The sequence below is a fragment of the Tenrec ecaudatus genome, chromosome 7, assembly GCF_050624435.1.
Source record: "Tenrec ecaudatus isolate mTenEca1 chromosome 7, mTenEca1.hap1, whole genome shotgun sequence".
In the NCBI taxonomy this organism is placed as follows: domain Eukaryota; kingdom Metazoa; phylum Chordata; class Mammalia; order Afrosoricida; family Tenrecidae; genus Tenrec; species Tenrec ecaudatus.
Window position 1 is genome coordinate 7,414,862 of NC_134536.1, and position 288,358 is coordinate 7,703,219.

Here is a 288,358-nt window from a genome sequence, read left to right on the forward strand (position 1 = left end):
TACTTCCTGGTAGAGATATTCAATAATCTTCACCAACAGCATAATTCAGCGCAATTCAAAAGCATCAATTCTCCTCCAGTCTTCTTTATTCATTGTCCAGGTTTCACATGCATATGAGGTGGCTGAGAATACCATGGCTTGGGTCAGGTGCACTTTAGTCCTCAGAGCAGCGTCGAATGGCCCCTTCACAGGGGTTGCCCGATTCATAACAGTAGAAAACTACAGTTATGAAGTAGCAACGAACATAATTTTATGGTTGGGGGTCACCACAACATGAGGAACTGTATGAAAGAGTTGAGGCTTTAGGAAGGTTGAGAACCACTGCACTAGAGGCACATCTTTGCTCTTTAACACTTTAAACAAAGGCCTTGTGAAGCAGATTTTCCCAGTACAATATGTCCCTTGATTTTTTCTTGGCATATAATTCACACATCCTACAGTTCAATAGTTCAATCACATCAAGAAGAGTTATGCAATCTTCACCACAATCAACTTTAGAACATTTTCTTCCTTCTTGTAGTCATTGTGGTTAGATCCCCATATCCCCCCAACATCTCTCGAGATGGCCTCCAAACCTAAACAAAACCCACGGCCCCAGTGGGTTTCCGAGACTGCAAGTCTTTACAGGAGCAGAACGCATTGCCACGACCTCGCCTTGCCACGATCCAATTACTGTCTCTATAGATTTATCTGTCCTGGATAAGCAGAAAAAACCTACAAAACAAAGTAAGGAAAGAACCCCCCCTAAAAAAATGACAAAACAGAAAATTCTCAATCGAAAAGAAAACAAAATCTTAAAAACTGGAACAAATAAAAAATGAGTCAAAAGGGATATCAAATGATAATACGCTACATTTTCACCTACCAGCTTCTGCCATTGCTGACTTTACAACACTGTCTGTAAGCAAGGCTGTTGACGTCCCTGGACTATGGTCAGAGGGAATTCACCGGAGACTTCGTCCACTTCACCCTGCAAACGAGGACTTCCACTGTCACCCATAACCTTCTGCAAGTAGAGTGTTCAGAATTTAAACTGCTATCATCCCCTCCTCCGATCTTGGATTTTATTACTTATCCTCCTTGGATCACACAGGATGGTGTGCTTCTTCCATGTGAAATTAGTTGATGCCTCACTTCGATGGCTGCTTGTTTTAAGACAAGCCTTTAAGATCCCAGGCGCTAGTCTTTCTGATCATTGGCACCACCTGATTTCTTCAGCACACTTTGCTATAGCTGTCATAACTTCAGTGGTCTCTCCATGAGGGTGAATATCAAGCAGGGCCATGTCATAAGAAGGAATTGTTCTAAGGTTAAGGCTACAGTTAAGCGTGAACTCTAAGTCTATCCATATGTCTATGGTTTGTATATGTCCCTGGTTCATTTTAGAAACAACGTTATTGTTTTATTGGAGAACATTATAAATCATCCCTCTATTATGTAAAGTAATTCTTTTGATAGTATCAGTAATTTAGCCAATGATATAGAATTAAAAAAAATGCTTGGCAGTGGATTACAATTTCATTTCTTCTTTTTACAAAAATCATTTTATTGGGGGCTCGTACAACTCTTATCACAATCCATCCATCCATCCATTGTGTCAAGCCCATTTGTACATTTGTTGCCATCATCATTCTCAAAACATTTGCTTTCAACTTGAGAATGGTACAGAACTTAAAACACGGTTGAAAACAGGAAATTATACATGTACAGGCAGTTTAAAAATGTTTTTAAAAAATTCAGGCCAGCTTTTTAGACCACAATATGTGAATTGTTAACTTGTAGACAATGAGAGCTTAGTGACTCGGACACAATGTACACAAACAATGAGAGCTGGAGATGGGCCAACTTTCAGAAACACTCATTCACAAACGTAGAACCATGTCTGCTCGACTGACTCACGTTAGAAAACAGTAAGTATACTCTCTTCTCCGGTCCCCGTACTGTGGGCGCCCCTAAAGCAAGAGATCTGAACCAAAGTCCAGTGACTATCAATTCCATAACCGTGGGAGGGCAGCTATCTGCTTCTTCTCGCTCCAGGGCGTTTCCTGGGAATGTTATCAGCAGAGTCCAATTCTCTTAGTGGGGTTTCCAAACTGGACCCTCAGGTGTGGCTTGTGGAGGATGTCGTGCCCCTTGAGAGGGTGAAGTTGTGCCCCGAAGTCCCAGGTGTCTATAGCATGCGGCCTGGGTCACCAAGGTTTGCATAGAAACTGAGTCAAAAGTGTTTAATTAGGAACATGATATCAGGCATATTCTCCCCTTGGTGGTCTATATAAGTACGGCTACGTGCTTTCCCCAATGGCAAGTTGCCTCACCCAGTTTGCCCTCTAACAGAAGTGTAGTTGCCTTCTCTGAGACAGTTATGCCCCACCCACCCCCCAACCTCTTGAGTTGAATTTTCAGTGGGGTACACGAATCATTCTTGTTGGAGTGTCTGTTGATTTGGGGTGACTGTAGAAGAATGTTACATGGGAGACACTGGCCTTCTCCCTTTATCCCCAACCTTAGAAGCTGACCCCAGGTGAGGTGAGACCTCCTCTGCTGAAAGGTTTTTAAGATGCACAGATAAGAGGGTGAGTGGTATATGGTTCATGAACTCTAGGGAGTCTCACTGCCTCATTGCTTGGGAGACCAGATTAGAAGATTGTGTGACCCGAGAACAGAAGCCTACCTTTGTCTTGATCCTGATCCTCATAGTTGTTAGATGCCGCCATAGAGCTAGTTCCAACCCGTAGCAACCCTATCTATGCAGAACAGAACAAAACAAGACCCAGTCTTGAACCAGCCTCACAATTGTCCCATGCCTGAACCCATTGTTGCAGCCACTGTGTCAGTCTATCTGGTTGAGGGATGTGATAGGTTTATTGCGCCAACCTGGCCAATAGGAACATGGGGGATTAATCAGGTCGCAGTTTGATTGGAGGGCAAAGAGATAAATGGCTCTTCAAGGCCCGCCCCCCTCTCTCTTGCTTTCTGGTAATCAGAGCATGCTGCTGCTTTAGCACTACCTGTGGGCCAAACCAACTTGGGGATTGTGTCACTAGAGCTTGAGGCTCCTTCAAGACCTGCTTCTCCATGCTGCTGGTGCACACACCACTTGAGCTTGAGGCTGGTGGATCCGGTCACTTTGCATTGTTTGCATTTGATATCCCATCCGGGCCTGCTTTGCTAAGCTCCTGAGCTACTGACTGTTGGTGCCCCACTCTGCTGTTTGGTGCCTGTGGGTAGACTCTGCCTTGCCTGAGGGAGGGCACCACTGTCTGCTTGCTGGACCGTAGACCTGGCAGCCCACATGAGTTGAAGGACTTCCAGTACATTAACTGTTCGACAGAAGTGAGTTGAACTGAACCCTGTTAGGGTTCTAATTAGCTGCTACATTCCTTCTTGCTGTATAAGCCTATCTATCTATCTATCTATCTATCTATCTATCTATCTATCTATCTATCTATCTATCTATCTAAATGTCCTGGTTTTGTTTCTCTAGAGAACCCTGCCTAACACAGGCAATTCCTCTTTTTTGCTGCCTTCCTACTTTACTGAGCACGATGTCCTTCTCCAGGGACTGGTCTCTCCTGACAACATGTCCAAAGGAAGTGAAACAGTCTCGCTATTCTTGCCTCTAAGGATCATTCTGGCTGTATTTATTCCAAGATAGATTTGTTTGTTCTTTTGGCAGTCTGTGGCACTTTCAATATTCTTTGCCAGCACTACAATTCAAATACATCAGTTCTTCTTTGGTCTTTCTTATTGAATGCCCAACTTTGACATAAATATGAGGCAATTGCAAAGACTGGGGTTTGGGGCAGGCCCACCTTAGTCCTTTTAAACACTCTAAAGGGGTCTTGTGCAGCAGAGTGGCTCAATGCAATACTTTGTTTGATCTCTTGACTGCTGCTTCCATGAACATTGATTGAGGATCCAAGCAAGACAAAAATCCTCAACAATTTCTCCCTTTCCTCTTATCATGGCATTACTTACCTACTGGTCCAGTTGTGAGGAGTCTGGTCTTCTTTACATTGCGTTGAAATCCACACTGAAGGCTGCAATCCTTGATCTTCATCTGCAAGGACTGATGGATCTTCACGGATCTTCAGCCTCAAACCTCCTCACTCGCAGCAAGCAAGGTTGTGTCATCTGTATCTCGCAGATTGTTAACAAGCCTTCCTCCAATACTGATGCCACACTCTTCGTCATATAAGCCAGCTTCTCTGATCGTTTGCTCAGCAGACAGATTGAATAAGTATGGTGAAAACATACTACCCTCATGCACACTCTTTCTGATTTTAAAGCATGTAATATTCCCTTGTTCCATTCTTGATCCATGTGCAAATTCCACATGAGCACAATAAAATATTCTGGAATCCCTCTTCTTCTCAAGGCTCTCCAGTGTTTGCTATGATCCATGTAGCCACATCTTTTTAATGTTTTCTGCTTTCAGCTAAGACCTATCTTAAATTAACAGTAGCTCCCTGCTGATGTACAACTGCAGAATTTTGGAATTATTTTCAGCAAAGTTTACTTGCATGTGATAGCTGCTATTGTTTGACATTTCTGCACTCTGTTGGGTCACCTTTCTTTAGAATGAGCACAAGTATGGATCTCTCCAGGCAGCTGTCTTCTAACTTTCTTGTGCTGAAACATTTTGATTGATATTCTGTCAATCTTCAGAGCCTATTATTTTTGCTAATCCCTTCTTTCTTAAATATCAGTGGCTTTTGATCATTTACTATGTCTTGAAATGGCTGAAAGTTGACCAATCCTTTTCGGTATCAGGACTGCGTATTCCTTGCATCTTCTTGCAGTGCTTCCTGCATCATATTCAATAGTTTGCTTATGTTTGTTACTAGGTGTCATTGAGCCAGTTCCACCCAACAGCTGACCCGGCGCACAACAGAGGAAACACCCTCCGTTCTGCACCAGTCTCACAATTGTTCTTATGTTTGAGACCATTGTTGCAGCCACTGTGTCCATCCATCTCATCAAAGGCCTTCCTCTTTTTCACTGCGGCTTCTTTTCCAGGTACTGGTCTCTCCAGTTAGCATGTCCAAGGTACAGAAGCGGTCTTGCCATCCTTGCTTCCAGCGAACTTTCTGGCTGTGCTTCTTCGAAGTTAAGATTTGTTTGTTCTTTTGGCAGTCCAGGGTACTCTCAGTAATCTCTGCCTGTACCATAATTCAGAATGCATCAATGCTTATTCATTGTACAACCTTTCCATGCAGATGTGGTGATTGAAAACAACATGGAATGCTATAATCCTACAACTCAAGGTCTGTGCTTCTGCTTAAGAGATGCTGAGCATGATCTTCTTTTGTGGCTTCTAACTCCAGGTCTTTGCATATGTCATTATAATGCTTTAGTTTGTCTTCCCAAGTTGTCCTTTGGAAACTTCTGTTCATGATGAAACATACAACTTTCCTCTTGTTCTCTAATGCTTCCTCCCCCCACCCCCATCATGATCCCAATTCTACCTTACAATTTCGGCTAGACCAGAGGATATACATGGGTACAAATAGGAATTGGAAACACAGGGAATCCAGGACAGATACACCCCTCAGGACCAATACCAGGAGGGTAAGGGGGAGGTGGGGGAGAAAGGGGGAACCTATCACAATGATCTACATATGATCCTCTCCCAGGGGGATGGACAACAGAAAAGTGGGTGAAGGGAGACTGATCAGTGTAAGACATGAAAAAAAAATAATTTATAAATTATCAAGGGTTCATGAGGGAGGGAGGACTGGGGAGGGAGGGGGGGAAATGAGGAGTTGATACCAAAGAGCTTTCTTTCAAGAAAGCAAATGCTTGAGAATGATGAGGGCAACAAATGTACAAATGTGTGGGCCTCCACTCAAGTACTCCCTCAATGCAAGAATACTTTCTTCTATTAAATTGGCATTCTATGATGCACTCCTTCCTGACACAACTGCTGAAGACAAAGCGGGTGAATAAGCAAATGTGGTGAAGAAAGCTGATGGTGCACTGCTATTAAAAGATATAGAGTCTTGAGTATTAAAGGCTTGAAGGTAAACAAGCAGCCATCTAGCTCAGAAGCAACAAAGCCTACATGGAAGAAGCCCACCAGCCTGCGTGATCATGAGGTGCCAAAGGGATCAGTTATCAGGCATCAAAGAACAAAAAAACATATAATTGTGTACTCACTTCACTGATATGATCGCTGAAGACAAATGGGTGCATAAGCAAATGTGGTGAAGAAACCTGATGGTGCCCGGTTTTAAAAATATATAGCATCTGGCATCTTAAAGGCTTGAAGGTAACAAGAGGCCATGTAGCTGAGAAGCAACAAAGTCCACATGGAAGAAGCACACCAGCCTGTGTGATCACGAGGTGTTGAAGTGATCAGTTATCAGGCATCAATGAACAAAAAATCATATCATAGTGAATGAGGGTGTGTGTGTGGAGTGGAGACCCAAAGCCACTGGACATCCCCTTACAGAAGGCTCTCAGGGAGGAGATGAGCCAATCAGGGTGCGAAGTAGCAATGATGAAACCTACAAGTGTCCTCTAGTTCCTAAATGCTTCCTCCTCCCCCACTATTATGATCCCAATTCTACCTTACAAATCTGGCTAGACCAGAGGATGTACACTGGTACAGATAGGAGCTGGAAACACAGGGAATCCAGGGCAGATGATCCCTGCAGGATCAGTGGTATGAGTGGCGATACTGGGAGGGTGAGTTGGAAAGGAGGAACTGATTACAGGGATCTACATATAACCTCCTCCCTTGGGTGACAGACAGCAGAAAAGTGGGTGAAGGGAGACGTCAGACAGGGCAAGATATGACAAAATAATAATTTATAAATTATCATGGGTTCATGAGGGAGCGGGGAGCGGGAAGGGAGGGGAAAATGAGGAGCTGATGCCAGGGGCTTAGGTGGAGAGCAAATGTTTTGAGAATGATGAGGGCAATGAATGTACATATGTGCTTGACACAATGGATGTATGTATGAATTATGATAAGAGTTGTATGAGCCCCCAACAAAATGATTTAGAAAAAAGAAAATTTCTGTTCAGCTCTCTCTCCTCATCATTTTTTCCATTTACTTTAGCTATGTTCCATTTAAAAGTGAGTTTCAGAACCTCCTCTGACCCCTGTTTGGTTGTTTTCTTTCCTCTCTGTTCAATGACATCTTGCTTTCTTCACATATGATATCCTCAAGGTCACCTTGTAACTCATCTGGTCCCCATGAGTTGGCATTCAATGTGTCAAATCCATTCTAGAAATGTTCCTGGAATTCAGATGGGATATACGCAAGGCTATATTTTGGCTCCCGTGGACTTGCTTTAATTTACTTTAGCTTCAACCTGAACTTACATATGAACAGTTGACATTCATTTACACAGTCTGCCCTTATCTTGTTTTGGCTGATGATATTGAGTGTCTCTGTAGCCTTTTCCCTCAGATGTATTCAATTCAGTTCTTGTGTATCCCATGTAGGAAGGTCACACGTGGAGCTGCTGTGCCTGTTGTTGAAAAATTCGTTTGAAAAGATGACGTCGTTGACGAAAAGCACGAGGAAGTCATTTGACTTGCAAAATTCTATCATGTGATTTCCAGCTTTGTCTCTATCACCAAGGTCCTATTTTTCCAATTAGTGATCTTTCCTCTTTGCTTCTCATCACCAGTAATTATCAATGCACTTTGACTGCATGGTTGGCCAATTTGAGACTAAAATTATGGCATTCACTGTACTTCCCTGGAGTCATATAGATATCATCCTATCACATACCGCAATGTATTTCAAGATAAATCTTGAAATGTTCTTTTGGATGATGAATGTGACGCCATTCCTCACGGACTTACATCACTGTCTGATTCAACACGGACAACATCAGTCCATTTCGGCTCACTAATTCCTAGGATAGCCATTGCTAGGCGTTCACATTTACTTTTGACAACTTCCTAATTTCCTAAAGTCGTACTTTGTACATGGCACGTTCTAATTATTAATGGATATTTACAACAGTTTCTCCTCACTTTGATGTATTTGAATATGTCATGCCAATCGACAGTGGTGTCCCCTGACATGATGGTCCCGAGGCCTCGCGTTCAGTGACTCATTCCTTCACGGTGTTCGGTTATGTCTAAGGTGCTCTGGTGGTGTACTGGTTATGAGTTGGGATGCTGTCCACAAGGTCAGCAGTTCTAAATGACCACCTGCTCCTCAGGAGAAAGATGAGGCTTTCTATTCCTATAAAGAGTTACAATCTCAGAATCCCACAAAGGCAGGTTTGTAGGGTCACTATGAGTCAGAGTTAACTCGATGGCAGTGTCATGAGAAGGAGCTGTCAACATTCTGCTCCTGGTGAACTTCACTAGGTTCGCGGCTATAGTGGCAGCAAAGGGAACACCCATGCACACATATCCTCTGCCAACCCTATATATATTTGTGGATAAGCTCTGGATGCGGGATTTTAATAATGCCTTAGCTACGTTGAGTCTGTAATCCAAGGCCTAAATAGATTGTGTGTGGTAACACCATCCCCCAGTAGGGGCTCAATCTTGGGAATGTTAAACCCTCTCAGGCTCAGATCTCATGCCATGCAATGGGGATGAAAGATAGTCTTCAGCCACGCAAACATGTCTTGTATTTTGTTGTGTTTTGCAGATACTGCATTTTTCATTAAAAAATAAATAAACTGAAGATTTGTGGCAACGCTGTGTTGAGCGAGTTTGCCAACACCACATTTCCCATAGCACGCGCTCCCCTTTTCGGTGTCTCTGTGTCACATTTATTGTCATCCTCCCAGCAGTTCAGACTTTGTCATCCTGCCATCGTACCCCTAACGGCCCACGAGATAGTGTCAACAGAACTTTTAGATGTACTGGGAAACCAGAAAGTTGGTCAGATTCGCTTTGTTGCAATATTAGCTGAACTTCAGGGAGCTTGATACAAAGCTTCCATGACCTCCCCGGGCTGCCCTCTCTGGTGGTCAAGGTTGAACGAGACAACACAGATGCCTCCCTAAGCAGAGTATCTGGCAAATGGAAAGTTCTCGGCACATGTTAGCTATTCTTACGACTATCAGTCTTTCCAAAAGAAAGGGAATGAGCAGTCCAGGGAAGGGAACATAAGGAACGGGGGAACATGGAGGACGGAGATCAAGGGAAGGCAGAGGAGAGACGTAGGCAACATGACTGTCCAAGTGGGGAGAACTGCTTTCACCACTTCCCAGCATCTATTGCAGATTCCGCCCTCAAACATTTTGTAAGCTACCAATTCAGGGTAATGTTTGACCCCATGTGAGTAGCGTGGCAGGGCCGCCAAGAGAATCATTAACTTTACTTGATTATCTTGTTTGTAGAGATGTTGACTCTGATGGGGGTCGGTAATATTTTGGGATTGGGACACACAGTTTTCTGGGCACTGCCAGCCAGTCCCAAAATGGAGCAGAAGACAGTGGTCCTGCTACTTCTTTTGTTTCTACAGTCAGGTAAGACTTATCACCACACATCTCACATTTTAATATTATTTCCCTTCATCCTGGCGACGTGTGACTGTGTTAAGTACGATCGTGTAGTTCCACGGGTGTATGTGCATGCTGTTGCAGTTTGTCTTGATTTCAGGCCTGTGAAGGAAATCTTCAGAAGATAAGCTTAATCCTGTGAAGATTGTTGGGGGACACACAGGGACAGAGATGGTGATTTTTCAAACGTTAAGAATTGAGTCCCATTGGTTGCTATTTTGGTTGGGAGAAAAAGATCACTACCACTCATACACGAAAAGACGATTCATCTCTGCCTGGTTCTGTTTGATTAACTCAGAGAATTGTTGGTGAAGGCATAAAGTTCTTTCCTTTCCAGATCTGAAACAACGAATGATCTCTGAGCATACATGACCAGTTCATGCTGTGGGCCTCGCCTTTCCCCTGTTTTTTTGTTTTCTTTTGTTTTTTAATGGCTTAGGTAAGATGTTCCGTAATTATCTACCTGCTTCTTGTGACTGGATGGCGCACTGGGGGTGTCGTGGGTAGTGTGTTGGGCTCCTATCTGCAAGGTCAGCAGTTCAAGACCACCAGCTGTCCACTGGGACAAAGAGGAAGCTTCTACTCCTGTAAAGTACTACAGTCTCGGAACTGCATGGCGTTCTACCCTTTCCTATAGGGTCATTATGCATGGGAGATGACTCAATGGCAGTGAGATTGGCTTGTTTGTTTTATTCTGGTGCCTGGAGGGACCACAGCATTGGCTTACCCAATGCTGTGTGTCTATATTAGGTTAATAAATATTCATTTGATGCTTGGGGTAGACCAGGCACTCCTATCTACACCATAGATGGGCCACATATATGTACATGTGTGAGCATCTACTGTACATTGCACTAGTTTGTATTTTAAACTGCTAAATTCAGTAAACTTACACTCATTGTAAAGATGACAAAATCTACACTTGTGGAAATCAGGTTATTTGCTCGTTGACCACACACCAAATCCAGTAGGTGAAAGAATCAGGAGATAGACCAGGCCTTTTCAAGAACAAACCTTGCATTCTTGCTGTTTCAACTTAGTTTAGACCTTCTTTAAAATATTCTTCACATGGCCTCCAAACCTCAAACCCGCTGCCACTGAGTTGATTCTGACTCATAAAAAACCCCAAATGCATTGCCCTCAAGTCGAGCTGACTCAAAGTGACCCCATAGGGCAGGGTAGAACTGCCCCTGTGGGTTTCCAAGACACTTTCCAATGGTTTTCTTTTCTAGAGGAGAAAGCTCCATCGTTTTCCCCAAAGTGCAGTTGGTGGTTTCAAACGTCTGACCTTGTGGTTAGCCACCCAGTGCATAACCACCGTGACAGCAGGCCTCCAGAATGGTCCTACATAGGGCTTCCAGGCCGTACATCTTTATGGGAGTAGACAGCCTTCTTCCTCGGGGTTGGCTGGTGGGCTTGAATCTCCGACCTTTCAGTTACAGTCCAATGCTTATCCAAACAGCACCACTAGGGCACATTTTAAAATACGTCCTCAAACCCCAAACCAACTCACTGCCATTGCACCCATTGTGACTCTTAGCGACCCCATAGGACCCTGGGTCGAACTGTCCTGGTGGGTTTTCAAGGCTGTAACTCTTTACAGGCATGGAAAGCCTCACCTTTCTCCTGAAATCTAACCTAGTAGCTCATTTTTCAATAGCTTTATTGATACATAACTTACAAAGCACACAACACCCATTTAAAACGTTAAATCCAATGGCTTACAACCATTGTGAGTTGTACAACCATCACCGCCACCATCCATTCGAGGACATTTTTATGACCTTCCTCATCCCCACCCCAATCTCTTTGCCATCACACCTATTCCCCACCTAGCCCAACCACAAATCTGTTTTCTGTCCCTCTTCTGGGTGTTTTGCATTAATGGAATGGTACACTGTGCTAGTGTGCTTTGTAGAAAGACACTTGACATTTGCTTCATAAATTTCCCAATAAAAATTTCCAAGGTGCATTTTAAATTAGAATCAAATACATTTGGATTTAATGGTACAAGTCCTAAGCAAGACCAAAGAAAATATTGAGCCAGGGGAGACTAGACAAAGAGCATTCTGTGATAACTGGCTGGCTGTGTGTGGCGGGGAGCAGGCATTCTAGCTCCACCCATGGAAAGAGGGAGCTGGAAGGAGATGAATGTATTCACTGGGCTCCACCGAAGTGCTAGAACAGGCGGGCTTCTCTGCACCAGGATTAACGTATGTCTGAACCAACCTAGGAAAAACTCTGTCTTTCCTAGGCTCTTTCTGAAAGGAATACATTTATCTGCACTTTCCATGAAAGGAACGTTCATCATTCCAGCGTGCTGAAAGACCCAGGGAGAGAGCAAGATCTTTTGACAGCCATGCTCAGGGAGGGATGGAAACACATTTTGCATTTCATGAACCACTTAGTCTTCTCTTTCAGACACACACACAGGTATGCGCACACATACACCACCGTTATTTAAAAAAAACAACACACACACATTTCTTTTGGCAGCAATATATGCCTGCATTTGGCCTCTACTAATGAGAATAAAATATAATAAAAATAAAACACAGTAATAAAATACTTTTGTACCTGCTAGTCAGCAAGTCTAATTATACCCCATTGATATATGAACTGTAATGAAATAAGAAAAAAGTTGCTGAGAATTTGTCACGCAAAAAAGGAAGAGGAAAAAAAAAATATTTATAAATAAAAAATATATATATATATACACACACACAACTCCTGAGCAGGATTCAGCGGGGCTACACAATGTAATTTGCTATATATTTAGAAGTAATATAATAAAAACCTCATCTCACTGCCAACTCGTAGCGACCCCGTAGGACAAGCTGGAGATGCCGTGTGGGTTTTTGAGACAGCAACGCTTTACGGGAGTAGAAAGCTTTGTCTGTCTCCCGCAGAGCAGCTGGTGGTTTGGAAAGCTGATCTTGGGGCCAGCAGCCCAACTTGTAACCGATACATCACCAGGGCTTAAAGGACGATAGAAACAGGAGCGTTCACATTTTGAATGCTATTTATAGCTGGCTATACATTCCAGAATGCGTCAAGAAGTTAAATTTTTTATTAAGTACATTTTGTAGGTTTGCTGTGGGCTTGCTTTTGAAATCACCTCCTGATTTATCGAAGTTACCAAAGTCCCACTCTTCTAGGGGTTGAGGGTTCCAATGGGATGGCAATGCAGGAGATTTCCAAGTGGGTCCACAGGATCCATTGTCCCATAGTCTCTGAATGTATCTCAGTGCTTTTTGGTGTGTTTAAGGTCTCACTTTCTGTCCAATGGCCCAACCTTCCCCGGGGGAGTCTCTTAGCTTGAGGAAGGAGGCAGAAGCCGGTGGGGGTTAGGGGCGAGCTTTGCAGTGATTCACCGGGGCGCCTCTCCTCTCATTCAGCACGTGTGCTTTCTGAGAACGAGGATCTGTCCCTTAAGGGTCCTTTCTGCTGGAAAGTTTTTTTATCATACAAACGTGCTCTACGAGGTCTCGTCTTTAAACCATATTTGATGGCTGTACATTCCTTCCAGTAACTCCTCCTTGCACAGTAGGCTTCTGAAGACCTTGTCTTCTCCTGTGTTTCCACCGCCATCTTTCTAGCTTCTCTGTAACCCACCCACCTGAGCTTTGATTCTCCCTGTGTTAGTATGGGTTGACTAAAGAAACAAATCCATAGAGACACTCGTGTGTATAAGAAAGAGCTTTATGAACAAGAGCCTTTGAATATTGAGAAAACATCCCAGCCCTGTCCAGATCAAGTCCATAATCCGATATTAGACCATATGTCCATTACAATCTATAAAGTCCTCTTCAGACTCACACAACACATGCAATGACACCAAATTCAGGAAGATCACAGGCCAATCGGTGGGAAGTCTTATGGATCCAGTGGCACTGTAAGCATCTCAGTGCTGGCAGGGGTCTCCACGTACTTCTTTGGCTCCAGAGGTTTGGCTCTATCAGCTTCTCTCCACGTGTCTTCTCCACAGGGATGTCTCGCAGGGAGTGAGCCTGTGTCCCGCCTCCAGCCAGCTATTTATCTCCTTAGCACCTTCAAATGAGGTCATCAAGCCACTACCTGATTGACAAGCTAGATTCTATGCCTTCACTCTGAATCCTCAAATTGACACCAAATTATGTAACTACCACTCCCCGCCCTCACATCTGCTGGTCAAGGTTGCCATGTGGCCTGATCCAATGGAAACTTTGCTAGCTTCATCTTCCCTCTCATGCCTCTTTTCTGAAAGCCATCTACACTTTTTACCTGAAGGATAGAGCTGGCATCACCAGACCTGGACCGACCCTGACAAAGCCAAGTTAGGTGTTATGTGGAGTCCCAGAACAAGGGTTACTCTGGACAGTCTTGTATGATGAGATATGGCTGGGCCTCCTTTGGCCACTGTCTGTAGTAACAAGGGAGAAATCAACTTTCAGATACATTCTTTATCTCATGAAAGATTATGGCCAGTGTTTCAACTCAACTCAACTCAATTCCTCAACTCAACTCAACTCACCACTATTGAGTTGATGTTGACTCATAATGACCCCATAAGATAGGGTAGAACTCCTCCTGTGAGTTTATGAGACTGTAACCCTTTATGAGAGCTGAAAGCCCCATCTTTCTCTAAGTGTTTGTCCTAAGACTCTGCTTTTCTATAACATCCTTTGTAAGTAACCAGATGCATGTCATCATTGTGGCAAAAATTATTGGCAATTAATTGTGACAGTATAACAATATAAAAGTAAGTATAAAATTGCCCTTGTAGTGTATATGAGACCCCTACCCTCCAGGAATTTATGCCCAACCAAGGGAGCCAGGACCGCAGTTTCAGAGGATACCAAGATCCATTGGCATTACCTAGTTCACAAAGACAATGTTTGATAGCTTACTGTAGTGAGTAACGATTAGGGTCTCAAAAGCTTGAGAGCAGCCATCTAAGGTACAGTTATCGGTCTCTCCTCATGTGGAGGACAGACAAGTGATGAAATAGAAAGACATAAGAAAACAAGGAGTCCAGGGTTAGCTGAGGTTGGGTTCTCTGGAGATGGATGACTGGACTATAGAAACTCCAGTCTCCATTATCCTGAAACCAGAAGAGCTAGATGGTGCCCAGCTACGACTACCAACTGCTCTGAGAAGGTTCACATTGGAAATTCCCGGATAGAGTGGCAGGAAAATGTGGAACAGAACTCAAATCATAAAAGAGACCAGCTTATTGGTCAGAACAGAGAAGGTGGGACCTTTGAGACTCTGATTCTGACTCATGCTTCAGATCTGGAACCGGATCCACCCCTGTTGTAAAATAATCAACCGTTTGAGATCAAAAGGGCAGTATTTATTCAAGACAAAGTTCAGAGGATTAGGAAAGAAGGCAGAGCAGATCAGGAAGCACAGGGAGAGAGCTGAGTAAGGCATAGTGCGCTGAGAGGGTTGCAATGGATGAGTTGAAGCAAAATGTGTACGAATTGTTGAAGGAAAAACTGATGATCTGCAGTGCAAACCTTCACGCAACTCATGAAACAAAGTTTTAGAAAGCGAGAGTCTGCCCCAAAGGAGCCACAATTGAGTCCCACCTGCTGTCATTGAGTCAACTTGGACTTATGTGTGGGACCTTGCTGTGTGTCGAAGTAGAACCTCGTCCACAGGGCTTTCAATGGCTGATTTCTCAGTCGGAAATACTAGGATATTCTTCTGAGACGTCTGTGGCTGGCCTTGGGTAGTAGCCAAGTGCATTAACCACATGCCCCACCTAGGGACTCCACAGTTTAATTCAATTCCAATTTATTTTTAACAACGCAATACTTTTGCTAAAATGTTTGCCCCTCAAATGTTTAACTATGCTCATTTTAAAATAAGAGTGTCACAATCAAGGAGCACACTGCTGGAAATCGAACAATGGCCTCCAAGTCCCACTTAGGCCCAGGGATTTGTGACAAAGTCAACACTAAACTTGGTCACAGTATTGCCACTTGACCCCTTGTCTCACTGGAAAACAGATAATGTTCTATCATGGCCACCAATAGCAACAAAGAACCAAACTTACTCTTATTTTCAGTTTCATGTCCATTAATCTAGTAGCAAAAATGTTAGGTAGTTCTAATTTATTAATCTAGTTAATCTAGTACTAGGACTTCCCCAAACTAAGCGTTTTTATTCATGGCTACTCATTCTACTTTCTAAAAAGCATCACATTTTCTTTCACAGATACAAGGCTAATAGATTACAGCATCATGGTAATCAAGCAAAGGCATTGGTTAGTTTGGTCAGTGGTCTCACTTTAATTTTCCCTTTTTAGGTCAAGGAGACCCCCTGGATGGCTACGTAAATACTGAGGGGGCTTCTCTGTTCAGTGCCACGAAGAAGCAGTTTGGAGCAGGAAGCGTGGAGGAGTGTATGAAGAGATGTGAGGAGGAACTGGAATTTGTCTGCAGGTATTCCCGTCGGCATGCAAACCACTGAAATCTGGCTGTCTGAGACACTTACTCAAGGATTTATGAACAAAATGGGATTTAGGGGGAAAGAGGAAATTTTGTGAAATCAGAATTTGGAATCCCTATTTGCTCCCGGATTCTGGGAGCATAGACTAGCAGTTCCTTATTGAGGTCTATTTGCATCCATTTCGGGAAATACTTGAAGCCAAAGCTACTTATTTTTATACATGACATAAACATTAGTAGCTGTTGTTCTAAGCTCTACTCTTTAACATCACCATCGATATCTATTGGAATGAGGGTCATGTGAATAGACGTGACCTAGGTCCCAAGGAGCAAAGAAGTACAGATAGATACATGATTCAGTGTCTGCCTTGTGTGCGTGTTTATGGTGTACTAAAAACGGTATCAATGTAAAAGTTACATATGGCAGCTAATACGATGTATTGGCCAGTATCTGGCACATGGGAGTGTCATGATTCACAATCTATAAAGTTTCAGAGGAAAGAGCCACCCTAGGGGTTGTATCACTAGGGAGGACTTCCTGAAGGAGGTGGGAACTGAGTTAGACATGTTAGACTGGGTTGTCTAGAGAAACAAATTAGTGACATTCATTTTTGTAGGTGGAAAAAATTCATATAAAAATAATCTTATATCAAGAAGGCATCCCAGTCCAGTCCAACTCAAGTGCCTAAGTCCTGCACTGGCCAGGCCCTCTTTAGACCCACATCACTGCAGGGCAATGATGCAGAAAGGTGTAGCTGAAGGCAGGAAGATCGCACGCTGGTGGGTGCAGAGTGGATCCAAAGTGGACCCACAGTCTGGGGAAACATGATAGGGTGTCGACAGCTCCCAGGGTGAGGTGGCCCAAATGAGACCAGCCCTGGAGTCAGGGCTGTCCACCCCTGGAGGCAGGCAGAGTCTCAGCAGGCAGAGAAAGAGAGGCAAGTCTCCAGTTTCACCCTTTTAAGAAGGCCCCCCCCCACCCCCAGAGGCATCATCAGACCATGTGCTGACTGACAGGTGTACTCCAGCCCTCCACTTCTATCCAAAACCAAACTGGCATAAAGTCACCCAGCTGCCACCCTTTGAAGAGCGGGTTACATCTCGATAAGCACCGCAAGGCAAGGCAAAGGCATGGGATGAACGGACTGAATGGCACAGGCAGGCTCGCACAGAGAGTGTTCTGATGGGAGAGCAGCTGGGGAAGCAGACCGTGGATGGCTTCGACAGCCAGACTGAGCACCCTCGGTAGACCATGCTGTGGGGGGAGCAGCAGACGGGGGCTGGAGAGAATGTAGACACAGGCTCCCCGAGCCATGGCGACCATCTTAGGGACGGTCACTGCCAGTAATCATAGTTACTTCTTTTCAACATAAAGCAACTATTCTGGCTTTTCCTGCAATTTAAAAGCGGAGCGAGGAAAGAGAAAGACAGTTGAGACAGAAAGTGAATGTTTGGAAAGGGAGACAGGGGGTGAAAACAACAGCAGTTTCCTCGTTGATGAGGTTTTGAGGCTCTTTGGTTACTCTGCCAAATAACGTGCAAGGTGATGACCCAGAAGTCCCGCGTCCTTCCAGAGATACAGTCATTGTGGGTGTTGCTAGCAAGTCAGGCTGATGAGCAAGGTTGGCCTACATGTGCGCTATGCTCTGACTTTCCACCCCTCCAGGTCATTCCAATACCACAGGAAGGAGCAACAATGTGTGATCATGGCTGAAAACAGCAAGTCTTCCACCATCCTCAGGAGGAGAGACGTCATCTTATTTGAAAAGAAAGGTGTGTTCTATATTTTCTCCTCCTCCTCCTCTTCCTTCTCTTCTTCTTCCTCTTCTACTTCCTCCTCCTCTCTTCCTCCTCCTCCTCCTCCTCCTCCACCTCCTCTTCTTCCTCTTATTCTTTGGCCACTCCTCTTCCCTGTCCTACTCCCTCTTTGTCTTTATCTCTTTACTTTGTGACACTGGAAAGCAAAATCGCTTTGGTAATGGTGACGCCCAATTCTTAGGGGGTGCAGGGTGTGGCCACTGTCCAGCTCCATCAATTTCCCTCTCACTTCGTATCTTGGGGTTCATGTTTGATTGACTTCTACCTTTAGGACTCTGAAAAGGAAACATTCAAAGTTTGGTTTTATTCTTTGAGGGGGGAGGTGAGCGGCCATACGGCCTGAGCCTCTAGTTCTGCATGGGGATGGTGGCTATTCGCCACAGGCACATTAGGGTAAGGCGACGTCTTCATTTCCATCTTCCATTTTCCACTTAGCGTGGTGGTCTTTATTCCCCGCGGACTCTGAAATAGGCACGGCACCATTTCTTCCTCCCTAGCCTCCTCTCAGGAGCCCTGGTGGTGCAGTGGTTACGCATTGGACAGTTTGAACCAACAGCCGGTTCATGGAGACGGCTTTCCAATGCCGTGAAGAGTTACTGTCTCGGAAACCTATGGGAGGAAGGTCTACCCTGTCCTCTAGGGGCATGATGAGTAGGTATCGCCTCTAGAGCAGTGAGACTCCTCTCAGATGCACGAGAGATGGTCTCATCATTTAGGATCAGTGACCTGGATTTCTGTGGGGTCCCAGGTCTCTTATACACATACAAAAGCCCCCAGGCAGTGACTCTGGAGACGTACATGAATGCGTGACACTTTTTAATGCATGGCACTGTTTGCTAGGTGTTAAAAGCATTTGTAATAACAACTTAGCACTCCAAGTATTTTACAGTGAGGGTGTTAAAGGCGACCAAAGCAAAACACCCAAACAAACCGAAAACAACACTTGTCTTAGTCCGACTGGCGTGAGTTCCAAAAAAAGAACTAAAAGAAAGATACAACAAAAATAAGCTTCTGAGGCGCTGAGTGGGCCAGTTGAAATTAACAGCAGAGGTTAGCTCAGGAAGTTAGGTAATTTTTTTCTATATATATGACCATAGAGATTTATTACGAAGATGCTTTTTAAAAGTGAAAATTTTATTGGTGCAAAAGGCTAGGGAAATTGTGCTGAGGTTTCTCCCCCCTCCCTATGACACACCCGCTCATTCTCGGTGGATAGCAAGGGCTGCCCGAGGAGGATTTCATTGGGAGACGTTGCCCGGGCCATCCTACAACCCGGATCTTTCTCCTTCAGATTTATGGATCCCGGAACTCAAAGAATATCTAACAGGAACACGACTTGAGCCCCAAGAGTGTAGAATCCTTCAGGGAAGGGTTAAACCAAACCAAACCGAACCAAACCAAAACACCAACCTCACTGCCACTGAGTCCATGCCGACTCTTGGTGACCCTTCAGGACAGAGTAGAACTGTCCCCGTGAGTGTCCAAGACTGTAACTCTTTACGGGAGTAGAAAGCCCTGTCTTTCTACCTTGGAGCTGGCTGGTGGTTTTGAACTGCAGACCCTGTGGCGAGCAGCTCAAAGTGCATCACTACACCACCAGGGCAGGGCAGGGTAAGTGATAGGAAGACTTGAAATGGCTTTCGGAAGTGCACAGATCCAGGTGAAGGAGCAAACAATCACCTCCCAGGGACCCTTCCTTGAATCATGGAGTGTGTAGCAAAACTTTCAGACTCTCCCACAGAGGCCTTGTCATATAGCCTTGACCATGAGCTGCAACCTCCTCTCCAGTTTCACTGCGAAAGTCCAACTTTTGATTCTCAAACCTAGCTCTTTGGGTGAGGGCTACTTCTAGACATCTTGTCAGTTGAAGCACCCATGTCCTTCTACTATCCTTCTCGCCTTACCCCTGCTTACCCCTGCATTTCGGGATCGCAGAACAGACGGAGATGAAGCGTTTTTGTAAATCGTGATCGAAGGTTGCGATAGCTAAGGTGACTGGCTCTCCCCCAGACTAGTGACTTCGAGGGGGTTTCCAAAAGTTCCAGGGAAAGCGGGATGAAAAGGTAACACAACTTTTCCAAGAAACCTCCCCTCGCACACATCGCAGTCTTCTCCTTAGCCAACACAGGCACTTGAACATGACATTTGTTAATCATTCACCACAAGGAACGGGGGCTGGCATCCCGCACCAGTTTGTAGCTGTTGGGGTCCAAGGTGAGCGGGGAGGATGGAAGGTTATATAAACGGGGACTGGGACAGACAAACAGAGGGGTCAGAAGTCCACAGTTCAGGCACTGGACGGGGGCAATATCGACCTGTTACCAGTGTCCCGGGCCAGGTTTCCCTGAGGAGCCCTCTGCCAGAACATGGTGGCACTTGCCACTTACCTCCAGGTCCCCCGCTGCCCCCTGGGGCCACTGACGCCATCGCCCACCCTGTGCCTGAGTGGTCACCATGACTACTTAGAGATACAACATCTCGCTTTAAAATTCTTCGGCGTGCCCCTGGAATAAAATCCTAATGCTCACCAAACGCTTTTGGTAATTAGTATTTGCATCATCTAGACTCGCTTCATGGCGAGGTTCCTCCTAGCCACCTCTAGCTGCCAGACCACCCTCTCTCAAAACTTCTACTCCGTGATGGTGTCAGACTGGCGGATCACACCCCTCGCTTTGCCAGGACCCTCCGCCCTGTCCTGGCCGCATGCATCTCCTCTCGTCGTTTCAGTATAAATGCCCTTTCCTTCGGGGGACCTTCCTGGGCTCCTGGGTCTTCCATCCTCAAAGTCCCTGGAGTTTGTGCGTTGTGGTAGATGGACGTTGCCTACTGTCATAATGTATCAGAAGAAAGACACGTTTGCCGTCCTTTTGCTGTGCGCGGGTGAAGCATTGACTCGCTTTAGGTCTGTCACAGTGGGCTCCCTGGGTGTGGGGACAGGTCACTGGATCGGCTGTTGACTGCATGGCTGGAGGTTCGAGTCCTCCCAGAGGCACCTCGGGTGGAGAGCCTGGAAATCCATGGCCCTCACGCCGGCTGCTGGACATCCTGTGGCGCACAGTCCTCCTCGGACCCGGACGGGGTCGCCACCCACCGCTCAGATGTACTGACTTGGTGTCAGCCCTCTTTTTTTCGAATCACAAGTCCTTTCCCCAAGTCATGGATAGGTTCGTTTGAAAAACGTGGTTAGAAAGGGGCCGCAGGCAAGATGAAACATGTTTACCGTGAGCATCCTGAGGTCTTCGTGGAAAATGTATTTGAACGCTGGCACGGTTTGGAGGGCGAGAAGGGGTTGTCTTTCTTTAGGCGGAGAGAGGAAAGGCAGCCCTTTACTTATTTATTTAGCGTCCACTGTGCAGCCGCAGTCAGTGAAGGTTACCCCAGCAGACCCAACTTCAGGTCAGGGGTGTGCTCCTTTTGTTCTGCCTCTCTGACGGCAGCCATCACAAGCTTCGGATGCCCCGGCCTCCCTGCTGCTTTCCCACCCCCTTGTCCCCTATGCTAACTCTTCATCTCTTGAGAACTTTGTCCTCCCGGAGGGGCTGCCCTTGGAGGGAAAGGCAGGCTTTTCAGAGAGCTGGCGGGAGTGCGGGTGCTGGGGGCTGTTTTCCCTTCTGCAGTAGATGTTGCATTTCTCCTCGGCGGGTGCCCGGGCAGCGAGGCCTGCTCAGTCTGCTGGCCGACCCCGGGGTTCACTGTTGGCTTCGTTCCAGTCTATCTTTCAGAATGCAAGACTGGCAACGGGAAGAACTACAGGGGCACCATGGCCAAGACCAGCTCTGGGGTGGCCTGCCAGAAGTGGAGCGACACCAGCCCTCACGTACCCAAGTAAGACTCCTCCTGTCTCTGTGTCCCCCTGCCGGGCTTAGAACAGTGCTCGGCCCTTGCCGTCGGCTAGAAATGCACCCCGACTTGCGAATAGCATGCCTGCTCTTCCAAATACAGCTCGTCAATGTGCTCCCCCCCCCCTTCCACAGCTACACCCCGGGAAGCTCTCCTTCCGAGGGCCTGGAGGAGAACTACTGCCGGAACCCAGACAACGATGAGAAGGGGCCCTGGTGCTACACCACCAACCCAGAGCTCAGATACGACTACTGTGACATCCCCGAGTGTGAAGGTCAGGGGGACGGGTGCCCACAGCTGCCCTGCAGCTGTGCAGAGTTCCCAGAGGGATAGCACTCCGAACCCAGGCGTGTAGTCTTGGTCAAAGTTGAGTAATTGGATGTATCATTGCTGGGTAAGCATTGGGCTGCTAACAGCAAGTTCAGCAGTTCAAATCCACCAAGAGTTCCAGGAGAGAAAGTTGAGGCTTTCTGCTCCCGTAAAGGTTCATAGCCTTGGAAAGCCTATCTAGGTTCACCATGGGTCCGAACAGACAGAGTGGCAGTGTACTTTGCCTCTTGGGAAGAAAACAAAAAAGCCGTATCTCCACACCCTGCCCTTGCCAGATTGCCTTAAGTTATTACTGTTTGTATTTATTTAATTGTGAATTGGGTGACCGTTTACAGAGGAAACCAGCATCCCATTCAAAATTTCATGCGCACTTTCTTTCCTCCCATTGATTACAATCCCCACAAGGAAACATCACGTATCCCACTGCCTCCCTTTGCTTCTGGTTCCCATTCTTTCTTCCCTAACCCTTCTGAACGTTGGCCCTTTTCCCTCAAATGCTTGGATAGCCTAAGGAGCATGTGCCTCCTTAGTGCTGTTGCTTCCCTTACTGTTGTTGCTTGAGTCGGTCCCATCTCTCCATAGCCACCCCATTCACAACCAGACAACAGCGCCTGGTCCTGTACCATCCACACAATTGTTCCTAGGCTTCAGCCCATTGTTGCAGCCACATTTCCCTTATGGACCTGCCCATTTCTGGGGTTTGGCTTAAGTTATGGCTATGAAGATGTTACTCAAAGATGTACAAAGTAAATTCGATGGGAACGTTAGAGACCGACATCTTATCCTTATAGCTTGGACGCAATCTTAAACCAAAAACAAAATTTGAAATTCAATAACGCACTGCCATCAAACCACTGCCAACTCATGACGACCCTATATGGGGCTTCCCGAGGCTATAAACCTTTCATGGGAGCAGATAGTCTCATGTCTCTCTTTAGGAGCGGCTGGTGGGTTTGAACTGCTGAGCTTGACGTGAACAGTCTGCTGAAAAATCACCAAGTTTTATATGGAGCAGACTTTCTTCCTTTTATACTTAGGGCTACATTTTCAGCCCCAAGTGGGGATAAGCGAAGGGCTGGGATGAGTTCACCGTTCCTGCTTGCACAGCAGGGGTGGTTCTGGGTAGCAACACCCCATTTGCTTTATCTATTTGAACCACGGTCGAGTCTCACCTGTCGGTCATTTAGCCCTTACTTCATACATGTATTTCTGAATCGACTATGCCTCTGCTTTTCCTGATGAGCCCACTACAATGAAAATAATATACCACCACATGCTATTTCCATCCAAGTTTGATATTACGAACCAATGTTTCCATTTTCCCATAATTCAAGGAAACAAAAACCAGCCTGCCACGAGTCGCAACAATGTAACCAAGCGGAGTCCTGCCGCTTTCCAGGAATATTGTTCTCTAATGAGGTCATTGAGATACACAGACATGCCAGCCTTGACAGCTGAGGACAATGCCAGCGTCGTTGGCCGTCAACCACGTGATGAGAATCACTTCATAGCCCGTTACTGAAACAAAACTGCACGACAGTTAGGGAGAACCTCAGACTTTAGAGAATTCTTGTGCACCCATCCCACCTCCAAGGCCCAGGGATCCTAGTTTGAGGACCCAGTAGGGTAGAATTTCTGAAGATAGCTACGACTATAACAGTTGAAGGGAGATGGATGGAAGTATGGTGTTTATGAGTTGGGCAGCTAACTGCAAGGGTGGGAAGTTTGAAACTACCAGCCGCTCTTAGGGAGAAAGATGAGGCTTTCCACTTCCTGAAAGTTTCAGTCTCAGAAACCCAGAGACAGCTAGCTCTACCCTGTCTTCCAGGCTCGCCATGGGTCAGGGCTGGCTTCGGCAGCGAGTTTTGAGTACTTGGAAACAAGAATGGCGCTCTGGGTTGTGCAAGAGAGTTTGCAGTTTTTACTATCAGCACCAGTAGTGGCAGGTGGAAACTACACAAGGACAAGTGGCCATGATTTTTGGCCATGGTTTCGGGTGGGATCTAGCCATTGTACCACCTTTTTGCTTCATCCATGTCTCTTTCTCCCTCTCCTCTCTTCTTCCCCTCCCTGTCCAGAGGAATGCATGCATTGTAGTGGAGAAAATTACCAGGGCAAAATTTCCAGGACCATGTCCGGACTTGACTGCCAGGCTTGGAACTCTCAGAGCCCACATGCTCATGGATACATTCCCTCCAAGTAAGTCTCAGTGGGGCCTAGGGAAAGAGACATTGAGGACAATAGGCTGCAAACCACTAGGCCAGCAGTTCGAAGCCACAAGCCACTCTCTGGGGGGAAAAGGAGGCTTTTTACTCCTGTGAAGAGTTACGGTCTTGGAAACTCACAGAGGCAGTTCTACCCTGTCCTATAGTGTCACTGTGAGTTGGCATTGACTCGATGGCGGTGAGCTTGTGGTGGATAGTCCTCTCGGACATCGTAATTCTGCCCATATTCTGGCAGGACTCAGAAGTAAATACACTGGAGACTTTTGGACATCAGGGTGAGCACGCTCCGACTGAAGGCAGCTCACGCGTTCCCTTCCTGCCACTCAAAGCATGCTCCAGACCCGGCAGCATCCACGTCCCGAGAGCCTGTTAGAGATGAGGCGTCTTCGTCCCACCGAGTCTGGGGCTGCAGCTTTCCTGGTGCGCATCTTAAACGTTGAGACACACGGAGGCATCACTCGTGTTTCCCCCAGATATTCCCGTCTCCTCTTCCTCCTCTGTGGAGCAGGGAGGTGCTGGCTTCCTAACCTATGGGGAGGGCAGCCTGTGGCTCCGGGAGTCTCCTGACGCTTGGTGTGTTTGTGAGTGTGCTCTTCCGCAGGGAGGACAAAGAAGTGCCTTCTACAGGAACACGGGCTCCTGCCCCGGAAGGCACTGATGGTTCTTAGGCTAAGGTTTTCTTTATGCCCCCATCTCACGCTCACTGTCCTCTCAGTGCACCCACTCGGCGCCCGCTCCTGGTTTTTCACTTCATTCTCTGGTCAGTGAAGCGAGGACCAGATAGAGCGTCTAAGAACCGCAGAGCAGTGAGTACACTGCAGTCCTACCGGACCGTTGCCGCTCCTATCCCAAATAGCTGGTATGACACACCGAAACTCACTGCCGTCGAGTGGATGATGACGTATAGAGACCCTATAGGACAGTGCAGAGCTGTCTCTGCATTTCCAAGATGGCAACTGTTTACTGGAACAGAAATCCCTGTCTTTCTCCTGTGGTTTTGAACTCACCACGGGGTTCTCAATCAACACCCAGTGGCTGTGGCCTTCCTTTCAAAGAGAAATCTTTGAACACAGCGACTCGGGTGAAGGGGAAAGCAGAAACGAATGCCCGAGTGAGCGTGGAAAGAAAACCAAATCAGAAGCAAAGACAAAAGCAGCAAAGGCCCCAGGACCCTGCTGGAGCTCATTCCTCTTCCAGGAAGGTAGGAGAAGAGGCCTGCTCTGGCCACTGTGGCTGCTCTGTCCATCCTGACCAGGGACATGCATCTCAGACAGGGACATGGGACCAGCCCCGAGGCCCCAGCCCTGGCGTGTAACTGAATTGTTCCAGAGAAAGGTTAAAGGAGGCTCACCCCAGGCTCTATCCAGGGACAGTGCTCACGACATGCCCCGCAGCCCTCTCAGTGTACACAGGCTCCAAGGTAACCGAAGAGAAGCTAGTGGACCAGAGGGCCATTCCTAGGCTGGGAAAGTGTCCACCTGCTGGTGCCACTGTGAACTGGATGGCTGTCTTTTGTCAGTGAGATTTTTTAAAAAGAAACTGCTTCTGTGCCGTTGAGTGATTGGCCTTTCTGTCCTTCAAGATGGCCGAGCCTGTTCAGTGATGTTTGCATGCGTCTTCCACAGTTAGAAAAAGTCCTCAGCCTGCTGAGTGAGTCACTTTAAACAGGGCAGCCCAGGGCCAGGCCATCCAGTTACCTGTCTGGGCACCAGCCTGTGCCCGACACGCTGCAGGGCTTGCTGCTGCTGCCTGGAGAAGACAGATCCTCACTGGTGAACACCAGGGCCAAGTGCTATTCCATCCCTGTGTCCCATTCAGGTTCCCCAGAAAGAACCTGAAGATGAACTACTGCCGTAACCCTGATGGGGAGCCCCGCCCCTGGTGCTTCACCACGGACCCCAATAAGCGCTGGGAGTTCTGTAACATCTCCCGCTGCAGTGAGTATGGCCATTCCCGGGAGGCAGGGGTTTGGAAGGCGTGGCTCTTGGAATGAAGGAAAAGACATTTGTTCCTGGGTAATGTGACTCAAAGGCCAAAAATAAGGCCAGGTGATCTGCTGTTGTTGTTGTTGGGTGCCATTGAGTCGATTCTAACTCGCGGCAGCCCTGTGCACAACAGAACAAAACGCTGCCCGAGCTTGCGCCATCTGCCCAGCCATTGCCACCTCTGTACCAGTCCATCTCATTGAGGGACCCATTTGGGGGTCGAATGACCAACTTTCACAGGGATCACCCGATTCATAACAGGAGCAAAATGACAGTGATGAAGTAGCAACGAAAATAATGTTATGGTTGGGGGGGGGGCGGTCCCCACCACACGAGGAACTGTATGAAAGGGTGCCGGCATGAGGAAGGTTGAGAACCGCTGGCCTACATCTTATCAAGCCTGCTGTCCTTGGTAAAGGACAGTGCCTCCAGATGACAGGCTCCAAGCCATGAGACGAAATTGCACCGTCCTCACTTGTGAGCGGTGTTCTGATAGTGCTTCTTCCAGGGCAGGTCTGCTCATTCTTCTGGAAGTCTGCGGTAGACTTCATGTTCCTTGCCAGGCGCGTCATGCCGCGGCATCAGTGCTTCGTTGCTCTTCCCGAGTTACTGTCCATCAACATTACCGCCTGGGAAACCCGCGGAGGGAGTTTCCACCCCACCCCGTAGCGTGACAAGGACTCGATAGCACTTAACACTACCTCGCCTGCCAGTGGTGCGGACGTTAGTGTCCCATGATGCAAACGGTTAACCCCCATGGGCGTAACCCAAAGGCTGGCTGTCTAGTCCACCCGGACGTACTTGGGATGCCAGCGCTGGTGATTTACATCTGTAACGTCCACCACTAAAGCACTCTGTGTCAGAGGTGACTTGGTAGCAGCTGTCTTCATTGGTAACTGTCGATAACGGATGAGAATGGCCAGTGTTTCATCCTGCTCTCTCTAGTAGAGACTCTGGACCCTCGGGGCTCTCTGGAGGACTGCTAGGTGCCAGCTCTGGGATGGCACCTCTGGTGTTCTACTTTTCACTGGTTCTCAGGGAACCGAGACCCAGGCTTTCTGGTCCCTGGGCTTTGCCACCAACCCGAGTTCTTCTGAGCTATTGCTCTGTCACCAGAAGCATTTTTGGATGCCTTGTTTCTCATGATGTCTCCCCTCCCCCAAACCACTTCACTGGGAGCTAATACAGATATCATATTGTAATCACATCGAGCAGTAGTGCACAAGTGCTACCACAATCAGTTTCCAAATACTCGCTTCCTTCGTGAACGTCTATCAGCTCATCATGCACCCCCCACCCCAGGAAGGCTTATTCTGCTTGCTGTCTCTATAGGTTCATCCATCCTGGGTTTCATGTACTGAAAACCAGAAAAACTTGGAACAAAAACTCAGGAGGGTTGCGCCCAACAAAAAAATCACATAGGAGACAAACCCTAATATGGAAACAAGACAAGACAAAACAAAAACCTCCCCCAAACACAGAAGTATTTCTCCCCTGTGGCGGGTAGAGCATGAGGGGAAGAGTCCATGGGGAGAAGAAGACAGGGCAAACCTGGGAGGGACTGTTGGAAGTTGTATGATATCCTTTCTGTGCGCATGTGAAGCGAGGGTCTGACCTACGCAGCACAGGTGAGAAGGCCGGGAAGGCCGTAGGGGATGGATTTTCTCCCTCTGCTCAGATGACGGTGCCTTTGGGGAGTGACACGGCCATGGAGATTCACTATAATTTATTTTCCCTCTTCAAGCAACACCCCCACCATCATCCGGCCCAACCTATCAGTGTCTGAATGGAAGAGGTGAGAACTATCGAGGCAATGTGGCTGTGACTGTATCCGGGCACACCTGTCAGCACTGGAGTTCACAGACTCCTCACAAACACGACAGGACCCCAGAGAACTTTCCCTGCAAGTAAGTGTCCCTGCTGCTCTCACTCTCTGTCTCGCCTGGCCTTAGTTGAAGTGACGATATGAACCCAGCATGAAAGAATTCTGGAATTCAAAGTCTGTCCCAGGCAAGGGGCATGAACTATAGCATGGATTTTCCTCTCATGATGGTTCTCAAAGTGTGACTCCCAAGACCAGAGTGTCAGCGTCACTCGGGTTTCCTTAGAATGCTGATCCTTGGCCCTGTCTGGACCTTTGAATCAGGCCCAGAGCTCAACGCACAGGAATCTCCAGGAACCACCACTGTATAACACTTCCCATGCATAGCTGGGAGCTATGGTTCCAGAAGGCAGGACCTGCATAGAAAATAGCCATCTGTATATTCAGCATGTAGTACACTGCCCAACTCATAGCAAAGCAAGGGAAAAGAGTTTGCTCGATTACACGAAGTCAAGGAATACTTTCCAACCTGTCACCCAAGAGAAGAATCTAGGCCATAATTCTGCGGAATCCTGCTCTGCTCAGGCCTCCCCCGGTTGTGTAATCCTAGACCTCAGGCTCCAACGTATTTAGGCTGCCATCCTCTTTTCGGTGTTTCCGCCGGCAGTTGACAACATTTGTACTGCAGCCCCCAGTGCAGGATGAAGATGTAGGTAGCTACTCTTGCAGCCCCCTGGGCCTCTCAGTACTCCTCAGGGTTCCGTATCGTCCACCCTGGGAAACACTGCCCAAACGCCCATCCAACATCACCGCCAACAGCCATGTGGGTGCCTCGTTTCTCTAGGTAGCCTTTTTTGGAAACCTCAAGTGTTAATCATGTTTTTTCCTCCCAGAAATCTGGAGGAAAACTATTGCCGTAACCCGGATGGAGAAACTTCCCCTTGGTGCTACACAACGGACAGTGAAACCAGGTGGGAATACTGCAAGGTACCAGCCTGTGAGCCGTCTGCATCGTCCACAGAGGCAATAAGTAAGCAAGAATAACAAGCACTTACTTTGACCCCTGATTTGTCTCCTGCAGTGGGGCACCGCCATTTCTTTCTGTAGTGGCCAGAGAGCATGCTCTGTGTACTTTCAACGTTGTCAAAGGTTGTTTTCTGGCTCAGCGTTGAGCCCATTGTGAGAATGTTCTCCATGCAGGTCCTCCTGATGCGGAGTGGTGTGTTCTATAACGGTCAATTAGGTCAAGAGATGGTTAGCGGGATTTTTCTCTTCTGTTTTCTGACAGTTCTTCTAGCTCCTTGCCCTATAAATGAGAGATGACGTCTCCCACTATTTCACCTTTTCAGGTTCTATTTTGAAGATCTATTAGGTACATACTCATTTAATATTGGCTGATCCCCTCATGAAATGACCCCTTTATCACTGGACATTGAAAAAGGAAGATCAAAGAAGAATCGATGTGTTTGAGTTGTGGGGCTGGAGAAGAATGTTGAAAGTACCATGGGCTGCTAAAAGGACAACCCGATCGGTCCTGGAAGAAGTCAGTCCAGAGCGCTCTTTAGAGGCGAGGATGGCAAGACTTCGTCTTACATACTCTGGACATGTCAGGAGAGACCATCCTGGAGAAGGACAGCATGCTTGGTAAAGCAGAAGGGCAGCGAAGAGAGGAAGGTGCGCAAGGAGATGGATGGACACAGTGGCTGTAACAATGGGCTCAAGCTTCGGAACAATTGTGAGAATGGAGCAGGACCGGGCAGGGTTTCAGTCTGCTGCGCATAAGGTCCCCATGGGTCCGAACCAACTCCATGGCACTGAGCGCACGCAAGAGTGTGTCTCATCAGCTCTGGGGCTACTCTCGCTCGGAAGGCGGCTTTGTTGTTCAGTGTCATCGATTTACAGTAACCCATGCGCACAGAACGTCGCCTGGTCCTCCTCCAGCCTGGCGATCTTTGCTCCGTTGGAGCGCGCTGTTGTAGCCCCTACGGCAATTCATCTCTTTGAGGATCTTCCTCGTTTTCTCCATCTTCTGCCAAGTATGAAGTCCTGCCAACAAGTCCAAAGTACGCTAGACAATCTCACCAGCGTGGAGTCTGAGGACTATTCTGAGGAAGATTTGTTTGTTCCCCGGGAAGTCCGTAGTGTCTTCAATACTCTTCGCCAATCCACGAGAGCCATGGAACTTCTTTTCGGCAGTACGTGTATGATGAAGTCTTTCTCAGCCGTTCCCATGGGAGTATTTAGACCATTTATGATTAATGTTGGATTTAAACCTGCCATCTAGTTAGCTTCTCTTTGTTCTGCTTGAACCTCAGCCCCCTTTTCTGCCGTCACTTGAATTATTTCTATGTCTGTAACAGTTACCATCTGGGAATGCACCCCCCTGCCGTCCCACCCCCCTGGGGCAGAGGGTGGGTCTGTCTTATTCTATAGGGCTGCGGTGAGTAGGAATCGATTCAGCAGCGGTGATTTGCTTGCTAGTGAAGTCTATTTTTAGTATTTTAGTAGTTTTTCTAAAGTTGGAAATATCCATCATTAATTTACACCGTCCACCTTCAAGTCAGTCTTCTATTTCATGGATAATGTAAGAATGGTGAAGCCAGCGTTGATTCTGCTTACTTGCGTGTGTTTCTGCAGAAACTTAGAAAAAGCTGGCAATAACAGTAAAGCCATGTTACAGGCCTTAAGGATAATTGAGATCATTAAGGTCCCTGAAAGTGGCTACGTTAACTTTTATGACTAAAATAAATCGTTGATATGATCAAAGTCTACATGGTTCTAAGCAAACTTTTTGTTTTTAAAGAATTAAAATTTTAAATTTTAAAGTAGAATAATGACCACAGTCCCGTCGCTGTTGCTTCAGTTGTTGCAGGTGTGTTCCCAAGGGTTGTGCTATTGTTCTCAAAGCCTTTCCTTCATGATGTTGTGAATCTCACAGAAACTATTTTTGGTTTTTTGGCCCGAGCAGTTGGTCATCTTTTAAAGTAATTATAAAATTTAAAAATATCCCTTACACTTTCCTGTATTTTTAAAAATTGTGTCTGGGGTGCTCCGTTCTCATTGTGTGGATCTGGATTTCTATCTGCTGTCACATCCCTTCTGTCAGGAATCATTTCAACCTTTCTTACCGCACAGGCCTCCTGGGACTGATTTCTTTCCATTTATGTATGACCCAAGATACCTTAAATTTGTTGCTTTCAGTTAAAATAATAATAATTTTATTTCTGGATTGACAGTGTTTTGTTTTGTTTCCATTCATCATTTTAGAATTGTTACTTCATTACCCTCTGAATTGCTTCTGACCAAAAATACTACCTATATTCCTCTTTATTTAATGCTTGTTTTTTTTTTCTTTTAAGACTTTCTCTCAAATGAGTAAGTATCTCCAATCCATCCGTCCCGTTGTGAGAAAACAATATGGAATTCTGTTTCCCAAAAGATTCTGGTCTTAGAAACCCTGTGGGGCAGCCTGACCCTGTCCTAGAGGGCAGCGAGGAGCTGGAATCAGCTCGATGACCTTGGGATTTTCATTCATTTTATAAAATTCCTAGCCAGTATCCCTTCATACATTTCTCTTTCCTTTCCCGTTCTCTTCTTCATTTGGGATGCGGATGCTGTCTCACATCTTTCGCATTCCTGTGCTGACATTTGAGCCGTCTCTGCATTTTGTCTATAGTGGGTAGCGCTGTGATGAGTCTGGATGTGCACAAACCTAATCGTGTTGCAGCTCTTAATTCTTGATGAAATGTATTCAGTGGAGGGATTGCGAGGTCCTATGGAATGTCTACCCACAACTTGTTGAGGAAGCCCTGCCCTGTGTGCACCGTGGCTGTGCCACCTAACAGCCTCACCAGCCACAAATGAGGTCTCCAGTGATCCATACTCTTGCCAACACCAATTGCCTACGATTTCGAAATTTACTATCAATGCCGTGGTGAGGTGCTATCTCATTGGTGTCTTGATCTGAATCTCATGAATGGCTAATGATTGTGAAAAACATTTTTCGACTGTCTTCTTTTTGTTCATGTTATCTGCCCATTTAAAAATGGGGTGTTTTGTCATTTTCTTGTTGAGGTGTTGAGGTTTTCTATACATGTTAGAGGTGAATTCCTTGTCCAGTATGTCAAGGCCATTGCCCAAACAAAAAACAAACCATTTCCCAGTCTGTGGGTTCTCTTTCTACTCTTTGGTGAAATCCGCTGATGCACATTCGGGTCTAATTTTCAGGAGGTCCCAGTCATCTATTTTGTCTTTTGCTGCATGTGTTTTTTCACTATGTTTCATAGTTGATTTAGGCCATGTTTATAAGGCCCTTAAATTTGTCCCCATTTTTTGGTTGTTGGTGGTGAACTTTACAGAGCTAGGTTGTACGTTTAGGTCTTCGATCCATCTTGAGTCTGTTTTTGTATCAGGTGTGTTTCATTCCCCTGAAAATAGCCTCTTCTTCTTTCTGTGTGTTGCTCAGCAATTGGGCCCATGTAGTCGACAGTTGAACTGAACGTGCGTTTTGCTGTTGCAAACTTACATGCTCCACAGACATCACCCCTTCCGCAACAGGCTGCTGCGTAGGGGAGGGCTGGGTTGCTGAGGAGTTTCCTTAGGGCTCCTATCCCCCCGAGCACTCCTTGAGTGCCTACACGTAGGAGGATTCCAGACCCCCCCATCTGAGCCCAATGGTCCTCCAGCCACAGTCTCAGGCCGCCTCTTTGCCCTTGGGCTTGGAAGACAAAGACTTCTCAGTGCTCTTTCCCATCTTACCCATGGAGCCGACGCTTCCCTGTCTCCGTGGTGGGTCTTGAGTTGGAAGAAGTAATTGGCTCAGGCTTTGTGTCAGGGCAGGATCCTGGGCACAATAGGGTTTCCGGCCCCTCTTCCAAGGAAATAAAGTTTTTGCCTCCAATGGTCCATCTGTCCTGGATGATTCCACAGCAGCTTATGATTTTGCTTTGTCTGAGCCAAGGCCCCAGGGAAATGTGTAAGAGTTTCAGGTCTGTCTTCCCCTGGCAGCCAATGACCACCTGCAGTCTGTACCTAGTGGCTCCCTCCACATTGCTTCCATGCCACCCCTGGGGAGCTGTGAAAATAAGCTCACATAATTTCTGAGTGCAATTTCTAAGAGTCAGTCAGCACTCTCTTCTGTTTGTTTCCTCCTGAGTTTTGAGTTAAGCACTTCTGAGGGACACTAGGTCATTAACGTCCTAGAATGCTTTGGATCTACTGCTTCATTTGCATGCCCACCTGCCTACCAATACAGAAAAGAGCACAGTGGTAGGTCCCCGGGAATACTGCACTGTTCATATCATACGGGACACGCTGTCGTGTAATGTCACACGTTCCATGCTTCCCCGTCCCAGCCTTTCCTCAGGCTGACTTCTTCTCTTTCCATTTCAGTGCCCCCCGAGCAGACGCCTGTGGTCCAGGAGTGCTACCAGGGCAACGGGGAGAGTTATCGAGGCACTTCATCCACCACGATCACAGGGAAGAAGTGCCAACCTTGGTCATCGATGTCACCACACTATCATAAGAAGACCCCAGAAAACTTCCCAAATGCGTATGTCTTTGATTTTAACCAGAAAAGAAGCAACATCCAACTCCTATTTCTGTTAAGAGAGCTGCGCTTTACGTTCACTTCTTAGTACCGACTTTCTCTTGGCTCCAGGGTGAGAGCCTAGTGTCTTAGGCCCCTGGCTTTTGAGCAAAGTGTCTGAAAGGCGAGAATGTAGAGCTGGCTTTATTTCCTGAGGAGTTCTTCCAAGGCACGTAGGGCGGGTGGAGGGCGTGAGGTCCAACTGGTGGACAACTAAAGAGAAGAAAAGGACTTAAGGCCCAGAAGGTCCACCTTCCTCAACACCAGGTGAACATCATGCAGTCGCTCAACTAGGAATTTCATCTTTCTAATCTCGAATGATTGAAGTGAAGCTGGGGTTTGGCATTTATGTTCGTGGGTGGTGTGTGTATGTGTGTGTGCGTACTGACTGCACAGATACACTGGATCTTGAACTCTGGTCATCTGAAGGGATAACGTTACAAGAATATGAAGAAGCAAATCCGGAAGGCAGATGAGAGTCAGGAAGCCTGCTGATACTGATAGGTAAGACGGACAGGTAGATGGGCAGAGACGAAGTGTGACCAGACCAGGCTTTATACCATAAGCCACTGTAATATACAGGGGAAAATGCTTTCAGGAGATAGACAATGAACATCACAGGACCGAGACTTCTTAGAGAGGGAAACATAGGAGGTCAGGCTCACAGTGATCTCACCTTGCTTTCTGGAGACTGTCTATGGATGCAACGCAAGGAAATGAAGTTGGAGCAGGTCTCCCACGTCTCGCTGAGTTGAGGCAGCAGAGAGCAGAGCGTAGGGTTTCTGAAGTGTCTGGAATTGGATGGGCAATGAAGCAATGAGAAAGGATCTGTGTTAATGAGAAGGAGCTAATAAATCTGCAGAGAGGTCTCCTTTACGACCCTGGATGAATACAGAGCTGCATGCACACACATATAGAGGTTCCACCGTGTTGTATCAACAACTACCGGAGAATTAGTAACATCTTCTCTGTCCATATTTGTGCCAAATGGCTCATAACCAGAATAAGAGCCCTGATGGCACAAGGGTTATTTGTTGGGCTGCTAGTGGCAAGGTCAGGAGTTCAAAACTGTCTGAGGAAGAAAGCTGAGGCTTTTTCCTCCCACGAAGAGTCACAGACTTGGAAGCCCACGGCGGCAGTTCTACCCTGTCCTAACAAGCTTGCTGTGAGTCAGACTCAACTCCATGAGTGCGACCAGTGAGTCAGAATTCAGAATCAACTTGATAGCAGTGAGTTTGGCTCCCTCCCACCTTCCGCCCATCATTTAGTTGTTAGCTCAGAGAAGAACCAATGCATTTGCATTGGGTTATTGGTGAAGAACATTGACTATGCCACAGACCACCGGAAGAAGGAGCAAATGTGTTTGAGAAGAAGTAGAGCCCAACTGCTCTTTAGAAGTGAGGATGACGAGACGTTGTCTCACCTACCTTGGACATGTTTCTCCAGTCCCTGGGGAAGGGTATTATGTTTCATAAGGTGGAGCATCAGCGACAGAGAGATAAAGCCTCAATAAGAGAGATAAAGACATAATGCCTGCGACCAGGGGCTCAGACACAGGGAAGATAGTGAGGATGGTGCCAGGTTGGGTAGGGTTTTGTCCTGTGGTACACAGGGCCACTCTGAGTCAGGGCCGATCCAGTGGTACCCACCAATCACCACCACCACCACCAATCACCACCACCACCACCACCACCAGCACACCACCACCACCACCACCACTCAATTATAAGAGAACAAACAACCAAGTAAAAAATTACTTAGCATCTCACAAGGGAAGAGATAGGAATGGCCAATAAGCACATACAACAGGCTCAAGGTCTTTAGCCATCTAGGAAATAAGGATTAAAGAGACACATAAAAAGCAGTTGCTGAGATACACTGCACACCCAGTGGAAATGGCTCCTATGAGGAAACAGACAGCAGCAAGGAGCCCTAAGGATGTGGAGCAATTGGAACGCCCAGGCACCGAGAGTTCCACACACGCATCACTCTCACTCAGCGAGCGTGCAAAATGGTCCAACCAGTGTGAAAGCAGTCTGTTGGTGGTGTTTTAAATGAAATTAAGCAAGCACTCACTGTGTCCGCTTGAGATTCTCCTCTTGAATATTCACTGAAGGAAATAAAGACCTACGTCTACACAAAGATCGGTGGGACGATTCTTAAAGCTTTGTTCCTAAGAACCCCAAATTGGCAGCAACTTCAATTTCTGTGGGTCAACAATTTGTGTATATTCATGCAGAACAATGCTGTTCATCAATAAAAGAAATAATCAACTGGTACCCCAAAGTAGGATGCTAAAACCCTTATATTCAGTGAGAGAAGCCAGATGCCAAAGAGGACATGCAGCATGAGTCAATTCATATGGGGGCTATTGACGAGGCAGCCCTAATTCATGGTGAATGGAATCAAAAGTATAATTAGACAGTGACACAAGGGAACTTTTTCTTTTCTTCTAAAAATTATTTTATTGGGGGCTCATACAACTCTTAACACCATCCATCCATCCATCCATCCATCCATCCATCCATCCATCCATCCATCCATCCATCCATTGTGTCAAGCACATTTGTATATTTGTTGCCCTCCTCATTCTCAAAACTTTTGCTTTCTGCTTGAGCCCTTGGGATCAGCTCCTCATTTTTTCCCCTCCCTTAACTCCCCCTCCCCCCCCAACGAACTCTTTGAGGCGATGGAAATGCTCTATGTCATGAGAGGAGTGTGAGCTACATGGGTACGGCCTTCATCAAAATTCATCAAGCAAAGCACTGCAGATATAGGCATTGAATTGTATGTATACTTCAAGTTAAAAATAGAGGTGGGTTTATTTCAAACCTACTTTTTTGACATGTCCAGTTGCTTGGAAATCATCTGAGCGACTTCCTCCAACTGTGGGCCTAGCCTGAGATTTGGCTACTTCCCTATAGCGGCTTTACGGAGGTGGATTCCCATCGTACATAATGTGCTTCAGGTGTTCTGACAGCAGCAGGCCATGGATCTAAATTTTAAAGGGATTCTAAGGCCAAACCCTGGCTTGTCTGTCCTACTGTGGTGGCTTCTGGGTTTCTGTGATGAGAGAAGCTATGTCACTAGTATTTCAAAACTAACAAGGTCACTCGGCATGAACAGCAGAGCTTCCAGACTAAGTACGGACTACAAAGAAGGAATAGGCTGTCCACATCCGAGGGATTAGTCACTGAGAGCATCATGGAGGGCAGCAGAACCTTGTCAGACACTGAAAGCTTCACGAACGGCAGCAGAACTTTGTCAGAGCCAGTGCCAGAAGATGAGTCCTTCAGGCTAGTAGGCATTCAAAATATGATTGAGGAATAGCTGCCTTCTCAGAGCAGAGCCGATCATAATACTGTGGAACGGAGCAAAGCTTTCAGGACCGTCCTCTGTTGATGGGGCACAACTCAAAATGAGAAGAAACAGCTGCGAACATCTGTTCAAAATTGGAACTTGGAATGTATGAAGTGTGAATCTGGGAAAACTGGAAGGCGTCAACAGTGAAATGGAATGCATAAAGATCAATATCCTAAGCTTTAATGAATTGAAATGGACTGGTATTGGCCATTTTGAATCAGAAAGTCATATGGTTTCCTATGCTGAGAATGATAAATTTAAGAGGAATGGTGTCACAGTCATCATCAAAAAGGACATTCCATTATCTGTCCTGAAGTATGATGCTGTCTGTGATAAGATAATATCTATCTCCATACAAGGAAATCCAGTCAATGCAACTCTTATTCAAGTTTATGCATCAATCCCTAAAGCTAGTAATGGAGAAATGGAAGAATTTTACCAATGTTTTCCGTCAGAAACTGATCAAACACACAATCAAGATGTATTGCTAATCATTGGCAATCAGAAAGCAAAAGTTGGAAACAAACAGGAAGGGACAGTAGTTGGAAAATATAGCTTTGATGATAAAATGAAGCTGGAGATCCAATGATAAATAGTAAGACAGATGATTGACTTCATTGCAAATACGTTCTTCCATACTCTAAAGGCTACTCTATACATGGACATCTCCAGATGGAATACACAGAAATAAATTGGACTACATCTGTGGGAAGACTCGATGGAGAAGCGCAGGCTCAATATTAGCAGCTTAAACAAGGTCAAAGGCTGACCATGGATTTACCATCAATTGCTCATATGTAAGTTCATGTTGAATCTGAAGAAAATTAACACAAACCCATCGGAACCACAATACGACCTTGGAACATCTGAATTTTGCGACTATCTCAGGAACAGAACACGAATGACAGAAGACTTGATGAGTTGTGAAAGGGCATTAAGAAAAGAATACACTAAGAGAGGAAAAGGTCATTAAAAAGACAGGATAGAAACAAGTCAAAGTGGGTGTCACAAGAGACTCTGAAACTTGCTCTTAACCATAGAGTAGCTAAAGCATATGGAAGAAATGATGAAGTCAAAGAGATGAACAGACATTTTCAAAGGGAAGCTCAAGAAGATAAAACATTATAATGAAATGCACAAAGATCTGGAGTTAGACAACTACCTCACAATTGTTCCTATGCCTGAACCCACTGTTGCAGCCACTGTGTCAGTCTGTCTCATTGAGGGATGTGATAGTTAGGTTTATTGTGCCAACCTGGCCAATAGGAACATGTGGAGTTAATCAGGTTACAGTTTGATCGAAGGGCAAAGAGATAAATGGTTCTGCAAGGCCTGCCCCCCTTTCTCTTGTTCTCTGGTGATTGGAGCATGCTGGAGCATGCTGCTGTTTCAGTTAGTTCTCTGCCTCAGTGTGTGAGCTACACTACATGTGGGACAGCCAACCCGTGGATCATGTCACTAGAGCTTGAGGCTCCTTCGAGACCTGCTTTGCCACACTGCTGGTGCACATATCGCTTGAGCTTGAGACTGGTGGATCCTGTTACCTTGTATTGCTTGTGTTCCATATGCCATCTGGGCCTGCTTTGCTAAGAACCTGAGCTACTGACTGCTGATGATCCACCCTGCTGCTTGCTGCCTGTGGGCAGCCTCTGCTTGCCTTGCCCGAGAGAGCACTCTGCTGTCACCTTCCTTGACCTTGGACCACTGACCCCTCTTTACTGCTGTGTGCACTAATTAGCTGTATATTCCTTCTCACTGTATAAACCTATCCATATATATATAAAATCATATGTGTCCTGATTTCATTTCTATAGAGAACCCTGCCTAACACACATACCATATCTTCTTTGAGGAAATATGCTTTATTTTTAAGGCATACTTTTGGGTATTCCTAGAAAGAGAGACAGGCATACAGATTTTTTTATGTGACCAGAATATAATCTTAAATATACTTCAAAATCCAAGGGTTTGGGTTATTCTAAGGGACTGTGTTTGATATAGTGTCAAAGGGCAGCATTCAGATACTTTCTCTCACACACATCATTTATCTCAGTTTTTACATGTAACATCTATTGCTTTGGACTTTTTATAAAAAATATAACCTATCTTTGAGATGGATCTGTTTGAAATCCAGGGACCATTGGTACTCGTGACCCAGGTATTGTACCTTTAAAAGAAGCATTTCCAAGTCACTTGTTAATACTTGAGGAGCCCTGGTGGCATCATGCTTATGTGGTGGGCTGCTACTGCAAGGTCAGCAGTTTGAAACCACCAGCTGCTCTGTTGGGGAAAGACTAGACTTTCCACTCATGTAAAGAGTTACAGTCTCAGAAACCTACAAGGGTGGTTCTACTCTGCCCCGACAGGGTTGCTACAGGGCAGAACGGACTCAATGGCAATGAGTTTGTTTGGTTGTTAGCACTTCTTTGTTGGAACAAAGCACTTTTTGTTGGGCACCCCTGAAGGTTCTCCCCATCTCCTGACCCACATTGTGTGTGTGTGTGTGTCTGTTTACAGCGACTTGATCATGAACTACTGCAGGAATCCAGATAAGGATGAAAAACCCTGGTGCTATACCATTGACCCCGAAGTCCGATGGGAATACTGTAATCTGAAGAAATGCTCAGCGACAGGAGGGAGTGCGCCATTCATTCCTTTCGTGCCCCAGTTGCCAAATGTTCAGGCTCCTGTAGAAGAACCAGGTAAGAAGTCTGTGCCCATAGGTTTGGTATTACTTTGGCACACAGAAGCATAGATGGAAAATCTTTTTAAAAAATCATTTTATTAGGGGCGCATACAACTCTTACCACAATCCATACATACATCAATTGTGTAAAGCACATTTGTACATTCATTGCCCTCATTGTTCTCAAAACAGTTGTTCTCCACCTAAGCCCTTGGCATCAGTTCTTCATTTTCCCCACTCCCTCTCTGCTCCCCCCTCCCTCATGAACCCTTGATAATTTATAAATTATTATTTTGTCATATCTTACACTGTCTGACGTCTCCCTTCACCCACTTTTCTGTTGTCCGTCCCCCAGAGAGGAGGTTATACGTAAATCCTTGTAATCGGTTCCCCCTTTCCACCCCACCCTCCCAGTATGGCCACTCTCAGCACTGGTCCTGATGGGATCATCCGCCCTGGATTCCCTGTGTCCAGATGGAAAATCTTAATGATGCAGCAGGTCTTCGTCGACATTATCTTACTCAAGAGCTAGTTGAGGACAGGTGGCACGAGGGGAGGTCTGGGAGCCATTTCTGTGTCTGCTGGTGTCAGGCACAGGGCCTATTTCTCTAGGACTTGAAAACAAACTGGTTTTGAGGGATACTATTTTGAGCCTGGGTAGATTAAGAGGTTCATAACGATGGTGCAAGGAGCCCTGGTGGTGATGTGGTTAAAGCCAAGAGGTCAACTTGTCAAACCCACCAGGCACGTCCTCTGTGGGAGATAGATAACCTGGTCAGTTTCTGTAAAGCCAATCCCCTCGGGAAGCCAATGGAACCACCCAACTCTGTCCTGTGGGTCTCATCAATTGGCACAGACTGAAGAGCCATGGGGTGTTTTCTGGAATGATGGCACGTGCTGAATGGGTAATTCAAGAAAAGCAAGTCACTGCCTGATTTCTGGAGGATTAGAAATGACTCATTTGGTTTGGAATAGTCTGGCTTAGAAGGGCTAGTGCAATAATTCCAACGATGTTCTCCAACACACAGTTGAGTTTAGAGCTCAGCAGGGTTATCCAGCCTGAATGTCAGAAATTGATTGTCATCTAAGATGGGAGGCACCACTTCTCTTCTGCTTTCCGGACCCTTGGTTCCCAACTCAAACTTCTCAGCACCTGGCCCTGCGGCTGGGAGGTGGCTGTGTAGCAGTGCCTTTCCCCACGGCATGGGGAGAGGACCCAGAGAGGGACCTGCTCTAGAATGACCACTCAGGGGTCCTACAATTTACCAACCACACTCGAGCAACACAAGATACTCCAGACAATAATAATGGAAGCTGAGCTCCTAGCTGGGGTTGAGGCCTCTACGGCTCCACAGTGTACCTGCCAACGTAGGCACCTCCTCCCCAAGTGGGAGGCCCTCCCCTGGCCTTCCTCTGGCACAGGGTGGACTCGCCTCTGCTTCCTCTTCCCTGCTGAGTCTGGGCAGACCAGGTGTCCCATCTAAGTGTTCCTCACAGAGAAGACTTGTGATGATCCAGCATGGTCTCTCATAGGCACCATGCGTATTGGTGCCTGGAGGACTCACACTCCCTGGTTTTGCTCACATACATCCTCACCCCCGGGCGGAGAAGTCCAGGCTCTGCGGGTTGGATTTTAGAAATGGCCATCAACTCTGCTCTGCCGGGCCTCCATATGGGATACACAAGAAGTTCTCTTGGGGGGCTTTATGGAAGCCCCCATTCCCTAGGTGTGAGATGAGGGATAAACTACCTATATTATTCCTCTCACCTCAGAGCAGGGCTCTAGCTTTTTCTAACAGTCTTTCCATCTGCACTTAGAACGAATGAGATGCTCGAGTCACAGAATTGTTTGTAGCAGGTCCAATCCATCCTCACGAGCATTCTGTCTTGCTTATGGTAGTGCCCCAGCAGAGAATTACAGGCTGACATCCTGCCACCTTTGCAAGGGTTTTTAAGCCAATAAGCTTTTCTCCGTCTCTCCCTCCCCCGCCACCACCCCGTTGGGTCTTCTTAAAGTAAGTAGGGTTACTCGTGACAGTCACATTCCAGTGTTCAGATGGATCTGACCACCGAGTCGCTCTTCCTAGAGAAACCCAAAGCCATTGGCAGTATCTCTCCCTCCAAGCAACCACCCCTCACCCGCTCTTCCTTGTCCCTGCAGACTGCATGTTTGGCAATGGCAAAAGTTATCGTGGCAAGAAGGCGACCACGGCTACGGGCACCCCGTGTCAGGAGTGGGCAGCCCAGGAGCCCCACGAGCACACCATTTTCACTCCGGAGACAAATCCGCAGGCAGGGCTGGAGAAAAACGTAAGGCACTTTGACGTGGGCTCTTTTTCACCTCCTGCTGACCAATCTGTACAGGCGGACTTGGTAAATGAAAGTATGTGATGCTATCTATTCATTTAAAGTTCATAATATTTAGCATTACACAACATTTTAGATATTGAGTTTGACGTATCAGAAGGGTCGCTTGGGTGGGTCAGTATGACACTCTGCTGCATCATTTGTCTTAACATCTGATGTTGACTTTCTAAGAACTTTTGGACTATTTTTATATTTATTACTGAGATAATGCATTCATGAATATGGAATTTATACTCAGTTCAGGTTCCCATTAAATTGATGAGTATCCATAGAGATAGGTATACTAGACAAAGCCTTTCCAGATTAGAAGGCTTAGAAGAAAATGAATTTGAGTATATATTTGTCTCATTAAATGGACAAAAGCTACCATAAACGGTAGGAGTTAAATGCAAACCGTTTCTGTAATTTCCATTGAGGAAATCAACATATGTCAAAATGGCGCCTCCCGGAAACCTAGTGTTCATGATGCTTTGGGTTGATTAATGACATTTTAGTTGGCTTCTCCTCGAAACAAAGGTTTCTGATGGGGCCATGGGGACTATACACAGGAGGGTCCCCTGGCTCCCCCATGCTCTTGGGTGGCTTACTCTGGGGGATGTGTAGAGGGCAGGAAAAGAAGATACCAGCATGGAATGCACCCGAGCTCCGGAAGTGACCATCCCTGGACCAACAAGCAAATAGCTCCATCAGGTAGAAAGTTGCTGCAGAAGGGCAGGGACCCGGCTGGTCAACAGCATCTCACCGTCTTCTCCTGCTGAGAGCCCCGTAGGCCTCCACAATGTCTGGAGGGGTGGGCCAGCTTATATATCAGCTACCTCAGGACCCCTTGGGGCTACCACTTTCTGTCCATGGGCAGCCTCGTAGTGTGAGCTCCTTTGGAGGAAGGGGACATGACCAATGGCCCCACTGGGATTCGGAGGTTTTACAATTGCCCTCAAGATACCTGTGCCAACCCCCCCTCACAAAAGGAAGACAGCCTTTCCTCTTGTAGGGACAGAATCACTGGCCTGGGCCCACCTTCCCCTCTCTCCTGGCGGCATGGTGACTGGGCTCATGCACATCTGTCTATTTCCAGTACTGCCGCAACCCTGATGGCGATGTCAATGGTCCTTGGTGCTACACAACGAACCCAAGGAAGCTTTTTGACTACTGTGATGTCCCTCTGTGTGGTATGTTGCTTGCCTTTTTGTAAGGGACCAAACCCATCTGCTGTTGGCAAGTCCATTCTGAGTCGTGGGGAGCTGGCAGGACAGAGTAGGACTGCCCCCAGCCCAGGGTTTCCAAGGCTGTAGATCTCCAGAGAAGCACACTGCTATACCTTCCTCTTGCCGAGGCGCTGGGCTCCCACCTGGATTTTAGGAGTAGCAGCCGAGCACTGGGCCACTGGACCACAGGGCATCCCTCTTTGAAAAGAAACTGCTTCTCAAATATAGGCAGTGATCCTCTCCTGAATGTGGGGCTACAGAAGAGGCCGTGTGAACCGAGCCTTCAAGGGAGGCGGTGGCTGCCCAGTGAGGGGACTCTCGAACCTGTCAACTTTGGGGTCCTACTTGCTAGAAGCCTCCTAACTCAAAAACGCACTGCCATGAAATCGATGCCAATTCATGGCAACCCTATAGCACAGGGTAGAAATGCCCCTGTGAGTTTCTGAGACTGTAACTCTTTACGGCAGTAGAAAGTCTGGTCTTTCTCCTTTGGCACGGATGGTGGTTTTGAACTGCTGAGATTGCAGTTAGCAGCCCAGTTCATAACCACTATGCCACCAGGGCTCCAGTGAAGGGACATTTAAGAGCCTCCACAGAGCAAGGATAGCGGTGATCTGATCAGCCTTGCGTGGCTCTAATTAGCTCTCCAAAGTTCAGTTTGGAACAGACATTTGTAGCTAGCAACACAGCAGCTTCAAAGTAAGAAAACACAATAACACGGAACAGTGATACATAGAAAGGTATACAGTAAACCTCTAAGTTGTCAGCCTAAGAGTCCGGTGAACAGTACAGCAGAGTCCCAGTTTCCCTTCTCCCAAGATGACTAAGCACTGAGCATCTCCTGACTTCACACCTTAGAGAAGCGTGCCTGGTCGCTTTCACTGTGCTCTGAGACTCTTCTGAGGCACAGAAGGCTTGAACCAGGAAAGGGGAGATGGCATCCACTCCTAAAAGATCGGGATACCAAATCTCGAAAAGAATAAGTCCCTTGGATTTGGAACTGATATTACTTTCTGCCGATCAGCCCTTTGGCAGAATTTGCCGTGGGTCACAGGAAAATGGTCTCAGCGGCTGTTTTGTTTGGTCCGGTTGCATGTGGCGGTGTCTGCAGAGGGGCCGAGCGCTGGAGGAGAGAAATGTGTGCTGCCGAGCGATTAGACCGTGCTGGCAGAGCATTTGCCCAGGCAGTTTGGTGGAATGGTTGAGAGCGTGCATTTGGGCCACTGTTGAGTGAGCAGGAGAGAGCAAGGTGAGGGAAGGCGGATAGGAGCAGCTGGGCTTGGCTGCTGTGATTGTACAAGGGCTTTGCGTCCTCTGGGCTTGCTGTAAGACGTTGTGAGGTGCCACTGAGTTGGGTCCGACTCAAAGCGACCCTCTTCACCGCAGACGGAAACACTGCCTGGCCCGGCTCCCTCCTCACCATGCTTCCTGAGCCAGAGCCCACGGTCGCAGCCATGCTGTCCTGCCATCTCCTCAAAGGCCTTCCTCTTTTTAGCTGCCCCTCCACTTTACCAAGTACGATGTCCTTCTCCAGGGACAGGTCTCCCCGACACCATGCACAACATATGTAAGACGAAGCCTTGCCACCCTTGCCTCCAACGAGCATCCTCCTGGCCGTACTTCGTTCAGGATTGGTTCGTTTGTCCCTTCAGCCGTCCGTGGGACATTCTTCGCCAGCACTCTAATCCAAATGCATCGATTCTGGAGTTTGCATGAATTTATAGCGGTCTCCAATGGGTGCTTTTGGATGCTCTGCAAACGTTCTCTTGGTGCCTGGTCCCCACCCCTCCCCTCTCTTTCCCCCTTGACTGCCTCTTCTCCTTTGGCTGGTGACTCAGGAGCCTCCAACTGCCAGGTTTCTCCAGCCTTCACAGGCTTCCTGTTCACAGGATTATCCTGAAGTTGAGCCTTAACTTGAGTTCCCGTCATGAGTCTACAGCCGTGCCTGGGATCCCCTACAACTCCCATTTAAAGTCCTCTGATGGAGCGTCAAGCCTGGGGCTCCCCCTTCAGCAGGAAAAGACCTCCAACTTCAAATGACCCCACTGAAACCCTTCTTGCCACGCGTGTAGTTCGCCTCACACGCTACCATCATGGTGGTGGTGAAGCTCACAGTCCCCTGGACACTTATTTTAAAGTTGCCCTCTTCCTTATTTGCCTTCTCTCACTGATCTTGAAGAATGGGGTACCCTGGCGTCTTCACCATGGGTAAGGAGACAAGAATTGTAGGACCAGAACTTGAACTGGTTCATTTCGGTTTGATTCCTTCCTGCACATTTGCATCTGCACCCCAGCTAGACTGAATCAGAATCTCCATTTTAACAAGATTCCTAGGCAATCCTTATGTGTCCTGAGCAATCTGGTTAAGATGTGGATTCTGCTATGGTGACTTGTCTTACTCCAGGAGCACTGTGGTGGAGGGCTTACTCCATGGTCGGCTAACAGGGTCAGCAGTTCGAAAGCACCAGCTGCCTCGTGGGAGAAAGACAGGGCTTTCCACTCCTGTAAGGAATCAGTCTCAAACTCACAGGGGCAGTTCTACCCTGTCCTGTAGGCCCCTATCTGTTGGTATTGACTCAATGGCAGGGGGTTTGGTTTTGTGTGTGTGTGTCTTACTCCCCCCTTGAGCAAGTTTGGAGCTTCGATAGAATCATCCAATTAAACATTCATTTTCTATTCTTCCTCACTCGGATGTGAAGCTTAGAAACTGGTTTTATTTGGATCGTTTTAGAATGAGGCATCTTTTAAAGCTGGCTTGTTTGCCTTTTGTCCTCTCTTTCTTTGAAGGTTTCATTGTTTGGTGTATGAGAAATTTTGAAATTTGTTTATTTTTTTGACCATCTTATTTATTGTACTTTGAGTGAAAGTTTACAGAGCATATTAACTTCCCACTCAGCAATTTAAACACAGTTGGTTTAGTGACATTGGTTGCAGCCCTCCTCACTGTAAGAGCACTCTTTTAATTCACACCTCCCCTCCCTCATCCCCCTGCCCCCTGCCAACACCCCCCCCCCCTTTCCCGGGGTTGTTTCCCTTCACTCATCCTTCTTACCTCTTCTTGCCGTCTGGACTTTTGTCCTTTGACAAATGTTACCCTCTGGGTCTTGCCAGGTCGGCTGCTATAAGAAGCAGGCTTTCCTCGGGCATTATTGTTCACGTCATAGGCCTGCCTACTGTCTGGCTTCCGCCGTTGGTGCACCAGTGTGTCGTACAGTGGTGTCTTGTATTGGAATGACGCTGGAAGCAATGCCACTGATAGTTCAAGTACCAGGAGGGTCAACCATGGTGGACAGAAGTCCCAGAGTTTCCAGGCTAAGACATGAGGATAAAGGATCTGGCAAACCACATCTCAAGTCAGTGGCCAGCTCTTTCCCTTCAGTGGACCACAGATGCTAGGATCTCTGTAACAGCTGTACACAGGGTCATGGATTCACTTTTGGCTTCTCAATTCTGTTCCATTCGTCGGTGTCTGGTGTTGTACCAGTGCCGTGCTGTTTTGACTATGGTAGCTCTGTAGTAGGCTTGGTGATCAAGAAGTGTGAAGCCTGCTACTTTCTTTTCCTTCCTTAATAGTTCTTTACTTATCCAGAGTATCTTTCTTTTCTGTGTAAAGCAAGTGATTCATTTCTTCCCCATGGCTTGTAAGGATATTAATGGAATCTGGATTGGAATTTCATTAAAACTGCAGATTATTTTGGGTAGTATTAGCATTTTTACCATCTTAAATCTTCACCTGCATGAGCATGGTATGTTCTCCCAGATTTTGTGTATTTAAATGAGAAAATTTCTTAAAATTTCCAAGCCTTTACATTATTTTTAATTTACAAAGAAAACTCATCGACTAAAAAGAATCATTGCTTAACCTTTAAGCTACACATGTGTTTCTTTAAGGAGTCCAGAGGGATGTAAAAGCTGGCTGAGAGAAGCAGCATTTCAACTTAGGCGAGTTGTTCTTGCTACATCCAATAACACACACCTACACAACATGTACACACACACAGTCATAGTGATAAATATCCTCAGTGCCTTTCCATAGGGATGGCCAAGTACAGTTTTTAGGAATCTTTACCTTGTTTAGATAAGGATGGTGATAGGAATGATGATTTGGTGTTCTGCACATAACACGAAGAGTCAGAATAACAATTTTGTTAATAAACGTCATCCCAGAAAGAACTTATCCTAATTTCTCATACCAATTTATTCATCACTCCCCAACAAAATAATAGCAAAGTATTTATATTTTTCTGAAAATAGAGGGTCGTGTGATGTCTACCACCACTTTTAAACTTAGAGAAGTCTCCCCCCCCAAAAAAAAATGCTTGTGTTTACAATTTAGTTTGGCCTCAGAAGGTTCATTCCCAGTGCTTTGGTTGTGAGATGTTCTCTGGTCCTGAATTACTTGATTACTGCTACCTTTGGCTCTTCCAATGTGACCCCCCCCGCTTTGATCCACAGCAACCTCCTCCTTATATGACTGCGGGAAGCCCAAGGTGGAACCCAAGAAGTGTCCTGGAAGGGTGGTAGGTGGGTGTGTGGCCAATCCACATTCCTGGCCCTGGCAAGTCAGTCTCCGGACAAGGTAAGCCCATAACAAGACACAAAGTATCCCAGCTTCCCAAGTGAAACCCTCACATCCGTGGGGAGCTCCGGCACTCCGGAGGCGAATGCCCTCCTCTCTCTGCTGCTCCCAGGGAGGAAATGACACGATACAAAAAAATGCAATAGTGTTGTTTTAGGTCCTCTGCATTGAAAGTTGCCAGAATCTTCTTGTTCTGTGCCACCGTTAGGAAAACCTGAAGATACAGCACTCTATGCCCAACCCAGTGTTGCTGAAGGAGTGCAGAAGGCGCTGTGTGTGTGTGTGTTCCCCATATCCATAATTCTGCTGTCAGAGGAAAAGGGTGGGGCAGGTTAAAGAAATGTGACATATTAGGAGAGAGATGCAATCGACGATCGACAGTCCATCACAGATAAAATCCCCAATCCAAACCTGTGGCCCTCGGGCTTTGCTGGGTGATGTCTTCATTCGCCTGCTCTCCCAAGTCCAAAGTCTGCTTCAGAGAGGCTCACACCATTGGGATGGAGCCACCACTTGCCCAAGCCATCTGTAAATAAAGTCAATCATTTAGAGACCATCTCCTCAAAAGTAAGTTTTCTTAGGTACCATCCGCAAACACCCAAGCTGTACGGCTATTCAGGGCTGCATTTCACTCCCTGAAGGTAGATCCATCAGATTGTTCATAACCCAACCTAACCCAACCCAACCCAACCCAACCCAACCCAACCCAACCCAACCAATCCAAACCAACCCAACCCAACCCAACCCAACCCAACCCAACCCAACCCAACCCAACCAATCCAAACCAAACCAATCCAAACCAACCCAACCCAACCCAACCAAACCAAACCAATCCAAACCAAACCAACCCAACCCAACACAACACAACCCATCCAAACCAAACCAACCCAACTCAACCCAACCCAACCAATCCAAACCAATCCAATCCAATCCAAACCAACCCAACCCAACCCAACCAAACCAAACCAATCCAAACCAAACCAACCCAACCCAACACAACACAACCCATCCAAACCAAACCAACCCAACTCAACCCAACCCAACCAATCCAAACCAATCCAATCCAATCCAAACCAACCCAACCCAACCCAACCCAACCAATCCAAACCAATCCAATCCAAACCAACCCAACCCAATGCAACCCAACCCAACCCAACCAATCCAACCCAACCCAACCAACCAAACCCAACCCAACCAATCCAAACCAAGCCAAAAGAAAAATCCCTGAAATCAAACTCATGGATTCTGACTCATAGTCACCCTATAGGACAAAGCAGAACTGCCCCTATGGGTTTCCAGAATGTAACTCTTTATGGGAGAAGAATGCCTCATTTTCCCCCTCTTACTGAGTGGCTGGTAGTTTTGAACCTCATGGCTAGCAGCCTTGGTGGTGGAGGGGCAATGCATCGGGCTGCTAACTGCTAGGCTGGCAGTTTGAAACTGTCAGCTGCTCCTTTGGATACGGATGAGCCTGTCCTATTCCTGTAAAGGCTACAGTCTCGGAGACCCACAGGGGCAGCTCTACCCTGTCCTGCAGGGTTGCTGTGAGTCGGATATCAGTCCGATGGCCATGAGCTAGAGACTATTCACAGGTCTTGTCAAATAAGAACAGTCAAGGAAGCTGAGAGAGGAAGCTCCTTGGCTGGACACATCTGTTGGGGTATAGGGTTCATGGGCCACAGCTGTTCTGTTCTCCCATGAACATGATGAGCCTGAGAGGTCTCTCCAAGAAGCCATCTCAGAGACTGGTATGAATGCCGTCCCCCCACCCCCCCGCCAGGAAAACCCATCACGGAAGCACCACTCAGAGTTCCCGCTCTGCTGATGCAGGGCTGCTACTCTTTGTTGTGGTGCCAGGGCAGGAGGGAGATGTCGAAATGGAATGAACAATTGTTTCTGGCTTCTGTAGAGTGGGGCAGAACGACTGTCGTATAGAAACCAGCACCCTGACATTTCTCTCCTCCAGGTTTGGAATGCACTTTTGTGGAGGCACTTTACTGGCCCCGCAGTGGGTTTTGACGGCTGCCCACTGCTTGGAAAGGTATGTGCAGAGCCTGAGAGACAGGAAGACTAGTCTTAAGAACTTCTTCCCTCTTCCTGTCTTGGCTTCCTCCTTCCCTCCCTTCCTCCCTCCTTCTTCTTTTCACCTTTCTTTACGTCCTTCAGGAGACCTGGTGGCACAGTGGATTACACATCAGGCTGCGGACTGTAAGATCGGCAGTTTGAAACCACCAGTCGCTCTGTGGGAGAAAGACGGGCTTAAAGTCTCAAAGCCATCAGGGGGAGTTCTCCCCTGTCCTGTAGAGTCATGGTGAATTGGCACTGACTTGATGGCAGTGGATTTGCGTTGGGTTTTAATTCCCTGAAGCATGATGGGTGGAGAATAATCCAGTCTTACAATCTGCTGAGAAAAATGCCATCTTCGATAGAGGTCTCTACCGCTCAGCATAAAGAGGGGTACAAAGGGCAGGGGGCTTCAGGGAAGGCAGAGAGATCACCAAGAAGGAAGGTTTCACCCAGACCGTGGCTGGTAGCCTGGGCCTTGAAAGAAGTGTGGCTTTGGGACCCACAGAACATGAGCCGTGGGAAGTGAGGGATCTGAATTCAGGAGGTATATAGATATTCCCATTCTAGAGAGTTCATCTAAGTGGGAGCCTTTGGTGTATATTTAAAAAACAGATTTCTCTAGCTCTCATGTGGAGGATGGGCTGTAAGGGAGAGAAATGACAAAGAATGGAGTCGTTGGGCATAACAGGCCTGGTCACCACCAGCCACCCTGACATGGGTGTCTGTCCTTATGCTGGCTTCTATGCTGGGGCCAGTCTTCCTCTGTAAGAAGACCAGAAGGAGCCGGGAGAAGGTCCCTCAAGAGCCTGGGTCAGATGAAGCATGACTGTTTCTGGCCACTCAGAGGTCCTCAGTCCTGGGTCATAGTGTCAAGGGCTGACAACAGGAGTTTGTGGCACCGCAGGGGTGTCCACAAAAGGACAGGGCCATGCTTTCCTCCTAACCCCACCACCTGCTGTCCCAGGTCCCGCAGGGCATCCTCCTACAAGGTCATCCTGGGCGCACACCGAGAAGTGAATCTGGAGGCCGACGTTCAAGACATCGAGGTTTCTAGGCTGTTCTTGGAGCCCACCCGAGCAGACATTGCCTTGCTGAAGCTAAGCAGGTACGAACTGCTTCATCTGTGGGCTTTCCCATGCCTGCGGCCATTTTTTGGATGCTTGGGCATGTCCGGCACAGGAGAGCTTTTGTGGTGAGCGGGGCACACTGGTGCCGTGGAGAGAAGCCTGGGTGGGAGTCAGCACACCCAGACTCCGGCCCAGAGCTGCCTGACAGCAGTCGCTCAGGGGGCCGCAGCTTCTTCAATGTGTAGGAGTGAGTTTCTGAAACACGAGGTTTTACACCGAGAGCTCTTTCATATCATTTCATCACATCAGTCAATTGGTGCATGATCAGAAAAGGACTCTGTGATTCCCGTGGGGCTGGCGGCTCCTCTCCAAGTAGGAGTACGCTTGGGGGAGTCCAATGAGATCTTGTGCTGAAGAAAACTGCAGCTGACCATCTGCCTCGGTTTTCTCTCGCCTTTCGAAAGGGCGTTTTTAGGAAGTCTGACAAAGCACTAACATTGCCTCCATGACTTCAAGTTCGGAGTAGTCTGCGGCAGATCCCCACGGACGCTGAAGAAACAGGTGCTATTTTGAGGACAGGCAGCAAGGCCTGCGGAGGACCTCAGCTCCCTCTGATGCGGTCCCGGTGACAGTGGGACAGTGCTGACTGTGATGGACAGGGACAGGCCAATGGGTGGCTAGTGGTCAGGAGCTCAGTATGCTGTTCTGCCCTGTCTGTTTCACAAATACTTGGAAACTCTCGTGGGTCAGTAAACCGAGGGCTTTGTCTGATAGATGGTGGAGTGGTTACTCACTGCGTGGTCAGCAGTTCGAAACCACCAGCCACTTGGAGGTAGAAGGACGAGGCTTTCCACTACAGTAAAGAGTTATGGTCTCAGAGCCCCCCAGGGGAAGTTCTATCCTGCCTTAGAGGGTCGCTATGAGTCGGCATGGTTTGATGGCAGTGGATTATAGTGCTGGAAGATGAGTCCCCTAGGTCTGAGAACCCTCCGAATACACAGAGGCCACCACAGCAGACCTGGACGTACCAGCCACCTTGAAGATGGTGCAGGATTATGTTTTGTCCTGTTGGGCATGCGGTAGCCAATAGTTAATGCTCAGTCAAAGCCAAGCAACAGTAACAACCAACTAAGGGCTGACTTTCCGAGATGTTCTGATAGTGCGAAAGGAAAAGGGGTCTAAAGAGCAGCTGATTCTCCTCATGCCCCCCAGCCTCTGTCCCATCACCCTCATCTTCCAGTAAACTCAACTCTTCCTTCCCCCATGACCCTCCGAGGTGTGGGCCAAGTGACTGAAGCGATTCTGGGCTCTGTGACGGGCAGTGGTCAATTCAAAGTTTCAGAAGACCTACCCTCCTACTTGGAGAGTCTACAACAATTGATGTCTCACAAGGAACATCTTTAAAGTGAGCTCTTTGGGGAGGATGGTTGTGATACTCGGTCTAGCTTGGCCTTCAAGAAGGGGTGCTCGTTTCAAAGTTGGTGACCGTGTTGATGGGGGTTTTCCTTTGAGCTTATTGAGGTGGAATTGAATCTAAAATATCCAAGCGTAAGTATTTAAGATGCCCTGGGACTCTACTGCCATTGTTTATGCACTGTGCTAATTGCAAACTCTTTGGTTTCATAACCAGTACGTGGGTAAGTCTTAGAAATGTAGTGCAATGCGATTGACAGAGAGAAAGAGGGGCAGATTCACATGCATGGAGCAATCGGCTTCATGACCACCCAGTACACTGTCGCCGCTTCTGGCCCTGGACAGGATTGCTGCTAGAAGTTTCATGGATGGATCGAGGCCCCAATCAATGAATGTCTTTGGGTGTACTGACTCTAAAATTCCAGTGGTGAACAGGGCCCACATGTAAAGTGGGTGTGGGCCAGACCCTGCTCAGGGGCAGCCACCTGCAGCAGTTTCCTAACACAGCAGATGCTTCTAAAAATGCTTTCATAACGTGCGCTGGGCACACAGGAGGAGGCAATGCTTTTGTCCACTAGCTCTAGGCCAGCGAAACAAGAAAACACCAACTTGGAAAATTCTGGGTCTTTAAGCAGGTGGCTCCTCACTGAGGGTGACCGGGGACGACCACCTGTGAACTGTGATGTTTTTCCTTTAGGCCTGCCATCATCACTGACAAAGTCATCCCAGCTTGCTTGCCTTCCACCAATTATGTGGTGGCTGACCGGACAGAATGCTACATCACCGGCTGGGGTGAGACGAAAGGTGAGACAGTCCATGCGTGGCCCCCATAATGCCTGGCTTCCCCGGACAGCCCACGTGAGCCACGAGAGTTGTGCATGCTCCTTGCAATGATGGGTGCTGGGGAGTCTGCCCTCTCCTGAGTCTGGGCCCTTCCCCTATCTTCATGACAGGTCAGCCAGAGACATGCGGGAGGAGGAGGGACGATCTTCTTGCAATCACTCATCATCATTTCAACCTTAATATAATTTCCCCAAGTAAATAAGAACACTGCCCCCACCCCCATCAATTAAGCTTGTTAGACTATTTCCCACTGAAGTTGGCCCTACTGGGTTCCTGGAGCCCCAGGGGCACAGTGGCTATGTGTTGGGCTGCCAACCACAAGGTCGGCAGTTCAAAACCACCCGGCACTCTTTGGGAGAAAGGCGAGGCACTCTATGCTCTGAAAGAGTTCCAGTCTTGGAAACCCTCGGGGGCAATCCCACCCTGTCCTGTAGGTTTGCTGAGTCCGAATCAACTTGATGGCAGTGAGTTGGGATTTTTTTTGTTTTATACTGGGTTCCCAACCTGGGCCTTCTGGTGTGTTGGTGGAGAGGTTGTTCAGAAGATGAGAGGACAGCCTGAGGGAGGATGGGACAGCTTCTCACCCGCAGGTCTGGGATGGCATTGGACATTGGGGTGCAGCGTGAGACAGGAATGCGTGTCTGTGCCGCGCGTGCCCTGGTAGTGATGAGACCCCTGAGACCTGGGCCCTTGCTCACAGGAACACTTGACGAACAGCGGCTTGGGGTCTCTGCCTCTGTGGTCACCGTTCTGAGAGTGGTGTCGGGACCACAGGAAGAGTCCCGGTCTGCACACAAACCAAACCCACTGCCTTCGAGTTGGTGCCGGCTCCAAGGGACCCTCTAGGGCAGGGCGGACCACGCCAGTGCACTTCCAAGCGTTGCACTTCATGGGAGTAGACATCGTCATCTTGCTCTCTCAGAGCTGGCTGGTGGTTTCAAACTGCTAACCTTGTGGTTCACCGCCCAACGGGTAAACCCTCCGCCACCAGGGCTGTTCAGGCTCCACATTCGTGAGGTTCCGTTTGTACCTGTGGAGGGTCTAAACTCATCTGCCAAATTGTGTTCGACACGTGCGCATTTGCATAAGCTTGCTCGGGAAGAAAGGCTTTTCAGCTTGAGAGAGAGAAGGGAAGGAGGGAGCGCTGGGCAGGGGGAAAGAGAGAGAGAGAACGAAAAGAAAGGTAAGAAAGACCCAGAGGTCTAGATGAATTCAAACAGGCTCCCCCTCCCTTTCTGCCCGCTCCCTACTATTTCATCATACCTACCTTGCTGACTCCCCAAGGTCCCCCTTCCCACACTTCTGAGTCTGCAAGCGAGGAGGCGGAGGAAGCAGCCGCCCGGCAGCCCGAATCAGTGCAGATGAAGCTCACCTGTGCATGCTGCCCAGCACACCTTTCAAAGTGTGAAGACGATTAGTCACCAGGTGGCTATCCGGAAAACACTTTACAGAGGTTTGACTGCACCAGGAAGCCACACCCATCTCCCTGGCCTGGTTGCCAGGGTTCCGCAGGTGGACATTGACATGGGATGAACCCGGGTCAGGCCCACATTCTGAGGATGCTCTTAAAATTCCCTTTGTGCGTCTCCTGAGGTTGATATTACACACACACACACACACACACACACACACGGCAGGAGCTGAGGTTGACATGCTCCTTCAGGTTGGTGTCAATCAGGCATGACTTGAAGGCATCCACTGCTGGCCACGCTGCCTTGCTTGCTTCCCTCTGTGAGGGCGTCCATTCATCCCTGGCTGACGCTCCGCCTCTAGCAATGTGCCACCTCAGCCACCTGATGGCAGCATCTCCCCACTGACTGCATCCAACCAGTCACTGCCCGCCCCAAACGGAGCTTCCCTCTGGGTTTTCCATGGATAGTTTTCAGAAGTAGACCCACTGCTGAGCTTGTCTTTGGAGGCATCTCTGGGCGGCCTTGCACTTAGCCCTTACCGCTATCCCTGGACCATCTCTGTCCCTTATACAGCAGTTGATGGATTAGATACTAGCCTCAGAACACTCAGCCTTGCTCAGCAGCAGATAAAGCAGTGGTGAGACCAGGTCAGTCGGCCTGCAGCAGACCACCGGAGGAGGCTGCTCCTTCCTCGCTGAGACTCAGGTCAAGCCGGGCGCCACCCACGGGAAGCATGCGTGGTCACGACCTTCTTCTACAGTGCCTGGACCCAAAGACATCTCTGTTCTGGTTTGGAGGGCAAGCTCAGACCAGCCTCTTCTTTCCAAGTGGTGGGTTCACTTCCCTGCCACATACTTTCTAGCTCGGTCGCTCAGTTTTCTGAACTCAAGGAAATTTGCTAGATTTCTTTCAAATCTCTGTAGAAGAAAGAGAACCACAGTTCCTTGGCTGGTGGATATGAACAAACCATTTTCCACAAAACTCTGGTGAAGGCTGAGCTTGCCAAAAAAAAAAAAAAAAAAAAAAGGACACACACACACACACACACCACTCCTGAGTGTGTCCATATGGAAAAATCGCATTTCCTCAGGAGATTCTGTCGATGCTCTAATTTCCACTTGCCCAAAGTTATTTGTGTAGAAGGAGAAATATCCCTAATTGAATGGTCACCGGGGAAAATGGTCTCGCTCCCTAATTGGTGAGGCGTGTAAGTGTCAGAACTGGACGCAGACTCTTCCCCTTCCTATGTTAGCCAGTGTTTCTCTTGAAAAAGACACACTGAATAGCCATCAGGGTGCGTGCGGCCAGTGAGATGTTACAGTGGCTTCACCCTTGGAGCAAGCATTCTGGCCGCGTTCCTGGGAGCCATAACTTTGTCTGTACAATTTCTGGGAATTCATTGGTACAATGATGAAATACTTAGCTGCTCACCCACAAGTTGGTGGTTTCCACCCCCCGCCCCCCACCCTGTGGCTCTTCAGAAGAAAAGTCAGCACCCGAGACGGCAGCTCAGAAGACGCTATGAGACAATTTTACTCTTCACCGGGGTGGTGGTGGGGAATAATGTTTAGAAAACAAACAAAGAGGCACAACAGATTTAAGAGACGATGGAGGGTGAACTGAGATGTGCCAAGCTAGGAGCCACAGTAGGAGCCGGAGAGCAAGATGATGATGAACTGCGGGACAGGTGGCCACAGACCAGGGTTCAAATCCCAGTGCCACCACTTTCCTCGTGGGATCGGGAGCAGATCACAGAACCTTGTAAGCTTTATTATGCAGCACGAAGTAGTCCTGAGCAGACGCTCACTACAGAGGGCCGTTGTGAGGACTAAGCTGGGGGCCAGCGTGTGATGTGTTTGCATCGGAAAAGAAAAGAACTCTCAGTGGATGCTAAGACTCATTTTATCACTGCAAAATCCAGACCATAAAATGGACCATGCTGTGCAGCCAGCACCGCTCTTTCCAGAACATCTCCTCACCTCAAAGGAAAGCCCCGGTCCCAGGAAGCGGCTTCACCCTATTCTTCCCTCCCCGCTGTCTCTGGCAGCCGTGACGCTGCTTCCTGTCTCCAAGGACTTGGGATCCTTTATGTGGAATCATATCACGTCCGTCCTTTTGTGCCTGGCCGATTTCACTCAATGAGACTTTCTTTTTCAAAAATAAGATTTTCAATGTCCATTCAGGTTGCAATCTGTATGAGAACATCCTTCCCTTTTATGACTGAGTAACATCCTCTTGAAGGAGCCCTGGGGCTCTGCTTTGGGCTGCTAACCACAAGGGCAGTAGTTCGAAAACCTCAGCCACTGTGAGAGAGAAAGATGAGGCTTTCTGCTCTCATAAAGATTTACTGTCTCGGAACCCCACAGGGGCAGTTCCGCCCTGTCCTGGGGGGTCGCTATGAGTTGGCATCGACTCGATGGCAGTGGGTTTTCGGCTTTTTTTTCTTCAGAGCCCCAGTCTAGCGGTGCCACACTGGGAGGGCGAGTCTTCTGAAACACACGTGGCGGCACCCTTACTGCCTCAGCTACGATGTAGGCCTTAAAATACGAACCGTGAAGGCTGGCACAGCAGGGGAAATCCTCCAGTGAACCAAAGATCAGGATGTGACATTGTACCAGATGATAGGTAGCAAATTAAGCCTCGGCAAATCCTGACAGAGGATCTGGAAACACAGTAGCAGCTGTGTTTTCCAAACTTTTTTTTCCATATGAAAAGTTATTTGGTTATAGTTTTAAAACAAAACAATAACAGCAACTTGAGAAAACAAATAAACCACAATCCACCCCAAGGAAATTCACTGTGGCTAAACCCCCGCTCTCTGGGACCATGAAAACATTGTATCTAACACTTACACTTTCGGGACCAGAGAGAAAGAAGAGTTCTAGTCCTGTTAGGGACTGACTTGGTGGCTGTCCAATCTCACGGACACAAAGAGCTCTCTCCCATGGCCGCTGCTGCTCTGGAAGTTTTCTCGTGAACAGGTTTTGGGAACCCGGTCACTGTTCTTTCATCTCTGTCTACGCAGGCACCTTCGGGGCCGGCCTTCTCAAAGAAGCTCAGCTCCCCGTGATTGAGAATAAAGTGTGTAACCGGTATGAGTATCTGAATGGAAGAGTGAAGACCACCGAGCTCTGTGCTGGGCTGTTGACGGGAGGGGCGGACAGCTGCCAGGTAAGCAGAGAGGGAAGTGACCATGCGAGCTCGGATGCCTGTCTCAGCCGCAAAGTGGCAAGTTCAACAAGGGTCTGGCAAGTGTTTCCCAGACACTCTTAAGGATGACCCCAAATATGCATTTAGATAGGCCAAGGTGATTTCTTGGCTCTTGAATTCTAGACCGATGGTCCTTAATTGCCATCCAGTCAGCTCTGGCTCCTGAGGACCCATGCTTAACAGTGAAACGTGACCTGGCCCCGTGCCATTTCCACCATCGTTGGTTTGCTCAAGCCCATTGTTGGCAGCGGCGAGTGCCTTCCAACCTAAGAAATCTTCTAGTGCGAAAATGAGCAGCACGCTGTCGTAATCCATAGGGCTTCACTGGCTAATGGTCTGAAGTAGGTTCAGGCCTTTCTCCCCACTGTCTAAATCTGGAAGCTTCTGTAGAGACCTGCCCACCGTGGGTAGCATTGCGACTCTGAAATACGAATGGCTGAGCTTGCAACAGCATGTGGCGGCCACAGGGCGGCCCACTGACCCACGGCTCGTGGTCCAGTGAGGAGTAAGAGGCTGGGACGGCTTTTGTCATCAACCATGTGTTTCCTGAAACGTGGAGACTGGGGCCAGGATGCAGGACAGGACCCAGTTGCTGTAGTTTACCTCTGGGCTTGGGGTTAGCCCTGCCTAAGAGAACCGCACCCCCAACCCCCAATAAGGAATGTGTTCCGCATTCACAGGGAATTCCTCCCTCCTCAGGAAAAGCTAATTGGTGCCATTTGTTCTCAAGGCATGGCGCTGAGCACTTGGGCGCAGAATACGTCAGTGAACGTACTATCTGATGGGGAAGGGATGTCAGATATTGGGAAAGCTTGCATGAGTTTGAGGACGGAACCCCCTACGAAGATGCGGGAGTGTTCTCCTTCACCTGTTTCTCCTCCGCCTCTCTCTAGGGCGACAGTGGAGGACCTCTGGTTTGCTTCGAGAAGGACAAATACGTCTTACAAGGGGTCACTTCCTGGGGTCTTGGCTGCGCAAGGCCCAACAAGCCTGGGGTTTATGTCCGCGTGTCAAGGTTTGTCTCATGGATTGATGAAGTGATGAAGAATAATTAACTGAATGTGAGACAGGCGGGCATCCAATACTCTGGAACCTGGAACATGTGAGGGGATCTCCTGTGTTCAGACATAATCAATAGTAATCAAAGTAAGACCCTGTCCATTGCTACCATTGATTGCTAAACCGCTACATTTTTTATATATTACTGTCAATGGGCTGCCGGGAAGGAAGCACAGGTGTGGCCTCTGTTGAAAATAAACCAAACTGACCTTGACTTGAGTTGACCTTGCTTCAGACCTTCAACCCTTCTGTATTCTCTAACCAGCCCCTGTCCCCGGAGGGCAGCTCGCACACGCTGCAGTGAGCTGGCTCTTTCCACGGTCATCCTTGTGCCCAGGATGAACGAGTCTCTCCATCACAGGGACGATTGCTAACAGGCCACCTGGTACATTTACCTTGTCAGCTAAAGACAGCTACACACACACACACGCACACACACATCTTTCACATCTTTATTCTTGGCACCGAGAAGAATGTGTCCAGGACTGCCACGTGGAGAAGTGGGGGGGGGGGGAGGGTCATGACTACAAGTTCTATTCTTGGGTCTGAAATCTGCTCCTGACGACTTGACGCAAGTCCCACCCAGGGGACAGACACTGAGCAGAGCGCTGGGTGTGCTGGGACGCAATGGAGGCGTGATGCAAGACGGAGCCACTCGCCCGAATGTTATTCTGGGTCAGATTTGAGTCCAGGCGTGACGCCAGCGGCCTGCCAGGGGACAATGAGCACACAGAGCAGGGTGGCCGCTCGCCTCGCCCGGCTGCTCATAAAGCCGGGCAGAACACTGGCGCGCTGTTCTCAGGCCCCACGTAGGCAGCGGCCGGGGAGAAAGGACGTCTGTGGGGGGTGTTTGTTGTTTTTCTCTTTGACAATTTAATTTGTTGGTTTGTCTGTTTCGGGAATCAACATATCACCTCAAAAGGCAACGGGGGTGGGGGGTGGGGGGGGTGGGGGGGGGTAAGAGGGAGACAGGGCCCAGGTCGTCTGAGCGCAGGAAGAAGGGCCCAGGGAGCTGAAAGAAGGAGGCCTGCAAAGGAAGGGTGGATGCAGGCAGCAGGGGAGCCTCGGCGTCTGTGTTTATTTGATTGGAAAATACAACTGTTCGAGTGGACTCTCGGGTGCGCTTCTGGCTTAATGAGCATACTCGTGCGCATACACACACACACACACACACACACACACACTGTCCCAGGTCCTCCACAGAGAGGCTTTCTGCCCCGTTGGCAAGACTTCCCTTTGGTGCCCATTTTGCCTGGCCGCCCACCATGCCAAGGAATTCGTGAACGCGTCCTGCCTAAGGTGTGCACGCTGGATCCCCAAACGTGACCAACAGCACGTGCCAGGCAGAGGGCCATGCGAAAAGAGCCTACTGTGTGTACGTCTCACATTCCCAAAACCCCAGTGACCAAAAAAAAAGACGCAGTCTCTTATTAGTGTCTGTAAAGTTATATATAAAACTGCTACCAATTATCTTAAGCATGGCTATAGTTCACCTTTCCTTTAAATGCAAATATAAGCCCCTTCCTGAGACCAGGACCAACTCCAAACATCGAATGAGAACTGTCTGGATTCTCTTTGGGGGCATGGGTGCCCTCAGAGCACAGAATTCCCACAAGTCGGAGAAAGCTCTCTCGGCTATTAAGATCCGAAGACCAGTGGGCTAATGATCTCCGGGGTTCGTTCAGTAAAATACAGAGACGTGGGTTTTCTACAAGATGGGTCAAAGCTGCCCTGAATCCTTTCAGGACGAAAGCCTGATTTTGTTATAAAGAACAAAGCCCGTCCTCGCCGTACAGAGACGATTTCTTGTTCTAGCGGAAGCACCGGCTACAGCAAACCTGGGTGCAAGGTGCTGCAGAGACGGCGGGGAGAGAAGCAAGATACCACGCAAGCTCTAGAACTCAGAGAAGAAGAGGAAGCAGGGGCTCAGCGCTGTGGGGTCCAAGGCCCTGGGGCTCACCCCATCTCTTCCCTTTCTTAACAGGACCCCCACCTCCTCTCCCTCCGTGGAATCTTCAGAAGATTCCATGGAGAGCCTCAGGCCGGGATCAGAGCTGATGGACATGTGCACATGGTCACCTGCACCAGGCCTGCAACTGGCACACCCTGCTGTCCCCACCAGCTGGCATGAGAGCGGGATGGGAAACTTCGATGGTCTCTGCTAAACCCCACAGGGCAGGGAGCACCACTCCAGAGATAAGCTGCCGGGCTCAGGAAGAACCACGTGCTTTACAGGTGCTCCCAGATTGGGCACGTGGCACGTGCTCCCAGCAGTTCCGGGGGGCATCACACGTCAGAGTCCTCCAACGCGGCGTTACATTCCAATGTCTCATGGAGGATGCAGGGCGCTTGGACTGCAGGCACCTTCGAGGCAGGAACGGACGCTTCTGTAAGGCACATCGTTCCAGGGAGTGTCAGCCCCAAGAGGTCCTTCCCTCCGTCTTTGGCAGGGGCCTCAGAGGCGAGAGCTTGAGACCTGGCCTTTCCTTTTCCGGCCACATGTGTAGGAGTACGGGCTGGCCAAACAAAGAAGAGAAGAGAACATTCTTACTTTCCAAGGGCAGCGCAAGGCCTTCAAAGACAGCTTGCTTTGTAAGCACGCATCGCTAGCGCCGGCTCTGGTCAAGCACACTCATGCAGAGACCAAACCCATCACTGTTGAGCCGATTCCGACGCAGAGCAGCCCCACAGGACTGGCTGGGACTCCCCAGGTGGGCTCCCAGGCCGCACCCTTGCCGGAAGCCGGCTGCCACATCTTTCTCCCTCAGAGCGACTGACCAGGTCAAGCGCTGGCCTGTTGGTTAGCAGCAGTCAAAAGCACTTAACCACTGCGCTACCAGACATAGTGTCTCACAAAAACCCAACTTAAAGGCAACAAACACGGAATGCTATAAATACGTAGTGGTCTCCAAGTTCACTTTCAGATGACAACAAAATGTCGTGGGCTCTAACTTGTGGGGACATTGAGGGTGGCAGAGGAGAACTCTGACACATCAGGTTTTCGAAGTCCGATGCTTTCTGGAAGTACACGGAGGCTACATAAAGATCGTGGAAAAACAGAACGGAAAGACAACAGAATTTCCTCACAAACGTTGTGAGGCCCCCTCGTAGGTCATTTCTTCTCAGACAGCTCTGAGTGGACTTGAACCGCCAACCTTTTGGTTAGCAGTTGTGTGTGGGAACCATGTGCTCATTAGCACCATCGCAGTGGCAGTTCTTTATGGATTTCTACGGACTACCACACAGGTAACCACTGTGTCTGCCCTTCGTGTCGAGGGCCTTCCTCTCTCACACCCCCTCTCCATTTCACCAAGCAGGACGTCCTTCTCCAGGGACTGGCCTCTCCTGACAACATGGCCAACGTATGTCAGACAAAGTCTCCCCATCTTTGCCTCTAAGGAGCATCCTGGCTGTACCCCTTCCAAGACAGATCTGTTCGTTCTTTTGGCATTCGGTGGTGTTTTCAATGCTCTTTACCGACACCATAGTTTAAATGCATCGGTTTTGCTTAGGTCTTCCTTATTCAGTGTCCAATGTTCACGTGCATAGGAGGATATTGAAGATACTGGGGTGCGGGGGGCTTGGGTCAGGTCACATGCAGCCGCAATTGTAATGCATTGCTTTTCAACACTTGAAAGAGGTGCTCTGCAGTGAAACATGACAATTGTGGGGATGGAGTACGAGCTGGCAGGGTTTCCTGCTGCTGCGTACAGGGATGCTGAGTTGGAATTGGCTAGATGGCGCCTGACAGCGACTGCCACAACTACACCTGGTTCTGGAATGAAGCCGCTAACGTGAATGAACAAAGATAGCAGAAGTGATGTAATCACAGCACAACCTTAAAAAGAAAGTGTTCGCAGACTCTAGCAATTTGGGGATTAAGTAGCTTCTTCCCAGGGCCGATAGTGACAGAAAACAAAGTGTGCCTGAAGCCAAGGTATGGTCGATTGCCTCATAACCATATGAACACTGGACCAGGAAAGAGGGAGATCGTGGAAAAAGTGATTCTTTTGAACTCGGTTGTTGGTGGTGAAGAATCATCGAAAAGTTCATGGACTTCCAGAAGAACAAACGTATCTGTCTTGGAAAGAGTACAGTCAGCACGCTCCTTAGAAACGACGATGGAGAGATTTCATCTCAAGTACTTTGGACATGTTGTCAGGAGAGGTCAGTCCTTGGTCAAGGGCATCATGCTCAGTAAAGTGGAGCATCGGAGCAGAGAGGGTGACCGTCAACAAGATGGACGGACACCCGTGGCTGCCACAAGGGACTCCAACATAACAACTGCGAGGCTTGTGCAGGACCGGCTGTGTCTCATTCCGCGGCACAGAGGGTCGCTTTGAGCCGGAACAGACTCGGTGGGATGGAAGCACCAAAAGCAATGACACCACAGCATGCTTAGTTGGGACATGTCCAGTAAGTGTTGTTTTTACAGCAGACACCAGTATTATTTATGTCACCAGTGTTTTATTATGGAAAGGTGTGCATGTAGAAACATGTGGAAGGAATGGCCCTTCCACTTGGTGGCCATCATTCTTCATGGTTATGAATTGGGCAGCTATTCGTTTCTCCGACACACCAGTTAGACACCTCCCTTCAAAACTCCAGCTGTCTCAGTTGTTGTGCTGGAACTGGATGAGGTTGCCCTTCGGACCACAAATAATCATTTATTCTCCAGTTTTTCCTAATGAGTTTGAACTTCTTGGGAATAAGAATGAGAGCATCATCACTCGTGTTACATGAACCAGATAATAAACCAAACTCACTGTCACCGAGTCGATGCCAGCCCATAGCGACCCTACAGGACAGGAGAGTACCGTCCCTGTGGGCTTCTGACACTAACTCTCTCTTTTTAAAAAATTTTGAAAATATTTATTTATTATTTTAATAATTCATTTTATTGGGGGCTCTTACCACTCTGATCACAATCCATCCATATATCCATTGTGTCAAGCACATTTGTGCATATGCTCCATCATCATTTTCAAAACATTTTCTTTCTACCTGAGCCTTTGGTATCTGACACTGTAACTCTTGAAAGGAGTAGAAAACCCACTCTTTCTCCCCTTGGAGTGGCTGGTGGTTTCAGACTGCTGGCCTCACAGTTAGCAGACATTTTTGTTTTCGGATAGATATCTTGGATGCAGGCTTTAAAATGCTAAGTTCTATGCCGTAAGTTGCATTCTAAGAAGTTGAAACGGATTTAAAATTAGCTGTTGATATAGTTAGTTTATTGTGCCAACCTGGCCAATAAACTCATGTAGGGCTAATTGAAGGGTGGAGGGATAAATGGCTTGGTGAGCTTCCCTTTCTAGTTCTTGGGCCTCTTGTTTTGTGATGGTTGGACCAGGGTGCAGCTGCTTTAGCCAGTTCCCTGCTTCAGTTGGAAAGGCTCACTTCCTGCAAGACATCCCTGAGGAGAAGCACCCGATGCAGCCCTGGGTGCTGGAGCAGCCGTGTGGAGACCCCTGCTAGCGCCGAGATGCTTACACGTTCACTGACTCAGCTTTCCTCCTGCAGTCAGCATCATTGCTTGTGTTTTGTGAGATGGAGGAGGACTTTGTGGGTCTGTGTCAGACATATAGACTAATGTTGGACTTGTGGGCTTGGGCAGCACTGGGTTGGGATGTTTTCTTGATGTGCACTTACCCTTTATATAAAACTCTCTCTTATACATATGAATTTCTGTGGATTTGTTTCTCTAAAGTACCCAGAAGAATGCAGTTGTCCGTGTCTATCTTGAAGAAGGTATGTCATTTCTGTTGGTGGGTAAACCAGGTGGGGCACCCTTCTATTGGAAGCATGCTTACTATTAGTTGTGTAGATCCCCAGTGGGAGAAGACACCTATATTATACTCCTGATCAGGAACTTCTGACCGAGTTTCTATCCAGCCCTTGTTGACCACTGGAACTTTAGATTCTGCACTTTGCAAGTCCACAACATCCTTCACAGGCCACACAAGGAGGGCCTGATTTGGAAACCCCACTAAGACAACTGGACTTTACTTTAAACACACCTGTATGCAGATGAAAGGACCCGAAATATTTCCTTGGACTTGCTGGCACGCCCTAGTGTGAGAAGAAGCAGATGACTACAGTCCCAAGGTTATGGATTTGGAAATCGCTGGACTTTGGTTAAATCTCTTGCTTCGAAGGCATCCAAAGAACGGCACCTTGTTGTTAGGTGTGTATCTTCATAATCTTTTGTGATGACATGTCTTGGTCTGGCAGGCATAGTTCTGCCTTTGTGAATGAGCGTTGTTGAAAGTTTTGCCCTGTCGCCAACCCTCATTGTTTGTGTAACTAGTGTCCAGTCACTTACGTTTTTCATCTGTACCAGTCCACAGTTCATGTATTTTAGTCTAAGAAACTGTCCTATACATGTATACTTTCCTTTTCTCGATAGTATTTTAAATTCCATACTATTGGCCAAATTAATGATACTATCAACAGAATTGCAGTGTGCCCGATGGGGATGATTTATAATGTTCCCAAATAAAATGATAATGATGTCTCTAAAGTGGACCAGGGAGATATATATATATATAATATCTTAAATATATATATATAATATCTTAAATATATATAAAATATCATATATATATTTAAGTTTGCACTCAGTCAAAGCCCTAATCTAAGAAAAGTCATTCTTGTGATGTGGCCCTACTTGATACTAGCCTTCATGAAGAGATCATTGATGACATGGGTGCTATAGTAGAGTAGGAAGCAATCAGATGGTGCCCAGATATCAGAAAGAACAGTATCTGGGCATCTTAAAGGCTTGACTTAAAACAAGCAACCATCTAAGTGAGGTGTCAGCTAAATCCACAGGGAGGAAGCACACCAGTCTGGGTGATCCAAGGATTATAAATAGTGAATTCCAAGCCCACATGAGGGAACTGCAGTAGAGCTTGCATTCTGAGCAACTACTTTGCAGAAGGCTATGGGGGACAGTGACGGCACGAAACCCCTTTGCAGGGTCTCCACGTGGATTGACCCTCCAGTGATCCCTCTGACTGTTGACCAGGACACGAGCAGCCTTCCTACCAGACAGAAAGAGGATTACTGCAGATGTTTTCAGGTTAAAATTTAACCAATGATAACAGCTCATCGTTTGTTCTCCCTTTTGACCCATTTTAAATTTGTTCTAGTTTTTATTATTTTCTGTTTTCTTTTTGATCGAGCCTTTTCTCTGTTTATTTTATTTTTTTACTCTTGTTGGGTTTTTCTTTTTGGCTATATTTTTCTTTACATTAAATCCAAGATTGCCAAATCTATAGAGGCAGTAAGTGGATTAATAATTTCTTAGGGTTATGGCAAGTAAGGTTAGGGGGGGGGATGGAGAGCTAAAAATAATGAGACCAGAATGAAGCAAATATTCTACAATTGATGGTGGTGGAACAACTCTTAAATAGGGTTAGGCCATTGAATTGTATGATGTGTGAACTATATGTCAGTAAAACGGTTTAAATGAAAAAAAAACTGGCAGGTTTCTTAATATAAAAAGAACACAAGACCACGGGTTCCAATTGAGAAAAAAATCAAGCAATATAGAGATCTATAGATGATAATGGTGGCAGTTGTCCCTTCCACTCATCTTGGCGCACCCTTTCTACCCCGGAGGGTAACTTTCTAGATCTTTTCCTGTGCAATCTCATATTCGGATTTTCTCTCTCTTTTCACTAGGAAACATTTAATACAAAGAAAAGTAGACAGCGAGGTGTGTAGCTGCGCTTTTGTTGGCGTCACTCCTCTTCTGTACATATTTGATGGGCATTAGCTTTCTCTGTGAACTGTGGATACTTCCCTCTCCCAACTCTCTCCCCTTCCTCTCTGCCTTCCTCTATTTCTTCCAGATCTAAGGCCCAAGCTAGCATTCTGTCATCCATCTTTCCACTGAGCCACGGAATGGGATTGCTAATGGTCTCCAAATTTTAAAAAATAAGTACTCTAGCACATTTTCATCCACATGTTACTTTATAATCAAACTGGATAGTTGTTTCACGTCATTCCAAGTGAGTATTGATATCCCTCAATTCTTGGGATCACTGTCCAGTATTGTATGCTATTAAATTATTTCCTCGTTGGTACACATTGATACTACTTCAGCTCTGATGTATCAACAGTTTCTCTCCTGGGCATAGGCTTCTGAGTTTTAATAACTTAGAAATGCTTCCTTCTCCACAATGTCATTTAAAAAAGAATGCACTTGGTTTACAGTTTCCTTTTGTGTTAGCGTTTCGTTAACCTTTAGTCAACTTCCAGTGTTTTGTTTAGGATGTAAGGTAGGAATTTAATATTATCCCCAGCCCCCTCCAACCTTGGGTGCTCTGTTTTTTCCACACCACCTCTTCCCCTTCCCCACTGGTTTTGTTTAGGGTACGCTGACGTTCACATAGTACCTGCCAAGTTTTTCCACATCCTCCACGGTCTCAGGTAAAGCGATGCCCTTGGTTTCAGGCAATAGCATGACAAGCGCACCACAGAGGGATGCCAGGACGCCTGCGAAGTAGAGAACATGTGTTACCCACAGCCTCCTCTCCGCTCACTCTGGGCGTGGCTGTGCTCACTTATCTTCCAGAGGCCCTCAACAACTCTCCGCGGGAGCTCAGGGGTGAGCACTTAGCTGTGAACCAGAAGCTTGGCACTCGCACGCGCCAGACCCTCCAATGGAGACAACCGAGACGGCTGTTTCTGTTGAGGTTGACAGCACTGGAAAGGCCGCGCTGGGCAGTTCTACCCTGTGCTCTAGGGTTGGTTTGCGTCAGAACGGACCCAGGGGCAGTGGGTTTGATTCCCTTAAGAGTCCACGAGTGATGCATATCTGTTTCCAGCATCTTCAGCCTAAGGGCATCTCCCCAACAACAGCCAGAGACACCCACCCTCTCCTCTTTGATGTGCCCACCCTCAACCCCATGTTCTCCTCCATCTGTTTTCAGAGCCAGGCTGCAGGAGAACCCCGCAGCTCCTGCTCTCGCTGCATCTGTGCAGCCCATTGGGGTGCCGGCAAGTGGCCAACCGCTGCTCCCTGGACAGGCCCTGCTCTGTGGCGTCTGCTGGCTCTGGGGTGTGTTGTTGTCGTTGTTAGGCGTTGTGCAGGTGGTTCTGACTCACAGCACCCCATGCTCAGCAGACGCAAACCCTGCCTGCCCCTGCCAGCCTCACGATCGCTAGGTTTGGGCCCACCGTCGCACCCACTGTGCCCATCCATCTTGCCAGGGGTCTTTTCCTTTGTTCTGGGGTGTCCACCTGCACATTCCAAGCTCCTGCTATCACGTCACCGAATGACACATGGAGAGGAACCGTGCAGCAGTGTGTCCACCTAAAAGGGCCAATGGTGGTTAGGTTCCACCGAGGTGATTCCAATCCCTAGCCGCCCACCTGCAACCAAAGGAAACCCCGGCTGGTCGGCGCCATTCCCACAATCCTTAGAGCTGAGCCCAGTGGTGCAGCCACTGTGTCCATCCATCTGGCCGGGGGCTTTCTTCTTTTCTGCTCCCCCCTCCACCCCTTTACCAAGCATGATGCCCTTCTCCAGGGACGGTTTCTCCAGGGCAATGGACAGAAATAATCTTAAAGTACAGCCAGAATGCCCCTTAGAAATGAAGGCGGTAAGACTCTCATGTACTTTGGACATGCCATTAGGAGAGACCCAGTCCCTAGAGAAAGACATCATGCTCGGTAAAGAAGAGAGTCCGATCCGGTGGTCCTCGCTGCACCAGGCTGGAAGCATCACTGACTTGGTGAACATGTCCGCCTTCCCTTGGCTGCCATTCCGTCCTTTCTGGTCTTCCTCCTACTCTCCTTAGCTGAATCCTTGCCTATTGCTGCTCCCTCTTCTCCATTTGTCTGTCTGTCATCAGAGTTATATTTCTAAAATGCAAATGTGCTAGTCACCCCCCCCCCCCCACTTCAATGCTTCAGGAGAAAAGACAACAGCCTTTGTGACCTGGCTCCTCTCTGTCTATCTCTCCAGCATCGCCTGGCTCCTGGCTCCACCCCACACTCAGCACTCTGCCTTTTAGTCTGTTGGTTGCCTGAAGACACATCTTCCTCTTGATGTAGGCCTTTCCATGACCCGGGGTACCACCCCCCATCTCTCCCTTGGGGAGCTTCCATTCATTTCAGATCCCAACCAACCTATTACTCTCTTCTCTCTGGTTTCGCCCTGCGATACGCTCTCACAGAGCCCTTCCTTCTCAGTAGGTTAGCATTTATCGCCCTTGATTGTGGCTGAGTTTTGCAAAGCGTGGCTCTGTACCCAGCTAGACAGAAAGAAGAAGGGACAAATCTGCTTTGGAAGAAGGACAGCTAGAAGCTCCTTAGACGTGAGGATGGCGAGACGTCATACATGTTATCATGAGGGGCCAGTCACTGCAGAAGGGGCTTCACCGCCCTTGGTAAAGTAGAGGGCTCTTGAGAAAGAGTAAGACCCTCAATGAGATAGACTGACACAGTGGCTGTAATATTGGGCTCGCCCACAGAAAGGACGGCGCAGGTCCAGTCTGCGTTTCATTTTTGTACACGAGTTTGCTATGAGTCAGAACTGACTCGATGTCACCAAATCACTGCAAAAGACAAACTGATTTTTAAAAGTGTGGCTCTCTCCCTAAGTAGACCCTGAGAAGTAAGGGACTGTGTGGGGTGATCGCACTTGGCTCCCCTCCTGTCATCCACAGTCCAGCCAAAGGAGCTCCGAGATCCGACTGCTGAGCAATGGCTTTTTGAGCCCTGAACTTTATGACCAATGGCCATTGCGTGTATTATTAGTTGTGTAGGATGTCCTCCTGGACAGAATGTTTTTATTCAAATTGAACTTCTGAGCAACAAATAAAAACCACTCCCTATGAAAAGAGTAGGGAGTGGACCTTGGGGAAGGCAGAGTAAGGCAGAGGCCAACAGTATCCTTGGCTGCTGAGTGGGGACAGGAAGGTGTGCGGTCCAGGCAGCAATGTTATATTAGCACTGGGTTAGCATCGGATAAAATCGCCTTCAAGCTTCCCCACCAAGCTCTGATTCTCTCTATCCTTCGATGAAGCCCATGAAGTTTGGAGTGGGGAGGAAGGTACAAATAAGGTTATGGCCTATCTGTAAGTGAATCTGTGTCCCCAATTCTTTCAGCACGGCGCTTTAGCACAAAGCAGATTGATGAAGAACATCAGCCAATGTGGAACACTGAGAAATGCAATGCGTCTTTACACTTGTTTTCAAAACAGGTTCTCTCTGGTCGCGTGGGAATGATTGGTTCTGTTCCCCGAATCTATAAAAGGCTTGCGATAGGATTTGGGTTTGACCTAGCACCCAGACGGAGAAGGTCAAAGTGCACACTGCCCCTCCAAGCCCTTTCACATGGTCTCAGTGAGCACCACTGACCAGTCTCCAGATTTTATTGGAATCGGATTGGTGCCTCACGCTGGAAACCATTGGGATAAGATGTTAACTGGGGATCGGTCATGGCCAATTTGACTTCCATGAAAATAAAGGATGCAGAGGAAGACACTAGGAATACCAGATCGATGCAGTTCTTACCGAAGATGATAAGAGGTAGTTCTAGCCAAATGGCTGCGAGCCGGAAGAGCAGAAAGGGGGCTATGATCCCCCCAAAATCACACAAACCTGAACACAGTGACACGCCAAAGTTCCTGGAAAACAAGAAACAGAAACACGTGTGTCGGTGTATGTATATACAGGGAGATATTAAGTGAAAGAAGGAATTAGATAAACTCAAGAAAGGCAAGCTATGCAGTCCTAGAAGTAAAATTAAATCTAGTCACATCTTTAAACCCAAAATCAAACTCACAGTGGACCCCAGTGAGTTTCCGAGACTAACTGTTACAGGAGTAGAAAGGGCCTATTCTCTTGAGGAGCTGCTGGTGGTTTCACCAGCGCATCACCACTACACCACCAGGGATCCTGTGATTCCTGGTTTGGAGGACTGCTGCCCCTGCCTCTAGGCTGCTGGGACTCTGTCTCCTCTGGGTGTAGCTACACCCTGGGCTAAGGCGAGCCCCCGAGAGTCCCCAGGGTGTCTGCGGTCGGTGTCTTCCGCCAGCAGCTCCTGACCTTGCTTCTCTGTGACCTTCGCTTCACACGCATGTCCCTGGGACAATGCCCCTGCCAGGATCAGTCCACAGAAGCCCTCACACTCTGTCTTGTAGTGCCCCCAGCTGCAAGGCCCCGAATGTGATCAGAGGAGAGACTGTAGCCAAGACACAGTGCTGGCCAGACTCAACCTGTGGCCCATACAGGTGTGCTAACTGGGCCTTCCGATTCCACATCCACGGGCAGAATTTGAGGAGACCTTGGGTTCCCTTCAGGACCACCCAACAAAGGGAAAGCTAAAGGCCAGTGAGCCACACACATTGCCTGAGTGGTGCTGACAGGAGGCTGTGTTCTGCATGTGCAATTAAAAAACCCAAAACCCAAATAACCAAACCCACTGCCCTCGAGTCAATTCCAACTCATAGCGACCCTACAGGACAGAGGAGAACTGCCCCTGTGGGTCTCTGGGACTGTAACTCTTTATGGAGGTAGACAGCCTCATCTTCCTCCCATGGAGCGGCTGGTGGTTTCAAACTGCAGACTTTGCAGTAGCAGCCCAATGCATAACCACTAAGCCACCAGGGCTCCTCCCGTGGGCAATCGCATGATGCAGATGTTCAAAATCTTTGGAGAACAGCCAAAACAGGGCGCAGAAATGTGAAGCAAGCAGGAGCTGTTGGAACAATGATGCCACCAGACTCGCTGGCACAGGGTGGTCGCACACCTTCAGTTTGTAAAACAAGGAAATATCTGCAAACTGCAGCCGAGTGAGGCGCTGCCTGTACCCCCTTCCCACATGACCAGGGCTGAGCATAAACCAGAAACCCCTCTCTCACAAGATGTGAGGAACAGCAATGCCAAAACGGCAGTGATAAATCAACGCACATCTTCTTGACTGCTTAATTCAGCCCAGACTGAGAGGCGGCGAAGGCATGGGATCCAGTTCATCATTTTTGAAGCCAACTTGAAACATCTGGCGTGTGAGGGACTTATGAGAAACTGTGATATTTAAATTGGAATTACCGTAAAGTTGTTGGATACAGTTCTGAATTTACCAAATAAACAATTTCAAAGGCCATGGTTATTCCCAGTCTCCCGAGGGTGGCAACTGTGGTCCTCAACCATGGTATCCCTGTAAACACACAATGGGGGGAGGAGGGGAAGAGTTAGTGGTGTTTTTTCATTAACATTCAACAAAACAACCCAAGATGTTGGCTGGTATCTCACCAGCCCCCCACCCGCCCCCCAAAAGCCTCACTGTCCTCGAGTGGATGCTGACTCACAGGGACCCTGTAAGGCAAACAAGGTAGAACCCCCCCCTCCCCGTGAGTTTCTGAGACTGTAACTCTTTAAGGGAGTAGAAAGTCTCATTTTTCTCCCTTGGAGAAGATGGGGGCTTTGAACCACTGGCCTGAAGGTTAGCAGTCCAATGTGTAACCACTGTGCCACCACACAAATGATGAGCGCCTTGCTAATCTTGTAGCCGAGCTACAGTACACGCTGGGGCCAGCAGCAACAACAGGAATGGCCATCAGTCATATTATCATACACTTCTAGCAGAACTGGTTGATGATGCTGGTTTTCAGATCCGGGTCTTGGAGAGGCGAGGGGGCCTCTATTGTCAAAGTTGCACATTTCTTGGGAAAGGCTGGGGTGCCTGGACTCAAAGCTCTACCTTTCTGATTCTCACCTCTATACTCTCTCTACTGCATTCAGCTATTTTAGAGGGCAAAGAATGCTACTCAGAAATGGAAACTAAACAACAAGGATTTGCTAGGGGAAGATGCACCTTTTCTATGTGCTGCCTTCGGCAAGGCCAGCGGTTCAAAACCACTGGTCGCTATGTGGGAGAAGGATGAGACGTTGCTACATTCTGGAAAACCCACAGGGGCAGCTCTACCCTGTCTGAAAGGCTCTCTGTGAGTCACCATGGACTCGATGGGAGTGAGGTGTGTTTTCACTTTTTTTGCTTTTGCATTTCTCTACTAGAACCCTATTCAGAAGGTAGAGGGGGAGCGTGAGAGTGGTGTAGAGATGGTGGTGTCATGCCCACAGAACGGCAGCAGGATCAACTCACTCACTCATTGTTTTTCTCTTTCCCAGTCTCACCCCTTCTCCTCATAAATACATGCCCGGGTGCAGTCTAGCACTGACGAACCACCTAACTCGTCTCCAGTTCTTTAACCGTCCCTCCCCTCCCTCCGGAGGGGTTCACGTGTTTTACCTCATTGTGCACCTTAGATCTGTGTATGTTCACTTGCATATTTAGGATCCATTGGTACATGGAGGTCAAGATGGGTGACACTCCCCACCCCCCCAGACAGTGACAGGAGTGGTTGTTCACTGAGGGTACAGGAGGAGGGAGGGGGTGGAAGGGGAGCAGATAGCATCGATGATTGAACGACCCCGCCCAATGAGATTGAATAGCATGTGTGTGTGAATGAATATATTGGAATGTGCAAGGTATGTCCAGAAAACTTCCATAAAATAAATAAGATGAAGAAACGGTCTAAAAAAAAAAAAGAGATCCAGATTCATCAGGCTCACATGCGTTGGCTATGTTGTCAGGAGAGAGCAGTCCCTGGAGAAGGGCATCATGCTCCGCACAGCGGAGAAGCAGCCAGAAAGGAGGAGGAGGACTGTCAACCAGATGGAGTGGCCTGGGGCTGTGACCATGAGCTTGGACAATGAGCTTGGACGATTGTGAGCACTGCTTGGGGCGGGGCAGGGCGGGGTTTCCTTCTGCTGTGCCTCTGAGAAAGCACCTAGCAACAATGATGCTGCTTTGAGGACTAAGGTGCCCCTGGCCCGAGTCAGGGCTCCCCCATCGCCTCATCCGCATGTGAAAGTTGAAAGTTGGACACTGACTAAGGAAGATGATCGAAGAACCGGTGCATTTGAATGTTGGTGCTGGAGAAGAACGGAAAGTCCATTGGACTGCCCAAAGGAGAAAGTGACCTGTCTTAGAAGTAAGACCTGACGGTTCCTTGGAAACAAGGCTGTCAAGACCCCATCTTGCATTCTTTGGACATGTTGTCAGGAGAGACCAGTCCCTGGAGGACATCATGCTTGAGAAAGTGGAGAGGCAGCGACAAAGAGGTGGACTGACCCAGTCGCTGCCGCCACTGTGAGGCTGGTGCAGGAGCCGGCAGTGTTTCCTTCTGTTCACTGAGGTGGCGGGGGAGGGGGGAGGGGGAACAGACCTCGATGGCTCCTAACAACAGCAGCATCTGTTGGCTCTGGCACCTGACAATGACTCCTTCGTCTCACTCTGGTTATGTTCAGAAACCCCGTTTCTCTCCACCATGAGGAGGAGAAAGCACCAAAGGCCTCTCTCTGGGTGTTTTCTGGTCTTGAGCTTCCAGGGCCCAGGGGTGATCAGCAGTGTTCTATTTTCCCCCGGAGCGGGGCCAATGACGCCATCCTTTCCTAGAGCCTGGGATTAACAGGATGGAGACCTTGCCTGAGCAGGAGCAGAGCCACGCTGGCTCAGCTCACGCCTGGATTTCGTCTCCAAGCACAGAACTCTGGCCTTGTGTACTTACATGTCTCGCTCAGGACCAACCGCCTCCCTTGTCCACTGAGAGGCTGATTGCCCCTGCCTGAAGACAGGCGTTTTTAATTAGACAATTAGGCACGAATCAGGAGGCTGGAAGAAGTCCGTGGGTGCTGCGTGTCCTCTTAGAGAACGGCTCACTGCCGAGAGGGGCCCAGGCGCATGCCCCCTGTGGCCGTCCTGCTGATTCTGACTGTGGCCACACCAGGGACTATGGAGTGGAAGGGCACCACGCGTGGTCTTCCGGCCACGACTATTCAGAAGCAGTCAAGAGCCAGGCCTTTCTGCAGCAAGACCTCCGGCTGGGTTCAAACTGCCCCCTTTTCAATGGGGAGCCATGTGCCCTTCACCCCTGCTCACCCACCGAGGACTCTTCTGGACAGGCCCTGAGAGAAAAACAGGATTCCAGACTCTGGCTCGTGGCCGGGAGGCCCTCATCTAGCACAGCCTGCTTGCGAGTTGCCTGAGAACATTCCAGAGGATGAGATCCTTGTCCCAGCTGAAAACACCTGCAGCCTTCACGGAGGGAGGGGCGCTGGCTGGAGGGGCGCGTGGGGGACAGCCATCTGCTCTGGCGGGAGCCGTTGTAAACATGTGTTTATTTAGACAACGCTCTGGCTTTCCAGCCAGCTTGGGCAGGGGGGCCAGGAAATGCTCGCCCACCCCCCTGCCGTCAGTGAGCACCAGGTGGTGCCTGGTGTTTAGGTGGCGGGTAATGGAAAGAGGAGATGCAGTCTGGAGGTCCTGGGCCCCGCCAGACAGTGCAAGCTTCCCTCCCCACGTCAGTCTGCAGCCAAGGAGCCTCTTGGGGGCAGTGAGTTTCGGTCCATGAAGGAAGAGGGGCTCGGAAGAGGCGAGGGAGAGTGGCTATCCAAGTCACCAACCGGAACCAGCGTCGCCAACCTGTGTGCCGAGCGAAAGCGGAGCCAGTGATGGCGTTGCTGTGTCTCTTCCCAACACCAACCAACCGTCTGCATTTTAGAGAAGAGGAAGGCAGGGGAGAAGGCCCCTTGCTACCATGCAGGGAGAGCACGCCATTGTCCAGGTTAGGCACATGCGCTAGACGTTGTCCTCAGGGAGGAGCAATGACACGTTAGATTGGCAACCGAGGTTGGGCTGGTTGGGTAGGAGGAGACCACACCCAAGGCTCTGAATGTCAACACAGGCACCGGGGCAACGTGTGCCCAGCTCAGCGCAAACGCACAGGGGAGGCTGCCCATTTAGGCAAATATCGTGAAAACGCTGTCAGGAAGAGCAGCCTTAGGGAGACGGCCTCCCTTGCCTCCATCGGAAACACTCCCCACTCTTTCTCTAAAGCAGAGAGGCCAGTACCTAACTACACCGAGGAAACATGCACCTTTCCTCTAGTTCTTTAATGCTTCCTCCCCGCACTATCATGGTTCCGATTCTACCTTGCAAATCTGGCTAGACCAGAGCATGTACACTGGTGCAGATAAGAGCTGGAAACACAGGGAATCCAGGACAGATAAACCCCTCAGGATCCAATATTGAGAGTAACGATACCAGGAAGGTAAGGGGAAGGTGGGGTGGGGGGAAGAGGGAACAGATCACAATGATCTACATATACCCACCCTCCCAAGGGGATGGGCAACAGAAAAGTGGGTGAAGGGAGACGTCGGACAGTGCAAGACATGAAAAAGTAATCATAATTTATAAATTATCAAGGGTTCGTGAGGGAGGGAAGGCCAGGGAGGGAGGGGGAAAATGAGCTGATATCAAGGGTTCAAGTAGAAAGAAAATATCTTGAGCATGATGATGGCAACAAACGTACAAATGTGCTTGACACAATGGATGGATGGATGGTGATAAGAGTTGTAGGAGCCCCCAATAAAATTTTTTTAAAAAGGTGTCACAAAAGGAAAGTTTCAAAGGCATTAACACAAAACAACCCAAACTCACTGCCATCAAGCCCATTCTGAGTCGTGGTGACCTGTAGAATCGAGAAGTGCGGCCCCTGTGGGTCCGGGACACAGTAACTCGTGACGGGAGCAGCAGGCCCGTCTTTCTCCAAGGGACCTTTCAAAGCCCAACTTGTAATGACTACACTACACAGTAACCATGCCCTACCCACACCGGCCTCTCTCCATCTCAGTCCCCACGTGAAGCTCATCTCAGAGGGACTTCCTTCAGTAGCAATGACACAAGCCACCAGAACCATCTTAAAAGGCACGTGGAGGTTTGCGGGGTGGGTTGGGGGCATCCAGTCAGGTCCAGTTCGGAGTGACTAGAGGGAACCACGGAAGGAAACAGTGCCCTGCCCCGGGCTGTCCTCCCCAGCGATGCTCTGCTGGAGCTCACATGGTCACACCTCTGTATCATTCCATCTCCTACCAGCACAGACACACGCTGAGCTTGTCTGCTGGGCGTCTTAGGTGGGAGACCAAGGCGTCTCTCTGAATGGGGTCTCTCTCTCTCTGATGGGGTCCTCTCTCTGACTAGGGTTTGGGTGAAGCGACGAGCGCCCACTGGAGCGAGAGCCCAATTAGTATGTTTTCAAAGATTCAGGATTTGGAAAGAAACAAAATGTAGCCTCTTGGAAGGCACCTCCGACCTGGAATTTCTGAAATAAAACTAAGGGTAACCTTCCTCACGGAGGGCCCCCAGGAAGACCCAGGCGCCCACGCTTCCCTCTCAGAGAAGCGAAAGACAACTTTGCCATTTCAAAAGGAGGAGGCTTGCCAACACCTCCCGGTCTGTGGCCACCCCCACCCAATAAGATGGCACTGGGGCAGGGATAAAGCAAGTCCTTTGTTCCCAGCCTCTCACTCGGAGCTCACAAATGTGGGTCAGAAGCAGTGTCTCACCGGGGGAGGCAGCCAGAGAAGTGGCATCTCCTACCCGAAGTCCAGTGAAGCGTGGGGGGCGGTGGTGCAGCGGGTGGGGGTGGGGTGGGGGTGTGGTGGGGGTGGGGGTGGAGGTGGGCAGAGCTGTTTTCTGTGAGGTCATTTTAGGAGCTGCTTCCTCTCCTAGCCTCATCAGCATTCCTCACAGGGCTCCCTCTGCTGCTCAAAGCTTCCAGAAGCAACTAGAGGGAAGGGCCTTTGGAATGTTAATTCCACAGCCTGAACTGGAAGGCAGGACTGTGGGCTCAGAGGGAGGCAGTGAGCAGACATGGAGCACAGGGTCTCTGAAACCTCTTCTTGCCAGTCTGGAACCAGTGACTGTACAAGTGGTTGGTGGCTGTAAAAGTCACCAAGCCTATTGTTGGCTACAGAAATAAAATGTGGCCCGAATAAGATCAGTTCCTTTTCCCCTCTGGCTAAGCAGGACTTTTAAGTTTCACTTTTTCAATCTGGAGAAACCACAAAATAGAACCGATTAGACAAATAAATAAATAAATAAAGTGTAGGTTTTCTAAGCAGTTTTGGGGTGTTCTGAAAGGAGCACACCCTGCCATCTGCCCCCTCAAAAAAAGCCCCCAAGAATTTCCTCTGTGTCAGTCATGACTCACGTGTGTCAGGGTAGAATTGGGCTTCCATGGCTGGCTTTGGGGCCAAAGATCACCACGCCTTTCTTCTGAGGTGCCCGCTGAGAAATTCCAGCCTTTCAGTTAGCAGCCTCACACGCTAACGATTGGCACCACGCTAATTGCCATGGAGCAGTTACTCTTGGGGCTGCTCACCGCAAGGTCAGCAGTTTGAAACCACTAGGAGGAGCAAGATGATGCTTTGTACTCCCGTAAAGAGTTTCAGTCCTGGAAACCCACAGGGCCAGTTCTACCCTATCGCATGGGCTAACTGAGTCAGCATGAGCTTGATGGCAGTGAGCGATTACCACCCTGGAGAAGGGCATCCTGCTCAGTAGTCAGGGGGCAGCGAAAAGGAGGCAGGCCTTTGATGAGATGGATGGACACAGTGGCTGCAACCCTGGGCTCAAACACACGGCCAATTGTGAGGATGGTTCAGGACTGGGTGGTGTCTTGTTCTCCTCGGGGTCCCTGAGAGTCAGAACCGAGTCAATGGCCCCTAACAACAAACTCAGGGTAGGGATAAAGAGGTGACCAAGACTCGATAGCATTAAGGAACAGACACGTTCTGATCAGCCAGACTCTCCACCTCTGAGAATGTCAGGTCAATGAGGTCAAGGTGAACCCTTGGCTTTTGCTTTTCTTGCCCGGCCCTCCCTAGGTAGCGGAGGGCTCCCTTCTCTGTCCCACAGGTTGGCATTCATCAACCCCTTCGTGGATGGGTCTATCTGACATGCCGGAGTTCATCAGATTTCACAGAACAGACAGACGTGTCTGCAAAGCATGGCTCTCCTGACTCCAGGCTGTGCCGTGTGGACCGGCTCCTCCCTCATCCCTGGTTCTCCGAGGAGAATCAGACAGGACAGGCTTCCCGGAGGGCCAGCTCCCCCACCTCTGTCCCCCATAACCCCCCACTTTCTACTCCCTAGAACCTGGAAATGATGAACTTGCTCGAATTCACGTGCTCCCTGGGAGTGAAAAGGCCTCCAGAGCAGCCCCTGCTGTGCTCAGGGGCAGAGAGGAACTGGTGTGTGACAGCACCTTTGGGCCTCATTGGCCACCTCTGCTTGGCGTTGACCCTGTGCAGTCCGCCAATCCATCAACCTCACCCCTGAGCACCTCTGATCTCATGCCCCGCCACCCAGCACCCCTGCCACATCTGTACTGCGTCCTATCACCGGCCCCCACCCTCATCTCGACTCTTCGTGTCCAAAGTGCTGTGGTGTTGACAGGTTACCCCTCGATGCCGGGCAGTGGCCAGGTTGCCAGCGGGCACACACGGCTCGTCTCCCAGAGCCTGTCCTTCTCAGTTTCTGTGGGAACATCATTGCCCAATCATGACAGAGCACAGCAAGTCCTGAATCCAGACGGGCCTTAGAACGCGTGGCTCTACCTCGTACTGTGGAACCCGCTCCTACCTGGCCCTGTGGGGACATGCTCTCATCCTTCATGCTGCTGCGTTTGTCTCCCGGGGCTGCTGTCGCAATAAAAAATGACCTCAAAGGAGCAGTGAAAACCTTGTCTGCTGATTCCCCACTCTGATGTACCCTGGACCTAATCTAGTTTCCAACATTTTCTGGATTGTTGCTGTTGTTCATATTAGGGTTTGTCTCAGATGTGGTAGGTCATTGGGAGGGGTCACCCTCTTGAAGTTGTGCTATATGCTTTCCTGTTCTCCGGTGTAGGACCCCCAGGACTGATGAACCTACAGGGACAGCAAAGGTGTCAGGGGCCGGGGCAGGGGATACAGTGGTGGTGGTGTGAAACTGATGTGATTCAATGATGAATGACATGATATATGTGTGTCAAATCCCAATTTTAAAAAAGTGGGAGGCGGCTTTACAGAATGGCATTTATTATCTTGTGATCCAGGAGGCGAGAACACCGAATTGAGAGCATGGAGCTGCGGAGAGGCCCTGGGTTGGTGTCTATCTCTCCGTTTCTTTCTTGTTTTAAGATGCAACTTAGAAGTGATTATGTTCATTATCAGTTTAAAGAAATATATATATTTTCAGGTGAAGGAGAAATGCACATGGATGGAGCCTCCAGTGAGTTCTCTCTGAGCATCGGCAGGGATGTGAGTGGTCTTGCTCTCCTGCCGAGTGCACGGGAGAGTGGATGAGAGGAGATGTAGCTAGGTTACCACTTGACACTGTATCATGTGATCTCTCCGTTTTGACCCATTTTAAAGTTTTAGTTCTTCATCTTTTCTGCCATCTCTTTAATTGGGGTTTGTTTCTATTCTATTTTGCTAGTATTGTGAGTTATTTTGTGTCTGTATGGTTTTCACTCTGTGAGACCCAGGATGGGGGAGTCGGCAGGAAGAGTAACTGAAGTAGCGATTTCTTGGGGGCATGAGAAGGGAGGTGGGGAGTGTGTGTGTGTGGGGAGGTATGAGGAGTTGTTAACAAGGAGTACAAGAAAGCAGACGATTTTTCTGGGATTAATTATAGTGGTAATTGTATGGGTCTTCTTGATATGATTGGACTATTGAATTGTTTGATATGTGGACTATGTCCCAATAAAACTGTTTAAAAGAAAAATAAAAATATATAAATAAGTGATTAGGTTTAGGCCTACCCCAGTCTGGTAGGGCCTCACTAACATAACAAAAGAAATCCTTTATTGCCCATCAGGCTTGCAGTCATGAGCCCAGGGTGTTAGGGTTTTAATGCAGATTTGGGGGGGGTTGTACAAGCCAACTCATCACCCATGCTTGGTCCTTATGTCCATGAAGGTCCCCTAATGACCCAGAGATGGCTAAATCCGGTAACAAACAAATCAACAACAACCAAACTCGCTGCCATCCAGCCGATGCTGACTCATTTTACCTAGAGGGCAGGTCAACCCACCCAGTGGGGTTCTAGCCTGTGAGCCCTGTCTTTCTCTCAAGGGGTTTCAAACTGCTGACCCCAGGGTTAGCAGCCTGACACATAACCACTGTGCCACTAGGGCCGCTTTAAATCCGATAAACAGGTCTATCATTTCATTTGTCACAGTGAATGGTGGCAGGATTACAGTGTCTACCAGCCTCGTTTTTGTTATTAGGTGCCATGGAGTTGGCTCTGATCCGCAGAGACCACAACAGAACGAGACATTGCGCGGCCCTGCACCAGCCTCACAATCGCTTCTCTGCCTGAGCCCGCTGATGGCGCCACTATGTCCAGCCAACTTGTGGAGGGGCTTCCTCTGCTATGCTGCCCCTCCTTTTTATCAAACATGATGTCCTGGGACTGGTTTCTCTTGACAATATGCCCAAAATATGGAAGATGAAGTCGTGCCATTCTTGCCTCCGAGGAACGCCCTGATCTGTCTTACTTCCACGTACTGTGGTAGCTGGGGTGTTGCTGGAAGTGACGTCATGGTGTTTTAAATGCCAGCAGAGTGACCCAAAGTGAACGAGTTTCAGCAGAACTTCCAGGCTCAGAACAGACAATGACTAAGGCCTCGGCTCCCCGTCTTGGAGGAAGAAGCTGCTGACAACCTGAAGCACAGCTGCAGCCCTCAGTAGACATGAACGTCTCGAGGGCCAGAATGACCTCTCCTTTGACCTTGCAGTCTCCGTACCCACGTGTGTCGAGGATTAGGCTCGCCATGACCAATGACACCACAAATGGAATAGCCAGGAAAGGTGATTAAAGTAAAAACAACCATTTTAAGAGCTGGCTGTTTTGTTTTGAGTATAACGGAAGTATTTCTTTAATGCTTTTTTTCATGCAGATAAGGGTGCATACACTACATACACACTGCATTCCTTATTAATTGATTTTGAGATGAACTTGTTTATCACAAAAGATTCCAAGTCCATTTTCAATTTTACTTTTCCTCCCCCCACCCCCACCTTTTTTAAGCCACTAAAACCACTATTTAGGCCGGAGGGATAAGGAATCGGGAAGGATTTTTCATTTTTTAAAGAAACACTATTTTTTACACAGCCCATCTCAAGAAACGAAATCAACAACTATCCTATTAAACCCTCCACCGACGTGGTGAAAATGTTTGTCTGTTTTTTCCTGTCATGCGCTCTAAGACAAACATTTGACTCCCTGACCTTAGAAAGATTCTTCAGCCTGAGGGTCAACTTTGCCTCAAGAACGCGCTCAGGAGGCACACCTGTTACTAACACGGGAACTGCCCAGGAGTTCCTTCTTGCCCTGTGACTTTCATTTACAAAGACTATTGGTTTTCCATTCAACAATTCAGACACAGTTTTGTTTTGTAATGTTGACTACTATCTCCACAAGGGAACCAGGCATTCCGAGCTGGTGTGAGCCCAACATCCACGTCACTCACAAGGAACACACAACAATTTGAGAGCAACCCCCCCAAATATCTATAGAATGAATCTCTTGGCCCACCGATTATGCAGAGCATGGAAGGATATCACTAAAGCTTGGGGGGGGGGGGTAATGATACATTTCCTATGGACATATCCTTCCTAGACTTGACTACTATCTTATCGTGTGTGTGTGTGTGTGTGTGTGTGTGTGTGTGTTGTGTTCTTTGGATGCTAAACAGCAGTTGGGGAAGATTACCTTCTGGTAAGAACGCAGTGACGAGGCATGCCACTCCCGCCACGACATTGCTCACAGCAAAGGGGAGGCGGCGTCCAAATCGCTCAATGGTCAGTAAAATCAAGAGAGCTCCAGGCAGCTCCACAACTCCAGAGATGAAAAAATCTATGTAGAGGTTGCCACCTATAATCCCCAGGCGCATGACCAGTCCTTGGTACACCACCGCACTCGTGAACCTGCAGGGACGTTGGGAGACACCAGAGAAGAACAAAGGAGAGGCAAATTCAACCCAAGAGGAAGAAAGGGGAGTCGTGGAAATGTGACAGGACCCCCAAAATCCAACACGACTCAGACTTACCAAGCAAACATAAGTATCAGTGTGCACTTCCTCATTTGAGGCGTTCTCACCAGGTCTAGAAAGGATGGGTTGCTAACTTCTTCATCGGTCACAGTGATCTATGAATGAGAAAAGCATTTATCAGCAGCAATATCCAGCCACATATATTTGCAATATGACAGATGGGTCAAGAACTAGATTCGAGGCTGCTGAGTCAAATCAGCTTACTGAGCTGGCCAGGCTCTTTCCTACTGCGTCCGGCAGCCCTGAGACGTCTCAACCCTCAGCCTTTTCCACAGGTTGACTTCACCAGGAGGTTACCACCCTGAGAACAAATCCTTGGATTATATCAAGATCCTGCTCAACTGCTCTGAGAAAACCAGGAAAGCAAGGTATGTTCTGGACTAAAATGTGCTTATCTATTCATTAAAATGGGAGCAGGGAAATGAGAGGAGGAGTGGCTAATGCCAGGGGGATCCAAACCAATGTTTCTTTGTTTGCTGTTGCTGTTCAGTGTCCACTGGGTCCGTTCTAACCCCGAGCGACTACACACAATAGAAGGAAGCCCTGCCTGGTCCTGTGCCAGGCTGAAAGTGGTTCCTCTGCCCAAGCCCATGGCTACAGCCACTGTGTCCATGCCTCTTGTAGGGGGTCTTCCTCCCTCTCCACGTTACCAAGCATAAGGGCTTTCTCCAGACCACCTGTCAGTTTGTGCTGTGTGGTGCTGTAGCACGGGAAGCCAGGCCACTGGCATTTCAAATGCCAACAGGGCCATCTAAAGTGAAGGTTTCAGCGGAGCTTCCAGACTAAGAACAGACGACAAAGGAGGAAGGCAGACAGCGGCTCCTTCATATACTCCCATCTTCAGACCGTAGTTAGACAATCAAGATATGGTCATGCTAAGTCCAAGGGCACCGGTAGCTTCTCACGCTCCATGCACAAGGCTTAGGTTTAATTCCTGACCAATACCCCTCCTATGCAGCCACCCCCTGTCTGTCCATGGAGCTCTCATACTGTTATAATGCTGACCTGGTTTCGACAGACCCTCCAGGCTAAGATAGGCTAGGTGATCTATTTCAGAAAAGCAGGTAAGGAATCACAATGGTGCAATTTGCATCCCACTGAAGATGGCCCTGGAGATGGAGCACCACCAGTCAGTGTTTCCTTCAGTCGTGCCTGGACTGCCGAGAGTCTGCTGCTGAGTCTAGGGCAGCCAATGGCAATAGCCATGCGAAGTCCAAGAACAAACAGCACAGGTATCGTCTTGCTTCAGTTCACTGACTGAATCTTTTTCTGCGGAAAATATTGCAAAGAGTGGGATTTCAGGGGCACTTAACGTGTGCCCGTGTGGAACCTGCCCATAGACAAAGAGGTGTTCATTCACAAAACAAGGGGATACCGCATGCTTTAAAATCAGGAATGAGTGCATCAGGATCGTATCGTTGCCCATATTTATTCAATCTGCATGCTGAGCAAATAGTCCGAGAAGACTGGCCTAGATGAAGAAGAATGTGGCATCAGGGATGGGGGAAGACTCAAGGACAAGCTGTGATCGGCAGGTGACACCACCCTGCTTGCTGAAGCAAAGGGGACTCGAAGCCCTTGACGCAGATGAAAGACTACAGCCTTCAAAGTGGATGACAACCCAAGGTCAAGAAGACCAAACTCCCCACAACTGGACCAACAGACAACATCATGATCAAGCGGGATGAGACTGAAAAGGTCAAGGATTTCATTTCACTTGGATCACCATCAATTCTCAAGGAAGCCCAACCAAAAACAAGCTGCAAATCCACTGCCACTGAGTAGATTCTGACTCATAACTGCCTTACAGGACAGAGCAGAACTGCCCTTTGGGTGTCTTAGGCTGTGAATCTTTGCTGGAGCAGAAAGCGCCATCTGGATGGACCAGTCCCTGGAACAAGACGGCACGTTTGGTAAAGCAGGGGATCCGCGAAAAAGGGGAAGCCTGTCCAGGAAGACCGTTGCAGTCGATGAAGTGACTTATCAACCGTTCTGAAGGTGGCCCAAGACTGTTCTGTTGTACAGGGGTCACTATGAGTCAGAACTGACTGGATAGCATCTAACAACAACAACAACAACAACAATAACAATAATGAAGCATCATTTTGATCCAGGAAATGTCAGCTCATTGCTATTTGGTCATTCAAGCAGTTGGACTTATCTTGAACTCAAGCCAGCAAATATTTCTTGTTTGCTTGTTACGTATAAGGTGGTAAACAGAAAACAAAGAAGACCAGCAAACCCTCCAGCATAACCTAAGCTGCTTCTAGTCTAGAAGTGGGGAGACAACTGTCCAAAGGACCATCACAGAACTTCCTGAAGCAGCCTGTTTCACCTTCCCAAACCCTGGCATCTTCAGTTACTTCTACTTGGAAGGCCCTTTGGCTACCCCAGTCCTGATTCCACCTTCTCTCAGAGGGCTGTGGGAATCCCTGGGTGGGCCAAACAGCTCAGTGTTTGCCTACTAACTCATGGTTGGGAGTCGTTTGAATCCACTAGTAGCGCTTCCGAAGACAGACATAGTGATAGGCTGCCGGAAAACCCTCCGGAGCACAGCTTCCCATCAACCCCACAGCGACTAACAACAGGAGGTCTTTCTGAACCTCGGATAGAATGGGCCCTCCCGAACTGAGCCTCAGCCGACAGACATCTGCCATTGTTGTTTCAGTGCCTTCAAGTTGGCTCTGACTCATAGTGACCCGATGTCCCACAGAACGAGACACCCCCTGGCCCTGTGCCATCCTCACAATTGTTCTTATGCTTGAGCCCATTGTTGCCGCCTCTGTGTCCGTCCATCTCGTTGAAGGCCTTCCTCTCGTTCGCTGCCCTCCCACCTTCACTTTACCAGGCACAGTGTCCTCCTCCAGGGACCGGGCTCTCCTGAAAACATGTCCGAAGTCTGTAAGAGGAAATCCTGGCATCCTGGTTTCTAAGATGCATTCTGGCCCTATTTCTTCCAAGACGGATCTGATGGTTCTTTTTGCCAGTCCATGGTCCGTTCAATAGTCTTCACCAAAACCATAACTCTAACGCATTGATTTTTCATCAGTATTCTTTATTCAGTGTCCAACCTTCCTATGCATATGAGGCAACTGAAAATACCATGACTTTGGTCACGTGCACCTCAGTCCTCAAAGTAACATCCTTGCTTTCCAAATTTTAAAGAGGTCTTGTGCAGCAGGTTTACCTAATGCAATGTGTTGTTTGTTGGTAGCACCTATATAATTCCATTCCTTCATACGTTACCTATCCTTCTGATCCAGGTGCCGTGGAGCTATTTATAGGGGCGGGGGATAACCAAACTCAAAAATCATTGCCATCAAGCAGATAAGGACTCATAGTGACTCTATAGGAAAGTATGGAATCAGCCCTATGGATCCCTGAGACTGTAACTCTTGTCTTTCTCCCTCAAAGTGGATGGTGGATTTGAACTGCTGAACTTTTGGTTAACAGCCCAACACAAAACTACTATGCCACGGGTGGGGGTGGGTGTCTATGTGGGAAGGGACCATGTGTTTGGTTAATAGCCGAACATAGAAGCAGGAAACCAAGAGTCTAGCCACATCTGGTGGTCAGAAAGCTGCTTCAGTTCTGTCCTATACCCTGAGGCCCTGGCCTAGGAGGGCGGGACCCTTTCTTTCTGTTTACTCAACTCCAGACCTGGCTCCGAGCCCAGGCTTATCGAGCAGTGAGTTTGGTTTTCGGTTTTATCAGCCAATTCACAATGATACCTTTCAAGCATTCCATTCAAAGCTTGTTATCCACACCTCTGCCTGCTCTACGGAAAGTCTCTCTTAGTCTGCACAACAGACACCTTTAGATGACTTTCTTAGAGTAATCAAGTATTCGTTTTTTAAAAAATTATTTAATCATATTATTGGGGGCTTGTACAACTCTTACCACAATCCATGCATCCATCCATTGTGTCAAGCACATTTGTACATTGGTTGCCATCCTCATTCTCAAAACATTTGCTTTCTACTTGAGGCCTTGGTATCAGCTCCTCATTTTTCCCCTCCCTCCCCACTCCCCTCTCCCTCATGAACCCTGAATAATTTATACATTATTTTGTCATATCTTACACTGTCCGACGTCTCCCTTCACCAGACTAATCAAGTAGTAAGGTTTTCCTTCCGTCTCTATTTTCCGTGTCAAGATACGCTTCCCCCATTTCAATATTTCATGACTTGGGTGTCCTACAATCGCACTGTAAGGGTGCAATGCATCACAGATCAGATAGCATGTTCTTCCATACTTCGTGGTGCACAAAACGATGCTGCATCTTAGAACAGCAGTGTTCTAGAGTCAATGAAATACTCATCCTTACCACGATGGAATCTTGGAAGATTGCTAATCGGTCCCTCTAAGAACACTTTCCTCCACTCCTTGGCAGTAGAAGGAACCACATTTTTGCTAAGCACATGGTTCTCTAGCTAGAGTTGCACTTTCTAGACTCACTTTCTTTGATGGGTGGCCCTGAGAGCAGGATCTGACGGACAAGACGTGATTGGAAACATGTGTGCTTCTGGGTCTTGCCATTTAAAAAGAAATGGCATCTCCTTCGGTCGCCATCTTCTCCTTTCAATGGGATGGAGGAAGAGGAAGATGGTGGCAATCCAATTTCAGCTCCTTGATCTGTCACGAGTGATGGGGAGAAACCCTTAAAGGGGTATGCCTGCCTTGGACCACTCACTTGTGGGTGGATGCGCTAGTGAGAAAGAGGCTTTCTCTCTCTTCTGTCACCTTGGTTTGGGGTCTGCGTTTCAGCAGCAGCACAGCCTGGTCCTGCGTCATCCTCACCATTGATGCAACCATCATGTCAGTTCATCTTGTCAAATGTCTTCCTCTTTTGGGCTGTCCCACTACTTGACCAAGCAGGACGTCCTTCTCCAGGGACCAGTCTCTCCTGACAACACGTCCAAAGTATGGGGGACAAAGTGTCACCATCCTTGTCTCTAAAGATCATCTTAATTGTGCCCTGGTGTCCAGATGCCTCCCTAGCTAACCTTCTAAATAGTAAGAGCCCCACAATTTTTTTCTCTGCCTTCACCTCTGCTGCTCTCAAGCAGAGATGGGCGTTTGAAAGTGGCAGACGGGAATTTGGCATGTTGTGATCATGCGTCAGTCGGTCACCACAATGTGTCTGTGATGGCTTTCTATGGGTTACCCGCGTCAAAGTGGCTGACGTCTATGGACTCTGTAATAATGCTAGACTGTGCAACGGACACTTTACACAGATTACATCACTCGATTCTCCTCAAAACCCCACAAGGTCAGTATGTTTATTAACCTGATTTTCTAAATAAGGACAACAGGCTGAGGACACAAAGCACTCGATAGTCGGAAGATGGCTGAGCCAGACAGAACTTGAAATCAGGCCATTGATCACAGTCTTTGTTGACATTCCCCACATTGAACTGCTACATAGGGACAAAGATTTTTATTCTAGGAAAAGTACTTAGAACTGATGTCAAACGTCATTGATGTTGCTATCGATAGAGACACAGAGATATGCACAAAGAGGCTTCAAAAGTTCACGGACAAATGGAATGACAAGATAATGGAATCTCCCCATGAACTTTTGAAGCCATTGGGTGCAGCTCCATGGGAGAAAGACCGGGCCTGTCTGCTCTTGTAAAGACTTCAAGTCTTGAAAACGCATAGGGACATTCTACCCTGTCCCATAGGGTCTCTGAGTAGATGCTGACTTGGTGGAAGTAAGTTACATGTGTGCATGTGTACATATATGTATGTGAAACAGCCACCATTCATCTGTTAGTTGGTCGTGCAGTGGAAAATTCATGCTGCTGTGGTGGTGCAGCTATGCCACCAGAGTTTCCCGTCACGCGTGGTGGCCAGGTGTAAGCGGAGCTTTCAGATGAAGGTGCGCTAGCGCAAAGGCCTGGTGATCTGCTTGTAAAGGAAACCGGCCAGGAAACACATTATGGACGCCAGCACACGGTGATCGGATACAATGTCCAAAGATGCACCCTTCGGCTTGGAATGCTCTCAGAGCACTACTGCAGAGGAGCTGCCTCCTCAAAGCAGAGCGGACCTGCCTGCTATGGATGGAGTACAGATTTCAGGATCTCCATTTACTGATGTGTCAGGAATCGAAATGAGAAGAGCCAGCTGCAAGCTTCCCTGAGCCATCAGAGTGCGGAAGTCATGAGGTATGGATCTGGGCCGTTGTCAAAAGTGGAATGGAATGCATACAGATCCACAGCCTAGGTACTAGTGAGCTGAAATGAACTGATGTTGGCCATTATGAATAAACCGTAGCATCTACTAGGCTGGGAATGATAAAATGAAGAGGAGTGGAGTCCCAATCATAGTCAGAAAGAACACAGTATGATGACTGTCCAAAATTTTAAAAACCACCACTAACGCCAAAGACGCTGCACTAACAAATTAATCAAACATGCCATCAAGATGTATTGATAATTACTGGTGATCAGAATGTGCAAAGTTAGAAATGAAGAATATAGATCATAGGTTCTTTTAAGAGATGGCATTGGTGATGGAAATGAAGCCAGAGATCACGTGGATTTTGCAAGGCCAATGATGCATTCATTGAAAATACAAATTATACATGTGGACCTTGCTAAATGGACTACACAAGGATCAAATCGATTACAGTTATGGAAAAATATGATGGAGACGCTTAATACCATCACTCAGAATAAGGCCAGGGACCAACTGCAGAACAGGCCATCAATTACTCGTATTCAAGTTCAAGTTGTAGCTGAAGAATATTTAAACAAGTTCAAGTCAAAATACGTCTGTGAATATATGTCACCTGAAGTTTAATAAGTCTCTCAAGAATCCATTTGGCTCATTGAACGCTCATGCCTGAATGCCAGACAAGTTGTGAGATGACACCAAGAATATCATACGTGAATAAACCAGAAGGTCATTCAAAAGTCAGCAACAAAAGAGATCAAAATGGATGCCAGAAGAGACTCTGAAAGTCGCCCTTAAATGTAGACTAGCTAGAGCTAAATGAAGAAATGAGGGGTGAAAGAGCTGACTAGACAATCTCAAAGGGCAATGGAGAAGACAAAGTAGTGTCTTATCATGACAGCGGCAAAGACGTGGAGTTAGAAAACCGAAGGGGAAGGACATTCAGTATTTTCTCAAGCTAAAAGAGCTGAAGAAAAACCCAAGCCTCACATAGTAATAGTCAAGGGTTCCATTCCCAGGCAGGGCAAAGATGGCAAGACTTCACCTTACATACTTTGGATATACTTCACGAGAGACCAGTCCCTGGAGAAGGACGTCGTGCTTAGGGAAGTGGAGGGGCAGCGACAAAGAGGAAGGCCTTCAGCAAGAAGGATTGCCACAGGGGCTATAACAGTGGGTTTAGGAACAGCTGGGAGAGTGGTGCAGGACCAGGAAGGGTTGCATTCTGTTGTGCATAGGGCCACCATGGATGGAAACCAACTCCGTGGTACCTAGAAACAAAGACTCCATGAGTAACCAGAAATAGAATAGCGCAGGAAGCATCAACAGAAGACAGAAGGAACAGACAAGGGTCCTGTATCCCTCCCCCCAAAAAAGGCGAATCTTCAAGCATTTCAGGAGGCAGCCTATGACCAAGAACCCACATACCTGAAGGAAATGGTGGATTCAATAGATCTCAGCAGCCCTTGTAGGAAGGGCCATACACTGAAACCAACCTTGTCACCACAGTAGGATGGGTGGGTATAAAGAAACCACAGACTTGTCGCCATTGTTGAGACCCTGGTCTGGCCAGCCCTGCATCCTGCTGTGTCTTTCTAGAATTCCAGACACAGGAGCCAGTAAACGCCCTACTGTCTACGCTCACTTGATTTTCAGTGACTTATCTGGGGGGGGGGGAGGGGGGATTCAATCAGAAAAATGCGTTTGCTTTAGTAATGGTGTATGTTAGGCACAATAATTTCAGACTGCATGATTAAAATGTTTGCTGCCCTTCCTCAATTTGCTTTATGAAACTCCTTGGTACTAGACTTCATTTCAAATGTTTCAGACTTAGAAGCAAGACGTAACAGGGCCCCCGCGTTTCCTGAGCTCAAGCTTCACGCTTAAACTTTAATGCTTTCAACTCAACCAAAAGAATATGAAGTGCTAAGAACGAGTGAAGGCAATCCAGACAATGAAATCCATCTTCTCTGTCTGGTCGATGGAAGGATTAATAGTGCTTCGAAGCGAGTAAGTATTTTGCCACATTTAGGAGCAAATCCAGCTGGTCTTTAATTTACTCGGTGCTTCTCCACAGTGACGCTATTATTCTGAAAGACGACCCGCTTTCTGGGTGTCCAACGACCTTGACAGTCTCGGAGCAATATCTGGGGTGGAGCTAGTCCAGTCAAGTTTTGGCAGCTCCTGCGCGGCGCCTGCTGCAGCAATGACTCTTTTCGAATAACTTCTCGCTCCCTGGTTTCACCATGAGCTCTGCTGACTCTCCGAGGCCCAAAGGTTGCCAGATTTTTGCTCCAACTGAGTCGGGTACGAAAGCACAGGAATGCCGTCCCTGGCTGTGACAGTGACCTCTGCGCCTGTCAGAGAAGGAACAGCGAACCATTTCCCGCTACAACACATGAGAGAAGCATGATCAGGCTCCTGCCTACATCTGTACCCGTCGAAGGCGGAAAACATGGGACCCCCCAACGCAGTGCTTCCCAGTTCATTTCGACTGAGAGAGACCCCACAGGACAGCCCAGAATTGCCCTATAGGGTCCCCTAGACTGCCCTCTTCAAGTATAAGCCCCGGGTCACATCGTCCTCCTGCAGGGTGGCTGGTGGGCCCGAACCACAGACCTCTGGTCCGCAGCCAAGCAGTTAACAGTGGTGCCAGCAGGGCTCCTAAAACCACTCGAAGGAAGCCAAGGCTGTCTCGTCCACTTCCTGCTCTCGAGGGCTCCCTCGCCGCCTTCCCCTTATGGTGAACAATTTAAAACGAACCGTGTGGAAAGGCTATTAGAAATGGAGAACTCCACGCATCCTTAGCGTCTTGGTGTTGCCATCACAGAAATAGCGCCAGTGGTGTGATCGTTATTTTAACCAAGAGAAATGTACTTTCTGAGTGCAGGTGGCCAGGGCACAGGCTGGCACTCCCGCTGTCCACTCTGGGGAAACAGCCTCCCCTCCCCTCACCGTCTGCATTCCTTCCAGGGATCCCCTCAGGACCTCCTCACTCCTCTTGGCATCCAACCCGCTCCTTTCACGTCTCAGCGGTGATGAGCGTTGACACACCCTCTACCCTGAGGGGGCCCATGAGCAGAACAAAGAACCCCCAGGCCCAAATGCAACGACACCCACAGGTATAGGGGTCAGGGTCCCACCCAATTCTACCCCTAACCCATTCAGATGGAGATAGGGCCACCACCACAATCACATCCGAAGCATCTCCATCTTCCCACCTCCAGTTTCCTCTTGCACCCTCTTTCTGCCCCCACCCCACAACCTGTCTTCTGTCAGCACCCCAGTTTTGCCTCTCGTCTTTCATTTCACGGAAATGGGATCATCCGAAGAGCAGTCGGGCGAGGACGGTTGTGCACGCTGCAGCATGGACGCAGTGCCCTTGAACTGCCCGCAGAGCTACGGTGGAATTGCTGTACGCCTTCCTGCGTCTGTTCTCGGGGAAGACAACGATGATGACAGCAAGCAGTCTGAACCACCCCGGCGACCAGGAGGAATCACACAGTCCTTGGGGGCTAGTTTGGCATGCGACCTCCTCCTACCTGCACCCAAGGCCGTCTGAGCCTGGCACACAGACTCTGGTCTGGAGCAGAGGGAGAGGGACAGGGGCTCGTGGTCACATTTTTCTGTTTGGAAGGCCGTTGCCCAGTGATGTCATTCAGAGGGAAAGGTATTGCTCAAGGTTAAGCGGCAGATGCTGGCTTCCCTGTGTTTATTGACTGAGCCTGACTGCTCTTTGCGCCATCCATCCCTTTAACTCTCTTTTAATTCTGCCAAGACTTTGGTTTTACATCAACAATGATGTACTCTATGCGAGAAGATTACTTTATGCCTCTTTTTCTGCTTAATTCAGCTCTATTTGCAATCCTTCCTGGTGCCTTTCTGAAACATTTCCTCCAACTGACATTTGAATTAACATTGCCAAGGAAGAGAGAGAAGTTATAAATCACCATCTGTTATAAACATCATGTGCAGCATTCCCCCATGTGGGAGACAAGCTCAGGTCAGGAAGGACAGCCGGGCTGTGGGCATGGGAATGCACGGGGGACATTTTCTTACTGGGCCACCTGCGGAAACTCTAGGAACCTCAGCCTATCTGTGGCTGGAGGAGCGAAACGCTCACTTCCTTGGGGGAACCTCAAGTTTCAATGGGTAGACCAGTTGGTCAGCAATGCTCTTCCTTGCTAAGTCTTAGGGGATTCACATTTCTTGGCAACCCCAGCCTCCAGGAATAATTTCTAACTACTAACGATCAGTGAAGGAGCCCTGGTGGCATAGTGGTTACTTGTTGGGACACTACTCCCGTAAATAGGTACAGTCCAGTTCTACCTTGTCCGATGGGGCTGCTGTGTGTCAGAACCGACTCCATGACAATGACTTTGACTTTGGACAGTCAGTGGAAAAAAGGCAGCACAAGAAGGGAAAGACGGCCAAGGCGATGGATCGACACAGTGACTGCAGCCATGGGCTCCAACATCACAGCAATTGTGAAGATGGGGCAGGCCGGTCGTGTCTCATTCTGGTGTGCTTTGGATGGCTATGTGTTGGAGCCAACTTGACAATATCAAGTATCCAACAATCAGCAAAGAACCCTCGAGGAAGCGATGGTTACATGCTCACCCACCAATAGAAAGGTCGGCAATTCAAACCCACCCCATAGCTGTGCTGGAGAAAGAGGAGGCCATCTGCTCTGGTGACGTGGCAGTAGCCAAAAAACCCTACAGGGCAGTTTGGCTCTATTTCATGGAGTCTCTCTGAGTCAGAAAGGGATTCTCCGGCACTGACAGGGCTCGAACTGTGTCCCCTCCAGATCCGTGTTGTTAAATCCCAACCTTACAGTGGTTATCATCTCATTTGGGAATGCATTTTCTCTGTTGTGTCAAGCATAGGGTTTTCTACTGCCATGAAAAGTTGTTACAGTCTCAGAAATTCACACGAGCAGTTTCTAGCCTGTCCTGTAGGGTCTCTGTGAGTCAGAATCCACTGAATGGTCAGGAGTTTGGTTTAGGCTCCGATTGATGTAGGATATGCGTATGTCAATCCCTTCTGAGATAGAACAAGAATAGATTGGGCAAGCAGAGATGGGGGGAGAGAGGTGCTAAACCACCCAAAGCTCAGGGAGGAACAGTAACGCAGGAGAGACAAGGCAGACAGACCAGAGCAGACAGACTTCTCGCCTCCTAACCCCTGGGAAAAGGAAGTTCCATTTGTTAAATCTTGTGGAGTTTCCGTGAAGGCTGCACCAGGATAGATGCACAATAGCAGCCAGCAGGGAGGTGGGCTTGTTATTTCTAGACTATAAGCATGCCTCTCATTAATCTCTGCGAGTCCATCAGTAACCCTTACATCCCTCCCTGCACAGGAAGCGCTCCCCAGAGGGTGGTTGTCCGTCTCCTGGAGACCCCAAGGACAACAGGAAGAAGGTTGGCTTGCCCAGAGCCACCTTCACAAATGCTCGTATGTTGGGGTCTATCATGGCAGCCCCTGTGCCGATCCATTTATCGAGGGTCTTACTTTTTCGCCGACTCTCCACTTGACCAAGCGTGAGGTCCTTTTCAATGTTAGTAGTATTTTTTTATACATGTCACCTAACAGTGTGTTTTCAGAAAACATTTCATTTAGTAATTTTCATTCTTTCAGTGGGTAGATGCTAAATAATGCAGCAGGGCCTACAGAACAAATCAGCAACAGTCAAAACAAGAAATAAAAATAGTTACCAGTTATCATCCACACGCACACACCCTCCAGAGGGACGAACAACAGAATCCACGGGAGAAGGGAAAGAGCAGTCAGTGTGAGATAGGAAAATAATAATAATATTTTATAATTTATCAAGGGGTCAGGAGCATGGGAGAGGGGGAGGGAAAAAGCGGAGCTGATACTAAGGGCTCAATAGAAAGTAAATGTTTAGAAACTGAGGCTGAAAATCCTTATGGAAATTGACAGCTCTATCTTTTTTCAGGAATTTGAATAGCACCCAAAGGGGGATTCTTCTTTTAAAAAATCATTTTATTGGGGGCTTATACAACTCTTATCACAATCCATCCATCCATTGTGTCAAGCACATTTGTATGTTTGTTGCTATCATCATTCTCAAAACATTTGCTTTCTACTTGAGCCCTTGATATCAGCTCCTCATCTTTCCCCCTCCCTTTCCGCTCCCCCTCCCTCATGAACCCTTGATAATTTATAATTATTATTATTTTTCATATCTTACACTTTCTGATGTTTCAAAGGGGGTTCATTCAATACATACTTTGATATTATCAAAGGAACCCAGGGGGCTGAGTAGTTAGGGCAGTGGCTGCCAAGCAGAAGGATAGTGGTTCAAAACCACCAGCTGCTCTGTGGGAGAAAGATGAGCCTTTCTATTCCTGGGAAGAGGTTCCACCCCAGGGGCCAGCGCTACCCTGCCTTACAGGGTCACCGAGTCTGAATGAACTCAGTGGCACTGGGGTGGATTCTGTGGTTTGGAATGAAACCCTTGGTAGAGAGAATGGACTCTGTTGCCTTAAAGGGGGAAGAAAAAAAAGGAATGTTTTCTTTGTATCTTGACTTTTTTCCCCATGATTATTTTAAAATGATGTTTAAAATTTTAAATATAAATTAAAACTTAAACACATGATAAAATATATATATACTCCCAATTTGGCACTGCTGACCCCCCGTGCATGTAGGCAGGATCATTTCTTAAAACTGAAACACAAGCACATAAGAGGGAGAGGACGTTCTGCTCGGTAGGGGCCACACGTCAGCACCACCTGGCAGCTGCTGCGAACCAGGCCCCACGGAACGGAGGCTGCATGGGAACAGCCCCCAGAGAGTGGCGTGGGAAGCACTGAGGTCTCTGCATAACCACAGCCTCTCACTGCTGATGGCCTGTAGTCGGTGGTCCTCCTGGAGCCCAGGGCGGGGAAGGCATGGGAGTCTCCCAGACCTAGTGGGAAAAACACTGCTGACCAGCAGGGGGAGGGATTGATCTCTATAGGCAGGTTTTCCATCTGTTGCAATATTTCCCCAGGAAACATCCAGAAGCGGAGGGAGAGGCGGCTTTAGCTCCTCTCGAGTCTAATTGATTTTGTAAACAGGTAATCACAAGGTCTCTGAAGACTCTGTTCCTCCAGGAATGGTTAATCTCTGTGCAGGAGATGAGAAATAAAGAGTAAGGAAGGGCGAAGAAGAATCCGTGTATTTGCATTAGGGAGCTGGCAACGCAAGCCGAGGGACCATGGACCGACGAAAGAACAAACCCTGGTGTCTCGGAAGGAAGAAGTATAGCCAGAATCCTTCTTAGCGGCGAGGGTGCTGAGACCTTTTCTCAAGTACTTTGGACAAGTTGTCAGGAGAGACCAGTCCCTGGAGAAGGACACCGTGCTTGGTAAAGTGGAAGAGGAAGATCCTTCACAGGACAGACGGACACAGTGGCTGCAACAATGGGCTCCAACATAAGAACAATGGAGAGGGAGGTGCAGGATCAGGGGGTGTTCGGTTCTGTTGTGTATCGGGTCGCTCTGAGTCGGAACGGACCCATAGAAACCCTATACACGGCACCTACCAACAACAGCGGTGTCTGCTGTCAATCAACTATCATGTGGGGATCTCGTGGTCATCTAATTAGAGGCGTGGTTCATTTTTTTTGATATGTTGGGAACCACCCTCAACGCTAGATGGTTGCTAGCTTTTATAGACCTACAGCCTTCGGTGCAGACTACATCCCAGCGGAAGGGAAACAATAATCCTCACAAGCAGTAAGCCCCATCATGATCATGATGAAGCGACCGAGGCAGTCGAGGATTTGACTTTAGTTGCATCCGCAATCAGTGCTCACAGAAGCAGTATCAAGTCATCAAAGTACATGTTCCATCGGGCAAATCTGTTATAAAAGACCCTTTAATGTATTCAAAAGCAAAGACATCATTTGGGGGACACCTGACCCAAGCCATGATCTTTTCAATTGTCCGATGTATATGTGAAAAGTGGACAATGAAGGCTGACTAAAGCAGAACTGATGCCTTTGAATTAGGGTGGCGGCAAAGAATATTGAAAGTGTCACAGATGAACTGAAAAACAAAAAAATCTGTCTTGGAAGAAGTGCAGACAGAATGCTTCCTGGGATTGAGGGTGTTGAGATTTCATCTCTTGTGCTTCCGGGAGGGACCAGTCTCTGGAGAAAGAAAATCGTGCTTGGGAAGAGTAGAGGGTCACAGAAAAAAGAGGCAGACCTCCGAGGCAGACCTCTGAGAGATGGACTGGCACCAAGTCTGGAGCAACAGACGGCAAAAAGGGTGAAGACAGTGCAGGACCGGGCAGTGCTGTAATATGGCCTCCATCGCTTGGAGCCAAATCAGTGGCACCTAACTAGAGCAATACCTACCTAGCACCACGACGATACGAACCATAACAGGAGCCACAGATGCGAGCCACACATGACACAGAACCCTGGCAAAAGCAAGACAAATCCTAGACGTGGTAGGTTTTAATAATAGCTTATTTAAACCAACACTTTGTATATTCCAAACATTAGCCTTCCAAGATGCAACCCATATGAAATTGTTAGTGAGGCATCTTATGTACATTGTTCACACTAATTCTTCCAACTCCATTGTGCTCTTGACTCTGACCGTGCACTTCGATGGAGACCAGCCACGTTTGACGTGCTCTGTCGCCACAGAAATTGGGGCCAGCCCTTTCCTTAGTTAAGATTCTTTGTTGGGAAGATATTTTGTTCTATCCGTGTGTGTCTGGCCGGAGAGAGGGCCTCTCCCCCTCACTTGACTGGGCAAGCCGCCCAGAACAGCAAGAGTGCATCTGCACTGAGGTCTCCCGGGACCCGGGGCTGCCTAGATGTCAGCAGAGGTTAACGGGCTGCAGCTGGGGGTCAGGGATGGGAACATTTCTTCATTCCTTAAAAACAAACGGAAAGGAGGTGGGTTTTTTTAATTGGGGGTGGGGGGTGGGAAAGGGAGGGGACAAGAAAGGGTGTAAAAAGAAACAAATGTCCTGGCAGTTGCAAGTTGAACCCTACAGACTCAACCAATGCCCACCTGTCACTGTGTGGTACTGCGGTGGCTTGCCTGTTGTGGTGAGGCTGGAAGCTGGACACCCCCCGCCCCCAGCAGAGTCACCTAAGGTGGACAGTTTTCACTAGAGTTTCAGACTAAGAGACGCTAGGAAGGAAGGCCTAGCAACCCACGTGTTAAGAGAAGCCCATGGAAATCTTCAAGATCCCAGCAGAGTCCGGTCTGCTTCAGACACAGGCATCAGGAGGACTTGGTCTCTGGTGGAGAGCATCTTGTTTGATGAGGAGAGCGCCAACGAGGGAGAGAGACCCCTGTGAGATGGATTGGTGGAAGGTCATGGGTTCACAGACGCCAGCAGTAGGTATTGAGGACCAGCCCAGCCCTGGGGCATGTTTCTTTCGCTTGTACCTAAGCTCACCAGGAATTGGAGCCGACTTGACGGCAACCATCTATCTACTTGCCTAGAGATGAAACATTTGGGGCCGGGGGGTGGGGGTGGGGGGATAAAGCACACTCACACCTGTGCTAGTGGATTGAACTGAGCACACCCCTCAGACTTTCTCATCACACCCGACAACTCACTGCCACCGAGTCTATTCCGACTCACAGGGACACGTTAGGACAGGCTAGAACTGCCTCTGTGGATTTCCAAGGCTTTAAATCTTTACAGGGGTAGAAAGCCTCGTCTTTCTCTTGAGGACCAGCTGGTGTTTTCAAACTGTTGATCTTGAGGTTAACAGGCCAGCGTGTGGCCCACGATGCCACCAGGGCTGCAACAGCACAAGCACTGATCAATGCCAAGTATTGAAATGAAAATGTTCTTAATCTTAAATTGAAGGGAAAAAAACCCAATGCCTTAAACTACAGCAGTACATATGAATCTATCAATTTTTAGTTCTAAGGCTAGGCACGTGAATTATCTGTAAGTCACTAGCCAGGCAAGGGTTTTTTGAAGACAGAGAGGAAGAGAGGAGTCCACACAAATCATTTGACAGACCACAGATCCGAACCCAAACCACATTCCCCAGCCCATCGCAATGCTGACAGACATTTGTTTTGGCCTCCTGAAAGCTTGCTTCAGAAATGCTTTTAAGAAGAGCCCGGTCTTTAATAGCAGGATAAAGAAAACAGGCAAATGTAACTCACCACCGCCTCCCCCCGCACTAGCTGAGGGATTCATTCCCACCAGGTCTGGTCAACCTGCCCTAAACCTGATTCTCTTCTCTGGCTGGTCAGGATGGGCTTCCAGGGCTTTGCAGGATTCATTGCTTGGCTAGATCCCTGGCAGGTGCCTTCCTGTCTGGGCCGGGCCCTCTACTCTGGGGTGACTACTCTCTGCACATGGGCCTTGGTAGTTCAGTGGTAGGTAGTTCCGTGGGGAAGACTTGCATTCCATGCCCTTCCAGTGCACCTCCTGGGCGGTCACCACCCATCTGTCTCTGGAGGGCGGTGTGTTGCAGTGAAACAGGTTTCAGACAGACCAGGAAGGAAGGTACTTTGGACCTATCCCATACTTTGACCACGTTACCAGGAGGGACCAGGCTCTGGAGGACATCTTGCTTGATAAGGCCCTCAGTCAGACAGTCTGAGACACTGGCTGTAACAGAAAGCTCCCACACGGCAATGCTTGCGAGTGACGGAGCAGGACCTACGGTGTTTCTGTGGTGCGTGGGGTCACCATGATTGGGGAATAATTTGATATCATCTAATGACAATACATATCAGGGTCTTAAAAAATTCATGGAAAAATTCCATTAGCTTTCAATTCCATTTGCCATGAACAATTTTAAGCCCCCTTGCACATAAACACACACACACACACACAAGGATAAGTAAACGAAAATATTGCTACTAAGATTCCAATGTATACATGTATGGGTTTATCCCGAGACAAATACGTTTCAATATGTTTCTATCAGTGGATGAATGCTGGCAAGTTCTCACAGTAACACACTGGTCTTACTTTCACTTGAATTCCTTCAACAACAAAAAAAGGATACTTTTTTTGTGGCCATGGGACCAATAAGTTTGAGGTCAGGGCTTATATACGATTATTTTTCACATGACTCCACTAGGCATGGTCTTACATCAGCACGTGTCTGGGAATGCTGTCCCACCCGAGACAACAGTGCTTCGATGGATCAAACATCTTACAGAAGCTGGAAAGCACTCCCCGATGAATTCCAGGCCAAGAGGTCCGCTCAGAAGGTTCTGGCAACTGGTTTGGGGGATTCCAAAGGGGTTACCTTGATATATTTTCTTGAAGGACATGAGACATTCAAGGGAGTTTATTATGCTGAAGTTTTAGAAAAAGACCTAAACACCTTAAAATACATTGGTGAAAAAAAATGCTAGGAAAATTTTATGCCTTTGTGACAACATGCCAGCTCCTTCTTTGAGCGCAGTAAGCCTACCGATCCTACGAGAATTCCCATGGAAAACCTTTCCGCATCCTCTCGACAGCCCTAATCCTGTGCCTTCAGGCTGCTTGTGTTCAACTCTCCAAGAACCTTGAAAATCCAGAAGATTTGAGTTCCTTAACAATACCTCACAACTGCCACTTGGATGTGATGTTGACTGGAGAGCCCTTTCTCCTGGGAAAGGCTGTTTTAGGTGCCATCGAGGCAGGTGCAACAGAAGGAAATGTGATCGAGTCCCGCATCATCCTCGCCACTGCTCGTCGGCGTGAGCCCGTGGTGGCAGACACGGTGGGAATTCATTCTGTTGGGGACCTTCCTCTTTTTCCACGGCGCTGTGCTCTCAGGCGTGATGTCCTTCTCCAGGGACCTTCCTCTCCTGGTAACATGTCCAAAGAACGCGAGACGAAGTCTTGCTGTCCTGGCTTCTAAGGAACATTCTGGCTGTCCTTCTCCCAAGACAGATTTGTTTATTCTTCTGGCCGTCCACAGTACTGTCAATATTCATTGCCAACGCCAATTCAAATGTATTGAATTAATATTTGGTCTTTCAGGAAGGTTGATAGAGATGGAAACCTGACCTTGAGAAGTCTACAGTACTACATGGAGGCCATGTCGAGAAGCAATAACTTCACTTTTTGATATTTTGTTTAAATATCAGTTTCTATGACATGGTAGCAATAATTTTTTACTCATCCCTGCTTACGTGTGTGCACGCACGTGCGCGTGCATGTGTGTAACCCATCTATCTAGAGGCATACATAGAGAGAGATTAATTGCTTTTAAGGAATTGGCTCATGGGATTGCTGGGATGGGCAAGAACAAATTCCCAGGGTAGGGGAGGAAGCCTGGAAAGGCAGGTGGGATCCTTCTTCTAAGAACCCCCAGTTTTAGTTTATCAGAGGTACATCTCCTAAGAGTCCATGGACTGTAAATATGAATCACAGAAATAAAATACCTTCCTGGCAACACGGAGACGAGTCTCTGACCAAACAACTGGGTACCACAGGCAGCCAGGTGAACGGAAACACAACAGTTTGTGGCTCTTGTGTGTCATTGAGTGGGGCCACTTTATCCAATCAGGGTTGAGTCGCAAGCATGGAATCAATGAAACAACGTCCCGAACTCTTTGTCTTCTGCAATGATTTAGACCTTGAACTACAACAGCCCCCAAATGAAATAGACTGAAAGGAATTCCAAACACAACACATAGGACTGAGGCTGTGATTCAACTTATGGGATGGGAAAAAAAAATCCCTATTTATTTCACACACACACACACACACACACACACACACACACACACACACCAGAGAATCCCTAGTGGCACAGTGGCTAGTTAAGCGCTCAACTGCTCACTGGTAGATTGACAATTCAAACCCACCACTGGCTCCACAGATGTGGCAGTCTGCTCCTGTAAAGATCAGCACCTCGGCAGGACTACTCTGTCACACACAGTGTCCGAGGAATGGACTCAATGGCACAGAGAACAACGAAAATCAATCCATAAGGAGTCATGGTGGCAAAATGGTTACGCTCTTGGCCGCGGACTGAAAAGCCGGTGGCTCACAGCCCACAGCTACTCCACAGGAGAAACAGTAGTGGTGGTGGGAACTGCAGTTGAGTCCGTCTGACCCATAGCAGCCTCACATGCAACAGAACAAAACCCTGCTGGTCCGGCACCATCTCACAGTGATTCCTGCGCTTGAGCCCCTGCTTGCAGTCCCTGTGTCCATCCATCTCCCCCGAGGGCCTTCCTCTTTTTTGCCACCTCTCCACTTCACCAAATATGATGCTCTTCTCCAGGGACTGGTCTCTCCTGACAACATGTCCAAAGTTTAGGAGAAGTCTCCACATCCTTGCTTCTAAGGAGGACTGAGATAGTTAAGGCTTATTGTGCCAAACTGGCTGATAAACACACGTGGGATTAATTGAAGGGCGGAGAGATGTAGCTCGGTGAGCCTCACCTTTCTAGTTCTTGGGTCTCTTGCTTTGTGATGGTCGGACCAGGGTGCAGCTGTCTTAGCCAGTTCCATGCTTTAGCTGGCAAGGCTCACTTCCCCGAGGAGAAGCCACGTGGATCTACCCCGATGTAGTCCTGGTGCTGGAGCAGCTGTGTGGAGACCCCTGCCAGCACTGAGATGCTTATAAGCTCACTGATTTGGCTTTCCTCCTGCAGTTGGTATCATTGAGTGTGTTTGGTGAGATGGAGGAGGACTTTGTGGGTTGGTGTCGGACATATGGGCTAATGTTGGACTTAGGGACTTGGACAGCACTGGGTTAGGATGCTTTCCTAATGTACATTTACCCTTTATATGAAACTCTCTGTTATACACACGAGTTTCTGTGGACCTGTTTCCCTAGTTTACCCACATGAACACAAGCACTCTATTGGGCTTCTTCCAGGATAGGTTTGTTTGTCCTTGTCACAGTCCACGGCCCTTTCAACAGTCTTCTCCGGCACCACAATTCAAATGCAGTCATTCTTCGTTAGTCTTTCTTATTCCATGTCCAACATTCACATACATATGAGGCAATGGAGAATACCATGGTCCTGTCCCGCAGCTTTACCCTACGCAACGCATCCTTTGATCTCTTGATTGCTGCTTCCATGAGCAGTGATTGTGGACAAAAGCCTTTGCAAATTCCAACCTCTCCCCATTTATTAACATGTGACCTACTGGTGCAGTTGTGAGGATTTGGGTTTTCTTTACCCTGAGCTGTCATCCATCCTGAAGGCTGCAAACCTTGACCTTCCTCAGCAAGGGCTTCTTTCCTCTTCACGCTCAGCCAGCAAGGCTCTGCCAGCTGCATATTGAAAGTTGTTAGCAAACCTTCCTGCAAACCTGACATCACATTCTTCATCCTGTAATCCAGCTTCTCTGATGATTTGCACAGCATACAGAATGAACAAGTATGGCGAGATGACACAACCCTGACGCCCACCTTTCTTGATTGTAAACCAAGCAGTATTCCCTTGTTGTATTGTTACAGTTGCCTCTTGATCTCTGCACAGGTTCTGCCTATGCACAATGAAGTTGGGGGGGGGTTCCCATTCTTCTCAAAGTTATCCGCAGTTTGTTATGATCCACAAAGTGGAATCCTTTCGTGTACTCCACACTCTAAAGCGGTCTTGTGCAGCATGTTTACCTAATGCAGTATGTCTTTTGATCTCCTGACTGTTGCTTCCATGAGCAGGATTGTGGATTCCCTCGACACCTTCAACTTTCTCCTCCATTTACCATGATGTGACCTATTGGTCCAGTCGTGAGGATTTGGTCTTCTTGACATTGAGCTGTCATCCATACAACCCTTGATCTTCATCAGCAAGTGCCTCAAGTCCTCCTTCCTCACTTTCTGCAAGCAAGTTTCTGTCATCTGCATATTGCAGGTTGTTAATAAGCCTTCCCCCAATCCTGATGCCACATACTTCTTGAAATAAGCCAGCTTCTCTGATTATTTCCTCAGCATACAGATCGAATAAGTATGGTGAAAAGATACTTCCTTCATGCACCCTCTTCCTGATTTTAAAACATGTAGTATTCCCTTGTTCCATTCTTATAACTGCCTCTTGATCCAGGTTTGAGTTCCACATGAGCACAATGAAGTGTTCTGGAATTCCCATTCTTACCAAGGTTATCTATAGTTTGTTATGATCTACACAGTAGAATGTGTTGGCATAGTCAATAAAACACAAGTAAACATCTTTCTGGTATTCTCTGCTTTTGAGGTAGATCCATCTGCCCTCAGCAATGTTTTTCATTGTTCCATGTCCTCTTCTGAATCTGGCCTGAGCCTCTGACAGCTCTCTGTCAATGCACTGCTGCAATCATTGTTGGATGATCTTCAGCAAAATTTTACTTGTATGTGATATCAATACTGTTTCTCTGTACTTTGAACATACTGTTAAATCACCTTTCTTTGAATGGGTATAAATATGGGTCTCTTCCAGCCAGTTAGTCGAATTTCAAATTCTTCCAGTCTTCCAAATTTCATGGCACAGATGAGTGAATGCTTCCAGTGCTTCGCCAGCTTGTTGAAACTGTTCAATTGTCATTCCATCGATGCCCGGAGTCATGCTTTTGGATAAGGCTTTGAGTGTATCTTGAACTTCTTCCTTTAACACCATTAGTTCTTGCTCATAAGCTGCCTCCTGAAATGGTGGCATGTCGACTAGTCCTTTTTGGTACAGGGACTCTGTGTATTTTTCTGTCTTCTTTTGATGTTTCTGGCATCACTTTATATGTACGCACTGTGGTAGTTACATAATCTGGTGTCAATTTGGAACTTGAGAGGATTAAGAGTAAAGGGGTGGAGTCTAGTCTGTCAATCAGTATATAGCCAATGAGGTCTCTGTGTGGGCATGGACTTCTCCTCGGGATTCTGGGAACTCCTGAATTTCCTCCTTGGAGACAGGAGGCACTCTCTCTCTCTGCTCACTTCCTTGGAGACTCTCTTTTGGCTCACTCCCTGTGAGACATCCCTCAGGAGAAGCCACAGGGACCCACTCTGATGCAGCCTTGGGAGATGGAGAAGCCACGGGGAGACCCTGTCAGCACTGAGATGCTTACAACACCACTGGATTCACAAGACTTCCCACCCACTGGCCTGTGATCTTCCTGTATTTGGTGTCATTGCATGGGTTTCATGAGTCTGAAGAGGACTTTATAGATTGGTATTGGGACATATGGACTAATATTGGATTATGGACTTGATCTGGACTGGGCTGGGGTGTTTTCTCAATATTCAGTTGCTCTTGTATATAAAGCTCTTTCTTATATGCATATTTGAGTGCCTATGAATTTCTTTCTCTCATCTACCTGGACTAACCCACGCACTAACCACAAAAATGAGTGATGAAGAAATCGAAGAATTCTATGAACAACCTCAGTCAGAAACTGATCAAATATGCAATCAAGATGCATTTATAATTCTTGGTGATTGGAATGCAAAAGTTGGGAACAAAGAGGAAGGAACAGCCGTTGGAGAATAAGAACTTGGTGATAGGAGATAGAAGTGGCATGATAGAATGTACAGAGCAGAGCCTGTCAAAAGCTATGGAGCAGTTCTACTCATTGTAGAGGGTTGCTATGAGTCAGAACCAGCTCCTTGGCACCGACAGCATATGTACATGGTGTTGTTGTTCTTAGGTCCCCCTCCTAGTGACTCATGGAACAGAACGAAACACTGCCCCATCCTGCACCAACCCTGCAATTATTGTTGTGTTTGCATCCATTGTTGCAGTCACTGTGTCAGTCCGTCTCACCGAAGGTCTTCCTCCACTTGATGTAGCCGCTACCTGCTTGTCACACTGTGGAGGCCCATCTGTTAGCGTGTCATGGTGGGTGGTTGCGTCTGGTTGAAAGTTAGGGTTTGACTAGTATTTCAAATACCAGCAGAGTCATCCATGGTGGGTAGGTTTCAGCAGAGCTTTCAGACTAAGACATATTATAAAGACAAAGTCAGCCAACCCAAGTCCTATCAATCACAACAGACCACTGTCCAACTCACTTGCTTTGGACCCATCGCTGGGAGAGATCAGACCCTAGAGGAGAGAAGGCCAACAGGGGCACATCGTGGGGGACCCTTGGGGAGATGCAGGATCTGGCAACATTTTGATTAGTTTTAGGTAAAGCCGCTCCGAATCAGAGTGGGCTTCGCAGCAGCTGACAGCAATCTGTGCATATGATGACTGTGAGTGTAGTTGAATCTTTAAGAAACTGTTAGTAGTTGGGGAAGAGAAAACAACTCAAAAAAGAGCAGAGAAAAACCAAAGGCAACAACAACCACAGATGCTGCAGGGAAGAGCTACAAGCCAGCTGGACTGCACATTGGGAGATGCCTTTTAAAATATTACACGGATGCCATTGGCAGAGTAGATGATCTGAACTCAGTGCCCTAGTCATGAAACTCAAACTACTCGGGAAATACACAGCAGAACAAATGAAGATAAATTTCTGTGTTGTGTACAGCGTTATACTTTTGTTTCTAGGTTAACCACATGCCAGTTACACTAAAGTGGAATTTCCAAACCCATGGTGACCGAGAACACTTCTGTGATCCAGCTTTTAATGTGAAAACAATATTTTCACTGCAATAATTAATAATCAACGTGTGGCACTTCAGTGATTGGGGGCTTTTAGACTGCAAAGTAGACCGTGTAGTTTATCAAGCAGTAGGGAGAGAAGCGACAGTAAGTGATGCTGTGGGAAACCCAGACTATCTTTCTCTCAGCTGTTCCCAAAGCCTGTCCCCTGTCTCCACACAGTGGGTGAAAGGGGTCTGAGTTGCTGAGTGTCTACTTGAATTGAATTTGGTAAAACTTTGTAGAAGGCAGGTCTCAAAGAGGATTGCTTAAATGTGGATGACTATGCCTAGACCATTGATCAAAGCCTGTAGTTAGTTCACCTATTGCACTCAGTACCACAAAACAATTGTGCCGAACACTCATTCATTAGGGCCTCTTCAGCTTTCCTCATGATCTCAGCTACTTGTGGTTGGTCAGCCCTGAGACGTAAGCAGGAAAAGCAAACCAGGAACCCCTTTGGGATACAATAGGCCATTGTGTACCATGTAACTCAATCCTTCCCGCCCAGCATGCGTAACTTGTCCATGAGGCCAGGGAAAGATCAGACTCTAAAGGACTCAAGTCTGCTTGTGGACTCAAAGCAGACAGAAGGAATCTTAAAAGTTGTCAAATGCGTGAAGACTTTCTGGGGTTCCTCAGCTTTCCCTAAGAACATCACATAGCATTAACCTTCAGAGCTCATGTGGTCTTTGCCTGAAGAATGAAGAAAAATCTCTGTGTGCTGACAGATTAATTACCCTCCCCCTTTTAAAATAGGAAGGCCTTTGTTTGATGGAAGACAATTTAACTGTTACTCTGGAGAAGCAATGACGCTTTCTGTCCGTTGAGACAAAATACTAACAAAATCTTTGTTAGGAAAATCATAACACCCTTCATTTCATTATAATTATGAATCATAATAATATCGACGACCATGTGAAAGAAAATAGGAGCAATTTCTCTAAAACATATTCATCCAGTCTACAGAGAAGGCTCTGTTGTAATTAGCCTGTGGACTTCTGCAACAATCCCATTGTCCCCAAGGATCCGCGGCCATCTGGCACAGACGTGTCTCAGGAGTCTCCCATAAATTCTGAGGCTACACTCACAGCTGTGGGAAGACAGGAGCGTGTTGACGGGAGCTTTGCCAGCTGCTCTTCCCGGTTTCCTCTGGAGTCGCCGTCCAGGCGGATCACGAGGGGAGGTGACAAGTTTGTGCTCTGACATGAACGATTCCTCAAGTAGGAAAAGCATCCTTGGTTCTGTCCCAACACTCACCCAATTCTCTTGAACAGGATCTCCTGGTGTCTCCTCCTGCGAAGAACACAGATGTCCCGCTCCCTAGCTGCTGGTACTTGCCATCTCACCGCAACCCCATCCACTGCAGGGCACCATGTGGGCTGGTCTTGCTCCATCTTTAACACAGCAGAGCTGTGGCCACTTTGCCCTTGGGTTTGAATACCCTCCAACCTGGCGGAGGTGGGCGGAGGAACGTTCATCTTCTAGCACTGGATTGAATAATATCTTGTTGTGGTTCTTAAGGGGTTTTATTTGTATAATTTATTGCATTTCCTGATTTTTGTTGAGAATAGACACAGCAGAGCATACGCCAGTGAAACCATTTCTTCGGGCACGATTCAGTGAAACCCACGTACGATTCGGTGACATCAATTCCTTTCCTCGGGTTGTGCAGTTGTCCTTGCCCTCCTTTTCTGAGCTGCTCCTTCCCCACCAACATGAACTCCCTGCTCCCCAAGCTTTCTATCAGACCTTCAGACTTTCTGTGCACTTTTCATCCTCTACCGACAGGTTAAAAGGCTCACGTTCTTCACTGGCACAGCCAACTCTTACTGGTTTTAGGAAGCCTTCAGGAGAGATCTTTCACTCGAGGTTGAAAGCTCGCCTGGGCAATCATGTCAGGGGTTCACTCAGCCTCCATGAGGAGTTGACATTCTCTTCTACTCTTACCCCTATCATCAGGATCCTTCTCCCGAATGTTTGATCGAAATGGGCAGTAATCGTAGCCGGACGTCATCCAGCTTGGGTCTCAATGCAAAAGAAGGCAGTTGTTCACAGAGGAAATTAACCATGTATTCCATCCCCTCCCCTCACTCCCCACTGACTCCTCTTCCCCCGGAGCTCTAGGCAGAGACCAATTGTTGCACCTTGGAGAGTCACCGCAATGGTTTTAGACCCCCAGATTGTATGCAATGAACTAGGAGGTAGAACGGAAGCACTAAAGATATCAGGCAAGTGACCAGGATGTCCCACGAAAACGATGACCTAAACTTTCAATCCAAGGAACGAAACCCGTGGAGGTGTTTGGTTGGACAAAATCAGCCCCAGCAGCATCTCTCTCTCTCTCCCCTTTGTTGCAAATCTACCTATCACATATCTTTTGCAAACTCAACTTTTTACTGGTGTACAGCTATTGACACTGATTCCGTTAATTGGCTGCACAGCTCTACCCTTATGCAAAGCGATTTTTTCCATCACCTGTAACTGATATTGACTGCTCTGTAAGCAATTACCTTCTTCCACCCCCGCTTGCCTCTCGACCCTGTTAAAGACTAATAATTGTCTCCTCTATCGAGTTGCCAAGGAGTCCTGGTGGCAAGGTGACAGCACGTTGGGCTACTGACCTCAAGGTCAGCAGTTCAAAACCGCCAGCTGCTCCGGGGAGAACGATGGGACTTTCTACTCCCACAGAGAGTTCCCGTCTCAGAAACTCACAGGGCAGTTCTACCCTGCCCTATGGGGTCACTGGGAGTCAGCGCTGACTGGATGGCAGTAGTCTGGTTGGTGATACAGTTGCCGCTTCTTGTCTTTTCCTATAAGCCAGATCATACATTTGTCCTTTGTGATTGACTTACTTCACGCTCGACATAAAAGCTCCAAGCTCACTGTCTACCGGAGCAGGTATCAAGACTTCATCTCTTTACTGGGTATCCCATTATATGGATGGACTGACCTTTTGTTTAAACATTCATCTGTGGATGAGTATTTCGCTTGCTCCCCACCTTTGGACTATTGTGAATTGTGCTGCAGTGAACGCTGATGGACACGTCTCTGTCTGAGTCTCTACTTTCAACTCTCTGGGCTACAACTTGGTGTGGGCTTGCTGGGGGTGCAGTGGTTCCCTTTGTAGTTTTTGAAGGCACCCCTGCACTGTTTCCCATAACAGCTAGACCATCATGCATTCCTACCAGCAACGGGCAAGGATCCCAATTGCCCACATCCTCTCCCGCATTTGCTCTTTTTGTTGACATGCTGTCTCCTTGTGGGTCTGATGTGTATCTCTTGGATTTTGCAATGATGCCGAGCATTCTTCATATGTTTGGTGGCCGTCTGAATGTCCTCTTTGGTGAAATGCCTATCCAAGGCCTTGCCTATTTTTTGATAGAACCATGGATCTCTTTGCTAGTAAGTTGCTGAAGTTCTTTATGTAGTTAGTAATTAGATTACTTGTCAGACTATGGTTTCTAGATAGTCTTCATGTTGGTAGCCTGTCTTGTTTCCCTACCCCCCTTTTTTTGAGGCGGGGGGCGGCGAAGTCTTTTAAGGAACAAAAGTTTTTATTTTAATGAGGTCCAACTGGATTTGGGGGTTTGGTTTTCGCCATTGGGTCCCCTGTGGTTCTGGTTGGCTAATTTCCAGAAGTAGATCACTGCAGGTCTTTGGTTCCAAATCTTTCTTCTTCTGGAAACGCCTCTGGTACCTGTTCGTCTTGAGTGACGCTGCTGGTATTTACCCGAGCGGTAGGATAGTCCCCGATCTCACAGTAACCTGTAACCCTTCGCAAGTCAACCAGCACCAATATCAGCACTGCCCTGCACATCCGTCTGGGTCTCTGCTTTCAAGTCTGCGGCTTTCCCTAGGTGTGGAACTGCTGGGTCAGGCGTAGTTCTACGTGCCAGGGAGCCGCCACACGGTTTCTCATAAAGCTCCACCTTTCTTCCCACCAGCAAACGGGCAAGCGTGACCCAGTGAGCCACGCCGGCGGAGAGGTGACAGTTCTGATCTTGAAGGCCATGCTCCAGGCACCGCAGGAAAGGAGTCTCTTCACTGTTTGGAAGCGCCTCCAGGCTTCCTCCCATTCTGTACCCGCTCCCACCTGCTGCAGAGGAAGCCATCCTTCGGTCCTCCAGTAGCTCCGGATTCCAAGAAATGAAAACGGCACAGGCCCCGAATCTCTTTCTCCATCTTGACGTAGCAGTGTCTGAGTTAGTCCAATCCAAGGGGGGTGGGGTGAATGGGTGGGTGCCACCGGCGGACCCACTTGAAGAAACATTTTGATGGCAGCACAGTTCAAGTGTTCTCCACCCAACCCCCTGTTTAGTGCATTTCATTACTTCCCCCCTTGTGGAAGGGGAAAGAACAAAGCAAGTGGGAGCAGGAAGTGGTGTCTGTAGCCAAAAGGTTGGTGGTTTGGCTCCACCCAGAGGCTCCTGAGTACACAAGCTTGCCAACCTGCTTCTGAAAGGGCACAGTTTTGCAAGCACGATGGAGCCATTCCCTCGACACCAGCGGTTCTCAACCTGTGGGTCGAGACCCCTTTTGGGGTCGAATGACCCTTTCACAGGGGTCTCCCGATTCATAACAGTAGCAAAATGGTCATGATGAAGTAGCAACGAAAATAATTTTATGGTTGTGGGGGGGGTCACCACAACCTGAGAAACTGTATGAAAGGGTCGGGACGCTAGGAAGGTTGAGAACCACTGCTCTACACACACGGGGGCGCTCTAGTTCGAATGGACTCAACAGCAAGTGGCAACAACACGAAGAGGGGGTTCGGGCCCATGAACCCACCACCAGGTACCTTTGCACCACTCTTCCTGGAGAGGCCACACGGGAGGGGAAGGAGCGCGTCTCAGCTTTAGTTCCTCCCTTCCTACCCAGCGCCACTGCCTCCCCTGGCTATCTAGCATTGAAGGTGCCCTGTGTACAGGACACTCATTTACTTTGGCAAACTACAAGACACTCTCTTTCCCTCTCTCTCGAGATGATTTCATGCAGACCGGCAATGTTTATGTGGATCAGAGATCACGGCCAGGGCAGCTCTGGGTCATGAACAAGGAGGCCAGGGCTCCAAAGTGGAGGCTCCGTGCCCAGCCAGCCAGCCTCCCCTCATTGATTCACAGTGGGAAGCACAGTCATTTGTAAGGCAGAAAATGGGCAAGGGTGGGCCAATGGCAAGGCAACAAAACCCAAGAACAAGTTGGCCATCTTTCTCTTTCACGGGCAGAGCATGGCGACGTCAAAGGAGGCACCAGGGTGCCATTCATTCTCTTGGCGGATGCTCAGAAAGTAAAACCACAACCTTGCTTTCTGTTCTAGGAGATTGAGAGGCCCAGATACTAAAATAATTGAGTTAGGAGCTTTCGTGTGCACACACAAACCAGATTCTTTGCCTTTGTGTTGATCCCAGCTCCGAGGGAGCCTGTAAGACAATGAGGAACTCCCCTCGGGTTTCCCAGGCTGCCATCTTCGCAGGAGGAGCATTGCTGCTAACGGAGAGGTCGGCAGCTTGAACTCACCAGCCCGTTTGAGGGTGAAAGATGTGGTTACCCTCGTAGTACCCACCAGTCCCCAGACAGGTCAATGGAAAAAGAACCCGTGAACACGATATACTCATGTATGGAGATGAAGTGGTCAAGAGTTTTACAAAAGCACGACCCAGTGGCTTCAAGAAAGGATCGGGACGATCAGCTGACCTGGGTGGGGGAGAAGACCACCTCTGAAGGGTCCCACCTCTTTGGTGAGGCAACCTGAAAACTTGCCTAGCCTGAGATGACACAGTAACCCGGTCCTTTAAGGACTAGGTGGGTGGATTTTTAATTCACTTAAAGAGGTACGATGCTCTGGCACACGCTCCCTCAGTAGCTGTCTGGGTTAAGCAGAAGTGCAGGGGCTAGGAGATTCTAGGCTGAATTGTTCTTAGGAAGAAAGAAATTGCTATCAAGCACAGGTTTGACCCACTCTGGTTATAACAGTCTACCATGATAGACTTTATTGCTGTTTTGTTGTAGTATAAACATCTCCATGCAATATTTAAAAACAAATACACTTATTACTGTCTAGTTGATTCCTACTCATGGAGACCCTATGAGTTTCAGAGTAATAATGTGTTCCGTAGGACTTCCAGGCAATTCAGTTTTATTACAGAGTTCAAGGCATGATGGGCTTCTGGCAAGATGGCAGACTAAGCAGACCTGCTACACAGACACAGAACCAGTAACACCCACGCCCTCTCCACCTGCGGCTGGATTGGGCACGGGGGCATCACCCCACACCTGGAGGTGCATGACCACTCCTTCAGCAGAAGCTCTGGGTCGGGGTTTCTTCTTTGGGTTCTCTCTTATTTTTCTTACCCTCCCCTTCTTCTTTCTCTATTTTTATCTTTCTGTTAGTTTTTGCTTGAAGACTGTCTTTTTATATTTCCCCCTCCCAAGTTTGGTTAATTGTGTTTTCTTTCATTCTGTCTCTCTTTTTCCTACCTTTGTTTCCCCTTCCCTTTCTCATTTTAAATTCTTTTCCTTTAGTGTTGTTTGTTTGCTTTCCACAGCTTGTTTTTAGTTTTCTGTTTTGATTATCTTTTTTTCTCTTGGCATGGGTGTGTGTGTGTGTTGTTTTATTTCTCTTGCCCTACACAAGAAGAGACAGCAATGTGCCTACACAGCCAGTCATACTTGTACCTTCTGCAGTTACACAGAATGGGCTAGGGCCACTATCCACTCTTATAAAACAAAAAAACTCCCAAACTCACTGCCATTGAATTAATGCTGACTCACAGAGATGCGCTGCTTGTTTCCAGGAATGCAACTGTTTACAGGAGTAGAAAGCCCAGTCTTTCTCTCTCAGAGCTGCTGGTGGTTTTGAACTGTCAACCATGCAGATCACAATAGGTTTATTGTGCCAACCTGGCCAATAGGAACATATGGGATTAATCAGGTCACAGTTTGATTGGAGGGCAAAGAGATAAATGGCTCTGCAAGACCTGCCCCCCTCCCTCTTTCTCTGGTGATTGGAGTGTGCTGCTGCTCTAGCCATTTCTCTGTCCCAACCTGTGACTACACTACCTGTGGGCCAGCCAACCCATGAATCATGTTTCTAGAGCTTGAGGCTCCTTCAAGACCTGCTTCACCACACTGCTGGTGCGCACATCACTTGAGTTCAAGGCTGGTGGATCCTGTTACCTTGCATTGCTTGCATTCCATACGGCATCATGCCTGCTTCGATAAGCCTCAGTGTCATTAACTGTTGGTGATCCAGCCTGCTGCTTGCTGCCTGTGGGCGACTCCATTTGCCTTGCCCGAGGGAGGACTCTGCTGTCTGCTTCTTTGACTTTGAACCCAGCCACCCACATGAGTTGAAGGACTTCCAGTATATTAACTGTTCTATGGAAGTGAGTTGAACTGAGTCCTTTACACTGCTGTGTGGACTAATTAGCTGTTATATTCTTCTCACTGTGTGTGTGTGTGTGTGTATGTGTGTGTAATCATAAATGTCCTGGTTTTGTTTCTATAGAGAACCCTGCCTAACACACATGCCAACATGTAACCACTACACCACCAGGGCTCTCCACTCTTATACCACTTGATAATTGATAAATAGCTAACAAAACCAAACAAACCCAGCCAAACCTACCCTGAACTGTGCTATCCAAACAGCAAAACAAAACAAAACAAAACCCTGTTCACAGACTCACACTCTCTATTACGTTACTGGGATAGGAGAGAGAGGTGGTGAGTGGCTAAGATTTCATCTCCATACATCAATTAAATACAAATACAGCAATAGCACAATGCTAAAGATATTGAACTGTTTCAGTTTATGTGAAGAAACAAAATAGAGTGGCACAAACAAGTGACCAATATAGAGAGTAGGAAAATCCTTCTCAGGAAGAAATCGCACTGGAACAACCCGGTACTGAATTGAAAAGAATGGTGTTTAGGTACTTTCAATGGATTGAGAAAGATCGAGAAACTGCAGACAAATCAAGGAAATACACACACACATGCACACAGACACACACAGTCTGGGACAATTCAGAAAAGCTCTGTAAGAACAAAGTGACAAGACAGATGACATTAGTAACCAAGAATGCCAAATAGAAACCCAGAAGATTAATATTAATGTTTCAGAAATGAAATGGACACGAGAACCGAATTGATGCAATAAAAACGATACCAGCAGAATACCCTGAAGCCTGTACTGCAACATATTTGAAAATGTAGAAGAAATGAGCACATTCCTAGACATCGACTACCTACCTAAACTGACACTTTTGACGTAGAAAACTTGAATAAACCCTTACAAAAATGAAATTGATAAGGTCATTAAGAAATTCCCAACCAAAAATAAAAGGGGGGGGCTGTGTTCCTATGGCTTTAATGGTGAATTCTACCAACTACTCAGAGATGAGCTGGCACCAACTCCATTCAAACTCTTCCAGAGCAGAAAAAGGATAAAAATACTACACAAACATTTCTGAAGCACGCACAAGCCCGGTACCAGATCAGGCCAAGGCTTCACTAAAAAACTGAAGATTAATATTTCTCATGAATAGGGATGCAAACATTCTCAACAAGATCCTGGACAATACAATCCAAAAATATATCAAAAAGCATATATCACGACCAATGGAAATCATACCAAGCTTTCTAATGGCTCAACGTGAGAAAAACAATCAGTGTAATCTATCAAGTAAATGAAACAAAGCAAACAAACCACTCCATCATATCAATTGATGCAGAAAGACATTTGACAAAATCCAACACCCATTCTTGAGAAAAATATTGGACAAAATATGAATGGAAGGGAAACACCTTATCACACTAAAGGGCATATGTACTAACCAGCAACCAAAATTACTCCTTTTTCTAGTGGCGCCGGTCAGGAATGGCCTTTGTAATCGCTCTTCTTCAGTAGTGCGCTGGGAGTCTTAGCCAAGGCTGGAAGGGAAGTCAGGCATCATCCAAATTGTCAAAGAAAGTACAAATTCTCTATCGCAGGTGCTTTGATCTTATGCATCCAAAATTCCAAAGGTTTGGCAATTAATTGAAATATTCAGCAAAAATGATAGAGGCAACAGTAACAATTACTGTTACGTACACAATCCTTCAACAGTGGTGATTTATGAGTCGATGCTTGGATAGACATACAGGCTGGACAGATGTAGGAGTATTGTGATAGAGGATATTTGTACATGTGTATTTACCTTTGCTTCAAACATATCCACAAATGTAGAGGAACACACGGTGGGTGGGGTCTTATGAAAACTTCTTAGACGTACCAAACAGATTGAGGTTGTTTGGTTTGGGAGCACATAGCCACAATCTTATGGGACTCCAAGGTCAATTGGTATAATGTAGTTCACAAAGACACAATACACTATATCCTACCATGGGGGTCAGTGACTGGGATCTAAAAGCTTGTGAGCAGCTATCTAACATGCAATGGGCAGCTTCGCTCTGTGCTGAGGGAAGCAGGGTGTTGAAAATGGGTGACTAATGCAAACAATTAGTCCAACAGATGAATTTACCACGCAAGTTTTAGCATCTCTAATCCTGGGACCAGAAGAACTAGACCAGGTGTCCTCAAACTACAGCCCACCGAGGACATTTATCCGGCCTGCCAGGTGTTTTTGCCCCATTTGTTTTCTTACTTCAAAATAAGATATGTGCAGTGTGCATAAGAATTTGTTCAGAGTTATTTTTAAAAAAACTATAGTCCGGCCCTCCAACGGGTCTGAGGGACTGTGAACTGGCTCCTGTTTAAAAAGTTTGAGGATCCCTGAACTAGATGGTGCCCTGCTACAGGTAACAACTGCTCCACAAAGGGTGTCATTAGAACAGCGGTTCTCAACCTGTGGGTCGCAACCCCTTTGGGGGTCGAACGACTCTTTCATAGGGGTCGCCTGATTCATAACAGTAGCAAAATGACAGTGATGAAGTAGCAATGGAAATAATTTCATGGTTGGGGGGTCACCACCACAGGAGGACCTGTATTAAAGGGTCATGGCATTAGGAAGGTTGAGAACCAGTGCATTAGAAAATCCTGCATAGCATGGGAGGAACACATGGAGCAGAACTCAAAATCAGAAAAGAAACCAAGCTTACTGGTCAGACAGAGACAAGTGGGCCTCCCAAGCCTACAGTCAGCCTTCAGGTTTGGAATGGACTTATTCCCATTGTTGGAATAATCAACCATTTCCCATCAGAAGTGCAGCATCCATCTGAGAACAAAGTTCTGAGGATTAGGAGAGGGGGAGAAACGGAAACAGCAAGCCCTGGGAGTTGGGTGAACGATGGCTCCCAGAGAGGACTGGAATGGATGACGTGAAATAAGTTGTGGGAATTATTGAATGTGAAATTGGCGATCGGCTCACTACACTTTCACTTAATCCACAAAAACATTTTAAAGACATGGAACTAGTTAAAAGAATCTACATAGATATAACTGATTCATAGAATTCAGACCATTTCCAACTATGTATTTAAGTGAAGCCCAGGGCGCTCAATTGATTTTCAGCTGCAAAGATGCATTGTGGGCCTGGTACTGGAAGGGCCCTGGCATTTGCAATGAGTTAAAGGACAGCTTACATAAAAGGACACGCGGTGGCATGTAACGACTATGTGTCATTTTTCTTTTTTGGGTGCCTTTTAAGGATGATACTTTTGTTGGACTAACTGGTACCATTCACTCTGTGAAGCCACAGAAGCCAGAGTCCCTTTGCTGCCACAGGGACAAAGCAAGACAGGACTCGCCAGTGCTTTGTAGAACACCACTTCCTCACTGGCTTCTACCCTCACTTTCCTCACTCTTTACATGAGCACTGGCCTGATCCCCCTACCTTACCCCACCCCTGCCCCCGGTCAGGTCAGGTGTGTCCTGGACCCACATTCCTTTCTCATGCTCTTCCTGGATGAACTCCCTGGAGAGCGGGTTCCAAATCCCAAATGTGAGGGAACCGTAAGACCCCAAAGTTAACAAAGACGGCGCACCCACCGAGCTCAAATTGCTCCCAGCTCCAGGGAGACCTCGTGGGAACCAGAATCATTGGGGAGGGGCGGGGGGCTGCTCTTCCAGAAAAAGAAAAATGATATTTATAAAAATCCCCTTTTGTCCGTAAGAAGCATTCCCAAAGCTGGAAAGTCCCTCTCTGCAGCAATCCCGGTGCCTGTGTGACCGCTCTTTATTACACAGAGACACAGCAGTTACAAGCGCTGGCAACCTCCCTGGGAATGGAGGTAACCTCCAATGTAGTCTGGAACCTTCTAAGGAGCTTTTGATCTTGGCAGCTTTAGAAATAAACCCAAGAATGGGGTCAGGGATACATTGATGATAGATCCGCAGGGAATCTTTTAGCTCAAATTTCAGTTCTTGATGCTACCTACAAACGTCACCATGAAATTGCCCTTGATCATGTTCCTGAATGTGTATGCGTCAGTCTCACACCTTGTACCAATATTGAATTGTCCACCAGGCAAGGGAAGCATGGGTGTCTTTGTGCTTACTTACCACCGTGGACAACCTCACATAAGTTTTGCTCCTTATGAAACGATTCACTAAGGACCAGTAAGTAAGTACAGGTAAGCCTGTGCTTACTGGGTTCTCCATCCTGTTAGGAATGGCCCATGTGAAAAGAGGCTTCAATTCTAGAGGGAAGTGTTATATGACTGGGATGGGAGACACAGGCAGCTAGACCTAGATGCTGAGTCTTTGATCTGGTGAGAAAAAAAGTGACGGTGTTTCCTATAGAGTATTGAATAAGCACAAGTAAGCCCATGCTTACCTTCCTTAGTGGATAATCAGATACTGCCTGGCACATAGAGTTTAATCAGCTCGAGATAGTTGTTATCAGCATACTATATAAATATACCATAAAATAAGGAAATTACAACAGAAGTTTGTCAGTTTATTGGGCCAGGATTGCATGAAAATACCACCAACAAATATTGACAGACTCAAGTCTGTCATATCAGAAGCTCTTTGTTAGCCAAAGTCTCAACTTCCCGCTGCTCCGGAGCACAGTCCATGCAAAGCGAGGTTAGAGGCAGGAGAGAGAGAAGGATCTCTCGGATCACGGAACCAGAACTGCTGCCCTAGTGACTTTCTAGAAAGCTATACAATACAGCATTGACAATGGCTATTCAACCCATCTGTCAGTCATCTCTCCATCATCAAGGCTGGGTGTCGCCCTTGAGTCTCAGTGGCATACAGCCACACACCTTTCTTTAACTCATTGGTTTGTGGGTTGACTGGTGAGTCTGATGACCCCAAACCCAAACCAAACCCACTGTCATTGAGTTGCTTCTACTCCACAGTGACCCTATACATGATTCCTGAGTCTGTCGATCTTTATGGGAGCAGGTGGCCTCATCTGTCTCCCACACTGGGGTTGGTTGAATTTGAACTGCTGAGATCAGCAGTCCAACGCTTACCTCGTAGCACCACCAGAGCTTCGGGTGTAAGACAGTCAACACCAAAAGTCTCAGAGGACCCAGCCTGAGAGCACTCTTCTGGTGGCAATGACTGATGACCCAAGTGCTGAGATCAAGCCTATCACCCAACTCATCAAGCCTTTGCTGCCTTACCTTGGTCAACGCAAGTCATGTGGCCAAGCGCGACACCTACCTACCCTGAGGCCTATACTCTACCTACCCTGAGGCCATGGGAGAAGGAAGAGACTGCCTGTTCCCATCAATCTTTCAGTCTCAGAAACTCTAAGGAGCAGTTCTGCTCTGTCCTGTAGGGTCACCAGGAGTAGGAGTCCACTGGGCAGCAGAGGGCTTGGGTCTTGTACAGAGGGGAGGAGTGAGAGGGCAGCAGGCAGCACGAGATGCTTGTTAACGCTTCTGCTTAGACCTGATACTCTGGCATCTGCTCCATTGGAGTAATCAGGTCAGGTCAAGCTACGGAGAGGCACCACCAGCAGCCACATGGCAGGATTGGGGGGATCTAATCCTCTGGCAGAGGGGGAATAGCTGGGAACAATAACCAAATCCATCACAGACAATCATGCCACTTCCTGATGTGGCAGGGTCACTAGACACTGTCCCAGTTCTCCATGACTCAGCAGTATGCCAAGTCCAGTATCAGGTCAGGTTCACTGAAATCAAAGGCGGGGCCTTCTAAGTCCTTGCCCACTCATTCTCTGTCTGGACAAGCGCACACATCCAACTTCATCTCAGACGTGGGTTCCAGCCATGCATCCTGCACCATTGATGCGCAGTGTGCTAAGTCGTAGTGCACCTGCCTGCGGTGAGCTGAACTGACTGGCTGATGACTAGGTATACAGCACAGAGCAGTGGTCTACATAAAAAAGATAGGATGTAGGGTCATGCTGATGACAAAGAAAAATTTGTCCAGGATGTGCAAGAGTTTTGCTTGGTCATTAAAGCTGGGGGCATGGCCAGGGCCGGAAGTAGCCTTGTCCTCTGACCCATCCCAGTGGGTCAGAGGTGTTAAGGATTGCACCTCTGGGTGACCCAAGACTCCATTCTCCTGAACCAGGTTCCAACCCAGGGTCTCTTTCCCTGTGCTTGGCTGTTGGGCTCCTCCTCCCAGGAAGCATGGCTGCACTGCTGTATACTCAGAGAACACAGTTTTTATCACCTCCATTTCCAGCTATCTCCTAGACAAAGTCAGGCCTAGCAACCAGGCCTCTGGGCTGAGGGAAACAGAGGGACCTATGAGCTGGAGAGCCATGGTGGTCTGAGACACCTCCTGCGCCTGTCAGGACTGGACAACGAGTAAAGAAAACCAGAGATCAGTTGACGCCTTTGAAGTAGGGTGGCCGCAAAGAATCGTGAAGTACCTCGGGCTGCCAGAAGAACCAAGATATCTGTGTCGGAGGAAGCACAGCGGCACGCGCCTCAGCAGGGAGTATGGGAGCCTGCCTCACATACTTCAGACAGCATAGATCAGTCCCTGGGAAAAGGAGATCATGCTCGGCAAAGCATCGTTGAAAAAGAGGAAGACCCTCAACGCGATGGATCGATGTGGTGGCTACATCAATGACGTGGTGGCTACATCAATGACGTGGTGGCTACATCAATGACGTGGTGGCTACATCAATGACGTGGTGGCTACATCAATGACGTGGTGGCTACATCAATGGGCTTAAACCTGGTCACTATGACTTGGGATAAAGAGGACTGGGTAGCATTTCTTTCTGTTGTACATAGTGCTGCCAGGAGCCTGACCCGACTCCTAAAAGCCCCTAAAAACAAGAACATAGAGAACAGAAAGAAAGAACAAAGTATGCATGTTACCTTTCCTATTATGCACTACATCTCAGGGTCACCCAATAGTTGAGGGGAGAGTTGGTCCCTGCAGTAATAAACAAGGAAGGAATGGTGAATGGGAATACTGTCACTGCGTCAGCTCCGGTGCTTTCTCAATGGTTGTTGACAGTGGTGGCTCATGGCAACCCCATGACATAGCGACCCTACAACAGAAGGAAACACTGCCCAGTCCTGCCCTGTCCTCACAGATGTTCTTACATTCGAGCCCATTGTTCCAGCCACTGTCGATGCCGCCCCTCTGCTTTACCAAGCATGACGTCCTTCTCTAGGGACTGCCTTTTTCAATCACCGCAAAGGGCTGATCCAGGCACACCCTGTGCAGATCTCGGCAGGTGCACAGTGTGGCCAGAAGGACAGACCATCCCTGCCATGGGGAAGATCTGACCCCAAGAGAATGAGTGCAGGATGGCAGCTCAGATGGACACACCTGTGAACCCACACCATGAGGCCAGAGGAGCAAGCGAAGGAGGGTGATCCGGATCCCGCACCCCTGCCCTCCCCACGCACCGCCAAGCAGATGGCACGAAGGAGCTAGGGGCCCACAGACAGAGCGAGAAGAGCAGGCCCATTCTCCACGCATGTCCGTTGCTCCTCAGGTGAGGCTTAGGTGCGGCCAGGGAGAGCGCGAGGGACTGCTGCTCTTTCCTGACAACATGTCCAAAGCATGAGAGACAAAAATCTCGCCATCCTTGCCTCCAAGAAGCACTCTGGCCTTACTTCTTCCAAGAGTTACCTGTTTGGCCTTTCAGCAGTCCATGGTACTTCCAATATCCTTCTCCAGCCCCACAATTCAAATGCATTGTTTCTTCCTCGGTCTTCCTTATTCAATGTCCAACTTTGACATACATAAGAGACCACTGAAAATACCAGGGCTTGGGTCAGATGCACCTTAGTCCTCAAAGTAGCCTTGATTTTCAACACTTTAAAGAGATTTGGTGCATCATATTGGCCCAAATGCAATGCCATCAGTGGAACTCACACACTCAAAGGAGAGACCAGCAGACACCTGGCACCTCCCATTGGAAATGCAGCAAGCCACTGATGAACCTGAATTGAATTAAGCTCTATCTCCCAACCATCTTAGAAAATCCTAAAGGATCAGACCTCAGAAAACTCCATGGGGTAGCAGGTAGCACAACAAAACAGACTTCACACACACACACACACACACACACACACACACACACGGCCAAGTTGCAAAGAAAAGGCAAAGTAGAGCAGGATCATATGAAGAAAACCGAACCAAGAACAACTAAGCACAAGACAGTAACTTTATTAAGATCCCTATTAAGTCAATAAGTTGCAAAAAATTGTAAGATAATCAAAGAATTATAAACATCGACTTGATATGTGATATGAGGGAGCCTGGGCAGTTATTCTTGTAAGCTAATGGTAGGGAAGTTATTTATATTTGTCTATAATCATATATTTACCATATTGCTTCAGGTGAATTTGCTGTACAAGACCTCTTCACAGTGTTTAAAAACAAAATGTCACTTTGAGGAGTAAGGTGAGCCTGACCCAGGCCGTGGTGTTTCCAATCACTTCATAGGCATGTGAAGGCTGGATAATGAATAAGGAGGATTTGAGAAGAACGATGCCTTTGAATTGTGGGGCTGGTGAGGAATATTGAAAGGAACATGGACTGCCAAAAGGACGAACAGATCTGTCTTGGAAGTAGCACAGCCAAAATGCTCCTCATAGACGAGGATCACAGAACTCCACTTACAGACTTTGCACATGTTGTCGGGACAGGCCAGTCCCTGGAGAAGGACATCATGCTTGGCAAAGCCGGGGAGCAGTAGAGCGGGGAAGGGCCTTAAGGAGATGGATTAGCACAGTGACTGTAACAATAGGCTCAAGTACAGGAACAATCGTGAAGATGGCACGGAACTGGTCAGTGTTTCCTGCACAGCACCATCATTTCTATTTAATCTTATCTTCGCAACTGGATCAAAGATATGAGTACAGTTGTCTGCATTCAATCTGAAGAGTCAAATGAATATTGGGCTGCTCAATGAATAGCAACCCAACATTCACTCGGCTTTTTAAATTCACTGAGCAAAGAGCACTGGTGGCATGGGAGGATTCTTAAGAGGGGCTGCCAACCCCAAGATCACTCACCAGCCCCTCTGCAAGAGAAAGGGGAGGCTTTCTGCCCCTGTGCAGATTTACAGCCTCAGAACCACAAAGAGGCAGGTCTACTCTGTCCTGCGGGGTCGCTCTGAGGTGGAATGCTCTCAATGGCACTGAGTTTGTTTTTGTTTAATTTGCGTTTGGTTTATTCATTTAGAAAGGACCGCTGGAAGTGGGTTAGACGTTGGCCCACCAACCACAGATCACTGGTTGGTTCGAACCCACCAGGCACTCCAAGGGAGAAAGACGAGGCTGTCTGATCGCATAAAGATTTACAGCCTGGGGAATCCTATGTGAGTCAGAATTGACTTGAAGGCAGTGGGTTTAGTATGCGGTTAGTAACCCTGGTGATGGGATGGTCAAGGACTCGGTTAGGGGTTCAGATCCACCAGTTGATCTGCCAAAGAAAGAAGTTCATTGGTAAAGATTAGAGCCTTGGAAACTCTATGGGGCAGTTCCCTTGCCTGTCAGGTTATCTCACATGAGTCCGCAGTCTCTTCCAGCTAGCCCAAAGGTGTATCATGTTTTTATTCAATTTTAATAGCCAGTTGAAAAATATTGCTATCAATTTAACAATATCCTTTCCATCTTGCCCATGTAAGTAACAAACAGGCATTGTAAGATCTGAGTCGAGTCTTGACAAAAAAGTGGCACGGTGCTGGCCACAATCGTGCAATGGAATCTTCCATTAGCAGGGGCTTGTTGTGCTCTTGGGTGTTGCAGAGAGACCAGGATCCAACCCCCACCCCCAGAGCTTTTCCACGTCCTGAGTATGACATACGGCCTACCCAGCGTCCGACGCATGTGCGCTACAGGGACCACTTCAAACAGATGCTAAGTTGTTATGTGTCTTGTCTTCCAGACTGTGCTTGAAATGGATCTCAGCTCTGGGGTCTAGTGACCTCTGAGTCATTTTAACTCAAGCGTGGTGAAGCCGCTCGGCAGATGGGCCCACTTAGAAGGCACACTTCGGTTTCTCCCAGGAGTGGATTCTCGGCTCCTCACTCCCTTTGTGGGCATTTTGTTGCTACAGCCAGTTTTATTCTCTTGTTTGACTTTTTGTTTTGCCAAGGAGTTTCCACTTTATTCTTATGTTTTCCTTTAACTTTTTTCCTTTAGGAAAAGTTTCTAACATATTCAGACATAGAAGGAATTTCTAATGCATTCCTGTATTTGTGCCATAAGATCCAAGAATTACTCTGAGTAACTGCTCATGCGTAACCACCTTTTTCCTATGCCCCACATACAGCCTGACTGACCCTCCCCCACCCCCGATTACTTAAGAAATATATCCTTGATATTGTGTCATTTACCTGGTATTATTATTTCAGAGTATAGTTCTAAAACATGAACACTTAAATATATACATGAACACTTCAATATAGACACGAACTATATATGTGGCATTACCTTCAGAAAACTGTTAAGTGAATAATCATTGACAAAAATAGACATCACCATGATGTCAGTTCTGATTCAGTGACTGTCTGGGGTGGAGTAGAACTGCCCTTTCTCAGAACTGAACAGGATGCTACCAGGGAATAAAGATGAACAACCTAGTGTTACTCAAAATTTAAATCCAGATTGTGACTTTCTAATAATTCTCTGACATCCACTTTATACTATTTTTTAAATTTCTTTGCATTCACTCAATCTTCCCAGTTAAAGCATGGTTATGTATTTGTTCAGATCTTACTCTCTATTTATTCAGTGGTCCCCTTGCTTATATATGTGTTGTACCTTCAAGTGCAGATCAAATCTTTTAAGATATAAATGGTCATTTCATTATTGAAGAGACACGAAGTCACCCAAAAGCTTTTGTTGGGAGATGGAAAGAGGAGGGAGGGAAATAAGGAAGGAGGAGGGAAGAGAAGGATGGAGAGAGGAAGAAAAAAGAGGGACAAAAGGAACAGGGAAGGTGTGGAGGGAAGGCGGAAAAGAAGGGAGGAGTTCAGTTAGGTTGGTACTTATACGTCTAAAGGTTGAAACATTTCCTCATTGTCCAAGCTCTGGTTCAAACAAATCATATTTCTCAGACTGACTTTAAAGATACCATCTTGATAGTCTTTTCATTAAAAATGTGTACTGTCAACAGATGCCATCTTAAGCACCATGTGCCTGCATCAAGTAATGAACGGCTCTTCCACACTGGCGCAGTTATTTAAAGCGTGAATCGCAAAGATCGATTAACCTCAACTCTCAGGCCATTGCAACTTCACAGTCATGTCTTCTTCCAAATACCTTGTCGTTCTTCCCAAGGTGTCCACATATATGTTTAATTTTTAGCTCTGCCAAACTAGAAATAATTTAGAGAGAAGATTGGCAATGTCCATATAATCCAAAGACACAAACTTCAGCGCATAACCATCAAAGACGTGAATTTGCTCCCTGGAGCCCCATTGGCCACTACTAATCAAGGTAATTACCTCTGAGAAGTTGGACGACAGGTATCTCCCATTGCACTTGGCGATGCTCCTCAGGATCTTTAATGCTTTCTCCCCTTTCTTCCTCGTGATGAGCCACCGAGGGGACTCAGGAACCACCCTGACAAAGAAGGAGGCTGCGGTGAATTTTGTCTGGGAATTGCTACACATAATAGCTTATGACTTGAGTTTTCCTTTTAAAATGGATTTTGCATATGACTCCCATTGAGGTGATTGAACTGTTGCATTGTACGATGTGTGAACTATATGCCAATAAATCTGTTTTTAGAAAAACCTATTACAGAAATGTACCTCGCAATTAGGTAAGTTTAGACAAGATCTTTGTATCGTGCAATTGGATGTTAAGTTTTAAGATTCTGAAAATTGAGAATAAGTTATCTGACAAAGGTTAACTAGGAGATTATCTTCTCACATTGTCAGTGGAAGGTCCCCCAAATGCTAACTCCATAAACGAGTCACTCCTAGAAATAGGCATATTCAATCAGCAAAATCAATATTATATTGATCTTGCCAGACCAGGCTACTCTAGACTATACTGCCCTTGAATATGAGAATACGAGAGAATGGGGACTTAAAGAGAATTTAAGGAAATATGAAGGATCTGGTATATGTAAAGTGGTCTGCCCATATATTAAAATTAGAGGAATGATTAACATATGACCAGCCTACTAAGAATCAAATATATACACCTGTAGCTTTATGAGAAATTAATCTTCTGATTCTGAACACTCTCTTGCTCCTTTTTTGCTAGTTCCTGAGTGGCATGAATATGCTTCAGAGAACACACAAGGAAGCAAATGTTTGTGATCGCACTGAGTCGGCAAGTTACAACGTTGGCAGATCCAGTTTGCTGCCCAAGAGTTGTCATGAAGGTAATGCAAAGTGATTAAAGATAATGCAATCAATACTCTCGCTAGCACTGTGTGTTTTGGTCTACTTCACCGATTTTCTTTACTGACAACTATTTCTCAAATCCTTAAGCTATCTCTTCCTGTTCTCAGAGGCCACGGGGGCGTTGTTCCTGGAGATGCAAGAAACGCTCCTTCTATCGCCTTCACTTTCACGCTGGTTTGGAGTCAAGATGCTGCCGTTCTATGGTGTGCTGTGACGGGTGCTGTTGAATGATTTTCAGTTTACAGTGACCCCACGTGACAGAGTAGCACTGGGCTGTCCTCTCCAGGGGAGCAGACCGCAGGGTGTGTGGACTAAGCATAAAATGCACAATAAGCGGCAAGGGCCCATTACCAGTAATAAAGGAGAAAGAGGAAGTTGGGCAGCGTGATGGCCAGCTGAATCCCTTGCCAGTTGGGAATAAAGTAGGCGATTCCAGGAAGAATTATGATTCCAAGGGTGAAGAACATTTGAATCACGATCCCCACGATCCTCCTTTGTTTGGAACCGACTATTTCTGTTACTGGAGGGAAACAGACACAAGACGTGAGGGAGGATAAAGAGTGGCTGCAAAGTAGACAAATACATGACCCCATCGGCATCAGTCTAGCTTGCTAGCGACACCCCTTCTCTTGACCAGTCAGAGGGCCCATACTTGCTGCTTGATGGAGGTCTGATTGCCAGAGAATGGAAAGGCTCTTATGCCAACCATCCACCATTCTACCACCTTCGTCTCCTGCGCCCAATCTGGCCCTCTGCTAGCATGGTAAGAGAGTGCAAACGCATCTGTGTTGGCTTGGGGGATGCATACGTGACAGTTATTTTGAAAGGCAGTTAGACTAAGCAAAGCTTAAATAGAGTCCACTGGCTCGGTTTTATTACTGTGTCTGGACATGTCTGCACATCATAGTCCCTAGGGGATTCATTATCAACATTTTTTTGTTGTTCGTTTGAACTATCAAGTCAATGTCTGACTCATAGCATAGGGGTGTCTAGGCTGACATAGTTAGGAGCAGGCCTCCGGGTCATTCCCTCTCGGTTCGACACATCATGTTCTTTTCACAATCACAAGACAGTTGCGATCATGAAAACCCTCTCCCCTGCGTGGGGCTTCTCGTTGAGGTGAGATTTCATCACTCTAAAAGGCGGTGGGCAACTTTAAAGTTGGATTCCTTCCCTCTCATCCCTGCCACCTGGTTCCTTCTGTTCTAATGGTCCTGGGATATGGTCCCTTAGCTGTAAGGTCAGTGGATGAAAACCACCTTGGGAAGAAAGCACTGGCCACTCCCGCTGCCTCCATTTCTACAGTTGTCCTGAACCAGCCACCGCGTGTAGGAAAGGAGAAAGCTCATGCCGGACGACTGGGCCAGGTCCTTAGGCTTCTGCTCTACCCCCTCACGGCTAGATGATCCCAGGAAGAACAGTGGGACTTTGTATTTCCAGACAGTTATCGTCTCCCAGATTCACAGGAGCAGTTCTAGCCTGCCCTGCGGGTCTGCGATGAGCTGGCACCGACTAGATGGCAACGAGTTTTGTTTTGTTGTCCTGAGATCACAACACTGGAAACTCACCAAGTCTTTCAAATGGGAATAAACTGGTTACCAAACAGAGAGTGTCGGAGAGACGACTATAGGAGATCGAAATGATGAGCCCGACTCGAACGTATCAAAACCTTGTCAGCTGACACCCCCTCTCATACACTTTGGGCTCAATCTAGTTTTCAATGTTTTGCTTTGTTTTCATATTAGAGTTTATCTCAGATGTATTTTATCATGTGGGTAGCTTTCTTGAGTCTTTGTGATATATTTTTCTGTTTTTCGGTATTTGAAACCTAGGATTGATGAACCTATAGTGACAACCAGCAGCATAAAAGTGGGGTATGATGGCAGAGGAGGGGGCTAAAGGGGAGCTGATATCAAGGAGTTCAAGAAGTAAGAACATGTTTGGAAACATTGTGGCAGCAATTGTACAATACTGTGTGGTGTGATTGAACTATGGAATGGTATGATATCTATATTAGCTCCCAATAAAATGGTTTTCAGGAAAAAATTCCCCACGATGCAAAAATATTGCTTCCACTTCAGCCATGGACAATCCTAACATTCTTTACCCCTCCCCCACCCACAGAAAGATCTCCAAAGGGCCTTCCAAGGGAGCATCACTTGGGGATCATCTAGCAGGAAGGAGGCAGAGTGGAAGCGCAGGACCTGGTGCGACTGGCCGGCCCGAGCTTTCTCGTTTCCCAAAGTAGGTGGCTGGTTCCGGACAAGTGCAGACAGAGTCAAAGGGCGCAGCCAGTGCTTTGCCCTGTCCTCTTAGCAACAACTTCAGGAAAGCTTTCTTAGTTTCAGACCCAGGGGTCTAACTATCCAGTCACGCAGGACAGCCAAGGCTCACAAATTAACTCCCCACGTCGAGGTCCCACCTCCCACACAGAAAATGGCCTCCACTTGTATAGAAAGAGCAGAGCTTAGGAAGTGATATTTTAGGGCGTGTGTAAGCCATCACACACCTGCTACAGAAATGGCTCAAGGAGCTACAGACATTTTAAAAGTGAGAAGCAAATTCTAACAGGCAACACAAGTGCAGAAAAGTGGTATCGGCCAAAATTTTATGATGGTCCATCTGGTTCCCCCAAAAGTCAGGTGGTTTCTACCTTTGAAGGCCACCAGAATATCCCCCCCTCACCCACCCACCTGCCCATGCCCTGTCCCAGGGGTAGAAGTAAGTTCTGTAGCTGCAGCGAAACCCCACCGCATGCGATTGTTAGAGGATGCAGGGCTGGCCGGCCGCCCAGGCACGGAGGGAGAAGAAAGTGGAACTGTGTCTTACCGATCACATAGCAAGTCATCCACGTCCCCTTCCCAAACACACCTTGCAGGAAGCGGAAGATCACAAACACGGGGAAATTGGGTGCAAATGCCACCACGATACCGGTGAGGCCGACGCCAAAACAGGATATTAAGTAAATGACTAATCGGCCATACCTTTTTTTTTTGAGGAGACAAAAAGAGAGAGATCATTGTAAGCATGCTCTTCATCACAATGAAAACAAACCATCATTTTTAAGAATTGCTGAAAAGTCTTTAGTCCACAAACCTAGGTCCTCTGTAATTTCATGATTACCAGGTCAATGGTAAAACCAGGACAGATACATCACATTCCACATGGAGAGATGCTTCGAAAGTATTTGACCTTTGTGATTTTCCAAAAGATGGCCACAAGTGTTGTTTGTCACAGTTCTGGCCACACAACTGAGACAGGTGCAGTGTTATAAGTGGGTGGAGTCACAAGGAGCAAGAGCCGGGAAGAAGCCAGGATGGTGCTGTCTTGTCAGATGGTCTGGATTTGCATCCGGCTCAACTGTCTACCAGTCCGTTGCTTTGACAAGTTTTTCTCACTTTATATTTTTCAATTAAATTACAGTCCAAATATGAAAAAAATACCCAAATTGTGAATTTGTGAAGGTTTACTGAGCAGAGCACCAGTCAACAATTCACATACATCTTCTTTGGTTGATTGGAATTCCCCCAATGGACCATCGTTTATCCCACTGTCTCTCTGAGTCCATTTCTTTTCTCCTTCTTTCCCAACCCTCTGAACTTTGTCGCTGGGTAATGAGCCCATCTTATGTGAAGCCCTAAACGGTTGATGATTCTGCCACAGAGGTGATCTCTGCTCCAGGCCTGCAGGGTGGCCGAGGGCCATCGTCCCGGGCTGGAGGGTCTCATCTGTCTCTCTCCGACCAGTAAAGGTGGTCTCTTTTATGATATGTGACTAATTTCATAAGCTCTGCAAGACTGGGCTTAAATGTGTCTCCCCAACATATAATATTAATCCTTATCTCCTATACTTGTGGATTCCATCCCACTTCGGAAGAAAGTGTTCTTTAGCCAGTCGCTTTCGAGGGAGGTATAAAGGGAGAAGATTAGACACAGAAACAAGCAATCGTGGAGGAGAAGACGCATGCCACGTGGAGATCTTCCAGAACCAGGGAAGAGAAGCTGAAAAGAGACAAGGACCTCCCCCAGAGAGGATAAGAGAACTGTTTAGCCACCTAACAGTGAGGACATGCATTTCTATTTGCCACAGCCTCTTCCACTACCTCTGTGGTACTTCTGGTCTGGCAGCATTAAGACACACAGGCTCTGCTTGGTCCAGTTTCTCCACCTCTTCTTCAGTCAGGCTATAACGGAACTGCTGTCAAGTCAATGTTGACCCACAGCTACCCTATAGCACAGGGTAGAACTGCCCCTGTGGCTTTCACAGACTGTAACTCTTTACAGGAGTAAAAAGCCCTATCATTCTCCCATGGAGGGGGTGGTGGTTTTGAACTGCTGACCTAGTGGTTAGCAGCCCAATATGTAACCACTTTGCCACAAGGGCTCCTCACAGTGAGGCTGTATCAAGGATCAAATGAGAAGCTAATGTGAAAAAAGGTTTTTTTTTTTTTTAAAAAAAAACGATATAATTCAAAACCAATGTGAATTAGTCTTCATTTCTGTGTTTTTATTTTCACTCCCAAACTCACCGTCATCGAGCCAATCCTGACTCATAGTGGCTCCACAGGACAGAGTAGAACTGCCCCATTGGTTTCTGAGGTTGTATTTCTCCACAGAAGTAGAAACCCTCCCCCCTCTCTCTCACACCCCCCTCTTGCTATAAACAGCGGAGTAGGGTAGAAGCAGCCTTATCTGATATCTCGGTTTCTTGCTCATTCTCTGTCTGTCCCACACCATCTTCTCAGAGATGCTGCTTGGTGAATTCTTTCTCAGCCTTTCCTTCGCGGATGCAGCGTATCACGTGGGAGAGCAGAGGCGGCAGTCCCACGGTCAGCCCTGGCACGAGTCAGAGTTATCCGTGGCTCTTGTCTTTGTCCAGGTCTCCTCTGGTCTCCACAAAGTATCCAGTCATCCATGAGCTCGATGCTCAACTCAGTCCCAAGGCAGAAAGGGGAGAATTGTTCCTCCACTTTAGCTGAATTTATTCCATCTGGAGATGTGGCGATTGGTTGTGCAAGAGGAAAATGCAGGAGAAGCAAAGCCCACGTTGCATGTTAGTAGGAAGAGAAGCACCAAGTTAAATCCATGGTGATTCAAAACGCACCACTCACTTCTGCAGGTAGCCCGTTAGGAGAGAAAGTGATAGGTAGGGGAGATTGAGAATGAAAAGTGAGCCAATTGAAAAAGACACAGAAAAAGGGGAGGAATGGGGAAAGAGCATTAGACATTTAAGGATAAGGATGACACTCCCCCTCAGAGGTCAGTTAGATGTTGGGGAGGAGGAAAAAGTGAGAGAAAAAGCAAATAACAGCAAAAGAAATCATTTTGACTTTCTCTCTGGCCCAATTCTTCTCTTCAGTTTGCTACAGGGTTGGGGAATGTTAGTGCCCTGAATTACTAATTAATAGCTGCCCACTGTTCTCAAGGGGAAACTTCACACTATCATCCAGTGGGTTGGTCATGAGCCACCAGGGCTGGCCGGCGTGACTAGGCCACGATCTAACCACAGATGGCCCAGGACCTCCCTGACCATCTCCCACAGGATTGAGAGAAAAGACTGGATTAAGGCAAGTATCACTGAAGTGAAACTGGATTAAGGAATAAAAGAAAACGTGAACACAATGACAAGCATGAAAAAGACCCGAAATAGCACTGGTTAAATAGAAAGTCGGGACAGTCTTGGATAGGCATACACATTCATCCTACGTACCATTCACCAGCTAGATTTATGATTTGGGGGAACATTTTAAACAGATGTTTGACTTCGTAGAATAGAGAGATTTCATTTAAGTTAGGTGAGACAATTCTAGACCGGAAAAATGGAAGACTGTGTGACATTATGACAAAATGAATCACATCAGAACCGGCGAGGTGAGGCTGGAACCCAGCTAGTCAGTCCTGCAGTGGTTCACGCAGTCACCCGTCATGCCAACCACAGTGTCACCAGAGTAGGGCTGTGACTCAAGCCCCTCTTTGTAGAGTTAAGGGATTAAGAAGATGGCGTTTAGGACGGCAGGCAATTAGTCAAATCAAGCCGGTGTGAATACTATGAAGAGTGAAATTAATTTTTTCCCAATTTAGCAAAATGACCTTCTCATCTTCACAATGAACCATTTTCCTCTCCATTGACGTTCCCTCTGAATATGTTAGAGTCCTAAGCCCCATACCTCTGGATGTGATTCCATTGAAAGTAGGGTTTTCTGGATTAAGTTACAGAGGCCCTGCCAGTATAGGGTGTGCCTTAAACCTAACCACTTTTGAGATAAAAGAGGAAATTTGGCCCAGAAGTCAGCAAGCACAGGTGGGGAAAGACAGATGCTACGCAGCGATCTTCAAGGCATGCCAAGACAGATACAGAGGCAGAGACAAGAATCCCCCTCCCACCCCCTGGAGCGAACAGAGAGGGTCTTCCCCGGGAGCTGGGGCCCTGGATTCAACCATTTAGCCTCCTGACTCATGAGAAGATACATTTCAGTTGTTAAAGGCACCCCCACTGGTGGGGTTTGCTACAGCAGCGCCAGAGAACTAAGCCAATGCTATGTTGTCCTGAGGGAAACCGCGGTGACGTGTCCATACCCACCTGTCTGCCGCGTAGCCCAAGGTGAACGCCCCAGCAAGGAAGCCGAGGTTCAGGATGGCCTGGGTGAAGTCCAGCATCCACGCTTTGGCACAGACGAGGTTAAACTGGGAAGAGAGAAAACACACGCGGATGTACTGAGAGCTGTACCCCCAGACACCTTGGCTTTTTGTGTAGATCAGTCCTCCTTACATGCCTTCTGAAAATGTACCCTCTCACAGGCACATATTCTAAGCTTAAACAACTGCCAGGATGCAATGTCCAGTGTTTTAAAAAGCCGGTTACATCCTTCTTTTTGAAGAACCCATAACCATTGGATACCAAGGAACACCCGGCCAGCCCACGGTCTTTGCACCATCTTCATACGCATATGAAATCCGGACAGGGCAAAAGAAGGACAGAAGGAGGCTCTCTGCAAAATGCACCAGGTGCCGCCAGAAGAAGCAGCAGATCATCTCAGAAGAACGTCTATCAGCAGGCTTCCCTGGAAGCCATGGCGGTGAGACTGTCTCCCATTGGACGCAGCAACAGGAAAGACCACTCCCGGGAAAGGACAGCACGTGTGGGAAAGAGCAGTGGGGAAAAGGGTTGAGTGGGAATGAGATGGACCGACACGCAAGCCTCCACCATATTGCTCGAGCATCAGAGATGGCGGAGATGGCTCGGGACTGATGGCACTTGTTCTGCTCTGTTCCGGTCACTAGAAGTCAGAGCAGATCCCCCGGCAACTAACATGAATAGAGCAGCCATCACACGCGTGTTCGTTCGCTGTCGGAAATGCTACTTTCGTCTTTCGGGTCTCTGAATTCTTATTTTAATTCCCATATGCTTTCCTCCAAAAGGAATGGATTTGAGGCAGAAAATGTTTCCTCAATGACCCCGTCATACTTCCCTGGGCAAGCAACTTAAAAATAGACATCCAGTTACTAAAGACTGTCCTGTGAACACAACCTCTAAATATTAGACTTTTCCCCCTGATTGGGCGGTCATCACAGTTAGCTTAGGAAGACTGTTATCAGCCTAAGATATCAGGCATTTTGATAAGTCATTCTTATGTGGGTGAAATCTTATAGGAAATGAACCTCTTGGAGTTCCCAAAGAATGTAAAAGAGGCTAAAAAGAAAGGAGGTTTTTTTTTTTACTCCCTTCTGTTACTTCATCTAATCTGTAGGTAAACATCATGTATTATTAGCATGATTTAAAGATCGCGATTAATGTCTAGTCAATTCCTATTTCTTCTTTGTATAAGTTTGTAAGAAATCTTGTCTGTGTGAGTGCAAGACCCGGGAGGGAAAGTGCTCTGTTGTAGCATGATGACACAAGGATGATTCAGTGACCTTTCATCAAGAGATAGTTCAATTTTTCTGGTCGCGGACACCACATTACAGTCCTCCGGCAGTTTCGCTGCAAGAGAAAGGCTGGAAATCACCAGACAGACAAAACATTGTCGGATCAAATCACTGGGGGGACTGGCTTTCTTTCCCCGTCGTTGCTGTAGCTGCCATCGCAGGTCCCCAACTCATGGCCACCCTGTGCACGAGGAAGGGAGCCACTGCCTGGACCGGCACCAGCGCCCTGGACCGCTGTGATCCGTGAGGTCTTCACTGGCTGATGTTCCTGAGTACATCGCCAGACCTTCCTCCCTGGTCTGTGGAAACCTGCTCAGCGCCATCCTCACCACACACAAGCCTCCTCTGAGGGATGGGCAGCGGCTGCACAGGACTGTGCCGGATGGGTATGCTGGCTTAGAGAGGTTTGCTTTGGTCCTGGGGGAGTCCTACAAACCACCACTGTGGACCACCGTGGGCTCATCTCAGACACCGGAACAGAAGACATTCTCCTAAGACAATCCACCTAGAACTGGGGGGGTGTGGGGGTAGGACCTTCTCTCCTTTTCCCAAAGTATACACACAAGAAGACATTAAACTTTTTTTTCGATGTTCATAAACCATGTTTATTAATCTTCTGTTACTTATTCATCTTCAAAGTCACTTTTATACAAAGAGAATGACTCTCCTTGGCATGGAGCTAACGCCAATCTGATAAAAGACCCTACTGTTTATATAACACTGGCAGAATTACATTGCTTCATTTGGCAGAAAGCACAAGAAACTCTAGCCTAATTCAGTACTTTGGAAGCATTTTCCACCAAGGGCTTCCCCCTCCCCCCTTTCAGCTTTGCCTACTTCTTAAAATCCAAATAAGCATTCTGTTAAGTTACAGTAATACAATTCTGAGGCAAATTCTTATCAGACCTATGTTATGGTTTTTCATCACATAGTTATGGCTTCTAAATGATGCTTAAAAGTCAGGTAAGGTAATATCTCCAAGATATCGAGATCAAGGGGAAGGCATACAGTATGTGTGCCAACACGTCTCCGGCTGTTAGCAGTGGAAACTTACCTGCTCCTTAAACCACGGAGGACGAGTCCTGGCAGGCAGCAGTCACATTTCCCTAAATGGCACCTTTAGGCCTCTTGGAAAACTCATGTGGGCATTCTAAGATTAGAGGTCATCACGGCACATGATTTCAGCGAGGGGAGGCCTGGGTGGTACACATATGTTTGGATGAGAGACCCCTTAGAAGACAGGCGTGGTGACCGACACTTGCCAAGTCAGCCCTGAAATCCCTGACACCTGGGAGGTGACCATGGAAGGGAGCCTGGCAGGATAGGACTGGGCAGCCGTTGTTTTATTTGACTTTTTTTATTTCCAGCTGCTGATCCAACTCCCTGATGTTTTCACCAATTAGGGCTTTGGTTTTCTGCCGGCCAGGCTGCAGACACGGTGGGAGGTGACTCGCTTCCTAAGTGAATAGGTTTCCTTTTCCTAAGACACATCAAGGTGCGCAAAATTGCAATACTTTGGCTCTTATAATACCTAGAGTTTAAAATCAAGAGAAAGACGAGGATTTACAGTCTTGGAAACCCACGGGCAGTTCTAGCCTGTCCTCCAGGCTCGCGATGAGTCAGAATCTACTTGATGGCAGTGAGTGCAATAAGAGAGGGTGATGCTGCCCCTTCCCACATTTTACTTTTGATCTCTCTCTGACTCATTTCAAATGTACCCCCATTTTAATATTTTCCACTTTCTTTTCGACTGAGGTTATTCCTGCTTCATTTTGTGATTGTTGTTGGGCTTTTCGTGTTTCTTTATTTTGTTTCGCATGTTTTTTCTGTATTTAAAGTCCAGGATTGGCAAAATCTATATAGTAACTGGATTAATAATTACCCCGGGACATGGGAAGGAGGGTGTGGGAGAAACGGGGAGCAAAACCCCATAACTACAAGAAAGAAGAAAACATTTAAAATATATTGTGGTGGTGACTGCACAGGTCTTCTTAATATGATTGAACTATTGAGTTGTATGACGTGTGAATTATATGGCAATGAAAAAGGCTTTAGGTAATAAAATGATATTAAATTAAGTGTTTTATTTTATTTAAAATTCTCAGGAATATGTTGGTTCAACTAAAATATTGTCTCTCTTCCATCCACTCAAGTCATTGCACATTTTGCATTTCAAACAGTAGGAAGAATCAACTATTTGACTATTTTGCACATTAAAAATGTAGGTCTGGCAGGAATGATCCCTGAGGTGTGAGGCAAGAATAAGTTAGGCTGCAAAGGTGAAGGTTATGTCTCAACTTGGCAAGACCATGGTTCTCAGTGGGTTGTCAGTTGTATGATAATGTAGTTACTTCCCTCTTGTGATATGATGTGGTCACCCTCCATTTTTGCATAATGCCTATTGTTGCATAATGACTTGATCTTTGGAACTCACCGATGTGGATAAGTGGAAAGTGGATGTAGAGAGAGATGGTGTCACTTTGATGCGGTGGCATTGTTGACAATGACAAGATTGCCATTTCAGAAGCTATTTCTGGTGCTACCTTTGTTGTTGACCCTACTGCATTGCACAGGATGGCTGTTGTGTTTGGTTCATCTTTGCAGAAGGATAGAAAAATCATTGTTGAAAATATGAACTTGAGATTCTACAGTAAAACCTGTGGAAGGCAGGAACTTTTCAGAGAAAGAGAACTCAAATATTTCCCAGCAAACTTAGCAATTTCAAAAGCGGTTAGACTCCACCCTGTCAACAATGGAAAACCTACACGAGCCGGAAAAATAAGGCCGACCTGTTGAATTCAAGCTCCTACAGGTTCCATTGTAAAAGTCTCTTTGCCATGACAAGTCCTGGTGGTGCAGTGGATTAAGTGCTAGGCTGCTAACCCAAACGACGGCGGTTCAAGCTCACCAAGCCTCCTCAGGAAAAGGGAAAGGAGGTTATACAGTTTCAGAAACCTTTAGGAACAGTTCTACTCTATCTTCCAGAGTAACTACACGTTGAAATCAACTCACCAACAATGGTAGGCAATATTCACGAGAGGGATTGCTAAAATAACCAAACAATGGGCTCAAATATGTCAACTACCATGAAAATGGCATGACTTCAGGTTACCACCGGTAGGAACCACTCAGAAGGTAACTAGTAACCAAAGGACCGGTGGCTCGAACCCACTCACAGGTGTCTCCGAAGACAGGCCTGGCAATCTGCTTCTGAAAGCTCGCAGGTTTGAAAACTCTGTGGAGCAACTGAATTTGTTGGGAAGTGAAGCGATTAAATTACAATTTCAATTACACCAATCCAGTTTATTTTGTTGCCCACTCCTCTTCCAATTGTGATAGCTAGATTTTGCCTCATTTTGGCTGAGCCTGGATTTCCAGTATTTTGATGTTCTCCATGATGTGATCTGCTCTGAGCAACCACGCAGCTGTGGGAGGAGTGTGGGAGAGTACAACCGCCTGACTCTGGTCACAGGCCTGATGAAGTGTCTTTAGGGGTGTGGCCGGTAGCCTATCTAAGTAGGCGAGGTGGAGGGTTCGTTTACTTCCTGAAGGTGTGAGTCCTGCATCTGGCTCAGCAACCTCTGGTTCTTTGACTTGAGCCAAGGGGCCACCATATTGCCGCTGAAACCAGCAGCAATCAGAGCCTGCCACCTTGCCAACATGAATTCATCCTCCTCTGTATCTACTAGTTATGATCTTCCTGCTTCATCAGCCTGGCAGACAAGCAAGTGAGGAAAAACTTCCAGCTTAACATTTGACCCACGGACTTGAACCAGACTGTTCTTAACCTACTTCTAGAACTGTGTGAGCCACTTTCTTGATATAAATTTATTTCATATATATGTGTGTATGAACATTCTTATATACCCCTTGTTTTATATATATATATATATATATATATATATATATATATATATATATATATTTCATGTATCTCTAGAGAATTCAGCCTAATATATCAACTTATTTCAAAAGTTTGAAAATTTAAAAAAAAAGAAAATTTTATAGTTTAGTCATTAATGTAGAATCAGATTTTTTTTCGTTAAGTTCTTGATTATCTCCTGAAATGAATATACATGAACACACTCCATGGAAATCTATCATTATCCCAGATAGCTTAAAACATCTCATATCTAAAAATAAAATGTAAGTAAGTCTAGATTGGCTTTAATTTTAAAGTAATTATACGCTGATGGAATTGATCCCTTACATGAGCACCGCCCCCAGCCTCCCCTGAAATAACTAGGAGGTGTCTAGCCTTTTAAGAGATCATGATTTCTACCTAAACATGACTCAACATGCTGGAAATAAAACGTTTATGGGCTCTATAATGAGGAAAAAATTTAAATGCGTGACATAACATATATATTTTAGATGCCCCTCTCTACATATAATTATTTAGGCTAAATTGTGAGTAATGAGATACACCTCAGAGTCAAATTACAAGCGCAGGACATGAGTCATACCTCACCAAACCCACTACTACGCAGTTGATTCTGACGCAAGGAGACCCTGTCAGGAAGCCTACAACTGCCCTACATGGTTTCCAAAGTTATAATTTTTTGAACTGACCACCTCTGAGTTAGTACCCAGGCATTTAACCACTGTACTGCCAGGGGTCCTTCCCCCCACCCCCAATATGAGATTGATTTTATTTATTTATTTTCCTTTAATAAATCATTTTATTAGGGGCTCTTGCAGTTCTTATAACAATCCATACATCCATTGTTTGAGGCACATGTGTACATATGTTTCCACCGTCCTTTTAAAAGCATTCTCTTTCTACTTGAGCACTTGGTATCAGCTCCGCCCGCCCTTGTCTCCCTACCCCACCCTCCCAACCCTTGTGAACCCTTGATAAATTATTGTTATTTTCATTATTATATCATCTGCTACCTCCCGTCACCCATGTTTCTGTCATTCATTTCCCTGGGAGGTGGGGGTGGTAATACGGCAATCATTGCGATTGGTTCCCCCTTTCTTCCCCCACCTTCCCCCTAATCTCATGGTATGACTACCCCCATTACTGTTCCTGAGGGTTTTATCTATCCTGGATTCTGTGTGGAGAGAGCTCTTATCTGGACCAGGTACATGCTCTGGTCTAGCTGGATTTGTAAGGTTGAACTAGAGTCATGACGGGGGTGGGGGGTCAGGATAAGGGGGGAAGCATTAAAGAACTAGAGGAATGTTGCATGTTTCATCAGTGCTATACTGAACCCTGACTGGCTTGTCCCTTCCTTGTAACCCTTCTGTGAGGGGATGCCCAATTGTCTACAGATGGGCTTTTGGTCTCCACTCCGGTCCCCCTCATCTGCATCGGTATGATTGTTTTGGGTCTTTGATGCCTGATACCTGATCCTGTTGACACCACCTGATCACACAGGCTGGTGTGCTTCTTCTATGCGTTATCTGTTGCTTCCCAGCTAGATGGCCACTTGTTTATCTTCAAACCTTTAAGACCTGGGGTCCTTTAGATGAGTCCTGGAACTTGCTTTTTTAGTGACTCTAATTGAGGCACCCTGCTGGCATGGTAGTTACATATTGGGCTGGTAAACACAGAGTTGGCAGTTCAAAACCAACAGCTGCTCAACAGGACAAAGATGAGACTTTCTACTCCCATAAAGAGTTACTGTCTCAGAAAACCTGTTACTATGGGTCATAATCAACTTTTGATGATAGTAAAAAATAATTTGAGATGGAGAAAAGTTTGAAGTTGTCAAGGATTTAATGTGACTTCGATCCACAATTGACGGACATGGAAACAGTCAAGCCTCAAATAAATGTATTACCCTGGGCAGAATATGTCGCAGAGAGCTCTTCAAAGGGTTGAAGAGCAAGGACGTCACTTGGAGACCGACGGTGAGCGTGATCCAAGTCACACTCTTTTCAGTCGCCTCACATGCACGTGACGTGCAAGCTGAATGCTGAATAAGGAAAACTGCACACGGTGGATACAGGTGAGCCATGCGGTTGACGAATGCTCTTGAAAATACTGTGGACTACCAGGACAAAGACATCTGTCTTGGAAGTACAGCCTGAATGGTCCTTAGAAGCAAGGATGGCAAGACTTTTTCTCGTGGACAGTGGACATGCTATCAGGCGGAGCAGTCGCTGGGGGAAGATATGATGGTAACGGAGAAGGTCGTGAAAAAGAGGAAGGCAGTCGGGGGATGAATCGACACAGTGGCAGCAACCATTGCCTCAGACACAGTAATAAATGTGGGGATTCCCCAGGGCCAGGCTCTGTTTCGCTCTGTTGCACACGAGGGTGCTGTGACTGGACAGCACTTAACAGCCTGCAGCTCTTCACTGGGGCTGGTTTGTGTCCGAAGCCACCCAGGTAGCCAAGTGTTTGGTAACTGTAACTACCAAAGGGCAAGGCGAACCCGGAGAATATATCCTTAGAACCCTTTGAAGATTTCAAACTCATGACAATCATTCTTTGGATGCCGACTGGGACTTTGGCGATGAAAGAGCTAACCAACTGATGAGCCATGAAGAGTGGGCCTGGGACTCTTACAGAGACAGCAAGTCGTACTGTCACATCTAGTTGGCATTTGGAGGCAGGCTTGTTACTGTTAGCAGGCACAGAGGTTGGCGTCAACTCACGGTGCTCCCAGCACGTGGAACAGAACACGGCCTGATCTTGCACCAGGTCCATGGTGGAATGTGGATTGTATACATAGAGTCGTTTTGCCTTTGCTTGAACACGATATATACAATCCATCCAGGTGACCAACATCCTACGAAGACATGCTTGCGGTCACTAGCTATAGATATGCAAATGAAAAGAGCGAGGAAATATCACCTCGTACCAGCTCTGTTAGCAAAATAAAAAATAATAATAAATAGTGGAGAGGAGGTGGAGGAGAGACTGGAATGCCATATGGGCCAGCCACGAAGAGAAAACAAACAAAACCGGAGCAGATAGACACACATCCATGTTTATCGCAGGGCTAGCCACAATAGCAAAAAACAACAAGCCCAAGCACAACGCCTGCCTGTGGAGGCATAGATGCATACGTCTGGTCTAATCCTTACAGTGGCCCCGGGCAGCCTTCAAAACCAACGATGACGCTGTCAAGCACTTCATAGCGTGGACGAGTTTGGAAAACATGGTGCTCAACCCAGTGAGTCCATCTCAGACAGACCCATACTGTAGTGGCCACTGCTATCATACGAAAAAATCAAGGAGATTATTTCACACGGAAAGAAGACTTTGAAGGTCATGAGCAGGCTGAGAGATAGTGGAAGGAAACAGTGGGGGTGGGTGGAGAAAAATAAATAAACCAACCAATAAATAAGTAAAAATGGCAGATGGACACAGAGACACACAGCAAACACATGGCAGAGAAGGAAGCCGCAAAGGGCCCGGTTCTTCTCTGACAGACACGGGGTTTCCACAGTCAAAAAGGAAGGATGAATAGTGATCAAGAGAGCGCTAATGTGTCCCAGTTATACACTGGTAAGGAGCGGAACTTTCTTTTTAAAAGAAATGCTTCAACTTTCGAAGTCAGCTGATTATTAGGAGGATGTATTTTATATGAGAAGGTAGAAATAGGAAAGCAATTAAGTGCATATGTCAGGAGGGCAACACAACACATGGAGGAATCCATAAAAAGACTGGACTATAGGCTGGCCCTAACCAGAACCGGCCTGACCCCCACGATGGAAGGGTATGCCACAGAGAATGACAATAGACCTTCTGGTGAGGGAAAGGAACCAATCTACCATACCCAAACAGAAGCTGAAGCAAATGAAGGGGGAGGAAGGGAGTGGAGCACACCCTGACCCACCAAGCCCTGAGGACAATAGCCCTGCTCAAAGCAGTCAATGGTAATATTGGTGATATGGAAGGGTGGGTTGGAAAGGGGGAGCCAGTTACAAGGATCCACATATAACCTCCTCCCTGGGGGATGGAGAGTAGAAAAGTGGGTAAAGGGAGATGTCAGGCAGTGTAAGATATGATAAAATAATAATAATTTATAAATTATCAAGGGTTTATGAGGGAGGTGGGAATGGGGGGAATGAGGAGCTGATACCAAGGGCTCAAGTGGAAAGCAAATGTTTTGCGAATGATGAGGGCAACAAATGTAGGAATGTGCTTGACACAATGGATGTATATATGGATTGTGATAAGAGCTGTATGAGTCCCCAATAAAATGAATTTTAAAATAAATAAATAAATAAAACCCGAAAGGATGTGATGGAGCAACAGAACTGAATGTGAATGGATATATTGGATTGTATAAGACGTGGCAAAAATAAAAATACTATTGTAGGGGGGAAAAAAGAATTAGGATTCTCAGGGAGCTGGATGGGGGAAGGAAGGGATAAAGGCGAGCTGATACCAAGGAGTTCAAGAAAAAAGAAAATGTTTTAAACTGTTTGTGGAAGCAGTTGTACAATACTGTGTGATGTGATTGGTTATGGAATGTTATGATATCTGTAAGGGCTCCCAATAAAATGATTAAAAAATTTTAAAAGATGATATATTTGCAAAAGCTTGTATATTTGTAAGTACTGGGTTAAAATGTATTATTGGAGATATTTTTAACTACTTTTGCCCGGGGCGGTGGGGGGCATAAATTATTCAGCCAAATCAATGACCCAGGCGTCTCCTTCTTTAAAAATAAAAAAACAAAACACTTAAAATTCTTAACCCCTGAAAAATGTTTACTTGTTTCTTTGACTATGCCCAAGAGTTCAATTGTGTGGATCATAACACCGAGGAGAATGGAAAGTCCAGAACATTTCATTGTGCTCATGAGGAACTTGTACAAAGCTCAAGAGGCAGTCAGTGAACTAGAACAAGGGACAATCACGCTGGTGACAATCAGGACAGGTGTGGGTCAGAGTGGTTGTGTTCATTCAACAGGCTTTTTCAATCTTCACTTTGAGCAAATCAGGGGCAAAACTGGACTGTGCGAAGAAGAGTGTCGCCTCAGGATTGGAGGAAGGCCTCCTAACAACCTGCAATGTGTAGATGATACAACCTTGTTGAACCTGAGGCGCTCTGACTCATGAAACCAAGAACTATCACCTCCAGGATGGACTGCAACTTAATGTCAAAAATCCTAACAACGGGGCCAGGAGACCATCTCATAATTAAGGGAGAAAACAATGGAACTTGTCTAGGATTTCAGCTGGCTCAGAACCAGAGTTAAGAAAGCCGCAGTCAGTGAATAAAATGATGTATCGCACTGGGAAAAGCTGCTGCACAAGACCTCTTTAAAACGCTGAAGAGGCAAACAAACGAGGACACGGGTAGCAGGGGATTCAGGGGAACAGGGCATTAACTCACCCATGTGGAAGGTATTTTTAATGTTTTCATAGGAAAGGGAGAGAGGGACCAAACCTCAACCTGATGTGCCAAGACTTGAAGGCAACATACTGGCCTGAAGCAGGGAACCAACAGAAGTCTGCAGGGGGCCCAAATACCAGCTACGTGAATCCCTTCCCTCAGAAGAATACATTACAGAGGGCAGCACTGAAGATACAGCTGGGAAAGAGGAGTGGGTCTGCTCAGAAATCACGGGAGCAAAATAAGAGGGAGGGAGGGCGAGAGAACCACATCCTGGTCCACCAAGCCCTCAGGACCATATTCCTGTTTGGAGCAGACAATGCACAGAGAGGACCATAGGGACAGCCCCGCCACGGGACACAGTGTCCTCTCACTGATCCATAGCACCATGAGGGACAACACTGGAGACAGAATGGGAAGTGTGCTCAATTTGACACCCCCCTACACACCAGGGTGAAACACAAAGGGCATCAAGGGGAGCAAAGCAATGAAGTCCCTGAGGAATCCCCAAAATAGACTTTGGAGACAGGACATGTCACTTCAGCAGACCCAATCAGAAAACATTCATAAAGGTCAACAGACAGACCTGGAACTATTTATAGGCTCCCCACCCCCACCCCGGTCTATCTATATAAGATAGGTAGGATAAACAATCCTGAGGAGAAAACAATGGTTCTGGGGGAACATAGAAGAGGGGGAGGTGGTCAGAAAGGGAGGGGGAGCCAACAAACCTAGGGACAAGAGAACAACAAGTGATCTAAGATTGATGGCGAGGAGGGCGTAGAATGCCTGGTGGGGTTTGATCAAGTTCAGTATAGCCAAGAAGAATTACTGAAAGCCAAATGAAGATTGAAGATGATAATGGGACAAGAGGAAAATAAAAAGAAATCGAGGAAAGACGTAAGAGACAAAGGACATTTATAGAGGCATAAATAAAGTCACACACATATGTAAATATATTTGCATATAGCTATATACATATATTTATATGTTAAGTATTAAGGTAGCAGACAGACATTGGGCCTCTACTCAAGTACTCCATCAATGCAAGAAAATTTTATTCTAATAACCTTGCATTCTGTGATGCTCACCTTCCTGACAGGATCACTGAAGATCAAATGGGTGCATAAGCAAATGTGGTGAAGAATGCTGATGGTGCCTGACTACTAAAAGATATAGCATCTGTGGTAAAGGTCTGGAGATAAATAAGTGGCCATCTAGCTGGGAAGCAACAGAGACCACATGAAAGAACCATACCAGCCTGTGTGATCATGAGCTGTCAGGTATTAGAAGACCCCAAACAAACAAATATATCAATGGGAAGGATGGGGGTTGTATGGAGACCCAAAGCCCATCTGTAGACAATTGGACATCCCCCCACAGAAGGGTCACAAGGAAGGGACAATCCAGCCAGGCTGCAGTATAGCACCAATGAAACATACAACATCTCTCTAGTTCTTTAATGGTTACCCTCCCTCCACCCCACTATCATGACCTCAGTTCTACCTTACAAACCTGGCTAGACCAGAGCATGTACACTGGTACAGAAAAGAGTTCTCGACAATTGGAACTCAGAACCGATAAACTCCTCAGGAACAATAATGGGATACCATGCGGATACCATGCGGATAGGGAGTAGGTAGGGGGAACCCCACCCTCCACTCATGGTGACGAACAACAGAAACGTGGATGAAGGGAGACAGCAGACGATGTCAGATATGAAAATAATAATGATTTAAAATCTATCAGGGGTTCATGGGGTGGGGGGAATGAGAAGCTGATACTCAAGTAGAAAGAAAATGATTTGAAAAGGATGATGGCAACATATATACAAATGTGCTTGACACAATGGATGTATGGATTGTGATAAGAGCTGTATGAGCCCCCAATAAAAATGATTTTTTTTAAGTTGAAGAGAAAGGATATCACTCAGGTGCACCTGCCTCACGCCATGGTACTTTGAGTAGCCTCAAATTGAGCAATGAATAAGGCAAACTGAGGACGAGCCAGTGCATCTGAATTCTGACACTGGGAAAGAATATTGAAAGTACCATGAGCTGCCAAAAGAGCAGCTAAATCTGTCTTGGTAGACGTGCATCCAAAATGCTCCTGACAAGCAAGAATGGCATGTTATCATATGACAGATGCTAGACGTATTATCAGGAGTGACCCGTCCAGGAAGAGAACGTGACACTTGGTAACGTTGAAGGGCAGCAACAAAAGAAGATGACCCAGGATGAGATGGATTGACGTTGGCTGCAACAATGGGCTCAAACATAGCGATTGTGGGAAGAGCACATACCTGGGCAGGCTTTTCCTCTGCTGTACGCAGAGGTAATATGAGTCAGAACTGACTTGCTAGCAGCCAACAACTACAACAACATTCCTGGGTGCATTTTCAGCACATACAAACACATGTGTGCACCAATGAAACACACAACTTTCCTCTCGTTCTTTGGTGCTTCCTTCCCCCCACGATCATGACCTCAATTCTACCTTACCAATTGGATTCAACCAGAGCATGCACACTGCTACAGATAAGAGCCTGCAACACAGAGAAGCCAGGATCGATAAACCCCTCTGGGCCAACAATGAGGGTAGAGATACCAGGAGGATTCTGGGAGGGTGGGAAGAAAGGGAAAATCCATCACAAGGATTGGCATATAACCCCTTCTCAGGGGGACAAACAACGGAAAAGTGGGTGAGGGGTGACAGAGGACAATGTAAGATATGAAAATAATAATCTATAACTTAACAAGGGTTCATGAGGGATGGCAGGTGGGGGAGGGAGGAAGAAATGGGGAGCTGATATCAGGGACTCAAGTGGGAAGAGAATGCTTTGAAAATGATGATGGCGGCATATGTGCAAATGTGTTGGACACACTGGATGAATGTATGGATTGTGATAAGAGATGTAAGAGCCCCCAATAAAAGTATTTAATAAAAAAGGAAAGAAAGAAATATCTTTGCCAAACTTAACATGTATTCTTAGTTGTATTCTCATTAATCTTCCCACATATGTCTATCTACATATCTACTTATAGATAATGTTTATTACTGTTCCTACTGGCTTGTGTATTTACTAGCAATTACTTTTGTCGTCACTCATTTTTGTGTACCTCCTAGTGTCTTCATTCGCCTTGACCATGCTGTGCTGCCCCTCTTATTGTATATTGCCTTTCCCTTCACCCAACTGAATACATATTAGCGAAGTGTGGAACCTGTTTCATTTTTCTGCAAATGCACATCCAGGTTTGCCACCACCTTTGTTAAAGAGACCATTTCTTCCCCATTTGATGACTTTCAGGCCTTGGCTGAAGATCACCTGTCCACAGGGGGTTGGATTTTCTTCTGTTCATTTGGTCTATGTGTCTGTCATTGGATCAGTACAAGGCCAACTTGCCGATGGAGGCTGTGTGTAGATTCCGAGACCAGAAAGTATGAGCCCTCCTACTTGGGACTCCTTTAGTCGGGTTTTACTTCTCTTGAGTCGGATTCCTTTGCATATAAAGTTCATGATTAGTTTTCCAGCTCATTAAGGAATGGTGACGGCATCTGGGTCAGGATTGCATCCCCTCTGTAGGTCACTTGGATGGGACGGGCAGGTTCACGATGAAACCTTTCTATCCAGGAGTAGGGTATGCGCTTCCATTTGTGTAGGTTATCCACAGGCTCTTCATTCGGATGTTCAGAAGCACATCGTGCAGGCCTTTCTTCCTCGTGCCTCTCCGTCTGGATCGTCACAACATGCAAACCTGCGCTCCGGGATGGGTGGTGGTTACACATAAGCTGCTCTTCCCAGGAATCAAGCCTGTATCGTGTAGAAGATCACTGAAAACAGTACTTGGCCGTATTTTTGTTACTAGAAATTTCCCTGAAATACAGACAAAGCAGTGTTTAAGAGATGCTAATTCTAAGACCCCAAAGGAACCTGCTGGAACAGTGGGACGATTATCGGAATGCAGGTTGGGTGTCAAGCTAGAGCGAAACAGATAGAGAAAAACTATTGAAAATTCAAACAAATGAGACACAAACCGGAAGCCCTTCATGAGATCAACTTCGTTTTGAGGAGACTAGAAATAGGACCTTCCTTCCCCTTTAAGTAGCCCTAGTGATGCACTGGTGAAGCGCTCACTTCTCAATTACTAACCAAAAGGTTGGTGATTCAAATATACCAATTTCTCCTCAGGAGAAAAAGTAGCAGTTTGATTCCAAACCCAAATACCCGACACCACTGTCCATTCCAACCCACAGCAACCTTATGTCGGGGCTTTGCGGCGAGGCCTGTATGGCAGCAAGTGACCTCGTGTTTTTCCTTCAGACTGGCTGATGAGATTGAATGTCCAACCTTGTCCTCAGCAGGCCGACACCGAATCCACAGGCCCACCAGGTTTATAATCTAGGAATGCTCTGAAGAAGTTCTACCTGGTTGCCATGAGTCAGCAATGGGGATCTGCCCTTTGTGGGAAAGGGAGCCCGCACTTTCCCCACCTCCTCTGGATGAGAGCAGGCTGTGGAGTTGGGTGCTACTTAAATGTCCCTCCCAGGCTTTCTCCTCTTAGCGGCCATCATCTTGCATTGTCAAGGATTCTCACCACGTGCTAGAGCCTGAGGAAGACATTCCTGAAGAAGAGGGGCGATAGAATGTCCTCACATCTTACCACATTTTAGCTTCTGTCTTTCAAAATTCCTGGTAAGACTTTTTCTCTACTTGGAAACCGCTGTTGCTAAAGTTTTCTTTCACAAACTAGTTGGAATATGGTGCAACCTGTCCATCTTTTAAAGTTTGCCAAAGCCCGTGTTTTCTAATAAAAACACACTCCGATGACATCTTCCTGATGTAACACCACCCGTAGAAACAGACTGCTCCAGAATATTAAGATCAACCTACACGTGGGTCCTGTATCAATTAATGAGTGTCTCTGAAACTCCCAAACCTCAGGGACATTGAAAATGCTGCGTTCTGGTCTGTTTGTTTCTTTCTGACTTGCGCTGAAAAATACAACCAAACTCGTTGCTGTCCGGGAGACCCCATGGGGCACAGAGGGGAACTGTTCCCGGGGGTTTTCTTGGCTATAACCTAATGGAAGCCGACCACCAGGTCTTTCCCAAGGAGCTGCTGGGTGGGTTAAATATGCCTTTGGGTTGTTGAGACTGAGGAGTCGATCTCAAACTGAGTGTGCCCCCCCAGGAGCCTGTGACTTGGACACACCATCACAAAAGCTTGTGAGCCGGGGCTTTGCTTGCTACACATCCAACTAAGAGACTGAGAACCATTGTGAAGGTCGGTGCTTTCCTGTTCTAACAGTTTATGTTTCTGTGAACACGGGGTAAGTATTAGACACAGGCAGGTCATTCCTATCGCCAGACTAAGTGCTGTTCCATCAGGAGAGAAACAAATGTACCAGAAGCTACTGTCAGAATACGTCATTCCATTGCCCCCAGGTTACGAAGGGCTAACGGCTTCAACCAAACAAGAGTCCCTGAGCCCACACTCAGCAATCAAGCCTAGTCCCCTGTGCAGATGGCCTCTGGCCCACAATGTTGTGTCTGTGTTCCTGTTGGTTTTGTGTCTTGGTAGTGGCTGTTCTTTTGGCAGTTGGCATTTGAGAACAAGAATACGTAGGACTTGACAATGGAATTATTTTCATAACATTTCCAATTGATTAGGATCAGGAAAGGGGATTTGAGAAGACGTTTAATCTGAGGAGAGTTTTGGCCAGGTCTTATGATAGAGAGTTTCAAGGTAGTCTCAGCTAACCTTGGAACAAGAGCATTATTGATTCAACTCTACCTGGAGAACCCAGTCTGGCAAGCATTTGTTTCCCTGTCGTGATTGTGGATAATTATTTGGCCTGAAGTGCAGTTCAAACGTCACTCTCCAACGCTGAAGAGCACCCCATGTGGAAAGACCTTGTATCTGGCACACACCCACCACACTCCGCCCAATATTGTCTTTTCCCGAGTCCTTCTGATGCCCTGGGGCATGGTGGGTCATGCCATTAACCACAAGGTTAGCAGTTCAAAACCACTAGCCGATACATGGGAGAAAGATGACTTTCTGCTCCTGTAAAGAATTCCAGTCTTGGAAACCCACAGAGGCAGTTCTACCCTGTCCTATAGGGTTGTTGTGTTGGCATTGACTCAATGGCAGTGAGAGTGAGTGAGTAGGTCTGATGCCCCAACTTGTCCTTCCCCGGGGAAGTCGCTATGTTGGAAGGAAAGGCCATAGTGACATGCCAGGGTCTCAAGTTGTGCTTCAGAACCTGGAGGCACCTCAGCTCAGCCAGCTCTAGGGCTCAGTTAATTTGTCATCTGAGGATGGCCAGTTCTGCCCCTGCGCTTATATATCCCAGGTGTCTAGGTGGCTCAATGCACAGGGAAAGCCCCATTGTGGCTTCACTCTGAGTTTAGTTTCTGGCGTTCATTTCTATGGACGCCTACCATTTCTTAAGTGCATGACCTGGGCCAGACATTCGATCCCCTGCTTGCTTCCATTAGTTCAATCCAAACTTCTGACAGCCCTTCAAGGTCCACACCAGCCCTCTGATCTTTTTGAGATGCAGACACTAGCTGAGAGATACATACTAGTGAGTCAGTGGTGCAAAGGAGACAGGATTCAGCTGTCTGACCCCTCCCCCCAAATCCACACTCTAAAACACCCCATCTCCCCCAGTACTGCAGATAATTCTCCCAGGGGCAAGGAAATAGAGTTTTCCAAATTTGCCAAAATACACATTCTTCGCTTCGTGAGGCTCAAGAGATCATTCTTCAAATAATTCTACTTGGAGAAACGTGATGCTGTTGAATTGATTCCAACTTATGAGTTGATATCAATGGTTGATGTTTGGAAGTAGAATGCCAGGCCTTTCTTCTGAGCCACGCCTGGTGGCCCTGAACCTGCACGCGTTCAGTTTGCAGCTGATCCTATTAACTGATTGTATCACCTAAGGACGATGCCAGATGTGCACAGTGCATCAAACATCCCAAACTCTCATTTTGAAATCTTTTATGCCCTTGTCATTGTTATGTGACAAACTAAACCCAAACCAAAACCCATGTCGAGATAAATTCTGACCCATATGGGTCCTCTCAGGCAGAGTCTCTAGGGGTTTCATGGCTGCAATCTTTACAGAGCGGACAGTCACATCTTACTCCCTCGAAGCAGCTAGTGGGCTTGACCTCACGGCTTTTTGGTTACAGCTGAGCACGTACCCATTGTGCTAGGACTCCTCCTTGCTAGATTTTGTAGACTTCACTAGACAATCCCTCTCTAGAAATTCAGCTGCGTCCATCCAATTTGGTGCATTGAATATGGCCTCACGCTTGCTCTAAAATCTTTGGTGACTGATGTAACACATAGAGCCCTGGCAGCACCGTGAGCTCGGCTTGCAATCCAAAGATGGGCAGTTCGAACCCAGCAGGCGTTCTGCCCGAGGAAGCAATGGCAGGCTGCTTTCATCAAGAGGACCATCTTGGAAACCTTAGGGGCAATTTGACTCTGTCTGGTGGCGTCTCTGTGAGTTAGAATTGACTCCAGGGCAATGGCTATAAAGCCCAAAGTCTTGCTCTTGGGCCACTCCACGGTTTCTTTCTCTTCAAGCAGGTCTAAGTTCTTCTTACGGCTTTTAACACCAACTGCTGGAATAAAAATAGGACAAGCTCCTGTGTGCAAGACTACCCCATTGTCTTAAAATCATATGTATCGTGAAAATGAACGAAGGTTCTAGAGTGGAGCATCCCTTCGATGGTTTGTGTGCCTCTTTCTTGACTCAGACTTTGGTGCGGCAACAGGAAAACGGACCATGGCTAAGACTGCTCCACCATTCATCTGCCCCGTGGATGAGGCTGGTATTTCAGATACCGGTGCCACTGGTATTTCAGATACCGGCGGGGTCACTCCTGGTAGGAAGGTTTCAATGGGGCTTCCAGGTCAAGCTAGATTAGGAAGGAGATGTGAAACCCTTGGGATCACAACCGAGTGTTGCCGGAGCGAGTGTCGGAAGACGAGTGTCCCAAGTTGGAAGACACTCAAAATGCCCGAGGAGCTGTGACAATGGACTCCAGCTTCCCAGTGATCCCGGAAATGGGGCGAGATCGAGCACTGTTTCCTTCTGCTCCACGTGGGGTCAACACGACCTGAAGTGCACTCAATGGCAACCTGCAACCCATCAAGGCGCCAATATCTGTGACAGTGGAACCTGCGGAGCATCTCCAGGAGGTGCCATTCCCAGTCCTGCGCTGAACAGGACCTGCTTTCCCAGAATCCCAGTGTCACACCCCGGTTCCCCGCAGATGGAGGAACGGAGACCTCAAGGGCCCAGTCTGGTGAGTTTCTGAAGAGAGATGCTGCCACCAAGGTTTTAACGTGACCGCGTGGTACTCCCAGCAGGACCCTCCACTGGCCTCTGCACTACAGTGTAGACTCAGTCCGCATGGGCAGGCCCTGTCTGTCCCCTGCGGGGGCTCCTGGGAGGCAGAGATTCTCTTACCTCTGTCAACACGGTTTTCAAGCTGCAGGTGGAGGTGGACATTCATTCTGTCCTTCTAATCACGGCAGCATCGCTGGAGGTTGGTCTCATTACTAGGAAAGGTTCCACAGGCCTCCCACTTGCCAGAAGGAAAGCTGACTTAGGCTTTTTTGACTAAGCCAAACCATTCCATGGTTTGGGTCATAGCAAAGTATGGATAGCGCTGGGAGGAAGGAGAATTCCAGAACACTTAATTGTGCTCAAGGGGAACCTAAAGGGAGACCAGGAGGCAGTCTTTCGAGCAGAACAAAGGAATGCTAACATGGCTGCTGCTTTGGAGCGACGGTGCTGGCCACCCGTGCACTCCAGGACAAGGCGCGGCTCCCCGCGACAGGAGGAAGTCGAGCCCCTGAGTGAGCAGCTCAAGAAACTGATCAAGCGCTTGCCTGGCTGGGGTGGGGAGGGCCCTGGGCAGAGCAGAAAGAGCCTTGGCTATAGTCAACAGGCTGTACACGGGGCAAGTATTAAAGCCAGATTGGGATGCTTGAACTTCATTTTGTAGCAAAAGGAGCCTGGATTGCCTCTGAGGAAATGTGGTTTTGCAACACACCATCTCGCAGCATCTGTCGTACAGACAAGTCGACCGGAATGGGAGAAACCACACCCGTGCACAGACGCGCACTTTCTAAGGAAAACCACATTTCACTCGACCTTTGCCTGGTGAGATGCACGGTCTTCAAGTCTAAGGTGAAGCTCTAATCAGCGCTGAAGACCAAAGAAGAATCAGTGCATTTGGACAGTGGGAACGGAGATTACGGAAAGTATAACAGACTGCTAAAAGCACAAAGAACTCTATCTTGGAAGAAGTACAGCCAGCGTGCTCCTTAGAGGCAAGGATAGTGAAACGTCCTCTTAGATGCTTTGGACATGTTGTCAGGAGAGACCAGTTCCCAGGTAGGATGCCCTGCTTGGCAAAGTGGGGGGGCAGCAAAAATGAGGAAGGCCCTTGAGGAGATGGACGGACACAGTGGCTGCAACATGGGCTTACGGGATCGCACAGGACCGGGCAGTGTTTCCGTCCGTTGTGCACAGGGCTGCTATGGTCAGAACCTGCTTGATGGCCCCTAGAAACAATGACAGCAACCATAATCAGCTTCTGAGGACAACTCTGCCTCACGCAAACCTCTTTCTGGATCAGCTGTTCTCAGCATGTGGTACCCAGGCCCACGGGAGGGGCCTCACCTGGGCACTTGATGGGGATGCACACTCTGGACTACCGCCCCCCTCCGAGACCTACCAGGAAATAATGGTTCAGGGGCAGAATTCGTGTTGCCAATGAGGAGGACAATGCCTCTTCTGCACATCCACTAGCCATGAGTCAGTGGATGCGTGGGGGTGGCCATGGTGTTAAATAGGTTTCTGCGGAACCTGCGGGCAAACGTGGACAAAGAAGAGATGTGGGTCTGCTTGCGAAAACCAGCCAACTGAAGCCCTGTGGATCACGGCTGTCCAGTCCCAGCCCCACGGTGGGCATGGCCCAGGATCCGGCGCCATTTCTCTGCATCGTGCACGGGCCACCACGAGGCAACTTTAGGGCAGCTTACCAGCACCGCCACCCCAGCAGACCAGCTGGATGGGGAATTCTGCACTGGAGCCAGCATTCTATGTTTCAATCAGCTCCCCGCGATGAAGCAAGCTGCAGGGTGGGAACCCTGTGTGAGGTCAGGTGGGTGGAGGGGGCCTCCACATTGGCTTGAGGGTATCCCTCACTGGGAGGGGCACCAACGCTCATTCTGTCCTGTTTTGTGACAATTCCCAGTCTCAATTCCTTCCTTTGAAAAATGGGGCAATAACTGCTTTCCTCGGAAGGTAACTCTGGTGCTAAAGACGGGGCATTTCAAGAACCTGGAGCAGGGTTAGCCTTTACATTTTTATGACCGAAAATAAACCCAATAATCAAAATAACTCTAAAGAATAAGTACACAATCTCAAATAGCTGAATTAATGGCTCATGAGTCAAATAAAAATACATCTTGCCATAAAAATTCTTTTAAATCACTAAAGGATGTAAAAATGATGTAGATGAGGCACACTATAATGTGGTTAATAAGATATTTAAACTAATTCTCGCTATTAAAAGATAGAGATCAGGCTCAAACCTGATCTCTGCTCCAAGTGAAGCAAATGCCATTGTGAGCATTCCGATCTAGGGAGGCTTCACGTATCAAAACCACCCAGGGTGGCTCTGTGATCCTGTTTTCCTGGAAGAAAGGTCCTCTCAGCATCTTGCCTGAGCTTCCCGACTAGGAATCTGTGGTTCCAAAGGCTGGATTCTTCCCCAACTATCTTCTCCAACTCGCCCAGCTAATTCTGAGGTATTGGTAGTCACTGAAGCAACCAAGCAATTATTTTAGTGAAACTCAAAAACCCAACTCACTGCCATTGAGTTGCTTCTGAAGAAATCCTCAACAGGAATTTTTAGTTTTTCAAAGAGACAGTATATCTACTTCGAATCCATTGGGTTTAGCTGGGCCATGATATGTTCAGTAACCTCAGATCCTGTGAACGTTGAACCTTGGGTAGAGGACACTGAAGAAGAATCGATGTGTTGCTAAAAGGTCAAATAAATCTGTCTTAGAATAAGTACGGTCAGTGTGCCCTTTGGGGACAAGGACGGTGAAACTTCCTCTTACCTACTTTGGGCATGTTTTCAGAGGAGTCCAGTCTCTGGAGAAGGACGTCCTGCCTGGTAAAGTGGAGGGGCAGCAAGAAAGAGCAAGGCCCTCGAGAAGATGGACCAACCAGTGCCTGCAACTATGGGTTCAATGGGCTCAAGCATCGGAACCACGGTGAGGATGGCACCAGCCGGGTAAGTGTTTCATTCTCTTGGACCAGATCAATTCTGATTGCATCAGAATTGACTCGATCGATTGCACCTAACAACAACAACAATGCACTGGGCCATGGATAGGGTCCCTATCCTTTGGACCTTTCTTAGAAGGAATTTGGTGCCTTTTCTTTACTGAAACCCTCCTATTAGTTGCATATTTTTGCACGGTTGGCTTGCTTCTCCACAATCCCACTCAGTAGAACCAAATAATTGCACTTGGTTGTACAACCACAAAACTCGAGGACCCAATTAATTAAACCTTATCTAAGGCTGTTCAGATGGACCCTCCGAGATGTATTCCATGTGACCTGCTCAGGGAAGCTCTTGCACTGTGGTCCACCACTGAGGACATGGCACTTCTATGTGACCACTTCAATGATCTCACTACCATTTTCCCCTGTCCTATGGCCACATTGTCCCTGGTGATGTCCATCGAGAACAGATTCAGGGAGCCTTAGGTCAACACTCATATGTTTTTGTGGTTGTTGCTGTTAGGTGCAGTGATAGTTAAGGTTTATTGTGCCAATCTGGCTGATAAACACATGTGGGATTAATTGAAAGGTGGAGAGAAAAATAATTTGGTAGCCTCGCCTTTCTTGTTCTCTGGTGGCCAGACCAGTGTGTGGCTGCCTTAGCTAGTTCTTTGCCTCAGTTGGCAAGGCTTATTTCCTGTGAGACATCCCTGAGGAGATGTTGCATGGACCTACCCCAATGCAGCCCTGGGTGCTGGAGAAGCCACGTGGAGACTCCTGCCAGCGCTGAGAGGCTTACACATTCACTGACTTGGCTTTCCTCCTACAGTTGGCGTCATTGCATGTGTTTTGTGAATTTGAGGAGGACTTTGTAGATCGGTGTTGAACATATGGGCTAATGTTGGACTTATGGGCTTGGACTGGACTAGGTTGGGATGCTTTCTTAATGTGCACTTACCTTTTATATAAAACTCTCTCTTATACACATGAGTTTCTGTGGACTTGTTTCTCTAGTCTACCTGGACTAACTCAGGTGCCACCAAGCCCGTTTTTTACTCATCTTGACCCTGTAGCACAGAGCAGAGCCGACCCATTTGGTTTCTAAGGCCAGCAATCTTTATGAGACAAAAAAGAACCGATGCCTTTGAACTATGGGAGTGGCAGAGAACACTGACTAGATCACGACTGCCAAGGGAATGAGCCGATTTATTTTGGAAGATGCATGGCCAGAATGCCCCTTCGAAGTAAAGATGGCCAGACTTGGTACTTTGGACACGTTATCAGGAAGGACAGTTCGTAGAAGAGGACACGATGACCGGTGAAACAGCCGGCCAGTGGCAAAAGGAGACTCTCAAGGAGATGGATGGACACAGTGGCTGCAGCAATGGGCTTAGACCTAACAGCATTTGTGAGTGCTGATGACACAGGGCCAGGCAGTGTCTTATTCTGCTGTGCATAGGACCACGAGGAATTGGAACAGACACAATGGTACCTAACAACCACACCAACAATTCTTATGGAAGCAGATCACCAAATATTTCTCCGAAGGAGTCTCTGGTGCATCTAAACTAGTACCTTTCTAGAAACAGCCAAGCATTGTACCATTGTACCAGCAGAGGCCCTTCAGTAGTCCCATCAGGGTCTGTTGTTGGTAAGTGGTGCTAATATGTTGGCTCCAGCTCCTAGCAAACCTATATGCAACAGAATGAAATACTGCCCGGTCCCGCACCCAGCCTCACAATTGTCCCCAAGTTTGAGCCGACTGTTGTAGCCTCTGTGTCGATCCATCTCCTCGAGGTTGTCCTTTTCCTTGTTGTCCTGCTTTCGCAAGCATGAGGTCCTTCTCCAGGGACCGCTCTCTCCTGACAACTTGTCCACAGTACGAGAAAAACTCTCCATCCTCACTGCTAAGGAGCATTCTGGGTGCACTTCTTCCAAGACAAGCTTGTTCTCAGTCGTCATTGGTAATTTCCATTTTCTTCACCAGCACAATAATCATGGTTAGAATCAAATCCAGCAATTCTTCGTCCGTTTTCTTTCACTTGCATATGAGATGATTGAAAATACTATGATTTGGGTCAGGCGCACCTGAGTCCTCAAAGTACCATTCTTGTTCTTCAACACTTTAAAGAGATCGCGTGCAGCAAATTTACCCAATTCAATGTGTCGTTTGATTTCATGAGTGCTGCATCCGTGAGACGTGATTGGGAGCCAAACACAATGAAATCCTTCACAATGTCCACTTTTCTCTCCGTGTATCATGATGTCACCTACAGGTCCAGTTGTGAGGATTTGGCTTCTCTGTACATCGAGTCGTGATCCAACCTGAAGGCTGCACTCCTGGATCTTCTCCTCCTCACTCTCAGCAAGCCACGTCATGCTGTCTGCATATCAAAGGTTGCTAATAAGCCTTCCTCCAGCCCTGAAGCCACCTTCTTCTTCATGTAACCCAGCTTCTCCGATGATTTGCTACAGATTGAATAAGACCGGTGAGAGGATACAACACCGATGCACACCTTTCCTGATTTCAGACCACACGGTATCCCCTCGTTCTGTTTAAAGGATTGTCTCTTGGTTCGGCATGAGCACATTGAAGTATTCTGGAATTCCCAGTCTTCTCCATGAGAAACTGTCTCGTTGGGAACTGGCTCGTTGTAAACTAATGATAGAAGACCTGATGCTGCAAGAGCCACATATTGAGATACATGTAGTCTCTAAAGCACAAGTCCACGCCACAAGTTTACTTTAAAATCTGCCTTTTCACAGAGAGAAGCTGAGCGAGCAAGAGGAAGACAAAGCTCCCCAAACACCTCCCCCAGGAACATATTTTACCCACAAACTAATGAGGAGAAGGCATTTGAAACTCTAAGTTTAAGACATGTTTAGTTACAATGATTGATTTGGTTAAAACACAGCTCTACATCTGGATATTGTCTACCCTGTGGTTTTATAAACATTCTTTTAGGGGGAAAGAAAGGGGCCCTTAAATACACAAAACAGAATCTTACATGGAACTGATACACAACTGATAACAGAGGTGAAGGGGCAAGAGGGTACAACCCCTGGGATCATCCAAAAGCTTCCAGTTTGACATCCTTTGATGTAGAGCGGGTATAGATGTCTAGAGGACGGTCTAAGCCCGATTTCTGAGGCTTTCTGCTGTGGCCGTTAGTTGCCGCTGGGTTGACTTCAAGTCATGACAGCCCCACGCACAACAAAACCAAAGGCTGTCTGGCCTGCACAATTTCTGGTCTGCTCAAGTCCATTACCATGGCCATTGCGTGTTTTGAGTGCCTTCCCACCAACAGGGTTCAGTTTCTAGTCTTATTGCCAGACAACATTGTTATAATTGATAAGGTTTTCCTTGACCAATTTTCAGAAGTCGACCACTAAGCTTCTTTTTCTAATCTAGAAGTTCTGATAAAACCTGTCTACCCCCGGCGACCCTGCGGGCATTTGAAATATCAGTGACGTAGCTTCCAGCACCACAGTAGCACCCGAGCCCATATGAGAAACTGGAAAATGTGTGTTCTGCTGTACCTACGGTACAAACCCATATCCACTCTAGATGGCGTAGCCAAGGTTGTATATCTTTACGGGATGGGCTCAAACTGCTGGCCTTGCAGCTAGCTGTCCAACATTTACTCCACGAAGGCTCTGCTGGGCTGTTAACTACCACGTCAGCAACTCAAGCCCACAAGCTGCAACTTGGGAGAAATATGAGACTGTCTGTGGCTGAAAAGAAGCCAATGAGAGAGTTACGGTCAAAGTCAACATCCTTTTTCCAGAACAACAAATTAAATACACAGATCACATAGTAGCCTTTGCTCCAAAGCTCTCAGAAAGGGCAAGGGCAAGGGTGGGTTTTCGGTGCGACTAGTTTAGGAAGGTGGGTAGGACAGAACACCGACCTGGCAGGGTTGGTGGTGGGCGCTCACAGATTTTGTAGTTCAGAGCTTGTTTCCTTTAGGAAATTCAGCTAGAGGATGAGAGACTGAGAAAACAGGGAAAGTCAGGCAGGGGCCTTGTTGCTGTGTGCCTTCATCATGTCTTCTCCACCCCAGAGGAAGCCCCTGGGACAAGCAGACCTGAGACAGCCAGGCATTTCTCCAAAGGAGCAGCTGAGACCCACCCTCCATCAGCGGTGCAGCCCCGAACCACTGCCCTGCCAGAGCGCCTTGCTCAATATGGGGTGATTAAAACTGGACAAGAACTTACAGCCTGCGTGCATCTTTTAAGGATCCTGGGGGTGCTGTGGTTAAAGGGCTCCACCACTAAGTGGAAGGCCAGTTGTTTGAACCCACCAGCCCCAGCCGTGGGAGAAAGCGGTGGCCATCTGCCCCCGTCCAGGGGACAGCATCAGCGACTCCATGGGACAGTGCTACTCCATTCAGTTGCTGTCAAGCAGGAGCAAGAGACTTGATGGCAATAGGTTGAGTTTATCTTTCTATACTTGGACAGCCTAGTTTACTCAGAAAAAGAAGAAAGTCATTTAAATGAGACATCTAGGAAGGGGAAACAAATCTCATGACAGAGCTTGCCATTAAAAAAGAACTGAACACTGCTCATTAATCAGAGTTCTGATCCCCCACACCCTGGTCAGTTAAGTCATTTACGATTCAGGGGAATCCCAGAGGACAGAATGGAGCCGCCCAGGGGACTCTCAAGGCTGTCTTTGTCACCGAGCAGATAGCCACATCTTCCTCCTGAGGAGGGGCTGGTGGGTTGAGGTTGTTGTCCTTGGGGTTAGCGGGCATGCGCATGCGCTGTAACTACAGCGCCACCCGAGACTATTGATTGTGGGAAAGAGTACTAGTCTTCCACTGATGGCAATAAAGTCATGCCTTCAGACTCATTTTGCATTCCTGTGATGATGAGCCAGGGCTGGTCTGCCTTAGTCGCTGTTTACAAAATGCATCACAATTCCTTGCAGCATATCGTTACCGATAACAAACGTCCCTGTTCAAACACAGGCTGTTCCTTTAGGGCAACGGCTTCATCTGTGAACGCTTCTCCAACGGGACTGAAGCCCTCTCTTCAGCCGTGTGCTCGTTTGCACCTCCTGGCCTTCGGAGTTGTCAAAACCACAGAGCGATTTCACCACAGTCTCCGTGCTGCTCTCCCTCAGCTGGCCCCCTTGGAGTAGACCCCTCGCGGAGCTGCCAGGGTCATCCCGACCAATGCACTCCAGATGCCACGCGTCTCTGCTGAGAGTTCATGTTTAACCGAGCAATCTCGCTTTGTGGAATTTAAGTTGAGCAATTAAGAGCTGGGCTGCTAACCGCCAGGTCAACAGTTTGAGGCCACCAGCCACCGGCAGGAGAAAGAGCAAGCTTTTCTCTGCCCTACAGGGTCGCTCTGAGTGGGGCCCATTCAATGGCTGTGCGTTGGGCTTGGTGTCGTTCATTGTTTATTTCACTCATGACCCAGAAATTCCGGGTATATGAAGAGGCTTCTAAAATATTATGGACAAATTGAATGACAAGATCATGGAGCTTTTCCATACACTTTTTGAAAACCTCATGTAGCCTAAAGAATTGATAGCAAGGACTCAAACAGATGGACACCAGTGTTCAAGGCAGCTTCAGCACAACAGCGAACAAGTGCAAATGGCCTTCCCAAGGGTCCATCAACAGATGAAGGGATGAACAAAAGAAGGTATATGTCGAGACAATGGATTCTGCCATTAAAAAGAAATGATGTTCTGCTATATGCTTCAACACAGCTACTCCTGAAAGCACCGTTCTTGTCGTGAGGGGCTGCAGAGTCGGTTGTGACTCCTAGAGACCCTACACAACACAGGGGTAGTGGCCAGTCCTGCACCATCCTCACAATTGCTCCTACGTTGAGCCCATTGTTGCAATCACCGGGTCAGTCCATCGCATACAACGCCTTCTTGTTTGCCACCCCTCTGCTCCACCAAGCATGATGTGCCCCTTCTCCAGGGACTGGTCTCTTTTGATAACATGTTCGAGGTGTGTGAGGTGAAGTCTTGCCTTCCTTACCTCGAAGGAGCCTTCTGGACTTGCTTCTTCCCAGACAGATCTCTGTTTGTTCCTTGGGCAGTCCATGGGACCTTTAGCATTCGTCACCAGCACCACCAGTCAAACAAATGGATTCTTCTTTGGTCTTCTTTATTCAGTGTCCAACTTCCACATGCATAGGAAGCAAGTGAAAATACCGTGGCTTGGGGCAGGTGTGCCTAGTCCTCAAAGTAGCATCCTTGCAATACAACACTGTAAAGAGGTCTCGTGCTGCAGCTTTATCCAACGCAACAAGTCCTTGTTGTTGGGTTTCCTGGCTGCTGCCTCCATGAGCATGGACTGCGATCCTAACAAGGTGAACTCCTGGCCAGCTTCCACCTTTTCTCCCCTTGGCGTGATGGGACCTATGGGTCCAGTTGGGAAAGCATTATGTCGAGTGAACTGTCAGGCACAAAAAGAAACACATTTGTGATCTTAACATGAAATATGAAGAGTGTATACGTGCACAGACAGGAAGTAGATTCTCGATTTCCAGGGGAGGGGAGGATGGACATTACGACTTCATGGGCACTGAGCTTCTGCTGGTGTGGGAAAAGTTTTAGAAACAAGTAGCTGTCATGGGGCCACCACTTCGTGAGTACAGTTAATGTCATTGGATGGTACACTAAAATCATGGTTACAGAAGTAATGTTTATACCACAGTCAAAAGTGGGAAAAGACCAGGGCGTAGGGGGTGGTGTCGGTTTGTGGGCATGCCTCTGAGTGCCCTTGAACAGCACCTTCTCTTCCAGTCCCACATGGCTCAGTGTCACCAGTGTGTGACAGCTGGCCATCAGGTGCTGGCCAGTCCTCTCAAGTGGCCAGAGGAGAAGTGCTTTCTACAGTGGGAACCAGCCTCTGCCTCTGTGTCATCAACAGTCTCCTAGGCCCAAGGCTGCCCTGGGCTAGAGAGCTGACTGGTTCTCACCTCATGGTGTTGGCTGCTGTTGGCTACTGCCACGTCAGCCTAGACCTGTGATCACCCCATGCCTGATGGAATAAAATGCTGCCCCGTCCTCAGTCATCCCTATATGAGTTGCAGATGGAACTGCTGGGATCCATAAGGTTGTCAGGGTTTGAATTCTAGAAGCAGATGCTCAGGCCTTTCCTCCTAGGCCAGCTCGGTCTGGATGTCCCACTGAAACTCGCTCAGCATCACACAACACGCCAGCCCCTCCCATCTCCCTGCCATGGGGCAGATGGACAATGACTTCACAAAAGATGTGCAGGCCTGGGATGGAACATGGGCCACTCTCATGGAAATTGAGACATCACCCACCGAATGGCCCCTGCCCTCTGTGCCTTGATCAGAACATGGCTAATCAAACTTAAAAGCCCACATATGCATGAGCCCAGTGAACTCACCCATCAAAGGAAGGGGTGCTGAGAGCCCACAAAGGAAGAGGTGCTAAAGGGCTTCTGAGTCGTTGTTCAGGCCTTGAAGTGAGAGACGGTGAATCTGGACGCTGAGTGATTTAGGCCACATAAGCAGCAGGGGGGTGGCTCGGAGACTGAGCTTTGCAGTGAAGTCCCATGGGCTGAATCTTTGCTCTCTCTGCTGTGCTATCTTGACTACGTGACATAACAGCTCTTTCTGTGCTTGAAGTTGGTTTGGCTTTTCGTGTAACATGCACACACTGCACATTTCTCAGAATCATTGTTGCTGGGAGGTGCCGTTGGACCCCAGAACAACACACCGCCCCTTCCTGGGCCAGCATTCCCATTGGTACGTTTGAGTCCATTGTTGCAGCCACCCTGCACATCCACCTCTTGGAAGGTCTTCTTCTTCTTCATTGCCCCTCTTCTTTGCCAAACAAGATGTCTTTTTCCAGGGACTGGTGTCTCCTGATACCATGCCCAAAGTGCTGGAGATGAAGCCTTGCCATCCACGCTTCTAAGGAACACGCATCTGGCTGTACATCTTCCAACAGATTTGTTTGTTCTGGCCGTCCATGGTGCTTTCACTGTTCTGTGCCAGCGACGTGATTCAAGGGCATCAGCTCATCTGTGATCTTCCTTATACACCGTCCAATATTCGTGCGCACACGAGGTGACAGGAAATACCACGGTGTGTCAGGTACACATCAGTCCTCGGTGTGCCATCCTTGCTCTACAAGACTTTAACAACTGCAGATGTGGCCACCACGATGCGTCCTCCTTTGATTTCTTGATGGCTGCTTTAAACATCTCACAGGGATGTGCTAGGACACAGTGGGTCCCCCTGCCCCGTGAGTCTCCAAGACTGTCGAGCTTTATGGGACTAGAAAGCCTTGTCTTTCTCCCGAGGAGCGGGTGGTGGTTTCCAGCTGCTGACCTTGTGATTAGCAGCCCAACTCAGAACCCACAAGGCCATCAGGCCACAGCGGTCACCTAGGGTCCTGTATGGTCCCTCTGAGTCAGAATCTAGTCAGGGACAGAGTTTGGGCGGGTTTTCTTTGAACTTCAAACATCCTTTGGAGAACCAGGAAGAAGAGCTTGTTTCTCGACTGATGTTTACAAAACATTGCTTTTAAAAGAAGCACGCACTTGGTTTCCACCCTAATCCGTCTTGGGAAGGGAGGCTGGCTCTTGGTCCCCTCTTTAGGTTTCAGAGGCATCGCCTTACACTCTCCCTGGCCTGGCTGTGTGGGGCTCGAGCACATGCCTTCTTTCATCTCTCGCTGTCACTGGGGATGCCAGTTGGCAGAAGCCCAGGGACACCAGATCCGCCCCGTGCGTAGGCAGGGCAGCAGCACCCACTGAGAACATGCATCTGCAATGGGATGAAACACGCACAGAGAGAAGGGGGCAGGGAGGAGGGGGGCTGGAATCAGCCACCCCACTTCCCACCCTCAGAAGGGGCGCATGCTACTTTCTCTAAGTGTCGTCCTGCCAATGCCCTGGTGTCTGTCTTCTCTCAGGAAGGTGCCCATCCTGCAGCCTTGCTAGGTCTCAGAGATGTGGGCTCTCTGTCAGAAACCTGATAGCACCCAATATCAGGCTCTCTCAGCTCCCAGCCATCCAACTCTGACAAAGGCCACCCTCGGCTCTCTTGCCCAGAACACCACACTATGGTGGGAATTTCACAGAAGGCTTGACCTGGCCTACTCTGGGTGACTCCAAACTCACTGCCGTCAATTCCATTCTCACTCATCGCCACTCTGGAGGACAGAGTAGAATTGCCCTGTGGATTTACTGGAGTAGAAAGGCTCATCTCTCTCCCACAGGGCAGTTGGTGGTTCTGACTCAATGCATTTGAATTATGGTGCTGGCAAAGAACATTGAAAGTACTGTGGATGGCCAAAAGAACAAATAAATCTGCCTAAAGAGCCAGAATGTTCTTTAGAGGTAAGGATGGCGAGATTCCATCTCACGTACTTTGGACATGTTGTCAGGAGAGACCAGTCCTTGGAGAAGGACACTGTGTTGTCTGGTTACACTAGAGAAACAAATTCATAGACATTCATGCTGTATAAGAAAGAGCTTTATATATAAGAGCAATTGACTATTGAGAAAACATCCCAGCAAAGTCCAGATCGAGTCCATAAGCCAGAAATTATTAGCTCATATATCCAATAGCAATCTATAAAGTCCTCTTCGGACTCACAAAAACACATGCAATGATGCTGAATGCAGGAAGATCACAGGCCAGTGGGTTGGAAGTCTTTGGGGTCTCGTGAAAGTGGAAGCATCTCAACGCTGGCAGGGGTCTCCACGTGGCTTTTCCAACTCAAGGCACTAGCATAGTTCCATGTGTCTTGTTAGCTGCTATGTCTCCCAGGGTGTGAGCAGAGAGAGAGAGTTTCTCCCGCCTCCAAGGAAGAAGACAGCAATTCCCAGAATCCTTAGGAGAAGGCCACGCATACACTGAGGTCTCATTGGCCATCTCCTAATTAACAGGCCTGACTCCACCCCTGCCCTCCTCATCCTCACATTGGCACCAGATTACGCAACTAGCAAGACACCATGCTTGGTAACGTAGAGGGGCACAGAGGCGAGGAAGGCCCCAAGGAGCTGGATCGACACAGTGGCTGAAACCCTGGGCTCCCACAGAGGAATTCTTGTGAGGATGGTGCAAGATGGGGCAGTGGGTCATTCTGTTGTGCACACAGGGTCAATGCAACAGCACCCAGCAACAACTCCATAGTGCACAGGTAACGACTCGACACTCAATTTACTGCCACGCTGCAAGGATGGCGAGCTAGTGGAAGTCTGTCCCCATGAGTCAATCAACTCGAAGGCAGTGAGGTTGTGTTCATTGTTTTCTGTTTTGTTTTTCAAATCTTAACTTCTCACCCAGTTTTGGGGCTCCATTCTTTACCTCTTCCCTGTTTTCTAAGACACAAGACGATGCTGCCTCCCACACTCGCGTTGAGGTTTTATGATACAACAGGAGCTAACTAACCACATGACAACCTGTCGGTATCTTAAACATTTCCTAATGCCATTGCCTCTGGTGAGGGGGAGATAACGTTTCTGTCACAGGCTTTGCTGTTAATCCATGTTGTGACGTAAAACCCACCCAGGAGTGTGAGAACCGCAGCCTAATGCCTCACCCACAGCGCCACCAGGGCTCCTTAACCCAGTCCCTGGAAACCATTAATACACTTCCTGGGTCTGTACAGTTGCCTCTCCTAAACATTTCATGCAGGTGGGGACGCTTCATATTTGTCCCTTTGTGCCTCCTTGGTTTCTCTTTTCAAGGTCCATCCATGTCCCCGCAGGTGCCAGAATGTCCATTCTCCGCAGGGCTGAGGAAGGAGCCCTGGTGGTGTAGTGGGCTCCGTACCCATGGAGCTGCTACGTGAGAGATCAGTGGTTCGAATCCACCGGTGGCTCTGCGGGAGAAAGATGAGGCTGTCTGTTCCTGTAAAGATCTAAAAGTGTTGGAAACCCAAAGGGGGAGTTCTACCCTGTACTGTAAGGCCATGGAGAGTCCGGGTCGAGTTGCTGGCAGTGCGCTTGGTTTATGAATGGAGGAGGCCTGGTGGCAGCCACTGGGAGAAGGCTGCTTCCAGAGAGGACAAAGCGATCCTCCCTGCGCTGGAGAAAAAGGAAAGCAGAACCCTTTGGACAAGGCAGCAAAGCACTGCCGGGGCCGGAGCCAGCCTCTCAGTTGTTCTATTTGAGCCCATTGCTGCAGCCACTGGATCCATCCCTCACCGAGGGAGGCCTTCCTCTTGCTCTGGACTTTACCCAGCATGGCGTCCTTCTCCAGGGACCGCTCCCTCCTGATGACATGTCCACAGTGCACAAGCCAAAACTCCGGCCACCCTAGGAGCATTTCTGGCTATCCCGAGGCGAAGGTTTAATGAAATCCATTGGACAGGGGGTAAAATTTGAAGCTGAAGTTATAAACATGGGACAGTACTGGTGTAGTGCGCTTAGGGAAATTCACGACAGGTTGGGCCTGTCTGCAAAAACACACAATACACGAATTAATTCCATAAAATAAGATAGTCGTTTTTCCCCAAGTCCCTAAACTGCCTTCCTTGTTACTTTTCTCTTTAAACTCCAAATAACGGGCCCAGTGTTATTTTATGACGTGCTCAGAGAAGACAAGTCAGGACACTGGAATCCTTTGAAGGCTGTGTGGAAGATCTCTCAGGCAGATAAAACCACATTAGCTGTTACTTGACAGGCTTTCCGGCCATTTGTCACCATAAAAAGTGGCACCAAGAATCTTGAAGCACGGTTGTCTTCTCCCAGGAGAGGAATAGCACTCCTCTTTGGGTGAGGGTTTAGGAAAGGAAAATGGGGCAGGGCCTTGGGAGGCTTTTATGCTGTACTGAAAGCACAGTGGTGCTTGCTCAGTTTGCCATGGGCTGAAGGGATCAGCACTGCCCGTGCCCACCTCTGAAGCCAGGCCCTTGCTGGCCCCCAGACCTGTGCCCAGCTGTCCCTGCGAGCACTCAGCCAGGACAACTGAAAAAAAGTCTCCATGGCATAATGGATGCCAGCCCTTTAAAATGGCATCTCTGAGGAACCAGAAGCCCTGTCCTTCCCACCAGGTCTCCTGCTCCAGGTCATATCCCTCAAAGGAGATTCTACACTCCAAGCCCCTGTACGGATCTTCTACATCATGCATGGATGAGTAGTACCCGGGGACTTAAAAGCTCTCAGGTCCTCCGTGGTCCTCCCCCGTCTAGTGGAAAGAAGAGTTATGGAAACCAAAAAGAAATGAAAGATAAAAGAAACAAGCAGCCCAATGGATCAAGCAAACATCTGTCTCCATGACTCAGAGACGAGAAGAGTTAGATGGTGCCCGACTACCACTATCAACTACTCTGAGAAGGATCACATGAGAAGGTCTTGGATAGAGTGGGAGAAAAAAATGCAGAACAAAACTCAAAATTATCAAAGAAACCAGGCTTACTGGTCAGACAGAAACTGGTGGGGTCTATGAGATGGTGCCCTCAGTCACCCTTCACATCCGGAATTGAACTTAACCCTGTGATAGAATCATCAGCCACTTATGGCAGCATCTACCCGAGAAGACAATGGAAAGGGTTAGGAAAGGAGAAGGCATGGGAACAGGAAACACGGGGAGAATTCACAATAGGGGGCGGCACATAGAGTGATAGCAATGATTGAGTTGAAACAAAACGTGTGTGAATGTAAGATCGATGGCCTGCTCTGTAAGCCTTCATCTAATTCACAATAAGAAGTTTAAAAATTAAAAAATAAAAAGAACCTGACCTTCCACCCAGCATCTCTCCACACATGGTCATTGGACCACCTGCATGGTCTTGGGCATGTGGGAACAAGGAAGATTCTTGCCCCCACCCTTGACCCTCCAATTCCAATCCTGTAGGTGGGACCTAGGAATGTTCCCTGACCACTGCTCCCTCAAGTACGTGGTAAACAGCCAGAGTACAATGATGATGGAGAGGAAAGAACGCAATCACAGGACCTACTTAACCTTCATGGTCAAGGCTCATGGGCCTTGACCTGATTTCACCTCTGTCCAGTCAGTGGAAGGCACCCCTTTCCACACCCAGCTCCCTTCCATCCTTCATTGCCTCAGTGTGACACTCTCAGTCAGGCTGTGATGTCGGAGGGGAAAGAGCTATCCTTAGCTCCTGTCCAATCAGCAGCAAGCTAGAGCCACTGATGCTTTCCATACAGTGTCAGACACAATCAACTTTGAAACAATGGGTCCCTGCACCACAATGAAAGGTCCAACACATTCTGGAGTTTTCACTTCTAAATTAATATTGAGAACTTGCCCGTCTAATGACATTTGTTCAACATGGATGACTCAAAGGACCAGCTAGAAATAAGGAGATGCTGACAAATCCATCAACATCACGGAGGATTTCAATTCTCATCTTTAATAATTGAGAGACTAGACAGATTAAAAGGTAATAGAAATAATAGAATATTTTAATAGTACCATGGACACATAATGTCCAATATTTGGATATAAAATTCCTGCTGGGTCTCTGCCTGGGTGAAGTAGTTACTGCATCCCGCTGTTAGCCAAAAGGTTAGAGGTTGGAGTCCACCCAGAAGCTTGTTTAAAAAAAAAAAAGAGTCAGTGAAAACACATGGATTTCTACTCTGACACACAAGGATTTATCTTGGGTCAAAACTGACTCAATGCCAACTAGATTTTGTGGTTATTTCAAAATAAAATCTGTGTCGGATAACCAGAGACCACACACTGTCTTGAGTACACTCTGACAAGGCTGCCCAGCAAGTTTCAATAATAGTCAAAGAATGGTACCACACAGACCACATTCTCTCACCCTACTGCAATTAAATTAGAAAAACAATCAAATGATTTTTAAAATTTTGAATTTATAAACAATCAATCAATCACAGGTCAGAAAAGGCACAGCCACCGAGATGAAATGTACAGAGGGTGGAATCCTATTTAAAATACACATGTCAAATCTCCTTGAGTGCAGCCAAAGCCGTACATCGAAGGAAACATATAGCTTTACGTGTTTCCCTAGGAAAGAAGAAAGGCTGGAAAAATCATTGAGCTGAGCATCCAGTTTCAACTGGAAAAAGCATACCAAAAAGAACCTCAGAAAAAATTTTTTTAAAAAAACAACAAACAAAAAGAACCTCAGACAAACTGGAGCAAGTAATGAAGAGGAGACATTAATGAAATAGGAAACAAATAATGCGGTTGTCATTCTTGGAGGCCTTAATAAAACATGTAGACTTCAGCGAAATAGAGGAACCAGAAGCAAGCTGCCATTAAGTCATCTCTGACTCATGGTGACTCCATGGATGTCACAGTAGGGATGTGTTTTCAATGGCTAGTTTGTTTGTTTGTTTTTAAGAAGAAGACTACCAGGCCTTTCTTCTGAGGTGCCTCTGGGCAGACATGAACCCAAGCATTTCCTTTGGCAGGTGAGCACATGAACCATTCGCAACACCCAGGGAGGTCAAAAGAGGGAAGCATGTGACAGTTCAGGGGGAAAACATTAGAAATAAAATCAGTGCAAAAGGAAGATCTTCCTCCAGTGTCCACAGCATATCAGAAACTCAGCCCAGACTTAAACTCAGGTCTGGTTAGACTCTCTTGTCCAGCACCTAGACAGGACAACTGCGTGTTTGAGAAATGGTCAGGTGGTGAGTGATGGCGACAGGGATGCCAGGGGGCTGGCCCACCAATTGCCTGTGGGCCTTGGAAGGGGGTTGTGAGAAGCAGCAGAGATACACGAAGCTTGCAGACAAGCCTGGGAACCCATCAGCAGACGCTCCCCTCAGCAGGGCAGTTACCTCCCTCAAATGGCCTTTCCTTTTAATCTGGGAGGGGAACAATGAGCTGGGAAAGAAAAACAAGGCCCATCTGCTCTATTTTTAAAGGTGTTCTACAGGTGGGTTCCTCATGAGAACTGGGAAGTGTTTTGTGGCTTGATTTTTTTCCACCCATGATACCCTCTTACTAAACAAACAAACAAACAACTCACTGCCATTGAGTCGATTCCAAGTCATAGACCCAAAAAGACAGAGCACGGGTGCCTCTGTGGGTGTGTGAGACTTTAACTCGTCACAAGGTTGGACAGCTTCATCGTTCTCTTGCAAAGGGGATGGTAGGCGTAATCCACTGACCAACTGGTTAGCAGTTCAATGGGTAGCCTGCTATGCCACCAACCTTTAAAAGTCCCTGCGTTTGTTTTAAAGCGTCCTTCCCTGGACAAGCTGAAATGACAAAACTATTGAAATCATTTGGGTGTGAGGCTGGGGTGTTGGGGGCAGGGTTCAGACTCATTGCTCAGCATTGCATCTGGCTGAGATGCCGGAATTTGGACTGTCCGCATTGGAGAGGCTCAAGGCAGGCGAAAAATATAGAGGCTTTGAGAGAAATGAAGAAGGGCATGTGGAAGCATTGGCTGGAAGCTACCCATCCATACACAGCCAACATCGCCTTCTGACTTAAACCAGAGCAGTTTCGTTTTGTCAGATAGAAAGAGGTTAGATGGTGCTTAAATGACCAGCTCGGTCTCACACCTCAGGAGAACACAGAAGCACTCCCACTGAACGGAGGGCCAGGCTCCCTCCCTGGGTGGCAACACGCAGGGAGGTCAAAAGAGGGAAGCATTGAAATGAAACCATTGTCGCATTGATCAGAATACCATGATGGTAACAAAATGAACTGGGAAGTTCAACCAGGAAGCTCCCTGTGGGTTTGAAATGTGAGTGCCATGGGCTTCATGCTTGGGAACCCAAAACACCCTTGATCTGAATCCCCTTTGACCACACAGGAGCTGTGGGACATCAAAGGTTCTCTAGCCCCTCCAGCTTCACGTGGCCAGGACAGTGCGGCCACCCTCACAACGGCACCAGGTGAAGTCAGTCAGATGGGGGTGTTCTGCCTTCCGGTCAGCCCTTCTGCCTCTTCAACTCACCCAGTGAACCCTTGCAAGGAGTAAAATGTCAGCCTTCGAATCTATTAGAAAAATAGTCCAGACACCCAGTGTGAACTGAAGACATAGCTGCTTTAATCGCGTTGACAATTCGAAAGAGTTAAAAAACCATTTGGAACAAATTTGAAGCCCCCAAACACTAAGACGTTCACCTCACCAGACTCAGAGGGAGAACGGGCTGTTGGGGATGGCTGACGTTGTGGGTTTCATCTTAAGGATCCAGATGGGAAGCACACACAAAACCCAAAGAAGCCAAGGAGTTGGGAGGAACCACAAAGTAAAACTCTCCAGTATGCTCGGCCAGCTTGATTGAGAAGTGGTGAGCCCTGGACAGCAGGACACTGAGTCTTGATCATAGTTCTGAGCTTACTGAAGGGTCAGTGACGTGATCAGGGCCAGCCTCGGGGAAGACACTGACGGCCTTGGCAAGGGTCTAAATACATATATAAATCACCCCCAAACTCACTGCCATTGAGTCGACTCCCACTCAGAGACCCTATTGGACAGTCTGGAACTGCCCTGTGGGTTTCAAAGACTGAAACTCTTTAGTGGAGTAGAAAGCCTTGCCTTTCTCCTGCGGAGCGACTGACGGGTGATTTCAAACTGCTCTTGGGTATCAGACCAGTGTAACCCACTATGCCACAGGAAAGAAAGGGCTTGGTTCACCTCCTTAATTCACTGTGGAGAGAGCCACGTTCATTGGAGACAGTGCCAGATCCCTGGTCTCCGACTTCCTGGAGCTCCAGGCCCCTCTAAGACCACCTGTCCCTGCGTGCAACCATCCCAGAACACTGAGCTTCTAAAATATCTGTATTGACTTTCTTTGATGTCCCCAACCGGGCACATTGGACAGACCCTACCAAGTGTGTGTGAGAGAGTGACTTTATAAGGCTAGTTTCACTCTTCCTTCAGGGATTTCATGTCTTCAAAATTCAGATGCCCGGTCTGTAAGTAAGGCCTCTTATTCTACCTGGGAGTAACCACCAGTCGTCCTCTGAATAGATGAGCAAGGGGAGCTTGCAGAAAGCACCCTAGGGAAGGGCAGTTCAGTTGACAAGGTCCCTAGCCTAGCCCACCCCTGCCCATGTATGAAATCCCTGACCGTAAGACCACCACAGTCTAGAAAGCCGTCCCCAGTATTCCCTGGGGATTCAATGCCATCATAGACTCCCATAATACATGTATTTTCTCACTGGAGGTTTCAGGCGGTTTTTTTCTCTGGAGGACTGAGCATGGGACCAAGCAATAGTGGACTAACCCCAACACACACACACACACACACACACACACACACACACACACACACACGGCATTCAAAAACAGCAGCCCACCAGCTGGAAGATGGACACCCCACGTGGAGAGAGATGCAGGGAGCCAGCCCCCAGAACACAGTGCATGATCGTCGAAAAGGCACTCCCAACGCCTGGTCGAGTGCTCCCAGCTCTGCTTCGGAAAGATCACAGACATTGCCAACCCTGCGGAGTTTGCTGGACCCTGGAACCCCTGGCGGGCCCATGGGTCAGAAATCGACCTGCTGGTCACAGGTGGATAAGCCCATGCTTTCCCACTGTTCCAACAGGTGTTACAATATGTTTGGAAATGACAATAAAATAAGACAACAGGTGGAAAGCTAAGGGCAGTCAATGTTTTTAAACACTTAGCACAAGCTATGCTTGACGGGGATCAGAGGTGCCCACCTGTCCATCCCAATCTTTCTCGGTTCATTAGCACAAACGTGACAGCGCTTGGATGCAGAGTTCCATCTCCGCAAAGGTGCGGAAGTAGAGACCTGGCTGACCGCCGGGGACCAGGTGCTCCGTAACCACCAACCCCCAGGTACACTGCCTACCCAAAGAGAGCCAAGAAAAAGTGGGGTTCTCCCTCACTCTGCCATCCCCTGAAAGTAGGATCCACTCTACGTGGGGAACATTTGGTCAAGTCACAGACTCCTAAGTCCTCCCGCTGCGCACCTGGGAATTCTCAGCAGGAAACATTGGGAATTCACCCCAACTCTTGCCCAACTTCCCTCCAACGTTGCGCTTTGCCCCAAAGCGCTTTTACCAAAATCCCTGCCCGGGGGGAGCCTCTCGACCTTTGTCCCCTGAATTTTACACACTCCTGGTGTGTCCGTCAGTCCTCAATGGCAAAAGCGGTGCCGCCTTCAAAGGCTCAAGCCTGCTTTCCTTTGCCCTCTGTGGACACGTGGCTCGTGCCAGCGTTGGGCCTCCTCTGCCCAGCCTACCTCCCCTCCCGCTCCCGGACAGCGCCAGGGAGGTGCGTTGCACCGGGGAGTGGCCCCCACAGCTCGGGCCGGGCATAGGCGGCTTTGAACTCAGACATTTTGGCCGGCGTGAGTGCCCTCAGATCACCAAAGCTTCTCTCCCAGAACACAGTCCCCCAGGCCTTTCCCTCGCCGCACCCACTAGGGTGGGATTCCCGTTGCGGTGCCCCCGCGGGACCCGCCTGCCCGCCGGCCGCCCTTACCTCGCTGACGATGGTGGAGTGGGACTGCGCATAGCGCCAGCCGCCCTGGCAGGGCACCAGGGGCGCCGAGCGGTTGGGGAAGGCGGCCAGCGGGTCGGCGCAGCTGAGCGCGCCCGCCTGCCCCGCGCTGCCGTTGGCCGCCTCCAGCAGGTAGCGCTGGCAGCTGCCGTGGTCGTGGGGCTCGGGGGCCTCGGGCGCCGTGCGGTTCCACTCCTCTTCAGCGCTCCAGCCGCAGCGCTCGGCGAGGGCAGCGGCGCTCGGCCCGCGGCACCAGTAGTGGTCGGGCCGGGGGCCCAGGAAGACCACGCTGACGAAGAGGAAGGCGAAGGTGATGCCTGTCAGGCACAGGAGCAGGAAGACGCGCCGCTGGAAGCGCCCGAACTCGCCCGCCTGGCGCAGCGCCTCGTCCAGGGAGGGCATGGTGGCCCCGCGCTCCTTGCCAGCCGGCGGACCCCGGCGAGCGCACCCGGCGAGTGGCCGCCACAGCCGCCGCCGCCGCCGCCGCCTCCACTGTGCCCCGCCCGCCGCCCGCCCCGCCCCCGGGCCCCGCGCCCGCGCCGCCCGCCGCGTCCCCGGGCCCCTATCCCGCGTCCCGGCCGCGCGCCCCCGGACGGCCACGCCGGGCACCAGGCCCTCCCCTGCCTGCCAGCCAGCAGCCTGCGTCGTTCGCTCGACCCGCTCGGGTTCCCGAAGAGTGTTCCAGGGGCACCCACAGCGCCCCGGGCTCTGGGACCTGCCCGCTCGGAACGGGCCTTGCGCAGCCGTGCTCTATGCCCTAGTGTTGGCGGAGCGCACCCGGGACCCTCCAGCGCGCAGGGTGTCCTGTCAGTACGCAACACTTAACCTTAGACCCAGCGGGCACAAGCGGCCTTTTTCAAAGGGCAGTCTGGAGACACAGAGGTGACCCGACTTGCCAAGAACCCTAGAAATCCAATGTGAGACTGAACCCCCACGACTCTGCCACCTGCCCAGGAGGCAGTTTTCCTTGACCAGGGGCTCTCAGGAGGACTCTGGGGCAGGGGGGTGCTAGTGGGCTTTGCTCTGTTTCACTAAAGTCTATTCTCTGACAAAGGTGGCGGTGGGAGCTGGGGTGGGGGCTTCTCAGCCCAGCCCATTCGGCTGTCTGGGTCTAAATTGCCACCTTCCAGTTCGAGGCCGCAGCCTGCGCCGCTGCTGACAAGCTTTCCCCTGCTTCTTCCGTATTTTCTGGGAGTTTCTCCAGCTCATCTCTGTGCCCGCACCTCCACCCCACCTCCCAACAACAGAAAAAGGCTCCTAGTCCAAGCTGTGCCCTCAGCTGCGTCTCCCAGTGGGCTCGAGACTGCCAGAGGCTGATGGAGCACAGCCTTACCGCTCCTCCTTGGAGAGGAAGGACTCTGGAGCCAGCCTGCCTATTCCCGGACACCTGACCCCTCCTGGCCTGTGACGTTGGGCTCCCTCAGCTCTGGGCCCTAATTTTCTCACCTGTCAAAGGAGGTTGATACAGTGCTTCTCCCCAGGGGAGTTCTGAGGGTGCTGTGAAAGGATCCCATGACATGCTAGCTGCCGTTCCTCTCGCTGATACTTGTTGCTTGGTGTAACAGATTGGCAAGGCATGGGGTATCATGAGAATTACAGCTGTTGGACAGGGTAATAAGGAGACTTGGTGGTGGAGAGGTTCGGCATTGGGCTGTGATCCCCAAGGTCATCAGTTCAAAACCACCAGCAGCTCCATGAAGAGAGACAGGGCTTTCTACTCCCATGAAGAGTTACAGTCTCAGACACACAGTGGCAGTCTAACCTATCCTGTAGGGTCACTCTGGGTCGGCATCTACTCGCGGCAGTGAGTTTGGTTTTGGGTTTGAGTACAGGATGCTACCTCTGCTGATCTCAGCCACGGAGACAGGAGTCGGGGTAGAACTGGGCTCCACGGGGCTTTCCGCTGATAATTTTGGGGACGTTAGGGCCACACCTTTCTCCTGAGGTGGCTCTGGGTGAGGGCTGACCACCAGCCTTAGTGGTTCCTGTCACCTGGGGCTCCAAAGCACACCTGAAAATAAAAATACAAACTCAGACGGGTGGTCAGGAGTCAATGCGAGGTGGCAATCTGCTGGAACGGAACCCTGGGGGCCTAGTGAGTGACACGGTGTTACAAACCACAAGGTGAGCCATTTGAAACTGCCAGCTGCTCTCCTGGAGAAAGATGAGGCTCTCTACTCCTGTATCCCTTCAGGACCAGGGGTGAGAGTGGCTATACTAGAGGGCAGAAAGGGGGAACCAGTTACAAGGATCTATATATAAAACCTCCTCCCTGGGGGATGGGCAACAGAAAAGTGGGTGAAGGGAGACGTCGGATAGTGTTATATATGACAAAATAATAATTTATAAATTATCAAGGGTTCATGAGGAAGGGGGGAGCAGGAGGGAGGGGTAAAAATGAGGAGCTGATACCAAGGGCTCAAGTAGAAAGAAAATGTTTTGAGAATGATGATGGCAACAAATGTTCAAATGTGCTTGACACAATGGATGGATGGATGGATGGATTATAATAAGAATTGTACGAACCCCAATAAAATGATTTTTTTAACTTAGTCTCAGAAACCCACAGGGGCAGTCCTGCAGGGTGGACATCAATCCAAGTTGACCTTGAATCTTCACAGAAGCCGACTGCCACATCTTTCTCCCACAGAGCAGGTGGTAGTTCAAATGGCCGACCTTGCAGTTAACAGCTGAGTGCTTAACCGTGGTGCCACCAGGGCTCCTTTTAAAACCCCATCTGCTGTCACCTGATTAGCAATGCCTTCCATGTCCCAGTGCCTTTGGCTCAGAGTCTCAGCTGTTGGACCCTGGACCCACTGTGTCCTCCTCCTCCACAGCTTAATCTCCCTGTCCTTCCTTCCAGTCTACCTGTCACATGCCCACTGGCACTCAGAACCCCAGCATCCTCCGAACACTTCTCAAGTCCTTCCTGACAGGTAACCCCAGGGAAGCCTCCCCCTGCAACTCCACCCTCCACCCCACCCCACCCCACCCATACACAAGGCTGCATTGATCCCCAAAGCACACACTCCATCTCTCTAACATTTTTATTTTAGGTCGCCCATGTATCATCCTTTTTAAACTTATGTATTTATCTCATTTGTTTTCCTATCTGTGTAGCCTACTCAGATGAGAAATTCATAGGGGCAGACAGCTTCTTTGGTTCACGTCTTTATCACAGGGTCCCTCTGGGTTGGAACTGGCACGATGTTGTTGAGTTTCTATCACCAGCAGAGTCCCTGGGTGATGCAGTGAATGGCTGCTTTGCTCGCCGAAAGATGGATGATTGCACCTACCCAGAGGCGACTTGGGTGACAGGCTTGGTCACCTGCATCCAAACATCCTTGGAGGTCCTATGGGGCAGATGTCCTCTGTACACATGTCATCATGCATCAGACTCGATTTAATGGCAATATAAAGATATTAGAATGATACTGAGCTTCTGAGTGTAAGTGGCAGGGGTCATGAGTACACCAGGAAAGGTCTGGGTCAATGCTGGATCCTCTCACATACTTATTCAATCTGTATGCTGAGCAAACTATCAGAGAAACTGGATTGGAGGGAGGTTCATTAACAACTTGTGATAGGCAGTTGACACACTCTTCCTCCCCTTTTTTTCGTTTAATCATTTTATTAGGGGCTCATACAACTCTTATCACAATCCACACATATAGGTTAGCATTGAGCCTTTACTCAAGTACTCCCTCAATGCAAGAATACTTTGTTCTATTAAACTGGCATTCTATGATGATACACTCTTGCTTGCTGAAAGTGAAGAGGTCTTGAAGCACTTGCTGATGAAGATCAAAGATTGCAGCCTTCGGTATAGATTACAACTCAATGTCAAGAAAACCCAAATCCTCCCAGCTAAACCACTAGGTAGCAAACATCATGATAAATGGAGAAAAGATTGAAGGTGTTAAGAATTTCACCTTGCTTGAATCCACAATTAATGCTCATGGAAGCAGCAACCAAGAGATCAAGCAATCCATTGCATCGGGTCGATGTGCTGCACAATCTCTTTCCAGTGTGAAAAGCAACGATGTTATTTTGAAGACTGAGGTAAGTCAGTCTGACTCAAGCCATGGGATTTTTCAGGAGTCTCATATGCATGTGAAAGTTGGACATTTAATAAGGAAGGCCAAAGAAGAATGAATGCGTGTGAATTATAGTGTTGGCGAAGATACGGAAAACACCACAGACTGACAAAAGAACACCGATCTGTCTTAGCAACACAGCTAGAGTGCTCCTCAGAGGCAAGGATGGCAAGCCTTCAACTCATGTACTGTGGACATGTTGCCAAGAGAGACCAGTCCCTGGCAAAGGACCTCATTCTTGGTAAAGCAGAGGTGCAGCAAAACAAAAGAAGACCCTTGACAAGATGGATTGACCCAGGGGCTGCAACAATGGGATCAAATATGAGAAGAACCGTGAGAATGTGGAAGAAATAGGCAGTGTTTCACTCTGTGGTGCATAGGGCTGCTAAAAGTTGGAACCAGCTTCAAGGCACGTAACCATAACAACATGTCACCAACACCTAGGACGTTCCTTGGTATTGGACTAAAGGACTGAATGTTGACCCCATTCCCCTCCCCTCGAACGTGTCCCCTCCTATCCTAGTGCCCTTGCACCACCTTGATTGGGCCCCATGCCTCTGAACTGGATGTGTGCTCCAGACTCCTCTCGGCATTTCACCTCCGGCCACAGGCCTCCTGTCCAGTCTGCTCCCCTGAGAATCTTTCCACAGTGCAACTCCAGGTCCCCACCCAATGTCTTGTCCTGACCTCGAATCTAATCTCACTTCTCAGTCTCCCTTTCAAACTCATCAGTGTCCCTCACCAAAGGATTCCCTCATGACAACCAAACAGAACTACATAATACTTTAAAATATCATTTTATTGGGGGCTCCTGCAGCTTTATCACAATCCACACATCAATTGTCCCAGTCCCATTTGTGCATATGTTGCCATCATTATTTCCAAAGCATTTCCTTTTTCCTTGATCCCCTGGTATCGGCTCCTCTTTTTTCCCTTCCTCCTCCACCCTCCCACCCTCATTGTGGTGGCTATATAATCTGGTGTCAATTTGTGGAGGGGTGGAGTCTAGCCTGTCAATCAGGTCACAGCTGGATGACCTCATTCAGAGGTGCCACAGAGATAAATATCTCACTGGAGGCAGGACACAGATACACTCCTTGTGAGACATTCCTGTTGAGAAGACATATGGGGCTAAGCATGGGCCTAAGCTAGAGCCCTAGAGCTGAAAGAATCACATGGGAACCCCTGCCAGCACTGAGATGCTTCCACTGCCACTGGATCCACAAGACTTTCCACTCACTGGCCTGTGATCTTCCTGCATTTGGTGTCATTGCATGTGTTGTTGTGTCTGAAGATGAATTTATAGATTGGTATCAGCCATATGGGTTAATATCGGACTTGATCTGGACTGGGCTGGGATGTTTTCTCAATATTCAATTGATCTTGTACATAAAACTCTTTCTTATACACACATGGGTGTGTTTGGATTTGTTTCTCTAGTAAACCCAGACTAACACACTTGTGAGCCCTTGATAATTTATAAATAATTGTTATTTTCATACCTTACCCCATCTGCTGTCTCCCTTCGCCCATGTTTCTGTTGTTCATCACCCTCAGTGCAGGTGGGGGGAGTTGTGTGTTATATGTTGATCACTAGGATTGGTTCCCCCTTTCTCTCCCTTCTCCCTCCCCCTACCCTCATAGTCTCATTACTCCCATTACTGTTCCTAAGGGGTCTATTTGTCCTGAATTCCATGTGTTGAGAGCTCTTATTTGTATCAATGTACATGCTCCAATATAACTGAATTTGTAAGATAGAACTGGGTCATGATAGTGTGGGGGAGGGGGTGGGGAGAGGAAGCATTAAAGAACTAGAGGAAGGCTGTGTGTCTTGTCTGTGCTATCCTGCACCCTGGCTGACTTGTCCTTCTTTGTGACCTTTCTGTGAGGGGGTGTCCAATTGTCTACAGATGGGCTACATTGCACCCTGATGGTGCCTGGCTATCAAAAGATATACCATCTGTGGTCTTAAATCTTGAAGTTAAATAAGCAGCCATCTAGCAGAGAAGCAGCAACCCCACACTGAAGAAGCACACGAGCCTGTGCAACCCTGAGGTGTCAATAGGATCAGGTAACAGCATCAGAAAACACAAACAAACAAAAAAACATATTGTTGAGAACCAGTGGGGCCAGAGCAGAGACCCCAAACCCATCTGTAGGCAATAGAACATCCCCTCACAGAAGGGTACAAGGAAGGGATGACATAGATATCTATATTTTAAATATTTATCCATCTAGTTTTTCCTTTATAATTTTTGTTCTTTTTCTTTTGTTTGTCTAAACAATTTTATTGGGACACAGTCCAAACATCATACCATGCCATCATTCAGTCATATCAATAAGTGCTGTCCACTCACTGCCCCCGATCAATTGTAGAACATTTTCTTCCTTCTTGTGTTCTTTTCCATCAGGCCTTCATTTCTCCCCAGCTTCCCCCTCTTACCCCAAGGAGCCCTTAATCCAATTACTGTCTTTAGCGATTCACCCATCTGCATTTCACAAACCTAATAAAACGTAGAATAATACAAAGCAATGAGTCAAAAGTCTATCAACAATAACAAAATAAAACAGAAAAGGCAGTTGCAAAGGAAAGAGAAAATATTAAAATCTGGAGTTGTATTAAAGTGGGTCAAAGGGGAGATCAGATGATAAGGTACTCGATTTTAACCTAGTGACATCAGTGGTTTGCTGAGTTTTAAATACCTCCTAGGTGGACTCATATCAACCCTATAATATAGAATAGGCCTGCCCTCTGAGTTACCAAGGCTGCAGATCTTTATGGGAATAGTAAATCTTAGAGTGGGACTAGGGGTTTCTAACTACTGACCTGGTGGTTAGCAGCCCAACTTGTAGGGTAGCTGTGACGTGGAATGGACTCAGTGACCATGAGCAAGTGAGTGAGCAAGTGAGTGAGCAAGTGAGCGAGTAAGTGAGTGAATGAGTGAGTGAGTGAGTGAGTGAGTGAGTGGGTGAGTGAATGAGTGAGTGAGTGAGTGAGTGAGCGAGTGAGCGGGTAAGTGAGTGAATGAGTGAGTGAGTGAGTGAGCGAGCGAGTAAGTGAGTGAATGAGTGAGTGAGTGAGTGAGTGAGTGAGTGAGTGAGCGAGTGAGCGGGTAAGTGAGTGAATGAGTGAGTGAGTGAGTGAGTGAGTGAGCGAGTGAGCGGGTGAGCGGGTAAGTGAGTGAATGAGTGAGTGAGTGAGTGAGTGAGCGAGTAAGTGAGTGAATGAGTGAGTGAGTGAGTGAATGAGTGAATGAGTGAGTGAGCTGCAGAGAGTAGTCCCCGTTTGAATGTTACCAGGCCTTGCCAATCTGTTTCTAAGCTGTTGACCTAAATTGGCCACTCATCTCCAAATAAGAGATGGCCTACACCCATGCCAACACATGGTCTTACTGGACTCAAATATGTTGCTAGAGGTCATAGATGTAAACAATTTTTCTGATTTACAGGTCCCTGCCTTCCAGTGCAGACGGAACACATTCCGTCTCATCATTCGGGCTTCACCTGCTATTAGCTGCTTCTTCATCCCTGGAGCCTATGCTCCATTGGCTCGTTTTAAAACTTTCCCACTCTGTATTATGTTCCTTTCTCAGCTACCCATGTTGCAGCTTATGTTAGTATGTTAGGTGCCACCCACACAGAACGAAAAACTGCCGGTCCTTCACCATCCCCACAATGGTTCCTAGGCCCCAGCCCGTTGTTACAGCCACTGTGTCAATCCAGTTCGCTGAGAGCCTTCCCTTTTTTGCTGCCCCACTGCTTTACTGAGCACAACGTCCTTCTCCAGGACCAGTCCCTCCTGATAAAGTATGTGAGACAAAGTCCACAGTATGTGAGACAAAGTATGTGAGACAAAGTCCCGCCATCCTTGCCTCTAAGGAGCATTCTGGTTGTAGTTCTCCCGAGACAGATCTATTTATGTGTTCTTTTGCCAGTCCGTGGCACTTTGCTTACTGGGTCTGGGATCTATTCTAAACTCTAACGTAGAAAACTTTACCAAACTTCTCCTTTGTAACTTCTGTTGTTTTGTGTCTTGCTAAAAATCAATAACAAAGTCTTCCCATAAACCAGTGGTTCTCAACCTGTGGGTCTTGACCCTTTTGGGGATCAAATGACCCTCTCATAGGGGTAACCTAAGACCATCGGAAAACATATTTCTGGTGTTCTTAGGAACCAAGACACAGCTCCTCTATCCTTCTCCACACGGGTCCGCCCACGTGCAGATATGCTGATCTGGTGAGAAAGAAGCTATCTCAACTTTCCCACTGATGTTGGCTTTTTACACATACTGTCGCAAAATGTAGCAATGTAGTTTACTCTTGTTATATTAAGACTGTTACCCACGCTACACCATGCTTCAAGACCAAATTTCATTTATTTGTAATTAGAAATAAATATTTCACAATATATAATAATGTATTGTTTGGGGGATTAATCACGATGCTTTCATTAGGTTCAATTTATAACAATGAAAATACATCCTGCATATCAGATATTTACATGACGATTCATAACAGTAGCAAAATTATAGTTATGAAGTAGCAATGAAAATAATTTTGTGGTTGGGGGTCACCACAACATGAGGAACGGAATTAAAGGTGGTGGCTTTAGGAAGGTTGAGAACCCCTGCCTTAAATATTTCTCAGGACATTCTTATTAGGACCCCAGTGGCACTATGAGTTAAGCATTGGCCAGCTAACTGAAGGTCAGCCATTCTCGCCCAGGGAGAAAGATGCAGCTGTCTCCTTGTCAAGGTTCTAATTCTCAGTAGTTTGACAGACACTCTGTACGCAAACAAACAGCTCTGCCCTATCCTATTGGACCACTGGGCGTGGGAATCAACTGAATGGGAGGTGCGGGGAGTATATATTCTTATTAAGTTCTGTGTTTCACATTGAACTTTCATATCTCTGGAGTTCATTTTGTACCCAGAAGTTGGGAGGGTTCAAGTGGTACTTATTTATCCCATATGGACAACCAGGTGTGCAAATGCCACTTAATGAACACGTTGTATTTTTTCTTTGGCTTACAATACTATTTGTCCCGTATTGGACCAAAATAAAACCAAACACTAATTCCAAGTCATTGGGAGCCTATAACAAGTCTTTATAGAAACAGAGAGCCTCTTCTTTTCTCCCTTGGAATGGCACTTTTGAAGCCCCTACCTTGCTCTTGGTGGTAACATCATGATAAATGGAGAAAAGATGGAGGTCGTAAAGGATGTGCCGTGTTTGGATCCACAGCCAGTGCTCGCAGAAGCAGCAGTCAAGCAATCCACGAATTTGGTTAGGTAAATCGGCTGCACATAACCTTTCTAGACTATTGAAGAGTAAGGATGTTACTTTGAGGACTGAGTTTGCCTGACCCAAGCTGTGGTATTTCCAGATGCATGTGAAAGTTGGACACTGAATAAGGAAGACTGTATAAAAATCTATGCATTTTAATTGGGATGCTGGAGAAGAACATGGAGAGTACCAGGGACTGCTGAAAGGACAAACCTATCCGTCTTGGAAGAAGTACAGCCAGAGTGCTTGTTAGAAGCAAGACTTTGTCTTACCCACTTTGGAGAGAGCAGTCCTGTTAGATGGACGTCATGCTTGGTGAAGTAGATGGGCCATGGAAAAGAGGAAGGCCCTCCTCTGGTTTGGATTGATCCAGTGGCTGCAGCAAAGGATGCAAGCACAGCAACACTTGTGAGGATGACGCAGGACCGTGCAGTTGTTCATTCTGTTGTGCATAGGGTCACTATGGGTCGGAACTGACTCAATGGCACCGAACAACAACTTGCCCTTAGTAGACTGATGCCTAACCCACAGCACTACTGGCCACCAGGGATGCTTTGTCTTGCATTTTTGTTGCTGTTTTTATGTGCTGTTGAGTGGGTTCCAACTCAGAGACACCAATGCACAGCAGAATGAACCACTACCCAGCCCTGTGCCACCTTCACCATTGTTCCTGGCTTTGAGCCCATTGTTGCAGCCACTGTGTCAATCCATCTTGTCAAGGGGACTGCCTCCCCCGTGCCCTGCTGTTTTATCAAGCAGGATGTCCTTGTCCAAGGACTGGTCTCTCCTGACAACATGTCCATAGTACATGAGATGATGTCCCGCCGTCCTTACCTCAAAGGAGTATTTTGACCATACTGTTTCCAAGGCAGATGTGTTTGTTCTTTTGGCGGTGCGTGAAACTTTGAATATTCTCCGCCCTATTCTTGTTTTCTCTGAGGCTCCCACATATGCAGGAGTCTGGACATGAGCTCTTCAATCTGTCCCGCTGCTCTTTTGATTGACCTCCATGCTCACATCCCTGTTACGGATCCCATAGTCAGTGATGACTCTGTTGTAACAGTGCAACTCCCCCGTACGGGTTTGTAGGCGGTGATATTGTTGGGCGACAGTTGTCACGTCTTTCGTACCTATAGTCACTGGACGGGTTCAAACCACCAGTCTTCTGATTCGCAGCGTAGCACTTAGCTGTGGCATGACCATGGCCTCTTATTAAGTTACAGTATCTGAAAGGCCAAAGCCTCCTTCGCCCTCATGCCTTAGGCTGGGTGTTTCAGAGAAGCAAAACTAGTGAAACTTACATCGGCATGCATGTAGTTTAAACTAGTGAAACCTACATCTCAATGCATATATTTTGAAAAACCCACTGCGACGGAGTAGGCTCCAACTCGGAGGAAAACACAGTGATCCTTAGGGTTTCCGAGACTGTAATTGTTGCCAGAGCAAACAGCCTCATCTTTCTCCTGTGGAGTATCTGGTGGGTTTGGCCAACTGGGTTTGGATTGGCAGCCCAATGCTGACCGGCACCACCAGACTCTTAAATATTTGTATATGTGGAGAGATTAACTTCAAGAAGAGTGGCTTTCATGGTTGGAGAGGTTGGAAATTCCCAAATCCATGGGTCAGGTGGCAGGCTGGAGGCTCTTCCTGACTCATGTGGTTGCAGGGGCTGATACACCAAAAATCTACAGGTCAGGCTGTAGGCTGAAGGCTTCTGGAGAACTTCAGGTTGGAAAATGATGAGACCATGTGGGATCCAATGAGAGCGAACTTTTGTCAGAGTGATCCTTGATATCACTGATACAGGCCATACCCCTAAGGAAATTCCTCTTCCAGCTGATTGACTGATCACAGCTGGTCACAAAATGAGAGGAGAAACTGAGACTCCACTGAGAATCAGACTCTAGGCAAGTAGACACGGAACATTAGACAACATGCCTCTCCTCACCTCAATCCACTTCAGAATTATCTTGGCTAACCTTAGTCTCTTTTATGTCATACACATTTTGCATTTTATTAAGTTTCATTAAAAAATATCTATTGAGTACACAGGGAGGACCATATGGTCGGACCCACTATGAGACGCGACATCCACACTGACCCATAGCCCTACAGGGGACAACACTAGAGACTCCATGTGGGATTTGTGCCTGAGCTGACCCCACCACACCGAGGCAAACCACTAAGGGGGTGCAACAGAACAACAAGAGGAGCAGAGCAAGGAATTCCTGCGGGAGTGCCAAAATTAGACTTTGGGGTCAGGGCGTGGAACCCAATCAAACCTGACCAGAAAACACACCTAAATGTCAAGAAACAGACTTTGAACTATTTACAGGCTTTTCTTTTTCTTTTTGATTTTGTATGTCATTGGCTTTTTTGTTGTTGCTGTCATTGTTTTGTTTTTCTGTGTCACTTTGTTTGGCACTATCTTGTTTTTATGAGCATATTATTATTTCTGCAGGTCTATCTAGATAAGATAGCCTGGGTAGACAATGTGGAGAAGAAAACAGTGGGACGGATGGTTCCGGTAGGGACATGGGAAAGGGGGAGGTGGTCAGAAAGGAAGTGGTGTTAACCAACCCAGGGACAGGGGAACAACGAGTGATTCAAAACTAGTGGCAACGAGGGCATGGAAGGCCTGGTAGGGAGTGATCAAGGGCAATGTAACTATGAGGAATTATTGAAACCCAAATGAAGGCTGAGCATGATAGTGGGACAAGAGGAAAGTAAAAGGAAATAGAGGAAAGAACTAGGAGGCAAAGGGCATTTATAGAGGCCTAAATATAGGCATGCACATATGCAAATATATTTATATATGAGGATGATGGGGAAATAGATCTATGTGCATATATTTATAGGTTTATTAAGTATTAAGGTAATATTAAAGTAGATGATAGACAATGGGCCGCCACTCAAGTACTCCCTCAATACAACAACACTTTGTTCTATTAAACTGACATTCCATGATGCTCACCTTCCTCACACAATTGCTGAAGACAAATGTGTGCATGAGCAAGTGTGGTGAAGAAAGCTGATGGTGCCTGGCTATCAAAAGATATAGCGTCTAGGGTCTTAAAGGCTTGAAGGTAAATAAGCAGCCTTCTAGCCCAGAAGCAACAAAACCCACATGGAAGAAGCACACCTGCCTGTGTGATTACGAAGTGTTGAAGGGAACAGGTATCAAGCACCAAAGAACAAAAAATCATATTGTGAATGAGGGAGAGTGCAGGGTGGGGACCCAAGGCCCACCTGTAGGCAACTGGACATCCCTTTGCAGAGGGGATGTGGGGAGGAGACGAGTCAGTCAGGGGACAGTGTAGCGTCAATGAAACACTAAACTTTTCTCTAGTTCTTAAATGCTTCCTCTATCCCCACTATCATGATCCTAATTCTACCTTACAAACCTGGCTAGACCAGAGGATGTACACTGGTGCAGATAAGAACTGGAAACGCAGGGAATCCAGGACAGATAAACCTCTCAGGACCAGTGGTGAGAGTAACGATACTGGGAGGATGGAAGGAAAGTGGGTTAGAAAGGGGGAACCTATTACAAGGATCTACATATAACCTTCTCCCTGGGGCATGGACAACAGAAAAGTGGGTGAAGGGAGACATCGGGCAGTGTAAGATATGATAAAATAATAATAATTTATGAATTATCAAGGGTTCATGAGGGAAGGGGTATGGGGAGGGAGGGGAAAGTGAGGAGCTGATACTAAGGGCTCAAGTGGAAAGCAAATGTTTTGAGAATGATGAGGGTAACAAATGTACAAATATGCTTGACCCAGTGGATGGATGGATGGATTGTGATAAGAGTTGTATGATCCCCTTATAAAATGACTTTTAAAAAATCTATTGGGTTTCTGACTTAAGAGGCTATATGGATTTTATCCCTGCGATTTCACTGTAGGCAGTTTGAGAGAATAGCATCATGTGTAATTTAAATGAATTACAATGAAATAAAATGAAAAATGTTCTATCACATCCGTGATGTGTCGAGGGTCTACCCACCATGTGTAACTCCCTAACTCACTCACTGCCACTGAGTGGATACTGACTCATAATGCCCCTGTAGGGCAGGATAGAACTACCCTCTTTGGGTTTCTAAGACTTTTAAATCAGCGCTTCTCAACCTGTGGGCCGCAACCCCTTTGGGGGTCGCCCGATTCATTACAGTAGCCAAATTACAGTGTGAAAGTAGCAATGAAAATAATGTTATGGTTGGGGGTCACCACAACATGAGGAGCTGTGTGAAAGGGTCGCAGCATGAGGAAGGTGGAGAACCACTGGCTTAAATCTTTGTGTGAGTAGATGGGCTTATCTCTCTCCCACAGAGAGTCGGGTGGGTTCGTACCACTGACCTTGTGGTTAGCAGGGCTAGCCAGGGCTTCTGGCTAACATGTTGGAATGTGCAAACCTAGATCTTTCCATAATCACGGAATGTCCCAGAGCTCAGCACTGCTCTAGACATTGGACTCGGGTGCCATCAAGTTGGCCCTAACTCATGGCGACCGTACGTAAAACAGAACAAAACTCTGCCCAGTCATGCTCCAGCCTCCCAGTTGTATTTGAGCCCACTGTTGCAGCCGCTAGAGCAGTTCACCTCTTTTGGATGACCCTCGATTTTGCCAACCATGATGTCCTCTCCAGGAGCTGGTCCCTTCTACTAACATGTCCAAAGACAGGAGATGAAGTCTTGCTATTCTCACTTCTAAGAAGCATTCTAGCCAGACTTCTTCTAAGACAGGTTTATACCGTGCCCACTGCTATGGAGTGGATTCTGACTCACAGCCGCCCTGTAGGGCACCAGTGGAACTGTCCATTGGGTTTCTGAGACTACAAATCTTTATGAGGAGATAACTATAGCTACTCACTGCCCTTGAGTTGCGTCCGACCCACAGGGACCCCGTAAAGCAGGAGAAAACTGCCCCTGCGGGTTTCCAGGGCTTTAACTCTTTACAGGAGCAGGAAGCCTCATCTTTCTCCCATGAAATAGCTGGTGATTTTGAACTGCCGACCTTGCGGTGCGCTGCTCAACGGGTAGCCCCCTACACTCCCAGGGTTCTACTAGGAGAAGATGGTGACCCATCAATGTTTGTTGAGTAGGAATAATTAAGAATCAACTGTCTCACCATCTCTAGCTTTTTCTAAAGCTCACTGCATTCACCTCGTTTTTTGCAAAGGTTAATTGCCTGGTTAAATTTTCATCGAAATTTTGCGGTTGGTATTTGGGCCAAGGAGGTAAAAATGAGGAAGTGTGCCTTCCTTGTTTTCCCTCTACCGAGTGGGTAAGAGTGTTTGGGAGACAGCTGTTCTTTTCCTTATTTGGCATGGAGATGGCCATTCTGCCCCCGTCGGGGTCTGTGGAGATGACAGAGTATTCCTATCATCCTATGGCCTGTTACTGGACATGAACCCAGGCTGACCTTGACCAAAATGCAAACAGAGATTTCTCTGCTCCATGTGCTTGTCAGTGTTTAATGATTCGGACTATCCTAGAGGAAAGTTCTGTGTGAGAGGAAGCTGTTACAGATCTTAGTGTGCTTTATTTAACGTTTGCAATAAACTCGTATGTCCTTGAAGACTCCAAGGGAACTTTAGCTTTTCTTTTCTCCTTTTTTAGAAGCTCAGACCAATAATGAGATCTGAGGGGGAAGGAATTTGGAGAGTTTTTGTTTATTTTTCAGGAAGCTATTTTTTATTTTATTATTTGGTGTTAAGCCTTCTATTTTTTTGTCCCCTCAACACCACCATCCCCACATCCTGATCCACCCCCATCCCTGGCCTCTTCATAGCCTTCACAGTCTTGTCTGTCTTCTTCTTTGTTTTTCCTTATAGCGCTGGTAAGAGTAAACATTTATCTTTTTAAGATTGACTGAGTACGCTAAGCATTATGTTCTTCTCATTTTGTCCACATCTTGTGGTGTTTAAGATCATCATCACTGGTTTTTAATTGATGCACACCATTCCATCATGTGAACATACCAGAGCTTGTTTATCCATTCCTCTATAAGTGGGGTTTTTGGTTGTTTCCATGTTTTTGCTATCGTGGAAATTGAGGCAATAAACATAAGTTTACAAAAGTCTGTTCATGTTATATTATTCTTTTCTTTTGGTTATGTGCCCAATAGAGATTGCTGGATCCTACGGTACTTTGATTTACAGCTGTTAAAGTAAAGGGCACACTGATTTCCCTGGTGGTTGCACAATTCTAGAGTCTCACTAGCAATATAAACCTGCCCCTATCTTTCTACATCCTCTCCAACATTTGTTATTTTCTGTTATATTGAAGTTTGCCAAGTGTCAGAGTGAGGTGATATCTCATTTTTGTTTTAATTTGTATTCTATTGCTAATGATTGTGAACATTTCTTCACAGGGTTGGTGGCTTCCTGTATGTCATCTTTGGAAAATTGTCTGTTTGTGTCCCATTTTTTATTGGGGTACTGGTGTCTTTCTTGTTAAGATGTTGTAGTTTTGTACAGATTTTGGAGATAGGGCCTTTATCTAGTGTATTATTACGGAATATTTTTCCCAGTGTGTGGATACCTGTTGACTTTTTTGACAAAGCCTTTTGGTGTGTATAAATGTTGTATTTTTAGTAGATTCCAGTTCTTTATTTCATCTTCTAGAGTGTGGATATTTTAATTATATTAGCGTCCTTGAGTTTGTCTTTATTTTTTTTAATTGATGATCCTAGTAATTGTGTGATTTATATTTAGGTCTTTGATCCATCCTGAGTTTGTTTTTGTACATGGTGTGAAGGATGGGTCTTGTTTCATTCTTTTTCAGGTGGAGATCCAATTTTTTTCAGCACCATATTTTGAGAAGGCTGTCTCTTGCCCATTGCATGTGTGTCATTTCTTTATCAAACGTTAGATATCTAGAGGTATTTAGTTGTATTTCTGGGTTTTCAATTCAAATCCATTGGTCTTCTTCATATCTATTTGTACCAGTACCAGCTGCTTTAAGTACTGTGGCTAGATAGTAAGTTTTTAGGTCTGGGAGTGAAAGGACTCCTACTTAATAAAAAAATTTTAATAGTGTTATATTTATCTTAGGTTTCTTTCCTTTCCATATAAAGTTGGTGATTAGTTTTTCCATTTCTTTGAGAAATTGTAGTGGGATTCGAATCAGAATTGCATTGCGTTCGTATTTTGCCTTGAATTTGTCAAGTACTCTGATAGTTCCTGCCATAGCTGCTTTGTCTATTCTTGAAGTCGCTGAGATCTTAGCCTTCACATCACCTTTGGAGAAAATGGTAACTAGAAGGAAGGGGGAAAATGGCCAAATAGGACTGAAACTATGACAAGGTAGAAAAATTTACTATTGCAACCTACAACATTTCTAGAGTTCATAATCGGCTCTGCTGGGATATTGCATGCTTACTCTGCTCGGCTAGCCAAAAAGCAGACTCATCACCCCCTCGCTTGCCAACCCTCTTGGGCTTGGTGTAAGGATGACTGCAAAGGGAAGCAGATTGTGACTTCTGGAAAGCCTTTTTATCCTCCAGGTGTGTGGCAAATAGGTTTCTGCTGATGTTCTACCTGATCATTTGGTACTGAGGGTGACTTGGCGGTGGAGAGGAGGGAAATATCACAATCGATTAATTGGGTCTACCATCTGTAAAGAGGCCACTGAGGCGGCACACACAATTCAGTGGTTGACGATACTAGCCCAAAGGTTATCGATTTGAACTCACCCTGGGACACAGACCTGACAATCTGCTCTGGAAAGGTCACAGCCTTGGAAACGCAGGGGAGCCCAGTTCTACTCTGCACAGAAGGCTCGCCAGGAGTCAAAGCCAACCCAACAGCTACTCACACAGCTAGAGGTAGATTGGAGGGGAGCAGCTGCATGGACAGAGAGGAGTGTCGTCCTTCTTCTGGTCAGTGCAGCCTGCTAATGCTGCAGTCACACGCCCCCCCTGGTCAAGCCATCACTGCTGGGTTGACACTTTACGTGGGGTGACTCCCTGTGTGTCGGAACTGCTCTCCGGAGGGTTTTCAGGGGCTGGCTTTTGGGAGGTAGATCCACAGGCACCTCTTCCTCCCAAGACACCTCTGGTTAGACTCGAACGTCCAACCTTTCAGTTACAAGCTGACTGAGCTAACCATTTGCACCACTGAGGAAATCTGCATACTCCCACCTATGTTGTTCAGTGAAGGTCAAGTCAGCCCCAACTCACAAAGACCCTGGGGCACAACAACAACAAAAAAAAAGAACTGCCCATTCCTGTGCCGTGTTTGAGTCCCCAATTACAGCCACGGTGCCAATCCGTCTCTTTGAGGGCTTCCTCTTTTTGCTGAGCAAGTACGATGTCTTGGCCAACGATCTATATTCCCTTTAGAGCTCCAAAAACCTAGAGCTGGCCTCTTGTCCCTATATCTCCTAAAGGGGCTCATCAACGAGTGAAATTGTGTCCGATGAAACTAATGAAATTCTCTTAAAACATCCAGTGGATATGTAGGTGTGATCCATGAGAACAAGTCATCTCTAACTTGGGTAAAGAACTAACCCAACTTGCACAGAGAAGATCCACGGTGGAGAAGGCTTGCGGAAGAAAACTGCTTGCTTCCGCTGTACATTACAGCGTTGTGTGGCCGTCCCACCAGGTGCATAAAAACATGGTTTTCTGACCCTTTTCTTGAATTATTGTCTAGATGACTTTATAGTTTATCTTGGGGAACTGCTCTTGGGAGACTAGAATCCGAGAGGGTTAAGACTGCAGAAGAGAAGAATTCTGTGGATAAACTATTATGAGCAGCAAGATGGGGAGAGGCCACCACGGGAGTTTCATTTTCCTAAGAAGATTGTTTACGTTTTCTTTGAAAGTTTGTGGGACATGTTTATTCTCCCTACAGCCAAATTAGCATTTTCTCTGTCCCCCAGAGACCAGCTAAATCCAGGGCCACTCATTCTTTCTGCGGAAACCCCAAGCCTTGCTCTTAGTTCAGCAGGTATTTTGTAGGTGCCCAAATTCATGGTCCCTCGAGCGCCTTCACACAACCTCCTGTCTCCCGCAGGAACCAGAAGCCCACCACACCCAATCCATCACTTTCCTAAAACTACAGGCTCGTTTCACAACTGTGACGTCACTCCCATTTCAAATCTACTAGTCAGAGTCCAGTGACATTCATGGAACAAAAGGACATGTCAGCATGTCCCCTGCTCTTTGTACCCTTAGAACAGCCATGTTAAACCTCAGAGCAGCATTTCCCAAACCACACACCATACGGTTTAACTGGTGGATTTCTTTTTTGGAAGCAGATTGCCAGGCCTTTCTTCAACCCTCTCACTTTGGGTTCTCAGCCAAGCCCATTATCCCCGGGCACCAGCGGAGATTCAGATCAGAACTAACAAGACAGGAGCATCCTTTCACAGACCACAGGTTAACATAACTGGTTCCAATGTCGCCCAGGAATTCATACCCCAGTCATGATTGGTCTTCTGCTCCCTAACACATGTCTCCTTATCTGCCCCAGTCCCTCGCCCCACTGGCATGGACTTTGCATTTTCTTTTTGCATTTCTTGATTTTTTTTTTTTTAGGGCAGAGTAGAACTGCCCCAGATTTCTTGATTTTTATGGATGTTTTTGGTTTACATTGACTTTAGTTGTCCGTGTGTTCAATCATCAAATGTTTCCTATACCAAAGTCAAACCAAACCCACTGCCACGGAGTCAATTTTGACTCATCCTGTCATTGTGGTTAGATGCCACTGCATCAGTTCCAACTCATAGTAACTTTTTGTACAACAGAGCCAAGTTCGGCCCAGGCCTGTGCCATCTTCCTACATTGACCTCATTGTCACAGTCACTCCATCTGTGCCTTTCCATCTTTATCGCTGCCCCACTATTTGTTTTTGGCTGATTCTTTCCGTGTAGCTTGTACTTCTTCCTTTAGTACCGTTGGTTTGTGTTCACATGCTACCTCTTCAAATGGTGGAATACTGACTAGTTCTTTTTGGTACAGTGATTCGGTGGATTCTTTCCATCTTTTTTTTTTAATGTTTCCTGCATCATTCAATGTTTTGTCTGTGGAATCTTTCAATATTGCACCTGGAGCTTGATTTTTTTTAAGCTCTTTCAGTGGAAGATAAACTAGTCAAGTTCTTCCTTTTGGGTGACTCATAGTGACTCTAGATAGGCTTTCTAAGGCTGTAAATCTTCAGGGAAGCAAGCAGCCTCTTCTTTCTTACTCCAAGCAACTCTTGGGTTTGAACCTCTAACCTTGTGATTAGCAGCCCAACACATGCCACAGTACAATCACCAGGACTTTCTAGAATGATATGTATCTAATACCTTGGACATAAGGGTATCATAGGTTTCTCTTTTTAAATAAAAGAGACTATAACGTTCATAAGGTCTAATTTTTTTCACTTAAATAATTAAGGACCAAAAAGATTACTTGACTAGACTAAATTACTTCATTCAGTTTATTAACAGTGAGGCTGAAACTCAGGTTCACACAATGCTAAAAAAAAAAACAAGTTGACTCAGACAAAATTTTAAAGCCATTCCAAAATCAACACTCTTTGAATTAAGATTAAACATATGTATTTAAGAGTAAATATATGTATTTAATCTTAATCAGAATATTTTTAAAAGCTCTTGCTTTTTATTTTATATCAAAATGAAAGCAATTTGAATATAAAATAAATCTTCACCCAACCTTGACAGTTAAAGTTTTTGTGGGGTTTTTTTGCTGCAAAGAATAGAAGCAGGGTTGGGCATGAGGGAGTATTTTTAGCATTGGTAACACTGGGAAAAGAAATCATCTCAATATGATGATTTTCAAAGCATTAGATTTATTTAGGGAAAAAAATTAAAAGACAGCTGAAATGATCCTAATATGCCCCTTCCCTGAGTTAATATATTGTATAATGTCAGTTCCCTGGTTGACAATGTACTGTGGTTATGGAAGAGATGCTGGTTGTCAACGGGAAAGGATATAAGGAAATTCTCAGTACTTTTTTGGCAATTTCTGTGTCTTCAGCTATTTTAAACTAAAAGGTCTTCTTTACAAAAAGTAACCATCTCATACCAGATTGGCATGGGTTCATTTGTATATTTAAGATTGTTTGATAATTGAAAGCCAAGATCGATAACCCTTCAGAAACAGTAACAGGAGTAACGGTTCCCTGGGGGGGAGGGAAAGGAGGGCGGGTGTGATAGGGAGATGATAGCATTTGTGGCTGTATAACCCCACTTGACTGGACTGAACAACACAATTGTATGTGAATGCATATATTGGATGTGTGAGATATAGCAAAAATAAAGAAATAAATAAGGATCCCTGGGGGGGGGGGTGTGGTGGGGGAAGGAGGGGATAACGAGGAGCAGCTATCAAGGAGTTCAAGAAGAAAGAAGATGTTTTGAAACTGATTGTGGTAGCAATTGTACAACACTGCTTGATGTGATTGAACTGTGGAATACTGTCTCTGTAAAACATCCACTAAAATGTTTGAAAAAGAAAAAGGGAACCCATCTCTTGCAATTACAATCCCTTGCTGTTGAGTCTTGGTTCTAACTCACAATGACCCCCATGTCAGAATAGAACTCTGCTCTGTGCTCCGATTTCGCAGACCTAGCCTGCATTCAGAGGTGTCACTAACTGAATCTGAGCCACCGTCCTTTCAGTCAGCAGCTGAGTGTGTGAACTGTGGCTACCACCCAGGGACTCCAACCAGTCTGAAAAACAAAACAAAACCGTGTCCCCAACACGATCCTGCCCTTGAGCTCTCTCTCCCAGCCAAAAACAGCAGCAGGACTCCGAGGGCAGCACCATATTCAGCATAACAGCCAGGCTCGCTTCAGAATGTGGGGTGAAACAGCTTTGGGCAAGATTCCGGAATGTTGAGGCCTCTGGATCAGTACTGATTCTATGGGGAGAGGTTTCTGCCTTCCAGGACCAGTTTACATGGATATTTCTGGAAGCCAGCCTATTTGTAAAGAAAGGCTTGTTCGAATGCTTGCTATCCTGTTGTGATATTGGGATTAACAGAGCAGACAAGTGAAACAAGTCCAGAGGATTTCTTCTCCTTTGAATCAGCATGTATTACCAGTTGTCTTCATTTATCTAGTGCTGGTGAATGTCCACTGCTGAATGTCAGCTCGTTCCCTTTTCCCCAAGGTTGTATTGCATTTAATTCATGTATCATATAATTCAATCACATCAAAAGGAATTGCACAATCATCACCACAATCAGTTCTAAAACATTTGCTTCTATCTTATTAGCTCCTCATTTCCTCCCATCCTCTTCTTAGGACCACTAATCCAATAAAGGTCTCTAGATTTAACTATCCTGGATTTTATATACAGAAAAAAACTAGCAAGAATAACAAAGTGAAACAGATGAAAAACCCCAATAAATATAAATGAATCATAAGGATGATCAAATTATATGGTATTGAATTTTAATCTATCCGCATTTGCAAGAATTCACTTTCCAATTCATCCTGCATGCTAGCTAGCAAAGCCATTCACATTCCCCCTGGTCCTTGGTCGGAGGGGATGCCCCAGGGGCTTAATCCACATGTACATCCCTTCACTTTGTCTTTTTAACGGAAGGAGCTTTCAAATGATTCTAAAGGGAGATCAAATGATAAGATTTTGATCTAACTACAGCTGCCACAATCCACTTTACAATGCTCTCCAACTGATAACAGGGTCATTCACTTCCCTTACCTATGATAGGAGGAGATTCACCCAAAGCTAAATCCAATATCTGTAGACCCTGCAAAGAGATTTTGGGATTTCACTACCACGAATAACCTTCTGCAAACAATGTAAACTGTTATTCCATTCCTGCCTTTAGATTTGGATTATATTATTTATAATCCTTGAACCACACAGACTGGTATGCATCTACTACACGGACTTAGTTGACACCTCACTTAGATGGCTGCTTGTTTGAAAATAACCCTTTAAGATCCTAGATGCTGTTCTTTTTGATAGCCTGGCACCATCTAGCTTCTTCACCACACTTTGCTATAGCACCCATATTTTCAGTGATCTCTTCAGGTGGGTGAACATCAAGCAGGACCATATCGTAAGAATTAATTTTTCTTAGGCTGGGGCTAGAATTAAGTGCAAACCTGAAATTCATTCACACATCTATGGTTTAAGTATGTCTCTGGTCCACCTTAGAGACAACATTGTACCCTGGGGCATCCCTTCCATTGCCATCAACTTAATGGTGACTTATAGTAACCCTAGAGGACAGGGTATAACTGCCCTTTTGAGGCTCCAAACCTGCAAATCTTCACAGGAGTAGAAAGCTCCATCCATCCCCTGTGGAGCTGGTTGGTGGTTTCAAACTGCTGACCTTTCATTTAGCAGCCCAATGTGTAACCACTACGTACTATTTACGTGTGTAACCGTTATGCATGTGAAAGTTGGACATTGAATAAGGAAAACCGTAGAAGAACAGGGGCATTTGAATTGTGCTGGCGAAGAATATTGAAAGTACCATGAACTGTTAAAAGGACATATTGCTCTGAATTGGAAGAAGTAAGGCCAGAGCGCTTCTTAGAAGCAAGACTTTGTTTTATATAATTTTGACATAGTCTCAGGGGAGACAAGTCCCTGGGGAGGGACATCACATTTGGTAAAGTAGGGGGGGCGGGGAGGAAAAAAAGGAAGGCCCTCAATGACTTGGATGGACACTGTGGCTGCAAACATGGGCTCAGGCATAGGGACGATTGTGAGGAGGGAGCAGGACCATGCAGTGCTTTGTTCTGTTGTGCAGAGGATTGCTATGGGTCGGAGCCAACTCAATGGCACCTACCAACAACAACAACAACAACATGCATCGATAGTGTCACTAGTTTAGCCAAGGGCATAGACTTTAAAGCATTGTTGAGAAGAGGACGTTATACAAATGTAGGCCAGCTGTGAACCACAATGCATAAATTGTTAACTTTTACAGATTAAATCCATAAGTGACTGGACGCTATTTACACTATTGGTGATAGGACAAATCTTACAATAATATCCATTCACAGCAGCAGAGTCATGTCTACCAGATTAACACCTATCACAATGAAGCAAAGAGGGCATTAAAGTAGTAAGTATATGGTAGTTCCTGGCCACTATTCATCGCCACCCTGAGGGCAAGAGATTCAAACCAAAGCCCAACCTCTACCAGCTCTATGCCCTTGAGCTTGTAGTCCTCTGCCTCAGCTAAAGTCCAGTGGAGACAGGTGAGTCTGAGGTAAATCTCAGTTCACGCAATGAGGTGTCTACATCATATCTGACTGCGGTGACCTATGAAGGATATGGTGTGACTCCAGAGGCTAAGGTCCCAGCAGTCTATAGCACACAGACTGGGTTGCCAAGGGCTACACAGAACCTAGGTCAAACGTATTCAGTGAGGAACCTAATACTAGGTTTCTTCTCCTCTTGGATTCCATGTAAGTATTCCAGAGTGGCTTTCCCCCGGCCTCCCACCCCATTGGGAGGTTGTTCCTTCTCATTTTCCTACCAACAGAGATGGAATTGCCTTCTCTGAGACGTACTTGGCCCCCTCCCCCGATCTTGACTTGCATTTCCAGGAAGATTTCCTAATCACTTTGGCAAGAGTGCCTGCTTAGCACAATTGGCACTAATAGCAACTGAATAATCTTTTCCCTCTTTCCAGATCTTGAAAAATTGGCCCCAGCTGAGGTGAAGTCCCCTCTGTCAATGAGGGTTTTAAAGATGTACGTGCAGAGGGGTGATAAATGCTTCGTGGACGTTAGGCACAGTTGCTTAGAATATATAGAATTATTAGAATATATGCCCTGGACCCAATGGCCTGCCTTCATCTTGTGTTTATCTTACATTAGGGGACACGTACAATAGTTGTCATTTTGGGAGTGACTCACTTCACTCAGTATAATGGCCTTCCATGTCATGGGTGTTTCATAGTTTCTTTGCTGTTTTTAGGGATGCATAGGATTCCATTGTGACTCTGTACTAAAATGTCTTTATCCTTTTTTTTAATCGTTTTATTGGGGGTTCATACAACTCTTACCACAATCCACCCATACACAAATTGTGTAAAACACATTTGTACATTCACTGCCCTCATCATTCTCAAAACATTTGCTCTCCACCTACACCTAAGCCCCTGGCATCAGCTCCTCATTTTTTCCTTTCCCTCCCCATTCCCCATCCCTCATGAACCCTTGATAATTTATAAATTATTATTTTGTCATATCTTGCCCTGTCTGGCGTCTTCCTTCACCCTCTTTTCTCTTGTCCATCCCCCAGGGAGGAGGTTATATGTAGATTCTTGTAATCAGTTCCCCCTTTCAAACCCACCCTCCCTCTACCCTCTCAGTATTGCCACTCTCACCATTGGTCCTGAAGGGATCATCTGCCCTGGATTCCCTGAGTTTCCAGTTCCTATCTGTACCAGTATACATCCTCTGGTTTAGCCAGATTTGTAAGGTAGAATTGGGATCATGATAATTGGGGGTGGGGGGGGAAGCATTCAGGAACTAGAGGAAAGTTGTGTGTTTCATCGTTGCTACACTTCACCCTGACTGGCTCGTCTCCTCCCTGTGACCCTTCTGTAAGGGGATGTCCAGTGACCTACAGATGGGCTTTGGGTCTCCACTCTGCACTCCCCCCCATTCACAATGATATGATTTTTTTGTTCTGATGATGCATGATACCTGATCCTTCAGACACCTCATGATCGCACAGGCTGGTGTGCTTCATGGCCACTTGTCTACCTTCAAGATTGGATTTAGTGCAAGCCCAAACCCCATTCCCCAGTCTATGTGATTTTATGTACATTTGGCTCCCTTTAGAGACCTCCTTGTGACTTTATGGTAGAGTCTTATCAGTCATGTCCCTAGTGCATAAAGATCTCTATCACTATTGTTATTGATTTGCTCCTGATACTAATTAAACACATACACACACACACTATTGAGAGAGGGATATTGGGTCAATGTTAGCTAGTCCAAATTAAAGTGCCCGAATTATTCACTTGTACAAAATAAATCCATTTGTGGCTGGATGCTACTTACACAAACAATGGGAGTTGGTTGTCATGGAAACGTTACAATAATATTCACTGATAAAGTCAGTCACAGGTTTGCCAGAATAATAGATATCTGAATACAGAATATAGGGCATTGATGAAGTAAGTAAATGACTGTTCACCTACCAACAGTTCAATACTCTTAGCATACCTGTCTTCGGCTTTTGCAATGCATTTTCAGGGTACCTCATCATAACTTTGCATGGCAGTCACTAAGTAGTCGACATTCCCTCCCCCTTCCTTGATAATTTCATCCCAGCTGACATGAGGAGCCCTCCACCAAAGTGACCTTCAAGATACAAATGGCGAGAGGATGGTGGATAATTGACACCAGTCAGGTTTTCTGCCAGGCTGTCTGGGCACTCTGGCCAGCAGACTGGAAGCGCTGCAAGCCAGAGTGTGTGAACGGCCTGTCGCTTGTCTCTACAGCAGTGGACTCACACCATATTCGTCTTTTGTAATTGACTAACTTCACTCGGCACGATTTTTTCCAGATCCCTCCATATCATGGTGTTTCATGGCGTGTTTTAGGGATTCCTGGCATTCCATTGTGTGTGTAGATCAGTGTTTTTAATCCAGTCTTCTTCTGGCTGCTTCCAACTTCTTGCTATTGTGAACTGTGCTGCCATGGACATAGGGAAGCAAACATCTGTCCGTGATCTGTTTCTTATTTCTTTGGGGCATATGCCCAGTAGTGGTATTGCTAGATCATATGGTATTTCTATTGCCATCTGCTTTAAGAATCGCCATATCAATTTCCACAGTGGTTGTACATATTTACAAGGCCACCAGCAGCAAGTAAGAGCTCCGATCTCACCACGCCCTCTCCAGCATGTTGTTCTCATATTTTTCAAATTGGACTGTGCGTGTGGGTGTTAGATGGTATCTCACAGTTGTTTTGATTTATGTTTCCCAGATGGCTAGTGAATGAAAGAATGTCCTCATATGCTTATTAGCCATTTGGGTGGCATCCTCTGTGAATCATCGGTTCGGGTTCTGCCCACCTTCTCAAGAGACTGGTCTCTCCTGACAGCATGTCCCTAGTAAGTGAGATGAAGTCTCAGCACCCTTGCCATTAATGAGCCTTCTGGCTGTTGTTCTTTCACCAATCCACAATATTCTCAATAAGCTTCATCTTGGAAGAAGTCTCAGCAGAGTGTTCCTTAGAGGCAAGAATGGCAAGATTTTGTCTTACGTACTTGGGATACGTTGTCAGGAGAGAGCAGGCCCTGGAGAAGGACATCGTGCTTGGGAAAGTGGAGGGGCAGCGACAAAGAGGAAAGTCCTCAATGAGACAGATCGGCACGGTGGCTGCAGCAAGCACTCCAGCACAGGAAACGTTATGAGGCTGGTGCAAGACGGTGTAGGGTTTTGTTCTGTTCTGTTGTGCACAGGGGCACTATAGCTCAGAACCAACTCCATGGCACCTAACAACAACAACAACCCCCAGGATATTGATCTTTCACATTCCATTTCACTTTTGAGGACTTCCAATTTTCCTCGATTCATCCGATCCCACGTTCCAATGATTAGTGGATCTCCCCCGGCTGTTCCTTCTTGTTTTGGGTTGTGCCTCATCAGCAAATGAAGGTCCTGGAGGCTTTACTCTCAGGCTTTACTGCCACGGGCTTCACGTCATCCACATCATCATGGCCGACTCTCCTTTGAGATGGCAGCCCAGCCTCAGTCATAATTTGGTGCCTCAGGACCCGAGGGGCTCGTCTTCTGGCACCAACTGTCAATATTCTGCTTCCATGCATGAGTCCTCAGTATCTAACAATGTTTCGGTGTCGTGCATAGACGTTCAATGGCTCTTTCCTCCGAAGTGGATAGCCTATCACTTCTGCCCTTAGTCTGGAGCCTCCACGGAAACCTGTCCACTTTGGGCGGCCCTGCTGGCATCGGAAATACCAAAAACAGCTCCCAGCCGCACGGCAGCACACAAGCCACCACTGTGCAGCAAACTGGCATTCGAGTGGTGCAAACATCATTACAGTGATCACTTCTATTGCCCCAAGCCAAAGCGTTATAAGAAGACCATGGGGCGAGGCTGGGACCCGTGTGTCTTTCCCTCTTTTAAACCCGGAACAAGACCTGCAATCTTTGGTTTAATGAGCGCCATCACACGTAGTCAATAGCGCTTCTGCGTATGTCCCACGGTGCTCCTGAAACCATGTCTATTCCACAGTTCCGCTCTCCTGGACATCACGAATGGGGTAAATGCAGCACCCTCAGTTATTGTCGTTAGTTGTCATCAGATGGCCTCTGGCAAGTAGTGACCCCTGTCGGCAGAGCGGAACTTCTCCATCAATTTCTCCAGGCTGTGCCTTGTGGAAGCAGATCTCTAAGCTTTCCTTCTAACGTGCCACTGGGTGGGTTTCAACTGTCAACCTGTTTGCCTAGAAGTCAAGCACTCACCTGCTGTGTGACTCTCAGTAACTTGAAGTGCCCTCCACTGTTACTCCAAGTTCCATTCTTTGCACAGGTCTCACCCCAGACAGTCCTGGGAACTCCCCCGGACTCCTTTATGTGTGCTCCCAAATGCAACCTTGACAGTTGCCTACGCGCGTGGTGGTTACATGATCTGATGTCAACTTGAGACTATTAAGAGTGAAGGGGTGGCGTTTAGCCTGTCAATCAGGCTGCAGCTTGATGACCTCGTGTGGAGGCACTGCAGAGATAAATAGCTCACTGGAGGCCAGAACCACACTCTCTGCTTCATCTTCCTGTTGACAAGATACATGGAGCTACTCTGCTGGAGCCAGAGCCCTTGAGCTGCAGGAGCCACATGGAAGCCCACGGCAGTGCGGAGATGCTTCTATCACCACTGGATCCACAAGACTTTCCACCCACTAGCCTGTGGTCTTCCTGCATCCGACATTATTGCATGACTACGTGAGTCTGAAGAGGAATCATGAGACTGGTATCAGACATATAGGCTAAGATCGGACTTGATCTGGACTGGGCTGGGATGTTTTCTTAATATACAATTACTCTTTATATAAAGCTGTTTCTTATATACATATGCATGTCCCCTGGATTTGTTACTCTAGTCTACCCAGACTAACACAACATGTCACCTTCTTACACCTTTGCAGGAGAGAGAAGACAACCGTGGGTGAAGGCTCCTCGTGTGTACCGTGGGCTAAGTTCTTAAGCAACGTAGTCAGAAGTCAGACTGGAAGGACTTTCCAGAGGCCATCTCCCTACTCTCAAACCTTCCCAAGGTAAATCTGTCTTCATCATTATCAGCCCCAAGTCTGTGGCAGCTTCCACTTTCCACTGTAGCTCCGTTTTTCTTTCAAATCCAAAATTCTTTCTCTCTCTCTCGCTGACCTATATCACATCTAATAGATTTGTATCTCTATTCATATCACTGCCCATGTCTTTAAGACTGACACAACTAGCTATTGCAGCAACGTGCTTAAGATGTCACCTTGTGGAACCTGCCCTTGCCACTGTGCCTCTGCCTCCTTGGGGCTACATGTCTTAGACAAGTCATTTGCCCTCTTGGCAACTCCGTTTTCGCTTTAGAACCATGGGAAATGGTATAAAGAATAGAAACTACTCCCATAGGGTCATGGGGAGAGTTGTTGTGAGTTGATTTCTTAGCATCGGATAGTTACAAAATCCCGTGGCAGTTAGAGTTTATGTCAACTTGCACCTGTGTGAAAGTGTATGGGTGGAGTTTAATGTATCAGTCTGGTCAAAACTTGATGACGCCTCCTTGAGGGTGGGGCCTTTGCATAAGACAGGCAGTGAGAATATCCCCCTCTCTCTTGCTCCTTGCCTTCCTCTTCGCTAGGACTCTGCGTCTGCCTCCAGGGGTGGCCTCAGGTAGGCCACCAACCTCAAGAGCTGTCAGTCCCTGCCCGTGTTTCCACCAACCTTGGATCCACATAACTCTGCACCCACCTGCTTGTGATCTCCTTGTTTCCGCTTCACCTTTCTGTGTCATGAGTGTGAAGCTATGTGAGTCTCAAAGGGCCCCAGCTAGCACCGGATCCGCGTACTTGCATTGGACTGGTCTGGGATGTCTTCCTGATGTAAAGCTCTTACTAACGCACAGATCAGTGTCACTGGTTTCGCTTCTCCAGACAACCCATCCTTACTCAGTCTGTCGATCCTAACTTGTTTTCAAAACTTCATTTCTGAATTGCTCTCGGCTTCCACGTCCCTTATACCACTTTCTTCAACGTATTTCTCTGAACTCCTCCGTGTTTATGCCCACACCATGCTCTTAGCATCCATTAACATGCAGAAAGCTACTCTTTTCTAATTATTTTCTACAAGTGGTTACTGTTGTTGGTCTCTTCTAATGGCAACTGCAAGAGGCATTTTTTCTCATATTCAAAATACCCAGCACGGCGCCAAGGCACAGCACCACAGTCCCGCACACAACTCATTGGCCATCTGAGTCATTTTTGAAGGAACCTCAATGCTTCACTGGGTCCTCTGTTTAGACTTTCCTGTACCTTGGGTTGTAAGCTGTGGTCTAAGAGAAGAACCCTCCACTAGGCACCAGGGGGACGAGAAATCAATTCCTCTACGGCTTCAGAATCCATTCTTTCCTCCTCGTCCAAGGGCAAGTGAGCCCGGATCGCACATTATCAAACTGGGCCCAGACTCCTGACGCAGTTGCTAATTATTGCTCTGGTGACGTTTGTTGGAGTGCTTCTGCCCTGTCTGTAGGGGGCCGTGAGCCAGCTTATGTTCACAGAGGAAACTTGGCCAGCCAGCCATTGATTTATGCTGATTGGCCTTGCAGTAGAGATCCAACCAAGACGAGCCACCGTGAGTGTGTCTGCAGACCGTGGTTCCACAAAGTGGGATTTGCATCCCACATAGAGCAGCGCACACACTGTCGTCAAAAACAAAACATACCGGACAAAAATAGCCTTCCCCTGGAATCGTTATAACTCTTCAATCTCCATCAGAGAACATCCCATCATGATTTACAGATGTGACGCCCAACGCTGTCAGCAGGCTCTTCACTCAGATGTGGAATGATGCAATACCTCGGGAACCAAAGTCCTAAATCCATATTCCAGATGGCAAGTCTCCTGTCCATGCGATAAATTCACCCACCTATTTAGGAAATCTGGTTTGGAAAAGTGGGGAGTTGCACTTTTCAATGCAAATTCTACTTAGGATTTGAGATTAATATTATATCAATATCTTTTATAAAAAGAGGAAGAGAAATGGTCTATGCCAATTCATGGACACCCCCACGAGTTTCCTCTTAAGAAAGGTTAATTTTGAAACAAGAAGTCTGATTTTTCACTTAGCTCTAATGCTGTCACCCTCATTGGAGCTTCCTGCCAGTTGTGCTACCCAAGATGGGTTCAAACTGCCGATCTATTGGTTAATAGCCAAACTCTTAACCACTACACCAACAGGACTCCCTGACGCCTTTTCTTTTCTTTTTCTTCATATGTTTGAAGTGAACTCGTTTGTCACTAGACAGTCAAAGTCCATCCCAATTGTACTTTTCCTCCTTGTTAAAAAAACTTTGAGGCACTCACGCCAATATTTAAATCTGAGGGCTAACGAACCTGGAAGTTTTTGGTTTTTTTTTAAGCTGTGAGCCTTCTTCATTCTCATTTATTTATTTAGGTTTTTAAAGAAGTATTTTCTTTCTTTTTAATTTTTTAATATAATTTTATTGGAGGCTCGTACAACTCTTATCACAGTCCATCCATCCATCCATTGTGTCAAGCACATTTTTACATAGGTTGCCATCATCATTTTCAAGCATTTTCTTTCTACTTGAGCCCTTGGTATCAGCTCCTCACTTTTCCCCCTCCCTCCCTCCCTCATGAACCCTTGACAATTTATACATTATGATTATTTTTTCATGTCGTGGAATGTCTCCCTTCACCCCCTTGTCTGTGCTACATGGAAATAGGAGGACCCCAAGTTAGCAGCCTCACTTGGCAACTCCAGTCACTCGAAAGAGGAGACCAAACTAAGCTGCTTACCACAAGAGCAGGAACAACAACAACAACAACACCAATGCTCTCACTTCCACAAGGAGATCCTTTCTGAGTTCCAGGCTGTTTTATCTTGGGTGTGACTTCCTTGACTATATAAGGAAGTTCACATCACACTCTCTCGATGTTCACGTCTGCTGGACTCGGCATCAGACTCACGTGCTCTGGCTCTTCGGACCAGAGCCAGCAGCCTGCCCCCCAGCCTCCCCCCTGCCTTGGAATTCTGTACCCTTTGCAGCCTGTAAGCTAGGACACTACCATCTCTCTTGTGGGTGTGGGCATGCCGTCAGGACAGACTTGCCACCATGGTGAATCGCCAAGAACCTACTCCCAGAACCAGTCATTTCTGGGGACCCACAAAAGAAATATGATGGACCAGATTTCACAGAAGGAAAACCGTGAACACATCTCCAAAGTCCTAGTGAAATGTGCATCTGCCCCCCCTCCCTCCCCACTAAGGAGGACCAGCTGTATATTCAAGAAACCTGTCAGGAAAATCACCTCTCACCCTGGCAATGAGGTCCGATACAGGCAGGGGGAGGAGATGCTGGTGCAGCCCCAGCAGATGTGTGCCTTCCAGAGGCTGTGGGGGCTCCAGGCCAGAAGCAGTAAGGAGTTTGCTGTGACCTACTCTGGAATTCACAGCTATATTGAAATCAACTGCAGGGACGTGTTCAGAGGCATCCCTGGGCCATGTTGTTGATACAGGATCATGCATGCTGCAGATTATCCACGGGGTGGAGCTGCATCTTCCTGTCATCCAAGAACAACAGATAATCTGTGTTGATATCAAGAGACAGACTCAGAAAGTGGAGAAAGCAAGGAAGAAATTGGTTGAGGCCATCCAGGCAGATCAGCTGGCGACTGAGGCAGAGCAAAGTATGGAGATGCCCTGAGACCTACAAGGAAAACAGAATGAATGTGCCGGAGAGCCAGACTTATGCAGCCCCGAGAGTCTTCCCAAGCAACAGCCCCTAAGGTCTACTGGCACGTCTCCTTAAAACCAACCCTGTCTTCCTGTTCTCAGCTCTGCTGTCCTGTGTTACACCAAACTGTTGTTCATTAAACCCCTTTCAGCAGCAGCAAAGAAAAGAAAGAGAAGTCTGATTATTAATCTAGGATGTCTATGTAGATACCCTCTTAAGTTTCTATTCCTAAAACATCCTATGTAAAACCATGGAATAGTATGGTTGTAAACCCACCATGCTGAACATGTTGGAAAGTACTATGACTTGCCTTTCCTTGAGGGATCTTGAGTGAAACCCCAAGAAGAAACGAGATCTGACCTTAATCCTATTACACGTCACTTCAAATATCGGAATATTAACTTTTACGCACAATCTCTTTTAATCCTTCTGATAGGTTTTGTATCAAATAACTGGGTCAGGATTCTCAGTAGCTCGGCAGTTTGGACCTCCTCCATGATGGTGTGATCTAGCATAAGGTAATCAACGCCATGTAAGATCGGCGTGAATAGCCAAGTCACTATGGGAAGATTAGAGTGGAGGCTACTGAATTAATCAGGTCACAGCCAAGATAAAATTAAAAGGAAGTTTCCTCCAGGGTGTGTCCCTATACCTATTTAAACAGACTCTGCGGGAAAACCTGTCTCTTCTTCCTGCATTTGTCTCATCAACCTGTAATTCTTTGGACTTGAGTCAGTGGCCTGCCATATTGACTGCCAACCCTGGGAGTGATCGTCAACCATATGGCCTCCTGCCATGGGATTCATTCAACTCTGCTTCTTCTAGCCAATGACTTCACTGCTTCCTGGTTCATCAGCCCAAGTGGCTATATGCTGCTGTTAGACGTCATTGAGTTGGTCTGACCCATAGAGACCCTGTGCACAAGGGAAGGAAACACTGCATGGTCCTGTGCCATCCTCACAATTGTTCCCATGACTGAGCCCATCGATGCAGCCACTGTGTCACCCCATCTCATTGAGGGCATTCCTCTTTTTCACTGTCCCTCCACTTTACCAAGTATGATATTCTGCTACAGGGACTTGACTCTCCTGACAAGATGTTCAAAGTATGTAACACTACGTATTGCCATCCTGAGGAGGCCAGGATCCTCAGGATCCAGAGGATTGCCAGCCTAAGGAGCACTCTGGCCAGATTTAGTTGAAGACAGGTTGGTTTTTCCTTTTAGCAATCTATGGCACTTTCAATATTCTTCTCCAGCACCACAATTCAAATGCATGGATTCTCCTACAGCCTTCCTCATTCCATGTCCAACGTTCACTTGCATATGAGGCCATGGAAAATACCATGCTTGGGTCAGGCGCACCTTAGTTCTCAAAATAATATTCTTCTTTTTCAGTACTCTAAAGATGTCTTGTGCAGAAGATTTACCTCATGCAATGTGTCTTTTGAGCTCTTGACTGATGTTTCCATGAGCAGTGTTTGTGGAGCCGAGCAAGATAAAAATCTCTTCCCTCCAGATTCCTTGGCCCTCAAACCAAAGGGCCTAAGGCTCTGAGGGGCTTAAAGAAAAAAGGAAGAAAGTGAAACTGAAGTGGACTTGGAGTCTTGGGATAAACAAGTTCACTTCAAACAATACCACACACACACACACAAAGATAAAAATCCTTGACAACTTCAACCCTTTCCCATTTATCATGATGTTACCTATTGGACCCGTCATTTTTACGTTGGGTCTCAATCCATACTGGAGACGTAAGCCTTGATCGTCATCAGCAGGTGCCTCAAGTCCTCCTTGCTTTCACCAAGCAAGTTTGTGTCATCAGCATATTACAGGTTGTTCATAAGCCTTCCTACAATTCTTATGCCACATTCATTGTCATAGAAGCCAGCTTCTCTGATGATTTGCTCAGCATACAGATGGAATAAATATGGTGAGCAGATGCAACGCTGTTACACACATTTTCTGAATTTAAGCCATGCATTAATCTGTGTTTCTGTGCACAACTGCCTCTTGATCCATGTACAAGTTCCACATGAACGCAATCAGACATTCTGGAATTCCCATTCTTCTCAAGGTGATCCATAGTTTATTACCACACATTCCAATGTCTTGGCATAGTCAATAAGACACAAATAACCATCTTTCTGGTATTCTCTGCTTTGAGCCATGCACCATCTGACATCAGCAATGACAGCCCTTGTTCCACGTCTCTGTGGGTCAGGTGGGTCAGGAAAACTCACTTAGCAACTGGCTTGAACCCAGCTGGACCTTGCCTACTTCTACAGCTCTGTGAGCCAGCCCCTCTCTTGATACAAATTTCTTTCTTGATATGCACATATAAGTGTCGCCGGTTTTACTTAGCCAGAGAACCTAACACAATTCTCAGAGAGACAAGGTGAACTAGTCAGTGTAATCCCTGCTACACAGAGGGAATACAGTGAGAACAGGATAAACCAGTAAAATTAATTTGTTGTTGTTTGGTGACATCGAGTTGACTCTAATTCATAGTGGCCCAATGTACAACAGGAAGAAACTCTGCTCATGCACCTGCCTCACCATGCTTCCTGTGTTTCAGCTCACTGTGGCAGCCACGTGACAGTCCATCTCCTTGAAGCACTGTCTGCTTTTGGGGACCTTCTCATTGACCAATCATGATGTCCTTCCTCAGGATTGAATCGATCCTTTCTGATAACACATCCAGTCAGTGAGATGAAGTTCTGCCATCGGGGACAGTTAGATTGTATGTCCGCTTATACCTCGTGGCAGAGTGGACTTCAACTTGTCAATCAGGCCTGATGATGCCTCCTGGCAGGTGTAGCTTCATAAGAGAGACACCAAGGACCTCTCCTCTCTCTCTTTCTGTACCTTCCCTTTCTGGTTTGCTGGGACTCTGTGCCTGCCTCAGGGGTGGCCCCATTGAGCCATCCTACCCTTTAAACTATTGACACCCTGCCATGTCTTCAATGATCTTGAACCCACACAACCCTAGATCCCCAGCCTGTGATCTTCCTGAATCCTGCTTCACGTTTTTTTTTGAGACCTAGTTTGGTTTTAATCTCAGGTTCTTTTTTTCAAAATCATTTTATTGGGGGAATCATACAACTCTTATCACAATCCGTACATACATTCATTGTGTCAAGTACATTTGTACATTTGTTGCCTTCATTCTCAAAACATTTACTTTCTACTTGAGCCCTTGGTATCAGCTCCTTATTTTCCCGCTCCCTCCCTCACCCTCCTTCCCTCCCTCACGAACCTGTAATAATGTATAAATTATGATTATTTTGTCATTGAAGAGAGCTCTGCTAGCTTTGGACTCGTGGGCTGAAGTTGAACTGGCCTGGGATGCCTTCTTGATAGGAGATGACTTCTTGATATCAAGTCCCTTATACTTGAGTGAGCGCCACTGGTTTTGTTTCTCTAGACTACGCCATCTAACATCCCATCCATATTTTTATGAACATCCTGGCTGTACTTCTTCCAAGATAGAAGTCCACGGTATATTTAATATTCTTTGCCAGCACCAAAATTCAAAGGCACTGAATCTCCCGTGGTCGTCTTTATTCATTGTACAGCTTTTGCATACGTCTAAGATGATGGACAGTATCATGGTCTGATTCAGGTGCACCAAAGTCCCCAAAGCGATTTCTTTGCTTTTTAACAATCTTAAGAGATCTTGTGTAGCAGATTTCCCCCGTGGAATATGCACTTGATTTTCAGACTGTTGCTTCCATGGACATTGATTGCGAATCCATCATTTACTACCTCCCAAAGCTCAGAGAGACCGGGAATTTTAATACAGTCCAGTCCTCTTATTGTCTAAGGAAGACTCGGAGAAGTCAGGCGAGCTGCTCAACACCACAGACCAATCACATTTACTTGCTGTGTGCCATAGGACTAGTAAATTAACCTTTCTGTGCTGTGGTTCTCATCAATAAAACAGGAGCATGTGAGAGCCACTATTGATAAGCTTGTACTATGAGGGTGACGGTGGGTGATGGATGTGAGAGATGTTAAGGCAAGAATAGACACAGTACTCTGGGAGGGGTGAAGGAGAAGTTGGGATACAGTGTGGCCCTCAGCTATCTGACTCTGGCAACTGGGAGGATAATTCTCAGTCTCAGTCTCAGTCTTGAGCATCCAATGAGAAGCAGGAGTCTGAGGGAAACAATGGGACAATCCGTGCTGACATATCAAGTTCTAGACAGAACCAAGCCCCAGAGCCCATAGGGTCACCAGGAGAAGAAATGGAAAGCATTGGGTTTGATTTGGGTTTCGTATGGATATTAAGAATTAGAGAAATTATTTGCCTATATCTTCAATCTCTCCTCTTCGTTGAATTTTCATCAAACTCAAACTCAGTGCCACAGAATCAATGCCAATGCATAGTGAGCCTACAGGACAGGGTAGAAGGAGTGGACATGTGAGTTTCCCAGATGGTAACTCTTTTTTAAAAAAAATCATTTTATTGGGGGCTCTTACACCTCTTATAAAAATCCATACATCAATTATCAAGCATATTTATATATACATCCATTGTGTGCATATGTTGCCATCAGGCTGTAACTATTGATGAGAGTAGAAAGCTTTGCCTTTCTCCTGCTCGCTGGAGTAGCTAGTGGGTTCGAACTGCTGACCTTGAGGACCGGAGCCCAGTGTGTAACCACTAAAGTGCACAGGTCTCTTTGTTCAACAGAAGGAAAAAGGGATGAGGGAACAGAAAAATGAAAAGAAAGCACTGAGGGAAGAGGGAAGAAAGCAAATCTGCCCACAACACTGTGTCCCTGCAGACACCCGCCCTCCCAGGGTCCCAGTAGGAATTGCTTGCGTTCTCTCTCTCCTCAACTTGTGCATTGGCTTGCATCAACTCTACACAGGAATGACATCAACATGGTCATGAAAAAGACCACCCTTGGGATAACTCCAGTGGATAGAAATCCATTGTTTTTGACTGCTTAGTACCTCAAGAAAAGCAGGGTTGACAGAGGATACACACTGGTACAGATCAGAGCTGGAAACACAGGGATCCAGGACAGATAAACCCCGCAGGAACAACAATGAGAGTAGCGATACCAGGAGGGGAAGGGGAAGGTGGGGTAGGAAAGGGGAACCAATCGCCTGGATCTACATATAACCCCTTCTTGAGGATGGACAACAGAAAGGTGGGTGAAAGGAGACATCAGACAATATAAGACATGACAAAATAATAATTTATAAATTATCAAGGGTTCATGAGGGAATGGGGGCAGGGAAGGAGGGGGAAAAATGAGGCCCTGATACCAAGGGTTCAAGTAGAAAGAAATGTTTTAAGAATGGTGATGGCAACAAATTATACAAATGTGCTCGACACAAAGGATGGATGGATGGATTGTGCTATGAATAATAAGAGTCCTGCTACACCTCCCACACCCTCCTCGCCACTGATTTTGGATCACTTGTTGTTCCCTTGTCCCTGGGTTTGTTAACACCCACCTCCTTTTCCCTGCCTCCCTCTCTTGCATGTCCTCCCAGAAATGTCATCCCGTTGTTCTCTCTTCTGGCTTGTTTATCCCACCTATCCCTTCCAGGTAGATATGCAGCGACAACAATATGCACCATTACAAGACAGAGAATAATGAAGCCACCATAGAAAATAGAACAATAGCTACAACAACAACAACAACAAACCCTGTAAGTAGTTCAGGGTCTATTTGTTGTCCTTTACAATTGCTTTCCAGTCGAGTCTGATGGGGTGCCGTTCCCTGGCCCCACATCTATCCCTGGGGACTTCATTGCTCTGCTGCATGGCCCCAGAGGCTGGCTTCAGAGTAGTGGGCTCAGGGCAGGCACAATTCCCGCTGTGTGTCTCTAGTGTTGTCCCCCATGGCGCTATGGGTCAATGAGGAACACTGTGTCCCATGGTGGGGCCAGCCCTGTGGTCGTCCCTGTACATTGCTGCTCTGAGCAGAAGCATTGTCCTCAGGGCTTGGTGAGCCAGGTTGTATTTCACTCTTTTTTTTCCCCCTTCCCCCTTCGTTGGCTCCTGTGTGCTCTGATCAGACAAGTCCCTCTCTTTGAGCTGAACTTCAGTGCTGTCCTCTGAAGTGAATTATTGGGGAGGAGGGTGGGGCTGTCCACTTAGTCGGTAATGGGGCCAGCCCTTCAGGCCTCTCTGTCAGTTTCCTGCTTCATGTCAGTGTGTTGTGTTCTTGTCTTGGAGCACTGGATTGAAGATAGGACAAAATAATAATAATTTATAAATTATCACGGGTTTATGAGGGAAGGGGAGTGGGGAGGGAGGGGAAAAATGAGGAGCTGATACCAAGGGTCCAAGTAGAAAGCAAATGTTTTGAGAATGATGAGGGCAACAAATGTACAAAAGTGCTCGACACAATGGATGGATATATGGATTGTGATAAGAGATGTATGAGCCCCCAATAAAATGATTTTTTTTTAAATTGTAAGAGCCCTCAATAAAATAATTTTAAAAAGAAAATAAAATGAAAACAAAAAGAAAATCAGGGTTGAGATTCAACCCCCAAAAGACACCCAGGAGTCCTCCTCTCTCTTTTTAAATTGCTGAGCCTAAAATTATACATGTTTCCCCCATCCATCCATCCCCACGAAGTGTAACAAACCATTCTGTTCTCATTGACTTGCCAGCCCTGTGTGAGTCTGCATTTCTCATTTCTCCCTGGGAACACAATTTCCAAAACACTCTGAGAAAAATAGCTTTTGTGGCCTTACCAACATGCGGGGGAGGAGGGTGAGAAAGCCTTTCCTCAAGAGAGCCCCAGCCCCACGGGGATAGAGTAGAGAGGGGAGGTGAAGTCTACCAGGAGGAGGAAGGCAGTGAATTCCAGGCAAGGAGATCAGTTATTTTACCTAAAACAATGATTTAACAAACCAATCAATGGACGTGAATAGACCGTGTGACCATGAAGATACACAGCTAGACTAGAGTACTTGACCTGAAAGAGCTGTTTCTTCTTTCCGGTTTCCATGGTTTTACATGACAGCACTTGCCTTGAAGTACAGAGGATTGATTCTCTTCTGCCCTGAGTGTCACCTGAATTCCCCAGAAGGTGCTGACAGCTCCCGAGCACTGCCGTGTTTGCTGTCTACCGCTGCAGTAACAAATGACACAAACTTAGTGACTCAATGCCTGTTGGGGACAGTGTCTGAGGACCCAAATTCTGGGCACAGCGGGCATAGAACCCACTGGGTTCTGTGTTAGCAGTCACACAGGCTTAGGTCAAGGTGGAGGCGGGCCTGCGTTCTTCCTGGAGGATATGTAGGCTCACTCAGTGTGTTGGGAGGATTCAGTTCCAGGGGCTGCAGAAGAGAGCTTCCTGTTTCCTCACTGGCTGTTGACGGAGAGCCATGCTCAGCAGCTAGAGAGTACTTACGGTCCTTGGCTTGTGGGCCCTTCCATTGTCAAACCAGAAAGGACATGCTGAGTCCTCGTCCTTCAAACTCCTCTCCCTGCTCTCCCTTCAGTCCTCCTCATCTGTTTGGTTGGTTGGTTTTTGTTTATTTGTTTTCTCAATGAAAATTCTAGAACGTCCCCCCCCCCTTTTTTTCTTTTATTAATAAATCACTTTATTGGGGGCTCTTACAGCTCTTGTAAGAATCCATACATCAACTGTATCAAACACATTTGTACATACGTTGCCATCATCCTTTTCAAAATATTTTCTTTCTGCTTGAGCCCTTGGTATCAGCTCCTCTTTTTCCCTCTCTCCTCCACCCTCCCACCCTCGCGAATTCCTGATCAATTATAAAGTAGTATTATTTTCATATCTTGCAATGTCCGCTCTCTCCCTTTACCCACACTTCTGTTGTTCATCCCCTTGGAGGTGGGTTTGGTTCTACATTGATCATGATAGTCGGTTCCCCATTTCTCCCCCTTCTCCTCCCGCCTTTGCCCTACACTTGTGGTATTGCTGTTCCCACTACTGTTCCTGAGGGGTTTATCTGTCCTGGATTCTGTGTGTTGAGAGCTTTTATCGGTACCAGTGTTTACTCTCTAGTCTAGTCTGATTTGTAAGGTCAAGCTGGGGTCATGATTTTGGGGGAAAGAAGCATTAAAGAACTAGAGGAATGTTCTATCAGTGGTATGCTGCACCCTGGCTTGCTTGTCCCTTCCTTGTGACCCTTCTGTGAAGAAGTGTCCAATTTTCTACAGATGAGTTTTGGGTCTCCACTCCAACCCTCTTCATTTACATCGATTTATTTGTTTGTTTGGGGGTCTTTGATGCCTTTATACCTGATCCCATCGACACCCTGTGATCACACAGGCTGATGTGCTTATTCCAAGTGGGTTTTATTGCTTCCCTGCTAGATGGCTGTTTGTTTAACTTCAAGCCTTTAAGACCCCAAATGCTATATTTTTTAATAGCCAAGCACCATCAGTTTTCTTGGCCACTTTGGCTTATGCACCCATTTTGACGTCACTGATCTTGTCAGGAAAGTAAGCATCACAGAATACCAGATTATTAGAACAAAGAGTTCTTGCATTGAGGGAGTACTTGAGTAGAAGCCCAATGCCCATCTGCTACCTTAATACTTAACAATTAAATATATACATAAACCTATATCCCTATGAATATATTTATATATGCACATGCCTGTATTTAGACCTCTATAAATGTCTTTTGCCTCGTAGTTCTTTCCTCTATTTTTTTACTTTCCTCCTGTCCCGCTATCATGTTTACTTTCATTCGGCTCTCAGTACTTTCTCTCAGCTACACTGCACTTGATAAAACCCCACCAGGCATTCTACGCCCTCTCGCCATCGATTTTAGATCTCTTGTTGTTCCCATGTCCCTGGGTTTGTTGCCTGCCCGCCTCCCTCATCTGTTTTTAAATGACTGTAGTGTTGGGATTGCACTGGACCCATCTACATAATCTGAATAATCTCTTTATCTAAAGTAGACTGAATGGTCACCTTAATTACATCAGCAAAATCCAGCCATGGAATTGGAATGTTAGCAGGATATTGGCAGAGTTTCTCCCATGGGTGGAGCTGAACTTACAATCTTCTAGATTCATGGGCACAATTGCTTCTCAACTCTTAATCACAGTACCTGGTTTCCTTTGTGTAAATGTTTAATTTAAGTTTATCATATAAAATACAATTATTGCTTACAAACCTCAAATTATTATTGGTGATAAGTTATAGGGACCCACTCAGAGATGATTGGTTCTAAGTAATTATTTTTGTTTATAAACATAGAAACAAAACAAACTCACTGCCAATAAATGGATGATAGCTCATCCTATAGGACAGAGTTGACCTGTCCCTGTGGGTTTCCAAGACTGTAACTATTTACAGTAATAGCCTCCTCTTTCTCCTGAGCAGCTGATGATCTTGAACTTTTGACCTTGTGGGTCGCAGCCCAACTTGTAAGTACTACGCCACCAGGGTTCCATAAACAGCGAAAGCCACTCAAATTAATTTGAACTGAGAAGTGGAAAAGATAAAGCATCTCCAAAAGCTTAGGGAAGACAAAATGCTTTTGCCTAATGCAAGACTTAGGAGTGCTGGTGGTATGGTGGTTCACTTGCAGGGCTACTAACTACAAGGTCAGCTGTTCGAAGCCACCAGTCACTCCTTGAGAGAAACATGAGGCTTTCTACTCCCATTGACTCAATGGCAGTGAGTTATTTTTAATGTAAGGCTAGAACCAGATACTGTAAAGCCATCATCAACTAAAAGAACTATTCTTTATGCTCCTACTGAAAGATATCATGTTTCTTCTGATGACCAATGTCTATCTGTTCCTTCTTCTCGTACTTCCTGTAGATCTGATTTGTTCTCCTCTTTACCCACAGAAAATGTCTACCTCACTTATAAGGCCTACTAGACCATGAAATCAGGAAACATTTCATAGATTTGAGTCTTAACTTAAAATTCACTGGAGAAAGGCTCTGTTATGTGTTTATCTCTTTATTTTTCTTTAAACATTTTACTGAGGGCTCTTACAACTCTTCTAACAATCCATACATCAATTGAATCAAGCACAGTTGTATATATGTTGCCATTATTATTTTCCAGACATTTATTTTCTATAGAGCCCTTGGTGACAGCTCCTCTTCCTCACCGCACCCCCCACCCTTGTGACCCCTTGGTAAATGAGAAATTATTATTTTCATATCTTACACCAACCACTCTCTCCCTTTCCCCACAGTTTCTGTTGTTGATTCCCCCTGGGGAGCGGTTATGTGTCAATCATTGTTATGGGTTCCCCCTTCCTTCCCTCCTCTCCCCCCTCTCCTCCGGCCCTCCTGGTATCACTATTCCCATTCCTGTTCCTGGATTCCTCAAAGTGTTTATCTCGATGGCTATATTTTTATAGCTTTCCTTCCCTTAAAATGTATTTTTAAATGGACCAAGTATATCTCAGCTGTTTTGATAAAAAGCAAGCACAGTCTGTACTCCTGCCTCGATGCCATGGCCATGAATTGGCCTGTGTTTCTGGGCACAACCAAGATTAGGTGGTGCCATTGGTGAGTAATGTGACTCTACCAATGGGGGGTGGAGGGGGCAACTTTGCAAAGTGTTGTGAGAAATGCAAGTAGAGCAGAAAATAGAGTTGAAGGGAGGGAGGGGAAGGGCTCATGAGAAAGGAAGTCGGCAGGACAAACAGCCTATAAAATTTGCCAGGCTCGTTAGGAATTACTTGAATTACAATTATCTTGTGAGTTGATTCCCTTAAACAGTTTAGATTCCTTAAGACATTTTTTTAATTCCTTAAGGCATTTCTCTTCAGTGGCTACACTGTCTGACTTTCATATCCCACCCTCCATATAAAATATATTATTTAGGTTTCTAGATTTTTAAAACCTGTAAAAGCAGAAATGAGAGGAGGCCAGGGTCTGATCCTTTGGGCAAGCATCATGTTCAAGGGAGCCACTGGGGGTTAGCCGATAGCCAATGCAATGTCCACGGCCTGACAAGGTGACGTTCTGAAGACCTGGTGAGCCTCCTGCAAATAGGTGTGAGGGAGCCTCTCTGCACAGCCTGTGTCCGCATCACAGGGCTGATTTCCCACATCTTCCTCCAGAGTGGTGAGCTTAGGGAGGGCAGGGGAAGCGTGCTAGTGTTACACTGTGAGGTTGGAATCAATGTCCAGAGACGGCATGTGTATGAATCGCTGATTGGAAAAACTGATTTGGAAACTTTAACCCGAATGACAATACAAAGTTTTCAGGGTGGGGGAGGAGCACAAAAAGTAGAAGAAAAATAAGAAGCTTGCTTTTGGAAAGTTGTCTCGGCAATGACATTTCAACACTTTAGATTGATGTTTCCACCCGGCCACAGGCTTAATATGGCTCTTTCCTTTCCAAGTACATAAGCCAGCTATCCTGAATTCCCGCCCCCTAAATTACTAAAAAGAAACAGACAGAATGAGGGAGGTGAGAAGAAAAATAGGAAAAGGCTTTTTTTCCCAAAGGTAAACCGATCTAAATTCTTGCCAGGCCAGGGGGGTCTTTGTAAAACTAGAATGGTGGCATTTCTGTTTGGCCAGTGGCTGGCAGCTAGCAGAACCCATGTGGATTTGTTCATATCTCTTTAAAACAGATGTAATGGTCCTTGCATGCAAAACAATTACAGTCGATCATGACTCATGTGTATGCAGAGGCAAGCATTCAAGATCATCAGTACACATTAAATAGCAAACTCCACCCAAGCCATTGCCATCTAGTCCATTTCAGCTCCTATAAGACCCTGTAAGACAGATTCGAACCAGCCCATCGGATCCCCGAGGCTGTAGATTTTGATGGAAGCAGACCGCGCTGCCCTTCTCTTCTGGAATGACTGGCAGATCAGAAGCACCAGATTTTCTGATAGTAACTGAGATTCACCAGGACTCTTTTTGATAGTAAAAGACTTTCCTCATATCTTGAAAAACATTCTATGATGTTGTCTTTGCTCAATGACCCCTTTTCCTATTCCCTCGACACAATTATTATCTGTTTACATAATTATATTGTCCCTTAAAGCTATCACACAAAATTATATTTTGTCCCCGAGAATTTCAGCACGGCCAGTGATCTGGATGATCTAAGCCAAACCTGTCGGTTTTGCTCTGTCTTTTGTATGCTGTTACTGTTCGGTGCCATCGAATCAGTTCCAACGGACAGCAACTTTACGTACAACTGAAGAAAACACAGTACCCTTATGCACCATCGTCACAACTGTGTCGTGCTTGAGCCCATTGTTGCAGCCACTGATCAATCCATCATCTCCTCCATGGTCTTCCTCTGCGTTGCTGCTCTTCCATTTGACCAAGCACGATGTTCTTTTACGGGAACCAATCTGTCCTGATGACATGTCCAAAGTTCCCGAGACAAAGTCTCAACACCTTTGCTTCTAAAAAACATTCTGGAAGTGTCAGATGTTTGTTCTTTCAGCAGGTCATGGCATGGTCAACATTCTTCCCCAGCACCAGAATTCAAATGCCTCCATTTGTCTCCCCTCTTCCTTATTCAAGGTCCCACTTTCTTTTTTTTTTCTTTTCTTTTTTTACATTTTATTAGGGACTCATACAACTCTTGTCACAATCCATACATATACATACATCAATTGTATAAAGCACATCCATACATTCCCTGCCCCAATCATTCTCAAAGCATTTGCTCTCCACTTAAGCCCCTTGCATCAGGTCCTTTTTTTTCCCCCTCCCTCCCCTTTCCCCCCTCCCTCATGTGCCCTTGGTAATTTATACATCGTTATTTTGTCATAGCTTGCCCTATCCAGAGTCTCCCTTCCCCCCCTTCTCTGCTGTCCCTCTCCCAGGGAAGAGGTCACATGTGGATCCTTGTAATCAGTTCCCCCTTTCCAACCCACTCACCCTCCACTCTCCCAGCATCGTCCCTCACACCCTTGGTCCTGAAGGTATCATCCACCCTGGATTCCCTGTACCTCCAGCCCTCATATGTACCAGTGTACAGCCTCTACCCTATCCAGGCCTGCAAGGTAGAATTCAGATCATGGTAGTTGGGGGGAGGAAGCATCCAGGATCTGGAGGAAAGCTGTGTTCTTCATCGGTACTACCTCGCACCCTAATTAACCCATCTCCTCTCCTAAACCCCTCTATGAGGGGATCTCCATTGGCCGACACTTGGGCCTTGGGTCTCCACTCTGCACTTCCCCCTTCATTTAATATGATATATATATACATATATACACATACATACACACACTTATATCTTTCTTTTTTTTTGCATGATGCCTTATACCTGGTCCCTTGGGCACCTCGTGATCGCACTGGCTGGTGTGCTTCTTCCATGTGGGCTTTTTTGCTTCTGAGCTAGATGGCCGCTTGTTCACCTTCAAACCTTTAAGACCCCAGACACTATCTCTTTTGATAGCCGGGCACCATCAGCTTTCTTCACCACATTTGCTTATGCACCCATTTGTCTTCAGCGATCCTATCATGGAGGTGTGCAGTCAATGATATGATTTTTTGTTCTTTGATGCCTGGTAACTGACCCCTTTGGGACCACTCGATCACACAGGCTGGTGTGTTCTTCCATGTGGACTTTGTTGCTTCTGAGCTAGATGGCTGCTTGTTTATCTTCAAGCCTTTAAGACCCCAGTCACTATCTCTTTTGATAGCCGGGCACCATCAGCTTTCTTCACCACATTTACTTGTTCACCCACTTTGGCTCCAGCCTTTGTGTCAGGAGAGTGAGCATCATAGAGTTCCAATTTAATAAAAGAAGGTATTCATGCATTGAGGGAGTGTTTGAGTAGAGGCCCAAGGTCCTTCCGCCACCTTAATACTTAACCTATAAATATAGACACATAGATCTATTTCCCCATCCTCCTATATATATTTGCATGTACATGTCTTTATCTAGACCTCCATAAATGCCCTTTGACTCCTAGCTCTTTCCTCCATCTCCCTTGACTTTCCTCCTGCCCTACTACCATGCTTTGTCGCCACCTGGGCTAGAGTATATCAAGGTCCCACTTTCACACGCATCTGAGACCATGGAAAATACCATGACTCGGGTCAGGTGTACCATAACCCTCTAAGCAACAGCGTTGCTTTCCCCTATTCTTTTTTTTTTTTAACAATTTATTGGGGCTCATACAATTCTTTTCACAGTTCATACATATACATACATCAATTGTATAAAGCACATCTGTACAGTCTTTGCCCTAATCATTTTTTTCTCTTTTCTTCTTTTACATTTTATTAGGGACTCATACAACTCTTACCACAATCCATACATATACATACATCAATTGTATAAAGCACATCCATACATTCCCTGCCCCAATCATTCTCAAGGCATTTGCTCTCCACTTAAGCCCCTTGCATCAGGTCCTCTTTTCTTTTCCCCCCTCCCTCCCCATTCCCCCATCCCTCATATGCCCTTGGTAATTTATACATCGTGATTTTGTCATATCTTGCCCTATCCGGAGTCTCCCTTCCCCCCCTTCTCTGCTGTCCCTCTCCCAGGGAAGAGGTCACATGTGGATCCTTGTAATCAGTTCCCCCTTTCCAACCCACTCACCCTCCCACTCTCCCAGCATCGTCCCTCACACCCTTGGTCTTGAAGGTATCATCCACCCTGGATTCCCTGTACCTCCAGCCCTCATATGTACCAGTGTACAGCCTCTGTCCTATCCAGCCCTGCAAGGTAGAATTCGGATCATGGTAGTTGGGGGGAGGAAGCATCCAGGATCTGGGGGAAAGCTGTGTTCTTCATCGATACTACCTCACACTCTAATTAACCCATCTCCTCTCCTAAACCCCTCTATGAGGGGATCTCCATTGGTCGACACTTGGGCCTTGGGTCTCCACTCTGCACTTCCCCCTTCATTTAATATGATATATATATATACATATATACACATACATACACACACTTATATCTTTTTTTTTTTGCATGATGCCTTATACCTGGTCCCTTGGGCACCTCGTGATCGCACTGGCTGGTGTGCTTCTTCCATGTGGGCTTTTTTGCTTCTGAGCTAGATGGCTGCTTGTTTATCTTCAAGCCTTTAAGACCCCAGTCACTATCTCTTTTGATAGCCGGGCACCATCAGCTTTCTTCACCACATTTACTTGTTCACCCACTTTGGCTCCAGCCTTTGTGTCGGGAGAGTGAGCATCATAGAGTTCCAATTTAATAAAAGAAGGTATTCATGCATTGAGGGAGTGTTTGAGTAGAGGCCCAAGGTCCTTCCGCCACCTTAATACTTGACCTATAAATATAGACACATAGATCTATTTCCCCATCCTCCTATATATATTTGCATGTACATGTCTTTTTCTAGACCTCCATAAATGCCCTTTGACTCCTAGCTCTTTCCTCCATCTCCCTTGACTTTCCTCCTGCCCTACTACCATGCTTTGTCGCCACCTGGGCTAGAGTATATCAAGGTCCCACTTTCACACGCATCTGAGACCATGGAAAATACCATGACTCGGGTCAGGTGTACCATAACCCTCCAAGCAACAGCGTTGCTTTCCCCTATTCTAACGAGGTCCCCGTGCAGCAGATTTACCCAATGCAATGTGTTGTTTGATCTCTTGATTGCTGCTTCCATGAGCATTGATTGTGGATTCAAGCAAGATGCAATCCTTGACAACTTCAAGCTTCAGCAAGTGGTTCAAAATTAGGAAAGATATGCATCAGGCTTAGATCCTCTCACCACATTTATTCAGTCTGTAGGGTAAGCAAAAGCCTGGGAGGCTGGATTACATGGAGAAGGAAGCAGCATGAGGATTGGAGGAAAGCATGCTAGGATACCCACAGTCAAATGCCATAGCATCATCAATAAAACACAAGTGAACGGGATAGAGGCAGTGGGCCAAAATGAAGCACTTAGGCTATTCTGGGCCCACACTCTTCCCAGCAGTGAATAAATGCTGGGTGTGGACATCAGACAAGTCCCTGGGTGGGGCAAATGGTGAAGCACTCTGCCACTAGCTGAAAAGTTGGTGGTTCAAGCTCACCCAGAGGCAACTTGGTCAAGCGTTCTGGCAATCTGCTCCTGAAAGATCACAGTTTGGAAACCCCTGTGAGAGACATTTCTCCTCACCATACTTGGGGTCACCAAGAGTGTTGGCATAGACTTTGATGCCAGGTTTGAGGGCTTGGCGGTTTTGTTTTGTTTTGTTTTGTTGGATATGAGGAATTTCATCTTGCTGTGTAGTAGTCAAACAGAATTTCCCTTTGCTCAGGGCGGTAACTGACTCTCGCCTAGGGCCTGTGAAGAAGTTGGGGCCTCTCTTTGGGGGCTGTGATCGTCTGTGAAGGTCTCTGCAAAGCACATTCTCTGTGAGTTGCCTACGCCTGGAATCACCCGAACAAATTCTTACTGATCGCTGCTTTTGGAGGGCAGGTGTGGTTCATTAAAATGTGTATATCAGGAATCCTGCATTTAAATAATATTTCAGTATGTGATAGGGCTCCTGATATTAACGTTTGGTTTAAAGGTTTTAGCATACTAAACTGCTTGTACAGTAGATCTTTAACACGCCTCTCACTTGATCTCAGAAATTATTTGCTAAAACACAAATGTTTCTCAATGGCTTGATCATAAATCCTATAAATTCAATTCATAAACTGTTGCCACTATGTGTTTGGAAATAGCCTAACTGAAGCCGTGGGTCTTAGGCTGGGTCTCTCAACAACAATAACTCCTGACACATATATGTGAATGTGTACACACCAAATCAAAACCCAAGCTTACTGACGGTGAGTCAATTCCAACTCATAGTGACCCTGTGGGAGAAAGCAGGACTGCCCTGTGAGTTTCTGAGGCTGCATTTATGAGAACAGACAGCTTCATCTTTCTCCCACCGGGCAGCTGGGGCGTTCAAACTATTGACCTGTGGTTGGCAGCCTGACACATTGCCCACCATGCCACCAGGGCTTCTTCAATGTATATATATAGAGATTTGTACTTTTGTTAAAACCTGACTCAGATATTTGTATAAACAGGCAAGTTCCAAGTCCATGGGTCAGATATTAGGCTGGAGGCTGAGGTGTGGCATTGCTGAGCCCAAGATCAGCAGGAAGACAGTAGCTTCTTCAGAGGTCAAGGAACCCGGGGTCATCAGATCAAGTTGGATGAAGGGTCCCTGATGACTCCCAGGATTAGCAGGCAATGCAGTAGGCTATTGGCTCATGTCCAAAGAACCAGAGGTTAAGGAGCCAGATATAGGATACACACCCATCACGAAGTAAACAATATTTCCACAGCTTCAACTTAAATTAGAATCAGGCCACATCCCTGAGGAGACCTCAGCATGGGGATTGACTCGGTCCTAACTGCCAAACCGCTGGGAATCTGGTCCCACCCAGTTGACACAAAACCTTAGCCATCCCACCACAGTATTGTCAATTGCGTATCGCCTGTGAAAACAGGTTAAGGGCTAAGGAAGAACAGAGAAGAATTGTTGCATTTGAACCATGATGCTGGTGAAGAGTATTAAAAACACCGTGAACTTCCAGAAGAACAAACAAGTTTGTCCAGGAGGAAGTAGATCCAGAATGCTCCACAGAAGCAAGGATGGTAAGATTTCATTCATCTCAGGCACATTGCACATGTTATCAGGAGAGACCAGTCCCTGGAAAAAGACATCGTGCTTGGTGAAGCAGAGGGTCAGTGAATAAGAGGAAACCCTCAAGGAGCTGGACGGGTTCAATCACAATCGTGAGGATGGTGCAGGCCTGGGCAGTGTTGCGTTCCGTGTGCACAGAGGCACTATGGGTTGCAGTTGACTCAATGGCACTTCATAACAACACCATAGGTAGAAATTAGGAAGGCCCTGGGTACCAGCAAGGTGGAAGGAAAGATAGAAATTGTGTTTAGAAATGTCCATCATTGATCTTTCTGATCAAGATCTCAATAGAAGGTCCCGGTTAGAGGAGGGGGTGAGAAAATGTGACGTCAAATTCAAAGTCATAAGAAAGACTAGACTCACTAGTCTGATAGCGACTGGAGGAACCCCTGAGATGGTGATACGTCGATGTCCTTCAAACCTGGAGCTGAGCCCACTCTCAGAGATCACCTATCAGCCAAACAATAGACGGGCCTATGAATTGAACAATAAATGTATGATGCGCAAACTCCTTAAAATAATCCACCATACGTGATCAAAAGAGCAACATTTGCCCAAAAGCCCAGCTCAGAAGGCAAGAAGGAAGAACAGAAATGAAGACCCCAGGGAGGGAGGAAGAAAGGTAGGATTACATCGACGGATTGCAATCAAAGTCATGAAACACAATGTGTTTGAATTGTTTCATGAGACGCTAATTTTCTCTGTAAACTTTCACCCAGGCTGCAATAAAAAGTTAATTTTAAAAAAGAGACAGTGTGTGGATAAGTGATATTGTCTTAGAAGGAGTTACCAATACTGAGGGCTCTGGTTCTCTTTGTCCTCTGTAGAATTATTTTGTCTAAACAGGAAAGATACAGAAGGAGGTTTCAGAATTACTAATTCATGTCATCAATGAAGGATTTCCACTTGGTGCAGATAGGCAGGTACTTGGGTGCTAACCAAAGGGTTGGTAGCTCAAGTTCACCCAAGGCACGGAAAGTCAGACATTGAAAACATGAGCATGACACGGTTGACCCTTTCAAAGGGTTCCTGTTTGGAAGGTAGCTTCCTTCAAAACTCTTCCTTCTCTCAGCTGGTGTGAGAAACCACTATCTGTCTGCTGAGGAACTTTGCATAATCTTCCAGATTTGTTCTGGAAAGAGTTGACCCTGTACCTTGGCTCAGACCCAATCTGGGACCCAGTCACTTACCCTCCACCAGCACCTACCTAGCAAGACCTCTAAGACTCCTAATGCTACCCACTTAAGACTCACCTAGCCCCGGGTCTTGGAAGACATACGGCCAGTGTGCTCCTTAGAAGCAAAAGACAAGACTTCTCTCACATACTTTGGACATGCGATCAGGAGAGACCAGTCCTTGGAGAAAGACATCATATTTGGTAAAGCCGAGGGCCACTGAGAAGGAGGAAGGCCTCAAGGAGATGGGTTGGCTGCAGCACTGGGCTCAAGCACAGGAACGGTTGTGAGGATGGTGCAGGACCATGCGGTGTTCTGTTCTTGTGCGCATGGGGTCCCTATGGCTCAGAACCAACTTGGTGGCACCTAACAACAACACACCACCCCAGGGAGAGAGCCAGCATGGCAGAGTGATGCTTTGGAAAGCCGCCTTTATGCTTCCATGTGCTGTTCACACAATGTTCAGTCGGCCCCTATTCAACCTACTCCTACAACACATATTCATGCTGAGACATTCCAGGCACATAGGCTTCCCCTCCCCCCCGCCCTACAATGAATCACCTCAGCCATTTTAATCGCCTTCTCCAGAGCAGTCAGAACGCGTCTTCCGTTTGTTCTCTCAGGCCTGTGTGTCCTCTGTGTCAGGCCCACGGCCAATCAAAGCAGGGATGGACAGACAGACCTCCATGGGCTTCAGTTGGCCATCGCTGGCAGGGGAGACAGGGCCACGTCTGTCTACCCTTTCAGAGATGCGCGATCCCAGAACATCCCAATTCTAAAGATTCTGAAATTTTTTAAAGAAAAATTTAAGATCGGCTTTATGAGAAACAGAGAGCTTAAGGTCCTCTTACTAAACGTTATAAATACATGTGTCGTCTGCTGGTGTTTTTGTGATGTTTAAAGCTTCTGCAGAAGGGTTAGTGCCAGACCACTGGCATAAAGCAAATATCTCAAGAGAGTGAGTCAGACACATTTTCTGGTTTTGCAGTATATATAAACGCCATGTTTACACGCTCCTGGGGGGGCCTCCCGAGTGTGCGATGGCGTCATGAACAAGGACAACATCTGGTCAGAGTGACCACAATGTGACACGGAGACACAAAGGGAGCACGTGGGGGGGGGGGAGATGGTGTCAGCAGACAAGCTGCAATAGTCTGCAGGGCTGCCTCAAACCTCCCCTTGTGGAAAAACTATCGCCTCCATCCTAGAAGCGCAGAAAAGTGATCCTAGGAAGCACTCTGTCTGACGCTAGAACTGACTTGTAACACGTCGTTGGTCCAGTTTGGCATCGTTGTACCTGGGGGCAGACTCACTCCCACACTGAAAACTTATTCTTTCAGAAAACAAAGATCCCTGAACCTGTCCTGTTTTCAACAGCCCAGAAGTCTTGCAGTCATGGCTCACGGAACCATGTGACGGCCTCCGTTGCTCTGTTCTTCAGAATGTGCCAGCACATTCTGCTTGCTTCTACCTTCTGAAAGAAGCATCAGCCAATCAAATATTGGAGGGGCGGGGTTGCCAGTTCCTGATGAAATTATTCAGCGAGAAAACATTTGCTGATTGAAAAGTGCTCATTGTGGAACCACCAAAACAAGGGAGCAATGGAAGGTGGCACCGTCCTGAGTCACTTCAGAGATGATGATGGTCGTGCAGGGCTGGGAACTTTTTTCTGTTGTACACAAGTCACTATGAGTTGTTCTCTTATGCATTGGTTGGCCCATTCCAGTGGTATGTCATCTGACACAGAATCGCCCATCCTTCCGATAAGCCACTGTCTATTGAGTTGGGTGCTTCTGTTTCCTCTGGTCAGCCATGGTCCTTCAGCATCTTACCAACATCTCATCAACAGTTTAACTGCGAACATTTATACACAGACAGGAAGCAGACCAAATCAACAACAACAATGACAAGACAAAACATAGTCAACCCTCCCTCAAGAAGGAAGCAGAAAAGATTAAAAATGGAAACAACTTCAAAATGGGTCAAAGGGGCGCTCAAACGATAAGGCAGGACATTCTATCTCTCGCTGCCATAGTTGACTTCCCAATGTCTCTGTGGGATAGCAAGGCTAGTCACATCCCTTGACCGAGGTCAGAGGGCATCTGTGGGTGGACCCTGCAAATGGATTTGGGCTTCTCCTGTCATCCATAGCCTTCTGAAAATCGGTTGTTTACAATTTAAGCTCTGAGACCATTCCCTCCTTCAGATTTGGGTTTTATTATTTACAGTCTTTAGATCGCACAGACGGATGTGCTTCTGCCATGTGGACTTAGTTGATGGCTCACTTAGATGACTGCTTATTTGAAGGTAAACCTATAAAACCCCATGTGCTGTTCTTTCTGCTAGCGGGGCACCATCTGGTTCCTCCACACACTGTGCTACAGTGCTCATGTCTTCAGTGGCCTCGTCATGAGGACAAGTTTGATTTATTTGTTGAGGCCTATTGCTCTACACAGGCTCTCAGCTCGAAGGTCTAAAGAGAAGTTGGAAGCATGAACATCTTTGCATTGTTTCTGATTCTAGTTGGTGAAAAAATTCAATTGAGAAAAAAATGAAAGCACCAGGGCATAATTATGTTTGTCTCCTTCGTTCTATTAATGTGCTGAAATCTCTTGGTTTTTAGATGTCAAAGCGACTTTGCAGTGCGCGAATCTTGGTCATAGGAAATAATCTACATTGAACAGGAAAATGTATGTGTACATTGTTGGCGTGATTGGTTAAAATTTTGTCTAGGATTATTTGGTTAATATTCGTGAGGGGTATTTCTCTCCTAAGTAAAGATATGGGTATAGCCATTTAAAAGCTGTATCCCTAGTACTTTAGAAATCTTAATTAGCCAGACCTGATTAATTAATGATGATGTATTATTACTCAATTTTCAAACTGTCTGATAATGAGGATTTGAGTTGCTCATGTCTGACATAGTAAACCTCAGCATTTAAACTCATTGCCATCGAATCAAGTCTGACTCATGGCGACCCTGGAGGACAGTCAAACTGCCACTGTGGGTTTCCAAAGCTGTAACTTTCTCATCTTTCTCTTCGAAGTCAACAAGGAAGTATAAAACAAAAATTGGCCAGTGGCTTCTCTTGCTACCCTGCCTGTCCCTTTCAGTGAAATCAAGGTCAGGGATATCTTGATGGCTATGTCGTACCTACGAGTAAGAGAAGCACCTCAGGGTGCTGGGGGCTGGTTTAGGCATGGTGGGGTGTCAGCGGCCTCCATCCACTGCCCGCGGGGTGGTGTGACTGCTGGGAGAATTTTGTTCTCAGTACAGATGAGGTGCTACAGCTCCAGGCTGCATCAGGTAGGCCTTGAAGTTGGATACTCTTGACAATGGGGGTGCTCTGACACTAGCCCCACCTCCATTTACTAACTCAGAATCAAGCAGTCTCCATGGAGTCGGTCCAGTTCATGGTCACCTATGTGTCTCCGAGCAGAACAGTGCTCCACGCGCTGATTTTTTTCAAAAGACATTCACCAAACCTTTCTCCGAGGGCCCTCTGAATAGACTTGAACCTCCAACCTTTTGGTTAGCGGTCACTTTGTACCACCCAGGGATTCTACTAGCTCACAGTTGTGCTAATTCTCCAAGGTGCGTTCTTCACATGTCCAAAACATCTGCAAATACCAAAGCTAAAGCCTTCCAGACTTGCAAGAGATAGAGATCAGGCTTACAGGAGATAGGGATTACTCAGCTTGCCAACATCTAATCACTTAGTAGAAGAGAACGCATGCTCTTTCCCTGGGCGGGGTATTGCTCAACCCCCAGGAGCCTTTGGGATGGGAAGCTGGGAATGCGATTACTCTGCAAATAAGCAATACCAGGAGGGGGCTTTGCGTGCCGCGTCCGCATGCCTAGCAGAGCTTCGAGTGGGTGTCAGGGATTGTTAATGGCCAATGTCTCTTCAAGTTCCAAAGTTACTCTGAACAGACCTGCTGCCTCTCTCTGCCCATCTGTGCAGGAGTTTCTGGGAGCTCACAGAATGCCCCAAAGAGCCTGCGCGTGGCCAGGGGCTGAAAGCAGCGCATAGCACACAACTTGCTCGACAGCCCGGGATCAAATGCCAAGACAAGTGTTTCTGATGATAAGGCTTGTGAGATTTGATAAGCTTTTATATGGTGCCAGGCACAGGGCTGGGTGTTCTACAGCAAGAGACAGGTGTGACCTGAATGAGTCAGAAAGGTTTCCTGGAAAAGGTGGGAGTTTGGGCACATGGTGGGCTTTCACAGCCAGGGAAAGACAACCCGTCGGGGGGTCTGGGGGTCCGCAGGTGGGAGGCTGACTGGGAGCTGAGTGGTCAAGGACCATGAAGGCAGTGAAACCAGATGAGGGAGGACCTTGAACCTGAGGTGGAGGGTGTGGGCCTTTCCACAGCGGCCCCACTCTCGCTGAATTCTGCTTCTGCTGCCATAGACACCCTGCCCTCTCTTGTTCAGTTGGCACCAGCCTGACCTTCAAGACCAAGTTCATGTGTCAACACTTCTGGGAAACCTTTGCTGCTCCCTCCCTGCTGAGCCCCTGTCCTGACAGCTCTCCCCATGCTCAGTGCGTGCTGAGGCAGAAGGAGTGGACTCCTGACCTGTATAGAAGCAGGACCTGGCAATCTGCTTCTGAAAGATCCCGGCATTGAGAACGCGGGGCCTCAGCTCTACTCCAACACACTGGGCACCAGTGTTGGAGCCAGCTCCGTGGCAATGGGGCTGATGGTCTAGCTCATGTTTGTGAATGTGTGTTTCTGTATGTGTGAGTGTGCAGGCATGCGAGTGTGTGTGTGTGTTTTATGTGTGAGGATATCTCTATATATGTGTGCATGAGTGTGTGTACGTGTAAATGTATATGGGCATGTGTTTGAGTGTGCATGCATGTGTATATATGTACATGTGCATATGCATGTGTGTATATATGGGTAGATGTGTGTATGTAGGTGTCCATGTGGATATGTGTAAGTATGCATACCTGTGTGCACATGCAAGTCTATGCATATATGTGTGTGTTCATGTGTATGTATATGTCTGTATGCATTGTATACATGTACATGTGTTTATATGTGCATATACTAGAGCATGCAAACATATATATGTGTGTGCATGTGTCTACATGTGTGGGTATAAATATGTATACATGTGCATGTGTATATGCATACATATACTGCACGTATGTGCAAGTACACATGCATGTTACCACCTGTGTAGTGTGTACACATGTGTATACATGTGGGTGGGTGTGCATGTGTATGTGTATATGCATACATGAGAGCATGTATGTGGGTGCACGCATGCAGCCCCCCCCTCTGCCAGCTGGGAGCGTCTGGAAGCCATCACCTGCCAGCAGCACTGAACACATCTCGGGCCAGATGTAAATACCATTCTCTCCGAAGAAAGTAGGTCCTGAGAGAAATGGCTGATTCCAGAACCAGTGCACGGAAAGTACAAGATAAACCTGAGACCTCCAGCATTCAGAGAATGGTGGACACATGTTGAAGGGTGTGCGCGTGCGAAAGAGAGAGAGAGAGAATCTGAGTACTGATATCACAGATTCCCCAGCGCAGTGGAGTGGATTTTAACTCAAGGCAGCCCCTGGTGTTACAGATGCGAACTGCTCTGAGCATTTCCAAGGCTGGCCTCTGGGGAAGCAGGCCATCAGGTTTTCTTCCACAGGATTGATTGCTGGATGGATGCAAACTGCCAAAGGGCAGGTGAGCAGCCAATCGCCACCCATGCTCAGCAGTTAACAATTATAACCCGTGAAACAAAGAAATGGAGTGCACGATACCAGGGAAAAAGTGAAAACCCAGCCCAGTACTTTGGAGTCAATCCCAGCTCAGAGGGGCCCCTTAGGGGAGTGTAGAAATCCGCCACAGGGGCTGGAGATCGCTACAAAAGCAGACTGCCATGTCTCTGCCCTGAGGAGCAGCCAGTGGGTTCGAACTGTCAGTCTTTTTGCTAATTGCCGAGCCCTTAACCACTGCGTCGCCAAGCCTCTGAGACCACAGTAATAAAAAAAATCCATTGAAAATTGGTGGAGAACAGAGATTTATAAGGTACCAAAGTACCTCCACACAGGTGACTACTTAGGGAGGGAACAGTATAGTCACCAGTATGGGAAAGACCGCTAGCAAGACCTCACCGCAATCTGGAGATGCAGGGAGAGCCCTCGGGAGTGGTCAAGGAGCACGCATACCCCACTGGAAGGACCCCGTGGGGAGAGCACCACAGCAAGTCTGAATCCCCTTGTAGGAAGGAAGACGTCCGAGTGTTCAGGCAGGATGGGGTATCGAAGGGGCAGGGGAGCCTCAGCTGAAACTCCCAGCGAGTTTTCTTTACGTTCCAGCTTGCTCAACAAAAGAAATACAAGGTACCCAACAGTGTGTGGCACAGAGACTAAGTCTCCAGCGAGTGCCCTGTGACCAAAGCAGGGGGACGTGCAGAGCCTTGCTATCAGAGAGCGCGCAATTCTAAAGTGCATGGTGCCAGACGCAGTTAGGTGAAAATGTAACACCTTACCATTGATCCCTTTGCTGACTCATTTGAAAGTTTCTGTTGTTAAGATGTTCTGCTTTCTTTTTGACTGAGGCTTTCCTGTTGCGTATATGATATCCAGGATAGGCAGATCTGCAGAGAGAGGGACTGGATTCGGGCATGGCCGAGGAGGGGGGGGGGGGGCTAGTGGGGCACTAACAACAAGGATGAGACGAAAATGTTCTCAGGTTGACTGTGGGGATCATTGCACAAGTCTTCTGAAGATGATGGAAGGATTGCATCGTAGGATATGTGAAGCATATGCCAATCAAAGTACTTTTTTAAAAATTAAAAAGTGTGATATATGAGCCTAATTTTGACCCAGCACCACATATGTCTGTGTGGGGCCACGGATGTGGATGTATGCCTTTATTTGGTAGCACTCACCCACAGACAGCACGGAGCCTTATGTGTGAAGTTGTTCCCATGGTCTACAAAGAATGGGGTGAAGGATCGACGGGGGAGCGGGGGGAGAGGAGGAGGAAGAGGAGGAAAGAGTCAGTAAAAGGAGAATAATAAGGACTACACAAAAACAACACTGGAAGCCATCAAACCTTTTTAAAAACTGCATTAACAATAAAAAGCGGGTCATGTAAATAGCCATCCATCACCATGTGCTTGCGTAGAATAAGGTCTAGATGTGAACAGAGATATATGTGTGTGCGCACATATACATATACAATCCTTGACCCTGTCAGACCTAAGCATTCCTGCCGTAACACACACCCACTGTGACTGGTTCTGGGCTCATTGGGAGGGCAGCTTGGTGATTTTTGTTTAAGAAAATATTTTTATAGGGCTGTGTGCTTCCTGAGTTTGAAAATGGCTCTGTCAGTCGCTTTATCTCGGGTTGACCCTGTCTTGTTAAATGATGTGACGTAGGTTAGAGCTCTGATAACAGGCTATTGACTAGAAGACATGGAAACCCTCTTCCCTTGTGAGGTTCAATGGTATGAGAACAAAGCAAAATCTGACCGCTCGTCATCTTAAGATCATCCCTCCCCCTTTTATCATTTCTGTGTCTTCTACTCATATATCTCTCCAGAACTTCTTCAAATCCTTTCATGACACACACACACACACACACACACACACACACATCTTTCCCTATACTTTTGGGTCCCCCTTCATTAAGTTCCACGCCTGGGGTTGTCTTCTTCCATAATACGAGGCCCCACACACGGCCGTGCTGAATGAACAAGCCAACACGTCTGAAGTCAAGAATCCTGCCGCCTTGGGAATGCTCTAGAAACTGTCTCCCTCGACCCTTCAGAGGGTCTCTCTCTCCCCATCTTTAATCAGTCCAGATGAGACTGGCCAGCAAGCAGGGAGACAGAAGTCGACTCCTCAGCCTGGCCCTGCGAGGTGGATGCAGTGGAGTGGGTCATCCATGGGTTGTCTGAGTCTTCCACCACCCTCCTGAGTCCTGAGCAGAGGCTGCACAGCAGGAGGTGCTAGTAGATGAGACAAGTGCAGCTCCTGTGGCAGAACGCAGAGCGAGTGGGCTCCGGTCTGGTTCCACACTGCTGTCTATTCGCTGGGTGACTTCAGATAAGTCACCCCTCTTGAGCGTCACCTTCTCACCTTGTTGTGGGACCAGGGGACACCTGCCTTGTCTCCTCACTGGCTGCCACATGTGAGTGGGTTCTGTACATGGTAGGCCAGTTGCCCTTCAGTTGCCCAACTCAGGGCAGCCCTGGGTGTATCAGAGTAGACCTGCACTCCGTGCCCATGGACTCTTCATTGCTGACACCGGGCAAGTCGATCAGCAGACCTCTCATCTAAGGTGCGGACCTGGGCAGACTGGACCCTGCATCCTTTACCTTAGAAGCAGAGCACATTTCGTAGGATGGAGATGGCAGGGCCTGTGTCAGTGGAAAGCAAGAGACAGCGCTAGTGAGTAGAGCGGGAAGACAGGCTCGAAGCAGCCATCCTGGAGTGTCATTCTTGGTGCTTCCCTCTGATGTCCTCACAATGCTCATGCACAGTTGGACATTCCAGGGACGTTCGGACAGCCATTGACCAGCTGCTCATTTTTTGGTTGTATTTTTTTGCTATAACAGAAAGACCACAAGAGGGGGCTTTAACAAACGCTGTGTTCTCACAGTGGAAGAAGCTGGGAGGCTGGTTTTAGGGTGTTGGTTCTAGGGACAGGTTTTGCCTTGGTTTTTCCACCTCTGGAGAGGGTCCTTGTCCCTTCCAAGCTTCAGCTCCTGGGCTCTCTCTGTATGACTTGACGTCTCTCTTCCCCCATCTCTGCTTCCTGTTCCCTTGCAGGTTGAATCGCTTAGAACTCAAAAGAGGTTGATTTAAAACACACCCTACACTAATCTGTCTCATCAACAGAAGAAAGACAGCCAATTCCCAAGCAGGATTAAAGCCACGGCTATTTCCATTCCCACTGCCACTGAGTCTCGTCCAGCTCACAGCAACCCTATGGGACCGAGTGCCACTGCTCCATAGGGTTTCCGAGGCTATAAATCTCTCCAGAGGCAGACAGCCTCATCATTCTCCCACGGATATAGGAGTTCGGATTTACAGCGCATATTTGTGAGGGTGAGAGGGGACACAAATCAATCCATAAAACCCAGCAAGGCCAACATTCTGTTTCCTGTTTCAAAGAGTGGGAAGGCTCATTTCCCTAGGAGACCCTGCTCGACAGTGGAACCGTGGGAACATGACTCCCCTGTGCTTGGGAGGTTTATGTCCTGGCTCCTTGGTCCCCCCAGGGCTCCCCTCTTTCCGTGGAGTCTTCCTCCTCCTGAAGCAGATGGCTGATGACCTGATGACCGGGTGTCACTGGCCGGCTGCTTGCCAGAACTCAACGAACTTCTCCTCCTCCTCCTCCTCCTCCTCCTTCTCCTCCTGCTTCCTGGCAGGTTTGTGCAGAGGACCCAGCTCCCACCACAAGGTGGAGTTCACGACTTAAATCTTCCTTGGTGAACCGGGAGCTGCTGGGAGCTCAGGCTCCCTCTCAAGCCTGATGCTCTCGCTTCGCCCTCACTGCAGATGGTGAGGTGGCAGGGCCCCTGCCCCACCACCTCCGTCAACCCGGGCCACCTTTGCGGAGCTACCCTAATATGCAATGGACACTTTCCTCCAGCTTATTGTGGGCTGTGGATGACCCTGATATTTCTTCTGTATCCTTCTTGGGTCAGGGTTCGGGCTCAGGCAGCGATGCCTTTGTTGGACCCGACTCTGCTCCTGGCTCAACAGAAGCCCTGGTGGTGTGGTAGTTACGCATCGATACCTGTGATGCTTACACATCAGCAGTTCCAACCCACCAGCCACACTGAGGGAGAAAGACAGGGCTTTCTACTTCCACAAAGTTTCATAGTCTCAAAAACCCAACGTGCCAATTCTCCCCTGCCCCTTAGGGTCGCTGTGAGTAGGAGCTGACCCGATGACCGTGACTTTGGTTTGGATTTTTTGGTGTTGGAGTGGTTGTGTATTGGGCTGCTCACCACGAGATCAGCGGTTTGAAACCGCCCGTCTCTCTGTGAGAGAAAGATGAGGCTTTCTGCTCTTGGAAAGACTTACAGCCTCAGAAACCCACTAGAGCCATTCTACCTTGTCCTATAGGGTCACCAAACGTCGGAACAACTTGATGGCAGTGAATGAGTGAGTAGGTATACAGTGCACTTTGAATTAATACTTCAAAAATGATTGAGAGCTCTTTTCCATCATTGGGGCAAGCTGCAAATGGTGGCGACACCCCATGTGGTCTCGGAGGGTCCGTCTGTGTGCTGGCCCAGAGGTGCCTGTTCCGATCTTCCTTTTAGAGTGCCTTGCGTTTTCTCCAACGCGTGTACACAGGACAGAGCAGCCGGACGTGTCTGTCACGGCGAGTGTGTCCTCAGCGCACACGGAGTGGTTACCTGACTTGAGCCAACTCTGCGCACGTCTGGGTTCTGCAGCCCTCGGGCAGCAGGCTTCCAGCTCCGGGCTCTGTTGGCTGGTTGTCCGTAGGCGGCTGGGGTGCTGGGCCCCGAGTGGCGTCAGCGGCATTCCTGAGCTATCTCCAGCAGCCGGCGGGGCCTGTCAACCCCCAGCAAGAAGGGCACCTGCTGCTGCCCTGGCACCAGGCCGCATCTGCCGTGAATTCCGTCACCGGCATACTGACTCAAATCGGAGAGTATCCGATTCTCCGTGACCAGGATGTTCTTTCCAAGGCCGTGTCATCTTTTAAAGAAAGCATCTGGTCCTCTTTCCAGCTCCTTTGCTGGTAAGAAACGGCAGGCTCAGCAGATTCCCGACTAGTTCCCTGCTGGTTCTCCATCGTACTGGTTCTTGGGGGCAGCATGCCTGCCTAACACAACACACATGGACACCCAGATTTTACTCATTGGACAACTCGGTGAAATTGTGCGCTGGGTGAAAGTTCGTGTCACAAAAACATCAGTTTTACCAGCGTCTTTGCTTCTGGCCAAGGGAAATCACCACAAATAATCCACATTTCTAGAAAGCCAGGGGCAGGGTGGGTTTGGTACTGGGCTGCCAACCAAAGGTGAGCAGTTCAAAGCCACTCCTCAGGGGGAAAATGTGGCTGCTGGCTCCTATCTGAAAGGCCAGTCTTGGAAACCCTCTCTGTCCTATGGACTCGCCATCAGTCAGCATGGGCTTGATGGCGGCGACTTCGGTTCGGGGTGTTGGCAGCCATGTCCTTCGCGTCCCCTTTCTGGTGTTGAGAACAAGTCAAGTGTAGGCACCGGGTGATGCTCCAAGCAGTGACGGTCTCTCAGGGCCTGTAGCCCCTTGATCACTGAGCAGTGGCTTGCTCCTGTCTGTAAGTGTCTCGGGGTCCCCTGGCAGGCCTGTCACCCACTCAGACTCTGCAGTGTTGTTAGCATTCTGTTCCTTGAAGATTAGGGCCAGAGTTTCTCATCTGGGGGCACTTGGCCACCTCTGGGATCGTTTTATGAGCACTAGGTGGGTGAAGCACTGGTGACAGTGCATAGACAGAAGCCAGAGATGTTGCTAAGCTTCCTCCAACACACAACACTGTTTATGCAACTGAGAACGAGCCACCTAAAGTGTCCATTGACCAGAGACTGGCTTTCCCTAGATCAGGCTAGATTTCCCACCAGCTGACATCTAGCTCCAACACCTTGGGTTCTGTAAATAGTTTGGTAGACCTCTTCCATTCCACGTCCCTGATTGATAGATTGCCTGTCTCTGTTATCTCGTGCCATGGTAACAGAGAGACTACAAGTAGGTTTGGTTTTATCAAACAAATTTATCTCTTATCTCCTCTCAGCTTCGGAGGCTAGAAGTCTGAAGCCAGGGTGCAATCTCCACGGGAAGGCTTTTGCCCTCTGTCAGTTCTGGGAGAAGATCTTTGTCTCTTTGAGCTTCTGCTCCTGGGTGACCTTCAGGTGACCTGGAATCTCCTCTGCTTGCTTGTTTGATGCCTTTTATTCCTCTCATACTGGAAAAAGATGGGCTTTAGATACACCCTATGCTAATTGGTTTCAATAACAACAAAGACAACTTATTGCCAACTGAGATGATAACCACAGGCCTAGAAGTTAGGATTTATAATTCATATTTTGGGGCAACACAGTTATTCACCCCCATAGAAATAGCGATTTTCATATCTTATCAGAAATATACAGATGACCAACACTGCTCTCAACATGAACACATACATGCATGCACACAGGAACACTCACACGCGCACACACACACACACACACACAAATCGAACAACCAAAAACCAAAATGGAATAAAGTCCCCTCACTCACTGGAAACATCATTCTGAAAAGCCCCTGTAATAGCAGCTAGCAAGTTCAAAGTCTTAAAGGTGTAATCTGTATTCTAGCGCTGAGATTAATCTTTTGGGAAGCTGCCTTGAGAATTATTTGGCTATTGCTGGCCAGATCATTTGCCGGATTATATTCTTGGCGCTGAAAGGAAACACAAAGTCTGTGAGAGACGGGAGGAGGCCAGGACTTGTATGTCTGACTGTGGTTGTCCGGGCTGCACCCAGGTTTTGAAAAGAAAATAAAGTTCATAATGAGTTTACCCGCAAAATGCCCTTTCCCATTCACCCTTTCCAGAAGGGGACTTGTTAGCATAAGCGCTTCATTTCCTGAGCCCCACTGTCCTTCAAAGCCCCCTCTCCTGGGGTTCTGATTGCCTGTCTGCACTTTTTGTGTTTTGTTCTATGGGGTGGCTCACTCGACCCTCTGGACTCCAGAGGAGTCTCCAGAGGAACAGACTCCGTGCCCTGATCATTTCTGTATCCTGCGGACATAGTCTTGCTCCTGCAGAAACTCAGTTCTTGGGGTTTGTGCTCCTTGCTTGCTTACTCGGGGCAGTGACAATGGCTCTTTAAAAAACTCACTGTCCAACTCTGAGACCAGAAGAACTAGATGGTGCCCAACTACCACTACCGACTGCTCTGAAAGGGATCACAGTCGAGAGTCTTAGATACAGGGGGAGAAAATGTGGGACCGGACTCAGAATCACTAAAAAAAACCACACACACACACACGTTCCCTGGTCAAACAGAGGGAGGTAGAACTCCCAAAATGATGGCCTTATTCACCCTGCAGGTCTGGAATAAACTTATCCCTCCAGGGTTCCATTTTCAGCCAAGCAAGAGACAGGTCTACAAGTGCAGCGATAGCCCTAGTGAAGTATCTTAGCGTAAGTGACCACTGAATGTTAACAATGGACAGCAGTTATCCAAGAACAAAATTCCGATGTGGGAGGAAAGAAGGAGGCCTGTGAACAGGAGACAGAGAGGAGATGAGGTAGCAATGATAGAAAACAACAACCGACCGACCAACCCTGACAAACAAACAGCCCTCGTGGTTGTCAAGATGATTCTCACTCACGGAGACCCTATCGGACAGAGGGGAGCTTTCCACTGGGGTTTTCTGAAACAGATGGTTACATCTTTCATCTGCACCATGTGGAAGGTTCCAGACACCAACCTTTCGGTTAACAGCCAAGGGTGTAACTAATTCATCACCAGGGCTCCTGGATATGCTTGTTGCTCCCTCGTTTACTTCCAACCCTCTGAAAACAATGGCCAAGGACTGCCTAATCTCCCTCTTCCTGGATCAAATTAACGAAATGCTGCGATGTGAGACCAGGGAAATCTCAGACATAAATAACACACTCCAAACCCTTGCCAAATGGCTCTCCTTCCGTCCCACCGCCCAAAGGACTTTTCCTTAGCCTTCTGCTTGGGTTTGGCTTTCTTAGCAAACATGAAGGATTTCTGGAGCAATTAATTTGATGATCTGGATAATATTTTCTCTTGGTCAGCAAGGATAATAATCCAAGAAATAAAGAGGCCATAGGTAGCTGTGGACCAGGGAACCGTAAATCTCACCTCTCAGATTAACTGGACATAGATGGAAGAAAGGCTTGAGAGAAACGGGGGAACTATGTGTACATGGAAAGCTCCCATTATCGCTGAATGCCATTTTCCCATGAACCTTTTGGACCCCCCTCGGTGTATATGATGTGATGGTAGATTTATCACATAATAAAAGTTAAGGCCCTTTGTGCAAGATATGAAAGACCTTAGACTTAACCACTAACAAATCACTAAGCCCTTGAATTATGAAGTTCTACAGATCCCTAGAGATCTCGTTCATTTCCTTCTTGTTTACAGATGAGGAAATGGAAGTTTAATCACTGACTAGCTTAAAGTAACCGGGCGATGCGTCGCTCGCTGTTGTTAGGTGTCAGTTCAGACTTCCGGTACCGCGAGACACGACTCAACACTTCCCTCCCTCTGCCTGAACCTGTCCGTGCGGCCACGGTGTCAGTCAGTCTCCTTGAGAGGAAAGGCCTCTTTTCCCATGATTTTACCCAGCATGACGTCCTTCTCCAGGACTGCTGGCACCAACATAGAGCAGTCAAGTGTTGAACCCTTGGTGCCACCCAGACTCCTCTCCCTGGGTAGGAGTCTTCAGTTCTACTGCTCCTGGCTCCCCCTTAACCCCCCCCCCCCTCAGCCCTAAGTGGCCCTCTCCTGCAGGGCAGCTGGGAATGCTAAATTGGGCAAATCTGCACTTCCTTGCTACTACTCAGAAGATTGCATCCTGGAGCAGTGTTTATTTAAATTACGAAGGAACCTGATAAGAAATTGAGAAATGCTTCCAGCACTAATTACAGTGAATTATCAGATTATTTGGATTAAAGCGATCATTTGGCATCGGATCAAATTATCCTCTAGCCATGTTTCTGAAGATGTAAGGAAAGCCAGGAAGGAAGCAACAACAGTACAAGAAAGTGGAATGGCCCAACAGCTAAGCATTGAATTACATCCCCATCATTAAGGTTCCTCTCCTGTCTGGCCTCCCCACCTCCAGTCTCAAGGACTGGGTGGCTTGGCTATGGAGTAAAGGGAGAATGGATCTGAGGGCCCAGGTGCTGTGAGGTTTGCGCCTGGCTACTGCATTGATGGCAGTGTGGAGTGACATAGTAAACTCTTTGCTGTAAGTGACCTGAGGTCTTACTTGCCCCTTATCTGATCACTTACTCTAAGCAATTCATAATGAATTTCAACATCTCTTATCCCACCTCTCACCTGCTGCCGCCACAAGGATCTCATGTCTTTCAGGGATCTTATCAACGAGTAAAATCCTGTCCCATTTCCTAGCGAGAGGCAGTCAGAACCATCCCGAGGGGGGTGGGGGGTGGGGGCCCCGGAAGTGGTAAGGCTTCGTAACCATTGTCATAGCCCTTAGTCACTGTTGAGTTGATTGCCAGTCATGGTCATGGCCATGTGTACTGAGTAGAACTGCTCTGTAGGGGTTTCGAGGCTGCGACCTTGCGGGAGCAGAGCCCCAATCTACCTGCTGAGGTGCTTCCTTGTGCCACCAAACAGCCAACTCTTTCCTTTAGTCGTTGAGTGCTGTACCACCTGCGCCACTCAGGGATACCAAACCCAAGCCCAAACCCAATGCCAGCGGTTTGCTGAAACATTTTCATTTCATCTGTTCCCTAACTGAAGGCGTCAGTAAGGAGCCCTCGTGGCGTAGTGGCGACAAGGCCCTGACCTCGTTTTTGCTCATACTGTAGAACTTCTCCATCGTCTATTCCACAGATACCGTCAACTTGATTCCTGCGTAGTCCACCTGGTGAGGTCCACATGTATGCTTGCTGTTTATGTTGTTGATAAAAAGGCCTTTATGATGAAGAATTCGCGGTCTCACAACCTCGACCGTGTGACCTCCAGCTTTTCTATCACCAAAAGCATCTTTTCCAACTATGGGTCCTTCCTCTTTCTTCCCAACTTTTGCATTTCAATCATCAGCAATTATCAACACATCTCCCTTGCATGCTTGATCCGTTTCAGACTAAAAAAGTGGGTAGTGTTTTAAGTCTATTCATCTCTAACGTTAGTGGTCGTGTAGTTTTGAATAGTTTGTGTGAACTGGACTTCCTGGCAGGCATATGGACAGTATCCCATCACAGACAGAATTGTACTTCATGAAACGTTGACATGTTCTTTTCCATGATGAACAGCATCATATTCATTACCAAAACCCACGGGGACTCCTCGGGCATTTTCCACAACCACTTCCAGGAAACAACACAACAAAGCAGAAGTGGAAGATGTTTTGCTTGACACCAGGCAAAGCTTACCTCAAGTCCTGACTCAGTCACTGGGTCAATCTGGCTGGCACTGAGGAAGTTACTCAACTTCTCGGACCTCGGTGTCCTTGTCTGTAAAATGAGAGCATCTAGGTATAATGCAGACGTTCTCTGGATCCCATGAAGTTATATGAAGATTGCTTAGAGCAGGTACATGCTCAGCACACAGAAACATCTTGCTTTCCTGCCTCCTGCTCTCTTCTTACTCTCTGCCATGGAGGTTGACATTTCCCCAATCAGTCCTCCTCTGACCTTGACGATCAGGGCTTGGGATCAGGGAAGAGGCTGAAGGTGGAGGTAAAGAGAGAGAGAGAGAGAGAGAGAGAGAGAGAGAGAGAGAGAGAGAGAGAGAGAGAGAGAGAGAGAGAGTGTGTGTAAACACTGTTTCATGGTAGGCTGTTAGTTAATTTTCTGGGTTCTGAAGAATTTTACCCCAGTTCCATGATTTTGACAGTTCTCACTCTTTTGATGAATTTTTAAATATCACCCAGTCATTATACTTTAGAACAGGACCTCAAGCAGTTGTCCTGGGCTCCGGGGAGAAGCCACAGACCGCCTCCGCCCTCCCCAAGTCAGCTGTGGCAGCCATACCGATCTTTAGCCATCCAACGGAAGGGTCACCTTGAAGAGAAATTAATTTGGGTCTTGCTGGTTCTAGAGAGGAAAACTAGGCCCACCATGTGGAGATAGCATGAAAACATGTCCTAGTGTTACATGACGTGAGAATCTTCCATCCATCAAATGGCAGAGGGAGGGCTTAAGGGATAAAGATGGCGGGGTGAGGCTGGCGGTAACTATAAGGGGGCATTGTGGTAATGGAACAGTTTCAAGTCTGGCTTGTGGTGGTGTTTACACCAGTCTACACCTGTGCTATGACGCAGAACTATTCTCAAAACAAACAACTACAACATTGCTATTGAATGGATTCTGACTCATAGCGATCCTATCGAAATGAGTACAACTGCCCCCTAGGTTTCCCAGCACTGTAACCACTTAAAAAAAACATTTTATTGTGAATTGATTAGGTGCCGGTTTACATGGAATATCATCAGTTTTACATTGAGCAATTCGTGTACATCTCGTTGCTGCTCATACATGACAATCCCTTCAGTCTATTCTGAATCCCCTTTGCTTCCTGTTTCCATTCGTCCTCTTTTACTAACCCTCTCAATTTTGCCTGTGGGTAAATGGTTCCCCTTTATCTAAAATGTTTAGCTATTGGAACAAGATGATGATTTCAGCTCCAGACCTGAAGGAAGACTAAGGGCCATGGTCATAAGGATTTGCCCAGTCTCTATCTGACTGGTCTCTATCTGAACCTGGTCTCTTTCATGATTTTGAGTTTTGATTCACATTTTTCTTACACTCTATCCAGGACCTTCTAAGGTAAAAATTGCTTTTCAGAGCAATTCGTCATGGTAGTCGGGCACCATCTAGTTCTTCTGATCTCAAGAGCTATACAAACCTATCATGCTTTCCTCTGGATGGGGAGAGTCCAATAGTTGTGGTGGCTCATGAACTTTTAAGACCCCAGTCACCCTACTAGGATGTGGAACATCATCTTTGTAAACTAGGTTATGCCAATTGCCGTTGGCGTCCCCTGAGACTATGGTCCTAATTCCCCAAGCCCAGTGGCTCAATCGCTCATGGTGTTTGAGTATGGCTAAGAAGGTTTCATAACTTTGTCCTTTGTATGCACCACTATATCCATGCTATTTCCCTTCATCATTCTTTTCTATCCCTTCCTGCCTTCTGAACTCTATCCCTGGGCAAATGATGCTCTTTTGTTCTCATGTGGTTGACTGTTCTAATGAGTGCACGTCTCTTGGGTGTTTTTGCTCACCTTATGCACCTATCATTTGGCTGAAAACTGAAGCACACACGAGTTCTGCTCCAGACATGGAGGGCATCTAAGCACCATTGGCACTTGGTCTTTGTCATGATTTTGAGTTTCATTTTAGCATTGTTCTTGTACTCTATTTCAGACCTTTGACCTATTGAGATCCCTTTCAGAACACGTTGGCTGTGGTAGCTGGGCACCATCTAGTTCTTCTAGGTCTCAGGCTAGGGTTCACATGATCCATGCATCCCTTTCCAGGAATGGCTTGCTTGCATCCTTGATTTCTTTCACTCTTCTCTGCATCAGACAGGGAAAGACCAACCACTGCACCTTAGACGGCCACTCAGAAGCTTTTAAGCTCTCAGTCTCTACTCACCAAAGTGGGATGTAGATCATCATCTACGTGGACTAGGTTATGCCAAGTGATCCATCGGGTTTTTATTCACGGACCTTTGGCAGCACATCACAAGACTTTTCATTCTAGTCTGTCCAAATGAGGAAGTGCAGCCAGCACCTGGCCAGCATCATAGCAATATGCAAGGCTCCACTGAACAGACAGCTAGAGTAGGCTACACTGACTGGGAATCTAAGTCAGGGGACCTTGCATGAAATGCAAGAATTCTATCATGGAGCCACCGGTTACCCCCACTGACTACCCAATAGTGAAAATGAGAGACAAGAGAATTAAACTCCCAGCATTTTGCTATGCAATAAGTCCTGGTCATGCAGTGGGCTGTGTGTGCAAACCCACCAGGTGTTCTTCGACACTCGATGGTAGGGAGGTTTTCTGGAGTGTTTTACTGTGCATATTGTCAACATGTCCTCATCCTACCCTGTAGTCACGATCCTGCCGTCCCCTCACTCACTCTCACTCCCTGCCATCGAGTCGATGCCAGCTCAGAGCGACCCTACAGGATAGAACTACAGGGTAGAACTTCTGTGAGTTTCCAAGACTGTACCTCTTTAGGGGAGGAGAAAGCCCCATCTCTCCCCCACGGAGCGGCGGATGGTTTCAGACTGCTGACCTTGAGGATCACAACCCAATGCGTCACCACCGCCCCCCCCCCCCAGGGCTCCTTGCTGTCCCCTAGGAAAGAGGATTCACCAGTTTTCTCTTGCGTGCTGGATGTACCACCACCATCAACAAGACAGCCCTGAGCCCTGGACAGAAGAATCTGAGACAAAGGCTGTGGAATGAAAGTGCCCCATACAGACTTATACGTGTAGTGGACATTGTATTCCTTCCTCCCAAGTGGGTCTAGGGGAAAGGCATTTGGGGGTTGAAAGGTCAGCATGTCTTTCAGATCAGATAAACACTTGGAACAGGCAAACTATCAAACCCGAGGACAACAAACCCCCGAAGAGGCAGCCGCAGCGTGTGGCCTTTGCTCTTGTTTGCAGAATAGCCCAAAGAATTTGCAGCCCAATCAGAGTCCGCAGAGGAGTGCTGTCCCCCAGGGCCAGCTGGTCCTCACCCCAGCGGGCGGGGAGCCAACTACGCGGACCTGCTCGGTAGGCCCCTAAGAAGAGGTGGCCCGTGGGGTCAGTTCTGTGGGCCCCTCCCGGACTAGAGAAAGATTAACAAGGCTGTTGGACATGGAAGCACTCGGGTTACAAAGAGAAAGGGCTGTTTGTGTGTTGGTGTGAGGCAGCGACAACGCATACCCCACGGAGCCCTGCAACAAACCGGCTCTGGGAGAGCGGCAGAACCCACGCCCACGGCAGAAGAGCAGCGTGGGGCGAGCCTGGACCCAGGGCTGCTTTCTGGAGCAGGCTGCCACTCTCCCTCGGGGTGCCAGTCCAGAGGCGGCCTGTGCCCACGGCAGCCTCCGTTGCGGCCCTTCGAAATCTCTGGGGTAGAAAGGCCGTGGAGTGACCCCTCCTTCAGCAAGAATGCCCACGGTAGATGACATCCTAGAACACATCGGAGACTTTCACTTTTTCCAGAAGCAAACGTTCTTCCTCTTGTCTCTGCTCTCTGTTACCTTCGCCCCCATCTACGTGGGCATCGTCTTCCTGGGCTTCACCCCCGACCACCGCTGCCAGAGCCCTGGGGTGGCCGAGCTCAGCCAGCGCTGTGGCTGGAGCCAGGACGAGGAGCTGAACTACACCGTGCCCAGCCTGGGGGCTGAGGGCGACGTCTTCACTCGCCAGTGCCGCAGGTATGAGGTGGACTGGAACCAAAGCGCCCTCGGCTGCGTGGACCCGCTGGCCGGCCTGACCACCAACAGCAGCCACCTGCCCCTGGGGCCCTGCAGGCACGGCTGGGTGTACGACTCGCCCGGCTCCTCCATCGTGACCGAGGTGAGTGAGTCCCACCCAGATGCTCAGGACTGAGAGGGAGAGAGTAAATGACCGAGCTTGGCTTCTGGAAGATTTCAGGGTTAGCCCATGCCTGTGCTCCGACATGCTCCTTGGACTCGGTGTGCCTCCCAGGACCCTAGCTTGTAGATGAACAGAGAAGCTTCCATTTGTCTCGATGAGCAGGGAGGTGACAGCTCCTGGCAGTGATTCTGGTTTATGCCAAGTCACAATGGCGACAAACCCCCAGGACTAGCACAACTGCTGGAAATCAGCCCAAGGAGGGGACGAAGCTGAAGCCTCCTCTTTTTCCAGAACTCCTACCTTCCCCCCGAGTTTTCCCACCACGCAGAAGGACAGACATCTGGCAAGCTTATGGAGTTCCCCTGAGCTGTGCCTTCCTGTATTGGGGCCCCGGTGGGGTGCTGTAGCAGGTTATGTGTTGGGCTGCCAACCTCGAGGCCAGCAATTCAAAACCCCCTGGGGGAGGTTCTACTCCCCTACAGATTTCCAGTCTCAGGCGCCCACAGGGGCAGTTCTGTCCTCACCTGTAGGGCGCGATGAGTCTGAAAAGACTCATCGCCTTCCTGTGATGCAGGAAGCTTCTCTCCGGATGACTGTTTCATTCCCTCTTTAATTAGCTCAGTGTTCCTATAAAACCCTTTGGAGTCAGAGATCATGCTGCAGTCCTATTTTTCTTAACATGACACTTAGCATTTCCATTTAATTGAGAATTCTTGCTGCAAATGGAGAGAAAGCAAAAGCCAGAGTCTTGTTTCTCCATAAGATAAAGCAAAATGGAGAAATGAAATTATTCTGAAAAACACTGAGCAAGCCAGTTGCCTGGCTTCATTTCAAACAACGGCTTAGATAATGGGAAGATGTTCTGTATGAACAGATGTTTCTGGAAAGGAGCCTAATTTTTGTTCAGGATCTAAAGTGGCCAAATAGTTATGTGACATGTAGAAGATCTACATGTTCCGCACCATAAACTTTACAAGGCCGTACAGCTTGGCTGATATCATTCCAGCCCACAGGGAGAAGAAACTGAGGCCCAGGGCGGAGACAAGTGGTGTCCAAGGCACATGGAAGTGTAAGTGGAGTTGGCCCTAGAAGCCTGGCCTCCTGACTTCCTCTGCGAATCACCCCAAAGGACAGCAAATGCAATCAGGACTTCCAGCTGGTTCATACCGGCTTGAGAATTTGCATTTCCACGTAGAAATGAACCAGTTCAAAGTCTTGAATTCAACAGCCTTTAACTGTATGCTTCTAACACTACCACCACCACCCCACTCCACCCCGCCGACACACACACACTGCTATCAAAGACGTCCTTCAGAGCAGAGGCTCCAGGAGCCCAATGCATCTCTTCCTTCTGTATCTTAAAGTTCAGAAGTAAAGCATGGATTCACTTATAAATGGAGGCATCACTTAATGCCGGTTGATTGAGCCAGCACTGTGGTGATGGTGTCGCATGTCATACATTGAGCTGCTAACTGCGAGGTCAGCAGTTCGAGCCCACCAGTTGCTCTGCTGGAAAAAGATGAGTCTGTCTATTCCCATAAAAATGCAAAGTCTTGGAAATCGCAAAGGGAAGTTCTATTCTATTCTGTATAGTCAATGTGAGTTGAAATTGACTCGGTGGCAGTGAATTATAATTGATTCCTGGTAAATTCTCTGGGAAGCATTGAACTGCTCATAGCAAGGTAGGCAGTTCAAACCCGTCAGCTGCTCCTCGGGAGAAAGCCGAGACAATCTGCTCCCATAAGTATTGATAGCTTCAAAAACAATACAATTGGGCTTCTGGGAGTTGGCATTGACTAGGTGACCATGGTCTGGTTGGGTTGGGTTTGGGCTTATAGTTGGCCTGGGAACCTTGGTTGCCCAGTGGGTTAAGAGCTCAATTGCTAACCAGACGGCTGGCAATTGAAACCCATCAGCCACCGGATGGGATAAAGACGCTTCCACAAAGATCCACAGCCTCAGAAACCCTACGGAGCAGAACTACTCTGTCCGGCATGGTCACTGTGGTGCAGGGTCCACTTGGGTTTGGTTTGAGTTATGGTTGACCTAATGACCAACTCCCAGGTGGGCTATTGACGAGATTGGGGCAAGTCTCTTGGTTGGGCAAAGAAAGTGAGCACGACAGCAAATGACTGCACTCTTGTCCCTGGGCCACACTTCAGGTAAGAAGAGGTCACGAGGGCCCGGGCTGAGTCACGTGCAGCAGGGTTCTGACTGGATGCTGTTTTCTTTCCTTTCTGGCGTGGAACACATCGCATGCCGGGCCAGTTTAACCTCGTGTGCTCCAACGCCTGGATGCTGGATCTGTTCCAGTCAGCGGTGAATGTGGGATTTTTTATCGGGTCCATGGGGATCGGTTACATAGCAGACAGGTAGGTGTGCAATAAACATGGTGGGATGGGAACACTCTTACAGATTCGGAAAACATCTGTTCCTGCTCCCAAATTCGGAGACCATGGTGTCCTCACCTTCGCCTTCGCAGTCCTATGCTTGTTGCTGGTACGTCGGTCCGAGCAAGGCTACTGCTGGCAGCTACTGTGGAGTCCGCCCGGACTCAAACAGACCGAAATACCCCCGAGTCCCGATGGTCTTCACGAACATTGCCTGTGTGAGTCCGTTGTTGCGGCTATTGGATCGACCCATCCCATTTTGGGTTCCCCTTGTTTTCTGATGACCCTTGCTTTACTAAACATGATGTTTAGCAATTCGCTTTCTTCAAGACGTGTCCAAGGAAGTGAGTCAAAGTCTCACCACCCTCACTTCCAGGGACTGTTCTGGTTGCATTTCCTCTGAGATAGATTTGCTCATTCCTTCAGCAGTCCGCAGTAGATTCCATATTCCCTGCCAACAGCAGCACTGGACTGCATCAATTCCTCGTCTGTCTTCCTTCTTCATTATCTAACTTTTAAAAGCTAGTAATGACTTACGTCTTTATTTTCCAACTCTTAGGGGTCATGGAAAGGGATTGGAGCATTAAAAACCCACAGCAGACCCTCCGCCATCAAGTTAATTCTTACGCTAAGAATTAACACCCTGTGTACAATTTCTGAGGAGGTGAATATTTGCAAGCAGCCGCCCGCCATATCTTTCTCCTGCAGAGTGGCCGGTGCTTTTGAACTACCAACCCTGGGTTCGCAGCCCCACACTTAAACAACAGCACCACCAGGGCCCATGTGTGTGTGTGTGTGTGTGTGTCACCAAGACACTATCCCATTAAAAAGTCTTCCATACAATGGGAGAAAAAGGTAGAACAAAACTCAAAATCAATTTTTGAAAAGACCAGGCTTGCTGGTCAGATAGAGACTGGTGCAAGCCCAAGACTATACCCCTGAGTCACCCTTCAGTCTGGTACTTCACTCATCCTTGCGGCTCAGTTTTCAGCTACACAATGGAACAGTCTATAAGAGAAACAATCGTGCTAGTGAGGCATGCACCCACCCCTTGCACCAATCAACCAGCTGATATCAAGGAGACTACATTGGCCGAAGAGTGGGGTTCTGAAGAGTGGGGTTCCGAAGGGTCAGGAGAGGAGTGGAGGCCAGAGACCGAGAGGGAGTGAGGTGAGAGCGTTGCACCAAAGGCATGTAACTGATGTGATGAAGTAAACAGTGTATGAGTGTTGAATGTAAAACGGCTCTGTAAGACCTGCACTTGATTTATAATCAAGTTTTTTTGTTTGCTTCATTTGTGTTTTTTTAACTAGTGGAAAGATTCCATTATCTTTTAATTCTGTGTTTCCATGAGCTGTTGGAAGCTCCTTAATACACATGCACACACACTTATTTAGCTCTGCAAAAATCATAAATGAGTTTTAAGATTGTAGCACTTTCATTCCCTCCCCAACTATAGCTCTGATACAGACAATCTCAAACCTAGGAATAAATATTAAATGTGATGGAATGGACTATGCCTTGACCTGCTAATCACAAGGTCGACAGTTTGAACACACCCACCAGTCCTTGGGGGGGGGGGGAGCGGGGGCAGGGGGAGATGAAACTGTCTGCACTGTTATACTTAAACCTTGGAAACCCAGCAGGGCAGTTCTACTCTGTCCTAGAAGGTCACTATGAGTCAAGATCAACTTCGTGACTGTGAGTTTTACATATTTAAGTATGCATACAATATTTACAGATAAATACAAACATCTCCTTGGATTATAGTATGTCGCAGGCTGGATTTAAACTTGCTGAAGTCTTAAAGATGACCAGCAATGTTCCAGCAATGACCTACTATGTCCCAGGGCCAGGTATACCTGCCATTTCTACAGGGGCTATGCCATGGGAAGCTGGAAGGAGGGAGGACAATAGAGTAGTGGGCTAAGCATTTGCCTGCTAACTTCAAGACTGGCAGTTCAAGCCCACCAGCAGCTGTGTGGGAGAGAGATGACGCTGTGGGCTCCTATAAAGACGAACAGCCTCAAAAACCATAGGGATCCATTCTACTCTGCCCTAGAGGGCTGCTATGAGTCAGAATCGACTCAATGGCAATGGGCTGGGTTTTGAATTAGTCATGAAGCAGTTTGCTCTACCACCTCACATTTCTAACTGCACTTAGTCTCCCTGCCAGGGCTGCTCTGGAAACGTCCTGTTAGGTGGCTTGTAAGGTGAAAAGAAAGGTCATTCCTTTTAAATTTTATTGCCACAGAATTGAGGCTACTTGCTTGGAGATGACCCAGAAGCTCAGGAGAGACACATTAACTACAGGAGGGCCAGAGTCCAGACCAGGCCGTCTGGCCAGCAGGCTCCTCCCTTCCTCCCTAGAAAGTGCAGATACTGAAACTCAGAGAGGATGTGGGCCAAGAACCCCGCCTCAAACCACAAGTGACCCAGTTAATTATTCTCATCCCACTCGCAAAGCAGGAGACCTCCACTGACAGTGCATTCCTAATTTATAATCCCTGTCAATTATCCACCTTCTCAAATGACTTCATCAGAGTCTTCCATTGTTGAAATCTCCCATCTAAGTCATCGTTCATGATGCTTCCCCCGAAGGCTTCATTCATCTTTCGAGTTCTTTGTCTCGGCTGTCTGCAGTTTGAGAGGTTGTTTGCCCTCCTTTTGCTCCGCTGGCATGTGTGTCAAGAGCATGAACCAAAACCCCAAACCCGCTGCCACCAAGTTGATTCCAGCTCACAGTAGACCGAGTTAGGGTCTCCAAGACCATAAACCTGTATGGGAGCGGGCAGCCTCATCTTTCTCCTGTGGAGTGGGTGGTAGTTTTGGATCGTTGACTTACGGGTTGGCAGCCCAATGCTTAACTCTCATGGGATCCAGAAAAGGCAGCCGATTTCTCGTCTAGATGTCCAATGGCTCCTTCCGAACAATGGTCAGATTTTATGCACTGGGATAAAAATCTCATAGAGTCCCATTGTATAGTTTGGCTCAAGCCAAGGCTAAATAAAACAGGTGAGCTTCTATGAAAAATTTTGAAATATGCCCTAACCGGTGTCGGATGTCTAACCTTCAGGTTAGCAGCTCAGCCCCACCGGCAGAAAGACAAGGCTGTCTGCTCCCCCAAACAATGACATCCCTGTGCCGCGACCCTTGGATACAGTTCCTCATGTGGTGGTGACCCCCAACCAGCAAATTCTTTTCGGTACTACTTCATCAGTGCAATGATGTTACTATGATGAATCGGGTGACCCCTGTGAAAGGGTCGTTTGATCCCCCAAAGGGTCGTGGCCCACAGGTTGAGAACTGCTGCCCCACAGGGTCGAAATGAGACAGAAGCAACTCCATGGCAGTCAGAGTGGTTTGGCCTCTACAGCTGGTTTCTTTGTCAGCGGAACCAGAAATATTCCATGAAAACGTGGTAAATGAGAGTATGGCCTCTTGCACCAAGTCAAGGTCAGAGCATCAGATTTGCAAAGACGAGAGGGGGGGAGTGAAAGAAGGAAGAAAGGGGGGTAGGGACAGAGAGTGAATCATGTGCTAGAGAACTGGAAAATAAATCTTTTATAAAACTTCTCATTTATTTCTTCTTCCACAACTTCCTAAAGATCAATTTCGGTATCACTTGACAAGAAAGTCAGTCCTCACCAGATCCGCACTTTTACTCGAAGGGCCAGTCGTTCTAAGGGCTGTGTTTAGTGGCACACTGGTTAATGTTTAATGCCCGGTAATCGAGGTAAATGTTCTGGTCTGAAAATATTCCCCCCGTCAGTAACTTGGCTTTTCACTTAGAGGATAAAACCTTATGATGGACAAAAGTTTTTATCTTGTGTACAGCCCTGTTGATTGTTTTTGCCTTTTGCTGTTTGTGCTTCCGTTGTGTTAGAATCCATTGCTAAAGGCTAAACCCCAAGAGCATTGGCGCTGCATTTTCTTGTAAGAAATTTATGGTTTCGTCTGCATAGTTAGGCCCTGAGTCCATTTTCTCTTTGCTTGTGTGCATATGAGACATGGATCCTGTTTCATTTTCAGCATGTGGAAATCTAATTTTCCCAGCATCATTTATTGAAAAGACTCTTCTTTCCCCACCAAGTGGACTTAGGCCTCTTATAAAAAAAAAAAAATCAGTTGTGCCGGTTTATTTCTGGATTCTCAATTGTATCCTATTGGTCTGTGTGGCTATTGTTACACCAGTACCGGGCTGTTTTAGTCATTACACTGAATAATATATTTTAAGATCAGGATATGTGAGTTCTCCTGTTTTGTTCTCTTTCAACATTGCTTCGCTATTCAGCTGGAGTGCTGTTCTTGCCGTTCCAGGTAAAGTTGAAGCTGAGGGGATTTTTGACTAGGATTGTGCTGAATCTTTAGATTGCTTTGGGCATTATTGACACCTTAACAATATTGAGTCTCTCAATCCATGAACAAGGAACATCTTTTCATTTATTTAAGTCTTCTCGAATCTCTTACAGCCGTGTTTTATAATTTATCTTGAATGAGTCCTTTACCTACCTGGATAAATTTATTCCCAGGCATTTTATTCTCCTAGACACTGCTGTAAATGGAAGTTTTCTATAGCACTAGAACTTTTCTTATGGACTTTTGGGGATTCTATATATAGGATCATGTCACCTGAAATGGAGATAATTCTACTTTCTCTCCAACATAGATAACTTTTATTTCTTTTTCTTCTCTTATTGCTGTGGCTAGATATTCACCCCATTCATCAGACAGCACTCAGAAAGGATTAGGACCCACTCTAATCCTGTATGACTTTGTTAACTTAGCTGAAAACATCTTCAAAGAAAGAATCTAATTGCCAACAAGGTCACATTGATAAGTACAGGGATTGGAATTTCTACATCTTTGGGAGAGACACCATTCAATCTATATCATGGTCCTACTAGCCTACTCCATAAAATGCCCATAACCCTTTTTTCCAACTGAGTCTCAAGTCAAGGCTGACTCTTACAACCCACTATATGGTTTCTGAGGCTATAAAAATTTTTTAGTCATTTTATTAGGGCCTCTTACAGCTCTTATTACAATCTATAGATCCATCCATTGTGTCAAGCACATTTGTACATATGTTGCCCTCATCATTTTCAAAACATTTTCTTTCTACTTGAGCCCTTGCTATCAGCTTATTCCACCCCCTTCCTCCCTCAAGATCCCTTGATGATTAATATATATTTTTTCATGTCTTACACTGGCCACTGTCTCCCTTTTCTGTTGTCCATCCCCCTGGGAAAGGGGGTTGTTATATGTCGATTATTGTGATTGGTTCTCCCTTTCTCCCATCCCCAAACTTCCCCTTATCCTCCTGGTTTTCCTACTCTCATTATTGGTCCTGAGGGGTTTATCTGTCCTGGATTCCCTGTGTTGTGAGCTCGTGACTGTACCAGGGTATATGCTCTGGTCTAGGTAGAATTGAGGTCATGCTTGGGGGGTGGGGTGGGGAATGGGGTGGGAAGGAAGCTTTAAAGAACTAGAGGAAAGTTGTATTATTCATCAGTGCTACACTGCCCCGATTGGCTTGTCTCTTCCTTGTGACCCTTCTATAAGGAGATGTCCAATTGTCTATAGATGGGCTTTGGGACTGCACTCCGCCCTCCCCTCATTCACATCAATATGATTTTTTGGTTTCGGTCTTTGATACCTGATACTATTGATACCTCATGATCCCACAGGCAGGTGTGCTTCTTCCATGTGGGCTTTGTTGCTTCTCAGCTACTTGGCTACTTGTTTATCTTCAAACCTTTAAGACCCCGGACACTATATCTTTTGATAGCCGGGCACCATCAGCTTTCTTCCCCACACTTGCTTATGCATCCATTTTGTCTTCAGCATTCTTGTCAGGGAAGGTGAGCATCACAGAATGCCGAGTAATTAGAACAAGGTGTTCTTGTGTTGAGGGAACACTTGAGTGGCGGCCCAATGGCTGTCTGCTGCCTTACTGCTTAACAAATAAATATATGTAAATAGATCTATTTCCCTATTGTTATATATAAATATAGTTACATATGTACGTGCCTGTATCTAGACCTCTATAAATGCCCTTTGCCTCCTAGTTCCTTCCTCTATCTTCTTTTACTTTCCTCTTGTCCCACTATCATGCTCAGCCTTCATTTGGGTTTTGGTAATTCCTCTCGGCTACATTGCCCTTGATCAAGCCCCACCAGGCATTCTATGCCCTCCTCACCATTGATTTTAGATCACTTATTGGTCCCTTGTCCCTGGGTCTATTGGCACCCCACTTCCTTTCCCCCGGTTAGCCTCATGGTTCCCCTGTAAAGCATCTGGCTGGATTTGAGCCACGTACCTTTGGATTAGCAACCCAACATTGAACTCAGAGTGCCATGAGTGATGGGAGTGTGACACCAAGCATTTCCAGGGAAACACACAAATACTACCCAGTCCAGAAGCACTTTTGGAACTGAGGAAAGTGCATATTGAACACTGAATTTCTTTTGTGCCAAAGCAAAAACTTTCTTAGGTAAGTCGTTGGTTGAGATGGCTATTGCAAGGCCCCTAGCTTATATGATGATGTAAGAACTAGCTAGATCCTCAGGGCATTCAGCACTGGGTGGCCTGCAAGAATCACCTGTCTTCCTAAATCCCCTCCACAGTCTGAGACTGAGCAGTTCCTTTTGCCCTGGGCTGAATGTGGCTCCTTGTGCGTAAAATGTATGCACAGCCTTCTGATGAAAAGCCCTGAACTGAGTGCCCTGAAGCGGTGGGCTCTCTTTATAAGTATCCTCCTAGTTCCTCTGCATTTCCATACACAGAACTTGCTTCTGCTGCCTTCTGGATGTTCACAGCATCCATGAATTTTCCACATCATCCATCTGATTCTTTGGCATGTTTCTGTTTGTTTTTTATCTGCAGATTTGGCCGTAAGCTCTGCCTCTTAATTACAATCCTCATAAATGCCACATCTGGAGTTCTCATGGCCATCTCTCCCACCTACACATGGATGTTAATTTTCCGCCTGATTCAAGGACTGGTCAGCAAGGCAGGTTGGGTAATAGGCTACATCCTGAGTAAGTCTGCTTGTGTTTGCAGCTGTGAGCGAGAACAAAGGGTCTTGACTGCCAAAATATAGCCAGGTGGGGGGTAATTGCTGAGCAAAATGGACTCCATTTCAAGACCGTGTTGGGAGAGATGTTTTGTTTTGTTTCAGTATCAAAAGAATTTCTAAAGCCTTTCCAGTCAACTCATTCTGCATTCCTCCTCTTTAGGAAAGAAAGCAATGAAGACAAAAACAAGGGTAAACTTCATGTTGCCGAGATTCTGATAAAATCTTCTTGGAATTTCTGTTTCCTGGACACTGCAATGCTACAGAGAGAGAAAATCTAGTTTACAGCCTGTTCATAAAGAAGATTCGGTGATGAGTGATAGGGCTGATTTGTAAAAAGGACGTTATTACTTTGCACTAACCTGCTATAGTAAGCCCCAATGACCCTCAATGTGTACACAAGAAAATCAAGAATGCAAGTGTGTTTTTGTTATCAAAATGACTATCACTTAATTCCAGGTACCGTGAACCTCAGTTGTCAGTCCGGATGTAGTCATGGGGTTGGATAAAGCTTGTTCTTTATTACACCTGTGCTGTCATATGCTGGTAAAGCGATCGTAGAAAAACTTTTTGAACCATGATTTATAGTGTTTTCCACTTTCCTTGGCGGAAATACTTCCACCATGGCTGCTTTCAAGATACCAATGTTTATAACCACCAGCTTATGAAACACCTAAATATTTAAAAATCAGATCCCATGAGCCACAACTACCTGCCTCCAGCACCTGCTGAGGTTTCCAAACCATTTATGTGGATTAATGGAATCGCAAGGAAGGTAAGAGAACAGCATATAGCCAAGTTTTTCACAATTTACGATCTAAATTCAAATTCTGATTTACCACTCTGCTTTATGACCCAAGATAGAAGTTCTGTGGGTGTACCTGAAATATAGCTGGATGTGCTCTTTCAATTATTTGATCATTCAATTGCTCATCTTGGCAAGCCTCTTTTGAATTATGATGTTGGTGAAAAATATTGAATAGACTGTGAACTGCCAGAAAAATGAACCGATCTATCTTGGAAAAAGGACAACCAGAATGCTCCTTGGAAGCCAAGATGACAAGACTTGACCTCACTCATTTTGGATATGTTATCAGGAGGGACCAGTCCCTGGAGAAAGACTTCTTGCTTTCTAAAAGGTCAATGAAAACAAGGAAGATTCTCAAGGAGATGGGACGACACAGTGGCTCCAACAATGGGCTCAAAAAGCAGTAATTGGTGAGGTTGGTGCAGGACCAGGCAGTGTTTTGCCCTAGCCTACCTGGGGCCACTACGAGTTGACCTGATCTGAAGTACCTAAGAACTACAAGATGGGATTTATAAGTTTTACATTCATTTTGTTTGTCTGTTTAAGATGAACTTGTTTGTCACTAGAGACCTCAGTTGTGTTTTTCCTCCTCTTCATTTTTAAGCCTTTCAAACCAGTGTTTGGGTGTGAGGAAGAAGGCACCTGGAGGGATGTTTCCTTTTGGTTTTGGGGATGAACAGTGGAAAAGTGGGTGAAGGGAGATGTCAGACAGTGTAAGACATGACAAAATAATAATAATTTATTAATGATCAAGGGTTCATGAGGGAGGGGAAGCAGGGAGGGAGGGAAAAAATGAGGAGCTGATACCAAGGGCTCAAGTAGAATGCAAATGTTTTGAGAATGATGATGGCAACAAATATACAAATGTGCTTGGCACAACAGATGGATGTATGGATTGTGATAAGAGTTGTATGATCCCCCCCTAATAAAATGATTTTAAACAAAGAAGAAGAAAGGAAGGAGGAGAAATGGAAATAGGGAACACAGGAAGGAATGGGATAAGTGATGTTGCATTCACCACAATCCCCAGATGGCAACCAATGACATGAAATGAAATGTGTATAAATTTTGAATGAATAACCTTCACCCAATTTATAAAACAAATAATGATAAAACAAAAAACCTAAAGAATAAAGAATACCATATATATTTATGCATCCCATCCCAAGAAATTAAATCAACAATATCTTAACAAACCCTCCATAAGTGGGTTTTTGTTTTAAAAAATTAATTTACATAATAACAATCCTACAACAGTAAAATAGGGCTCAATATTACATATTTCCATTAAATAAAACTATTCAATATTATCAGGCAAAATGAGTTCAGGTTGAAACTGAAGAAAATTAAAATAGTCCACAAGAACCAAAATACAGCCTTGAGTCTATCTCTCCTGAATTTCAAGACCATCTCAAGGACAGATGGGACACATTGAACGCGAACGACAAGAGACCGATGAGCTGCTCGAGAAGACAAGATAAAGCATTGGAACGGCGTGTGCAAAAGCACGCCACTAACGAAGTCAAAAAGGAAGCGCGTACCCGACATGTCACAAGTTACATGCCAATAAAACTGTTAAAAATCAAAATCCTCACAACTGGACCAATAGACGTCATCATGATAAACAGCCGAAAGGTTCAAGTTGTCGACGATTGGATCCACAATCCGTGCTCGTGGAAGCAGCAGCCATGGCCTCAAAGAAGGCATTGCACTGAGTTAATTTGCTGCATGAGAGCTCGTTGAAGTGTTGCAGAGCAAGGCGGCCACCTTGAAGACTAAGGGCTCTTAAAAGATGAATGAATGAATGAATGAATGAAGGTTTCGTTTGTTTTCAAAGAAGCAGGCTTTATCTAGTCACGCAGGCCATCTCCAAAAATGCCCAGGCAGTGTTTCTCTTGGTTGCATCTTGGGATTGCTATGAGTCAAAACTGACTCGACAGCATCTAAAAAGAACACTGAAAGTTACAGAACTCTAGTTTCCAAAAAGTTGAACAGCCACCCACCTGTCTTGCTGATTTTGACTTTTCTGTGCAGTTACAGAATTTGTCGGGCTGAGCTACCGGAGAACAGTGGGGATCTTGTACCAAGCTGCCTTCACCGTGGGGCTACTGCTGCTGACTGGGGTGGCGTATGCACTTCCTCACTGGAGGTGGCTGCAGTTCACCGTAACGCTGCCCAACTTCTGCTTCTTGCTCTATTACTGGTAAGTTCGTTTGACCAGAAAGTCCCTCTCCCTTGTGGATGCCATTCTTCCAAGGTCTAACTTTTCCTGGATTCACCCTGTGCCTCACTCTGGAAGTCAGATGGTTTCCTCACTTAGGGCTTAACTATTTTTAGGAGCACATTTCCACTTTTTATGTTATATTCAAATTAGCATCAAGTGGCTCTGCTGCAATTTGGACCACAAGCACTCTGAAGAGCTAGACAATTCTCATATGGTTGTCGCAACCCCCCGCCCCTCCCTAGAACCTTCAGGGCAGAGAAGGCAGAGCATGACTCTCATGTCACCTCCTCCCCAGACCCACTGTCAAGGTCAGTCACAGGAGCCTTTACCCCAGGTAAAGCCGACGAGGTGTTCCTGATGGAGAAGACCAATCAATCAGAGTGCCCACAGGAAGTGCCTTGTATGCTATTCCTGACCAAGGAAAATACGTGGAAGGTAGCATTCCTTATTGAGTGTGAACATGAAAAACAAACAAACAAGCTCACCGCCATCAAGTCCTTTCTGACTCATAATGACCCTATAGGACAGAGTAGAACTACTCTGTGGGGCAAGATGCTAATGCCCCCCCACCAAATCATTCTATTGGAACATAATTCAGACATCATACCACTTAATATTTCATTGATATCAACCAGTGTTGTACAATCATTACTGCAACCCTTTTCATTTTCTTCCTTCTTGTACTTCTTGATTTCAGCTCTCCATTAACCGCTCTCTCCCCTGCCATGCCCCGCAGAAACCCTGGTTCTAGTTACTGCCTCCAGAGATTCACCCAGTGTCCCAGGACTCTACGGCCTGTGGGCTGGATTCCCAGGAGGTTTACACAGTGTGCCTTATTAGGAGCCTCATACCAGGCACAGTCTCCCCGCGGGATCCTTGAAAGTACTGTTGGTCCTCTCCCATTTTCTTCCAACAGAAATGCCCTTGTCATCTCTGAGACATGTCTGCTCCCCTTACCCCTCTTGACTTGATTTTCCCATCAGTATCACTTATCCCTCTGGTAGAAATGACTGCTGGTTGGGGGTCCCTCATCACATTTTGCATGGCAGCCACCAAATTAGCATCTTCCTTTCCCTCACTAAGACTGTAACTCTTTACGGGAGTAGAAAGCCTCACCTTTCTCCTGTGGAGAGATTGGTGATTTTAAACTACTGGCCTTAATTCACCACCATGGTTATCTAAAAGAAAGCCAGGTGGGTCGTGTTAGTCCAGGTAGACTAGAAAAACAAATCCGGAGACACTCATATGTGCATAAGAAAGAGCTTTATCTGCAAGAGCAATTGAATATTGAGAAAACATCCCAACCCAGTCCAGATCAAGTTCATAAGCCCGATATTAGCCCATATGTCTGATACCAAGCTATAAAGTTCTCTTCAGACTCACGAAACACATGCAATGATGCCGAATGCAGGAAGGTCACAGGCCAGTAGGTAGGAAGTCTTGTGGTTCCGCTAATGAAGAAGCATCTCAGGGCTGGCAAGAATCTCCACGTGCCTCCTTTAGCTCCAGGGCTCTAGCATACCTCCATGTGCATTGCCTGCAGGAATGTCTTCAGGAAATGAGTGTGTGCCCCGCCTCCAACAAGCTATTTATCTACATAGTGCCTCCAAATGAGGTCATCAAGCTGTGACCTGATTGGCAGGCTAAACTCCACCCCTTCACTCTTAAGTCTCAAATTGACAACAGATAACTACCACATGGGTTAAATCAGTGGTTCTCAACCTTCCTAATGCCACGACCCTTTAATATAGTTCCTCATGTTGTGGTGACCCCCCAACCATGAAATTGTTTTAGTTGCTACTTTATAACTGTAATTTTGCTACTGTTATGGATCGGGCAACCCCTGTGAAAGGGTTGTTCGACCCCCGAAGGGGTCGTGACCCACAGGTTGAGAACTTCTGGGTTAAATGAATAATTTCTTTTATAAGAATCAGCACAAAACTGGTTCCTTTGAGGTAGAGTCTAAAAGGTATCTCAAATGTCCAACTTCTCCAAACTGCTGGACGACTCCATCATTTCTCACACTACTTCCCTTCCTCTTGTACTGCCCTTCACAGCTTTGGGGTCAGTGATTCACTGTAAACACACACACACACACACACACACACTTGGGGGGGAGGGTTTATAGGATATTGTTGTTCAATTCATTTAATGAGATGAGCTGTGGAAATATATAGAGTATGTTTCTTTTTTAAAAAAATCCCTCCAGATTTCTTATGCCTCAAACCTAAATATGGATTGAGTGGCTTATGAGAGAGAGAGAGAGAGAGAGAGAGAGAGAAGGAATAATTGAAATGATTTTGGAGTCTTTAGTGACAACCAAGTTCATCTAAAAAAAATGTCTCACAGAATTCACAAACTTATTTAGGATTATGGGGCTGATTGAGAAAGTAATTATATGCAGTCCAGGATCAAGATTAACTTGGAAGTAATAGAAATGACTTGAGAAACAGATTTTCTATCTGGATGGATTTTTCTCAGTCTTGCTGTCACCTCACTCTTAGGGCTGGGAACCCCACTGCAGCCCTCTCTGCTGGTCTCCTGGGTCTCACTGTCCTTTGTGTCATCTTTAATGCTCCTTCAATGTCATTGCCCCTTTTATTGCTCCTTGTCTCTCCCTAAAGCTGGTTATATATAGCAAGCTCCTTGTACGTTTCAGGGTGCGTCTCCACCCCAGCAAGACCTACAAGGGCTTGGTGTGGCTTATTTGCGTGGTTTCACCCTCAAAAGAGTTCCGTGTATCTTCTTTACATTAGAATGATTGTGCAGCACCTCTGGTAAGCCACAGACACCTTGGAGTGACAAGATCATGTCTACCCAAATAAAAAACATCTATTTTCCTTCAGTATGAGGGGGAACCCACCCCCAAAATGGAATTATTTTTTCAGAGCTATGAGTTTAAATGTTTTTTTTTTTTACAAAACCACCTCATCACCTTCAATGTACTCTCCAGTACACTTAAGATATTTGCAAATCTGCGATTCCATTCTTGGAAACATTGTTCAAACTCATCTGTTTGGATGGCTGATAGCATCTACTTTGTTTTTTTCTTCACCTTTTCTACATCATCCAATCATTGTCCTTTCACGTCCCTCTTCATTTGTGGAAACAAAAAGAAGATGCACCGTGCAAGGCCAGGTGAGTGAGGTGCATGGAGCAAGAGAGGCATGCTGATTTTGCCAAAAACTGGAGCACTGAGGTGGCTGTGTGAGCAGGTGTGTTGTCGTGGTGGCAAAACCATTCCCCCGTCTGACACAAATCAGGCCTTTTTGTCCCACATGGTTACGCAATCTTTTCAGAACCTCTAAATAGAAAACTTGATTAACAGTCTGACCTGGTGGAACGAACTCTAAATGTACTATGAGTTGACATTTTTATCCATTCTGGAAGTTGATGGACATCCAGAATGAAGTTTGTCATCAGTCAACATTTCACCTCGTTTGAAATGAGAAAACCATTCGTACACTTGAATTTTTCCCATAGCACTGTCCTTGTAAGCTGTGTTCAACATCACAACAGTTTCTGTGGCATTTTTCCTGAGCAGGAGACAAAATTTCACAGCCTCTCTTGTTCTCTTAAACCGGCCATCACAAAAAGAACGAGGTTTGAGCAAAACTGTTTTTGTGAAAAAATTCACTGTGACCAGAAAGAACCTTTCCAGGTGACGCCACTGGGTGCACTAACTCAGAGAGAGTTGCTTGATGCTCTCCTAGTAGGAAGAATGCGTACAACAAAGCTCTGTTGCACCAGGCACCATTCTGGGTTTGGAGGGTACCCCCTGGTAAGTAGAACTCCCCATGGCTTCAAAGACTGCAATCCTTATGGAACAGACAGCTATACCGTTCTGCTGTGGAGCAGTTGGTTATCATCGCAACCCCATGCACAACAAAAGGAAACTGTGCACCGTGACGATTGTTTCAATGATTGAATCACATGTTGCAGCTATTGTGCCAATCTAGCTCATTGAGGGCCTTCCTTGTCTCCGATGCCCTCTACTCTACCAAACACAAGACAGAAGACAAAGTCCAGCCACTCTTGCCTTTCAGGAACACCCTGGCTGTACTTCTTCCAGCACGGATAGGTTTGTCCTTTCGCATTAATGCTAATATTTTTTTCCAGCAGCCCAATTCAGATGCGGGATTCTGCTCTGGTCCTGCTGATTCAATGTCCAACTTTCACATGTCTAAGAGGCAATTGAAAATGCCATGACTTGGGTCAGGTGCACCTAAGTCCTCAAAGTATCATCCTTGTCTTTCCGTACTCTGAAAGCCCTTGTGAATGCAGTGCACGCCAAATCACAGCAACCCCGTGTGCAATAGTACAGCCAGGGCAAGAAGCACCATATTAAAGCAGTTCACTGCACCACAGGAGGGCTGGGCGACCAGACTGCTCCCCTCTCAGGTGACACGCCCAGAGATTCCCTTCCACGTACATTTCCTGTCCTCTCCATAGTTCTCTACCCTGGGAAGGAAACCTCTTGAGCCCACCCAGGGTGTCTTTTTTGCCTCCAAATGCCAGGTTAGTGCTGAGTCATCCTGAATAACCCCCTCTTCCTCCTTGCCCTTTAGCTGACCTTGCGCCTTTACTTCTCTGACTCTTTTCCCCGTGTCTCCATTGATGTGATTGCTCACTGTCATCAAGTTGGCTCTGATCCACGGTGACCATATGTACAGCAGAAAGAAACATTGCCCAATCCTGCACCATCTTCATGGTCGTTGATATGTTTGACTCCATTGTTGGACCTATTTTGTCAATCTAGCTCATCAGGAAAACATTATTTCTGACTTGGATAGCTGCCATAGACTTCCAACTGGTCTCCACCCATCATTCCCAAAGCCCAGCTCCGCCATATCACCCCCTGCCTGAAAAGTGTTTGATACGTTTTTCTAAGAATAAAGACCTGATGTTTCAGCATGACCAAAAAAATTTATCTAGTATCCAAGTCTGTCCGCCTTGGAAGCATGTCCTCTTATTGTTCTCTCTAACATTGAATTGACCAAAACAAACACCTCCCTTCCACCTGTCTGATTAGCAACCCTATAGGTGAGCTTCTGGAGCTATAGGTTTTTTATAGGAGTCAAACATCTCATCTTTCTCCCTCAGAGTGGCAGGCGGGCTCAAACTGCTGACCTCATAGTTAGCAGCCAAATGCATAGCTCACTAAGCTACCAGGGTTCTTTTTTAATTAGAAGATCATTTTTACTGGGGGCTCTCACAAGTTTTTTAGCAACTCATACACCAATGGTATCAAGCATATTTGACCATGGTTCTTTTACATTTACTTACTCCCCTGAAGATGCAAGATGGGGTGGGAATAGGGCACACTGGGAGAAAAATGGAGGCAGGGAGCTGAGTCAGGAAATCACTGCCATGATGCTTGTAGGAGATGACAAGAGCAGAATTAAGACCAACGGTGTCTGAAGAAGATGACGTTATAAATAACTTCAACAGGCATCAGTGACCGAGCTTGGCAATGGATTGCGAAGGGTCCTAGAATGCAGGAAGTGTCTCCTGGGTTGGCCCCCAGAGTTGAGTCTGTATGCCTGTACTTGGTGAAGGTGCCGGTCAGAGAAAGGAAACACGTGGAAGGAGGTTCTGGGTTGGAAGGAAACGAGGTGGGTTTATCTTTGGACATGCGGACTTTGAGGCCCTGGAAGGATGTCTGCACATAGGTATCTAGAAGTCGCTAAATTCAAGGATCAGGAGTTCTGGTAAAATCCAGGCATCCATTTTATGTAGCTTTGGGAGTGGAGGAACTCACTTAGAATAAATAGAATTGGGAAAGGAAAGGGGATGTACAAACACTAGAGAGCCAAGCAGGGGAAGAGAAGCCAGGAGCAAAGAAGACTGAGGCGGAAGCCTCAGAGAGAACGGGGAGGTTCCGTAAGAAGCAGGTGTGATGGAAATCCTTGGGGGTAGGAAGCAGCCCTCCTTGGTTGACCTGAGCCCTCAAGGACCACCGTGTGCTGGTCTACGGGTACCACCTCCTGTCATCAACCATCCACTTGCCTTTACAGTACTTGATGTCTGCTCTGTAGAGGGTGAGCTCTGAAGGCCGAGTAGCCTTAAGGACCATGTGGTCCAGTTTCTGCCCCAGGACCCAGAGTCCCCTAATGAGTTAGTAATGTGTATTCAATACACGTCTAGAAACTTGCAGACACCTGACCTCGTCTTAGGAGCCCTGGTGGTATACTGGTTACACGTTGGGCTGCTAACCACAAGGTCAGCTGTTTGAAATCACCAGCCACTCTGTGAAAGAAGGATGAGGCTTTCTACTCCCCTAAAGATTTGCAGTCTTCAGAAAGCCGCAGCTGCTCTGTGCTATAAAGTTGCTAGGAGCCAGAATTGACTCGGCGGGGTGAGTGTTTGGTGAGTTTAACTGGGTATTTCCCCAGGAGCAATAGTCCAGTTTTTTGCTGATTCCACTTCACAGTGACTTTTCTGGAACGAGAAACGATGGCATATGGCACCTGACAGCTCTGTGACTCTGGGTCTGCCTGAGTCCAGGATGACTTCTTTCCACCACCGTTCTGAGAATTTCTGGCCCTTCCTGCCTGTGACTAGGGTCTGAGTCCTCCTTGGCCATCTGGACGAGGCACTCACGCCACACGTCCTGACTGCCAGGCCTCTGGAGTGATCTGGAAAGCGCAAAGGCCTTTCCCACAGAGGGCCCTGCTCCCCAGAGCACTTTTACCAGAGCGGCTGCCCTGATACCTCTCCCCACGCACAACCACCAAAAGAAGCCACCACACCAGGGCTTCTGAGCCCTGCCTCTCAGAGTCACCCTCCTCTTCAGATGATGATCCCAATGGTGGCCTTCTGAAAACCACCAAAGTGCTGTCCTGCCAGGCCTTCCCCCTCCGTCGCGTCCTGACCTGCTGCAGACAGCCCGCTCTAGACTCAGTCTCCAGTTGGTCCGAGGAGTTGTGACGGCCCCCTTCTCCAGACTGAATGGCAGAGCCTGGCTTTGTCACTCCCTCCCCCGGATCTTGGAGACCCACCTCCTCTCATCTCCAGTTCTGGTCTCATCTGCTGGGAAGTCAGCATAAACATTTTCTACCTGCCCCCATGACATGCAACAGTTTGCCCATCCGCACCCTGTTCCCTCTGTCAGAGCCCTCCCGCCCCCCGGACGAAGTCTCCTCTTGTGTCCTACGTGGCAGTTTGCTCCCATGAGTGTGCTGAAACTTCTGAGCAGGTTCTTTGGGCTTACTGTACCGCCTGGGACCGCAGCCAGAACTCAGAGGTGGGCAGACCGCATAGCCCTCCAATAACCTCAGCTACGGTTGGGCGATTCCCCCCGACTTGGGGAGGAGGGGGCTGTCATTAAGGTTTCCCCCGCCATTCAACAGCATGGTGACCTGTCTCTTGTATCCTAGGTGCCTCCCCGAGTCGCCGAGGTGGCTCATCACCCAGAACAAAAATGCTAAGGCCATGAAGATCATCAAGCACATCGCAAAGAAAAACGGAAAACCTCTGCCGGCTTCTCTCCAGGTGAGGCAGCCACTTAGGTTCCAAGTCAGGAATCATCGGGAAGAGAGGAGCTGGCAAGTCTCCAGCTCCAGCAGGAGGACACCTGTCCCCACCCTGGACTAGTAAGCAAACGGTCAGGGGTTCAAACCCACCAGCCAGTCCCCAGGAGACAGAGGCGGCTCTCTGCTTCCAGACGGACTCACATCCTTGAGAAAAAGTGGGGCCGTTCTACTCTTGCCCGGCAGGAGTTCTGTGAGCCAGATCTGTGGGCTTGGTGGGTTTGGGGTAGTAAAATGCCACAGAACGTTTCGTCTCCGGAGATTTGTGGTTCCCTCGCACATTATTGCAAGCAGGAGGAAAACATAAAACTCAAAGTGATCCAAAAAACCATCTTTAAATCAAAGGAGCAGCGTCTACCTTGTGCAACTCAAAACGTGGCTGCCCAGACGCAGACCCCCTCTCTCCCGCCCACACACACCCGAATTCCTCATCTGGTTTGCATGCTGAGCCAGGATCCTCAGGAAAGGTTCTGCAGAGGACAGATTCCAAGATGACTTATTTATGACTTAGTTCTTCAACGCAAATAATTTCCTAGAATTTTAAACATTTGGGATCACATTTGTCCCAAAACGTTTTCCAACAATTGCCTGCCCTCTCCAACACAGTCTCAAAGGGGTGTCCCATTGGTCTGTATCTGGCATGTGGCCTTCCATAGATCGCGTTCACTTTGAACTTGAACCTTCTCAGTCAATTGAGGTTGGTGTTAGATGCTGTCAAGTCAGTTTTGACCCGTGGCAACCCAGCGGACAGCAGAACAAAACACTGCTGGGTCTCTACTGAGCAGTATGGTGCTGCCCTCTGTGGGGTTTCCTTGGCCACGTTTTAGAACAGCAAGGGTAAGTCAAGAAGTGCTGTGAGAAAACCACAGCTACCTTTATTAAACAAAAACTATCGAAGTGTGAAGCTATGGAGCTGTGGTGTGTAAAGCTTATCCTCCACGTAGGCCTCTACCCTCCTAAAGGTGGGGTTTCCAGCTGTCTACAGGAGCCCTGGTGGGGTCCTAGGCTGCGTACGGAGCTGTCCATCGCAAGGTCGGCAGTTCGAACATACCAGCAGCTTCACAGCGGAAAGACACCGCTGTCTGCTCCTGTAAAGACTGGAAGTCTCAGAAACCCAAAGGGACAGTTTTACCCTGTGCTGTAGGGTCGCGAGGAGTCAGAATGGACTAATAGCCATGAGTTTGGTATGGGCTTGACCCTTCCCTGAGAAATTCTGTGCTCTTTGGTGTATACTCAGTCAAAACACCTGTTTGGGCATCCTCCAGGGATGCCACGGAGTTCCTTTGAAATGCTCCTTGAGTTTGGGGGGACAAAGGGAAGTCTGGATGAGGCAATGTCAGGACTCCAGGATGAAGGGGGTCAGGTTTCCCAGGGAAGTTCTCATAGGACGGCCCTTACGACCCTCAACGAATGAGCGGGTACATTGCTGTGATGGGGGAGTAGGGGAATTCCATGGTAAAGCTTTCCTGGATTTTTTTTCTCCTTGATACAGTCCTGAGTTCTCCTAAAGCATCTTCATAATAAATCCTGATCATCTTGTGTCCTTCAAGAAAATCTGGTAAGACGACTCCATTGTTGGTAGTGGCGTTGAGTCATTTCTGACTCATAGAGGCGCTGTGTACAACACGTGAAACACCACCCGGTCCTGGGCCATCCGCACCATGCTGCACTAGGCTGCTGGGTTGGGGTCCACTGTCACAGCCACTAGGTCATCCATCTCACCGAGGGTCTTCCTCTTTCTGCTGGCCTCTCCACTTTACCAAGTATAATGCTCTTCTCCGGGGAATGGTCTCTCCTGATAACATGTCCAAAGTACATGAGACAAAGTCTAGCCATCCTTGCATTCTGGTTTTACTTCTTCCAAGACAGAGACTACCCCAGGGGAATGCCCCTAACACACACACACACACACACACACACACACACACACAGTCACCATAGCTTTCTGAGCTGACCTGTCTGTCTTGACTTTAACTGACCCAGCAGATTCCCCTCAGAAGCCACCCTTTGATTGAACCTTTATTTCAAAGGCACTCTAACAAGATCAAGACAAGGACATTCCTGTGAAATCTTGTCTATAGCTATCCACAAATCACAGAGGTGTGTTTGCACGTGTTTGGTTTAGAATAAATCCATACACGCATGAACTTGAACCCCAGTTGCATTTTTTTTACCGTGCCTTTGTAGAATGCAGATGGGGCAGGGGTGGGGGTGGGGATGGAGGTGGGGTGTTCCATCCCAGCAGGAGTGGGGGGAAGAAACCCAGGTTTATAAAGGACTTGTATTTAAATAAAAGTAACGTCTTTCTGAATGAGGGTCTAGGATGTGTTGCCTGTAAGAATCTGAGAGCTACTCATACATGACATTTACAGGGAGGGTCTTAGACCTTTTTCTTCACTTCCTCTCTGGTTTCTGGGTGGTTGAAATGTGTCTTTTTTCTTGCTGATGACTGCTAGTCAAACCTGATTCTTTGGTTTTAGACTCTTTTAGATGTTGGCCAGGAAATAAAGCACAAGCAAAGCTTTGTGTCACCAACGGAAAGGGAGCTCATGTAATGGCAAGACATCTTGCCAAAGTCTTGCTGGGAGGTTTCTTCACCACATCCCTCACTTTTTCCCACACGATCCCTGTTCCTTCCAGGAAAGGCAGAGTGGAGCGGTTTGTGTTCAGGGTTTTTGAAACAGTTCATTTGCATTTCTACCCCAGATATACTGAACTAGAATAGACATTTTAACAAGATCCCCAGGTGACACGTATGCATGCATAAGAAGATGTACATAAGAATCGGCCAGGGGTCTCATTAAAATGTAGATTCAGATTCAGGTTATCTGGGGTGGAAATGCAAAGTCTCAGCAAGGGTCAAACTAGAATGAACTGATTGTAATCCCCCTGCTTCTGTGCAAGTTCTGCTTCCAGACCCTGGAGTCTGACTCTCAGCGCCACCATCTTGTAACTATTCTTATCTTCTCAACTTTAATAACTACTGCTTTCATTCCCTACGGCTTCTATAACAAATGGCCACAAACTCCAGGGGATTAAAACACAGCAATTTGTCCTCTCACAGTTATGAAGACCAGAAGTCTGACATCAAGGGTTCAGCAGAGTTGGTACCTTCTGGAAGCTCTGGGAGAGGCTGTCTATTCCATTTCTCTCCCCCTTCTTCCAGAGGCTTCCAGCACCCATGGTGCTCCTTGGCTTGTAGATGCATCACTTCCACCTCTGCCCCCATCATGTTGCCCGCGTGTCTCTCGGTGTCCTCTCCTTAGAAGGACACCGGTCATTGGATTTGGAACCAACCCTAAGTCCAAAATGATCTCTTCTCAAGATCCTGAACTAATTACATCTTCAGAGGTCATATTTCTAAACAAGGTCACATTCTGAGGTGCCGGCAGGCACGAATTTGGGGGACACTAGTCAACCTGCTCTATCTGTGCAAAGCATCACTGGAAATCTTATACAAAGGTTAAATAATTCTGCACAGTAAATCAGAGATGGAACACTTGGTCTTCATTTCAAACAAGTACTAGTTCGTGCTGATGCTGCTGAGCTGAATTCCATGGCCTCTGAGCAGAACTTCCCACCTACTGGTTCACACATGGACCCAGGGGTGTGGAGGCAGCTGGCTCAGCTTTGATCTTCCCCCAGTGTCATTATCTCTGTGCCATGATTGTCTAACTTCTCTATCTCCAGTTTCCTCTGCTGTAAACTCAGATTGCGGGGGGGGGGGGGGGGCGGATAAAATTTTACTTATAGGATCTTTAGAAATTAAGTAAGATGATGTATGTGAAGTACTTAGTGTGGCACATTATCAATGTTTGGTGCATGTGAAGTATTATTGTTCTTCCATATATGACCCGGAGGCACCACCGATTAACAGACAGAGCTGTTGTTCTCTTTATTTGTAGAGCCTGCGACCTGATCAGGAAGGTGGTGAGAAGTTGAATCCTTCATTCCTTGACTTGGTCAGAACCCCGCAGATCAGGAAACACACTTTAATTTTGATGTACAACTGGTAAGGAACTTTACTCTCTCCCTCTCTCTCTCGATGTTAAGATCCTCACGCACTTTTTTCAATCCCAGTCATCCACGATGAAGGGAGAGGAGAGCAATGCTTCAGAACACAGCTAGCCCTAGGATTGGCATGGCTGGTGGACACCAACATTGAAATCAAGGTTTCCCAATATCATTCTTCTCAAGCAAATAATGAAATTCTTTGATAGTCCCTAAGCACAGATCCATATGCTGTCAACCTTGGCTTCCCCCTTGGACTCACCTGGGGAGATTAAACATAACTAAGGCCTGAGCCTTACCCCCAGAGATACTGATGTCATCGATCTGGAGTAGGGCCCAGGAACCAATATTTTAAAAGATATTGCTAATGTGTAGCCAAAATTGAGAACTATTGCTCTTGATGGAATGAACGCAAGGGAGGGTCTCTTCTTATAGAACAGGCCTGGCAAGAGAAAAGGCACCTCTACCCGGGGGAAGGAAAAACCTCAATTTATGAGCTGCTATCATCCATTATGATACCGACTTGCACACAGTCTTATAACTGGAATGTGTCTGTCCGTGTCTCCAGCTGCTCTCTGTTCCAGGTGCTGCTTGCCCTGGGCTATGCCTTTCATAGACGGCTCACTTCCCTTCAGTGCATGTTGGCTTCTGCATCAGCCAAGTGAAGGCTTCCAACCACGGACAAACTCAACGTCCATCAGGAATTAACCTCTCAACCTCTGCAGGGGTGCTTCTAAAATGCAGGGGTGATGTTCGGCCTCACTGTCCTTCTTCCCTTATTCTAAGTATTCCTCCAGCTCATGAGCTTCCTATTTCCATTACAGAGAATGAACTTTTTTTTCCCTTCAGTAAACAAAACTGGAAAGAGATCAAAGAGTTGTTTGTAGCAGGTCATAAGATAACACCATCAAGAGGGGTGACTTGAGCCATTTGGTTTCTGTTTTCTCAAAGTTTGAAATAATTAGGGACTCTTGATGATCCCAACTGCATTGCTGTTGGTGGTGGGGTGATGATGGGTGCTGTTGAGTCCATCTGACTTACAATGACCCTGTGAACAACTGAACACACTATCACCCCACACTGCACCGTCCTCACAATTGGTGTGCCCCAGGGATTGTTGAATCCACTATGTCCATCCATCTCCTGGACAGTCTTCTGTGTTTTTTACCTGACCTTTTACTTGACCAAGCACGATGTCCTTTTCCAGGTCTCTCCTGCAAACATGTCTAAAGGACGTGAGACAATGTGTCTCCATTCTGATTGTACTTCTTCCAAGACATGTTTGTTTGTTCTGGAAGTCCACGGTACTTTGAACATTCTTCGACAATCCCAGAATTTAAAACTATCACTTCTTCTTCAGTCTTCCATATTCATGGTCCAGCTTTCACGTGTGCATGGGGCGATAGAAAGCGCCATGGCTTGGGTCTCGGTGTGCCTGAGAGATCCCGTGCAGCTGAGGTGACTGCTGCTTCCGTAAGCCTTGACTGTGGATCAGACTAAAATAAACCCTAGACAGCCACCATCTTTTCTCCTTTCAACGTGCCGATGCCAACAGTCCAGTTGGCAGGATTTGAGTTTCCTTTGCACTGAGGTTGAATCCTTCCTCCATTGGAGGAGACAAAGATAAATCATTAACAGCCACTAATCACTCAGCATAATTTTACTGAATGGATCCCTCTGACCATTGAGATCATTTATTTGGAGTTTATTGCCCACAGATTATCTCCTAATCGTATTTCCCTTGCTTGCTCTGGAGTAAGAACCAGCCACAACAGTAGGGTTGGCTGCGTAAAAGCAATCAGACAGGGCATTAGTAAGACAGGGCATTAGTAAGAAGTCCACAAAGAGAAGTCCCCTACTGCCACCATGCCCCATTTTCCCAGAAGCTTCTCCCCTTGGGGCTACTTGCCTTTGGTGCTTGGCTTGACCTGGGTTCTTCTCTTTGCTCAGGTTCACAAGCTCTGTTCTCTACCAGGGCCTCATCATGCACATGGGCCTCGCAGGGGGTGACATCTACCTGGACTTCTTCTACTCTGCCCTGGTGGAGTTCCCAGCTGCCTTCATCATCATCCTCACTATCGATCGCATTGGCCGCCGGTATCCTTGGGCTGGGTCAAATATGGTGGCAGGGGCAGCCTGTCTGGCCTCAGTTTTTATCCCCGATGGTAAGTTTCAAGGCCAGCCGGGGTCTTCCAAGACCCTGAGAAGAGGGAGTGTCATGACCCTTTGAGAGCAGGAGCATGCAATTTATTATCCAAACCCATCTGAGGGAAAACGGTCTGGAACCATCCAGGGCAATCCTGTGTGACCACTCTGCCTTTAGGAACAAGGGCGTCCAAACAAGAGTGCTATAAAAAAAAAAAAAAAGAACAATGGCCTCCAATTGTCTCCTGGGGTAGATGTGCAGTGACGCCTATCAGGGTCCACCCTTCAGGCCGCAGCACTGGCCTAACAAGGATGGACTTTGGGTAGAGCAAAATGCCTTGATCCTATTTAGGCAAATCCCTTGTGCTCTCTGTGTTGTCCTACAGCTTACAGGAGACAGTTGAAATAAATGCAATCAATAAGCAATTAGTCAGATCTTCTCTTTCTTTTAAAATGTTTTCTCTGTGAAAAGAAACAAAATCCTATCTAACAGAATCCCGTTAGCAACGCAGAGCTTGGTTTGAATCATTTAGTTCATAGCAATCGTTTAAAATACGCCCACGCTCCACGGTGGTCTGCATACATGAAAGGTGGTCCACCTTCAAAAACAGGTATACCTCTGGTCTCATCCCCACTGAGGTCTACAGCTACGAGACACAAATGGGTCTAGGTGAAAACAAAGGGAGACAGAGCCTGTGCCGTTGTTGCCCTGAATCTACAGAAGAGCGCTGCAGTGTGAATGTCTCCTTATGAAGTCCTTCTACAGGGCTCTCTGAGCACAAGGCTTGGGTATGTCTTGTGGATGGGTGACGTGGTTTTTGTTGTTGCTCTTTGTTTGCTTGTTTCCCTCAGATCTACAGTGGCTAAAAGTTGCCGTTGCATGCCTAGGCAGAATGGGGATTACCTTGGCCTATGAAATGGTCTGCCTCGTCAATACAGAATTGTACCCCACCTTCATCAGGTGAGTGCATTCAACACAGCACAGAGCAGGTGGGTGCACTAGCTGATGCTGGCCTGAGACAGGAGCAAAGTGTAAGACCAGATGAGAGCATTTAAAGACACAGGCGAAGTCAGCCCCCCTCTCAGACTCAGAAGCTGTGGTCAGAGTAGAAGAGACTGGGTTCTGGAGAGATTGCTCCAGCACAGCACAGACAGGCCCGTGTAGGAGAGGGACCGTAAAGTCAGGTAATGAAAGCACAAGGTATATATATATATATATATATATCCCTCATCCCGCTCAAACACTCAAAGGTTTCTGTGAAACAAGTAGATCAGAATGGGGATGGAATGAGGTAGGGTATGCAGAAGCGAGGATGGGCAGGACTTGAACTTGCTTGCTTGGACACAGTCTCAGAAGAGAAGCGCATCATGTTGGAAAGTCGAGGATCAGCTGAGATAAGAGAAACTCCAGGAGATGAATTGTCCCCCAAGCCCCACCAACAGGCTCAGTCAAACCTGGCCGCACTCAGAGTGATGTGTCGAAGGCAGAAGGAAGGTGGGCATGAGTCAGGGTCAACTAACAACATCCTGCTTGTGCATTCGAAATGGCGTGGACATCACGGTAGCAGTCCGCAGACACTTGGATGATGTAGGAGAGTGTTTATTTGGGGTTGAGGGGAGAGTTTACTACACACTGTGACACAGGCAACTGTCCAACCGACTTCCTCATTTTAGGAATCTTGGCGTCCTCGTCTGCTCCTCGATGTGTGACATCGGCGGCATCCTCACGCCGTTCCTGGTGTACCGGCTCACCGACGTCTGGCACGAGCTCCCACTGATGGTTTTTGGTGAGACATCTTTCTCAATGTTGTGAAGCGAACATTTGTTTTTCTAGGGACCTCCATTTTTCTACTCGAAAGCGAGAGTCCTGCAGGTAAGCACTAACACTCAGTGTGGGAGCCCATTAGCATTCACAGAGTGGGGGGGGGGGGGCTGTGATCTCTCCCCGCTGGTTTCCACCTCTCCAAGGGACTCTTTGTCAAAGGGCCAGCTCCTTCTGCTGCCTCTCTGCTTAGATGTGGAAAACGACCTCATGCCTTCAAAGAAAGGTGGTTGGAATGAAAACAAAACCAACATTAAGAAAAGGCAAGGGTATAATGAAACACTGTGCAGGGTTGGAGCGCTTTCCTCGGACTCCTTGACAGTTAGATTTATGGGAGATTGGCACAGAGTCTCCTTGTAACGTGGTCAGTGGAGTCAGGCGCAGATCAGAGCCCCTCCTCCCTCCCACCAGTGGGAGGAGGGCAGGGGGTCACAAAGATAGCTCCAGGCATCAGCAGCTCGCACATATATGCTCAGTAGCACACTGAGCATCAAATCTGTAGGTTGAGAGAGTTCCTGGGTTTCCCCACAGCAACAGACCACAAGACACATCTTCCTCTTGCCATGTGTCTCACAGATGTCTGTGATGTGAATGAATGCTGTTTCCAGATTCAGGCGCCTAATCGACACCCCCCTTCTCCTGTCAATCCAGACGCCTCCAACTCCACTCAGTGGACTGGCCTTCAGGATCCGCGTTGAGCGTCTTTGCAGTTGATGATGTTACACTTTCTCCATGGGCATCCAACTTTCAGGAAGCCTGGTGGTTCAGGAGTGAAGCACTCGGCCATGAACTAAGGCAGCTGCTCCTTAGGAGAAAGACCTGTTGGTCTGCTCCCATAAAGATGAAGAGCCACCGCGGGGTGGGGAGGGGGCAGTTCTGTTCTGTCACATGATGTCACCGAATCAGAAGTGACTCCAGGACCCTGAACAATAGCAACCTACAACGCTCCCTTCATTCACAGGAAGAAAGTACTTGCCCGTCCCAGGAGAATACCAGGGACACTCCCTCCCATCTTTCCATCCTGGTGTGCTCAGTGCCACGCACGCACGCACAGCCACCCCTGCTCGCGCCTACTTCTCCCCGTCCAGCAGAGATTTGTGAGGGGGAAAGATTTTTTCCACTGCTATAGGTCTGCCAGCAAAAGTTCCAGACAGTTGATCGAACTCACCCTTGAAACAGACCCAGTGAATTCCTCCACATTCCAATGTAATCACCACAAGATGGTCAACGTGCATAGAACACACGCTCTTTATCCTGAGGTGGCCGTGGTCTGACCACAGAGTGGCTGGCACTGCTAATGAGACAGACGCGCCCCAGATTTCTTCCTCCCAGACTGCCCAGGGACCTCTTGGCCCGGTCAACTTTGGGGAGATGCCCCCTGCACCCTTCTAGACGTCTTCCTTCTAAGAAGTTGGAAAATCTCTCTCCAGGCTCCTCCCTCAAAAGGACAGTGAAGGGAAGGGGGTCAACGGGGCAGTGGTCAGTCCTGGGTAGAGAACGGACACTTCCTGTTTCTCTGGGGACCGTTTCAGAAAGCAGTGAGACCTTCCAGGCCCAGAGGAACTGCTCTGGGTGTTTTCATGCCCGCCTCCCCCGAGGAAAAGGCCAAGGAATAGACATACGTTTCAACATGTACATTCAGGGACAAGCCCCGCCTTGACTTTTGCCACTCATTTCTTCTTCTCAAGACTGGCCAGTCTTGAGTCTGCATGGCCGGCAGGAGGCAACACTGCTTAGCATTTTAACGTCTTTCACCTCTCTTCCTCACAGTGACCAGAAACCAAGCCACTCGCCAGTGAGTCCCACTCATGGGGGCCCTAGAGTTGCACACCATACTTGCTCCCTGGGCTGTTCAAGCTCCTGCTCTTTCTGGAAGTAGATTACCCCAGGCCTTTCCCCCAAGCCACCTCTGGGAAGGTTCAAGTTGCCCCCCACCCCTTTCAATGGGTAGCCCAGCTCATGCATGCAGCCATTCCTTGTACGGAGGGAATGCTCAGCGTGGTCTGTGCCATGAAACGCCAAGAAACCTGCAAAGTCAACCCAATGGAGAGGCCTTGTTGATAGAACGCGGGAAACAAGGATCTGTAATCTCCTACCTAACCAGGGCTTTCTCAGCATGAATAAAGAGCCAATGACCACACTTTGATGAATCTGCTGTGATAAAGGAGAGGGCCAGTGAGAAGAAGAAGGCTCACGCCAAGATGGATTGACACAGTGGCTGCAGCAATGGGCTCCAACATCAGACCAATTGTGAGGATGGGACAGGACAGGGTGGTGTTTCATTCTGTGGTGCTCAGGGTCACTGTGGGTCAGAACACTCTACGGACCTAGCAGCACTGAGTTCTTCACAATTCCCTCACTCCAGACACTGGATTCAGATGCGAGCTGAAAGCTTTTGTTGTTTGTATTTGTTCCATTTTGATAACCGAGTGATTCTCTACAGAAGTGTTCTCAACCTTCCGAATGCCATACATTATTTTTGTTGCTACTTCATCACTGTAATTTTGCTACTGTTATGAATCAGGTGACCCCGGTGAAAGGGTCACTCAACCCCTGAAAGGGGTCACGACCCACAGGTTGAGAACCGCTACTCTAGAGGTTGGAGCACTTTTGATTACTCAGTAATTCAGTAAGCACTGCCTTAGGTCCCTGGGTGGCACAATTTGTAAACCTCTATTAATCGGAAAGTGGTTCCAAGCCACTTAGCAAAACCATAGAAGAAAGTTTGGCGACCTGCGTCCATACAGATTATGGCCAAGAAAACTCTAGGAACCACAACTTCACTTTGTAACACGTGGAATGACCATGAGTCAGAATCCACTAGCTGGTAATGGATTTGGCGTTTTGTCCCCACTATTCAGGAGTCTGTTGGTGGGGCACACAGTTAAACACTTGGCTGCTAGCCAGATTGGACATTCAAGTCTACCTGGAGGAACTTGGGGAGAAAGGCCTGGCAAACTACTTCCAAAATTAATCAGCCATTGAAAACCTTAGTTGGTACCGTTCCGACTCTGAATTGTATGGGGTCGCCATGCATCAACTCAGCAGCAACTGGTTTCCATCCATCGTTCCTACTGTGCCCTGGCACAGTTCTGAAGCACCTTGCAAATACTCATTATTTGCAACCGGCTGTGAAGCCTATAATGTAGACACATCAAACCAAGAGAAAGGACATCTTAAAGAAAAAAGTAAAACCACAAGGACCTTCAACATCCAGTTCTACCTATGAGTCAGAATTGACTCAATGGCAGTGAGTTCATTTTTGAGTCTTTGAGTCATCCAATCAATAAGTAAACAAAGAGCTACGAAATAACTTCATGTAGTGTTGACGGCTATGAAAAGATTAACACTGGGCAAGGAGCAATGGCCCTGGCCTCAACCTGCTTGAGATTGAGAGTGTCTTTGAAAAGTGAGCCTGGAGCAGGTGAAGCAAGTCACAGGAAAGACTTTCAAGCAGAGGGGTCAGAACAGGCAAGGGCCCCAAAACCGGGCCAAGCATAAGAGGGGGCACCAAAAAACGGGAAAAACTTCCACTGGGTGGATCTTTTATAGTATGCACTTTCCCCCCTGCTAGGCGAGCATCCAGCAACTGGCTCCGAGTTAGTGTACCCAGTGGCATCACCTGGGAAGCTCCTCTCTAGTCACAGTAAATTTTTTTGTAAAAGCAGTTTTGCTCACACCTTGTTTTTTGTAGTAGGCGATTTAAGAGAAATTTTGTTTCCTGCTTGGAAAAATGCTGCAGAAACTGTTGTGATGCTGAACACAGCTTATAAGGACAGCGCTATGTGAAAAACTCAAGTGTATGAGTGGTTTTCTTGTTTCAAAAAAGGTGAAATGTTGATTGATGACAAACCTCATTCTGGACATCAATCAACTTCCCAAACAGATGAAAATGTCAACTCATAGTGCATTTGGAGTTCGTTCCACTAGGTCAAACTGTTAATCGATCTTTCTATTTAGAGATTCCAAAAAGATTGCGTAACAGTGTGTGACCCCAGAAAAACAAGCAAACCCTAATTTGTCAGACAGGGGACTGGTTTTGCCACCACAAGAATGCATCTACTCACACAGGCATCTCAGTGTGCCAGTTTATTGGCAAAAACGGCATGCCTCTCTTGCCCCATGCACCTGACTCACCTGACCTCACTCCATGTGACTTCTTTTTGTTTCTGTGAATGAAGAGGGACACGAAAGGACAGCAATTTGACAACATAGAAGAGGTGAAGGAAAAAACAAGGGAGGTGCTGTCAGCCATCCAAACAAATGAGTTTGAAAAATGTTTCTAAGAATGGAATCACAGATTTGACAAATGTAGTAAGTGTAATGAAGGTGATAAAGTTGTTTTGTAAAAATAAATACGTAGCTTTGAAGAAAACTGGATTGGGGGAGAGGGGGTTGTCCCTTGTAAACCAGCAGAAAGATCAGCGAGGCTAGAGTTGGGTGAGCAGAGAAGAGGAGAAGGGCAGAGAGCAGGGGGAAGATGGGTCCTCAAATGTTTGGAAACCAATCCAGTCTCTACAACAAGACTCCCAAAAGACCATCAAGAACTTCAGTATAAGCTGTACCAAAAATATGCATAGTCCATGTGTAAGGGAAATAAATTTGACCTAGGCCTTGAGCCACTGATAGCGTATAAAAAGAGAGAGTCCCTTTGATCTTGGTAAGAAGAATACATTTGGGCTCAAAGAAAAGAAAAGGCTCATTTGCTGCTGGCCTCTGCAATGCACAATATTAACGTTGTCATCAGACCAAGTTTTCCGAAGTTAGAGTCCAATAATAGATGCACATGGAGAATGATGGCTTTGAACCAAATGGAAATGTTGTCCTAGTTGATATTTCCAATGACATTGGGCAGTAGAGTAGGGAAAGCAAAGATGGAAGGAAATTCAGGAGCTACCGATAGCCTTGCATTACATGGAGACAGAGCATTTCATTAAAAAGTGTTTTGTTTTATTTTAACAAGGGAAATAAAAATAATGTAACTGCCAAAAACTGGCAAGAAGAGGGAGAGAGGGCTGGAAGGGTCTATTTTTTATCTCTCGTAACAGAATATCAATGCATATTATCTCAATCTGATAGATCATGAAGAAAGTGCTTCATTAAGTATCTTATTTGACCTTGACAAACAGTCACTAGAATGAGTAAAAAACAGATCCAGACAAAAGTGTTTGCTTCAAGGAACTAAAAGGTGTCAGTAAACTACACCTTACAACTAAAAGGTGTAAGGGGTGGAGCAAGAGACTGTCATTTTGTCAACACAAATCCTTTGAATGAAGGAAATAAGCCTTTCACAGACATCCTTAGGGTCCCATTGTTTGATTTTAACTTAAATCAAACCATGTTGGAAAGATGATCAATATGGCAGCCTAGCACGGTGGACCCAGAGACCAGGTTCACAACAAAACAGACCATCTACTCGTATTCATTGTCTTATCGATAGAATGAGAATTTTAATACTAAAAGTCAGAGTTTGGGTAAGGAGTGAGCCAAGACATATTAGATGCTTAGCATTGCTCCCAATCCACTGTACAAGTCAGGGGTGGGAGAATGAAACAAAAGCATTGCTAACGAGTCGATGGCAATTCAATTAGGACAGTATAAAACCACCCCATCGGGTTCCTAAGGCTGTAATCTTCACAGAGGAGCCCTGGTGTGGCCGGAAGATTGGCATCTCATATCTATCAGCTGCTTCCACTGGAGAGCGATGGGGCAGTCTGCTTCCATGAGGATTGACAGCCTTGGGACCCCTGGGAGGCAGCTCTACCCTGTCGTATAGGGTCCCTAGCAGTTGGGATCAAGCTGATCTCAGGAGAGAGAGCGGGCACTCTTCATAGATGCAGACCGCCACATCTTCCTCCCTCAGAGCGACGGGTTGGTTTGCACTGCCAACCTTGTGGGTGCAGCTGAGCCTTTAGGCTCTACACTGCCAGTGCACCTTCAATACATTATAAATCCTTCATAAACACTAGGAAAATGTCATCTGTTGGTCTCAAGTAGAACATCCATAGTCCTAGCATCAGGACCCGTCTACTTCAGTATACTCGTGAGGGCTTACCTAGGTCACAGGTCAACTACTGGCAATGTTTTAAATCTCCAGGGCTGTCAACTTTAAACCTAAGTTCTTCCCAGATCTGAGTGGGGCTTAGCAGAAGCCCCACCTCCTGCCTTGGCTCACAGGGACTGGCTACAGCACCTTGGTGAGCTGTGTTTTTCCTCAGTCCATTCCCATCACCAAGGTTTAGTGTGGAAAGCACTCACAGGCCAGAGACGGTGGGGTCCAGCATTCTACGAAACCCCCAAACCAGAGACTCACCCATAGTGAGCTTCTGGCTTTCAACGAAAAAACTATAGATAGAACTCGACTTTCTAAAGTCCAAAACGTGCATGGGAACGTAAACAAACAAAAGCATCAGAACAGCTGTTACCTACGCCTAGCACACACCTAGCACATGCCTAGCACATGCAAACGGTTACAGTTGAAGAAAAAGGGAAACACAGGAATGATTCAAACACCTGACGTTGGACCGAAAACCTTTTTAAATGATTCTGTGCAGTGATACTTTTATTTGCTAATAATGATCCAAACTTCTGACTTCGTTTTAATATTAAGTACTTTGTGCTGGCAGGGATAGGTCCTTCCTTTTTATAAGAGTTAATTCTTTTTCAGAGTTATTTTCTAACTCCGAAGTATCTTAATATGGGGACAATGTCCTGTAGCCTAGAATAACCTTGGCCCAAAACTAGAAGTACATATTTCATTTCCCTTTTAGGAATTGTAACCCAGTAGAGTTTGAAGCCGGCATAATATTTATGGTGGAAAATAGGGCAGTCAGAAATGGTGCAGGAATCTGTAAATAAGTGTTAAAAAATACAAAAATAGATATAGAGGAAGATCTAATAACATAACTTGCATTTTAAAGTTCCTAATGTGATTTGCATGTGTTTGGCTTTCAGCGGTGGTTGGCTTGATCGCTGGAGGGCTGGTGTTGCTGCTGCCAGAGACCAAAGGAAAGACTTTACCTGAGACCATAGAGGAAGTTGAAAACATGCAAAGGTAGGGAACTGAAATTCCTACGTGAGCCTTACTGTAAGTGTTAGGAACAACTCCAGAGCCAACTGGAAAAAAGACAATACTGAATCCATACCTCACACCGTACATTCAGAAAATTAAACAAATATCAAACACTTAAAAAATTTTTAAAATGAAACAGTAAAATGATGAAACTATAGAATGTATTTATACCTTCACAGTGAGAAAGGTATTTCTAAATAGGACACAACATCCAAAACCCAGAAAGAAATATTAATAAGATTATCTTCATAAAAATGTTTAAATTCTGCAGTAAAAAGCCAATATCAGCTAAAAGTAAAAGAAAAAGACAACCTTGGAGAAAATACTACTCTCTAAAGAGCTAATTCCCTAAAAGAGTTCTAATAAATCTATAAGGGCAACTACTCAATAGGAAAAAAAAATGGGAAAGGGCTATAACAGATAATTCAGTGAAAGGGGAATAAAAAGAGCTCTTAAATATATGAAAATATGCTCAACGTCATTCATAATAAGAAAAGCAAAAATAGACACTGCTACCATCCACTTTTCCTCGGACAGTCGAAAAGTAAGTTTCTTGGTAACATACTGTGCTGGAAAGAATGTAGGGAAAGAGTCAGTCCCATACATCCCCAAAAGGAGCACATATTGGAAGCTTTCTTGAAGGACAACTTGACAACAGCTATCAAAATTAAATTTACAAATGCAAATATCTATCCACCCAGCAATTCCATTCTTAAGAATTTATGTGTACAAAATTCTATAGATAATTTATATATTGAATAACTTTAATAAAACAAAATATTGGAAATAACTTAAGTGTTATTCGTTGGGGAACCACGTACATAAATTATGGTACGCCATTCAACAAGCCAGGTAAAAACAAAAGCGGAAGCCCCTCCACAAGATGGATCGATTGACACAGTGGCCACAAGAGCGGGCTGAACCGTAACAATTTGTGAAGGTAGCACAGAACCAGGCAGTGCTTCGTTCTGGCGAACACCGGGTCACTAGGATCAGAACTTACTCAACCTAAGAGCAGCAACTGCAGCCACGAAAAAGAATGAGACAGCTTAATGTACACTGTTAAGACCATCTAAATCATACCATTAATGCAAACATATAGTCTCTCCTATGTAGAGTAGAGAAGGGAGAAACGTAGGCACATATTTCCTTGTATCTCTGGAAGAATATGCAAAACCAACCTAACATTGGTTGTCTGTGCAAATGGGTGACCATGGAATATTAGTAGGAGGGAGACTTCAATACATGCCATTTTGTACTTTGTGAATTTTGGATCTCCTCAAAAAGTAAACTTTGTTTTTAAACCCAAAGAGGAAACTTTATGGTACCAATCCCACAGGTTTATTTATATACATTGATTTATTTTATCCATACTCTCTCTTTTTGGCCTATCGGTGCCAGGAACTGTACTGAGTTTTGTCCATGCTGCAAAATTTTCACACTTAATATATTCAGTACTTGAGCAAAATGTTGCTGGAAAAGAATCACAGGAGTCTGAGACTTTTCCTAGAATTTGAGCCTTAGAGTTGGAAGGGGTCTTGGAATTCAACCAAGGTCAGCCCACAGCACACAGTCTCAAGTATTTTACTTGGCCCACACGGTATTTTAGAAAGTGAGAAATTTCACATAAACTGGACTTCCAGGATCTGTTTGAAAAAAAGGAAGAAGGAAAGATTTTCTAATACTGACCAGGTATTTCCTCCTGGTAACAATTTACCGGAGCTGAATTAGGGCTTAGTTTTTTATTAGCCCTGCCCTCTGGGGGACTACAGTCCCCACCATTCCCAATTGTCTTCTGCCTGGTACATTTATAGTGTCTGGATGATGCCTGTGGACATTTGAGTTTAAGCTCTTGATCTAGACAAACCATCCCTCCTGATCCTGGTTTCAATGTCGCTTCTTCCCATCCACCTGAGCAGCACCCCGAGGATAGCCCACGAGCTCAACCGCTCTTTCTGACGCTGGTACTCACTGAGGAGCCGCTCACCCATGCCTGCCTTCCTTCTACAGCATTTCTGTGTGACGTTGCTCTGGATTTTTCCAACATCTTCACGTTTCCTATCTGTAAGAGAGTAGCGGGAGCAGTAGCATTAGAACCCACCTTCAGGGAGGACAAGGCGAATCGAGATCAGTCCAAGGCAGCTCCCTATGAAGTGGAGACCACGCCTCAATCTTTCAGTGGTTCTAGAATGAGCTCTCCCTCTCAAAGCATCGCACTCTCTACTACTCTTCTGGGTTCAATGTTCCATTGAAAGGGCCAAACAAAACTCACAAGCTACCATTAATAAGTGGTTTATTAAGGAAGCAACAAGCTACGGCTCAGGATCAATATACAACTTGGATCAGGCTCAGGCAAGGCAAAATGGTTCACATGTGGCCAACAAAGAATGCCCATAGCATCACCACCAGGGTTCTTGTGCATTGGGTTTTGACCCAAGGAGGCAACAGGCACCGGTGACTTGTTCAAAGACGGCAGCAGATCTCACCACTTTGAATGCCTGTTGGCTGCCATCTTTAGTGGGGGGCTGCTTCCTCCTTCCTACTCAGGTCAAAATCCCACATTCTGACAGTACCATTTCAAATCCGTTCAATGCCCTGGTACAGGAAGCCTGTAGGCAAGTGCCTCATTTTCAGTGCAGGGCAGCTCTCTCAGCTCCCTCAGGACAAGCTTCCTCTCAGCCGTCTCAGGACAGGCTCTTCTTGATCCTGCTCCCTGGTGCCATCTGCTCTGTCACTGGGCTCCCTCCTTGCCTACTGCTGTCTTCCGTATTACAACCCTTGGCTTGTGTCACGGCTCTCTTATTTGGCTTCATTTCCTTTTATTTCTTGTGTTCTCGCTCACTTATGTTTCTTTCTACTTGAAAAGATGTGAGGTTGGCTGCTTACATACCTGAACCCTTTGTTGATTTCAAGGCACAGCTCTCCCACCACAGGAATGATCTAACCAATCCCCTCTTAGTAGGCCAGAGACACTTTATTTGCACGACCTATTGACCAATTCCTGCAAGGTGTACACCAATTTCAGGCCAGGCTGCAGTCCAGGACCAGACAAAAACTGTCACACCAAAGTTGTTTACAGCTTACCCAAGAAATGCCACTCCAAATAGATAAAAGTAGCAAAACTTCTCAGGTAGAAAACTCAGGCAAGGATGATTCCTCAGGGCATAGGGGAGGAATCTATCAGGCTGTTTTTTCTATAAAAAAAAAAAAACAACAAGGCAGAAACCACATAAAGGAACTAATTCCTCCAAGCCTGTGTGTGTTCTTAACTTTCTAAATTTCAATCATTTGCTCTGTAAACAAGAAAAACAATTCCTGTCTTCTTAGCTGCAATTAAACACGAGAAGGCACTTCAATAATCATTATTATTCATAGAAGTTTTCATAGCTGATGTATAAAACAGGAAAATGTGTACCTAGACTTTTTACTGGCAATCACGTTTTAAAGTATGTTTGGAGTTACTGTGAGCAATAGAAATGCAATTCAGAGGTAGGACCTGTATAGCCACTGGTAAGATTTTTTTTCCAATTGTCATCAGGATATTTCAAAAGATGCTGATGCAGTGTAAGAGATTTTTCTAGGGTTGGTTTATCTTCTTTCTATTTTGGTGCTCAACAAAAGCTTATAGAAAGATGTGTGCTTTTGTTTTTTTCACATTACACAACTCAGGCCACCTTTCTAAGATAGAAGCTGGGTCTGTGTGCAGCTTGGAGAACTGCAGAATGAGAGGGTGAGAACTGGAAGGGATCTTGGAGAGGGGCCCACCGACACAGAATGACAGAGGCTCCCTGGAGGAGGTAGTGGTACCCATGAGCCGCACAGCCAGCCACAGTGGGTCCCTACAGTCAGGCAGGCCTCATTCAGGAGAGCTGACTGGAGACGGGTCCCGGGTCCCAGCCACTGAAGGAGAGCTGGCAGAAAGAGATTAGGACTTTACTTCTCTGCTGCCCAAATCATTTGGTTTCGAAGGGCCCCGGTTCCATCTGGAGTTAGACCGAGTTACAAATCACTTAAGTAAGCTTATTCTACCACTTAAGCCTGTTTCCTGTTCCGTAAAACGAGGGCTTTCAACTACTTCTCTTCAAGGTCATCTGCTGTATGATCCCACTGAGTTCTCACAATTTTATGAACTAGGGTTTATTATTAAATGCATTTGACAACTGAAAAGACCATAGCACAGCGAAAGTGAAGAATTTGCCCAAAGTCATTGGGCCAGGAAGTAACAGCATCAAGAGCCTAATCTGATGGTCAGACAGCATATCCTCTGCCCTGCATGTAAGCTGCCTCTCCCAGAGGCCGGGTCCACAGTTGGGCAAAGGAAGATAGAGTGTCTCATACCGCCCCTATTGTTTACTTAGTAGCCAGCCAATGGTGGCTGTTGTTGATGCCGATGTTGTTAAAGCTGCTGTTGATGAAGTATCGTTGCTGCTGTTAAGGTTGATGTCGATGCTGCCACTGTCAGTGATGTTGTGAGCATCGTTGATGTTGTAGTTCTTGAAGATGATGATAATGTTGGTGTTGTTTTCTTTATTGATGCTCTAGTTGATAATGACAATGGTGATGTTGTAGTTGTCGATGGTCTTGATGACATTGGTGCTCTTGTTCCCATTGCTGTTGGAGGAGTGACCATGGGAGCAGGTCAACTTGATTGGTCCCCGCACTGGAGTCTGAGAAGATTCCAATATCAGTGGAGAATCTGAGGGACCTTCTGCTTCCTGCTGTTTCTGAGCAGGACAAACCACCTCCCGAGGAGGGAAGCCCTGAGGAGCTCGAGGGACGTAGAGCTCCCACACCTGACTTCAATGTCACCCCAAACAGGACTATATCTGGGCAGCAGAGCATGATGGGGGCCTCTACCCAATGAGGAAAGCTGCTTTTCTGCAAGAGTTTCAGCAAGAAGCCAGCATTTGTAGAAACCGAATACATTCACCAAACTTGTCATTTGTATAAGCTTGTGAATTAAAATTTTCACCTCTCAAGCTGTTAAGAAGTAAATGAGCTTGAGTTAAAAGAAGTCTCAATTCTGTTTGCAGAATTGGCGATCGTTGTGCATGTGTTGCAATCATCGTTTTTAAATGGTGTAAGAAGCTAGTTAAGCTTTACCCACCTTCTCTATCCACAGAAAGGTGGAAGATCCTACGTAGGAAATATTTTAGGCCAGTCCTGCTTCAAGAAGGGTCCATCCGGCATCGGACAGTGTAACATATGACAAAATAATGGCAATTGTTGAATTACGAAGGGCTCGTGAGGTGGGGGGGAGTGGGGAGGGAGGGGAAAATGAGCAGCTGACATTAAGGGCTCAAGTAGAAAGCAAATGTTTTGAGAATGATGATGGCAACAAATGTACGTATGTGCTTGACACAATGGATGTCTGGATGGATGGTGAGAAGAATTGTACAGGTCCCCGATAAAATGCTTTTTTAAAAAGGGTCCATCGGGAACTAGCCCAACCATATTGGTCAAACGCTGTCCATTTTTAAATTTTTACTTATTTAATTGACCGGTTAGTTGCTTGCTTACTTTCGAATCACCCCTTGGACCACGTGACAAACTTGGGCCTGGATAGAGCTGGTCCACATTGATTGTCCCGTTATTTATCACCCACTTTATTTGGGTTTCCTGTCTCCTCATAATTTATTTCTCCCCTTCTCATTTTTGTTTTATTACTGCAGACCAAGAAAAAGTAAAGAAAAGATGATTTATCTGCAAGTCAAGAAACTAGACATTCCATTAAGCTAAGAAGAGAGACCGTTACTCCTTCAACGGCCCCACTTGGATGGTACCCAGCCCAGAGTCAGCGTTCTTCACGCACCACAAAACGCGTACAGCCCTCCTGCCTTCCCCCTGAACCCTGTCATCTTAGATTTATAACCAAGTGGAATATGTTGCACTATTGGATAAAACTCTATCTTTGGGATTTAATCTTGCCAAGTCTCTCCAGCTCCCTGTATTCTCAGAATCCATAGGACAATGACCATTGGCTTGCTGGGATTTTTTTTCCACCTTTGTATTTCTTTTCCTTTTTTTCAATCCTTTCCGCACATGGAACCCAAACACGTAGGGGAACTGTGAGCCAGGGAAACAGAACAGAAATGATCTGAGAGCAATAAAGTTGGAAGTAGGGAATGTGTTTTCTTAAGGAAATAAAACACCCAGAACAGTTTCAAGTTGTCCAGAATTTATTTCAAGAACTTTATAAAGACCTTTTAGGATCATATGCAGAGAAATTTTAAAATACATTCATTTATGTTTTTGCATGAGGCTTTAAGGAAAACTAAAGTAAAATCGCCAGAATTACAAGTTGAGAAATTACTTGGTCCTCTGTAGTTAGATTTGATAAATACCAAGATGTGCCCTTTTCACAAAAGATCTTCAGAAAAGTTCAAGAAAAAGCGAGCGCTGAGTTGACATTATCAAAACATGGATGCCCATTTTTTAGTCTGTTAAAAATGTCTCCCCATCCTATTCCAAACAAGTACAGCAGAGGCCCCTTATCCAGCCCCCTACTTATGAGGAGGGGTTTACTTTAAATTTTATATATATATATATATATATATATACACGTATATATGATTTAAACTTAAAAATTTATACCCACACATACATCTTTATGTCTTCAGTGAGAAGCAAAGATATCTCTTTCTTGTTTTTTAGTATTATGTAAACTTGCCCTCACTTTGACTCAAGTGAACCAACCACTATGTGTAAAACAATAAAAAGCCAACCAACCAACCAGCCAGGCAGCCATCCAACCAACCAACCAGCCAGCCAACCAGCCAGCCAGACAGCCAGCCAACCAACCAACCAGCCAGCCAGCCAGCCAGCCAGCCAGCCAGCCAGCCAGCCAGCCAACCAACCAGCCAACCAGCCAACCAGCCAACCAACCAGCCAGCCAGCCAGCCAACCAACCAACCAACCAACTAGTCAGCCAGCCAGCCAGCCAACCAACCAACCAGCCAACCATTGCCTTCAAGTCCATTCGACTTATAAATCTCATCTTCCTCCTACAGAGCTGCTGGTGGGTTTGAACTGCCAACCTTTCAGTGAGCAGTCCAGTTCTTTGCTGACAGCACCACCAGGGATCCTTGTAACCAAGTTAAGTAATTACAAGAGCAAGCTCAATTCGATGAAAACAGATTTGGGAGTGAGTCCAACTGACTCTTGGTCAGTCTGTGCCCTGGCTGGTGGAGGCAGCGGTGGGTAGAAGCTGCAGGCCCTGCGGTAGCTGGATCTGTAGAAAAGGGAGAATCCTGACTCTGGTAAATAGAAGCTGGTTTAGAGAGCACCTCCTAAACTCAAGGCTGAAATATTTTTTTCTTTAGTCGAAACATTGAATCTCCATTCTTTCTCTAAAACCAGCCTCACAAATAGGTCTGTGGGATTAAAGCACCATCCGGGCCCAGCCCCCAGGAGAGAGCCGCATCCCCTGCCCTCGCGTGGCAACTTCCCATTCCGCACAAAGCAGCTCCAATCCCAAGATTCACTCTGACGTGTTGTGCCTGACAAGCCCCAGTAAGTTCTAGACTCGAAGGTGACTTGACCAACACGTCGTTTCTAAAGCAGTGTTGACGTCACTTTCCATCATCAGACACACGTGGGCTTGGGTATATGTTTGCAATAGGCCTTTCTGGCAGCCATTCTCAAGGCAAGAAAACACAGGCCATGAAACTCTCTTCTCTCTGGCCTGTGCCCACTGCAGCTGCTCTGGTTTCCAGGTGGCTGATGTCAACCACCCTCTTTCTAAACCTCCCAGGCCAATGCAGGGTATAAAGCAATCTCCACTTCCAATGTTGTTCCTCAATTACCAAGTTCACACGATCGCCACTCCTTCCGGGACAGGTGCTGGTGAAAGGGAGGCCTTTGTCTTGGGGATTCCTGGCCCCTGAGCTCCCCCCACCCCACCCCACTCAAGCCCCTGTTAATCCAGACCCGTGAAGTCAAGCAGACCCCTCTCTGGCCTTCCAACCAAAAGGCACAGGCACCGTGACCCAGGCCTCTGCTACGAGTGACGTGCGGTGGCAGATGGCACTAATCCGATAAGCCAGCCTGGTCCTGTCATGGGAACGCCTCGTCAAGCCCCAGAAGGCCAGCGTCACTCACCATGCGGTGTGACCGGAAGGCTCCTGGAAAGCAATGCTCTGCCCCCACCCCCACATGCCTGGGAGGGCGGGGGGAGGTGGAGATGGAGGTAGAGAGGGCGGCACTGGCTGGACTCCCTTCCCGCCTGTGGGCACCACCATTGCGATGTCCGGAGGCGCCCTCAGATAGCAGTCCTCATTGTCAATTTGCTCCTTGTGACTTCTGGGTAAGAAGAAGACTTCTGTAGAGGCCAGTGATGCTGTATCACAGGCCCCTTGCTAAGCCTCCTCCCCAGGTGTATACCATTAACACAAACTAGTCGGGTCATGGATTTGTCACTGGAGGCATAACTGTGAAATGAAGCAGTGGGTAATGAGATCGCTGGTAAGTGAGAAGGTTAGGACCCTTACAGATGTGATCAGTTAACTCGAGGTCACAGTAGAGTAGGGTGGGTCCTAATGCGATCTGACTGCTGTCCTTAGAAATGCGGAGAGTCCCAGAGACCCAGAGGGAAGGTGGCCATGGAACAGATTTATGTGGCAGCTGCAAGCCAAGGCCCTGGATGGATGTGGGGTTCTCTGAAGCTGGGAAATTGAAGAGGGACCATCCCCTG

At 47.0% G+C, this 288,358-nt stretch overlaps 3 protein-coding genes and 1 non-coding gene across 6 annotated transcripts; 3 read left to right on the forward strand and 1 right to left on the reverse strand.

The window, feature by feature from the left end:
- Positions 1-9,404: 9,404 nt before the first annotated feature.
- PLG (plasminogen) lies at positions 9,405-58,944 on the forward strand. Of its 3 annotated transcripts, XM_075553863.1 has the most exons (20): positions 9,405-9,453; positions 15,782-15,917; positions 17,590-17,696; positions 21,452-21,566; positions 21,716-21,855; positions 23,990-24,110; positions 25,955-26,073; positions 27,866-28,028; positions 28,837-28,973; positions 32,574-32,582; positions 33,335-33,494; positions 39,411-39,595; positions 41,741-41,889; positions 43,022-43,115; positions 47,607-47,730; positions 49,697-49,771; positions 50,762-50,902; positions 52,975-53,081; positions 57,558-57,703; positions 58,636-58,944. In XM_075553863.1, the coding sequence occupies exons 1-20, from the start codon at positions 9,405-9,407 to the stop codon at positions 58,795-58,797; spliced, it is 2,439 nt and encodes an 812-aa protein (XP_075409978.1). In that variant the 3' UTR covers positions 58,798-58,944. The 3 variants fall into 3 exon arrangements, with proteins under 3 accessions (XP_075409978.1, XP_075409977.1, XP_075409979.1); XM_075553862.1 differs by lacking the exon at positions 32,574-32,582 and having other exon boundaries at positions 28,837-28,979; positions 33,326-33,494; XM_075553864.1 differs by lacking the exon at positions 32,574-32,582 and having other exon boundaries at positions 28,837-28,956; positions 33,309-33,494.
- On the forward strand, positions 30,540-30,672 carry LOC142454111 (small nucleolar RNA SNORA33). Its single transcript, XR_012785635.1, has one exon. It is a non-coding gene; the product is annotated as a small nucleolar RNA SNORA33 (small nucleolar RNA).
- A 903-nt stretch (positions 58,945-59,847) lies between the features above and the next one.
- SLC22A3 (solute carrier family 22 member 3) lies at positions 59,848-173,641 on the reverse strand. The gene is made up of 11 exons (XM_075554293.1): positions 173,170-173,641; positions 132,814-132,917; positions 129,064-129,218; positions 126,586-126,754; positions 125,323-125,440; positions 82,759-82,856; positions 82,422-82,636; positions 71,867-71,975; positions 70,331-70,443; positions 67,204-67,303; positions 59,848-61,317 (listed from the first exon to the last, which is right to left on the reverse strand). The coding sequence occupies exons 1-11, from the start codon at positions 173,587-173,589 to the stop codon at positions 61,257-61,259; spliced, it is 1,662 nt and encodes a 553-aa protein (XP_075410408.1). The 5' UTR covers positions 173,590-173,641; the 3' UTR covers positions 59,848-61,256.
- Positions 173,642-244,152: 70,511 nt separating this feature from the next.
- SLC22A2 (solute carrier family 22 member 2) lies at positions 244,153-285,405 on the forward strand. Its single transcript, XM_075553865.1, has 11 exons — positions 244,153-244,563; positions 246,853-246,956; positions 253,863-254,017; positions 256,895-257,063; positions 264,464-264,578; positions 268,522-268,628; positions 270,578-270,792; positions 271,625-271,733; positions 272,447-272,559; positions 279,549-279,648; positions 285,339-285,405. Exons 1-11 carry the CDS (start codon positions 244,153-244,155, stop codon positions 285,403-285,405), a joined length of 1,665 nt encoding a protein of 554 aa, XP_075409980.1.
- The last annotated feature ends 2,953 nt before the right edge of the window (positions 285,406-288,358 follow it).

What these genes read in the sequence shown, in the direction of transcription:
- SLC22A3 (XM_075554293.1), bottom strand. Translation starts at nt 173,589, where the DNA reads ATGCCCTCCCTGGACGAGGCGCTGCGCCAGGCGGGCGAGTTCGGGCGC. An exon ending in ACTCCACCATCGTCAGCGAG is followed by an intron (nt 132,918 to 173,169) that starts GTAAGGGCGGCC and finishes CTCTCTTCCCAG; the next exon opens with TTTAACCTCGTCTGTGCCAA. An exon ending in TGTCGTCCAACTTCTCAGAG is followed by an intron (nt 82,857 to 125,322) that starts GTAATTACCTTG and finishes TCTCATTCATAG; the next exon opens with ATCACTGTGACCGATGAAGA.
- PLG (XM_075553862.1), top strand. Translation starts at nt 9,405, where the DNA reads ATGGAGCAGAAGACAGTGGTCCTGCTACTTCTTTTGTTTCTACAGTCA. An exon ending in TCTTTTGTTTCTACAGTCAG is followed by an intron (nt 9,454 to 15,781) that starts GTAAGACTTATC and finishes TTCCCTTTTTAG; the next exon opens with GTCAAGGAGACCCCCTGGAT. An exon ending in CCAGAAAACTTCCCAAATGC is followed by an intron (nt 33,495 to 39,410) that starts GTATGTCTTTGA and finishes GTCTGTTTACAG; the next exon opens with CGACTTGATCATGAACTACT.
- SLC22A2 (XM_075553865.1), top strand. Translation starts at nt 244,153, where the DNA reads ATGCCCACGGTAGATGACATCCTAGAACACATCGGAGACTTTCACTTT. An exon ending in GCTCCTCCATCGTGACCGAG is followed by an intron (nt 244,564 to 246,852) that starts GTGAGTGAGTCC and finishes ATGCCGGGCCAG; the next exon opens with TTTAACCTCGTGTGCTCCAA. An exon ending in CTCAGTTTTTATCCCCGATG is followed by an intron (nt 270,793 to 271,624) that starts GTAAGTTTCAAG and finishes TGTTTCCCTCAG; the next exon opens with ATCTACAGTGGCTAAAAGTT.